This window comes from Stegostoma tigrinum, chromosome 21, assembly GCF_030684315.1.
Source record: "Stegostoma tigrinum isolate sSteTig4 chromosome 21, sSteTig4.hap1, whole genome shotgun sequence".
Lineage (NCBI taxonomy): Eukaryota > Metazoa > Chordata > Chondrichthyes > Orectolobiformes > Stegostomatidae > Stegostoma > Stegostoma tigrinum.
In genome coordinates, this window is record NC_081374.1 from 16,989,966 (window position 1) to 17,219,923 (window position 229,958).

The window sequence follows — 229,958 nt, forward strand, 5'->3', positions numbered from 1 at the left end:
ATTCTTCTATGCTAATCAGAATACCTTTAAGAGGGAAAATGTTCTAACTGACCCCCAATGAAACAAGAAGACAGCCCTTGCCAAGGAGAACGATCAGATCAAATTCATACATGTTGTTACTAGAAGGTACTTCTCCAAAGTTTCTTCTGTTGAATTGGTTTTCACCTAAACAGTAACTTGATTACAAATTTGAAATAAATATTTTCAGTACCAATGGACAGCCCATTAACTAATTCCTCAAAATTGGCACTTTCTGCTTGTAATATAAGGAAATCAGCAGAAACAGTCAACACATTAAAGTATCAATTATTCACAACCATGACAAGAATCATAAAAATGTTATCTTTGCTTTCTTAAAGTGCTCACATAAGGCAATGCCATTAAAAATGAATTCATTGTTGAAAGTTTTAACCTAAAATGTCCTTGTTTTAACAAATTGAACTCTCAATGTTTGCAACCTAATACCTTGAATTCTTGACTGTTTTGACCAATTTCTAGATTGATTCCTATGAAATAAGGATGGTTAATCTATATTACATTTTATGTAAAATTACACTCTCCTGTATGCAAAATAAAACTTAAATTTATTGAAAACTGTAGAAAATAACTTTTTTTATTATGTTTTTAGAAATAGTCATTGTGCTGGGGGACATCAGTATGTTTTAATGTTTTATCTTTTGTTTGAGATGTTCAGGTTTTTCAAACAATTACTGCTGTTTGTATTCGTTTCGATAAGTGCCATTTATTTACAGACTCTGTTCACACAATTACAGTTCTACAGCTTTGAAGTGTCTCCTAGATGTTCCCAACATGCTCTGTCTCAAGTGTTTTTATGTCATTACATTATGATATCTCAGAGACTAACTCATAATGATATCTCCACCTCCCCAAGTCTTTGTTCCCGTCATTTACAATTTTCCCCATCTCTTTTAAAAGCCTCAAAGGCGACGGTCCGTTTCTATCTCCTTCCCAAAATCCACAAACCTGCCTGCCCTGGTCGACCCATTGTCTCAGCCTGTTCCTGCCCCACCGAACTCATCTCCACCTATCTGGACTCCATTTTCTCCCCTTTGGACCAGGAACTCCCTACCTACGTCCGTGACACCACCCACGCCCTCCACCTCCTCCAGGACTTCCAATTCCCTAGCCCACAACACCTCATTTTCACCATGGACGTCCAGTCCCTATACACCTGTATTCCGCATGCAAATGGCCTCGAGGCCGTCCGCTTCTTCCTGTCCCACAGGCCCGACCAGTCCCCCTCCACCGACACCCTCATCCGCCTAGCCAAACTCGTCCTCACACTCAACAACTTCTCTTTTGATTCCTCCCACTTCCTACAGACAAAGCGGGTGGCCATGGGCACCCGCATGGGCCCCAGCTATGCCTGCCTCTTTGTAGGTGATGTGGAACAGTCCCTCTTCCGCACCTACACAGGCCCCAAACCCCACCTCTTCCTCCGTTACATTGATGACTGTATCGGCACCGCCTCTTGCTCCCCAGAGGAGCTCGAACAGTTCATCCACTTCACCAACACCTTCCACCCCAACCTTCAGTTCACCTGGGCCATCTCCAGCACATTCCTCACCTTCCTGGACCTCTCAGTCTCCATCTCAGGCAACCAGCTTGTAACTGATGTCCATTTCAAGCCCACCGACTCCCACAGTTACCTAGAATACACCTCCTCCCACCCACCCTCCTGCAAAAATTCCATCCCCAATTCCCAATTCCTCCACCTCTGCCGCATCTGCTCCCACAATGAGGCATTCCACTCCCGCACATCCCAGATGTCCAAGTTCTTCAAGGACCGCAACTTTCCACCCACAGTGGTCGAGAACGCCCTTGACCACGTCTCCCGCAACACATCCCTCACACCCCGCCCCCGCCACAACCGCCCAAAGAGGATCCCCCTCGTTCTCACACACCACCCCACCAACCTCCGGATACAACGCATCATCCTCCGACACTTCGGCCATCTACAATCTGACCCCACTAACCAAGACATTTTTCCATCCCCACCCTTGTCTGCTTTCCGGGGAGACCACACTCTCTGTGACTCCCTTGTTCGCTCCACACTGCCCTCCAACCCCACCACACCCGGCACCTTCCCCTGCAACCGCAGGAAATGCTACACTTGCCCCCACACCTCCTCCCTCACCCCCATCCCAGGCCCCAAGATGACTTTCCATATTAAGCAGAGGTTCACCTGCACATCTGCCAATGTGGTATACTGCATCAATTGTACCCGGTGTGGCTTCCTCTACAATGGGGAAACCAAGCGGAGGCTTGGGGACAGCTTTGCAGAACACCTCCGCTCGGTTCGCAACAAACAACTGCACCTCCCAGTCGCAAACCATTTCCACTCCCCCTCCCATTCTCTAGATGACATGTCCATCATGGGCCTCCTGCAGTGCCACAATGATGCCACCCGAAGCTTGCAGGAACAGCAACTCATATTCCGCTTGGGAACCCTGCAGCCCAATGGTATCAATGTGGACTTCACCAGCTTCAAAATCTCCCCTTCCCCCACCGCATCCCAAAACCAGCCCAGTTCGTCCCCTCCCCCCACTGCATCACACAACCAGCCCAGCTCTTCCCCTCCACCCACTGCATCCCAAAACCAGTCCAACCTGTCTCTGCCTCCCTAACCAGTTCTTCCTCTCACCCATCCCTTCCTCCCACCCCAAGCCGCACCCCCATCTACCTACTAACCTCATCCCACCTCCTTGACCTGTCCGTCTTCCCTGGACTGACCTATCCCCTCCCTACCTCCCCACCTATACTCTCCTCTCCACCTATCTTCTTTTCTCTCCATCTTCGGTCCGCCTCCCCCTCTCTCCCTATTTATTCCAGAACCCTCACCCCATCCCCCTCTCTGATGAAGGGTCTAGGCCCGAAACGTCAGCTTTTGTGCTCCTGAGATGCTGCTGGGCCTGTTGTGTTCATCCAGCCTCACATTTTATTATCTTGGATTCTCCAGCATCTGCAGTTCCCATTATGACATCAAGGATAAGCCTCTGTTGTGGTTTTCCTACTCTCTGATTGCACTGTCCGTAGCTGCATTTTTCTTTTCAAATGTAACAGAGTTTCCAGCAGCTGGTGGCCATAATGAGGAAGGGCAACTGGAGCAGTTGTGCTCGGATCTGGAGTAGCAGATACTGATGGTGGAGAAGGGTACATACAGGGCAGCTGGATCAGTTGACCTGAGAATTCCATTTCTGAAAAGAATCTGTGGAGAAACCAATGCCTTTGGGGAAAGAGGCCTGATGGGCAGTAGGGTCGTACAGATTTGGATTTCCTTCTAAATATAAATCATAAGCTTAATTCCTTTTAAATACCATATTTTCCTTGTTTAGCCTTAATTTTCTTCCATGTTTGTAATGACTTGATGCCAATGGAATAAAGAATCCCTGCTTCATGATCTTCCGGCTGTCAATACATTCAAATGACACATAACACTAATTGCTAAGCCTCTTGTGTTTCTTCTCATACTGTAATGATATTTCCATCAAATATGATCTCCGCTGTTGTTTTCTTAGCAACAGTTTCTTGTTCTTGGCCTCAGATTCCTAACTAACTGAAGAGTTGGTAATGCTTGCAATAGATGGCAGTGATTGAAATTCCTTGTCAAATTCTTAAATTGTTCATTTAGAATTTGTGGTCCATTGTAAGGTACAATCATCTTGCGAAATCGCACTTCCCAAATGTAAGACCTACATCCAGCAATGTTTTCAGAACGTCCCTGACTCTATCATTATGCTCCTCAAATGGAAAAGGTGCAGGCAGAAATTGAAAGAATGCACAGTAGGAGGTAATTCCATTGATCATAGTACCTGCTACATGACATTCAGGTCTGGTGACTCTGGAATCATGGAGCAGAATATCATCCACACTGCATATTATTCTGTCTTCCTCTTGAAGTATACTGGACATTGTTATTCCACGGGGTAATCTGTTAAAGTATTATGACCAAAAGGTATTATAAAAGTCGTTACCAATCTTGATTCTTGATACAAAGGTAATTGAATAAATCCATTGCTAACATAAAATAATTTTTAAAGCAATAGTAGAAGACAGTGTATTCCCAATTCAGATTTGTGAAGGTCAAGATAATTGGGCTGTGAGATTTGCAATTAGGGATAATAGTGATAAAACCTGATTTTTGATTTTTGTGTTGAGGATTGAGAATAGAAGGAATGATGCTATCCAGCAATGGAAACATACAAAATAGGAGTAGGTCATTAAGCCCTTTTGAGACTGCACTGCTATTCAGTGTGATCATGGCTGATCAACTCTGTACCTTGTTGTCACTTTTTCCCCATCCCTTTCAACCCCTTTTACACCAAGAGCTATATCTAATTCCTTGAAGACATTCAATGTTTTGACTTCAACCACTTTCTGTGGCAGAGAATTTCACACACTCACCACTCTCTCTGGGTCAAGAAATTTTTCCTCATCCCAGTCCTAATTAGCCTACCTTTTATTCCTGGAGCATAATCCTCAGTCTGAACTCCCCAGTTATTGGGAACTTCCTTCCTGTGTTTACCTTGTTTAGTCCAGTTGAAATTTATAGGCTTTTATGAGACACCCCTTCTAAGCTACAGTGAATATAGTCTTAATTGATCCAGCTTGTCTTCATACATCAGTCCTGGCATTTCAGGAAACTGTCTGGTAAACCCTTTTGTTGCAATCCTTTCATAGCCAAGACATCCTTCCTCAGGAAATGAAAGCAAAACTGCTTACAATGCTGAAGGTGTGGTCTCACGAAGACCTTCTACAATTGCAGCAAGAAGTCCCTGCTCTAGTACTCAAATTTCTTAATATGAAAGCCAACATACAATTTGCATTCCTCGCTTGCTGCACTTTCATGCTAAATTTTAATGACTGTTGTACATGTCTCATCGCACTTTCTGCTTTCCCAATCTATCACCATTCAGATAATGTGCCCTCCTGTGCTTGCTATCAAAGTGGGATAATCACATTAGACTTTATTATACTACAGTAATCTATGCTAGAACTTTAATACTGAATCTTTCATTCTTGCTTGGGTAAATCATAAAGCAAAAATCAACCTATTCTAATTGTCTTTAACGAAAAAACAAAAGATAAATCTTTCAAGTGCTTTTTCAAAGCTTTCTGAAACTTGTATTTCTACTCCATAGCTGGCTTGTGAAAGTTTACCATACTGTTCAATAAGACAATATGAAAAAAAGGTCTATATGTTATAGTAGTTTAAAGAGAAGAGATCAATGAGACAGGAGTAGTAATTCTGTGCATTTTTATCATGTTACAGGGCACATTTTTGTAAAAGTTGGTTCAGGGAGAAACTTAGAATGTCATGAGAGTAAAGCTATTTTTCTCCCCTTGATGTATACAGATTTAGCAACTGCTTATTCAAATGCATGTTTACGTATCCATTGAAAAAAACATGAAAATGCATGTATTTACTCCCAAAAAGAGTCAGCAATGTGCAATTCCTTTGATAGCACCTTTTATATTCATGGCTTCTACGATCTAGGAGGACAAGGACATCAGACGCATGCGCTCACCACAAAGTGCAGTTTCCCATCCAACCCGTAGACCATTCTGATTTGGAAGTATATTGTCACTAGGTCAACAACCTTGAAACTATTTCCTAAAAACTTTGTGATGCATCTGAACTCCAAGAACTACAGCAATTCAAGAAGACAGCTCACCACCACCACTTCTCTCAAAGGCAACCAGGTTGGGCAAGATATGCTGGCCTATACACATCCCATGAACAAATTCATGTTTTTAAAAAGGGTATAGTATAGCCTTGCAAACATCCGACAAATAAATAAAGATGATAATTTGGTTGTATTTTAGTTGAGATAAATGATGGTCAGGTAACCAGGAGTACTCTGTGTTCCTTTCCCAATACAGCAATGAGATCTGAAACAAGAACAGAAATTGCTGGGGAAACTCAACAGATCTGGAAGCATTTGCAGGAAGAAAGCAGAGTTAATGCTTCGGGTCCATTAACTCTTCATCAGAACAATTAACAGCTAGGAAAAAAATGGTATTTATGTTGAAGCTTAATTTTGGAGGGGAGGAGCAAAGAGACAGATAGATGGACAGATGGAGATGGAGTCCAGAGAAAAAGAAAGAGAGATATGAAATGAGATCAGGGGATGGCAGGCCAGGTTGGAAGAAAAGCTGAATAAATGATAATTAGGGGTGAGAATTGGAGAAAATGGGTGAGCTGTACTGAAAGCAACCCATATAATGTGATAATAAAATGTGAGGCTGGATGAAAACAGCAGGCCCTTTTGTGCTTTTGTGCTCCTGAGATGCTGCTGGGCCTGCTGTGTTCATCCAGCCTCACATTTTATTATCTTGGATTCTCCAGCATCTGCAGTTCCCATTAACACCCATATAATGTGATAATGGGCTTAGGAGTACATGAAAATGAGTGACTGTGCTAAAAAAAATCCATGTAATAATAAGACTAGGTATGGAGTAGGTTAAAACATGGAAGAATGGAATCAGTTATTGAACTTAGTGTTGAGTCCTAGATGTTGCAAGGTCCCCAAGCAGAAAATGAGATGCTTGGGAACGGTCACCCATTCCCATGTACTCCTAAGCTGATTATCACATTATATGGTTGCATTTAGTACAGCGCACCCATTTTTTTCCTACTCTTAACTCATACTTATTCAGCTTTTCTTCTATTCTACTATCTATAATCCCCTTGTTTACTTACCCCTTTCATATCTCTCTCTGGGTTCTATCTCCACCTATCCACACATCTCTCTCTCACCTCCCCACCATTAACATCACCAATATCAGCTTCAGCATAAATACAACTTTTTCTTGCTGCTAACAATTCTAATGAAGAGTCACCAGACTTGAAATGTTAACTATGTTTTCTTCTCACAGATCTACCAGACCTTCTCTAGCAACTTCTGTTTTTGTTTCATATTTTCAGCATCTGCAATCATTTTGTTTTATTTTAGAATACGAGATCTTTCACACTTATCCAAATAGATCTGACACTGCATTCAAAAAACACTGACTGGTAATAAGGGACTCCTTCAGTGTCTGGAACATCAACCTAAAATTATGCTGAAATCCTGCATTAGGGCTTCAACTCACAACCTTCTGGCTGTGGAAAAATCTTATGGTCAAAATGACACTGTTCAGGTCACGGTCAATTCATTGTAATGTTAGTATACCTTTGAAATTGTGCATTGAGACATTTCATTCTTCAATAGTGTAAACAAAATACATTTTAAAAATGAAATATAGAAACTAATTTATTCAGTAAGTTGAATGTGTTTAATGAGATGCATGACACAAGCACATAATTACAGAGTAAGATATTAAAATGGCACAAATCACACATTTATATGAATTACTCCATCCTTAATATTCGTACACTTAAAAGATAGCGCATCGTATTTTGGCATGGTGGTGAATGGCACTCTGAGGGATTAGAATTATATTTAATATTCTAGGCTCTGAAATTATCAGAAGTACAAGCTGAAATATGCCACTCTGTTCCTGTGTTTCCGAAATTCTTTGTCACTGGCAAGCTAAAAATAAAGCAAATTTTAAAATTGATTTAGTTTTGTTTCAACATGTATTGTTTTACCTCCTTTGAAAGTTCTGAATCATGCTGATATTTTCTATAGATATTAGACATATGCTGGTACCTTGCCATTCTTCTGCAAATTTAGACAGTAAGCATTATCAAGTTACCTGATCATGGCATATAATGGTTAAGCTCAATCCTCAACCTGCAACAACATGCAGTTTTTTAACAGGTAAGGCTGGACAGTGATCAGGAAAGGAAACCCCAGCTTCCCTTTTCTTGACCAGGCATGCTGAAACCCTTCTTGGCACTATTAAAGCAAAGATTAACCAATCTAACACAACATCAGTATAATCAAATTTGAGTTACTGGGTTTGCACGACCTCAGTTGTACTTTGGTAAGGCATCATTCATGAAATCAGAAAGACTTGCATGTTATCTTGACAGCCTCATGATTTAACTCGAGCCAAATATTACAGGTCAAATATGTGCTGGTTAAGAAACAACCACCCAATTATTCTGTTCCCATTTTCCAGCACTTATGCCTTGGCATCACATGTGCTCATCTAGGTACTTCTTAAATGTTATGACTGTTTTCCTTACATATCCTGTAATCCTCCTGCCCCTGATCATTGATTCATCCACAAGAGGGAAAAAAATCCTTCCAGTCTATCTATTTATGCCTCTCATAATTTTATACATCCATATATGCCAAGCATGCCAGAAACTTTTTCTCTCTCCACAGATGCTGCCAGACCGGTCAAGTTTCTCCAGCATTTTCTACATTTGTTTCAGATTGCCAACACAAGGATCTGAAGGTTAACTTTTTTCACACAGAATGTCATGCATGTATGGAATGAGCTGCCAGAGCAAATGGTGGATGCGGGTACAGTTACAACCTTTAAATGGCATCTGGTTGAAAATATGAATAGGAAGGGTTTAGAGTGAAATGAGGCCAAATGTTGGCAATGGGATTAGGTCAGATTGCGATGAGTTGGCACAGACAAATTGGACCAAAGGGTGTGTTTCCATGCTGTACGAACCTATGGCTATGATTCTGAGTGCAGAATTTTGCCTTAATTCATGTCTGTGCTTGACTAATTAGGCTCAAAGGACATTCTTAACACTTTGTTAACCATACCTCAATTCTCAAAGTTCGTTTTTGGGGAGCTGGAACCAAATTCCAGTCTGGAGCACCAAATTTCATTGGCCATGTTACATGTTGGTTCCTTTGTTCATTAGGCTGATATGTACCAGGACTAAAAAAAAATCACAAAATTCATTTGTTAGCACTGGATGTACAGATGAATCTAATATCAATTTAGAAACAAATGTAACTGTTTATTATTTGTGTCTAAAATATCTAAAATAGATTTAAAAGGAATTATTACATTCAGTGCATTGTGGTAAACCTGGATTAAAAAATGCAATTCATCCAAAAGAAGAGTAGTTTTTAAATTTGTTTAAAAATTCTAAATTAATTATCTCATTCAGTTTGTTTTTGTTCAGACTGTAGAGGCCTAAGTGGTTCCTATTATGTATTATCCATCCATGAGGTTTTATCTACAAGTCAATTAAGTACAATAATTTCCAGGAAATATTTAACAAAAGGTTTTGTGGATAAACACTTGCTAGACAGAGGAAATCAAAGGTCATTAGGACTAAATGGGAAAATGAAATTCAAAACACAAACATGAAAGACCCTTAGCACCTCCCAAACCCAAGGCCTCCTCCATTGAGGAGGACAAGGGCAGCAGATACATGGGGACACCAACGCTTTTAAGTTCTCATCCATGCCACTGACCATCCTGACTTGGAAATACATTGCCATTCCTTCACTCACACTGGGTCAAAATCCCAGAATTCCCTCCCTGTGATCTACTGGCAGCATACAGACTGCCACAGTTCAAAGAGGCAGTTCACTGCCACCTTCTCAAGGCTACTAGAGATGGGAAATAAATTCTGGCCACATAGCGATGCCCACATCCGAGGAAAAATAAAATCCCAGATCTGTCATGATCTTATTGAAGAGTGGAGCAGGCTTGACATACCCAGTGGTCTACCTCTATTTTCAATTTGTATTTTTATATGACCCAGATGAACTAATGTATGAAACTGATGCAGCGCAGATAGGCTAAAATAATCTCTCCAACGACAAGCTTTTTCAGGAAATGGAAGCCGTTATTAAAAGTAAATGTCTACAATCACTTTATGATACCATTGTGAAAATGGTATATAATGGACATGGATCTGATTCATTATTGTTGACTCCTAATTTCACAAAAGCCACAAAGAAAACAACTCTAGCTAAAAACTTCACACTTTCTGTAAATGAAGAGATCAGTTACAAATAGGAATAAATCTGTTCTTTAATAGCTTTACATACCCAGGAACCACCAATTTATTCAATGAACTCTGTCTTCTACTTGCAGTTGAAGAACCAAATGGAACACTGGATGGCTTGAAAGTCCGATCCCTTCCCAATCTTCTCTGATATACTGCAGGGCCAGGTGATACAGTCAGCTGTTTAGAGCAGGTTAAAATAAAATCATACAATTCACAAAACAGCAGCAGAGACAAATGAAAAGCAGACACAAAAGGACATAGCAGAAGACAAAGTGAGGATAATGGGAATGAGACAACTGCCAAAGGAGAAACCAAAAAAGTGATACATAGGAAATGGTAATCAAGGTAAGGTGATGGAGGGGCAACAACAAAAATAGAGGTAACGTGTTGTTTCCAAATTTTATGGACAAAGAGTTAAACATCAACAAGAATGCATCAGAAAGGATATTGGTCAGATGAATGCAATTAGTCATAGAGGCATTGAGATATACAGCACGGCCCTTTGATTCAACTCATCCACACCAACCAGATATCGTAAATTAATCTAGTCCCATTTGCCCAGACTTGGCCCATATCCCTCTAAATCCTTCCTATTCATACAACCCATCTTCATACCTTTTAAATATTGTAATTGTACCTGCCTCCACTTCATCTGGCAACTCATTCCATACATGCACCACCTTCTGTGTGGAAAAAGCTGCTTCTTAAATCCCTTTTAAATATTTTTCCTTTCACCTTAAACCATGTCCTCTAGTTTTGGAGTCACCCACACTGGGGAAAAGACCTCATCTATTTACCCTATCTGTGCCCCTCATGATTTTATAAACCCCTAAAAGGTCACCCCTCACGCTCCGACACTCCAGGGAAAATAGCCCCAGTCTATTTAGCCTCTCCGTATTGCTCAAACCCTCCAACTCTAGCAGCATGCTTGTAAATCTTTTCTTAACCCTTTCAAGTTTCACAACATCTTTCCCATAGCTAGGGTTTTCTCTAAAATTTAAACAAAATGTTGCTGTGAAGTGATCAAACATTTTAACTGATAGTTTAAAGTATGTATCAATGTAGATGTGGGAACAACAATTTATGGGGTCAATTCAGAGAGCCTGGGATAGAAATCATGCATCATGGGCCTTCTCTTGTTTCAAGGGACTTTGTTCACGTTCCTCCCACCTCCCAGCATCCTCTCTGATGAAGGGTCTAGGCCCAAAACGTCAGCTTTTATGCTCCTGAGATGCTGCTTGGCCTGCTGTGTTCATCCAGTTTCACACCTTATTACCCTTTAACCCTCAATAGCTTTTTATCAAACACCATTGCAATGCATTCTGAACCTATAGTACAGCATAGTGCAACTCAATCACGCCAGAGTATGTGCCAATACTTACTAAAATATATCTAATCAGTCATATCACTATCACACGGCCCAGCCCCATGTTTTCTTTCTCATGTTTTTCACCAACAACTAACCACTTAAGTTTTCAACTCTAATTTGAAACTGTATCCACCACTATATCATGGAAAGAGTTTGTTACAACTCCTAAGCAGGTTTTGGGTGAAAGTTTTTCTTTGTGTCACTTCTGGTTCTTTTGCCAGTTGACCTAAATTACATTAGATCTAAGTTACCTGATTGTCAATCTTTTAGTCAGTGGAAACAGTTGCTTATTTAGTCTATCTACACTCTTCATGATTTTATACATCTCTATAAAACCCCCTTAGCTTCTTGGCTCCAAGAAGAACAATCCCAGATTCTCAGTGAACCCTTTTTCCTGGAGCTATTCTGTTAAATCTCTTCTGAACCCTCTACAAAGCCTTTACATTTTTCTACTGCCCTGAATTGGAAACTATAAATCACAGTTATGTTGAGCTGTTTTGTATGGGTTCAGCTCTAATTCTTAGCCTTTGTACGCCATGCCTCTATTTAGAAAGCACTTTGAAAACTCAGGATTCAGTATGATACACTTTACAACTCTGGCTTAGTCAGATAACTGTGCACGACTTGGCCATTCACAGACTAGTTTTAGCAGCTGTGAGTGAGAAACAGCTTGTGTTTGGAGGAGCAGCTCATACCAATCTATCTCGGATGTGTGAGGACTGCCTTTCTCCGGTCATCACTTGCGAAAGGGGCAATGCTGTCTGAGCCCAGATTCCATTAAGGCAAGGGACTCAGTGATTGGTACAATCTCCACACCTTTTCCTGTCAGTCAGTTCAATTAAACAACTAGGCAGACATTACCTCCAGCAATGAAGTGGGCCAAGGGATATAAGAGAATCATGACATTGATGTTAGTGTACAATCTGCTGCTAAATGACCAGGATATGGATTTTGCAATTCAACTGCAGCAACATTCTAATCTCTGAAAGATCTGAGATTAGACAAATTAAATCAGTGGCTAAGCCACATTAAACACACATCCATTCACTTTCCAGCATCAGCTTTAACAGCAGAATGGGCTGGCACTATGACACTTGCATTCCTCCCCTATCCAGAAACAGCTTGGAAGAAGTTAAACTTGAGCAAAGGTACAACATAATTTGTACATTGGCTACTTTGAGCACTGCTCTGAAGTCTTTGCCTTCTATCCATTCTGAAGCAGACACTTTCAGTCATCTGGAGTGTCAGATTATAGACAGTGGTCATGGTGAACCACTTAAAACATGACAATCTTTTAAAACCATGCCCTTCTACCATAAGGGGGAACAGTTTCCAGTTTGCTTTAGTTGAATTTCAGGTTTGAATATTGTCACCCTCTTAGCCAGCCAGACTTCCACCCTTATAAAAGTTCACTATCAGATAGTTCAAATCCAACTATTGAAATGCACATATGTATTTTTAAAATTAATTCTTACTGCAAATTCATAGCCTACCTTCGGCAGAAATCGAACTGACGTTCTTGCTCCTAGTGCATAGCCCATTTTACTCTCTGGTTTCCTTTCTAAGTTATCAACAAAACTATTTGTCTGCAAAATAGAACATATATCAGAGACTAACTGAGATGAGTGGGATGGTGGCTTGGAGGTTATGTCATTGGAGTAAGACACCACCTGATAATCCCGACATGGTAATTCAAATTGAATAAATTGCTGGAATTTTACTGTAATTACTTAAATAAATCTGAAATCAGAAACGGGGGCAATAGTGACAATAAAATTAACAGATTCTTGGAAAATAACTCAATTGGTTCATTAATGTTCTTTAATGAAAGAAATCTTATTCAATTTTGCCTATTTGAGACTGGATTCACAATAATGTTTCAGTCAGTCCACTAATGAGGTGAAGATAAATGCAAGGATTATTTTTGTTTGATGGATCCAATGAAATCCTAACCATAAAATAATTATTCATTTATCTTTTTTTCTGGAAATGGTAAAGAGAAATATTCACAAAATATTTACAACATTTCTGCCCGTAGCAGCCAGATGAATCGATCCATGAGCGTTCAGTATTCCATTCAGTTATTTCCTCAAAATATTGTTTTGAAAAAATTTTGTCTTCATTCAAGTGCTTCGATATTTTACATATTGTATATCACATCTCATACATTCACTCTGCTTAAAAGTAGAGTTATGAACTTGAGGACCCCCCATCTCCTCCTCTCATAGCTTTTAGGTTAAGGATTTAATGAAATATGTCACATCATCTTTTATAATCTGCTTCTATCACTAACCCAGTTGCCTGCAGTATAAAATTCCATATATTCTGAATGAGTTATCTTGATCATCTGATAACATTAACTTTAATTCTGGCTAATAACATTCTAAGCATGGTCCTGGAAAGAAGGTGCTTAAACCTTCTGATTATCTTAACACCTAGAATGAGTGTGTGCATTTGCTGGGTATGGAAGTGTCTAAATCTTCAACTTGTGGAAACTTAATTTAGATTGTAATTTGTGATTTGCTTAAATAGAAATCAAACTGTTTACTTCTGTACTTAGAAGCTTGTCTGAGCAAGCTCATTTTCAAAGGCTGTATTAGGACAGCAGCCTAATTGAGAAGTAGCTGAAACTGGAACCTCATTTACTGTGCATGCTAGGCATGGCATTTGTGGAATACATACCTGTATAAGTATGCAACCCAATGAGTTAAATGTCTCAAGAAGTTCACTGGAGAAAGGAGAGAGGTGTTTGATTTTTGCCCAACAATGTAGCTGATTGGTGAATATTCTAGTCTTTAAAGAGAAACTAAAGTCTATAGTTTGTGCTCAGCTCTTCAGTCCATTTTTTAATAGCTTGGTAGGCATAAAATTGATTCTAGTGCTTGTTCAGGGAAAAAGCAAACTGACAATAATGTGCAAAAACCACAAATGGTAGTGATTCTAATTAATAACTATTTGATTACAATAGAGACAGTAAATTGGATGATGTGTTGTAGTTGTACCATGTAGGAGTTGTGGTAATCCACAGTGATCACATCTGTAGCACGTTACATCTGTAAGTTTGAGTAACTTTGCATCTGTGTTGAGTATTTGATTTTATGAGCTGTTCACATTGCAGTGCATCAGGGAGGGAAAAGATTACCTGGACAGTTTGCTCCCAAAGGCTCCAGAAGACTCTAAGCTATTTTGGATCGATAATGTGCAATGAGACAGGTTTAATGAATGACCTCAGAATAAAAGAATAAATGGAAGGTGTCACTGGCTTAATGGTATTATCACCATTGATCATGGGACCACGATAATGTTCTGGGGACCTAGGTTCAAATCCAGGCGTGATAGATGGTTAAGTGTGAATTCAATGAAAGACTAGAATTAAGAATCAAAGAATGATCATTGTCAATTGTCAGGGAGAAAACCCATCTGGTTCACTAATATATTCTTGGGAAGGAAATTGCTGTTCTCATCAAGTCTGGCCTACATGTAACTCCAGACCCACAGCAGTGTGGTTGACTTTTAACTGCCCTCTGGGCAATTAGGGAAGGGCAATAAATGTTGGTCTAACCAGCCACACCCACGTCCTATGAATGAAAAGAAGTCCTCTAAGGAAGAGTAGCATTAAATTTAAGAGCAAAAAGCTTGGGTTGGAAACAACTGTAAGTACACAGAAATGACAGCAGTGTTGGTTGGAGTGGACTGGGATAGGGTTTAGCAAAAAGAAAAATTTGTTGATGAACAACAGGAGATATCTTTTGAAAAAAGGTCATGACTCATACAAAGGTACATCTCAGGAAGAAGGATTCTGGGAAGGGAATAAACCAACCCTGTGTGGCCAGGGAAGTTAAGGATAGGATCAAAGTGAAAAAAAAATACAACAGGTTACAAAGATCATAGGGAAATTGAAGAATTAAGAGAAATAAAAACCAACAAAACAGGAGCATAAAGTTGAGGGAGAAAATAAACGGAGGTGAACTAGCAAATAACTCAAAAACAGATGTTAAAACGTCTTCAAATATATAAAAGGGAATCGAGATAACAGTGAACATTTGGCCCTTAGAGAACAAGGCTGGAGAAATAATGTGGAGATACAAAATAGCACAGGATTTGAACAGATTCTTTGTATCAGCCTTCATGACTAATAGCGTTTCAGACTTATTGAATAATGAAGAGGTGAGGGGATGGGGAGGAAATAAATGTAATAACTATCACTTATAGAAAAAGTACTAGGGAAGTAAATACAGCTAAAGGCTGGTAGATCCTCTGGACCTATTGGGTTGCATCCTAAGATATTAAAGGAAGTAGCTACAGAGAAAGTGGATGCACTGGTCATAATCATTCAAGAATCCCTGGATTCAGGAAAGTATCACTGGACTAAAAAACTATCAATATAATGACCTTATTCAAAAAAGGAGGGAGACGAGAAAAACAGCTTTTAACTCTGCTGTTGGGGGAAACTGTTAGTCTATTATAAAGTATGTAATGGCAGAGCATTTAGAAACTCATACTATAATCAAACAGAGTCAGCATGTTTTCATGACAAAATTTCTGTTCTTTAAGGAGGAAACAAGAAAGGTTGATAAAGGGGAGCTAGTAGATGTTGTATATTTAGATTTTCAAAAGGCATTTAATATGGTACCATACATCAGGCTACTTAAGAAAATAAGAGCACATAATATTGCGGGTTGCATAGACAGAGGATTGGCTAATTAATAGAACTTGGAGTTGGCATAAATGTAGCTTTTTCAGGATAGTGACCTGCAATGAATGCAGTGCCAGAGGGATCAGTGTGGGGCCACAATTATTTATAATCTATATCAATTACTTGTAATGGATGTGACTGTCCTGTCGCCAAGATTGTAGATGATACAAGAATAGGTGGGAAGGCAAGTAGTGATAATCATACTCTACAGAGGGAAATACAGATTAGATGAGTGGCAGAAATTTGACAGGTAGAATATAATCTATCACACTCCTACTCCTGCCTTGCAAAAGATGGACAGCCTTTGGGGAGTTAGGATGTGAGTTACTTGCTACAAGATTCCTAGCGTCTGATCTGTTACTACAGCCATAGTACATTTATGTCGAGTTTAATTATGTTTCTGGTCAATGATATCTACAGGATGTTGAAGTTATGCACTTTGACAGGAAGAAAAGAGGAGCAAATGTTATTTAATTGAGGAAAGAATGCTGAATGCTACAGCATGGAAGGGTTTGGGGGTTCTCATGCATAAATCCCTAAAAGCTATCCTCCACATTCAGTAGATAATAGGGAAGGCAAATCAAAGCTTTGTCTTTATTTCGTTGGGAATGGAATATAAAAAATTGCTAAAACTATAAAAGATACTGGTCAGACCACAGCTGAAACACTGTGGACAGTTCTGATCCCTCTATATAAGAGAAGATCTACCATTAGAACATAGAACATAGAACAGTACAGCACAGAACAGGCCCTTCAGCCCACAATGTTGTGCCGACCATTGATCCTCATGTATGCACCCTCAAATTTCTGTGACCAGATGCATGTCCAGCAGTCTCTTAAATGTCCCCAATGACCTTGCTTCCACAACTGCTGCTGGCAACACATTCCATGCTCTCACAACTCTCTGTATAAAGAACCCGCCTCTGACATCCCCTCTATACTTTCCTCCAACCAGCTTAAAACTATGACCCCTCGTGCTAGCCTTTTCTGCCCTGGGAAATAGTCTCTGGCTATCAACTCTATCTATGCCTCTCATTATCTTGAATATCTCAATTAGGCCCCCTCTCCTCCTCCTTTTCTCCAATGAAAAGAGTCCGAGCTCAGTCAACCGCTCTTCATAAGATAAGCCCTCCAGTCCAGGCAGCATCCTGGTAAACCTCCTCTGAACCCTCTCCAAAGCATCCATATCTTTCCAATAATAGGGCGACCAGAACTGGACACAGTATTCCAAGTGCAGTCTAACCAAAGTTTTATACAGCTGCAACAAGATCTCACGACTCTTAAACTCAATCCCCCTGTTAATGAAAGCCAAAACACCATATGCTTTCTTAACAACCCTGTCCACTTGGGTGGCCATTTTTAAGGGATCTATGTATCTGCACACCAAGATCCCTCTGTTCCTCCACACTGCCAAGAATCCTATCCTAAATCCTGTACTCAGCTTTCAAATTCAACCTTCCAAAATGCATCACCTCGCATTTATCCAGGTTGAACTCCATCCGCCACCTCTCAGCCCATCTCTGCATCCTGTCAATGTCCCGCTGTAGCCTACAACAGCCCTCTATACTGTCAACAACACCTCCAACCTTTGTGTCGTCTGCAAACTTGCTGACCCATCCTTCAAACCCCTCATCCAAGTTATTAATAAAAATTACAAACAGTAGAGGCCCAAGGACAGAGCTCTGTGGAACACCACTCACCACTGAGCATTGGATGGTGCTACAGAAAGAAGTCTACAACTTGTGGACAGGTCTTGCAGAATAATTATCAGGTGACTAGTTAGCCAATAATTTCCATGCTTCTCTTCGTAGACGAGACAATTTTCTGTTCTTTGACAGTAACCCTAGATTCACTAACTGGTTTTACACACCTTATGTTCATGTTAAAATGTTGGAGAAAGTTCAGAAAAGGCTTCTTAGGTTGGTCTCGGGTATGGAAGGGTAGGTTGAATAGATTGGGCCTGTACTCAACACAGTTTAGGACAGTAGGAGACATTATTGAAACTTACAAGATACTTAGAAATTTTGACAGAGTGGATGCAGAAAGATTGTTTCCTTTTTGGGCAGTTTAGGGTCAGTGAGCACAATCTCAAAATATTTTAAAACAGTTTAAACAGTTTGGTTCTCATCCTGTACCTACATTTACTCTCTTGTTATACGATGAATGGTGAAATTAAAATTAAAAATTCATCCATACAAGATAGGTGTCATAGCGGCCAGGTCCACAATTTGGTGTTCCTCTTATTGGGGGAAATTCATTTCCAAGTCTGTCTGGGGACCAGTAGAGTGGAAACATCTTACGATCAGGAACATTTGTTGGCAAATTGTTCTTTTTTGCTAGGAGAATTCAAGAGAAAACATCAACACAATTTACTACAGTGTAATAGTTCTGAAACAACTAATAATTACTTCAACAGTTACAGTTTTATATTAATGAAATGAAGGGTCTGAAAATATCTTGGGTAGTTGGTGGTGCTGGCTTGGACAGCATTTATTGCCCATTCTTAGTTGCTCCTGACGGTGAGCTGACTTCTTCACCTGCTGAGTCCATTGGATGTAGATATACCCACAATGCCATTAGGCAGGGAGTTCCAGGATTTTGACCCAGCAGACTCTGAAAGATCATATCCATTAATGATAATTATGTAGTCTGGTACCATATCACGCCTTTTGATCCATTTTACTTGGCTTACTAGAACATTTTAAATACAACTTAGCTAAAATTTTGAAAATAAGGATTTGTTCTGTTTTTTTAAGCAATTTAAGCAATATATTTCCAAGTGAAGACAGTGAGTGCCTTGGAGGGGAACTTGCAGGTGGGGTGGTCTTCCTATGTATCTGCTACTCTTGTTCTTCTAAATGGAAATGGTCACGGGTTTGAAAGGTGCTGTCTAAGGAGCCTTGTTGAATTTCTTGTAGATAGAAGCAGTAATGTATACTGAATGTCAGTGGTTGAGGGGCTGAGTGTCTGTAGATGTGGTGCCAATATAGTTGGCTGCTTTGACCTAGACGGTGTCAAGCTTCTTGAATGTTGTTGGAGCTGCACTCATCCAGGCAAGTGGGGAGTAATCTATCACACACCTGACTTCTGCCTTGCAAAAGATGGACAGCCTTTGGGGAGTTAGGATATGAGTTACTTGCTACAAGATTCCTAGCCTCTGTTCTGTTATTACAGCCACAGTACATTTAAGTCTAGTTCAATTATGTTTCTGGTCAATGATACCTATAGGATGTTGATACTGAGGGCTTCAGTACTGGTTATACGAATGAATGTCAAGGGGCAATCATTAGATTCTCCTGTTGGAGATGTTCATCATGTGCCACTGTGCAGTGCAAATATTACTGACTATGTGTGGCACCCCAAGTCTGGATCTTGTCGAGGTCTTGCTGCATTTGGGCCTGGACTGCTTCAGTATCTCAGAAGTTGCAAATGGTGCTGAACATTGTGCTGTCATCAACAACTGCCCGCACTTCTTCCCTTTTGAATCTTGATGGTCATTGATCAAACAGTTAAAGATGGTTAGACCTAGGACACTACCCTGAGAAACTCTTGCAGAGAGGTCTTAATGCTGAGATAACTGACCTCTAATTACCACAACCATTGTCCATTATGCCAAGTATGACTTCTGAAGAGTTTCCCCCAATTCCCAGTAAACCTAGTTTTAATTGAACTCCTTAACACCACACTCAGTTGAATGTGGCTTTGCCATCGAGTCTCATCTCATCTCACCTCTGGAATTCAACTGCTTTGCCATGTTTTACCAAGACTTTAATGAGGTTAGGAGCTGAGTGCCCTGGTGGAACCCAAATGAATGTCAGTGAGTAGGTTGAGCAAGTGCTGCTTTTTGTTTTTATTCACTTGTGGGCCATAGGCTTTGCTAGCTGTCCAACATTTATTGCGCAACACTAGCTGCCCTTGAACTAAGTGGTTTGCTCGGCTACTTCACACAGCAGTCAAGTACATTGCTGTGGGCCTGGAGTCACCACATAGGCCAGACCAGGTGAGGATAGCAGATTTCCTTCCCTGAAGGAAAATCATGATGTGGACATGCCAGTGTTGGACTGGGATGGACAACGTCAGAAATCATATGACATCAGGTGAAAGTCCAACGGTTTTATTTGAAAACTCAAGCTTTTGGAGTCTCAGTAACACCTGAAAAAGGATTAATGCTCCAAAAGTTTGAGTTTTCAAATAAACCTGTTGGACTATAACCTGGTGTCGTGTGAAGGAAATCGGCAATGGTTTCATGATCATCATTGGATTCTTAATTCCAGGTTTTTTTTAAAAATTGAATTCACATTCCACCATCTGCTGTGGCAGGATTCAAATTCAGATCCCCAGAACATTAGCTGATCTTCTGTACTAATAGTCTAACTATAATATCATCAGGCAAGCATCTCCACTTGATGGCACTGTTCATGAAACCTTCGATCACTTTACTGATAATAGCATACTGATGTGGCAGTAATTGGCTAGGTTGGATTTGTCCTGCTTTTTGTGTACAAGACATACCTGGGCAATTTTCCACATTGTTGGGTAGATGCCAGTGTTGTAACTGTACCGGAACAGCTCGGCTACAGAGAGCAGAAAATTCTGGAGCACATCTTCAGTACTTTGTGCTAGAATTTTGTCAGAACCCATAGCCTTTGCAGCAAATGTCTCCAACCACTTCTTGCTATTGCATGGAGTAAATCAAATTGGCTGAAGACTTGCATCTGTAATGCAGGGGACCACTGGCTGAAGATTGCTGCAAATGTTTCAGCCTTATTTTTTGCACTGATATGCTGAGCTTCCCCATCATCGAGGCTACAGATATTTGTGCAGCCTCCTCCTCCAGAGAGTTGTTTAATTGCCCAACACCATTCATGATTAGATGTGACAGGACTGTAGGGCTTACATCTGATTTGTTGACTACAGAATTCCCTAGCTCCATGCTGTTTGGCATGTATGTTGTCCTGTTTCGTAACTTCTCCAGGTTGATACCTCAATTTTAGAAATGAATGCTTAGAGTGAGGGAGATGGAATATGGTACAAGGTACATGATTTCCTGGATAACAAAGTGTGGGGCTGAATGAACACAGCAGGCCAAACAGCATCTTAGGAGCACAAGAGCTGACGTTTCGGGCCTAGACTGTTCATCTGATGTTTTAATCTGTGTTTTAATCCACCAGGGCCATTCAGCTGCTGACCTCATAAAAGCCTTGGTTCAAACATTGCAAAGCAGTTGAATTCCAGAGGTGAGGTGAGATGAGAGTAACTGCCCTTGATGGCAAAGCCACATTCGACTGAGTGTGGTGTTAAGGAGTTCAGTTAAAACTAGGTTTCCTGGCCTGGCCTGATGCCATGAGACCTCATTGTCCAGAGTCATATTGAGGCTTCCCTGGGCAACTCCTTTCGGTATACAATTGTGCCACCACCTCTGCTGGGTTTGTTCTGCTGGCGGGACAGGACATACCCAGGGATGGTGATGGTGGTATCTGTGACATTGCCTGTAAGGCACAATTATGTCAGACTACAGTAGCTCCCTTATGTTATTAAGACTTTGCAGGATTGACAAGAATGTCAGTCTCCAGAACCTTACCTGGGTCTCTGGATTACTAGTCCAGTGGTAATATCACTATTACCCTTGGACCCTCTTGCATCCTTATTCCCACCAACTATTGTGTCAGCTGCACACTTAGAAAAATTACAAATGGTTCTCACATCCGAATCATTGACAGTCTCTCATCGAGGGCCCAAGCTCTGTTACAAGCAGTTACCCACTTGTCACAGCCTGCCAATCTGAAGTGATTTATTTATTCCCACACTTTGGGCAAAATCTTACCAGGCTCTGAATAGCAAGGGTTGTGGTGAGAAGTCTGGGAGAGTCACATGAGAATTCCAGCAAGGTCTATCTCAACACTAGGAGAAACTAAATGCATTTTCCAAAAATTCTGGACATTGAAGTGAGATTCTTGTTAGGAAGCAACAGAGCCTTAATAATGGGGATTATTGCTCATTTCACCTCCATTAATATATAGCCTTCTATCTTACCACAAAACTGGTAAAAACTAGATTCCAAGAACTCCTAACATGAAAGTCCGAGTAGTTACCTAGAGACTACCCTTCACCACTCGCTATTCTAGATTAATATCTCTGGGGCAGGCTCTAGAGGAGTAGCTGCATATTCTCTACGTCCATGGGTGCTGGCATCCGACACATGTTAGCCTCTCTGTGCCATCCTGTCACTTACAGTACACCTTACACTTTGGAATACAGTGGCAACTATCATTTCAATGCTGCTGTACATGACATGCATGGACACCCAACTCACAGACTGGACCAGGTTGCATATCAGTTCTCACTTGCTTTGTGTCTAACTAGATGCTTGCAGTATCCGTACCTTACTTTGACTTTTTGTTGTTTTCCTCTTCTGCTAGAACATAAAGGCCTATAGTACTGCTGTTCAGTGCTGCCACAAAGGAGGGGAGGTGATGGTTTTGTGGTATTATCACTGAACTGTTAATCCAGAGACCCAGACAATGTTCTTGGGGACCTGGGTTCTAATCCTGCCATGGCATATGGTGGAATTTGAATTCAATGAATATCTGGAATTAAGAGTCTAATGTGAATGATGAATTCATTGCCAATTGTTGGGGGAAAACCCATCTGGTTCACTAACGTCCTTCAGGGTAGGGAAACTGACATCCTTACCTGGTCTGGCCTCCATGTGACAACTGGCAATGTGGTTGACTGTTAACTGCCCTCTAGGCAATTAGAGTTGGGTAATAAATGCTGCCTAGGTAGTGACACCTCATCAAATGAATGAATAAACATTAGGAAAAAAAGCCAGGCAACTTGTCACAGTTGTCAGCATCAAGGCCACGTTGCTGTCAAACATCATGCTCATTGATTTCACGCCTGCCCATGTGCCAGCTGCCTATGTATAAACATTTCTGTCCAGTCCAGTCCCCTCTGGAGTGTCCTGAGAGAGGAACTCCAGAGGGCATGTGCACAGTACCTCCTCCAGTTGGGTGTACTGGCACCACCCTGTCTCCTTCTGATGAAGGGGTAACTGCAATGAGGTCAGGTGATCCCCCATCCTCCTGTCACCTTATTATTTGTCCTGGGGAACCACTGGCTCAGGCAATGGAGTGTAGACCCTGTGACAACTGAATCTTGGCTCTCCATGGCAGCTGCCAACTGCCTATGGAGGCAACCAGACTGTCACATAGCTGAGACAACACAGTCCCCATGGTATCACTGTTATCTCGCTGCCATTGCCCCTTCCACAAACATGCCTGCTGGAACATTTGAATGAAGTCTTAGATGGCCAATACAATGGGATCACAGTCTCCTGTCTGGGGTTCAGCAGGTGCCTGGTCTCCAGCAGTCCTCCAAATGTTTTTTCCTTGACCAGCTGCATAGATATGGCAGTGAAGTGCTCACCAGCAGAAGCTCCCGCCTCTGATCTAGGAAAGATCATCATTATTTGAGCTCTCGGAGCTGCAGGAGGCAGCTTTGCCAGTGCTTCCTCTGAGGCTTCCATGCTCTCTTTCTCCACTGGTGGAGGGGGCATAGTTTACAGGGGAATCCTCTTGACAGCAGGCACTGTGGCTGCCATGATAGTACGTGCAGGAGACAAGAAACAATGCAGTAACCAAGGGGTGGATGTTGTGGCAATGTTAAATGTGCAGGGGAGGAAGTGGGAGAGTAGCCCAACAATGAACACAGCGCCTCACCCGGTCGCTGTGAGACAGTGGTTTCTGCATTGCCACAGGATGACTCCCAGGCTTCACTGGCCAACTCCAAGATCCTCTCCTCATCGGGGTAAAGGAGCTAAATGTCAGGTACTCCACCAGTATCATGGCCCTTTCAGATCTGTTATGGGCTATTCTATCCTGCAATGGGGCCAAGGGATGGATTTAGTGAAATGAAAGTGGCTGGCACAGCACTGAGTGCTGGTACGGACTGTTTGGAAAGGGGTATGGTACAGGCAAGGTGGCAAGTTGACCGGCATGAAGAAGATGTTGAGAGAGCATGCAAGATTGGTGGACTTGAGTCCCTGGGAGTCAGATTGCACTGATCAGGGTGGTGACCAGAACAAGTTGGCCTGGTATGGTGACTTTGTCTCCTCTGGTGAGGTGGCAGCTCTCCTTTGCATCATCCCATCTACTGGGGCTTTAAGGTCCCGATAGACAAAGTGACGTACCAATTTGCCCCTTTTTTTGCAACGTTGAGGAAAGAATGTGCAGAAACAGGTAAGACAGCTCCAGAGCGCCAGCACTTAACCAGGCATGCAACAGCATTTTAAATATGGCACTCATGATAGGAATGCCAGGCTGTCCTGGCAATGACCAGTACTTCCGGCTCTGGAGAATGGGGCTAGTATCAGATGAGATGGGCACCACAAAGGCAAGGTAGATAGTGAATGAGGCATGTTTGGGACAGTAGTGCAAGAAATCTTTAATGAAACTCCATGAAAACGACACAGCCAAAATGTCATAGAATCATTGAACCCGTTGGTGTGAATGTGGCCATTCAGCCCATCAAATCTGCCCCCAATCCTCCAAACAGCATCCCATCACCCCCATCCTGTCCTGGTAAACCCACTTTTACCATGGCTAATCCATCTAGCCTGCACATGCCTCAACATTATGGGCAATTTACTATGGAAAATCCATCTAACCTGCACATCTTTGGACTATGGGAGGAAACCAAGCATCTGGAGGAAGTCCCACACAAACATTGGGAGAATGTGCAAACTCCACACAGACAGTCACCCGTGGCTGGTATTGAACTTGGTCCCTGGTGCTGTGGGGCAGAAATGCTAACCACAGTGCCACCCCTTAAATCATAATATGATAATATTACAGTAAATACGGTAAGATCCAGCCCTTCATTTCAGTCTGTTAACCAATCCTTAATCTACATTCATATATTAACCCCAGTCATGCATGTTTACTGACCTTATTTAAGGGACTTCATCAAGAGCCTTGTGAAAAGCCAAATAGACTATATCCATTAATACTACCTTATTGATTCTGTTACTAATATTCCTGTGTTGACTCTGCCTAATCAAACTATAGTTTTTATTAATGCCCAGTAATCACATCCTTTACAATTGATTCTTGTATTTTCCCTGCTACTGACATCAGGCTAACAGATCTGTAATTCTCTTTCCTTCCTTTCTTAAACTGTGAGATTACATTTGTAACCTGTTGGTCAGTAAGCATCATTACATATTTAGTAGAATTTAAAAAGTTATCAATTTACCCACAATTTCTGTACCCATATCTTTCAAAACTCTAGGGTGATGATCAAATGCCAGGGATTTGTCAACTTTCAACCCAATACAATGTTTTATGGATGCAAATTTTTTTCAGATCTTCAGGCTCTTGGATCTCAATTATTTCAATGACTGCGTATACTTTTCTTCATGAATACAGACACAAAATACTTAGTTTCTCTGCCATTTCTCTATTTCCCCATATAAATTCTTTGGTTTCTGCCTGTTATGGTCCTACATTTATCATTGACAATCTTTCCCTTTTTTATATACTTAAAAAACTTTTACAGTTCAGTTTTATGTTTGACACTGGTTTACATTCATATTCTGTTCTCGCTTTATCAGTTTCTTAGTCCTACTTTTGAATTTTATAATCTTGCAAATCTCAGATTTGCAACATTTTTGGCAACTTTATAAACCTCCTCCTTTGACAGAGGAACAGGAATCTATGCAAGTAGTCAGAGGAATAGGATGCCAGGACAAGAACAAAAGGTAAAAACGGGAATAAGAAAAGTGATGGCAGAGAAACCAAAAGCCAGGGTCAAACAGTGCCACAGTTGAAAATAATGGCAAAAGGACAAGTAATGCAAAAACAGACAAGCTTTAAGGCTTTATGCCTTAATGCCTAGAGTACTCACATAAAAATGAATTGTGCAAGTAGATGAAAACAGATTTGAAGTAGTTGGAGTTACTGAACATGGCTGCACAGTGACCAGGAATGGGGAATGACTCCTCAGGACTATTCAGTACTTAGGGAGGATAGACAAAGAGGAAAATTCTAAAAGACTAGACAGGAAGGATATTCCCAATTATGGGGGAGTCCAGAACCAGGGGTTATAGTCTAAGGATATGGGGGCAAACTATTTTAGAGTTGTATGAAAAATTTCTTTATCCAGAGAGTGGTGAGCCTCTGGAATTTGCAAGCACAAAGCAGTCAAGGCCAAAGCATTATATGATTTCCAGAAGCAATTGCATATAACACTTGAAGCTAATGGGATCAAAGGATATGAGAGGATTATTGTGAACAGGTTATTGAATTGGATATCAGCAATGATCATAATGAATGTTAGAGCAGGCTTGAAGGGTTGAATGGCCTACTCATATTCCTAATTTCTACATATGTTTCTAATACTACCTTGAACTTCATTTATCCACGGGTCTCTCACTTTCTTGTTGGGTATTTTTTGTTTCAAAGGAGTTTTTTTTTAAAAAATAGGTGTCAATTATTAAATACTAGCAATTGCCTATCTATGTCCAACTCTTTTTAATGTATTTTTCCAACCATCATAGCCAATAACCAATCTACTTCTCCAAATTACCTTTGTTTAGATTTAAGAACCAAGTGTCAATTGAACCAAAGGTAATACAGTGTGGGGCTGGAGGAACACAGCAGGTCAGCCAGCATCAGAAGAAGGGTCCCAACCTGAAACATCAGCTTTCCTGCTCCTCTGATGCTGCCTGACCTGCTGTGTTCCCCCTGCTCCACAGTTATCTCTGAGTCCAGCGTCGGCAGTTTTTACGATCTCTAAGTCAATTGAACAAAATTCTTTTTTGTTTGTAAATGAGAATTTTCTCATTGCTCAGTATGTTGCTTCTGAAAGCCATCTCAAGGACATTCTAAGAACTCTTCCTCCACAGTATTAGTTTTTCAACCCTATATGTAGACTGAGTTCACCCACAACTATTGCATTTCCTTTCTATATGCTCTTCTAATTTCCTGATTTAACCCCTTCCACTACTCTTACTATTATTAATATTGCTATTACCACTACTGCTTCGCCTGTAAAGCACTACTACAAAAAATTGCTGCCCCTTGCTGTTTCTTAGCTCCAACCAACCAGATTCCACATCCTGTTCTGATCAAAGATTATCATTTCCTAATGTATTGACCCCTTCCCTTACTATTAGCACTACCCCTTCTCCTTTTTCCCTTTTTGCCTGTCCTCCCTAAACATCCTATGTCTTTTTAATATTTAGTTCCCACTCTTGGTCATCCTGTTGCCATGAATCTGTAATGGCAAATAAGTTTGCCCAAGATAATTCTAGTTGCCCCAAGAATTCACCCATACAATTCAAATCCTCCTTCCTGCACCATTTCTTCAGCTACATGTTAATTCACACACAATCTTCCTATTTATACACTCAATAGCACGTGGTACTGGGAGTAAAATTGAGATTACTGCAGTCAAGCTCTTACTTTTCAATTTCTTCCCTGTATCCTTAAATCCTTTGAAAATCTCAACCCTCTCTCTACTTGTGCTGCTAGTATCAATGTGGATCATGGCCTTTGACTGTTCACACATGTCCGAATGAATGTCCTGCAGTCATTCAGTGACATTGTTGACCCAGGCATTGGAAGGCAACATATAGTCCTGATGTCATACCTACAGGTACAGAAATGTCTGTCTGTTCTCTTTTTCTTGAATCACTCCCTACTATTGTCTTACCTCTCTCTTCCCCTGCTCCCCCTTACTTGTGCAGCTGGTGACGCTACTAAAATGGCTGTTTGTAAATACCTCCAAGTATCCTGCACTGTTGCCAGCATCCAGCAGCAAAGATACTGGATACAGAGTTGGGAGCTTCCTATACTTCCTGCTGGTTCTTTCTGAGATGCCTAAAAATCACCAACTCTTTCTCTGCTTGCATGCTCTGTGTTTAATGTGCTTTCCATATCGCTTGAAAGGTGTACTGTAGTGACTCTGACCTCTACAAACTCTGAGCTCAAAATTTTGTAGTTGATGACTCTGCAAATCTAGGCCACATGAAGCATCCGTGACACCACCTGGCTCAGAGTGGGCATTTCACTCAGCCAAGCTGTTCTGCCATGGCTTAAGCTACTTTCTGAGTATTTGGTTTGAAATTCATCTATAAACTGCAGAATCATAAGACTGAGCATAAGAAATCCTGCAGTAGGCTGCCTACACTCAAAATTAGAGGCACATTTCCACCTAAGTAATACCATGAATGATATATTGAGAAAATAAGCTGCAACAAATTCTAAAGTTGTTCTGCTTAATTGTAAAAGTCAATTGTTAGTCTTTTGTAATTTTTAGATAATAGAACAAACCTAATATTTGGGGCAATGATATTGATATGGAAAGGTTTTTGAATTAAAAAGAGATTACATTTTATTTGTCATGAGTTAGGAACCAACCATTGTGAGAATTTACATCTAAGAGTGCCACTGTAGTCAACTGCTGAGCAACTATGTATCAGTCAAATAAAAACTAATTGAACAACTGGAAGAAATACTCTCAAAGAAGCCCTACCATTCTTAGTTGCAAAGTGATTTCCTCAAATTGTATGGAACTAGAAAATGTGATGCTGTTTGAAAAGAAACTCATTCAATGGTAACTTTCAAAGTGGCACTGGAATTGTATTTGAAATTTAAGAAAAAAAAATACATACCAACTGAGAAAGAATTATACTGATCCAATAGCTCTACCAGAGAGACAGCATAGATTTGATGGGCCAAATAGCTGGTCAGAAGATTCTATCTTCAAAAACAAAAAAAGTCACCAGCTTGAAATGCAACACACCCAACATGGTAAGCTATTGTTTCCTTTCAATTCACCCTGGATTCTCTAAAAGCAGCAAACACCCATCAGAAAGGAAACTGGTTTTCCACTCTATTTCACGCTGGCAAATCCTTGCGGATTTAGACACTATTTAGCCCTTTAAACCGGCTCCCTATAGGCCAGATGAGGACACACTGCTGGTTCCATTCAATGTTTCATTTCAGTGTCCCCCTCCCTGTCTGCAGTTCCATGCCGCAGCTAACAAAAACACACTGAATAGATCCGAGTGGAAACATCTCACCTGTCCATTTCGGAGCCATGCCGAACACTGTTACATTCCGTTACCAACGGTTACCCAGTGTTTACCTGCAAACCACCAGCTGCACGCATGCGCTTGGGATTTACAGCGTCTCGAGTCCTGAGAGCAAGAATATACTTCCCACCCCCCGGAGCCCGATTTTATTTTCCCTTACCCCCCCCCCCCCACCCCGCATTAATCCCGTATAAAAAGGCTGACTGCCAAAAAACGTGGTGTGAATGGCAAAGAAGGGGACATTTCCAGTGCACTGTTCACTTTACAAAGTTACTCAGATCAGCGAATTGGTGATTATAGAATGATACAGCAAAGAAGGAGGCTATTCGATCCATTACACGCATGCCGGCTCTTTGAAAGAGCCGTGCAATTGATCTCACTCTCAGTGCAATGGGATTGAATAAATTCTGTATCCGGATGAAATTTTGGGTGAGACCACGACTAGCCACATTGGCACACCACGACCCAGCAAGTGAAAACAAGGCAGACAGCAGGAACAGCCATCTCCGTGTAAAGATTGAAGGGGTCCGTGGAACACATTTATGAATGGGAAACAAAAACAAAATTGCTGGAAAAGCTCAACAGGTCTGACAGCATCTGTGGAGAGAAATCAGAGAGAAATTAATGGATGGGGTATGGTATATGATGTTGTGACAGACTTCAGGTAGAATGGAGGCGTTATTATTGACAAATAGAATCTATGATATTAGAAATTAACGACAAAACTAGAAAGGATTTCTGTTTGTCATAAATATTGCAGATGTGTACAATATTGAATTTACAATGCTAAGAAAGCACCCCTGATTTGAATGAAATTAAGTCAAAAGAGATAGAACAGTAAGGGTAAATTCCACATTGAGTAAATTAATGCACCAGTGCAGACGTCAGAACCTCCATCACATTAGTAAAAACAAATTACATACATAAAGTCTGGCAGCATCTGCGGACAGAGAAACAGAATTAACGTTTCAAGTGCTTCATATTTACATTTTTATTCATGGCAAATCTAAGAAGAAAAGTATTCATTCTGCCAATAAACACGCCCCCTTACTAAACCAGTTCATCTAGCCTTATATTAACTTGCATTTTGCAGTCCAGTAATGTCATTATCTTCACTACCTGTTCTGGTAGATCATTCCAAATGTTTACCATTCATCACTGAAGAAGTTTATCTATTTGTCCCACCGCCTTAACTTCTTAGTTAATCATTTTCTGTTATAGGAGCTATGGAGACTACATGGTATCTTTAGTACCATAGTGTCATTGACTACAACAAGCACAAAGCTGCAGAGACACTGACAGTGAACTGAGTCCAAAAATGGAGAAAGTGCCTGGCTTAATTGGTAAGTAAGAAAATGATAAAAGATATGTAAAATCTTTCCATAATTATAAGCTAAATATAATGCAGTGTTATGGTATATTTGCTGTAAAGACATTTAATACGTAAGGGTTGAACTGTGGTTTACTTGCTAATACTGTGTGTTAAGTATTCTGCAACTGCTGTTTAAAGAGGTTCAATAACATTTTTAATAAACAAAACTGGTAGGCCTAAACCATGACACATGATGTATACATTATAATTTAAAATTCCAATTGCACTCGAAAATTGTTGGGCAAGGGCTGTTGTGGGATGTATACTACATATGCCTTTGAGTAGCCACATAGGTAGCATGTGCGATTCACACTTCTCATGATCAGCAGGCCTATCAGGAAGGCCAAATATTGGGCAATTATGACACCATATAATGGTATCCAGTGCCTGTTAGAGTCCAGGTGCATTCTGGCTACAGAAGAGAAGCAAGCTAAATCTGGAGAAATGATTGAAGGAGTTGTTCAGTGGATCCCAAGATTCTTAGATGCTTCACTTGTGACCATTGTGTAGTCTGCAATGGACAGGTGGGAAATCCTTTCTGCCCTGAGACGTCATCTTTATAGGCAGCCGGAAGAAATTGCTGTCAATGCAAAGGGAATTGAATTCAAAATATGGCTGCAATGCAATAAGAAATTCAATGATATAATGAGAGCAGTTAAAGCAAGCTAAGGAGACGCATAGGACAGAATCTTGCTTTTTTAAATATTTTCAAGCATCAGGTCAATTTGCAGATCTAAACCCTGCATAGTTGGAAGTGCACTAATAGTGGGGAACCCATATTGTTAGCACCACAAAGGACTCTCCTTCTCAACAACTCCTGAAACTTGAGGTCTGTTGACCCTCAGGTTAAACTATCACTACTCATCAGTCTCTAAGGAGAGAGCAGCCCCATAGTCTGGTAAGACTATGGTACCTTTAGTTTTACAGGAGATAGTCTTCCTAAAGGCAGCCAAATAAGGGGAAAATTCTGCATTTACTAGCCAATTAAGATCTGCAGACGGGTTCACAAAGTGGGAGCATAAGACATTGACACCCACTCCAATGGATGGTGGAATTCCCAAAATGAGATGAGAAGACTCGAGGCCAGACTGTGTAAATGACAGACAATTGACTGATTATACTCATCCAGCCCACACTTGAAAAAAAATCAAAACATCCAACTCAAGATTAGATGTGATTCCACAATTGGACAATACTTACTAAACAATCCTTATTGCATTATGAATTGCACCAACTGTTTAAGGTTATCCATCCCAATGTGGCTCCCTATGTTTAACAGAAGCTACTGATATTCATACACAGGTCCCTGTACTTTAGAAACAGAAAAAAAATGCGCATATATTGCACCATTCCAACCAAATAAAAGCTTGACAGAAAACCTTTCCCTGCAGGATTTTTCATAGCAATTCTTTGACCAACCAATATTGACTTTCCTGTTTCAAACTTAAACAAAACTTGAAGTTACCATCTTCCTAATGAATTCTCAATGATAATGTCTCAACCAATAAGATTCCACTGGCCAACTAATTAGCACCTTCTTCCAATGTAGTATGAATAGATGATCAATTTCAAATTTTGTATTACTGGTATTCTGTGCAATACCCACAAATGAAAAAAATTGGCAACATGTGTAATTTTATTACCAGTTCAGGATGTGACACTCTTTCTAGTTAAACAAATACTGCAACTAAACAACTTTTTTTAATAATTCGAAATGTATTCTACCCGAGAGAATAAATCACCATTTTAAACAAACTTGTTTTGCCATTTTTTCCAGTGGGATTCATGCTGTTGTCCCAACTAGAAGTGGGTAAGTCACAATATTAATGTCAGTTAATGTTTCAAAGAAAGAGGATGATGGATAACTTTCTTATTCTTCATTATTTTCTACTTTTAGGAATTTCCTACAAATTGATTTGTTATTTCACAAACTGGGCCCAGCACAGACCAGGAATAGGCAAGTTTATGCCAGAAAACATTCCTCCTTGCCTGTGCACCCATCTAATTTATGCATTTGCTGCCATTGATAGTCACCACAAGATTGTGCCTAAGGAAAAAAATGATGAAGCTCTTTATGCATCATTTAACAGTCTCAAAAAAAAGTAAGTAGTCATATATATCTCTCAGTAGTTCACCTGTGTGCTGAAAACATTTGCATGGTATAGTTGCTTATGTTATATACAACTGCTAAATCATAATTCACCATCTTGCTGCAAGGTTCTCCCCAAACCTTGTGATGATTCTGACCATGGCCATGTTCTTTGGTATAATGTAAACATGCTGCAGCCCTTTAGTATATTACCCAATTACTCAGTCTTCATGTCTGATTCCATGCAGTGGCTTGCTAATTGATTATTAACAGGGTCACTAATCTCAATAATAATCATGTTCCCACAGGAATTTCACATATATACATTTTCCAGTAAGAGTCATTAGGATTAGTTAGGGGATAGAACCTGGTCCAATTGTTTCCCCATTCCTATTGCAAGTAAGATAGTTCAGTTAAACCATTACAAATCCTGCTCCAGCTGAGATTGGGTAATGCAGCGTAGAACACCTCTTGCTGTGTTTGACTTCCATTGAATTCAGTCGAATATTTATTAAAGAAACCAGAACAGAAATGGCTAGCAAAACTCAGTAGGTCTGGCAATATCAGAACTGATGAAGAGTCGCTAGACTCAAAACGTTAACTCTGCTTTCTCCCTACTTGCTGCCAGACCTGCTGAGTTTCACAGCCATTTCTGTTTTTGTTTCAAATTGCCAGCATTTGCAATCATTTTATTTCTTAATGTATTCACTATTGGCCTTAAATATGATTTCTGTTGACGTCTCACAATATAATGGCAGAATGTCTAAATGCAGGCTACAAAGGTATATAATTGCTTGTTTCAAATAATGAAATGTAGCAGAGAAATATGGATAAACACCACTGGACTCTCCAACTCAATGTGATAAGGTTTAAGACTCATCAAATGCACAAGGGAAAGGGAAAGAAAATCCGTGCAAAAACTAAGACGCCTACATTGCAATTCAGCAGATCTCAGAATGATCAGGGGTGAGTTTCATGTGTTCTTGCCTGCATTTCATAAACTCAGCAGAAAAATTATTTTGGAGGGATGCCCTTCACACACACAGGGGCTCATTCAGTATTCAAAGTTTACAGATCATGGATAAAAGGAGATTTGATACTGGACTAGAAAAGGAGATATTAGGCCTTATAAGAGGGAGATTTTAGAGAGCACCTTAATGGAGAAGAGAGAGTTAGGTTAGGGAGGAAATTCTACAGTTACACTTTTGTTGCTGAATGTGTGTTCACGCATGATTAAAATCAGGAATGCTCAAGAGGTGAGAATTTAGGAAGTGCAGATATCTCCAGTGTTGGAGGAGATAATGAGGGGTGAGACAAGGCAGAGCTTTGAGAGCAAGGATGAGAATTTAAAAGTTTAGATGGTGTTTAGCAAGAGCCAAAGTGTGCCAGAGAGAAAAGAGGGTGATAAGTGATTGGGACTTCGTAAAAGCTAGGATAAGGGATCAGATTTGGATGATGTTAGGATTACAATGGGTGGAAAATGAGAAGTGTACCAGGAATGTAGTAGAATGGTCATATCCAGAGGATGCCAAGCATGGGTGAAGATTCAGGTACAGGCGAGCTGAGGCAGAGGTGAACTTAGGCGATGTTACAGAGTTAGAAATAGACCGCATCAGTGACAGTGGAAAGATTTAGTTAGATGCTCATCCTGCCATAAAAAGTACAAACAAGCTAGGTCAGGATCAGACAGAATAAGGAGAGTGATAACGTGGTGGGTTTGAGAACAGAAGGCAATGGCTTGGGCTTCCCACTATTTAGAAGGACATTTCTACTCATCCAGAACTGGATGAATGATAGCCGAGTAACAACTTTAAAACTTTGGAAGAATCGGATGTGGTGGTGATGAAGTTAAGCTGTATGTATGAGAGAGGTTTGTTTACTGAGGGAATACTAATGAAAGCACCTTGTAGGACAAGGTTAATGAATAGTGAAAGAGAAAAATTAGAAATATTGTTTTAAAGTTAGAAAACAAAAAAAATTAATCATTAAATCAAAAAATACCGGTAAAACTCAGTAATAATGGGAACTGCAGATGCTGGAGAATCCAAGATAACAAAGTGTGGAGCTGGATGAACACAGCAGGCCAAGCAGCATCTCAGGAGCACAAAAGCTGATGTTTCAGGCCTAGACCCTTCATCAGAGATTATCTCTCTGATGAAGGGTCTAGGCCTGAAACGTCAGCTTTTGTGCTCCTGAGATGCTGCTTGGCCTGCTGTGTTCATCCGGCTCCACACTTTGTTATCTTGGTAAAACTCAGTAGGTATTTTTGCAGAGAAAATCAGAGTTAACATTTTATTGGATTCTCTTTCCACAGATGCTGCCCCACCTGTTGAGTTTTTTCAGCATTTTCTGTTTTTATTTCAGATTTCCAGCATCCATGGCATTTTGATTTTGAACTGTTAACAATATATGCTAACAGGAGAGCCAGGCAGTGAAATTATGTCCTCAGCAGTTTAAGGAGGTGAAATAACTGCGCAGAGGCCAGTACCCCATCACCAAGTCACCCTTTATCCACATGTGCAGAGTACACTGGCTGTGGCCAGCCAACTCGGAACCAGTCGTTGAAGTGAGAAGATTCTGAATCCCCTGGTTATATATTTATTTTTCCCTTTATTTCTCCCTACGCTCAGCACCCAAGTTGTGTGTGTGTGTGCAGATGTGAGACAGTAAAAAACAATAGGTGTGTAAATAACTTTATCGATAGCACACTAACAGGAAAAAAATACCCATGTCAGTAAAGAACTGGCAGCAAATAGAGCCTCCTGGGGGCAATGCCTATGTGAATGGAAAGGTAAAGGTGAGAATAGGGATCAATTGAAAATCGAATTGGGGGGGGAAGTAAAGTACTCCACACCCGCAGTCCCCATCTCTCCCCAAAGGCATCGAGAGTGCCAGTGCACACCACGTGTTCCTTCTCCAGGGACACACGAGCGTGGATGTAGCTACAGAGGAGGGACAGGCAGTTGACCACAATGACCCCCTCCATTGCCCACTGCCTGGACCTATTAATGACCAGCTTGACCAGGCCCAGGAGCAGACCCACGAGAAGATCCTCTGACCTGCTTGCCCCCCCTGTGCACCAGGTGCCCATAGATCAGGTGCGTGGGGCTGAAGTATAGCCAAAAACTCAAGGATCACCGGACCCAAAATGTTAACTCTGTTTGCTCCTTCACAGATGCTGCCAGACCTGCTGAGCTTTTTCAGCAACTTTGTTCTTGTTCCAGTCAACAAGACCTACCTGAATCCATTCACTACGGGTGGATACAATAAAGGGAGCAGAAAATGAGTCTAAAGCATGAGGTGAGCATGGAGAGGGCATGAGAGGAGACAGGAGAGAAATTAGAAAAAGGTAGAAGCTCAAGGCTAGGGTGGGGGAAGGGAGCGGGATGTTGTTGGAACCATGGTCTCAACATTCATGTTGAAGTCCATGAGCTTCATGTAATTGTTGTCGCAGGTAAAGGGTAAAGAAGACAGGTGGAAGGGGTTAATGAAGATGCTTTGTAGTGGAGGTAAGAAGTCGAGGGCTATTGCTGGATTCTAGAATATTCCTGAAACAGTGAATAGTTTTAACAAATTAGACATTTAAAGATACTGATGCTTAACATCTGTTTTTACCTCCATTCAGTGTCGGAGCAATGTCAGAATGCCGCAGTAGCACATAATATTGTCTTTGTGCATTTGATCACATGAGAGCTAAAGCAGCCATGACAAATAAGCAATTTGTAAACAGTGTGTAAAACAAGATCTTGACCTTGTCAAAATAAATGATTGGAAGATTGTTGTTTAAACATTCATGAAGTACCAGGAACTAGCTGAAAGACTTAAGGATCTAAATGGAAGACAGCGAGTTGAAACATTGTGTGACTTTTTTGATGCCAGAGCAATAGGAACCTGACACAAGAGAAGTGGCTGCACGTTCATTTAGTTACACATTCTCAGAAAAAGGATCTTGAAGTGCAAAAGAATCACTTTCACCAATGCAAGTCTCAGAGAAGCCTGCGAGATTAAATTCCAAAGTTAGAGGAGAGCGTCATTTACATGTACACTTAGCACAAGAATTAATTTCCAAATTGGCACCTTGAGTTATACTGTACCAAATTTTTAATATAATTCTTAACATAACAGCTAAGACCTCATAACAGATGACTAATCTAATTTGAATAATCTGTTTTGCAGACAAGGGAGGGGAATAGAAGCTAATTTTGACTTTGGCCAGTAATGTAAAAGGAGTGATATCAATTCAGCTGATTGACTTTGTTGGATCTGGAAGTGGTTTAAAATATGCTGTTGAATCAACATTAAGATTTTAAACAAAGATCCAAAGTCAAAACTATCCCGGCTATACTCTTTGAATAAACTGAGATTAGGAACAGGAATAATTGGACAAGTATAATTCTGTAATTTTTATACAACATTTTGATTCTGTTATTATTTTTAGATAGCAAATTGGGAAGCAGAGATATAAAATTGGTTGTGGATAAGAGGTTCTCCCAAACTCTAGGTTACATCATTTCAATATGCAGTAAAGAATTACAGTGTTACCCTGGGAGGAAGCTGTACTCCAGCTCACGTAGTTCCATTCTAAATGTGAGCACAGAAATTTATATTATATTTGACAGGAAGATGTATGTGAAATACAATGACAGACTGAGCTATTGTAAACAAGAAGAACATTTAAGATTTTGATAAACATTTCCATAGTTGTCATAAGATTAAATACGTTCTAGTTTTTACCAGTACTACATAAGGCATAAGTAGGAACAGGAGTAGTCATTTCAGTCCTTCTAGCCTGCTCAACCATTCAATAGGCTCATGGTTGAATCAACATTCCTCAATCCATTTCCTTGCCTTTTCCCATAAACCTTGATTCCCCTACCAATCAAAAAAAATATACACCAGAACTCTGTCCCCACATTCTCTGTGGCAAGGAGTTCCAAAGACTCTCAATCCCCTTTATTTCAGTCCTAAATTGGCCCCTCTTTTTCTGAAACTATGCCCTCTGGTCCTGGTCTCTCCTATTAAGGGAAACATCCTTTCAGCATTTACCCTGTCAAGCCCTATAAGAATCCTATATATTTCAATTAGATCACCTCTCATTCTTCTAAACGCCACTGAGAGCAGTCCCAACCTGTTTAATCTTTACTCATAAGACAATCCCTCCACACCAGGGATCATTCTAATAAACATTATCTGAACTACCTCCAATAAAATTATATCTTTACCTAAATAAGGGAGCCTTATGTAGTGGAAGATCACTCTCTAAGTTCCCTTCCAAGCTGTACCCTCTCCTAATGTGGGACTGTTTCACTGTCTCTTTATTGTCATTAGGAGAAAAGTTCAAGGACTTAACAATATTGTACCTACATCACATGGACTAGTGATTCAAGAAGGCAACTCAACATCATTTTCTCAAAGGCGATTGGGGATGAATGATGAATGCTTGTCGAGCCAGAAATCCCCAGATCCTGTGAAAGACTAATCTGTTAAATAAATTATACGAGATCGATAATAAGGTGTACATTTTCAAGGTGACTATGCCCATTTTAGGCCTGATTCAGTGGTGACCATTAGAGCATGCAGGATTAGTTGGAGGACATCTAAACTTACACAGAGTGAGAAAGAAATAATATTAATGGTGACCCGTAGCATTCACCTATCCCAGGTGCTTGAGACATTCAGCAACATCAATCACAGAGTACAGGGGTTCTCTCAGACTAATTCTTACCTCAGTCATGACTTTTTCACCCTCCTATTGTAAAAGAACCAAAGAAGAATATTTTCTTTTTAAGCTCCCATTCTAATAGGAAGCTTGAACCTAGAGCCCATTGTTGGGTCTCTCTCTCCTTCCCACACACGCTTGTGAATCAATGGGGTGAATTTGTGTTTGCAGATATATTCTATTTTGTTCAAAAAGCACACAATTTATAGACGGTCTGTCAGTGTGGTGTTTTATAAATTCCTACTTTAGAAATAAAACCAGCCTGACTCCACAACAAAACACGAACAGATTCTAAACCTTCTTTATACGGATGAAACTGACTTCTCTCAGGACAGTGACTTGAAAGGGATTCAGAGATTTACATAAACATATGAATCAATTTAAACCTTCTAACTGATTAATGATTTAACAGCATCTAAGTTTTGTTTAGTACATCGGTGTTGTGACCCTTTGATCTTTGACTGTGTGTCTGGTACTACCGCTCTCACTAACGCCTGAAGGAGTAAGGCTCTGAAAGCTTGTGTTTTCAAATAAACCTGTTTTACTGTAACTTGGTGTCATGTGATTTCTGACCAGGTCTAGTTTCAGGCACCTGGAGTCAGAAATGTCTCAGCCTATTTGATGTATTGGCTTCTGGGGATTGGCTACATGTCTAATGAACCTCTTAAGCAGAAGTTGGCATCACCAACACAACCTGTTGACTTTTGCTATTGTAAGATGTGGGGAGGAGTTTGGGGTTTGACAAGACCAGTTTGAATTTTCCAGAACAGTGGAAAGCTAGACCAACATAATCTCTAGCATTGTCCATGGTATTTCATTGGATTCCCATCAGAGTTGGGTGGGATTTTAGCGGAACCTGTTGTGGAAAATCCTGATGTCTTTATTCAAATGAATGAATGCATAAGGCTGGTAGTGCATCCCAGTTAACATTTCAACGCATAAAATATTTCTTACGAGCTTCACCTAGAAAATAGATTTTCCCAAAAACTGAAAATAATAAACATATTAATGATCTGTTTATCAATAGTCCAAAGCGTTGAAAAATGCCTAGCGACAGTCATAGCAGGAAATATCACAGAAAGAAACCAACAGTGCCGGTACTTGGCTTTCATGTTTGTCTTCAGTGTACCAGAGTAGGGTAAATAAACTGCTACATGTGTAAGGTGCTCAACCTCAATAAATGCAGGAGGACAAAATGATTCAATTAACAAAATCACTGATGAAGCTCATGTCGATTTGAGTTTTGGCATCCAATGACACTCGCAAGATGTCAAAGTATCAATCTGTACCATCATCTTCAAATTTCTCTTAGATCGATCCAAAACAGCCTTGCCTCCACTTACTCCTTCAGTTCTGGCAGGCTTCACCTGCACAAATGATGGCAGAATCTTCAGCGTCCTCAATCTTACTCAATTAAACTCCTTCCCTAAAATAGTCCGCATCCCACATCCAAAACCCTCAATCTTTCAGAGCCCTATCAACACTTTGTTTTTAGACATTTTTACCAGTACTTCACTGATGCTTAGATTCCATTCCATTCTTCCTCAATGATACCGCTTGGAATATTTTAGTGCTCAAATAAAGTCATCATGCAATCCTAGTTGTTTTTATGTAATATTTTGGTGATGTTGATTTATTTTCAACTGTTGTGTATCATTCATCCACTTGAAATTGTCAAAAGCATGGCACATTTCTTTTTAAAAAGTACAAGAGGAGGAGAGTAAAAAATTAGATGGCACATCTAAAAATTTCCTGTTACACAAAGGTATTAAAGGGATATGGACAAAAGACAGGTGTATGGAGTTGGGCCATAGATCAATCATGATCTCACTGAATGGTGGAGCGGGCTCAAGGTACTCAAAGGCCTACTCCTGTTCCCATGTACCATAAATATGTTGCAGTAAATATAAAAGGTGTAATGACTGTTTGGTAGTTTGTGTAACAGTGAAATATGACGCACATAAATACTTCATCGTGAATGATTGATTCAGAGCGAGTATGCTTTCTGTTACAGAGTTAAGTAGGGTTGCAGAGTTAAGTAGGGAACTGAGAATATATTACCCACAAAGGGGAGGCTATATCCATAGAAAGTTCAGAAATGTCTCTCATTCACTGAGGCATGTGCTTCCAAGATTATGATATTCAGTGTAGGTTTGTCATTACAATGAGACATTGTTTTACTTTTTCTTTCAGGAATCCTACCTTGAAGACACTCTTGGCTGTTGGAGGATTTAATCCACAAAGGTAATGTCTATTACAGATATAAACAGGTAACGAACTGTATGTAAATATATACATTTTCCCCATGGAGTCAAGTAATGGTTATTTTGATATTCAGTCTTGAAGAGCAAATAACTCAAATTGTCGGTATGAGGAAGTCTAGTTCATTAAGAACTATTATAATTCCAAGCTTTGTAGCAGAGGTTGTGGAATTAGAGCTTCATATTTAGATTAAATACAAAATGCTATTCATCACATTGGTTGCTTTGTTATAAAGGAAAAATACCCTCAACAAAATCAGTCCTTATATAGATGCATTCTTATATTCAGTTATGTCAATGGCCCCTGTAGACAATCTGAATTCCTTACCCAGATGTAACAATTGTGCTCACTTGCACAATATTTGCACCACATTTTCATGCCTTCGCTTCATTCATTTCTGCAAACATAGACGGAGTAATGACTTGAGTTAAGCCTTATGAATCACTAAGCTGCTTTATTTCACACTCTCTTAACAAACAGAGCAAGAGTAATGAAGAGATTCTTATTTTGATCAATATTTGTCATTGTGCAATGGTGCAAAATAATAAATGTGCTGTGATCCACCACTTAATCAACTATTATTCCTCAATTTTAACTTTCACTTGGCCTCTCTTTCGCTGTGCCTTTACAGCATCTGGTATCAACAAGCTGACTACCTGTCTATGTAAAACAAAACTCTGTTTCATCTGTCAATACTCAAAGTCAAAAAGGATCAAGACCGTAAATCAACTTGTTTGAATCAAGGCAAAAATAATTGTTAGTATGTTAATGATTATTAGGGCATTAATTTAATCAATTCAAAAAACCTTGGGACTATCTTTGCTTTCAATCATCCATTAAAAGAGATTTCCTAAGTTATTTCCATGAAAAAAGTAGTAAAAATACAAGCCAAAATTGGACAATCCTCAAAAAAAATGTACTTAACTTGAAAGAACGTTGGAATCTGACAGCCAAATTTCTGGTTTAAAATTCAATCCTTTTGTTGTATTTAACCAACATTAATAGGAAGTGTTTAGATGAATATGGGCCAAATGCTGCCAAATGGGACTAGATTAATTTAAGATATCTGGTTGGCATGGACTGGTGGACCAAAGGGTCTTTTTCCATGCTGTACAGCAGTAGGTATCACACTTCAACAAAACCACCCTGTTCCCTGGACAGTATCTCTGTCTTAGTCTTGCTCTGTGCTCCAGTGAAGCTCATCGTAAGCTGGAAGGACAACACCTCATTTTCCACTTGGGGACCCTGCAGCCTTCTGGGTTCAATATAGAGTTCAATAACTTTAAGGCTTGAGCTCTAGCCCCCACCCCCAGGCCTTTTGATTACACAGTCTGCTATTACACACAACGCATTGTTAGCTACTAAAAGTCACCATTTACTATTCGCCCTGCTAACCTGATCATTATTCATTCCTTTGTCAGTCCGTACTGCTCTCCCTTTGGGCTTTATTCCCAATTCCCTTTGTTCACTCCTTATCCTTCCCCTCACCCTATCTTCTGCTTAAACATCAATGTTTTCCCAGCCATCGTTAGTTCTGAGGAAGGTCACCAGACCCAAGATATTAACTCGGATTTTCCTTCACGGATGCTGCTAGGCCTGCTGAGCTTTTCCAGCAGTTTCTGTTTTTGTTGTTTATGAATCCAAAAATGTTTCTAAGCAATAAGCATTTTCCTCCGAACAATCCTCTTTTCAATCCTGACTCACATTATTAACCACATTTGTAATTAAACAATGTTGGCAGAATATGAATGTTATTCTGTGATAGTGGTACAAACAAAGCAGAAGCAAGATCCTTGATCAAATCAGATGAAATTAAGTTCTAACCCTAAGTATATATAACTAGGATACATTACAGGCTGGAAATTGACAGTTTGGGTTTTACTGAATCACGAGCTAGTTAGTTTTTGGTTAACAAAACAGGGAGTAGACATTTCTATGTACCTTGGATATAAGCGCCAGCATTTTATCAGGTTTTCTGCCAAAGTTACAATTGCTAGGAGAATACCTAGCTCTTTAAATACAGGTAATATATGTAAAACTATAGAATTATTTAGTACCACAATTAGTAACCTCGTGACCTAAAGCATCCGTCACTCTTCAACCAGAATTAAACTGAGAGCTGTTTCATTGCAAAGTGTAGAATGATATGCAATGAGAGGCACCAGGCTGACTTTAGAGTTACCAACCAGTCAAGCTGTAATAGTAAATTTGCCAAAAGCAGCAGGCTACACGCAGAGCTAAGCTGTTCCCCAGTTTGTAGATTCTCCTAAGGCTGACCACATCCAAGTTAGCATATTCACAGACAGTCAAAAAATAAATGAGAAAAGACCCTATAAACCTCCACATCCTCAATCTGGTGGAGCCCAGCAATTGAGAAAAAGAAATGAGTCTGAAGTGCTTTGTGGTATTTTCAACTAGAAGTGTTCAGTGAATGTACTAATCTGCCTCAGCCTAAGGTCCCACACATGATGCATGTGAATGTCTGCCTGCGTCCTTGTGATTTTTAAAAAGTAGCTGAGTACTTTGGACATGGTAATAGCCATGAAATAGTTCTACAACTCAAATGAAGACCTGAACCGCAATCTGAGGATCCCTGCTGGCATCCACACAAAAAGTGAGAGGAGGTGTAGAAACATCCTGTCTATGAAAACAGGATAAATCATATCTGACCAATTTCTATCATTAGAGATATTTGCTCTCCAGTGGCTTGTTCAGTGATGCTTAGTTCAGGTTCAGCCAGAAATACACAGCCCTAGACCTAGTGACCACTTTGAAACAAGCATAGTTTTAAGAGCTAAACCTTAGATTAGAGGTCAGAATATCTACCTCTGACAAAGGCAACATTTGACTTAGAATGACACCAAAGAATTCTAACATAAGTGCACTAAAGAGGATCAGAAGGAAACATCTCAAACATTAAGAGTCCTATCTGCTGCAAGGCAAGGTAATGATGATTGACAGAGTCCTACCATTGCAACTGAAGAGCATTGCTATAGGAGATTCTCAGGGAAACTACATCTTCACCTGTTTAGTCAATACCTTTCCCTCTACCATCAGGTCAGCCAACTTTAATTCAAAGATAAGTTCAAGGTATTCAGCAGTACAACTTCCTAGAACAGCTCTTTCCTTTCTTATTGATGTTTACCACTAGGAATGTCAAAAGCAGCAATATCATCGGAACACCGTCATATCCAAGTGCCATGCCAACCTGACGGTAAACTTATCACCATTCATTTATTGTCACTGGATTAAGATCCTGGAATTTTAAGAGTATGAGGCACTTTAATTCAACAGCTACACTGAAATTCAAAAATAATTCAGATTTAACAAAATTCGGTGGCCCATTGGCATTGTTCACATTCTAAGAACAAATTATTTTAAATTATATAGATTTAAAACTCTGATGCTATCCTTTATGGAAATTTATCAACCACTAAACATTTCCGTATGCTCACATCGAATTTCCAGCACTGCAACAGGCCATTCAGCGTAACTGGTCAATGCCAGTGTTTGTCTACCAAATACTACTGCTCCTACTTTTTTGCATTATGTTGTTCTATTCCTTTCTCTATCATCTGCTTATCTAGCTTCCCTGTAAATACATAATCACGTCAGCTATTTCTTGTGGCAGGGAGATCCACAGTTTTACTCCCCTGTGGTTAAGAGTTATCTCATGCAATTCCCGTTTGTGATCATCTTACATTTAATGCCAAGTACTGCAATCCCGATCAGTTGTCTGTAAGTTTCTACAAATTTCTAGACCAACTTTCAAAATTACTAAAGATACAGCACTTCCACCTTACCCGTTTCAGAGTATGTATCTCCAAGAATATAGCTCATAGGAGAGGCAAGTGGAGTGCTATTTTGTTCTTGTAATTGGCAGGTGCAACAGTTTTACATTATTCAGAAAGTGGTCAACAGTCAATGTACTGCAGTAATTTTTCTAGATTTAGAGGGTGGAAATCCCCTTTCTCTCTTTTTCAGGCTTCAAATGGGTGCCAAACAATAAGCAAACACCCTAACAGGAAGCCATGAAGGCTAGTCTAAAATTGGGCCTTGGATCTCAACAAATTATTTGAGTGAGCTGCCAACATTTGGGAAAAGGCAGGAAAGTGGAGCTGAGGATTATCAGATCAACCATGATCTCATTGACAGATGGAGCAGACTCGATTGACTCCAGGTCGACTTCTACTCTTATGGTCTTATGAGCCTCTACATTTGATTTATGGATACTATAAGTGTAATTGGACAATTTTGGGTATGGCATAAATTAGCATCGGTTAATCCCACATCCATCTCAAACTGAGATTAGAATGAGGTAGAGCGTTTCAGTTAACTTCGTAAGAAACAATCATGTTCTGAGGAAGAGTCACTGGACCGAAAACATTAATGCTGATTTTTCTTCACTGATGCTGCCAGACCTACCAAGCTTTTCCAGCAACTTTTATTTTCATGCAATCATTTCGGATTCATTTTTCATTTATTCTTGTTAAAACAAAAGTAGTCAGACCTAAAAGAAAAATAATCTCACAGAAGCAGGTTCACTTAGGATACTGACATAATAGACAGAACTTCGCAACGTAAACCCTGAGTCCTATTTAGAAAAGGGAATGTGAGGATGACCCCACACACCACGCTAAGAAAGACAAAGCAACAGAGTTTAGTCAAAGATGGGAACGAAGTATGGGCTTTGGAGAGGAGATGGGATGATACCTGGGAATACAGGGAGTGATGGGATCGGGGTAACAGTCACCCTGTCATTTCTGGAACATGAGAAAAATTGATGTGTTTGTCTAAAACAAACCATTTCAGAATTTGGATAATCACAATGTAATTTCGTGACTTACAATGTATAAATATCTGATGACTCCTCATTGATTTAAAGACCTACCTCAGAATCTTTTCTGATGTGGACTCACCCAGCGTTGGCTCAAAAAATGGTTGTTGTACTGTGAGGTGCCTGAGATTGTGGTAGACTATTTTACAAAACAACGCTCACTTATATTTTGTTTAAAACTGCTTAACAGCTGTATATATTCTCTATCAAATAAAAACATTAAATGCCTCAAACTAGATGTTACCATGTGCAATATGAAATGGAATTTTGAAAGAGTTTCAATGTTTTACACACATGCAGTTTTGATTTAAGTTCATGTTGTTATGAATATTAACAAAACTGTTATTAATAAATGATAAAACAAATTGAAAGTATTTCATTCATTCTCTCCCTCCTTTCAGGTTCAGCACTACAGTTGCTTCTAAAAAAACCCGTGCAGCATTCATCTTCTCTGCTATCAAATTTGTTAGGAAGTATGATTTTGATGGTTTAGACTTAGTGTGGGACCACCCAGGGTCAAGGGGAAGCCCATTTGACAACAAGAAAAGATATACCATTTTGCTTAAGGTGAGTAGCAAAAATATTCATATTTTGCTTTTTATTTTCTCAAGATACAAAACTTTACAGAATTCCATAAGACCAGTGCTTGTCATCACCTTCCAAAACCAAGCTTCATTTAGAAGTCCAGTCAATCAATGCCAGCAGGGGTACCCACCACACAGAATATTACAGCACAACATCATTCCATACTCTTCAAGAATTGTAATATGCACAAATATATGTATATTTACATAACATGCATGTATTTAAGTAATATTGTTGCAAATTGGTCAGGAGTAGGAACCTTAGTTACATTTTCAGCTGTTTCCCATGAAGCCAGTTCTAGTACCAACATGGCTTCCCATGTTAAGATCAACTAACTAAACACTAGGTCACTAATCAAACTGAGTGTCTGCATTCAGAACAATGGGGAGACATGATGGTATGGTGCTTTTGTCACTGGACTGGTAATCCAGGGAGACAGAGTTATGTTCTGGGGATAGGTGTTAAATCCACCATGAAATTTGAATTCAGTTAATAAATGTTGATTAAATTTTGGCCTAATGGGAATCACGATACCATTGCCAAAAAGACTCTCTGTTTCACTAATATCCTTCAACAAAGAAAATTTACAAACACATTTGCTGTGCACTACATGTGGGTCCAAATCCACAGTGATGTGGTTGACTCTTAAGTGGCTGCTGCAATGATCTAGCGAGCCACTCAATCACACTTATCCTCGATAAAGTTTCATAAAAGGAATGAAACAAGACAATCACCTATCCAATGATGGACCATCAACCAAGACACCAGAAGTAACACAGGCACACAGTGCTGTCAACCCTGCAAAGTTCTCCTTGTAAACATCTCAAAGCTTGTGCCAAAATGGGGAGATCTGTCCCAGAGAATGGCCAAGTTACAGCCCGACAGTCATTCTCATGGAGTCATACCTCATGGACAGCTCCCCAGTCAGCACCATCACCATCTCTGGGTAGAACAGACCAAAACTGGTGATGTAACTATATACAGCCAGGAGGGAATTGCCCTGGTAGTGCTCAGCATTGTCTGTGGACTCCATGATGTCTCATGACATTAGATCAAATATAGGCAAGGAAACCTCCTGCTGATTACCAACTACTGCCACCAGGCAGAGGATGAATCAGAACACCCCATCACCTGGAGGATGCATTGAGTTTGGCAAAAACACATAATGCACACTGGGTGGGAAACTTCAGTGTTTATTACCTGCAGCTGCTTTGCAGTACCATTGCTGACTTACTGGCTGACTCGCAATAGACATGGCTGCCAGACTGGGCCTATGACATATGGAGAGGAACCAACAAAAGCGAAAAATATATTTGATCTCATCCTCTCCAGTCTACCTATACTTGATGCATACATCCATGACAGCATCAGTTTGAGTGACCATAGATGTGGAGATAATGTCCTGCCTTCATACTGAGGATACTGTCTGTCATTTTGTATGGTACTATTGCCACGTTAAGTGGGATAGATTTCAACTGACCTAAAACAAGGCAAAGTGGACCATCAGCAGTAGGAGAATTACATTCAGACGCAATTTTAATCTCACGACCTAGCATTTCCCCTACTCTATCATTACCACCACACCACGGGATCAACCTGGGTTCAATAAGGAGTGCATGAGGGCATGTCAGGAGCATCACTAGACAAGCCTGCGAGTCAGGTTCCAACCTGGTGAAGTTACCACACAGAACTACATCCATACCAAATGGTGTAAACAGCATATATTAGAATATAAACAAAGCAATCCCACAACCAAAAGATCCAATCTGAGCTATGCAGACCTGCACAATGGTGGTGGATAATTAAATAATTCACTGGAGGACTAGTAGAGAGAGCAGTAAGCAAAATATACAGTATGTTCAGCTTTACTAATAGAGGCATCAGGTACCTGAGCAAGGAGGTGATGTTGAACTTCTGTACGACACTAGTCGGACATCAAATGGAGTATTGTATATAATTCTGGGTGCCACATTATAAGAAGAATGTGAATGCATTGGAGAGAGTGCAGAAGTGGTTTACAAGAATACTTCCAGGAATGCAGAACTTCAGTTGAGAGAAAAGACTGAAAAACTTGAAACTGTTCTCTTTGGAGTGAAGAATGGTAAAAGGAGATCTGATAGAGGCTTTCAAAAATCAAGAGTAGGCTGGATAGAATGGATAAGGAGAAACTGTTCTTGCTCATAAAAGGAAGTAGAAAAAGGAAGCTTGGATTTGAAGTGATCTTCAAATGAAGCAAGGGTGAAGTGAGGAAAAGCTTTTCCAGTCAGTGAGTAGTTAGAGTATGGAATGCACAGCCTGGAACAGTGGTGTTGAGGAATTCAAGAGGACATTAGATGAATATTTGGATAAAAACAAAGTGCAAGGGTATGGGGGAAGAGCAGGAGATTGGGCACAAGGTAACAATGCTTGTTTATTGAGCATGTGCTAGCACAATGGACCAAATAATCTCCTTCTGCATTATAATGCTTTCGTGATTCTGTGGAGGATGAGGCTGTACAAATATCTCCGTTCTCAAAGATAGAGCCTTCCAGCACAGCAGTTAAAAGACATGGCTAAAACCGTGGCAACCATCCTCAGCCAGAAGTACCAAGTTGATGATTCATTTCAGCTTCTGCCTGCGGTGCCAGCTGTTAGTTGATTCAATTTACTGCATATGATATTAGGCAAGACTATAGGCCCTAACAATATCCTGACAATGGCATTAAAGACCTGTGCTCTGACCTGAGCCAAGCTGTTCCAATACAGTTACAAAACTGGTATCTACCTGGCAATGTAGAAAATTGCCCAGGTACGTCGTGTACACAAAAACATAACAAATCAGACTTGTCCAGTTACCAGCCCAGCAGTCTTTGCTCTGATCGTCAAAATGATGACAACATTGTTGTCAAACTGCACTTTATAAACAGTAACCTGCTCATTGAAGCCCAGTTTAGGTTGTGCCCAAGCCACTCAGCCGCTGACCCCTTTAATCCAAATATGGACAAAAGAACTGAACTCAAGGGAAAGTTAAGATGACTGCCCTGGATGTCAACCACATAACCACATAAAACCGCATAAGAATGTCAAGGACCCCGAAAAAAAACTGGAGTCAACAAGAATCGGGAGCAAATTTTCTGCTGGTTGAAGTCATACCTAGCACAAAGGAAGATACTTGCGGTTTTTGGACATCAGACATCTCTGCCCCAAGGCATCTGTGCAAGAGGTCCTTACAGTAGTGCCCTAGGCTCAAACATCTTTAGCTTTTTCATCAATGACTTTCTGTTCATTATTAGATCAGAAGTGCGCCATGTTCAGCACCATCCATGTCTCCCCACACACTTAAGCAGCCCATGTACAAATGCAGCAAGACTTAGACAATATTCAGGCTTGGGATGATAAGTGTCAAGTAACATTTGTGCCACGTAAGTGCCAGCAATGACTATATTCAACAAGAGCAAATTGGAGCTCACCTCTTGACATTCAGCGAACTTACCATGACTGAACACCGTACGTTCAACATCCTAGGGGTTCTCTTTGCCCAGAAGGTGAACTGGACTAACTGTATAAGTACAGTGGCTGCAAGAGCAGCTGAGAAGTTGGGAGCACTATGGTGAATAACTCAGGCCCTGAAGACTTAAAACCTGACACCGTTCAGGACAAACAGTCCACTTGACTGGCATCCCGTCCACCATCTTCAACATTCGCTGTCTCCACTACAGATGCATATTGGCAGCGGGGCTCTGGTTTCCTCTCAAAGTCCAAATATACACAGGCTATGTAGATTGGCCATGCTAAATTGCCTCAGTGTATAGGGATGTGCAGGCTAGATCGATTAGCCATAGGAAATGCAAGGTGGGTGTGGATGGGATGCTCTTTGGGGGATCAGTAGGGTCTCGATGGGTCAAATGGCCTCTATCTGCACTATAGTGATTCCATACTTGTGAGATTGTGTTACCATGCACAAGATGCATGAGAACAACTCGCAACCTCTAACAGCTAGTAGGACAATAGCAGCACCGCATAGGAAACATCGCCACCTGCAAGCTCCCCTCCAAGCTTCTCACCATCTTTCCTTTGAAGTACATTACCAGTCCCTTACTGTCAATGGGCCAAGATCCTGAAATATCCTGGAATGGAGCTTACCACCACCTTCTCAAGGGCGACAAGGAACCGGAAATAAATGATAACTAAACCAGTGACACTTACATCCTATTATTAGATCCCAAACATAGATCTATTGAATTCATTTTTATTCACAGGTGTTTTGAACTTTTTTCAAAGGGTTTCAAATCAACAGCATGTCATTCTGCATGGAGATGCTGTGAATATTATGCCACAGACTCTCACTGAAAACCTGTTTAGCGCAGAACCACAAATGTATTTTAATAGCAGCTATTTTAAAAATGCAGTCTTTCAAAGAGAGGCATCGTGTGGCATGTTATTGTAAAGTCTGGGTTGTACGATCTCAGCAAACAATTGGCAAGCTTTTAGTGCCACACACTATATAGGCATCTCATGTCACATTTAAAGGACACTTAATATAAATCATTCTTGGTGGTTTTAGTTCTAGAATGCATTACATGTGATTTATCCATCTATAGAGTGAATTACAATTATAGAAGGTTTAGCTACTGGTCCAAATTAGTTTAAATATCATCATAATTTGAAGCTGTTTGTGGAAGTGTTCAGGAACTATGTCACTCATCAAAGTTCCTTTGCACAGATTTTATTTATCAAATTTGCAAGTAACAGGTTCTCGTCAATTACCAAATCAGTCATGATTACAATCAGTTTTTGAATTACATAGAATCTCCCAATGTGGAGTTAGCATCCTACCTCACATCTCATGCAACATGTCAACTAAGTAGAACGTTGGAAATGTTCATATTCATATCTCTTCCGCTTGTGAGATCCGATCGGTTCGATGTCTCAATACCCTTCAATCCAGATAAACGTGAGGTGATACACTAGGACAGGACGAACAAAAAAAGGGAATACATGATAAATGGTAGGACCCTGGGAAGCACCATTAAGGTATCAGGACAGGTGGGTAAAGTGGTTAAGAAGTTATATGATATACTTGTCTTTATTACTTGAGGGACAGAGTTGAAGAGGAGAGAGATTATGCTGAAACCATATAAAATATTGATTTAGGTCACAGCTAGAGTATTGCGTGCAGTTCTGGAATCCACATTATAGGAGGAATGTGGTTGCACTGTTCAGGGTGCAGAGGAGACTTACCAGGACGTTGCCTGGACTAGAGAGTTTCATTATGAAACGAGAAATTGGATAGACTGGAGTTGTTTTTCTTGAAGTAGAACCAATTGAAATGTACAAAATTATGAGGGGCATAGATAGGGTAGACATGAAAAAACTTTTCCCTTTGATGGAGGGATCATTGACCAGGGTGCATCGATTTAAGTAAAGAGCAGAAGGTGAAGTGGAGATGTAAGGATACACTTTTTTTTACCTGACGGTAGTTGGAATTTGGAAATCACTGCCTGAGAGGGTAGTAGAGGCAGAAACCCTCATAACATTTAAGAAGTATTTAGATGTGCATCTGTTATGCCAAGATGTTAAAGGCTATGGGCTAAGTGCTGGAAAATGGGCCAAAGGGCCTTTTTCTTTCTGTAGATCTCTATGGCTGTATGACCCTGTGAGATCTTGACCCTATAAATTAGATATAAATATCATGGAACAAACATTGTAAACACACTTTCCACTTCATGTGTAACATTTTAACTCCCCTGGTGTATAACCACAACATCTGTTGCTCAGTGAAATCCCATATTCAAGAGCTCATCACCAGTTTGCTGATGAATTCTCCACATGTCTTCCTCTGGCCAACCAATTCCTTTGTGCAGCAGCTATGTGCTTGAGGGCTGTGGCTTTATGTCCCTTTCAAATCCTGGCCCCTGAGCACATAACACAATGCCTTAAATCAGATCATCGAACTGAGTTACAATCTCACCTTACACCTCAAACTGGTCACTGTTTCAAAACAAGGGGTCAGCCTTTAAAGACAGAGAGTCAGGAGTCTTTGAAACTCTGTCCCTCAAAAGGCAGTGGAAACAAAACCTTTGAATATTTTTAAAACAGATAGATTCTTGATAAACATGGGGGCGAAAGGTTATCCTGGTAGGCGAGAGTATGGAGTAACCAGATCAGCCATTAACTTACTGAATGGCAGAGCAGGCTCAAAGAACCAAGTGACCTACTTCTGCTCCTACTTTGTATGTTTATATACAGGACCACCTCTATGTGGCCATACCCTACTTTCAACAAACAGTGTTTCCAAATGCATGTCAGACATGGGCGTGATTTCTGTATCTCAGGCAGGCACGAAGACACCATTCACACCTATACCGAGTTGGGGGCTGGGAGGTGTATGTATGTGGGAGAGGGGGTGTTGTGGGGGTGCCAGGGTGTGGGGTTAAAGATAAAGAAAGGTCTACTATTACAGTCCAAACAAAATACACAGAAGTATCAAAGATGATGTAGTATAAGTGGGCCTTACATCATGTCAAGTGCACACAACATCAAAATTACTTTACAGCATTAAGAAATCACAGCACAAGGCAAAGGTACTGATCTCATAACAAACCCTCAGAGTAGGTTCATTAGACTAATACTGGGAATGGTCATGTCCTGTTTTGTGGAAAGTTTTGAGAGGCTGAGCTTTTGTAATTGGCATTTAGAAAGTAAGAGGCAACTGGTCTAAGCGTAGGAGATCCTAAAAGGGCCACACTTGGACGGATATGAAAAAGACATTTCCTCTTGTGGGGATCTCTAGAACCAGTGGACGCTGTTTAAAAATAATGGATTGCCATTTTAAAGAGAAATCTTTTTCTCAGACACCATAAATCTTTGAAACTCTGTCCCTTAAAAGGTGACAGAAGCAGAGCCTGTGAATATATTTATATTTATATTTATATTTATAACCCCACATAACTGTAAGTGACTCTGTTATAGCCTGTTTATATTGACAGTTATGCTACACTATTATTCCATGCCAATATTTGATCTTCCTTCCAGGAATTGAGACAAACCTTACAAAGCGAATCTAAACGCAGTAAAAAACCCAGACTATTACTAGCAGCTGCATTGCCTGCTAGTAAGGCTAAAATTGATGCTGGTTTTGAGGTGAAGAAAGTTGGTCAGTAAGTATTAATTATTTCAATACAGAAATTTCTGCTGCAATTTTTACAGTTGGATGCATTTGAAATTGTTGTTTGGCAACATACTCATGAAGTCCTAGTTTAGCCTCTGGATGGTTGAGATTAAATCTAGGTTGGGCAAAACTGTTATTTCATTGAGAAAAATTGGGAAAGAAACATTGTTAACAGTTTGGATATAACCAACTAGGTGGCATGGTGCCTCAGTGGTTAGCACTGCTGCTTCACAGTGTCAGGGCCCAGGTTCGATTCCAGCCTCAGGTGACTGTCTGTGTGAAGTTTGCACATTCTAATCGTGTCTGCTTGGTTTTCCTCTGAGCACTCCAATTTCCTTCCACAGTCCAAACATGTGCAGGTTAGGTGGGTTTGCCATACTAAATTGCCCAGGGATGTGCAGGCTAGGTGGATTAGCCGTGTTAAATGCAGGCTTACAGGAATAGAAAGCGGGGCTGTTTGGGATGTTCTTTTGGAGGGGTAGTTTAGCCTCAATGAGTGAAATGGCCTGCTTCCACAAAACATTAGGGATTCTATGATAACCAACGTTGAAGTAATGAAGAGAGGAACACATCAATCAAACAGTAAGTCAGAGATGACAAGCTAGAGTTTTATTAATGCATTAAAGATTTATAATCTTAAAGCACCTTAATGGACTTGAGGACTTGCCCACTGGCTTTTTAGCTAATTGTGACTTTTTGGGTTATGGTCATTACTGAACTGTAATACAATTACATGGTATATAGGGAAGATTCTGGAGAACATCTTGCTTATGTTCAGTAGAGAAATTGGAAACTTACTGTATTATGGTGGCTCTTTCTCATTAAGAATTTCTTGGGCCTATTTACATTCTGTTATCATGAGTGATACATATCCCTTCTACTAACTATTAATAGCATCTTCAAATAACTTTCATTGCTTTGGGGATCTTGACTATATTTTAAAAGAAAATGAACTCATGCTAGAATTGTAAGGGGAAATAATTGAGGATGTGTTGTAATCAGATTCAATACGTATAATCCAAAAATTTCCAATTTGTCATTGATTATTCATAATTCCTGCATTTATTGCATTTTCATTTCTCCAGGTATTTGGATTCAATCCATGTGATGACATATGATTTCCATGGTGCCTGGAATTCATTCATTGGACGTAACAGTCCCTTGTTTCATGCCATTCCAGAACAGCGTGAATCTACGTTTTTCAACATGGTATGTATATAAATCTTAAACTCACATTGTGCTTGTATCAAAAGTGGCAACAGACATATTAACTTAGAACTGCTGGAATGTTGGCTTCTTTAAAAGGTTTGGAAAAATGTTGCTTCTTGAACACTGACGAAAAAGTAAACAAATCAAAGAACCAGTGAATGATGAATTATGGTCAAAAATTAAATTTTGCTTATTAGATTATCCACTGGTTTGTCAGAATTGATTTATGATAGCGGACATCAAACCACAGAAATATACATTATAGCCTGGGCACACAATGTTGACCTGAGATGTATTGTTCCAAAGAAACATTTCTTGATACTTTGTAACTTCATTGTTGACCAATTAACGGAGTGACATACTGTTTACTTGGATACAGACAGGCCAAGAAATTTCTTTTGGCGCAATAGCAGATGAACTTGTGGACAAGCAATTGGTAATCTAAATTGCCTTGGGTTTGTGCAGATTGTAGAATTCCCTAGGGCCAGGATGTTGCTGGCTATACCCACATCTCCCTACAGACCCCTTTGAAATGGTGCAAACCTACCTATAGGTGTTGAACTAGCATGATATCATCAATAACACCTCATAAATTGTAGTTGCTTTTCAAATGTCAATCAAATATTTTCCTCATAGCTAGTGAAAGCTTAACAGGCTGGCAACAAGGGCTAGATCTTGAAAAACTTTGCTAATCACAATTCTTAGACATCATTCTATAAAGTTACAGGGCCATAAAGAAAGGGACAAGAAGGGACTAATTGCTCAGCTGTTTTGAAGAGCTAACACAGATACGACCAAATGATGCTGTGGCCTAATGGGTTCAAGTGCCTGCCTTGTAAACAGAAAATTCTGAGTTTGAATCTAAGAGGAACCTCATGCTCAAAATGGCTTTGAAATGACCTGATGTACACACTTCATAGGTGTTCTTGTGTTACAGGGGCGGGGTCCCTACCTCTGACCCTGAGGCCTGTGTTCAAGTCCCACCTGTAAAAGATGTATAATAACATCCATGAACAGGTTGATTAGAAAATTGAAAAAAAAAGCACAGGTATACACTTCCTTCCACGGTCAGACTGGAGTTGCATGCTGGCTCTTTGCAGAACTTCCACAGCTGACTTCATTGCCCAGAAAATGGAATTTTCCACTTTAGCCACATCTGGAACTCTCTGAGAAAGTTAGTGAAGTTGGAGAATTCAATAGATTCTGATTCACCCAAGGTTAAAAGTTACCCAGATGAAGTTAGGGAATTAAAAACCTACTGTAACTCCTGGGTTTCTATTAAATAGACCTACTGACTCACCACCTGAAAGTGTCCAGAACTACACCCCAGATCCTTAACACCAAGCCTCTTCCTGGAACTAGTACCTCACTGGTTCAATCAGACTCAGCTGAAACCAACACCCCACCCAACCTTCTGACTTGAACTTGATCAGAATCTGCTGGATTTAATGTCCCCAACCTGACACCCCAGACCCAGCACCTTTCCTGGCAGGACCTCACCCCCATCTCTGTCCCAATCCCAGTTCAAGACCACTTATCCACTACACCCAACGACACTCCCTGCTCAACCCAATGCCCTTGCCCCTCAACCTACCCTTAGCACTCCTACCTACTCTAAAGGTTTCCCCTCAAATGTTGAAACATGGGAGGAGAAAGGTGTGAGGTTCAGTTGATGGCTTTTGACATGCTCACTGTCGTTAATCTGTACGAAACTGGGAGTGAGCAAGCTGAGCTGCAGATTTCAATCTGGAACAGGATTTTCTTCATGGTCTTTGGGACCCTAACTTTGGGGTCAAATGAAAGTGAAGCCTGCGCTGTTTGGAAAACCGTCACCCAAGAGTGCTTTTCCACAGTTTAGCCAATTAGTGGATAGAGAATGGGCTCCATATGTATTTAGGGATAGCAGGCAAAAGGGCAGTTGAAACTGAAGAGCCAAGGACAGGACATCATCTAGTGCTGAAAAAAAAAGCTGAAGCGTGTGTTTGTTGAAAATCGAGAAAGAGAATACCTCAAGGTGGAGATGCTCTTTCTCTAAATGATTTTTAAATGAAAAAGTCCCCTCAGCAGCTGAAGGGTATCCATTTGACACAGTGATCTGCAACCACAGCCAGGTTTGGAGAGATCCCACCCCGATCTACTGCATGGAGGCCATCTCCAGGTAGCTGGCCAGTGACCCCTGGATACTGCTAAGTGCCTTTCAGCCTCTGAAAATACAGGGTCTTCAACTATCTTTATGACAAAACCTTACACCTACAAATGGACAACCTCCATCTACGATCTCATTTCCAGGAAAATGGCCAAGGAATGGAATGAAACCAGCAGACTGGCATGCCCAATAGTGGCACAAGATTCCCAGGCTGCCCATCTCCATTCTCAATCCTCCTGTAGGTCTGTGGTGTCACAATTCAGCCCAGTTTGGCATCCAGCACCAGGGTAGGCACTTGTTTGGATAGTCATAAGCATTGTTACCACAGGAAGAGGCAGCACATTTCACTTGGCACTGATCCATAGCTAATGCTTTGTGGAAGGCCATATTCTATTAAGATCCAGGGACTAGGACCTAGGCTGAAATCCACCATGGCAGATGGTGGAATTTGAATTCAATTAAAAACAATGAGGGATTAAGAGTCCAATGATGACCATGATTCTATTATCGATTGTCAGGAAAAATCCCTTCTAGTTCACCAATGTCCTTGAAGGAAAGAAACATCCATCCTTACCTGCTCTGGCTTCCATGTAGCTCCAAACACACAGCAATGTGGTTGACTCTTAACTGCCCTCTTGACAATTAGGGATGGGCAATAAATGATGGACAAGTCAGTGACGCCCTCATTCCATGATGAACAAAACAACACAGTTTAGTTAGTGTTATGCAAGGTGAATGTTGGTTTCTTCAGGGTTTTGTAGAAACGCAAGTGATTTGAAGGGGTGTCTTACTGTGGCATTCCTGCAGAGGTTAAACATCTTTCTGCACTGTATTCAGATCCCAGTATAAATGTTCATCACACTGTTTGTTCACCAACTCACTTTGACATCTAAAGTATAGATGTCACCAACTCACTGCATCAGCATTTCCACAGAAGTGCTGAAACAAACACCTTGAAGAGTGTATTAGAATTCTCATTGCTTCCTTCAGATCCATAATGTACAATTCCTGTTTGGCCACAATTCATCTTCCTCTCTATTTCTGCAGGATCTTGCAGAAATGGCTCATTCCTATCTTACAGCAGGCAAGCTGCCACTGGGAATTATGCTTTCTGCTGACATTTGCTAATGGTAGGTCACCCAAAAAAAGGGTCTGGTACTCCAACCACATTGCTGTGAGGCAATTGCTGTTGTCCCATAAGCTGCCCTCAATTACCCAGGAGGGGAAGAAATACAAAACCAAACATGGTAGTGGTTTAAAGTCAGCAGAAATGGATTCTATTGTAGCATTTTGCAATCTGTGGGTTTCGCAGACAATAACATGGAGGAAGCATCTTCATTATATTGATATTGAGAAAGAATTTTGATATTGGAGTCTTTTTAACAATTATAAATAGAAGGTGTGCACTGGATACTTCATTTATCCATTTAATATTAAATAAATGTCTCCATTAATTGATAATCCAAACTGATACCAGTGAAGCTGATATATTCAAGCATCTTATAATGTAATGGCATCACTATTTTCCCAAGACCTATGCTCAGTTTTGTAGATGGCATACAATCCCTTGTACAGGTGATCATTTGCACAGAACCAAACTACAATAAATTTCAGGAAAGCCCCAAATGCAATTTGTTCTTTCTTCTGATTGCTTCTGCTGTAGGAATTTGCTGCCAAATACTGGAGAGATAATGACTTGCCGGCTGAAAAAATTATCATTGGCTTCCCAACATATGGACGAACCTTCATGCTTAGGAGTCCCGGCAATAACAGTGGTGGTGCCCCAGCAGTTGGACCAGGCCCAGCTGGTTCCTACACAAGAGATCCTGGTTACTGGGCTTATTACGAGGTGATGAAACTTGAGTACATTTTTTCTTACACTTTATGGTTACTGAATCAACAGTCTGAAGAATGAGAATTCAAATCCCAGCATGATTTGAATTCACTTATAAAAGCCTAGGAATAAAACATTGTTTAAAATTGAAATCTAATTGCTTTCAGTCAGATTCTTTAAGGAATCAGACTTAGCATCCCAGCCTTCTTATATACCTCCAGCTCCACATCAATATAGTTTATTCTTAACTGCATTGTGAAGTGGTCCAGCAAATAACTCAGAGATAATGGGAACTGCAGATGCTGGAGAATTCCAAGATAATAAAATGTGAGGCTGGATGAACACAGCAGGCCCAGCAGCATCTCAGGAGCACAAAAGCTGACGTTTCGGGACTAGACCCTTCATCAGAGAGGGGGATGGGGAGAGGGAACTGGAATAAATAGGGAGAGAGGGGGAGGCGGACCGAAGATGGAGAGTAAAGAAGATAGGTGGAGAGAGTATAGGTGGGGAGGTAGGCAGGGGATAGGTCAGTCCAGGGAAGACGGACAGGTCAAGGAGGTGGGATGAGGTTAGTAGGTAGATGGGGGTGCAGCTTGGGGTGGGAGGAAGGGATGGGTGAGAGGAAGAACAGGTTAGGGAGGCAGAGACAGGTTGGACTGGTTTTGGGATGCAGTGGGTGGGGGGGAAGAGCTGGGCTGGTTGTGTGGTGCAGTGGGGGGAGGGGACGAACTGGGCTGGTTTAGGGATGCAGTAGGGGAAGGGGAGATTTTGAAACTGGTGAAGTCCACATTGATACCATATGGCTGCAGGGTTCCCAGGCGGAATATGAGTTGCTGTTCCTGCAACCTTCGGGTGGCATCATTGTGGCACTGCAGTAGGCCCATGACGGACATGTCATCTAGAGAATGGGAGGGGGAGTGGAAATGGTTTGCGACTGGGAAGTGCAGTTGTTTGTTGCGAACTGAGCGGAGGTGTTCTGCAAAGCGGTCTCCAAGCCTCCGCTTGGTTTCCCCAATGTAGAGGAAGCCACACCGGGTACAGTGGATGCAGTATACCACATTGGCAGATGTGCAGGTGAACCTCTGCTTAATGTGGAATGTCATCTTGGGGCCTGGGATAAGGGTGAGGGAGGAGGTGTGGGGGCAAGTGTAGCATTTCCTGCGGTTGCAGGGGAAGGTGCCGGGTGTGGTGGAGTTGGAGGGCAGTGTGGAGTGAACAAGGGAGTCACGGAGAGAGTGGTCTCTCCGGAAAGCAGACAGGGGTGGGGATGGAAAAATGTCTTGGGTGGTGGGGTCGGATTGTAAATGGCGGAAGTGTCGGAGGATGATGCGTTGTATCCGGAGGTTGGTAGGGTGGCGTGTGAGAACGAGGGGGATCCTCTTTGGGCGGTTGGGGGGGAGGGTGTGAGGGATGTGTTGCGGGAAATACGGGAGATGCGGTCAAGGGCGTTCTCGATCACTGTGGGGGGTAAGTTGCGGTCCTTGAAGAACTTGGACATCTGGGATGTGCGGGAGTGGAATGTCTTATCGTGGGAGCAGATGCGGCGGAGGCGGAGGAATTGGGAATAGGGGATGGAATTTTTGCAGGATGTTGGGTGGGAGGAGGTGTATTCTGCATCCACTGTACCCGGTGTGGCTTCCTCTACATTGGGGAAACCAAGCGGAGGCTTGGAGACCGCTTTGCAGAACACCTCCGCTCAGTTCGCAACAAACAACTGCATCTCCCAGTCGCAAACCATTTCCACTCCCCCTCCCATTCTCTTGATGACATGTCCGTCATGGGCCTCCTGCACTGCCACAATGATGCCACCCGAAGGTTGCAGGAACAGCAACTCATATTCCGCCTGGGAACCCTGCAGCCTAATGGTATCAATGTGGACTTCACCAGTTTCAAAATCTCCCCTTCCCCTACTGCATCCCTAAACCAGCCCAGTTCGTCCCGTCCCCTCCCCCCACTGCACCACACAACCAGCCCAGCTCTTCCCCCCCACCCACTGCATCCCAAAACCAGTCCAACCTGTCTCTGCCTCCCTAACCTGTTCTTCCTCTCACCCATCCCTTCCTCCCACCCCAAGCCGCACCCCCAGCTACCTACTAACCTCATCCCACCTCCTTGACCTGTCCGTCTTCCCTGGACTGACCTATCCCCTCCCTACCTCCCCACCTATACTCTCTCCACCTATCTTCTTTACTCTCCATCTTCGGTCCGCCTCCCCCTCTCTCCCTATTTATTCCAGTTCCCTCTCCCCATCCCCCTCTCTGATGAAGGGTCTAGTTCCGAAACGTCAGCTTTTGTGCTCCTGAGATGCTGCTTGGCCTGCTGTGTTCATCCAGTCTCACATTTTATTATCTCAGCAAATAACTTAGTTGTATTATTCAAGAAAGAGAGGTTAGAGCAGTAATGGCCAATACTATCCAGATCATTACATTCATTTTGAAACACCATCAAATGCACGAATATCTCCATGCTTCTCCTGATAAATGAATAACGCATTCCAGTAAAATCCCTTAATCCTTTAAAGTAATCTTTTCAAGACTGTTCCATCAGTCTACTCTCGATCATCAATAAAATGAAGGGAGGTGTCGTCAACAGTGCTATCAAGAAGCATTTGCTCAGCAATAATCTGCTCAGTGATGCCCAGTCTGAGTTCCACTAGGGCCACTCAACTCTTGACCTCATTACAGCCTTAGTTTAACATGGACAAATGAGCTGAATTCGGGAGGTGAGGGGAAAGTGACAGCCCTTGACATCAAGGCCTTGACCACAAAGTGGCACCAAGGAAACCTAGTGAAATTGGAATCAATTGGTGTTTGGGGCAAACTCTTTGCTGGTTAGAATCATACCTGGTATATGGGAAGATGAATGTGGTTGCTGGTCAGTAATCTCAACAGGGGTTCCTCAGGATAATGTTGTAGGCTTAATCATCTTCAGCTGCTTCATCAGTGCCCTTCCATCCTTCATAAGGTCAGTAGTGGGGATGTTTGTCAATGATTGCACAATGTTCAGTACCATTTACGACTCCTCAAATTCTGAAGCAGTATATTTTCAAATGCAGCAAGAAAGGACAATTTGGGCTGACAAATGGCAAAAAACATTCATGTCTCACACATACCATGCCATGACACTCCAATAAGAGATAATCTAACCACCGTCTCTTGACATTCAATGGTGTCATCACCACAGTCATTATCCTGGGGGTTAACATTAACCAGAAACTCAACTAGATTCACCCGATAAACAGAGTGGCTATAAGAGTAGGTCAGATGCTAGGAATACTGTGGCTTGTTAACTCACTTCCTGAGTCCCCAAAGCATGCCCGTCCACAAGCCACAAGTCAGAAGTGTGATGGACTACTTCCCACTTGTCTGATGACTGCAGCTCCAACAGTATTCAAGAAGCTTGACTCCATCCAGGACAAAGTGACCTGCGTGATTGGCACTGCATCCAAAAATATCCAACACTGATGGTTAATACATACATTGTTGCTACTATCTACAAGATGCATTGCAAAAATTCACCAAATATCCTTAGACAGCACCCTCCAAACCCACAACCACTTCCATCTAGGACAAAGACGGCAGGCGTGTGGGAACACCACCCCATGCAAATACCCCTCCAAGCCATTCACTATCCTAACTTGGAAATATAGCATTGTTCCTTCTTTATTGCCAGGGTTCAAAATCCTGGACCTTCCTTTCTACGGGCTCTGTGGGTCTACCTCCAACATAGAAGACAGTTCACTACCACCTTCTCAATGGCAACAGTTAACCAACCCTCAATCCATACTAGAATATTACTCCCAGTCTCTTGTGCTGTGCTTTATTCAACTTATCTTCTCAAATCTTATCAATAGCTTCCTGAAAATCCAAATACACCACTGGTTCTCCTTTATCCATACAAAAGTATAGATATCCTCAAAAAGGTTTATGAAAGGGAAATCACTTTGGAAAAACCTATGTTTTCTCTGCCCATTTTTACCATTGTTTTCTAATTATTCAGTTACCACATCATGCATCATATATCCTAATATTTTCCCTCAACTAAATTGGTCCATAGTTCACCAATCGCCTTCTCCAATCCCCACCCCCTTTCTCCTCACTTCTTGAGTGCACCTAAATGCAGGTACCATTTTATAATCTTCCACAAACTTTTGAGAATCTATTGAATTTTGAAAAATAATCACCAATGCATCCAATATCCCTATTGGCACCTCCTTCAACATTCTGGGATGCAGTTTGACTGGTCCAGGGAAATTTTCAACTTTTCAAGAACCACCTCTTTACTAATACTAATTTCCTTCAGTTCCTCAGTTTCACAAGTCCCTTGGTTTCCTATTATTTCTGGGAGATTTTGTTCATAAAGACAGACACAAAGTGATTGCTTCTCCAACATTTCCTGTTCTCCACTACAAATTCTTCCATTTTCCTCTAGAAAGAGCCTATATTTGTCCAGGCTAATCATTTTCTTTTAACATAATTATATAAACTTTTACAGTTCTTAATGTTCTTGCTGGACTGTATTCATATTGTGTTTTCCCTTTCTTTATTCATATTTTGGTTATCCTTTGATGGTTTCTAAACAGCTCCCAATCTTCAGGTTTTCCACTTTGTTTTTCTGGCAACTGTATAGGCCACTTCCATTGATTTAATACAAACTTTATGTTCTTTTGTTAGTCACCATTGATTCCATTTTCTATTGGATATGTCTGCCTTAGAGGAATGTATATCTGTTGTAGATCACATGATTGGTCTTTAAATACTACATATTGCCTGTCTACCATCAAAAATTTTAGTGTATTTTCCCAATCTACCATTCCCAACTAGCCCTTCATAGGTGTTTAAATTTTCCTTGCCTGAATTCAAGTTTCTAGTTTTAGAATTTAAAGCAAATGTAATTCAAATTTATTGCAAAATTCTATCATAGTATGGCCAATATTTCCAAAATGTGGTTTTACAGCATGATTATTAACCAAACTTTCTCATTGTATATTTATCCATGTCTCATACACTCCAGGACATCAAAGCACAACAGTAACGCCAATTAAGTTTAGCCAGTCCATATGTAAATTGAAGTAATCCATTTTTTCCTATATTAGTCACTTCATACGCACCTCATTTCCAGAATTTTACCATGCCCAACATTACCATTTATGCTTAATGGCTGATAAACAACTCTAATTAATTCTTACAACCCTGTGTCATTCCTCAGCTCCACTCAAATTGATTCTATGTCCTGATCTTTCAGTCTAAGATCCTCTCTCACTAATGGACTGATCTTGTCCTTTATTATGAGTGCTACCCCAACTTCTTTTCTCCTCTGCCTATTATTCCTCAGTCACGATCACGCCTAGATATTTAATTCCCAACCATGGTCATCCTGTACCCATATTTTTGTGATGACAATTACCATTTTCCCCAATTTGTGCCTTCAAATAACCAACCTTATTATGAATGCTGCATGCACAGAAATAAAGTGGACTTTAATTCTGTCATTTTTAAACTGTTTTGCATTTGGTACCTATTTGATACTTGTCCTTGATTAATCTACCTTCTATTTGGCTTACCACCTCTCTACTACTTGTGACTGGCTTTGCTTCCCTCCAATCTGAGCTCACCTCAATTTCCCATTCCCCACAGCAGTAGCAAATCTCCATGGGAGGATGATAGTCCCGGTCCCGCTAAAATACAACTCATCCATCTTGTATAAGTTATGTCCATCCCAGAACCAGGACTCAGAATTTTGATGTTGCCCATCCTAAACCAGTTCTCCTCCCCATGTATTCAATCACTCAAATCTACTATTCTGATGTTTGCTGCACATGTGACTTGAAGTAATCTAACATTACTGCCTTTGAAATCCTAAATTTTAATCTCCTGATCAGTGAGTGAGATTATCTCAGGGCAATCATGCACTTCCTGCCTTGGTACCTTTGACTGCCAAACAGTTTCCAGTTCATTCCTAAACTTGCAGGTGACTGCTTCCCTAAGCAAGCTAGCCACATAGATCTCTGGCTTGTGGATGCACAACGGTGACCCCAGCCATTGCTCTCAAGCTGAGAAAACTAGAGCTCAAGCTTGAGCAGCCAATGACACTTCCTGCAAGTAGTTCCACTCCCCCTCCCATTCTTTAGATGACATGTCCATCATGGGCCTCCTGCAGTGCTGCAATGATGTCACCCGAAAGTTGCAGGAACAGCAACTCATATTCCGCTTGGGAACCCTGCAACCCAATGGTATCAATGTGGACTTCACCAGCTTCAAAATCTCCCCTTCCCCCACCGCATCCCAAAGCCAGCCCAGTTCGTCCCCTCCCCCCACTGCACCACACAACCAGCCCAGCTCTTCCCCTCCCCCCACTGCATCCCAAAACCAGCCCAACCTGTCTCTGCCTCCCTAACCTGTTCTTCCTCTCACCCATCCCTTCCTCCCACCCCAAGCCGCACCTCCATCTCCTACCTACTAACCTCATCCCACCTCCTTGACCTGTCCATCTTCCCTGGACTGACCTATCCCCTCCCCACCTCCCCACCTATACTCTCCTCTCCACCTATCTTCTTTTCTCTCCATCTTCGGTCCACCTTCCCCTCTCTCCCTATTTATTCCAGAACCCTCACCCCATCCCCCTCTCTGATGAAGGGTCTAGGCCCGAAACGTCAGCTTTTGTGCTCCTGAGATGCTGCTTGGCCTGCTGTGTTCATCCAGCTTCACACTTTATTATCTTCCTGCAAGTATGTTTGTTTCAAACACATAGTGCACCCACTATGCTATAGACTATATTTTCCACTTGGTCAAGCTGTCCTGCCACATCTCAATTTTATAAACTATTTATTTTAAATAAAATAGTTCACCATTTATCTACAATTAGCTTTTTCCACTACACTTAAGTAGAAACCAAGTACTAAAGGGTGAAAACGTAGATTAAACAACGAGAAAAAGGACCACCCGCCCTCTGTAGGAAACTCCCCATTCACCAAACTCAATTCTGCTTACTGTGCTTGAAATCTGCACTCCATTTGAAACTCCACTGGGATCTATGCCTTTATATTGTTTGGAGCTAACCCTCAGCAGTCAGGTTACCCAATTAACAAATCAGCTGCTCTCCAGCAGAGCTTGTTTGTCCTTGTCTTAAACTAGGCGAATTTTATTTTATTTTCTTAACATAAAGTAAGTGGTTGGAAAGATTTTAGAAGTTCTTCTTAAAGGCTCAGAAATCTTCCCTACCACAGATATGAAGCTAACTGATCTATCAGCTTCCACTTTTTAAAAATGGATTCTGCATTAGCCAGTCCTGAATGCTTTGCACATTTGTATATGACAGAGGCCAGAATTAAAGAAGTCAATTAAAGCCCTGTTGCTTGCGGGTAATCTGACGGATGCATAACCAGCCTTTTATAGAAAAAGGCTGAGTTTTATTCCACCTAAATAAACAAATCTGTTCCACCCATTTCTGAATATTACCCAGATAGTGGAGTCAAATATTTATCAAAGGCTTCGGCAACTTTCTACACAATTTTTAAAAATATATTTTTGTATTTTTTATATCTCTTAATCATATAGCAATAACCAATTCTTCTCATCGACAGATCTGTGACTTTTTGAAAAATTCTGAAACGCGAATGTTTCAGGCCGAAGTTGTCTCATTGGCTTCGAAGGGAAAGGTGTGGCTTGGTTATGATGATATCAACAGCTTTCAGACCAAAGTATGGTTTGTCTATTCTGGGTTACTTGAATCTGTAAATTTGTATTCTGCTTGGGTCTAATGTTGGAAAATATTCAGCCATATCAGTGCAGAATGCAACACAAACCTACTTGTTAAAATAAGAGGGTCACTCAGCACATTGTCTTTCTGGTCCACGTAGGTATATACTAGAAAGACTAGGACTCAAGAAATTACAGAAACACAGGGCGACTACAAATAAATTCTTTTTACTTTGATCATCTAGAGAAACTCTACTATCCTCTATTTTGTCATCCAATTGCTCTTATAAATAATCCATTATTTTTCTGTTGCTGCTTGTTCACCGAATAAGTTTCTTCTGCCACAGATGTTACCACACTGCTATTTGGAAAGTTGGAAATTTTTGCTATCTCATTGACAGGAAGAGAAGAGAGCTCCTCCATCATTGGTTTGACTTTGTGGTTTGATAGAGTCACAAACATCATCTTCTGTTGATGAGGTAGTGATCTTTCTAAAGCTACCAACCTCACAAAGCTCAAAAAAGCTAAACCAATAGTAAGTACAGAATTCGGGAAGAGGGCCTGTGAGGTTCTTCAGCTGATTGACACAGGCAGTGAAGATGTTTTGGCAGGTTTAAAGGTGGACAAACCCCCAGGTCTGGATGAGTTCCATTGTAGGCTGCCGTGGGACACAAGCGAGGAAATTACAGGGGCCCTGACTCAAATTTTTAATTCCTCTCTGGCTACAGGGGAGGTGCCAGAGAACTGGAGAGCAGCTAATGTGAATTTTCAAGAAGCGCAGTCAGAGAAATTCAGAGATTTACAGACCAGTTAACCTCACATCAGTAGTAGGGGAAACTATTGGAAAAAATTCTGAAGGAGATGATTAACCTCCACTTGGAGAGGCCAGGTTTGTTCAGCAATAGTCAGCATGGTTTTGTCAGAAGGAGGTCATGCCAAGTAAATTTGATAGAATTTTTCAAGGAGCTGAGTATGTGTGTAGGTGAAGATAGTGCAGCTGATGTTGTTTATATGGATTTCAGCAAAGGCTTTGATAAAGTTCCATCTGGAAGACTGATAAAGAAGGTAAAAGCACATGGGATCCCCTTAATTGAAGGGTCACTAATGAGGAGACATAATTTTAAGGTACAGGGCAGGATGTTAGGGGGATTTGAGGAAAGGACTTGCCGCCCAGAGATGTTAGCAATCTGGAATGCAGTACCCAGGAGGGTAGCCGAGGCAGGAAACCTCACAACCTTTAAAAAGGCCTTGAATAAGCACTTGGACTATCATAACATTCAAGACTATGGGCTAAGTGCTGGAAAGTGGGACCAGTATAGGAGGGTTTAAAGTCATTTTACTGGTGTAGATTCAATAGTATGAAGGACCTTTTCAGTTCTGTAAGATTTTATGATTCTGTAGTTAGCAGCACAAGAAATGAAAATTACACGCATAAGTATATAAATTGAAAATGGTGAACGCATAACCGGCCAGAGAACAGAAGACTTATGCCCACACGTTACAATTCACTCTTGTGCGACGTTTCTGAAATGTCTGGAAGCATTTTGTTTTCTTTCATGGGCTATATGTGTCATTGGCTGGACCAGTATCTATTAACCATTCCTAATTGCCCCTGAGAAGGTGGATATGATGTGGTAGGCCACCGCTTCAAATTGCTGCAATCCATATGCTGTAGCAACAACCCCAGCGTTGTTAAGAAAATGGATCCAAAGTTTGGACTGGATTTCATTATTACTCTTGCTTGTCAGTGTGGCCCCTAATGGCCCCATGTATGATTTCATTTATCAATAGAGTTTGTGCCATTTACCAAAATCAAGGTGCAAATGGAAGTCCTACTCCAATGTATTTTTAAATTGTTAATAATTTCAACCTTGCCAATAACAATTCATAAATAAAGGTATTTCTATCTGAGATGTTGGTCCACAATAAGTTTATAAGGCTTTATAATCCTGTAAGCAGATATTAATAATTTAGATGAAACACTGGCATCTACCTGATAAGGTGAAAAATTGCTCAGTTATGTCCAGTATACTAAAAGCAGACAAATCCAACCCAGCCAATTAGTGCCCCATCAGTCTACTCTCAGTCATCAGGAAAGTGATGAAAAGTGTCATTGCCATGCTATCAAGCTGCACTTGACTAGCAAATGCATGCTGATGATGCTCAATTCACATTCTCCCAGGACCATTCAGCTTCTGACATCATTAGAGAGTCAGTTTAAACATGGACAGACTGAAAGAGTTCCTGCGCTCACTTAGATCACAAACACCAGAAGAAAGTGAAACATGGACTGAATTCCAGAAGTGAGGTGAAGTTCAAATTTCCACAGTAACTGTAATTTCAGAAAACAAAGCATGTTGCAGTTTCACTTACTGCTGTTATTTCTGTTCTAACCGATAAGCGAACATGGGATCCCTTTCATTTTGTTCCCTGCCAGGAGTTGCTTGCCTTTCTCAGAGTTTAGGAAAACACTGTCATTAACCAATCAGTAACTCAAGCCTTCATTTGGTTTATTCCCCTCCGCGTTTTTTTTTAATCAGATCTGAAAGTGGAAAATTATTCAGTGGGCATTCATACCTCCCCACAATTTTACAGAGTTTAAAAACAGCTGTAATATTTTGGTGGTTATATGTTAGTTGTGAGCTCTATCAACATCATCTGCAGCAATGTGTACAGATCCAGCATTGGATGGTTTAGTCAGCTCAGGACCCACAACTCAACAATGGAAGAAAGCCATTCTTATTATCAATGGGCTGGTCTGAGGTGAAGAAAAGGAGATATGTTTAAAAACGGAAACATGTCATTCATGTCCTGTGTTAGACAACTAGGTAGAGACAGCTCAAGAAATTTCACAGCAAATGGGATTTGTGCAAACGTAGAAGACTCACTTGCTTTCGCAAACGCTAGAAAAGGCTTACAAATATTTTGAGTACAAACAGTGTCTTTTTTTCAGATACCACAGAGACAGCTTGTATTCCAAAACTGCACAAAACCTCAAGCCCCACTGAGTCAAACCTGTGCCCTACATTGAGATGGTCTTTGGTGATTTATGTGAAGCCAAGGCCGAAAATTGAGCTAAAGTTGGGTTATCACAATGGGCGAGTGGGTGACCTTCACCTTTAATTTGCATGTATTGTCACATGCAGTAGTATAATGGCTAAATTACTGGAAGAATAATCCAGATCATTGGACTAATGATCCAAAAATGTAGGTTTAAATCTTATTATGACAAATTCAGCTGAAGTTCAAGAAATCAGTTTGGAATAAAAAAAAAACTTGCATCAGTAATAAGTGTAAGATTGTCATTAAAACTCAAAAGATTCATTAATATCCAACAGAAAACAACGCTGTCACCCCTATCCAGATAGACCTATTACACAACTCGAAGTCCATAGCAGTTTCATCAACTGTCTAGCACTGTGTGAAATGGTCTAGCAAGCCCCTCAATTTGTTCAGAACTTGACTCACTACCACCTGCACAGCCGCTGAAGGTAAGCATGCAGGTGCAACAGGCCGTAAAGAAGGTAAATGCTATGTTGGCCTTCATTGCAAGAGGTTTCGAGCACAGGAGCAGGGATGTGTTGTGGCAGTTGTACAGGGCCTTGGTGAGAGCACACCTAGAATATTTTGTGCAGTTTTGGTCTCCTTTTCTGAGGAAGGATGCTCTTGCTCTTGAGGGAATGCAGCAAAGGTTTACCAGGCTGATTCCAGGGATGGTGGAACTGGCTTATGAGGAGAGATTGACTACATTGGGGTTGTTTTTGTTGGCGTTCAGACGAATGAGGAGGGATCTCATAGAAACTTATGAAATTCTAACAGGGCTAGACAGGGTAGATGCAGGGAGAATGTTCCCAATGGTGGGTGTGTCCAGAACCAGGATTCTCAGTCTGATGATTATGGATAGACCATTTCAGACAGAGATGAAGAGATATTTCTTCACCCAAAGAGTGTTGAGCCCGTGGAATTCATAACCACAGGAAGCAGTTGATGCAAAAACATTGAATGTATTCAAGAGGCTCCAAGATATAGCACTTTGGGCAAATGGGATCAAAGGTTATCGGGAGAAAGCAGGATTAGGCTATTGAGTTGAATGATCAGCCATGATCGTGATGAATGGCGGAGCAGGCTCAAAGGGCTGAATGGCCTTTGCCTGCTCCTATCTTCTATGTTTCTCAAGGGCATTTGGGGATGGACAGTGACACCCATGTCCCTTAATGAATAATTTTTAAATATCAAAAACCAGTACAGACCAGGGCCATTCTGTCTCAGGATGAGCTGATTAAAAAGTAAAAAAAACTACATGCAGAAGATCATATAGAAGTTATGATTAAAAGAAATAATGACTTCTAAATTGTAAATTTGTCATTGTAGGTCCAATGGCTGAAAGATAACAAATTTGGAGGTGCATTTCTGTGGACGATAGATCTTGATGATTTGCATAATCATTGCAAACAGGGAATACTTCCACTAACAACCAGATTGAATAACCTTCTTGAAATAAATACAGGTAAAATTCTTACCATAATTGTAGATTACAGGGGAGTCAGTAGTATTGTCAATGGACTAGTGATCCAGAGACCTAGGCTAATGGTCTATGGACATGGGTTAAAATCCTACTCAAAGCAGATGATGAACTTTGAATTCAATGAATAAATCTGGAATTAGAAGACAGTCTAATTAAACCATTGGCATATCCTGTCCTTAGTGTAAAAGCCCAAATTGTTCACTAATGCCTGGTGGTGACATGAAAATCTGCTGTCCCTCCCCAGTGTGGCTTACATGTGATTTCAGTATGGTTGACTCCGAAATGCTCTCTGAAATAACCAAGCAAGCCACTCAATTGTATCTACCCACCACACAATCTGATAAAAGGAGTGAAACTGGAGAGACCACTTGGCAACGAGTATTATCAGCCCTGTAAAGTCCTCTTATAGGACTTACGCCAAGATTGGGAGCACTGTCTCAAAGACGAGGCAAGAAACAGCCTAACAGTTATTCCCACAGAACTGTACCTTACAGTCATTGTCCCAGAGGACCACCACAATCATTCCACCAATAGGACAGGCCACCAGAGATTGCAGCACAGTGGAATGCAGTGAGAAGGGAATTTCCCTGGGAGAGTCCTCAACTTTGGCTGTTGAACACCACATTGAGGGTGGCAAGGGCACAAAATATATTGTGGGTGGATAAGTCAACATTCTCAGCAGTACTACTACTAACTGTGCTGACTGAGTACAAAAGGCAGTGCTGCTAGTGTGGGCCTGTGGCAAGTAATGAGGAAAACAACAAGAGAAACGTAATTAACCTCAGCCTCACCAATCCACCTGTAGCAGACACACCTGGCTGTGACACAAACAGCACTCCTGCACAGAATGAAGTTCCATCTTCACTAAAGGTACTGACAATAACATTGTTTGGCACTATTGCCATTCTGAATGTCTTTTTTTTGTGCACATCCAAAACCTCGGGACTAGGGTTCTATGAGGTGCTGTGGGATATCAGGAGCAGCAGAGTTGTATTCAACTACACTGTAACTCAAGACCCAGCAAAACTCCTACTCTACTGTTAGCATCAAGCCAGAGGAATGATCCTAGTTTAATGAAATGAACAAAAGGGTATGCCAGGACCAGTGCCAATCATACCAACATATAAAGTGTCAACTTGGTGAAGCTACCATACAGAGCTGCTTGAGAGCCAAACAGTGTAAGCAGCATGCAGTAGACAGAACTTAGTGATCTCACAACCAATGGATCAGACCTAAGTGCTGCAGTCCTGCCCCAGCTTCTAATGAGTGAAGGAATAAAAGGATAGGCCAGATAAATCAATGGCTGAAGAGGTGGTGCAATGTACAGGGATCATTGAGATCTCTTCTGGAGAAGAGAAGACCTATTCAAAAGGGATGTGTTTCACCTGAACTGGAAAGGGACCAATATCCTGGCAAGGAGATTTTCCAGTTCTACTTCAGGAGTCTGTAAACTATTAGAGAGGGAGGGTCAGGGATCCCAAGTAGCAGTGAAAATAGACAGATGAGGATGATTTTGAATCAGAAAGAGCAAGTTAATTAGAAAAGGCAGACAAGAGCAAGTTAGAGAACAAGGTAACTGAACAATTTAACTGCATTTATTTCAATGCAAGGGATCTTATAAGTAAGGCTGATGAACGTAGGGCATGTTTGAGAATATGGGACATATGACAGACAATACAGAAACTTGGCTCAGGGAAGGACAGTACTGGTAGCTCACTGTTCCAGGTTTTAGATGCCATAGGAAGCATAGAAAGGGAGGCAAGAGTGGTGTTTTTGATTAAGGAATGCTTTACTATTCCTGGAGTCATCCAGTGAAAATATGAATTGAAATTAGAAATAAGAAAGGGAAGATCACCTTGATGGAATTGCACAATAGGGCCCCTATAGTTAGAGGGAAATTAAGGAGTAAAAATGTACAGAGACCTCAGAAATATGCAAGAACAATAGGGTTGTACGTGTAGAGGATTTTGATTTTGCAGACTTTGACTGGGACTGCCATTGTGTTAAAAGTTTGGAGGTGAAGAATTAGTTAAATGTATTCAAAAAATTTTCTTTATCAATACGTAAATGTTCCTACTAGAGAAGGAGCAAAACTTCACTTTCTGTTTGGAAATAAGGCAGGGCAAGTGACTGAAGTGTTGGTGGGGGACCACTTTGGAACTAGTGATAATAATTCTATGAGTTTTAAAATAGTTGCGGAAAAGGACAAGCCTTCCATAAAAGCAAAACTCCTTAGAGTAGGATCAATTTTAATGGTATAAGACAAAAACTCAAAAATTTGATTGAAGTAGACTGTTCACAGGTAGAAGGATGACTGACAAGTGGGAGGCTTTCAAAAATATGATGTCAAGAGTTCAGAGGTATTATGTTCCTGTTAGAGTGAAAGTAAGGCTGGTAACATTAGCGAACAATGGTTGAATAAAAATATTGAAGTTCTAGTCAAGTACAAAAAAGAATCACAAATGTAGTCAACTAGGATCAAATGAATCTCTTGAAGATATAAAGAGTACAGGGGTATTTTTAAGAGGGAAATCAAGAAGGTAAAGAGGGGATATGGGACAGCCTTGGCAGATAAGGTTAGGAATAACCCAAAGAGATTCTACAAGTATATTAAGAGCAAAAGAACAACTAGTGACAGAGTACAGCCTCTTTAAGGTCAACAAGGTCGTCTTTGTGTTGCACCTCAGGAGATGGGAGAGATATTAATAGAATATTTTGCATCAGTTTTTACTGTGGAGAAAGAAATGGAGGCTAGAGAACTAAAGAAAATAAATATTGATGCTTTAAAAACTGCTCACATTACGGAAAAGGAAGTGCTAGAGGTCTTAGAAAACATAAAGGTGGGTAAATCTCCAGGACCTGACCTGGAGCGGCACAGTGGCTCAGTGTGCACTGCAGCCTCACAGCGCCAGGGACCTGGGTTCGATTCCAGCCTCGGGCAACTGTCTGTCTGGAGTTTGCACAGTCTCCCCGTGTCTGTGTGGAGTTCCTCCAGGTGCTCCGGTTTCCTCCCACAGTCAAGAGATGTGCAGGCTAGGTGGATTGGCCATGCTAAATTGCCCAGAGTGTTCAGGGGTGTGTGGGTTATAGGGAGATGGGTCTGGGTGAGATGCTTCAAGGGGCGGTGTAGACTTGTTGGGCCGAAGGGCCTGTTTCCATACTGTAGAGAATGTAATCAAAAGTGTATCCCAGGACATTATGGGAAGTTAGAAAGGAAATTGCAGGTCCCCTAGAAGAAATATTTGTATTATACATAGCCATGGGTAAGATACTGAAAGGTAGCTAATGTTGTGCCTTTGAGAAAGGCTGAGAAGGACAAATAAGGAGACACCTGGAAATTATAAACCTGAGAGTCTGGCACTGATGGTGTGTAAGCTGTTGGAGGCAACTCTGAAAGATAGGATTATATGCAATTGTAGACACAAGGAACAATTACGGATAGTGAGCATGGTTTTGTGTGAGGAAGATTGTGTTTCACAAACTTGATTGAATTTTTTGAGGAAATAAATAAAAAGATAGATGAGGGTAGAATGGGAAATGTTGTTTACTTGGATTTCAGTAAAGCCTTTGGTAAGGTTCCTCCTGGTAGACTAATAAAGTTCAATCATATGGAATTCAGAGTGAGCTTGCCAGTTGGATACAAAATTGGTTGTACGGTGGGAGATAGAGGATGATGGAGGAGAGTTGTTTTTCTGTCTGGAGACAGGAACCTATATTGGGTCCACATTTGTTTGTCACTTATATAAATGATCTGGATGAGAATATAGGATGCACTGTTAGTAACTTTGTGGATGACGCCAAAATTGGTTGTATAGTGGACGGTGAAGAAGGTTATCTAAGATTACAAAAAGAACTTGATCAATTGGGTCAATGGAGTCAGTTTAATTTGGATAAATGTGAGGTACTTCATTTTGGTAAAACAATCAAAGGCAAGACGTATACAATTAATGGTAGGGCCATGGGTAGTGTTGTAGAACATAGAGACCTTGGGGTTCAGGTATACAATTCTTTTAAATTTGCATCACAGTTTGACAGAGTGGTTAAGACAGTGTCTAACACACTTGCCTTTATTGCTGAGACCTTGGAGCATAGAAGTCGGGACATCATGTTGAGATTGTACAGGACATGGTTGGAGGCCTGTTCTAGAGAACTGTGTGCTGTACTGGTCACCCTGCTATAGAAGGGATATTATTATATTGGAGAGGTTCCTAAAAGATTTAGCAGGACGTTGCCAGGAATTTGAGTTATAAAAGTTGGTTGGATAGGTTGAGATTTTTTTCACCAGAGCATAGGAGGTTGAGAGATGACTTTCTACAGATTTATAAAATGATGAGGGATATAGATGAGGTGAATAGCAATGGTCTTTTCCCTAAGGTGGGAAATTCATAACTAGGAGACATATTCTTAAGGTAAGAGGAGGTAGTTTTTATAAAGGACATGAGGGGTAACTTCTTTATACAGAGACTGGTTAGTGTGTGGAATGAACTGCCAGAAGTGGTGGATATGGTTACATTATAATGTTTAAAAGACATTTGCATAGGTAGGCGAATAAGGAAGGTTTGGTGGGATATGGGCCAAATGCAGGCGGGCAGGAATAGTTTATTTTGGGAGCATGGACTAGTTGGACCAAAGGGTCTGTTCTATGCTGTGTGACTCTATGACTACATTCAGCTGTAAATGATAGTGGACAAATAAATAACTCACTGAAAGGGGTGTCTACATAAATACCCCAATCCCGGTGATGGAATGGCCCAACACATCGGTGCAAAAGATAACACTGAAGTATTCGTAGCAATCTTCAGCCAGAAGTGCTAAGTGGATAATCCACCTTGGCCTCCTCCAGTGCTCCCTAACATCACAGGTGCCTGGCATCAGCTGATTGAAATCACACCGTATGATGTCAAAAAATGCTTTGGGCTTTGACATTATTCCAGCAAAGAAGTGAAGATTTGTGCCTCAGAGCTAGAACCTAAACTGTTCTAGTACAATTACAACACTGGCATCTAACTGATAATGTGGAAAACTGCACAGATACATTCTGTACATTAAAAGCAGAACAAATCCACCCTATCCAATTACTACCTCATTACTCTAGACTCAAACATTAGCGAAATATGCAATGTGTTGTCAACAGTGCTATCAAGCAGCACCTACTCAACAATAACCTGCTCACTGATGCCCAGTTTGGGTTCCACTAGGCATACTCAACTCCTGACCTCATTACTGCATTAGTCCAAACACAGATAAAAAAGCCGAACTCCATACGTGGCATTAAGGCAGCATTTGACTGAATGATCCATCAATGATCCGTTGCAAAACTAGAGCCCATGGAAATCAGGGGGACATGTTCTGCTGGTTGGAGCCATACTGAGCACAAAGGAAGATGTTGGAACCGTTGGCATCCCAGTTACAATACGTTACCGCAGGAGTTCTTCAGAACAGTGACCTAGTTTCAAGCAACTTCAATTGCTTCATCAGTGACCTTCCCTCCATCATAAGGTCAAAGGCAGTGTTTGCTGATAATTACACAATTCATGACTGCTCAAACACTGAAGCATCAATGTCTAAGTACATGAAAACCTGGACAACATTCAGCTTGTTCTCACCAGTGGTAACTAACATTTGTGCCAGGCAGTGATCATCTCTAACAAGAGAAAATCTAACCATCATCCTGTTGACATTCAAAGGCACTGCCATCACTGAATACTCCAGTATGGACATCCTAGGTGAACCATTGAGCAAAATGGGAACTGGACCAGCCATATAAACTCAAACGTCAGAGAGATTTCCTCCTCTATCTCATCTATAAATGTTTCTTCTAGCTCCCATTCTTGACAGTTTTGAAGCCTCTTCCTCGATCAGTCACATAATTAAGCTTAAATTTTCATAGCCTCAAGTGACCCCTTCAGAGTTCTAACTGAATACTTCTGGTCTGGAGCTTTTGACTAAAATCCTTACACTGAGGAAACTTATTTATTAGCAGTTCTGAACTAACATCTTTATTTGGGAGAAAGATAATGGGAACTGCAGATGCTGGAGAACCCAAGATAATGATGTGTGGAACTGGATGAACACAGCAGACCAAGCAGCATCTTAGGAACACAAAAGCTGACATTTCTGGCCTAGACTCTTCATCAGAAAGGGGGGATGGGGAGACGATTCTGAAATAAATAGGGAGAGAGGGGGAGGCGGACTCAAGATGGAGAGGAGAGTATGGGTGGGGAGGTAGGGAGGGGATTGGTCAGTCTGGGGAGGACGCACAGGTCAAGGGGGCAGGATGAGGTTGGTAGGTGGGAAATGGAGGTGCGGCTTGAGGAGGGAGGAGGGGATAGGTGAGAGGAAGAACAGGTTAGGGAGGCAGGTACGATCTGAGCTGGTTTTGGGATGCAGTGGGGGGAGGGGGGATTTTGAAGCTGGTAAAATCCACTTGGGAACCCTGCAGCCCAATGGTATCAAAGTGGAATATGAGTTGCTGTTCCTGCAACCTGCAGGTGGCATCATTATGGCACTGCAGGAGGCCCAGGATGGACATATCGTCCAAGGAATGGGAGGGGCAGTTGAAACGGTTCACGACTGAGAGGCATTGTTGTTTACTGCGAACCGAGCATAGGTGTTCTGCAAAGCGGTCCTCAAGCTTCCGCTTTATTTGGGAGAAACTGTTTTGTACATCTAACTTTCAACCTATAGATTTTCCCCTGAGAATATCTTGTTCCTTCTACGTTGAAATCAAGCTAATGTTCCTCAATGTTTACTCTGCCTACTCTAAAATTCTCCATGCAAACAAATTCACATTAACTTCCTCTTTCTCACTGGTTTAAAGAAAAAAAATGGCTCCAAAAATATGGACACATTAATCATTAAACCCTATAATATACACATGACCAAAACCATGTGCCACTAGTTCTAAAACCAAACTCAAAATTAAACGATAATTATATTGCATCACACTAGGAAAACAAATTTGCATTGATTTAAGAATATTTCACATTGGATTAAGAAATCCATTGGTCGTCTCTCCCTCTCACCAAGAGGCCTGTTTCTGACAAAGACGACCCTTTCTCCAGAGAGGACTACTTTGACTGGTCAAGTTGCCTTGCTTGGAGACCTCCATCAATAATGCCACCAGTTAATGGAGGCCCCAGCCAATATGAGGCAAATAACTTCCTTTTAATGGTCCTGTGCCACTGTTGGGTGAGATTAGATGTGGATCTGGACTAGTGGATTTAGGATTGAGCATAGGCCAATTTAAAAACCACACTTCTGAAGGTCTCCTCTGGATCCCAATGCTGGCAAAATGGGCTGTATTTTTTTTAAGTGAGGGCAGCTAGGAGCAAGATTGCCAACATTGCAGATTGTCCTGAGACCTCCAAGAGTTGATCTCTTGGATCCTCCTGTGTGCAATCATAGACTAATTTTATCTTTCAGCAAAGAAAAAGATCCTTTGGCCCATCGTGTCCACACCAGTAATCAAGCCACAGAGGGAACAAAAGATGAACTTTATCTTAACTTTGTCTCAATTATTTATACCGTTTCTATAATTAAAGTGGCATGATCATTTATACATATCTCATTGTATTTTCGTAAGTACAAGTGACAATAAATTGCTGTTCTATTCTATTCTATTCTAAAGTATTTATCTGTTCAAATCCCATTTTCTAGCACTTGGCCCATTATCTTGTGTGCTGTGGTGTTTGAAGTGCTCATCTAAATATTTCTTAAACATATAATTATAGAATTTTATGGTAGAGAGGGAGACCATTCGGCCCATTGTGTCAGTACTGGCTCCCAAAAGAGCTACTGATCTAGTCTCATTCTCTGTAGGCCTCTAAATTCATCACTTACAAATGTATATCCAGCTCTGTTTTGAAACCTTCTATGGAATCCACCTCCACCACTCTCCCAGGCAACACATTCCAAATCCTAAGGACTCTCTGAGTAAACACGTTTTCTCCTCATCTCATTCCTAGCTTTTTTGCTGACAATTTTGAAATTATGACACCCAGTTACTGACATCCAACTGTTGGAAACAGATAATCTTTTTTCATCTTGTCAAGGATGTGGCTCCATCTGGCAACTGATGCAGGCTGACTGAGACTTCAGGCCGAGGCTAGGCCTGGGTGCCTGCATCGGTGGATCTAAACACCTTTATGGAGATAAAACTTGGACCTTAAGATCGGGATGTTTTTCTCACCTTTGGGCTTTCCTTTATTTTTGCTGTGTTTTTTTTTGTAAATTTTTTAGCCAAGATAGTACCAGAGAATGGTGACTTTATGCACTTTTCACTGTACTCATGTATTCCTATAATTGAGTATGTGAGAATCAGATCTAATTCTAAAATTCTTAACCGTCCTTGCTCCAAGGAGAATAAGCCCAATTTCTCTAATCTTTCCTTGTATCTAAAATGCCTCATTCCTGGTATAATTCTAGTGAATCTTCTTTGCACTCCCCTCAGGGCTTTAGTATCCTTCCTTAAATTAGGTGCCCAGAACTGAATGCATTACTCCAAATGTGGTCTGACCAATGATTTGTAGAGGTGTGCCTTAATTTCCTTGCTTTTATACTCTATGCCTTTATTTATGAACCCAAGAATTCTACAAGCCCTCTAAATAGTTGTTACAACTTTCCTGGCCACCTTCAGAAAATTACACACTTGAACATCCCTGTATGGTCTCTCCATGTTGTTTTTTCCTGCCGAAAGGCATTATCTCACAATCCCCTGCATTGAAATTCATCTGCCAGGTGTCTGCCTACTTGGCCAATTTGTCAGTGTCCCTCTGAAGTCACTCAGCATCATCCTCACAATTCACTACTTGCGCTTGCTTGTATCCTCTGCAAATTTAGAGATTTTGCCCTCATTGCCCATTCCCAAATCATTCATGTAAATCAGAAAAAGTAAGGGTCCCAACAGTGACCCCTGGGAAATACAACTTTCAACTTGCCTCGAATTTGAGAAATACCTTCTGTTTCCCATCTTTCATCCAACTTCTAATCCAAGCTGCCAAGGACCCATCAATCCCAAACATTTCTACTTTGCTAACCAATCCATCTTTTTACCCACCAAAATGCGTTTCCACCTAGCATACTCCAATTTGACTTTAAACTTCTAAAATCTGCCCTTTTCTAATCTGTGATCTTAAGCATTGACTGATTTTTTATCATTTTCCAACTTAACATTGAACCTTTTTATATTATGCTCATTATTTCCCAAATGCAATCCCACATTCTCCACTTGACCTATGACCAGATCCAACAGAGCTCCCTCCCCGGTAGGATAATACCACTAGACGTCACCTCCTCTACTCTGCGATAACAAGGTGTGAAGCTGAATGAACACAGCAGGCGAAGCAGCATCAGAGGAGCAGGAAAGTTGATGTTTCGGGCCTAGACCCTTCTTCAAAAAATTGTCCGGATCTTTTCCTGAAGAAAGATCTAGGCCCGAAACATCAGCTTTCCAGCTCCTCTGATGCTGCTTGGCCTACTGTGTTCATCCAACTCTACACCTTGTTATCGCAGAGTGGAGGAGGTGACACCTAGTGGTATTATCGCCTGGACAGTTAATCCAGAGACCCAGATTACATGCGGACCTGGGTTCAAATCCCACCATGACAGATGTTGGAATTTGAATCCAATAAAAACTCTGGAATTAAGAATCTAATGATGACCATGAATCCATTGTTGACTGTTGGAAAAACCTATCTGGTTTACTGCTGCCCTTTAGGGAAAGAAACTGCCATCCCTACCTGAGATAACAACTTGTGGAGCTGGATGAACGCAGCAGGCCAAGCACCATCTTAGGAGCACAAAAAGCTGATGTTTCGGGCCATGACCCTACTCCTAAGATGCTGCTTGGCCTGCTGTGTTCATCCAGCTCCACGTGTTGTTATCTTGGATTCTCCAGCACCTGCAGTTCCCATTATCTCTGCCATCCTTACCTGGTCTGACCTACATATGACTCCAGATCCACAGCAATGTGGTTGACTCTGAACTGCATCTGGGCAATTAGGATGGGCAATAAATGTTGCCTAGCCATTTCACAGGAATGAATAAAGGAGGAAAAAAAGGTGGACCTTCATTATCAATACATTCCTCCTGTCGCAATTGCAGCACTGTCCAGTTAGCATATTTACATTTGAAATAGCAATGCTTGAGCAACACAGTTGAGGTAAATAGTTGAGCTTCCTCACTTCCAGCACTTCTAGATACATGTCATGAATAGTAAGGCTGGCTTGGGCAGGCAACTTTATTTTTTGGTTTCATCAGACTGCTGTTTTAAAACATGCATGCTCTTGATCATAATAATTCAACTTTTTCTGTTATCAGGGGTATCTCAGGCAGGTTTGTTATGATAAAAATAAATTATTTTACTTCTTGCACCATATTAATTGGCTGTTAATCTCACTGCAATTTGTGGGGTATTATTGTGTGCTAAATTTAAATAGGTTATCAAAATATGCTGGATTGTAATTTACTACAGTATTTCTTGTTGCATAAATATTACTGCAAATATATTTCAGATTTGGACATGATCTAATTTCAAGATGTTTGCCTAGCTTTCAGATAAAACTTCCAACTGATTATAAGTTCAATGGTTCTGTGAAACAGACAATGTAAACCATTGCAGCCATTGTTTTTTAACTTCTTTTTATTTTCTCCCTAAATATAGGATAGTGATTATAATGATAATCATTAACAGCTATCAGTAGAATTAGTAGGCTGCATTTCCTAAACCCTAAACTGGAGCCTCTTAAAGTTTTACTCAACCACTGGTAACAGTTGCAGGTTCTTGTAAAATTTTACAAAGCAGAATCCATGAAAGAAGTACATTCTGCAAATGTTCAAGAGCACAAGTGGAGAAATCAACTAATTAAGAGTTCACCAAATTATCTTTTCCCTTCTGTCTGATGCCAAGCTGCAGCGATCCATCTCACAGCCACAGAAGTATAATTCTTATTTAATTTATTTTATCTTTTCACTCTTTTTATTCTTAAACTATACAAAATGGCGTGGGGTGTGGTGACAATTGAAGCTTCTATCTTACTGTATTATTCGCTGCAAAAGGCAAGTGACAATACATCATTCAAATTCAAATTCCCTTGTTTTTAGTAAATCTGAATGTTATCATGTTTTTCTATTCCAGGCTGTGGAAAATCAAACACAGGCACCAGTCATAGAGTAGCTACGGATATTGACCAGGGATGGTGTGCCAACAAAGAAATTGGTATTTACCCTGACCCATCAGATGTAAACAAATTCTACCGTTGTGCTAAGATAGCTGTGCATGAACGCTGTGCTGAAAACCAGGTCTTTGATCAAGAATGCAAGTGTTGTACATGGCCTCGACTTCAGACATATGAAGACCCAACGTATTGTTTCAACAAGAATGATGGTTTCTACCCTGATGAAAACAATGCTTCAAAATTCTATATCTGTGCTGGGCACCAGGTCTTCTGGAGGGACTGTGCCAAAGGACTGGTGTTTCATAAAGGTTGTAAATGCTGCAACTAGCCCATAACCAATAGGCAAGGTTATAGATAATTTACAGAAGATGAAGGAGTCTTTAAAAATCTCTGTTAATCAATACCCAACCACATAACAAATTATTTTCAAATTTAATTTCTATTTCCACCTCTTGCCACCTTCCTCATTATTAGTACTTCAGCCAAATGAGAATCTAGTGCATAAAACATGTCAATTAGTTACAGCTACAGTATGAATCTCAATGTATTGCCTTCATTTTGTTTTTCCTAATATACCAGGGTATCAGATTGACCAGTCGTTAATTTCAATCTTGTTTTATTGTGTCCTAATTTAACTAAATATTTACCATCGAGCTCACAGGACTTTGGCTTCTATCACAGGCTCAATACTTTAGATTTTTTTTACAATTCAATCTCTGGCTGAGGAATTACGTAAATTTAAACTCAAATTTGACCTAGTGAATGTTGAATTTAAAATTCTTCACTGTAAGAAATAAAACCAAGACTTACTGCAAACTGTGGTGAGAATTTCTGTTCAGCAGCTTTTTAAAAAAAACATTAACTGGTGGATCATCTGTCACACTTTCAATGATAAACCCACTCCCACAGTTTCTGAAGAAGGGTCCAGATCGGAAATGTCAGCTTTCCTGCTCCTCTGATGCCATTTGGCCTGCTGTGTTCATCCAGCTCTACACCTTGTTATCTCACATTTGTCTCTTGTGTTATCTCCTTTTCTTCTCGTTCAGATTGTATTCTTTTTTCCTCTCAGTCTCCCTCTCTTTCCATTTCTGCTATTCTTTCCTGTCTTTTTCTCCTTCCCCTTGTATCATACCGAATTATGTACAATGCAGCAGGTTTCAATGATGGTTTGCAGAACATGTGCAATGGGACAAATACAGCCAAGGGTACAGGCCACAATTTTGAAATCATGAGTCTTTGGAGAGATCCAAACTGCGCTGACACTGATGAACGCTGAACAACAGTCAGGAAAGAAAAAGGTGGTGACTTGGGAGTGCTTGGGAGTGCTCATGATGGTGACTTGATCAATTAAAATAATTTCAGTTGTGGGTAAATTATTGGAGTCAATTTATGAAATTTTGCAGATTAAAAAGACAACTGGTTAAAGCTTTGAAACTATCAAGTAATTTGCAAGTATATCAAAGTAAAAGAAAGCAACAATTTTAAACAGTACAAGAACAGAGCACTGACTTATTTTGCAAGTGGACTATGATTGGTAGAGGCATTGCCAAAGAGAATGTGCCAGTTAGATGATGACTGACATCAGCTGCCAAGCTTCGAAAGAGGTGCAGTGTGACGACATGCCTTTTCTGTCTGCAAAAAAGAATGACCATATGTAAATGTGTGCAACTTCAGTACATTCAAGTCTGCCATACGCTGAACCCTACTGACAATCTTAAATTCATTGTCAGTTTAATTCTTGGCACAGTCAGGATTATCTAACAAATGTTGCCCATTTGCAGAATCACAATAAATCAATTTTATACTCTCAGACAGAATTTGGGAGATGGTATAAGCATTCCTTTAGAAAGTAAAGATTAATTAAGGTAAGTCAGCCTAGAATTGTTAAGGGGAATCATATCTGACTAATAGTTGAAATTTTTGTAAAGCAAGTAATCAGGTGTGAAGAAGACACTGCAGTGAATTCAGTTTACCTAAACTGAACAGAAAAGTAAAAGCCTTAGGGATAAGAGGGAAAGTGGCAAATTTGATCCATAATTAACTTAATTATATGAAGAAAGGGGTATTCATTGGTAGATACTGTGCAACTGAATAGCTGTAAACAGTGGCCTTGCTTAGCACTCAGCATTTAGTGGCTTGCTTTTTATAGTTTAGATAATAAATACATTGAAAATGTGGAGGATAGGACACAAAGGTTTTAAGGTGATACAAAACCAGGCTGTATGGTCGACAGTGAGGATGAAAGCACTGGACTACAAATTAAGTGGTCTGGTTGGTTGGGCAGAAAAGTGCAACATAGAATTAATCTGGAGAAAGCATTTTGAGAGTATGACAAGACAAGGGAATGCCCAATAAATTGGACATTCTAAGTAGTGTGCACGAACAGAGAGACCTCATGCCTGCATGAAGAGGTTGGATTGATAAGTTGATGAGAAACATTCCTGGTAGGGCATTCTAAAAGTTTGTTTGCAGTCCTCGGAGAGAAGATCTTGAGGTCAGGAGATCCAGAGCAGCAACGGCTACCGTGGAGTTTGGACTGATTTCTGTAAGTTGCAAGGCCCGTGTAATTATGGTGTTTTTGACTGTTGATGGCTGTGGCTTATTGCCTACCTCCTGAGGCTGTTGTGAAAACACTCCATGAAAAGTTGTGGTATTACACAGTACTTGTGTAAAAGCCTGTATTTTCACCAGGTCCTCTGACAGTCAACTCCAGTGACTCCACACATTTACCATCTTGCTCTGTCCTGTCTAAAAGTAAAATGTCATGGTCCACCACCCCAGGAAGTGAAGGATTGCAGCCCCCCCACCCCCCCACCAACCCAACAGAAATGAAGTCACATCTCTCCCTTCAACTTAACTCATTTGCACTCTACAGTCATCGTACTACCAAAATTTCACTCTGGTCAATACCAAACCTAAGGCATTAAAATGGGGCCATATCAAGAAACTGTTTGAGTGCATTCGTATATGACATGCTTCTCTTCATTAGTTGGTGCACAGACTATAAGCACAGAGGTTATGCTTGAACTATACCCAAAACTAAGCGGCAGAAGGATTCGAGGGGATGTGAGTTAAAACGTTTTTATTACACATGGGGTGGTGTGTGTCTGGAATTCACTGCCTGAGTTGCTGTTGGCGTCGGAGATCCTTAGCTCTTTCAAGAAAGTACCTTAGGTTCTATAAGCTGCAGGGCCATGGGCCATGCACAGGAAGATGGGATAGAAAGGGAATCTAGGAGTCTTTGGATCAGCAGCGATGAGATAGGGCAAATGACTGCCTTCTGTGCTATATCATGGTTCTATAGCTAGTTAGCAGCAACTTGGGCATTGTGAACAGTTCTGGCTGCCTGGTCACAATGCGAGTGATATATGTTTGTGCTGGAGATGCTGCAGGGGATATTTACAAAAATATTTTCAGGAATAGAGAACTTTAGCCTTGAGGAAATATTGGAAAGATGGATCAATTTCCTTGCCAAAGAGGAAGCAGGCTGGTGACTTAATTAAGGTGCATAAAATTATGAGAAGTCAAGATAGGGGGTTGTTAATTACAGGGAGTTGAAGAAACTTTATTTCACCAGATGTGGTAGAGAACTGGAACTAACTGCCTGATAAGGGAATAGAGGCAGAATCGCCCACTGTGCTTAAAACATGCATAGGAGTCTATTTGAAATGCTATGCACTGCAAGAATACAGAAGAAAGTGGGGTTAGGCTGGCACTGATATAATGGGCCAAATGGCCTTCTCTGTGTCATAAAGTGCCAACGATCTCTATGTTTGAATGCTTGGCAGAGAAGGGATCGGCAAGTCAAGAATACCATGGCATGTGGAGGACTGGAAAGGGTCAGGACAGTGCCCCACATGTGCAACTGCCAGGTGGGGGAAGGATCACTGACTTCAAGATTTGATAAGGCTCAATTTTAACTCTTGTGTTGGAACGCAGCGAAAAAAACAGGATACCCTTCTGACTGGCAACAGAGTGGCTTAGCTGATTTAATGTGCTTAACTGACACCCCACCTGGCCATTAAAATCTAAGTGAGAGCTGCAGTGGTTAAAATTATAGAAGCCCTACCATGTGAGAGGAGACCATTTGGCCCATTGTTTCCACATATGCACGCCCTCCCAAAGAACAGCGCACTCAGATCCACCCTCCTATCCCATTCCTGTAACCCTGCATTTCCCATGGCCATTCCACCTAGTCTGAACATCCCTGAACACTAAAGGCAATTTAGCCCATATCCTCGTATAATGGTTCAACTATGCTTGAAATAGCTTATCACTAACTTCTCAAGGGTAATTACAGACAACTATGTTTTTGTTTCCCTTTCATAGAGCCTGCTACAAGGTAGTTGCAGGACTGGAGTGGGGGGAGGGGGTGTGCTGAATCATACTAGATGACTAGCTCATTAAATATTCCGCCATGCCTGCAGCCATGATTGCTAGAGAATAATCTCAGGAGCTACAGGACAACTGGTGGGTCTTTTCACAATGATAACCTGGCAACTGTGGACTGTTAACTTTCGAAAGTCTTCAGAAGACACACTCTCATTTTTCTGGCCTCATACCTCTCCCGGTACCCAGAGCCTCAGGCATGCCGATTGATTGCCCAGCTCTGGAGAACTCTAACCCTAACCTGTCCTTCATAATTAGATGGTGCTCATGGAGACAGTTTCTTAATTGTCTGCCTCTTTCAGGATCACCCTAAGGGTTCTGTTACTGGCATTTCCAAGTAGCTGGCCCCCATCTTTATCCTGACACTAAGACTGGGAGGTAGGGACCAAAGGTCAACAAATTAAATGCAACAGATTAAGTAAAAGGAACATCCCAGAATTGATTCCAGTCTCTGCAACATCTGATACACTTGTCTAAGCTTCGTACATTAAATTTTGTTTATTTCAATTCCCCTTTTACATATTTCATAAGTCTGATTAGACATTGCCTTTATATGCTGAACCAGAAATGAGGGGCATTTTAGAATAAAACTGTCTCAACTGGCCCTTTAACAAGCTTAAGCAGGGTCCCCTATGACTTTCCATGGTAAGAACATAAGAAATAGGAGTGAGAGTAGGCCAGTTAGCCTGCTCAGCTGCTCTGCCACAAAACATGATCATGGGCTATAACTCCACTTTATCACCTGCTTCCCTGGATCCCTTATTTATCTGGGAGACAGCACATCTTAATATTAAGTGTATTCAATGATGAAGCACCCACAATGCTCTGGGGTAGAGAATTCCAAAGATTCACAACTCATTGAGAGAAGAGTTTTCTCCATATCTCAGTCCAAAAATGATCAACCCATTATCATGAGACTGTGTGTCCATGTTTGAGATTCTCCAGATAGTGGAATCAACTTTGTAGCATCTACCCTTTGCAGAATGTTATATTTTTTAGAGATCACTTCACATTCTAAACTCTGGAGAATATAGGCCCAGCTGGACAAGTGGTCAAGGTTCAAATAGTTTTAAAAGGATAAACCTTCCTTAAAGTTCTTAATTGGTGTAAGGCAAATATTAATGGTATGAGACAAGAACTTACAAAAGTCAATTGGAGTAGACTGTTTACAGTTAAAGGGTACAACTGACAAGTGGGAGGCTTTCAAAAGTGTGATAACAAGAGTTCAGAAGTATTATGTCCCTGTTAGAGTGATACATACAACTGGGATCAAATTAATCTCTTGAAAACTCCTTGAAATCTCTTTGTGGGTGGCATGGTGGCTCAGTGGTTAGCACTGCAGCCTCACAGCGCCAGGGACCCAGGTTCGATTCCAGCCTCAGGTAACTGTCTGTGTGGAGTTTGCACATTCTTCCCGTGTCTGTGTGGGTTTCCTCCGGGTGCTCCGGTTTCCTCCCACAGTCAAAAGATGTGCGGGTTAGGTAGATTGGCCATGCTAAATTGCCCATAGTGTTCATGGGCGTGTGGGTTATAGGGGGATGGGTCTGGGTGGGATGCTGCAACGGGCGGTGTGGACTTGTTGGGCCGAAGGGCCTGTTTCCACACTAGGGAATCTAAAACTATAAAGACTGTAGAGACTTTCTTGAAAGAGAAGTCAGGAAGGCAAAGAGGGGATATGCAATAGCCTTGGTGGATAAGGTTAATCCAAAGATATTCTACATGTACATTAAGAGCAAACAAGCAACTGGAGAGCAAGTACAGTCCACTAAAGGTCAACAACATTGTCTAAGTGTTGAACCGCAGGTGATGGGAAGGATCCTAAACGAATGCTTAGCATCAGTTTTTACTGCAGGAAAAGAAATGGAAGTTAGAGAGCTCGGGGAAATAAATATTGATGTATTGAAAACAGTTCACATTATAGAGGACAAAGTGCTAGATGTCTTAGAAAACATAAAGGTGGATAAATCTCCGGCACCTGATCAAGTGTATCCCAGAACATGTTTGGGGATATTCGGGAAGAAATTGTGAGGCCCATAGCAGAAAAATATCTACCATCTATAACCACTGGTGAGGTTTTGGAGATGTGCAAGTTGACTATGTAATAAAAATCAGGAAGGAGAAGCATGAGAAAAATAGACTGTGAGCTCAACATCGGTGGTGGTTATGTTGTTGGAGGTGATTCTGAAAGATAGGATTTACATGCATTTGGAGAGTCAATGGCTGATTAGAGATAGTCAGCGTGGCTTTGTGCAATGGCAATCACGTATCATCGACTTGATTGAGTTGTTTGAAGCAGTATGCAAAAAGATTGACGAGGGCAGAATGGTAGACATTGTGTACATGGACTTTAGTAAAACCTTTGACAATGATCCACATGGTACACTAAGTAGTAAAGTTAGATCACACGAGGTTCTGGAAGGCTTGCCAACTGGATACAAAATTGGTTTGATGGTAGGAGACAGCAGGTGGTGGACGAAGGTTGTTTTTCAGACCGGAGTCCTGTGACCAGCAGTGTTCCACAGGGATCAGTACAGGTATTTATATACATTTATATGAGCAAAATGGATGAGAATATGGGAGGCACAGTTAGGAAGTTAGTTCAAGACATCAAAATTGATGGCATTGTGGATAGTGAAGGTTGTCTAATATTATAAAGAGATCTTGATCAATTGGTTTAATGGGTTGAGAAATGGCAGATTAAGTTTAAACTGGATAAATGTGAGGTATTGCACTTTGGTAAAATAAACAAGTGTAGGACTTATACAATTAATGATTGAGACCCAGGTGGTGATGTAAAACAGAAAGACCTAAGGGTTCAGGTACATAATTCTTTGAAATTTGCATCACAGGGAGACAGGGTGTTTAAGAAGGCGTTGAGCACACTTGTCCTCATTGCTCAGACCTTTAAATAAAGAATTTGCAATGTCATATTGAGGTTGTACACAATGTTGGTGAGGTTTACTTGGAGTACTTTGTGCAGTTCTGGACTCCCTATTATAGGAAGGATATTATTAAATTGGATAGGATTCAGAAAAGATTAATCAGGATGTGGCGGGAATGGAGTTATAAAAATAATCTGGATAGGCTGAGACTTTTTCCACTGGTGTGTAGGAGGACTAGGAGTGACCTTATAGAAGTTTATAAATCATGAGGGGCACAGATAAGGTGACTAGAAAAGGTCTTTTCCCCAGGATGGGGGTGTTCAAAACTAGAGGGTATATTTTTAAGAAGAGAGGAGAAAGATTTTAGAAAGGACTTGAGGGGCAACTTTTTTTTATACAGCGAGTGGTTCATGTGTGGAACAAACTGACAGAAAAAGTGATGGATGTAAGTATAGTTACAGCATTTAAGAGAACTTTGGGTAAGTACATGAATAGGAAAGGTTTGAAGGAACTTGGTCCAAGCACAAGCAAGCAGGACTCGTTTAGTTTAGGAACATGATCAGCCTGGACTGGTGGACCAAAGGGTCTGTTTCCATGCTGCATGACTACAGGCAGGAAAAAGAGAAGGGAAGAATATTGGATGAGAAATGAATGGTGGAATTGGAACACATGAGAATTTGTTTCATCTAAACATAAGTGCCCATTGGATAAATTAAAGTACAATGAGTTTACATTCAGAAATGTGAGGGAGAGAATAATTGGTTACCCATTATCAAGGAGTAGTGTTTGAGAGCAAGAGTACAAAGAAAGCTCAAGGAGAAGAAAAGACTATTTAACTCAAATGAATTGATCTCTGTAGTATTCCAGTTAATACAAGTGGCACCCAACAGTACCAAGGTATTCCCCCAATATCATTAGCTTCACTAAACTATGTGGAAAATCATTCCAAATGTTTACACCACTCTCTATCATAGAAGTTTATCTATTTGTCCCATTACTGTAACTTTGTGGTTAATAATTATCTGTTGTAGGAACTGTGGAGGCAGTACATGGTACCTCCAGTACTTCAGTGTCATCAATTACAACAAGTATAAAGCTGGAGAGGCAGTGGCTCAGTCCAAAAATGCGGAGAATACTTGTTTTAATTGGTAAGTTTGATTTTAAAGAAAATAGCAAGAAAAATCAAAGCTCTATTTTCAATTTTTCAACAGTATATAAGATTAAATTATTGCTGCAATGTGTGTGAGAAACATTTTCTGTAAACAATGGGCAGAAAATACTAAAATGTTAACCTTTGGCTTACTTGCTACACTGTGCGCTAGATATACTTTACCTTATTGTGTAGAAAAAACTACTTGCAACAGCTTGTTTTTAAAGTAAAACTGTGAATCCTAAATGCTATGGAACATGAGAATTATGTCTCCATACAAGCTGCACCTTGATGTTTGATTGCCATTTTTCTGTGGAGCCAGATAAGCTGTGGTGGTAGTGAAAGCATATTAAAAAGCTACTTAAAAGGTATGGAAGTGTGCAGTGCAAATTTCATTTAATTTAAATTGATTCTCTGACTGATAGGGGCAACGTACAGGAACGTGAACTGAGGGGATACCTGAACTAACTCCCAAAGCCCTACTCAGTTCCTGTCTTGAGCTCCTGTGTTAGGATGAGCAGAGCAGAAATCCGGGAAACAAACAGGAGCAGTTGAACAGATGGCTTAGTGACTGACTAAATGGCACCAGTGCTGGCTGTCTTGGAATAGGCACCTAATGCAAGCTTCCTGTGGCTGGCATTTGTATACCATAGAGCAAGATTGAACAGGGAGTAAACAGCCTCCTCCTACTTGGAGAGGGATCACTACATTCTTTATCAAATACATTGCAATTAGTTGTATAGATATATTATAGTTCATTCATTGGTTTGTTTCTAGTCAATCCTATTATGACATGTTACAACTTTGAATTAACCTTTCATAATTGCAATGTTGATCTACCAGTGCCACTGGCAAGACTTTTATTTCTGGGGGACGAGGAATGTTTATATGTAGACTTGATAGATCAAGTAAAACTGTTTCTAAATCTGGTAGTGTAGTGGTCATGTTACTGAGCTAGATAACTTTACTAGTAGTCCATGGCATGTGTTCAATTGGTAGTTTATGAATTTAACTTCCTACAAATGATTGCTGAAGATTAATGTTGATATGAGTTTTTTTTAAGAGACTGTGAATTTATCGTATGATAAAAACCCAACTGGTTAATGAATATCCACAAGGACAGAAAACCTGTTATTCTAAGACTATCCTCTCACTATCCAGTATAGTCTCTTTTTGACTACATGCCTGCACAGTTAACCCTTAACTACCTTCCAAAGTGGCCTGGCAGCTCAGTCAGTCATTTCGAACCTTTCAGGATCACCAAGGCTGGGCAACAAGTGTTGGTTTTGCCAGCAAAACGCGTATCTCAAGAATGAACAAGGAGCTACATTTCAAATCTGAATCTTACAATAAAGCTCAAAACTAAACATTTAATTAATCTAAGATATCACTGCAGCAAATGCAGGAAACATTTTTTTCCATAAAAAACTTTGAAAGCAGAAGGACAAGTTCTACACCACTAATCCATCAATGATAGCACTGTTATTCACTGTAATGACAAGGTGCACACTCACAAGCACAGGTTCACATCCGTTGTAATACAGAAGTACACAGTTCTAGAAGAACTAGTATATGAGAATGCCCACTCTCAGAAATGTTCATTTGAAAGAAGGCATGGCCCAAGATAACAAAAAATATTTCATGGAGAGAGGGGTGTCATATATTCAAGGACCCTTGCCCTGTCTACACTATTCCATTGTGAATTAGAAAGTATTTCACCTCTTCGTTGATGGTTGAGCATTTTGAAATATGTGGCACTCGTGAAAAAAAATCCTAAATTCAGTGGGTTTTTTTAAAAACAAACTTCATACTTGTTTTCTTTTTCTCTAGTGGGACTCATCCTGTTGTCCCAGCTGCATGTTGGTAAGTCGCATTATTACTCCCAAATGGAAGTATTTCTACCCATCGCCTTTTAATTGTGGTCTATTTTCCCAAAGGTTCGATTTAAGTTTGAAATCCATGTAACAATGACTTTGAAGCAAAACCAGAACCAAACTTCATACTTACACTTTTTCTTTTCTGAAAAAGCTAATAAAGTTGAACAAGATCAGTAGTTTGATTATTTCACTTTCTGCTTTTAGGCATTACTTTCAAACTGGTTTGCTACTTTGCTAACTGGGCGCAGCACAGACCGGGAGTTGGCAAGTTTATACCAGAAAACATTCCTCCGTGCCTGTGCACCCATCTAATCTATGCATTTGCTACCATTGGTAGTAATCACAAGATTACTACAAAAGAACAGAATGATGAAGAACTTTACAAGTCATTCAACAACCTCAAAAAACAGTGAGTAGACATGTATTTCACAGCTTTTTTTTTGTCAGATTAAGATCTTCTCCATCTGGTTCCAGAAAGTCTGTTTTGCTTCCACCACACCCCATCTCAGCACCTTATGCCACCTAAAGGCATGATGTTGGCATAACCCAAAGGCCCCCATCATGCCAGCTCATTTGCCATTCCATTGTTCAGTTGTATCACTGTGAAACCTCAAACTATTCCTACCTGTAATGGCTACACCCATAAATTTTTCAACACAGTTATAAACAACACTTTCATTGCAAAGGATTTGAAAACAGGAGCAAGGATGTCTTCCTGGAGCTAGACATAGCGTTGGTCAGACCAAACTAGAGCATTATGTGCAATTCCGATCTCTTGACCTAAGAAAGCATATCCTGCCACATAGAGAGAGACTGCAGATTAACATCTGAGATGGTCAGATTGTCATGTGATGAAACATTGGGTCAACCAGGCCTCTATTCACAGGAGTTTAGAAAATGGAGAGGACATCTCATTGAAACATATAAAATTCTGACAGGGCTGAACAGACTGCATGTAGGAATGATGTCTCCCCTATGTGGGGGATACAGGGGAACGCCTTGAACAAGGGATATGGGGTCAGTCAGTTGAGGAGAATTTTATTCACTCATATGGTAATGTGCCTTTGGAATTGTCCAGTACATTAGGCTACAGAGTTAGTGAATGCATTTAAGAAAAAATATACAAATTTTTAGATACTAAAAATGTCAAAGTGTTTAGGGAAAAGCAGAAGTTAGACATTGAGATAGAGGATCAGCCGTGATCATATTCAACAGCACAATAATCTCAATGGGCAGAATGACCTACTGTTGCTCCTGTTTTCTGTGTTTCTCTGAAGGTATCAATCTTATCTCAGAGTCATAAACTACCAGATTCAATCCAACTCCAAGGCTTGGAGCATAAATATAATCAAAGCCGATAGTAACAGTATTTCTGAAGGAGTGCTGCTGCATTGTCAGAGGTGCTGATTTCAGTTGAGATGTTAAACTGAAGCTGTACCGTTGGATGTAAGAGATCAGGTCCTCCCCGGTGTTCTGGCCGACATTTGGCCCTCAATCAACATTTTAACCATTGATGCCATTGCTGTCTGTGGGAATTTTCTCTGCATGTTTTTTTCTACATTTCTACAGTGATGACAATTTAAATAGTAATTCATGGGTTATGGGCAGCTTAGAGATAATTAGTGGCAACAGAAAATTCAATATAAATACAATATTTTTAATCCATGCCAGAAGAGGAAGAAATCAATGAGATTGTTCAAATTGCCATCCCACCTAAGATCACGTAACAGATAACAAAACAGCAATTATCCTCTAGGAGTGCAGCTTTCCTCAAACAAATTAAACATTCTTCATTAAAACCCATCTTTTAGATTAATTTTTGTCAACATTCCTTCAAGTCATGGCTAAACATATGAGTGCAGACAATCCTTGCACAGCATTAAGTTCCTTCAATGCTGTTAGGAAGGAAAGACATGTATTTCTACAGAAAATTTCATGTCCACTCAATATCCCAAAGTGTTTTACAGCTTTGGAAGTGTAGTCACTTTTTAACAAAGCAAATGCAACAAAAGCTTTTGTGCTCCTGAGATGTTGCTTGGCCTGCTGTGTTCACCCAGCTTCACACTTTGTTATCTTAAGTCAAATTACGCACTGCATGTTTGACAAAAGAGTAAAGTTACCATAGTCCTACAAGGCCATAGGGCTGCTCTCTCTTTGGAAGGAGAGAGATAACCGATGGTGATTTAACCTGAGGATCACCATATCTCGGGGATGGGGAGAGGTTGAGTAGGAGCATTCTTCATGGTAACTTCAATTAGTGAAGGAATTAAACCTGTGTCTATGGTATTACACAGTATCACAGACCAGCTGCCCAGCTAACTGAGCTAAGCTCCACTGACAGTAAAGAAATAGATGACTAGATATGGTGCTTAATCAGGTGGTAATTCTCAGATCAGTGTGAGCCAAAGCTGGAGAACTTCCTGTCATGATGTAAAATCAAGAACTGCGGGTGCTGGAAATCTGAAACAAAAGCTGAAATTGCTGGTGTGTCTGTAGAGGGAGAAACAGGTGTCAATGTTCTGGATCCAGTGACTTTTCAACAGAACCCCTTGTTCTTTTTTGAGTCGTACGTGAGTTACTTTATGTCAACCATCAAAAGATGTTGGCAGATTCTGGGATCATAATCTCCAGAACCACATTTTAAATTTCCGTTTTTTAACTCAGACCCATGGTCATTGTTGCTGATCCCCACCTCACACTGATACAGCTCTCACCGTTGATGGTGGATCACAATATGGGCTCTTTCCACAGAATACATCATTCTGGCCTCGCTTCTGCTCCAACATCTCTAGGGCAGTCACTGGCCTCAGACTCAGTGAAGGAGAGCTTTCTGGGAGGGACCTCACTGCCTGTACTGGCATTGTGCTTTATCCTGTACCTCCATTTTCCCAGATCCATCGATATTATTCCTTTACAATTATTGATCACATTTCTTTTAAATAGCTTTGTAGATACCACCTTAATAATCATTTCTGGTGAGGCTTCGAATAGCCAATTAACTTTCTATTTATTTACCTTGGTTCTTCCAGCTTAAGTCTCAGTCTGAGTGGTGGCTCAGTAGTTCACGGTAACAGGGACCCAGGTTCAATTGCAGCCTTGGGATGACTGTCTGTGTGGAGTTTGCACATTCTCCCCAGTTCTGTATGGGCTTCCTCCTATGGTCCAAAGATGTGCAGGTTAGGTGGATTGGACATGTTAAATTGTCCATAGAGTCCAGGGATATGTGAGTAATGTGGATTATCCATGGAGAAATGCAGATTTACAAGGATGGTGGGTGGGTTTTGTGTGGACTTGTTCAGCCAAATGGCCTGTCTGAAAACTAACCTTCCAGCTCAGCGAGCAAACTCACATCCAGAACCTCAACCTGAGCTACAAATCTTCTCAAAACTCGCTGGCCTGTTTCCACTCTGCAGGAATTCTATGATTCTCTGTTTCATTATTTTTGTCCAGAATATTTGCTGGAATTTCACTCACTCATTTACTGGCTGTCCATCAGCTAATAGTAGTCCACTCACCATGCTATTTGTGCCACTCCCGGTCCTTGTGGAGGCTCTGGTTCCTCACAGCCTCTACCATCCCATTCCCTAGTTGGCTCAACTGCAGGTTTCATTTTCTTCCCGATTTTCCTCATTCCTGTCTCCGTTCCTTCCTTGATATCTAACCTAACCACCAACCTTCGGACCTTGCATGCTACTCTTCCCCAAACCTTACCCTCACCAGCTACCAAACCATGCTTTCAATATCATTTCACAGGCTATGGCCCACCACAACTCATTCCCCCACTCCAGGTTGTTCGTTGGAAACAGCAGGAGATTAAGCCAGACCATTTGAAACCTTAGTTTCATATTTGATCCCAAGCTGAACTTCCAACTTTATATTCCTGCCATCATTATGACATCCCAGTACTACCTCAATAACATCTCCAGGCCCCACTGCTGCCTCAGTAGATCTGGTGCTGAAATGTCCATCCATCCATGCCTTTCTACCTCCACATTTAACAATATCAGAGCACTCCTGGTTGGTCTTTACAAGAGCACACTACTCCTGTAAGCAGAAGGTCACCCAGGGCTGTTTTCACCTTGTCTTAATTTGCAGCCAAATCCTATTCCACAGTCATTTCTGTGCATTCTGACTGACAAAAGGTTCACAGGAAGCGATATCCTAATTTAAAAATTCTCATCACTCAAATTTCAAATCACTCTCGCCTCATTCTCTCCAATTTCTATAATCTCATGCTGCCTTAGGGCTTTTTATAATGCTCCAGTTTTGACCTCTTGTACATCCTTAATTTTAATTGATCTACCACTGGGATGCTCTCACTTTATTCCTTTAAAACCTACCTCTTTGAACAAATTTTTGGTCATCTGACCTAATATCTCCTTTTTATGGCTCAAATACTTTGCTTTGTTGTATTTCTATGAAGCATCTTGTGACTGTGAGGCACAAGACTCTTGAGCCATCCATCCATTCTCTGGAATTTCCTTTCTAAATTTATCTCACTTTCAAATTTTTCTCTCACCCTCTAGACCACCTGAAAACTTCTTTCTTTTATGCTTTTGATCATTTTTCACAATGCTCTGAGTGTTGCCCAATCTTTGTTTTTACTTCTGTGGAGTGCCTTTTAACATGCCACTTGACTAAAAGTACTAGATAATTAAATGTATATAGTATAATAGATATAGGGATAATCTTGTGTATTTTTGGCAAGTTATTTTTGCAAGTTACATGAAGTTCTTTGAAGAACTTAGCAGGTTTTCTCATTATATCTTACCAAACCTACCTGATTATCTAACTACCCCACCACTAGGGCACTGCTAACATCTCATTCCAGCCCCATCTGTGTACACACCATTCAGGAACAACATACTACTGCCAGAAAATGCCTGAATTAACTGGCATCCCCTGCACCTATGTCATCTCTAAAAGTCCACTATGTACACAGACAACCATGGTCAGTCTGGAGCTGCCCTGTGCACTTATTAATATTTGTCCAGGATATGGCAGACAGGGGGAGATCGTTGCCCTGTTTTGTAGGTAGGGACTTTGAGATCCTCCTGGATGAGGTGGTACAGAGGAGGGGCTTAATCTTCCTCAGGGTAGGTAGTGAAGATTACGACATTAAACCTTGCCAACCTAGTCTAAGGTTAGCTTTTGGGTTAGAGAAGCATCAGCTGCCTGGAGGAAAGCCCAGCACTATGGGAAGACGATCAATGTCCTTCTCCATTCCACCTTCATAAATTCCACTGTCTTCCCTCCATCCCTCACACTCATTCAATCTCTGCTGTATACACAAGTGATGGAAAGTTGATGCTCCACCACTCTCACTATTCTCCCACTCACCACCCCCTACACCAACCCCTGCATGCCCACTGCGCTCCCTACTCACTTGTTCAGCACACACCTCCCCAATATAAAAGTAACAGCTGTACCACTACCAACTTTCATCTCCCTTAATACCTACCTCTGTCTCATTCCAGGATGAAAACAGGCCCCAGTGGGACAGAAAGTGTCAAGATAGGTGGTGAGCTTCCTGACATTTATCTCTTCACCCCTTACATGAACAGCGTGCAGACTGTGACTGCGCCCAAGTGGCTAACGAACTGTATGCCCGAGCCAATGGGCCGGTATCAGAGATTCCCTTGACTTAACATGCCAGGACACTCTGACCAATGTCTATTCCCTTTGACTTGACTGCAGTCTGATGACAACCATGACAAACCTCCTGCCTTTGTCACTGCACTAAACAGCAAGGCAAGACAGAACTGACATGAGCTAAGTATCTCTAAAAGCATTGCAATAATGGTGATCAATGGAACTTGAGGTTTAGCATCGAAGTATAGAGGCAAATTTGTAAATGGATCACAGATGTTCCATAAGGGTTCTTTGGCATTTGACATGTGTCAGCTCTATGTCTATGAAAGTGAGGAGCGTGCCCCAAGGTGCTAGTGTCCTGTGTCCAACATGGAGGCCCTTCAGAACAAGCAGCAGGTACCCACTCCGACTTCCACCTTGAGATTTCTCAATGTTTAGCTTGTTTTGGCATATTTAGTAAAATAGAAAACTAAATATTATTGAGGTGATTGGGGTCATTAGTAAGGTATTTAACAAGCAATACTCCCCTTTTAATTGGCAACTTGCCACAGCCCAGCAAGAAAGTTATCAAAAGGACAAAAGATGGATTGAGATGTTTCTGACTGAAGATGAGACTAGTTGAAGGTCCTGCTTGATTCTGAATGAAATTGAATTGAATTAGCTTTTTTGTCACATATGCATGAGTGCACTAAAACATTTACAAGTTGCCACGTTATGGTGCCATCTTAGGTACTAAGGAACCTCAGTCCAGATTCTTCAAAGCCAATTCTTAGGAACAAAAATTAGAAAAAGTAAAGAAATAACAAGTCCAGCATTATAGATCATAGGAATAAATTAGAAAAATAAAGAAAAAAAAGCTCAGAATAATAGACTTTCCAACCCAGATTCTATTACAAATTTCACAATAGCCAATGTTACTCAAGCCTCAACAAGATTCCACCCATTATTGCAGCACAAATAGATCATTTCACACGACTGATCCATGTTGACATCACTGCTCCACATAAGTCTCTCTTGCCATCTAATACTCCCAGCTCTTCTCCTTCACAAACATATCAAGCTTCTCTTTGAAGTCATCAGTGCTATTTGTCTCAGCTACTCTTTATGGGAGCTCATTCCAGATTCTAATCATCCCCTGGATAAAGAAATTTCTTCTGAATTCTCCACCAAATTTATTGCTAATTATCCTAAATTTGGCCCTTGCATTATATTCCTTACACAAACAGAAACAGCTCATCATTATGAAAGGGTGCTATAGGATAACTAATTTGTAAGTTTTCTATTAGACCACCTCAGTCGTTTTCAAGAAAAGAGCCCAAGCTCTTCCTCAGAAATATATTCTGTGTGTTCTGGTCTCAGCTCTGTGTCCTTTTTTCAATAGTATATGTTTAAACATCTTTTGAAAAAGTAATGAGTGAAACTAAGGCTGTCTCACCAACCTTTCAAAATCATACAAGTGGCACACAGAGCAGGATCACAGCCTTGTCCAGTAAATCATTAAAAAAAAAGTTTAAACATTCATCAAGCACCAGGATCTTGCTGGATGATGCAATGGACTAAATGAGAGAGAATACATTGACATTACAAAGGAAAGAAACATTGTGTGATTTGTCAGATGCCAAAACAATAGGAATTTAACACAAAGTAGGGCTGTGTATTCACTTGGTCAATTATTCTGCAAAATAAAACCAAAAGCATCCATTGTCAGCAATTCAGTGCAGGACATAATATTAAAACTCATTCCTCTGGGACCATTTAAGTGATGCACTTTTGCACTGAAGATGATAAAGTGCCCATGCAAAATGTTCTGTATATTTTCTAATCTACCTGTTCAAAAATGCAGTTACACACCACTGGAGCAGGTGGAACTGAACCCGGGCCTCCTGGTTTAGAGGTGTGGTACTCCCACTGTGCCACAAGATTCTCAATGCTAGACCTATTTCATTATGTTTAGATGTTGCACTAAACAAAATTTTGGAAGAAAAATCTTCCAAAAATCTTGTTTTCGGACTGGAAGCCTGTAACCAGCAGCGTTCCACAGGGATTGATACCAGGTCTGCTTTTGTTTGTCATTTATATAAATGATTTGGATGAGAATATAGGGGCATGGTTAGTAAGTTTGTGCAAGATATCAAAATTGGTGATATAGTGAACAGTGAAAAATGTTGTCTCATCATGATCAATTAGGTCAGTCAGTTGAGGAGTGGCCGATGGAGTTCAATTTGGATAAATGTAACGTATTGCATTTTGATAAATCAAAAAAGTGCAGGATTTACACAATTAATGGTAGGGGCCTGGGTAGTGTTGTAGAACAGAGAGATCTAGCGGGTTCAAGTACATAATTCTTTGAAATTTGAGTCACATGTAGACAGGGTGGTTAAGAAGGCATTTACCATACTTGCCTTCTTGCTCAGACCTTGGAGTGTAGAAGTTGGGAAGTCACATTGAGGTTGTACAGGACATTGGTGAGGCTTCTGAGTACCACGAACAGTTCTGGTCATCCTGCTACGTGAAGGACATTATTAAATTGGAGGTGGTTCAGGAAACATTTACCAGGATATTGCCTGGAATGGTGAGTTTGCGTTACAAAGATAGGTTAGGATATTTTTCAGTGGCACGTAGGAGGTTGAGGAGTGACCTTGTTGAGGTTTATAAAATGAAAGATGAGGTGAATAGCAAAGGTCTTTTTCCGACAGTGGGACAACTTCTACTTTTTTTTTTAAACACAGAGTGGTTCATCTGTGGAATGAACTGCCAGAGGAAGTGATGGACGTAGGAACAGTTACAACACTTAAAAGACATTTGGTTAAGTGTGAGTGGGAAAGATTTGGAGGGATATGGGCCAAAGTTTGGGTACATGGTTGCATGGACTTGTTTTCTGATGGGTCTGTTTCCATGCTGTATATCCCTATGCCTTTTAATATGATGCAACTGGTGCATACAATTTCCAGAGGTCCTCTTGAAGTCTCATAGCACTTTTCAAAGAGCTACAAAATTGTGCTGTGTGCACTCACAGACATCTCTCAGCTAACAAAACAGATTCCCCAGTTATTAATCCTGGTGCAAATTGTGGCAATTTGTTCTGTATCAACTGGCTCCTATATTCCCTTTCATTACAACATTCACTGGAAAGTTCCTTAATAATATCTTGAGGTCATGCATGTTGTTATGCAAATGCAAATTTTTAAAATATATTAAATAAATAAAATCTAACTTTTCCAACTGGATTAGAAAAATATTCACCAACATTTGTAACCTCATGTCCATCTAGTCCTTTGACTCTTTCCTTCTATGCATTCCTCACTGATATTGCCTTAAATGTTTGTGACAGATCTTGACCATTCCTTATAAAACAGCGTGGAGCCGGAGGAACACAGCAGACCAGGAAGCATCAGAAGAGCCGGAAAGTTGACATTTGTCACTGTGGGCCTTACCAGTTTCAAAACCTCCCCATCCCCAGCCTCATTCCATGACGAACCTTCCCTCTCATCCACGCCTCCCTGACCTGACACAACCAGTCCATCTTCTCTCCCACCTACCCGCTCCTCCTACTTCTCTGACCAATCCCCACCACTGCCTTCTCGCACTCAGCTATCACCATTCCACCTGCCTTCCCCAGGCCCGCCCCTCCTCTCTCTATTTATTTCGGAGCTGCCTTCTCCCTCCCCCATTTCTGAAGAAGGGACCTTCACCAAAATGTCAACTTTCCTGCTCCTCTGATGCTGCCTGACCTGCCATGCTCCTTCAGCTCCACACTATTATCTCTGACTCCAGCATCAGCAGTTCTTACCATCTCTCTAGACGGTTCCTTCACTTGAACATCTAGCCTAGGCCTTTCAACCTATCCAAACATTCATACAAGATCAAATTTGATCATCTTTTAGCCCCCTGGACTAACTTTTTCACAAGCTCTAGGAATCTAATTTTCATCAATGTACTGTCTTACAATATTTTCTCTGTTTAGAAGCACAACATAAAATGAAAGCTTGTGTTTTGTTTTTTTTAAAAAAGCTTTGCTGACTTTTTCACTAAATGCTTTCATCTAGTGTCTAACATGTGGACATTGTGGTTCATAGTACATTTCATTTAGGGATACTAAAAGAAAAAAGTAGTTTTAAAACTCAAATTTAAATTAAATCCTAAAGGAATGAGACTCCGACATTGCAAAAATTAAATATTCAGAAGTTATTTTGTACCATCAACAGCCAAGATGAGGTGCCTGGGTGGGGGGTGAATATCGTGGTACCATTATTTAAGAAAGATGGTAAGGAAAAGCCAGGGAACCATAGGCCAACGAGCTTGACGTCATGGTGGGCAAGTTGTTGGAGGGGATTTTGAGGAACAAGATTTACAAGTATTTGGAAAGGCAAGGACTGGTTAGGAATGGTCCACATAGCTCTGTGCATGGGAAATTGTGTTTCACTAACTTGATTAAGTTCTTTGTAGAGGTATCAAAGATTGATGGAGGTTAATTTAAACGTAATCCAGAGGAACTAACCAATTGGAGACAAAATTGGCTTGAAGGTAGGAGGCAGAGGATGGTGGTAGAGGCTTGTGTTTTGGACTGGAGGCCTGTTATCAATGTGCAGCAAGGATCAGTGCTGGGTCCACTGCTTTTTGGCATTTATGTAAATGATTTGGATGTGAATATAGGAGATATGGTTGGTAAGTTTGCACCAAAATTGGACGTACAGTAGACAGCCAAGAAAGTTACCTCATAGTACAATTGGACCATGATCAGATGGGCCAATGGGTTGAGGATTGGCAGATGGAGTTTAACTTAGATACACATGATGTGTTCCATATTGGTGAGGCAAATCAGGGCAGAGCTTATATAATTAAAGGCAGGGGTCTGGGAAGCATTGTTGAACAAGAAAACCCAGGGATTCAGGTGCACCATTCCTTGACAGTGGAGTCACAGGTAGACAGTAGTTAAGGCAGCATTTGACACACTTGCCTTTATTTGTCAGTGCATTGAGTGTAAGAGTTCGAACATTATGCACAGGACATTGGTGAGGCCACTTTTGGAAGAACATTCAATTCTGGTCTCCCTGCTATAGGAACGATGTTGTTAGACTTGAAAGGTTCAGAAAAGATTTAAGAATTATACCTCGATAGCAGGGTTTGAGCCATAGAGAGAGGCTGGAGCTATTTTCCTTGGAGTATCAGAAGCTGAACGATGACCTTATAGAGGTTAATTGAATCATGAAGGGCATGTGGTCTTTACCTCAGGATGGTGCAGTCCAAAACTAGAGGGTATAGATTGAAGATGAGGGGAAAGATTTAAAAGGGAACGAAGAGGCAACTTTTTCATGCAGAGGGCAGGGTGCCTGTATGGAATGAACTGCCAGCAGGAAGTGGTGGAAGTGAGCACAATTACAACATTTAAAAGGCATTTAGATGAGTACTGGAATATTAAAAGGTTTAGAGGGAGAGGGGCACAGGGGATTAGATTCAATCAGGATATGTAGTCGACATGGACAAGTTGAACTGAAGGGCCAGCTTACAAGATGTCTCTATTTGACAGATCATACAGATATTCACTCAGACCTGCATACACTAACTTTAATTTTTTTCCATCGTATGCAATATTTTATGCGAAAGCAGTGCACCAACACAGCAAAATCCATTCCTTTCCCTATATTTTAATGCCAGGTTGGTTAACAACAAACCAAAATGTGTGCAGCTTGCAGAGAAACAGGATGACTCTAAACCTCTGGATCCCCATTTTCAATTGAGCACGTGCAAACTCTGGAAATTGCTGCACCAAATTTACTCTGTAATGACTGCATATTCCATCAGCCTACCCATTATATTGGGTCAGTTACCTGGGCAGCTGGGTTGTGATGCAGGTTAATGTCAACTGCATTCAATTCCTACACTGTCTGAGGTTACCACAAAAAGACTCTCCTTCTCTTCTGAATTTCTCCCTTTACCAAAGCCACGGTGACCCTCAAGTTAAATGTACCATAAATCATCTCTCTCTAATGAGAGAGCAGCTTTATTTGCTTACTTTCAATGTCTAATCCAGACCTAATAACTTACCAGGAAATGAGTCTCAGAATGATAACATCTCACTCACATAACAAAGATAATAGTTTTAATAAAACACTTAGGCACGGACAAAATCATAGAGTCGTGAGATCTTGTTGCAGCTCTTTAAAACTTTGGTTAGACCGCACTTGGAATACTGCGTCCAGTTCTGGTCGCCCTATTATAGGAAAGATGCGGATGCTTTGGAGAGGGTTCAGAGGATGTTTACCAGGATGCTGCCTGGACTGGAGGGCTTATCTTACGAAGAGAGGTTGACTGAGCTCGGACTTTTTTCATTGGACAAAAGGAGGAGGAGAGTGGACCTAATTGAGGTATACAAGATAATGAGAGGCATAGATAGAGTTGACAGCCAGAGACTATTTCCCAGGGCAGAAATGGCTAACACGAGGGGTCATAGTTTTAAGCTGGTTGGAGGGAAGTATATTGGGGATGTCAGAGGCGGGTTCTTTACACAGAGAGTTGAGAGCATGGAATGTGTTGCCAGCAGCAGTTGTGGAAGCAAGGTCATTGGGGTCATTTAAGAGACTGCTGGACATGCATCTGGTCACAGAAATTTGAGGGTGCATACATGAGGATCAATGGTCGGCACAACATCGTGGGCTGAAGGGCCTGTTCTGTGCTGTACTGTTCTATGTTCTATGTTCCCACCATGAGGTCGATATTCTACAGATACCAATTCCTTCTTTGCTCACTGACCTTCCATGATTATGAAGTTTTATTTAAATTATTTGTTAACGGAAAGACTTGAAAATGATCATGTATTCTTCCTAACAGGAGTCCACAATTGAAGACACTCCTGGGTATTGGAGGATGGAATTTTGGTACACAAAGGTAATAATTAGCACTGATGCCAGCAAGCATTCTCTTCTGACCGGCAGACCAATTAACCTTTTCAGTATGACTCGACCTTATGCAAGATCAGCTTGTGGTTTTTATTTCAGGCAAGACTGATTTGGTTACTCCTTTCACATGTGTTGGGAATCTAAAAATTGCAGATACCAGATACACGAGATAACAAGATGTGGAGCTGGATGAACAAGCAGGTCAAGCAGCATCCCAGGAACAGGAAAACTGACGTTTCAGGCCATCATTCTGATGAAGGGTCTGGGCCTGAAACGTCAACTTTCCTGGTCCTAAGATGCTGCTTGGCCTGCTTGTTCATCCAACTCCACACCTTGTTAGCTTGGATTCTCCAGCATCTGCAGTTCCTATTATCTCAGATATCAGATACCCATTTGAAGCGTCACATTCTAGAGGCTTTCTATGCAAATTAATATCGATGTAGAATTGTACGAGTAGTTAGAACTTAGTTCTTTCTATGTGCTCTACCAGTAAATGCGTACTAACTATATTAAAACACTAGTAAACTTACAACACATTTTTATTCAGAGTGGATTTCATACACTTGGAATTTAAAAAAACAACTCCAGGCAAATTTTAAAAAGGCACCCAAAGGTCACATATTCAAACAAAATTTTCATTTCAGAAAGTGATGATAAATTTAAGTTTTAATAATATTTTCAACCAGGTAAAAAACAAACTGCAAACTTTTTATTATCGCCCCCTATTTTTTTTTTCCAGATTCACCAGTATGGTTAGCACCAAGAAGAATCGTACAATATTCATAAACTCAGCAATTCAATTTCTTAAGAAACATAACTTTGACGGTTTGAATTTAGACTGGAAGTACCCAGCAGTAAGAGGAAGTCCAGCAGATGACAAAAAAAGGTACTCTATTTTGCTTATGGTGAGTAAAACAGCTTTGATTTTTTTTTGCCTTTATCTTCTTGAGCACTTACATTTCGTAGGAGTATTGTTGCAAGAGTGCACCCTTAAAACCTCTCCAGGCATCTATTTCTCATACAAAGACAATTTTCATCATTTCCTGGAATTTGAAATTTATTGGTAAAGCTAGTTGACTATTTGTTGCCTTTCCCCAAATCACCTTGGAGGAGGCAAAGTTGAACAGTCTCCTCCTCCTGCAGTCCATGCGCTGAGAGTGCTAATAGGGAGGGAGGTCCAGGATTTTTTTAATCCAGTGACAGTGAAAAAAAACACATTAAACATGCTTGGAAAATCAAAAGGCAGGGCTTGGAAATGAACTTTCAGGTGGTGGAGTTTCTCCAGCACTGCTGTACTTGTCCTTCTCAAAAGACACAGGTCACAGGAGGAGCTGGAAAAGGAGATTTTGCAGCAGTGTATCTTGAAATTGCCTGTGCTAGTGATAGACGGAGTGAATGCATGAGGTGGTGGGGCAGGTTTAATAGCAAACAAGCTGCTTTGCCCTAGTTGTTAAGTTTCTAGAGAGTGTGTTGGAGCTGCAGTCCTGACTTGAGCCTTGCAGATTGCCAGCAGGCTTTGGGGAAGTCAAGAAATGAGCCACTCGCTACGCAATTCCCAGGTTCCAGCCTGTCCTTAGAGCCACGATATTTCTCTGTTTAGTATCTGGGGGGTGGGGGCGTCGATGAAGCCATTTCAGACAGGAATCATTAACTTGGTTTCTCCCTCCACAGAGCTTTCTAGTTACACCAAGTTGATCGAACATTTTCTATTTTTAGGTAACAAAAAGTGTGGAGCTGGATGAACACAGTAGGCCAAGCAGCATCTTAGTTATCTTGGATTCTCCGGCATCTGCAGTTTCCATTATTTCTGGTCACAATTTTCGATTTTTAAATCTGCCACCTTTACCTGGCATGGCCTACGTGTGACTCCAGACCCCCAGCAACATGACTGACCACTGTTAAGTACTTTTTGAAATGTCCTAGTAAATCATTCAAATGAAGGTGGGCCACAAATACTCACACTGGTAAAGCAGGGGACCATACAGCATCTGTAGTTCCCATTATCTCTAACCATAAGCTAGTTACTGTAACATCTGTCACAGGGAAAATGCTAGAAGCTATTATTAAAGGCATTATAACAGGGCACAGATAAATTCAAGGGTGATCAGGTAGACCCAACATTTATCAAAAGGAAATCATGTTTAACTAAAAATTGGAGTTCTTTGAAGTTGTAACATGCTTTGGATAAAAGGGGAAAACAGTTGATTTCAAGTTTCACAGGCATTTGTGAAGGTGCCACGAGGGCCATCACAGAGATAAAAGCTTATGCTATAGGGAGTAACACGTTGGGGAAAAGAACAAACTGTAGTTGCTGGAAATCTGAAACAAAAGGGTGGCACAGTGTTTGCATTGCAGCCTCACAGAGCCAGCGGAACCAGGTTCGATTCCAGCCTTGGGCAACTGTCTGGGTGGACTTTGCACACTCTCCCTGTGTCTGCGTGGGTTTCCTCTCACGGTCCAAAGATATGCCAGCTAGGTAGATTGGCTATGCTAAATTGCCTGTCATGTTCAGGTCTGAAGGGCCTGTTTCCACACTGTAGGGATGCTATGAAAAACAGAAATAGCTGGGAAAAAAAAAAAATTCAGATCTGGCAGTATCTACAGAGAGAAAGCTGAGTTAGTGTTTCAGGTCTAGTGGCCCTTCTTCAGAACTGAAGAAGTGATACTTTTTTCAGGCTGGTAAGATATCGTGAATGATGAGTCACAGGGCTCAGGTGTGGCATCCTCAACCCTTTGCAATTTTTACAAATGTTTTGGATGAAGGGATCAAAGCATGGCAGCAACATTTGCTGATGACAAAGATAGGTAGGAAAGTAAGTTCCAAAGAGGATAGAAGGAGCCTATAAAAGGGGATATAAATAGTTTAAGTGAGTGAACAAATATCTGGTGAATGGAAAATAGTGTGGGAAAGCGTAAAACTGTCCATTTTGGCAGAAAGAATACAAAAGCATATTGTCTAACTGGTAAGAAGGTGCAGAGCTCTAAGATGCATGAAGATCTGGGTGCCCTAGAGACTGAATCACAAGAGGTTAATATGCAGGTAGAACAAGCAGACAGAAAAGCTTTTAGAATGGTATGGTTTATTGAGAAGGGAACTGAATGCAGCCGTGGGAGATTACATTTCATTTGTAGGCAAGATCACCTCTGGAGCACCGAGTACGGTCCTAGTCACTGTATTTACAGAAGGATGTTAATGAATTAGAAGTTTATAGAAGGTTTACTAAGCTCATAACTGGAATGAGTGGATTACCTTGTAAAGGAAACACTGGGCACGTCAGGTCTGCTGTCTCTGGAGTTCAAAGGAGATGGAGGTGACTTGACCAGGTGGACGTTGAAAGGATGTTTCCACTTGTGGGAGAATCCAGAATTAGGGTTCATAGTTTAAAACAAGAATGAGGAAATTTTTTTTTCTCCTGAGGATTGCATGTCTTTGAAATTCCCTTCCTCAAAAAGAGACAGTGGATGCAGAATCTTTATCTTCATCTATCAGAAAAGTATTTAGATTCTTTGAATACTAAGGGGATAAAAGATTAATCAGGAATATGCAGGAATATAGATTTGAGTCCAAACCACAGCGTATTGAATGGTGGAGCAGGTTCGAATTGCCTACTCTTGTTCCTTGGTCATATGTACATTTCCAATTTAAGAACCTAAACATCCAGCTGTCTAATAGCATCATAGATGACTCCTATTCTATAACTATTCCACTGAGCTTCCAAGGCAAGAATTTAACTCAGCGTCGGAAAGCTTATAAAATTGTTCCTCAAGTAGCAGTGTGTTATTTCTCATGCAGTGCTCACTACTGAAACCCATGGCACAGGCATTACACCTTGTGTCACACTGACAGTTGTTTTGAGACTGGTCAAAATTGATTGCAATAACGTTACTAACTTGCTGCATTGTTAAATGTCCACTTCACTAGAAAAACGGAATATATCAGCAGTAAAAATAGATTTGCTTCCAAACATATGTTTGACCACTTGCTTTGATGTTAGATATGCGACAGGAAGAAAAGATTTCCATTTGCTCTTGTTCAGAGCGATGTTTTTCAATCAGCCCTGCAATTACAATCGAAAAGGAAAAGATCCCAAAGTGTTGGTGCTGAAATGCACATACATCACATGCATACTTACATTCAGTGGTTAACAAAAAACAAATCTAGAAAAGCCCTTGCAATCATAAGCTCCTTTATGCCAATTCAGTCTGTAACCACTATAAAAAGAAACATGCTGTGCTTTATTCAAAATCCATATTTTATCCATTCCCACCCTGCTCCCCACCCCAGGAAATGAAAAAGGCTTTTCAGCGTGAAGCAAAAAGAACTAACAATGTCAAGCTACTCATTTCAGCAGCTGTAGCAGCCAAAAATAAAATTGATGCTGGCTTTGAGATTTCAAAAGTTGCTAAGTAAGTAAAAACATTCCTTTAATACCATTGTTCTTTCTTCTACAATTCTCATAATAGTTGCTGAATAGTAATGTTCTGATTGAAGCCAACGCGACAGGACAAATATAATTAGCCCTGGAATATTTTCCTTGAATCCAGATTAAACAAAGCTCTTCATTTACTTTTGGCAAAGGAAAGGTCCCAGAGCACTAGAGAATAGTCAATGTTTTTCTTTTGTTTAAGAAGGGCAACAGAGATAATCTGGAAAATTATAGGTTAGCAAGCCTTACGTCAGTACTGGGAAGATTACTGGAGAAGATTCTTTGAGAGAGGATTTACAGGATTTGGGAAAATATGGACTTATTGGCACTATAGACAGTGTTGCAAGAGGAGAGATATATCAAAAAGTTTCACTTAGTGACATAGGTCAGGCCACCACAAATGCAACAGGGTAGGTATTGAAAAGTATAACCAGATGGGGAGGTTTCAGTAATGGGCAAGTCAGGATTAGAATTTAATCTAGGATGTGCTGACATTCTAACTATTCTTGAAGTCACAAATAAGTACTTTTGCTTTTACAGAAATGTTGACTTTATCAATTTGGTTTCATATGGCTTCCATGGAGCTTGGGACAGGTTTACAGGACACAGTCCTTTATATCGTGGCACTGCTGATATGGGTGCTAACGCAAAGTCTAATGTGGTACGTATACAATCACCAAATATTCACCAATTATTTAGGGATGATTAGGCCATTCCACTCATTTGAAAGTGTTCAGAACAGCCTTACACACTGCTCCCACATTGCAGTAAGGAATGGGTTTTCTTAAATTTTTCAGCTCCACAGTACAATTTGGTTTGATTACACGCACTCTTGGTTTACTTAGTGTTCAAACAGTACTCTGGGTTAAACTTTCTCCTACCATTAACCAATTTGCTTCAGCTAAAACCCCTAATATTGAAGGTTAGACTTGTAGTTTTGTGCAACAACAACTTTGGCCTTTAATATCTTTCTCAATACTTCAGAATTAGAACTGTATGTAGAATTCAAGGTGTGATCTCTCCCGATTATCGTACACTTTGATTACCACTTAAATCAATTTCATGTCTACTTAATTCAACATTTTATTGGCTTGGATCAAAAAGCAAAAATAGTGTGGCTACTGGAAATCTGAAATAAAAACACAAAAAAACTTTTAAAAAATCAGCCAACATTGATGGAGAGTGAAGCCAACATTTCAGGTCAAGGATTATGCATCAAAATTTGGAAAAACCTAAAGTTTGTCTGGTGGTTTGTGGTTTCAGTCTAAACAGTAGATAATCATTCAGCTCCATTGCAGCATTTTGATGAAGTAAATATTGGTCTGGCCATACTTACACGGGTTATTTGGCAATTAGAAAAAACAACTTGCTTGTAAGAGGGATTATAAAGTTGCATTATGGGAGTTATCTGCATTGAACTCAAGTACACACAAAAACCTGACATTCCAACCTATAAATCAGCTCTTTATTTCTGCTGCAGATTTATGCTGCCAATTATTGGATTCGAAATGGTTTACCAGCAAAAAAAATGATAATTGGATTTCCAACTTTTGGGCGTACTTTCACACTCAAGACTTCCAATGGAAGTGTTGGTGCTGCAGCAACTGGTCCAGGACCCCCTGGCAGCTACACGAGAGAGGCTGGTTTCCTAGCTTATTATGAGGTGATGTATGTTTATTTCTAATCCATTAATCATTTGTGCAAATGTCCACATGATTTTTTGTAATAAATGCAAACAGGATACCTCCCAGTATTATTTTGCTCCCACCACATGACCAGGCTCTGCTGGAAGAAGACACCTGATGTGAACTTTCAGCTGCAATTAACCACTGCATCACAAATTGCTGAAAGTAAATGCTGGTGAGAGTGCAGAGACATGAACAAGTGTCTCTTTGGTGTGTGACAGGGCTATGCAGACTATTACCTTAGCAAATGAAATTCAAGGTTCGAGAAACAGTCAGTCACACAGTTCAGTGAATATAAATTAGATACAGAGAAAGATTAAAGAGGGAAAGAATGAATTGAGAGAAGGGGTAGAAGGGAAAATAAGTTCTAAATATCAAAGACTTTCTGCAGGACTTCGGTTCCAGTCTCAATTGTACCCTTTCCAAATGACAAGAGCACAAATCTTATAATTAATAGGGTCCTTATGTTATGAAATACCAACCCATATTTCCTGCGATGAGTTTAGTTAAGATTTACAGTACTGCAAGTTTTTTTTTTGAAAATCAGCGACGTTGAATGTGAGGTCTTGCAGAAAGACAGTGGTGAATTGATACAAAACATCCCGCAAATTTTGGAAAATTAGAATAGTCTCACTCCTCCTAAAATTGTTGTAATTAATCTGTTTAATAATGTTTCACAACAAAATTTGCTGTTGTTTTGCAATCAAATTCCATCCCATTATAATTACCGTTATAGCAATATTTTTGTTAAACATTCCACTATGTTCAAAAGGTCAGAATAAGCTTTTATATAGTATCCAGCATATTTTCAAAGGTGTGGCACAAATATCAACCAGATTTTAAAAATGCAATCATCCAGCTAATTTATACCTATCACGGCACAAAATAATTATATAAAGAGGGAAAGAGGAAAGTTCTGCTTCCTAAAAGTTTTTTGACCACTACAGACACCCAAGGTAAAAAAAAATTAGTTAATGCCTACTTAAAACAAATAAAAACAGTAACAAAATGCAATGGGAAGTGACAATGCAGAAGTCTCTCTCTGTAGCACGGAGGTGGCAGCCTACATGACATACAAGAAAGTGTGTTATCTAGAGATATAAGATTAGATTAGATTCCCTACAGTGTGGAAACAGGCCCTTCGGCCCAACAAGCCCAACCACCCGTTGCAGCATCCCACCCAGACCCATCCCCCTATAACCCACACACCCCTGAACACTACGGGCAATTTAGCATGGCCAATCCACCTAACCTGCACATCTTTTGACTGTGGGAGGAAACCACAGCACCCGGAGGAAACCCACGCAGACATGGGGAGAATATGCAAACTCCACACAGACAGTTACCCGAGGCTGGAATCAAACCTGGGTCCCTGGCGCTGTGAGGCTACAGGGCTAACCACTGAGCCACCGTGCCGATACTTATGGGTAGATAGACAAGAGGGGAAAAAAAGACTTTTTATTTTTACGGAAATTGTATTAATATCTGATCATTCTCATCGACAGGTTTGTGACTTTTTGAAAAATGCCACATCCAAACTGATTAAGGACCAGATGGTTTCATATGCGGTTAAGAAAAACATATGGCTTGGATATGATAATCTGGACAGCTTTCAGGCTAAAGTATGGCTTGTGTATTATCAACTATATTGTCCTAGCTACGATAAATTGAGGAAATATTCTGTGCTATTTGTACACTGATCTACACATTCAGGATATTCAAACTTCTTGGTGATATGGGTCAGACAAATAAACATGGAGTCTTAGATGCCAAACTTTACATGTCAAGTTGCTGACTAATCATTTATAATTATTGATGTATCCACTATTTAGGCAAAAACATTTCGTTTCAAACCAAAGATTGCAGGTGCCAAGTAGCCCACAAGCTGCAGTTTTAAAATAACTATTTGCATTCTTCTGAACCACGGGTCATTTCAAAGAATTTCACATCCACTAAAACAGAGATCATAACCAAAATTTAGGAATTAAGTAGATAGGTGGTTGAAGGAAATTAATGAGATACAACAGCGAGATTGCAATCTAAATTAGATAGTGCCCAACTGAAGAATAAAACATACACACAGAATGTTTAATTATATTTTACAAAGCCATGAAAATACAGCAACATCATTCTTTCCAAGGTTATTAATTATCTACAGAAAACACCTAAGTTATTCATGATGTTTGGAGAGGCTGAGCAAGGCGAGAGCGATAGAGTGGGCTCATTACACTTAATCTCTCACTATTATCCATATGTAGAAATTACATATGCTGAAACCTGGCTGGAATATTCATCATAATGATAATTGATATGTCCCAGATGCTTGAAACTTCAACATCATGGAACATCACCGTGATGGCTTCTAGTCAAGGGCTTGCATCCTAATTAAGGGTAATGCAAATTGGTTGCGTTGCCAGTTACCTGTATTGCCTCAACAAAAAACTAAGATTAAGTTTGTGAATACAGATGAATATACAATTCCTCTATAAACAGGAATTGAAACCACCTGTTTATTGCTATTTCATTATTATAGGCTCAGTGGCTGAAAAGGAATAAATATGGAGGTGCCTTTGTGTGGACAATAGATCTCGATGATTTCCATAATCACTGCCAACAGGGAGTACTTCCTCTAACAACCAAATTGAACAAATTACTGAAAATAAATCCAGGTGAAATATTTACCATTATCATTGATAAAGAATAGCATTTCACAAGTATAATGTTTTTGCTTACAGTCATTCTATTGATATTTCAAAATTCAATTCTATTTATTGCAAACTAAATTATTGATGACTGGAACTATGAAGACTCGGTTAACAAAATAACCACCTGTGCACGCTCTGGGCTACATTCAAGACGTCCACCGAGGAAAACCAACATTCAGCTCACGTAGAACATTTATTTTGCCGTATTTCTGTCCTTTTCTCCCCCCATTCCATACTTGAAAAAAAAACAAAATGAAGGGCAAATGCCTATCTCTAATCTGCAAGAAATTCCTCACTGTACTTAAAAACAGAACTGTAATAGTACTTATAGTTGTAAAAAATTTGGGCTGAATTTCAGAAATCCTAGCACAGCCTTTGTATTCAAGGAAGATTTCCGATTAGTTGTAAGTCAGTGAAGTATTGTAAAAGTAAAGCACTATGGGAACATTTGCTGCTAACATTTAAAGGAAAATGACACACTACTGGTCAGTTGAGGATTCACAACCATTAGTGTATTTTTTTAATGCACTGTAGTCACGATTGCATTTGTCATAGAAAAATAATTACTTAACAGAGTGAATCTCAGTAAATACAAATATTGCATTTCTCTTCCAGGCTGTAAAATAGCAAATTCACCTTTCATCAATGAAAGTATCAAGAATAAAAATAATGACAACACAGAAATACGCATTAATGCGCCATGGTGCTTCAATAAAACAACTGGCGTCTACGTTGACCCAAAAGATTCTACCAGATTCTACCGCTGTGATCAACTAACCACCCATGAGCGCTGTGCTGATGGATTGGTCTTTGATAAAAACTGCTTGTGCTGCAATTGGCCTGAAAATTCACCTTTCCACAAGGTGGTTACACCAAATAAGTAATGCACATCACCATCCCCCAAAGATATCATGTGCCACATCACCCCTTAATATAGCTAGCAATAGTAAGGTACCATAAGTCATGTGCCTCCCAGCTGAATCACATTATTTTGGTTGCAAGTTTGGTGCTAAATCCTAGTTCAGCATTTGTAATATTTGCTCTTATCACTAGACTTTTCTTGAACTATCTTGGTGTTGGATGCCTTAAAGTTTTTCTGGGAACTTCAATGGCTCTATTCCTTCTCCAGCAATTATAAATGGCATCTCTGATGACGACTTGTTCATTGGCAGGATGATGCATCAAGCAGATAGAACTGTTAGTTCCCTGGCATAGATTTGTCATTAGGTTTCTCCTCCTCCCAGCCTACTGCATGGCTATTCTAGTGTCAACCAACAACCAAGCAAATACTGCATTCCTGCATTTTCTCCCAACTTAGATTCCCAGAATCTCAACAGTGTGGAAATAGGCCCCAACAAGTCCACAGCGGCCCTCTGAAGTGCATCCCATCCAGACCCATTCCCCCTTCCCTTACCCTGTAACCCTGCATTTGCCATGGCTAAAGCATCTAATCTACAGATCACTGAACAATACAGGCAATTTAGCATGGCCAATCCACCTAACTTGCACGTCTTTAGACAGTGGGAGGGAACCGGAGCACCTGGAGGAAACCCACATAGACACTAGGAGAATGCACAAACCCCACAGACAGTCACCCACGGGGTGGAATCGAACCTGGGTCCCTGGTGCTATGAGGCAGCAGTGCTAACCACTGAGCCACAGCCTTCCAGAGAAATGGTCCCTAAGGGCTAGTGTTTTCTGATGCAAGCAAACACTGCAGCACATGCTCAAAAATCAGAATGTAAGTAAAATTCTAATATACAGATCTAAAAAAAAGTGTTCAATGTTGAACACTAACATTTTTTTCCAAATTCTACTTCTACCTCTTGATACTTTCAGTTTATTAGTCATTACAAGTAAAAATCAAGGGCATAAAAATGTATCCATTAGTTATAGCCATGGCACAAATCTTAAAACGTGATCTTTAAGTTGTTCTCCTCCCCAACTCCCTCCAAGAAGCTAGCATAATGTTGTCAATTATATTGACTTTGGCATTTGAATTCTCATTTCAGTAAGCAATTGCTAGGAGCTCTCTGAACTTTTCTTTTAGTTACAAGTCAAAACCTTTGGATCTGTCCAATGCTTACTTTTGGACAGCCTAAGGAATTAGCAGCATTCACTTTGGAGAAGGCCTATTCTCAATTGTTAAATCTTGATCATTATCAAAATCAAATAAAATCTCTCATAGCAAACTAGAGAATTTTTTTAGTATGCTTTTGAAAATGTATATGACCAAAGCCTCCATCGTTCTGCTAGTGTTAAGTTCTCAGGACAGTCTTAGCTTTTCAGTTTTTTCCTCTTGGTATTCCCTTCCCACCCTGCACACTTCCATAATTCTATGTACAGTTGGTAGATCCCATAATGGGAAAAACAGCACAATGTGGTGATTGCTTCCACTGGCTTGTGCATTGCAGTGTGCAGTGTTATATATCATGCATGACTTTTGATCTTAAAGCCATCCACAAGTTCTATGTGCATTATCAGGTAGTAAATGCTGCAGAATGAAATATGGTTAGGATCAAAAGCATCCACAAAACCTTGTTATCTCAGATTCTCCAGCATGTGCAGTTCCTATTATCTCTAACACTAGAGTTTTGTGTACACAAGATCATTAAGCAGTAGCCAGCCAGCATGTCCATTGACAACTAAATGGTGCAGAGGAATTCAACTGGGGGTTAAACAGCACTGGGTTGAAACTTTAAAACAAACACCATTTACTGTTTTGTTGGCAGCTGCCAAGATACAGTGTAATTACACTACAAATTGCAAGACATATCCTGATGCCCTTTGCTTTCAAATTCAGCAAGTTACACCAAAAAGCCTGAATACACAAATACATTAATAACAAGACAAAAGATACTAGCTGAATTCCATTGATTAGTGTGGACTTCAGGAGAATTACTACTGTCTTTTTGATTTTAAAGAATACAACAGATGAAGTGGAGTTAAACTTTGAACACAATAGGCAGCTTTAATAAATTAGTCAAGATGAGAATGCTTAAAAAACAGTTGGTGATGAATTTTATTAAGACCCTGGCCATGAATGTCATATGCTGATTGAAAACAAATTCCCTTGACAGCTGGTAAGGAGGCTGGTGTTGCTCCCTCTTCGTTGATAACCCATGTGGCAAGCTACTCCAAATCCTTCAACCATTTTCTGACTTAGTTTTAACGTTAGAATGGCAGCACCCTCTCCCCAGACCTCAAGTGTCAATTAAACTTCTGCTAAGGCAAAAATCTGCAGTTCATTTAGGTGATCTAAACAGGAAGGGTTAACATTTTACACAAGCAATAAAATGAATTATCAGCTCAATAATCTATACCCATTTAATAGTGACACCAAATGTATTGAAGCTAAAAACCCAGCAGCGTGATAGAAAACAAAAAAAGTTAAGGTATTTGGGTACACTGCTGTAACAAGAAAATTAGTGAATGGCTTGGAGTAGCTTGCAGCATGGTAACCAAGTAAGAGGGAGGAGCATTAGCCTCTGTCACAGCGGTCAAGGAAATTTGTTTTCAATCAGCATTTTATAATTTAATTAGCTAGGCCATGAATCAACCATTTCTTAAACATTCTCATCTTGACTGAATTATTACAACTGGCTATGGTGCTCAAAATTTAAATCAACTTCATCTGTTGTACTTTTTAAAAATCAAAAAGACAGTAGTAATTCTGCTGACGCCCAAGTTGATCAACGGATATTGCTATCAATTTTTGACTGTTACATTAATGCACCTGTACATTCAGCTTTTTTGGTTCAACTTACTGAACTTAACTAGGTTTGGTTAAACACCACCATGCAGGAGAAAGATGCTGCTGGAGGCAAAGGTAGGGAAAATTTAAGAACCAATTAAAAATGCAAGATATGGACAGGCACCTTCACAAATGATTGTTTGGCAAACACTCCTTTCGATTTGGACTATATGTCTCAAGTTCAATTGCATCATGATCAAATATTACAAATAGGGGTGAAAGTTAAATAAAGCTAAAAAACATTCCACTAACATGCAGCTAAAATAAAAATATTGAGATAGACAACTGGGGTCCTATTGTAAATTTAAAAACAATGATCTTCCAAAACTATACCAATTCAAATATTCATGTAAAAAACAATTCTTGGTCAGTCACTCTGAATTAATATGTAAGAAAGATGAATACTAGAGTAGCTAAGATCCAGACGCGTTTATTCACAAATTAGAAAACAAAATGCTTGAGCTTTAAATCATTGAAAATAGACCAGCATTCCTGCAAAAAAGCAATAATTCAACAACATTCTTCATATTGCTTTCTATTAGCTTTTGAGATGCTAATTAGGTTCTTATTAAAATTGACAAAAAAAACCAAATCATAAATTAATTCTACCATATATGAAGTACAGATCATGGCTGATGTATTAAAACCATATAGCACAATGTTTCTACAATTGATTAATGTTGCTTTCCACAGGCCTTTCCAATTGCATTGTACAATTTGAAATTTATTGGCAAACAAACAATCGGTTTAATTCCAAATATGCAAGGGTTGACTTGGAAGGGAACAAAACAATCAATTTCATTCAAGAAACACACCATGTACTTTACTGACTAACTCTTACTCCTGGCCAATTGCTACCACACTTGTGAACATCACACAGACAAATTATCTGGATTTATTACACTGTTCATAACATTCATAAGTGATGGCAGAGCATGGATGTTAGCCTGTGCTTTTGTCAGAACCAAAACAGAAACATGGTGAGAACAGCAATGAATTTAGCAAAAAGAGAGAGAAAGACTGAAGGATGGTATTAGAGTATAGGATGCATGTCAGAATGTTCATCTTAGCTAACGATAGCCTATCACCACTTCACTTTATACTTCTAGAGATGACTATCCACTACTGATCTTCAGAATTTGGTTCTGGTTTGAAGATTACTTTCACCCAAGAAATACAAATATCAGGTGGGCAAGGTATTCCTACACTGCCACAACTTCAAAGATACATACAATGAAAATCATAAGATTGAGTGGTTTCTAAAGCAAATTTTAAAAAATTTCCAACTAGGAAGGAAGTCAAATGCAAAGCAAGCAGTTTTACAAGCATTTATATGGGCAATGATAATGAGATGGGACATGTCATAACAAACCCACTGCAGTTTCACAGATCAGTATTAAGTCTGTGCTATCCAAAGCTTCAACAATACAAATCCCTGTAGCGTCTGCCCATTGTAACTACAAACATTTGTGGACATAAAACATTAACGTCATTAAAATCTGAGCACTTTTTAAAATAGCAAGTCAGATAAATATTTGCAACAAAATAAGATATACAAAACTATGAAAATAGTATGGCAGTGGGATTCATTTCAGTTATTTAACGAAAACCTATTGTAAACACTGAGCTGAGTAGCCAAGTTATTAGCTAAAACTTCAATTGTTTGACTATGTACAACTCCAATAGTCAAAATCAAACTCATTCACAGATTTTAGAATGCAGCTTGTTAAAGATTTTTTGAAATACAAAGTATAATCATTCATTTCTGGATCATGGGTGATTAACCATATTGATTAGAAAACAAATTTGAAAATATGTATATTCTGTCATATGGGGAACTCTCCAAAAGTAGCATCATAAGTCTAAGGCCTTTCAGAATCATAAGCAAGATGAAATTTAAAAAACAAAACAATTTATATAAACCAGAAAAAAATCAAGTGGAAACTTAAAATCTTAAGACATATGCCTTAATCAAGGATATAAAGTTTACATGGCCCTCAATGTGTGCATGCCCACTTGAATTTGAACTGTCAGTGATCTAGTTATGAACTGTGCAGTAATTTTAACAGCCACGATCTGAGAATATACAATGCTTCTTAAAAGAGCTAAAAAGGTAATAAGAATGGAATAACTCGCTGAATCCTTTAAGTCATGTGGACAGAAGACTATACAATTTGGAACATGTGCTGATAAGTAAATCAACAGCTTCTGACACCACAGCACTACAAAAAGTCCTAAGTCCAACTTTACATACTTTTCTCATGTAATACAGAAGGGAGTAGCACAAAACACTAAATGCAAAGAAAATATATTACATATACACGTTATAATGTTTTCCAATTCTAAAACCTAAATATAAATGAACAGAGAACTCAAAGCAAATAAATTAACAGCCTAGTCATAATCTTGGAAGAGGTTTTCACCATCTGAATTCAGTTAATACTCCAATAAACTAGCTATTTCTGAAATCAGATAACATTTCTGCTAAAAATACTTTAAAAAGTACATGTTGTAATGGTTTCAAACTATTTCCCAGATTACCATAGATAAATATGCAAGGTAGAATATTAGATGTAACAAATTATGCAGTAAATATATCTGGGTATACACCCAGTGTTAATTTAATTTACTTTTATAATCCATGCATTGTATTTAGTTTACACACTTGTTTTTTACGGCAGCGAGGAAAGAAGCAGAAGTGCAGCAAGTCAGGGCACAAGCATTAATTTTTAATTCTATAAAATTAACTTACTTGACAACTAATTAAGATTTTGATCTTCTAAATGTGAAAAACCCTCATTTATACATGTCGTGAGGCATAAAACTTTAAAACATTAAATTAACTTCTAAAGTCAACAGTAGATCTCACTTAATAAAATACTGGAAGGTTTCATCAGTGTCTCTTTAATATCTTTTACACACATAAAGTACATAGAGGTGTATAAATGAGAGTTCTTGGCAGGACAGTGTTCAAAAGACTTAACTTTCCTCATTCAGGAGGTTGATACTAAAACTGTTACGCAAGGGAAACTATTGAGGCCAATAAAGAAGTCAAATAATATGAAAGACATCTTGGAAAAAGCAGTACAATAGATGTCAACTTCTGTAAATTGACAACTGGGACTTTATTGAAGCACATTACCAGGGATCCTGCATTTAGTGGCATTTAAAAAATACACAACATTTGCATAACTTCAAGAATTTACTGCTTATATTTGAATTTGACAAGTCAGTCTTGGTGAGAAATGAAAGAGACACTGATTATTGGAGGAAGTTGAAGAATGTATAATTATACAAGAAGTCCTCAAAAGCTTGGAGCAATGCATCCAGGAGCATATTTTAAATGTTGTTCTGCAAATTAGTCAGTCATTCAGTCTCCAAAGCCACTATTTTCCCAATTTTAAACATATGATTGTTAACAATTCATTCTCCTCTAGTTTACCTCTCCTCATTTATCAAAATCTTGAAAAACAAATTCCAACACAGGAGGACCAGAAGCATCTGTGGGAAAGTTCTGATTGTAGCTCTAAATGTATCACATTCATAAAAATGTCACACTGCTTTTGCATGATGCTGTAAAATCAAAGTGTAGGTACTTGATAGAGAATCAGATGGTGGCAACAGCATCTCTAAATACTACGGTGCTGTTTGTTTGGCAAAACAGCATCTTGTATCACCAAAATTTTCTTCAAACAAAATCAGTCTATTCCAGAAGATCCTGAAGAGGAAAAAAAAATGGGTTTCAATGCAAAATATTGATTCTGGCAACTTGAATTTTACAAATCATTCCCATATACAACAGGGGAAAGGGCACATATGAACAATTGCAAATCACTCAATCTAGTTCACCTTAATTTCAGAAAGCAACGCCAAAATGCATTCTGATTTCTGGTGTATAAGACAGTACTCAAAAATTAAAATGTAAATAATATTTCATATGTATTCTACATAGCCTTACAGCAACAAATAAGCTCTACCTTTACTCATGAAGGAAAGGTCTGAAAAATGAAGTTATTTTATAATCAGATAGCAACCATATACAGATTGCATTCTCTACAGATGCACTAGCAATTTCACATTGAGATGTTGAACTCCAATAAAGTTCTCTAACACAAACAACAGTTTTACACAAGAACAAAGCTCACTTTATGTAAACATTTGTAAGTTTATTACCCCGTTCCTAACTTTGGACTTAACACAAAAAAAGAGGTTCATTTCTGGATTCTGCATTATAAATTTGATTTCTCAGAAGAAACCAAAAAGTTAGCTTGTGCACAGAATGCACCCTCGTGCAACTTTCACTTTTTTGTCTTTGTACAAAATTCTACCCAAATTTCATTTCAGGATGTTGTTCATTTGCTCAAAAAAAAGTTAAATAAATATCAAAAGAAAAATAGCTACAGAAAAAAGTTAATTAAAACCAGATGTGGGTAGAATATAACAGGTGAATCCACGTGAGGACAACATCTTTATATGCTGTCCTGTGCAAAAATGTCAGCTTTATTGTTACAACTGAAGTTAGGGTAGACCGTCAATCTCTAGTCCCACTACTACACTCGTCACAACAAATTTAAAGTGCATTACCCAGTTAACAATATGACCAATAATATATTGTATATACATCAAATATTCAAGGTAGCTATCTACTGGTGACCTAGCACATAGATGGGTATCACTGAACACAGGTAGTTTTCACTGTGATATCTACAGATGCAGTTCATTCAGGAACCAACAAAAACTCAGCCTTTTTAGTGGACCACCTGCATCAGTTCTTCAGGTCTCACAACAGACTCTCAAATGCTTTTCGCACAAAAGCAGAAGATGATCTAGATTGCTTCTTCACCTCAGGAGGCAGGATCCCAATTGAACTCCATGCAATACAAACACAAAACTCCTGACACCATAAATCTAGGCAAGCTATTTCCAGTCAACAAGTCCAAGCATCAGCTTAAAGCTACAGGATATCAACAAATGTCTTTCAAAAATAAAAGATCTTTTATTGACCTTGCTCTTTTTTGTATTTTTTTTTTTAAAAAAAGTGCCTTCTGATTGTTCAAATAAACTACAGTCCACAATGCTTCTAGTATGCTTCAAATAAAACCTCCTCATAATTCTCTACATACCTGAAGTATGTAATCAATTATGAAAATTAATAGTTATTGCATGTTTTACAGTGTATAGAACAAGTTGTTAGTTCTCACACTTGCAGATTTGACTCACTTCTTCAATTTAGTATCAAAATGCAGAAATATTTGTGAATCTATTTCTGCAAATTAAATCAAAAAGAAACAATTCATCTCTCTCGGTCTGGCACAGCAGTCTTGTCCCAGCAAAAGAGTCTTTAGTCTTCAGTTTGGTTTCCAGGTATTTCAGCCCAGCACAACGGTCTTTTTTGCAGTGGCTTCCAGCTCAGTATTCCAGCAGCCCAGCATGGTAGCCTCATCCTGGCTATGTCTTCAGGGCTTTTTAATCGCCCCTTTCCCATTAACTGAACTATGATGATCTTGGTTTTAAATTTTTAAACTTTTTTTAAAAACAAAATCTTTGATTAATATTGGTGCCATGATAGAGTAATTTAAACTTTTTAAATATATTTTTTCATGTAAAAGTACAAATAACAATACATTTCGATTCTATTCTCTGGGTTTCAGATAGCAAGTAACCAGACCATGGGATATAATTGTAACAAGCTCATTTGGGACTCTTCCTTTCCAAGCATGGTCAACAGAATTTATCACGGACAAACAAATGCACAAAACTGGTAAAACTATTCAAGGTTTTGCAGACATCAAGTGATTGTAGATATGGCTTTTCTTTCAAAATGGGTGCTAGAGATGTATTTCTGTGTAAAGGACTGGATTTTATAAAGTTCTTTTGATGGCCTCAGGATGCCGAAGAACACTTCGCAATGAATTGCTCTTAAAAGTACAGTCAGCCTTTTGCAAACAAACAGAAGACAACTTGATTACATTGCTGCCATTAAAAAGGCACAAACATTAATAGAGTGCCTGCTTTCCAAATAGTTCCTAAATATGGCTAAACAGCCGAAACAAACAGTTAGGTACAGCTCTAGCTCAACAGACACCTTACAAAGCCACAACAAAGTATCAGTATAGTTTAGTTGCTCAAATTGTTAAGGGCTTTACCTAGTCTTGACCTTTAACTCAAACAAAAGTGCTATCAAATTGAACCAAGTAAATGTAAAAGCAAATTATGAATTTTTGTATGGTATTTAGAAGGAAAAATGATACCACATATACCTCATCAGAGTCGTCATGGTATTCTGGCTTATTAGCAACTGCAGCAGTGTTCAGTTCATCTGCTGTAGTAGACTCTGCATGCCGTTGCAGGACTGAGTACCGGTGTACCAAGAATCTAAAGGATCGATTAAAAACAATTTGGAGATTACAGTTGACAAGTTAAATAGAAACTTAAGAAGGATTTGAAAGTTTCACATAAAAGTGCCCCAGCCTAAACAAATCATATTATGCTATTGAGAATAATGATAAAACAGTAAAAATGAAAAAATCTGAATTACGTATTTTAGTAAGACAAAACTGTGTGCAAAGCCTCCTGCTCATTTGTTCTTTCAATCTGCATTTTCAGATTTTATGTGCTTAGTTCAAAATACAGTAATTGCACTGAGATTTTTCAACAACAAAACTGAAGAATTAATCAAGCTAAGGCCAAGCAGAACCCATGTGTGTGGGCTTCTAACTCTCAACTACTGCAAGTTTAGTTTAATATTTAATAACTACCAAACTGAAACAGTGTTTAGAATGATGTGAACAATTTCAGTTCAGTTAATAAAAAGACAGCATTTATCTAATGACTTCCTAGTCAATTTAAACAATTCCCACGATCTCAGCCCTACGTAATCTCAAAGTGACTATACAGGTCAAACTGAATTGATTGGCACTTATATTTATTTTCCCCTCAGTCCTGAATTGTGACACCACCATTACTGTCATGCTGTAACACTTTGTTCTAATTGAACACATCAGCCACTTAAATGTGCCAGCATTTGTACTTTGAGAGACATGCAAATGAATAGCAGTTGTTGAATTTTAAGGGTCTTGTAAAGTTCCATGGCTAGATTATTTGGAATACCCTATTAGCACCGGAGGGCCATTAATAAAGTTTTGTATAAGTGCTCCCTTAAATGTTTGTATTACAAGAAATGCAAATGACACTAACTAAAACGGTCTCTTCCCTTCAATTCCTCTAGCAGGAGCAAGAGACAACAGGCTAGTCCCAAATCACTCAATTGTTCTAGGTAATTTGCACATCAGCTTCCTTGCAGACAGTTAGTATCAATCAAATAAAATCACACTGTAAATATCAAGTACAAAAACTCAAAACACCACTGAGCATTGGCTATTGGCAGTTATTGAGATATGTGCATCAAAAGAAATCACTTCATGGCTTGGGATAATTTACCCTAAATACACAGAAAGCAATTTTCTAACTTTGCAGGAAGTCATATGCAATACATTCTGAATATCTTGTGCATGTTCAGCTGGTGAAGCTTGTGTCAGTGGCATCAAGTGAGGATATTTTCCAATTCTTACTACTCACTACTGGTGCAAGTGGGACTTGAACCTGGTCCTCCTGGCTCAGGGGTAAGGACACTACTGCACAACAACAGCCATATAAAAAAGTGGGGAAACCGCACGTCAAAACTCAATTACATCTGTTGTCATATTGGGTCTTTTAATTAAAAATACCTTCTCTGCTGTGTAAAAATTGGCCATCAATTGGTCTAGAACCATCTGACCAAGGGTCACCAGGCTTGAAGTGTGAATAGCTTTCACTCCACAAACAAACACTGCCAGACCTTTTGAGTTTCTCCAGCAATTTCAGTTTGGTTTACTCTAAATATCTACATTCCTCAGGATTAAATCACTTACCTTCCACCACACACATATTTCTTGATGAAGATCACTCCAAGGATTAACAGCATAAGTAATAATACTATCACAGTGGCGATAATTGGCATAGAGCTGGTTCTGCGGGATTCAGACTGAAACAAACGAAGGATTTTAAATTTTGAATATTATTTGAACTTAAATTTTGGAGAAGTACAATAAATGACAAAGCAAGGACAGGTCAGATCTGTCTTAAAGATGGTCTTATTGAGATGAACAAATATTACCACAGAAAAATAACCATCTTATCATTGAAATTTGTCCTGAAATACTATGTTGTGCAAAGTGCAGTTACCATATTTGGATTTTGAACTACCTCATTCCATCAAATCTTCCTTTTAATAAACCCAATGCTCTGCCAGACAAATTCTGAGCTGTAATGGTGCACAGGTTGGCTGGCTTGGTTTCTCACTATTAGATTTTGCTTGACTATTTTAAGCTTTCCCATCTGTCCCTCTCATGGTCCTAAAGTATAGGATGTGACAGTCTTGGAAAGCAGCTATTGAAGGACATTAAATGATTACCTTACCAGCAATGTCTGTATCCCATTAACAAAACAAAACTGCAGTTTCCCAATTCGGGAAATTTCACATTGACAAGATCAGGCGTGTAGTTTTGCATACATTTTTGGTGATGCCTGAGTATTTATACAATATATTAATTGTTCTTATGCGTACTTTGACCAGGAATTCATGCTACCGTTCTTTCATAACTTAAAGGCTATTCAAAAACTTACCAATTCTTCAGGTGCCAGCAAGTTACTGACGCATTTCTTTCTCATGTCTTTCACCGAACGATTTAATTGCACCCCTCCATAACACTTATCTCCTGGAATTTTCCGGTATCTAAGAAATGACAAGTTGGATACATATCTGATAATATACCAATTGTTAAAAATTAAGAAATCTCATACTAAAAACAAAGCTACGGTTTTTAAACAGTACACACACGATGTGCAAAAAGATAATCTTCAATCTGGTCAAATAGAAGACAAAACAGCACTTTCTCCCATAAAACAGGAAGTAAACGCCATTTTGAAAACAAAAAGTTAATAATTAGGCATAAGTTTAGCTCCCAGTCAAGGGGGCCATGTCTAAGAGAAGAGGTTTCTAGTAATTTACAAGTTATATTATTCATAGTTGGATCTGGAAGCTCCCAAACATAATGGATGACCTTCCATGGGACAGGGAGAAATTATAAATGGTAAGAATTCTAAGTGACAGAAAGCAAAGAAAGTGTGACAAAGAACAAATGGAAAGGTCATGTAATCTCTCCAGTTTAGTATATAATTTCACTATGGTTCTTTTTCAACAAACCTTCACCTTCACTTGCCCAAAACCTAGTTTCCACCTTCCCAAGTGCTGATGAAAATAATAATTAACTTGAAATGTTAACTGTTTTTTACCCTCCACAGGTGTTGTCAGATGAGTTATTTCACATTTTATGTATTTATTTCTAACTTCCAACTTCTATGGTATTTTACATGTGGCGGAAATACAGGGTTTTGTTCAAATTTCTGGTTGAATAAGTACAACCACTACTGTGAAATGCTTCCAAAATTTTTATATTTGCTGTGTGAAAAGCCATATAAATTGCTCTCAATACCAACATTTCCAAATCAGAGATTAAAGTTATTGCTGCACAGTCAAAGATATGTTAAGAACCGAACCCTTTAGGCTGGCACCTTTTCATAGCTCCTGCTATAAAAGTGGTTGTATAAAAATTTGTACAGAGTTCTACAGCAAGTATTCAATTTGCTGCCAAGTATACTGATCATAACCAGAAAACTGAAATTTGTCTGCCACCTGGTGGATGGAATAAGTTAGTTCCAGCAATGAAAGCTGACAAGAATAATTCAGTGATAGTGGGAACTGCAGATGCTGGAGAATCCAAGACAATAAAATGTGAGGCTGGATGAACACAGCAGGCCCAGCAGCATCTCAGAAGCACAAAAGCTGATGTTTCGGGCCTAGACCCTTCAGAGAGGGGGATGGGGTGAGGGTTCTGGAATAAATAGGGAGAGGGGGGAGGCGGACCGAAGATGGAGAGAAAAGAACATAGGTGGAGAGGTAGGGAGGGGATAGGTCAGTGCAGGGAAGACAGACAGGTCAAGGAGGTGGGGTGTGGTTAGTTGGTAGGAAATGGAGGTGCGGCTTGGTGGGGGTGGGGGGGAGGAAGGGATGGGTGAGAGGAAGAACAGGTTAGGGAAACGGAGACAGGTTGGACTGGTTTTGGGATGCAGTGGGTGGAGGAGAACAGCTGGGCTGGTTGTGTGGTGCAGTGGGGGAAGGGGAGATTTTGAAGCTGGTGAAGTCCACATTGATACCATTGGGCTGCAGGGTTCCCAAGTGGAATATGAGTTGCTGTTCCTGCAACCTTCGGGTGGCATCATTGTGGCACTGCAGGAGTCCCATGATGGACATGTCATCTAAAGAATGGGAGGGGGAGTGGAAATGGTTTGCGACTGGGAGGTGCAGTTGTTTATTGTGAACCGAGCGGAGGTGTTCTGCAAAGCGGTCCCCAAGCCTCTGCTTGGTTTCCCCAGTGTAGAGGAAGCCACACTGGGTACAGTGGATGCAGTATACCACATTGGCAGATGTGCAGGTGAACCTCTGCTTAATATGGAAAGTCATCTTGGGGCCTGGGATAGGGGTGAGGGAGGTGGTGTGGGGGCAAGTGTAGCATTTCCTGCGGTTGCAGGGGAAGGTGCCGGGTGTGGTGGGGTTGGAGGGCAGTGTGGAGCGAACAAGGGAGTCACGGAGAGAGTGGTCTCCCCGGAAAGCAGACAAGGGTGGGGATGGAAAAATGTCGTGGGCGGTGGGTCGGATTGTAGATGGTGGAAGTGTCGGAGGATGATGCGTTGTATCCGGAGGTTGGTGGGCTGGTGTGTGTGAACGAGGGGGATCCTCTTTGGGCGGTTGTGGCGGGGGCGGGGTGTGAGGGATGTGTTGCGGGAAATGCGGGAGACACAGTCAAGGGCATTCTCGACCACTGTGGGGGGAAAGTTGCGGTCCTTGAAGAACCTGGACATCTGGGATGTGCGGGAGTGGAATGCCTCATCCTGGGAGTGGAGGCAGAGGAATTGGGTATAGGGGATGGAATTTTTGCAGGAGGGTGGGTGGGAGGAGGAGTATTCTAGGTAGCTGTGGGAGTCGGTGGGCTTGGAATGGACATCAGTTACAAGCTGGTTACCTGAGATGGAGACTGAGAGGTCCAGGAAGGTGAGGGATGTGCTGGAGATGGCCCAGGTGAACTGAAGGTTGGGGTGGAAGGTGTTGGTGAAGTGGCTGAACTGTTCGAGCTCCTCTGGGGAGCAAGAGGCGGCGCCGATACAGTCATCAATGTGCTGGAGGACGAGGTAGGGTTTGGGGCCTGTGTAGGTGCGGAAGAGGGACTGTTCCACATAAATTACAAAGAGGCAGGCATAGCTGGGGCCCATGCGGGTGCCCACGGCCACCCCCTTTGTCTGTAGGAAGTGGGAGGAATCGAAAGAGAAGTTGTTGAGGGGGAGGACGAGTTCAGCAAGGCAGATGAGGGTGTCGGTCGAACAGTTAATCCACTTCACCAACACCTTCCATCCCAACCTTCAGTTCACCTGGGCCATCTCCAGCACATCCCTCACCTTCCTGGACCTCTCAGTCTCCATCTCAGGTAACCAGGTTGTAACTGATGTCCATTTCAAGCCCACCGACTCCCACAGCTACCTAGAATACTCCTCCTCCCACCCACCCTCCTACAAAAATTCCATCCCCTATACCCAATTCCTCTGCCTCCACTCCCAGGATGAGGCATTCCACTCCCGCACATCCCAGATGTCCAAGTTCTTCAAGGGCCGCAACTTTCCCCCCACAGTGGTCGAGAATGCCCTTGACTGTGTCTCCCGCATTTCCCGCAACACATCCCTCACACCCCGCCCCCGCCACAACCCCCCAAAGAGGATCCCCCTCGTTCACACACACCAGCCCACCAACCTCCGGATACAACGCATCATCCTCCGACACTTCCACCATCTACAATCCGACCCACCGCCCACGACATTTTTCCATCCCCACCCTTGTCTGCTTTCCGGGGAGACCACTCTCTCCGTGACTCCCTTGTTCGCTCCACACTGCCCTCCAACCCCACCACACCCGGCACCTTCCCCTGCAACCGCAGGAAATGCTACACTTGCCCACAAACCACCTCCCTCACCCCTAGCCCAGGCCCCAAGATGACTTTCCATATTAAGCAGAGGTTCACCTGCACATCTGCCAGTGTGGTATACTGCATCCATTGTACCCAGTGTGGCTTCCTCTACAATGGGGAAACCAAGGGGAGGCTTGGGGACCGCTTTGCAGAACACCTCCGCTCGGTTCGCAATAAACAACAGCACCTCCCAGTCACAAAACATTTCCACTCCCCCTCCCATTCTTCAGATGACATGTCCATCATGGACCTCATGCAGTGCCACAATGATGCCACCCGAAGGTTGCAGGAACAGCAACTCCTCATATTCCGCTTGGGAACCCTGCAGTCCAATGGTATCAATGTGGACTTCACCACCAGCTTCAAAGTCTACCCTTCCCCCACCGCATCCCAAAACCAGCCCAGTTCGTCCCCTCCCCACACTGCACCACACAACCAGCCCAGCTGTTCCCCTCCCCCCACTGCATCCCAAAACCAGCCCAGCCTGTCTCTGCGTCCCTAACCTGTTCTTCCTCTCACCCATCCCTTCCTCCCACCCCAAGCCGCACCTCCATCTCCTACCTACTAACCTCATCCCACCTCCTTGACCTGTCCGTCTTCCCTGGACTGACCTATCCCCTCCCTACCTATACTCTCCTCTCCACCTATCTCCTTTTCTCTACATCTTCGGTCCGCCTCCCCCCTCTCCCTATTTATTCCAGAACCCTCACCCCATCCCCCTCTCTGATGAAGGGTCTAGGCCCGAAACATCAGCTTTTGTGCTCCTGAGATGCTGCTTGGCCTGCTGTGTTCATCCAGCCTCACATTTTATTGACAAGAATAATTCGCTTTCCCACTTCCTCCATTTATTGCAGATATTTCCAGTCAGGGGCACGGTCCAAAAATTTCAAGTGTATTCAACAAGAACAGTCAGTTTCTATAAACAGGTACACTACACCACATACAAAAACCACCACGGATGTCTGACGAAAGCCTTTAAAACTCAAACTTCAGCAACAATGCTACCAACTCAGAAAAAGATGATTGGAAAGAAACCTTGTTCAATACCATGTATGATTATATCCCTCAGAGATAATGGGAACTGCAGATGCTGGAGATTCCAAGATAATAAAACCAGTCCAACCTGTCTCTGCCTCCCTAACCGGTTCTTCCTCTCACCCATCCCTTCCTCCCACCCCAAGCCGCACCCCCAGCTACCTACTAACCTCATCCCACCTCCTTGACCTGTCCGTCTTCCCTGGACTGACCTATCCCCTCCCTACCTCCCCACCTATCTTCTTTACTCTCCATCTTCGGTCCGCCTCCCCCTCTCTCCCTATTTATTCCAGTCCCCCATCCCCCCCCCCCCCCCCCATCCCCCTCTCTGATTAAGGGTCTAGGCCCGAAACGTCAGCTTTTGTGCTACTGAGATGCTGCTTGGCCTGCTGTGTTCATCCAGCCTCACATTTTATTATATATGATTATATCCCTCATTATTTTCAAATCTAAATCCAACTGTAAAACGTTCATGATAAGCATCAGAGTGGAGATGACCGCAACTCTCATCAACCTCAACTTTCGTTTGTATTTACTCTTGATTTTGAATTCTTAAATGACACAGTCTAAACTGAGTTAGTTACCTCAAGTCCATAAGGCCATAAGACATAGGAGTGGAAGTGAGGCCATTCGGCCTATTGAGTCCACTCTACCATTTAATCATGGCTGATGGGCATTTCAACTCCACTTCCCTGCACTCTCCCCGTAGCCCTTGATTCCTTGTGAGATCACGAATTTATCAATCTCTGCCCTGAAGACATTTAATGTCCCGGCCTCCACTGCGCTCCATGGCAATGAATTCCACAGGCCCACCATTCTTTGGCTGAAGAAATATCTCCTCATTTCTGTTTTAAATTTACCCCCACTAATTCTAAGGCTGTGCCCACGAGTCCTAATCTCCCCGCCTCATGTAAACAACTTCCCAGCGTCCACCGTCTTACTAATAGTCTTACTAATAGTCTTACTAATAGTCTTACTAATAGTCTTACTAATAGTCTTACTAATAGTCTTACTAATAGTCTTACTAATAGTCTTACTAATAGTCTTACTAATAGTCTTACTAATAGTCTTACTAATAGTCTTACTAATAGTCTTACTAATAGTCTTACTAATAGTCTTACTAATAGTCTTACTAATAGTCTTACTAATAGTCTTACTAATAGTCTTACTAATAGTCTTACTAATAGTCTTACTAATAGTCTTACTAATAGTCTTACTAATAGTCTTACTAATAGTCTTACTAATAGTCTTCAAGTCAAAAATTCCCACAGTCTTAACTGAAACAATTCATTACCCATTTGTCTGCAAAATTTCTTTCTTTCCTTGTAAACAGAACTCCAGATCATGGCCTTGCAGATCAGCCTGTTCCACACATTCCGAGCTGTTTTCTTCTCGATAGTATCCAAAATCACTGGCAGGGAGAATATTTAAAGTCATTTTTAGAGTCATTCTCAGGCAATTTCATAAATTAAGACAGTTTTAAACAAAATAGTCTGGAAATCAGTTCTTCTTTATTAAAGAGCATGGAATCAACAGAATTAATAATGAAGCAATTTGGTCAGGGATGTTATTCTGATCACCTAAAAGCTTGCTCCAAGTAAACAATGAATCTTTCAATTAGGAACAACACATGCTTATAGCATCTATTCTTTGTGACTATCACATTAACTGAATTAAGTTGGATTTTGAAAACAATTACAAGTTAGGAATCAATGGGCAGAGGATCTATGAAAAGGTCATGACCAGGAAAAGCAAAAACAGATGCACTTGTCTTGTTCTATATTTTCTTAGCTTTACAAAGCCTACGTGTTTCAACATAAGTTAGCCAAACTAGATTACCAGGTTTTTGTAATGACTCATTGGACAAATAGAAAAGACATACCACAAATAATCATCCAGAGTGCACAGACAGACATTGGGCTGTTTATTCACAACATAGTCATGTCCATTTCGACAGACGGAAGATTTTCTTAAACGCCGGAACTTCTCCTTGTAGCCCAACATACAACCATCATTAGGATCATTAACATTACTTGAATGTGCAAGCCATTGGATATAATCATCATCAGAACCTGAGGAAATCAAAGAAATTTTTTTTTTTGAAAAATTAATCCTTTCCAAAAGAAAGTTCTGTTTGCTGCCCTTGATTACAAAGTGGAAGGTTGAGCAATTGTCCATAAGACATGAGTGGAAGTAAGGCCATTCGGCCCATCAAGTCCACTCTGCCATTTAAATCATGGCTGATGGGCATTTCAACACCACTTCCCTGCACTCTCCCCGTAGCCCTTGATTCCTTCTGAGATCAAGAATTTGTCGATCTCTGCCTTGAAGGCATCCAACGTCCCGGCCTCCACTGCACTCTGAGGCAATGAATTCCACAAGCCCACCACTCTCTGGCTAAAGAAACGTCGTCTCATTTCAGTTTTAAATTTACCCGCTCTAATTTTAAGGCTGTGCCCATGGGTCCTAGTCTCCCGACCTAATGGAAACAACTTCCCACTGTCCACCCCTTCTAAACCATACATTACCTTGTAATTTTCTATTAGATCTCCCCTCAACCTTCTAAACTCTAAAGGGTACAATCCCAGGATCCTTAGCTGCTCATAATACGTTAAACCGACCATTCCAGGGATCATCCGTGTGAATCTCCACTGGACACGCTCCAGGGCTAGTATGTCCTTCCTGAGGTGTGGGGACCAAAATTGGACACAGTATTCTAAATGGGGCCTAACTAGAGCCTTATAAAGCCTCAGAAGCACATCGCCGCTTTTATATTCCAACTCTCTTGAGATAAACGACAACATTACATTCGCTTTCTTAATTACGGACTCTACCTGCAAGTTAACCTTTAGAGAATCCTGGACCAACACTGCCAGATCCCTTTGCACTTCTGCTTTGCGAATTTTATCACCGTTTAGAAAATAGTCCATGCCTGTATTCTTTTTTCCAAAGTGCAAAACCTCACATTTACTCACATTGAATTTCATCAGCCATTTCCTGGGCCACTCTCCTTAACTGTCTAAATCTTTTTGCAGTTTCCCCACCTCTTCAGTACTACCTGCCTGTCCACCTATCTTCGTATCATCAGCAAACTTTACCAGAATGCCCCCAGTCCCTTCGTCCAGATCATTAATGTATAAGGTGAACAGCTGTGGCCCCAACACTGAACCCTGCGGGACACCACTCGTCACTGGTTGCTATTCTGAAAAAGAGCCTTTTATCCCAACTCTCTGCCTTGTCAGACAGCCAATCCTCAACCCAAGCCAGTAGCTCACCTCGAACACCATGGGCCCTCACATTGCTCAGCAGCCTCCCGTGAGGCACTGTATCAAAGGCCTTTTGGAAGTCTAGATAGATAACATCTACTGGGTTTCCCGGGTCTAACATACTTGTTACCTCTTCAAAGAATTCTAACGGGTTTGTCAGGCACGACTTCCCCTTACTAAAATCATGCTGACTTGTTTTAATCTACTCCTGCACTTGCAGGAATTTAGAAATCTCATCCTTGACAATGGATTCTAGAATTTCACCAACTACCGAGGTTAGGCTAATTGGCCTATAATTTTCCATCTTTTGCCTTGATCCCTTAAGCAAGGGAGTTACAACAGCAATTTTCCAATCATTCTGGGACTTTCCCTGACTCCAGTGACTTTTGAAAGATAGCGAGTTTTGAGAAGATTTGTAGCTCAGGTTGAGGAAACCTAACCAGATAAATAGAAAGCGGGACATAACACCAGCGCTTCACCAGAGGCTCACTGATGATGTTACCTAGAATGGTGACGAAACATCTGGGAACACACCTTCCAGCTCAGTGAACCAGCTTACATCTGGAACAAAATAAAGACCCACTCTTCTGTGGACCGAGAGGAGGAGAGTGCTGTGTTGGAGGTAAAAGGAAGACGTCGGGTTGGCTGTGCACCCTTGCAACCAGTGGATCTTAATGCTGGCTTCGGCCTAACGCTTGTTCAGGGGAGCAGCCAACCTGCAACGATGGCTGTGGCAAGTGCTCGTGCCCCAGGTCAGGGGGTCCAGAACACCACCCGTGTTTCCGTAAAGAAGGTGGATGAAGGTGCACCTGTGGACCGCATCTTCTTCGTGAAGAGGGTCCTGTTGGACTGTTGCGGGTTCGCTGTTGCGGACATTTACTGCCTGCAGGATTTCCCCAGAGGAGGTTTTTAACGATGTGACCTTCAGGAGTGCCAAGCTTTGAGCGCGCTTCCTGGAGGCTTTCAAGGAGAAAGGAGGTGAGGGCCCCCTCTCTGTATTGACCGCTGTCCCGCTGTTTGTGATGCCAGCGCAGAGGAGCCGTATGGTGACTGTACACATGTACAACCCGCATGTGCCAGCAGTTGATGTCCTGACCTTCCTTGGAAGGTACGTGAAGGTGGAAGGGGACCTAACTGACATCATGGATCCCTTTGGCATCTGGACCAGTAAGAGGCAGATCAAGGTGACGCTGAGGATGGGCGCGGACGGGAACACTGTACACCCACCGTCCAGCTTCGCGATCGGCGAAAGCAAGGGCTACCTGACCTATGCAGGGCAACCTAAAGTCTGGCCATGCCTGTGGTAGGTCAGGTCACGTGGCGGCCGACTGCAAAGCCACCATCTGCAGGGAGGAGGGACACCTTGCAAAGGATTGCCCACAAGAGAAAAGCTGCAACGTTTGTGGGGAAGCGGACCACCTCTATAGGGCATGCCCGCAGCGGGGGCCCACCTACGCCCAGGTCGCCGGCAGGGGCAATGCGGGGCCAGCCCCCCGGGAGGAGAGGAAGGCACCAGGGTCCAGCAAGGAACCCAATCATGTGCAGGAGGGCCAGGTCGTGCAGGAGGGCCCAGCCCCGCAGGATGGGCCCGAGGCCAGCAAAGCGCCCCTGCAGGCTCAGCTCACCCCCGACAACCCGGAGTCGATGGAGGCGGCGACAGGCGACCCAGGGGAGTGGATGACGGTCCGGAAAGCGAGGAGGAAGGTGCGTCGACGGGCCCAGGAACCGCAACCATCAGGCGGGAAGAGGCAGCTACAGGGGGGCTATAAGAGCTCCTCTGACGAGGGGGATTCGGAGAGGGCCCGCCCGAAGCAGAAGTTAAAGATCTCAAGGGAGAAGGAAAGCAGCACCACGCTTCCAGGTGACGGGAGGCGTCCTGAGGCTCCCTCCGACACCCAGTCAAGTGCCGCTGGGGCACTGGAGGGCCCCCCGGAACTTCCAGGCGGGAAGGAGGAAACAGCGCGTCCCCAGCCTGACCCTCCTGCCTCTGCATCCCCGACGGGGGGATGCCACCCAGAAGGCAGCACGGACGGTTTCCTGAGCCTGGAGAGCGTCCAGCAGTTAGCCCGGGCAATGGACATGAAGGGACAGATGGAGGGGCTGGACCTTGTACTTGGGGAGGGTACTGCGGTCACTGCCCACAATGGGGGTACAAGTTGCGAGCATTAATGTGCGCAGCGTCAAGTCAACCGCAAGATGTGTATCCACGTTGGCCTACCTGACCACCATCCAGGCGGGCCTCCTGTTTCTGCAGGAGTGCGGGATACCGCACCTCGGCAGGTACGGGAAATGGTCCGGCGCCTGGACCTGTGGGTCTTCGATCTGGTCGGGGGGTAACGACTGTCGCTCCTTCGCCCTGGCTATTCTGCTGCGGGGGCGCGACTTCACCCTCTCTCAAATTCAGGAGTGGGGGGGGGGGGGGGGGGGCGCCTCCTAGTGGCTGAAGTCACCTACAGGGGTGCTCCGAGGCTGATCAACGTTTACGCCCCAGCAGTACGGAATGAGCGGTTGGCCGTCCTGCAGTGGAGAGAGAGGCGGGGAAAGCTGTCGCGACTCCAGAAAAGGGTGCAGAACCTGCTCCTTCTGCAGTTGATTGGGGGGGGGGGGGGGGGGTGTCGATGTCACGGAGGACCTCCACGAGGTGAGGGGCCAGCAAGCCTCTTTGCTGCTGAGGCCTCCAGGATAATCTTCCGGTCCAGGGTCCGCTCCGTGGAGCAGGACGAGACGTGCTCGCGTTTCTTCTTTCAGAAGGTGCACAAAGAGAGCTCTGTGCTTAGCCAGCTGAAGGAGGACGACGGCTCGGTGACGTCGTCTCGGCCCGACATTTTGAGGATCAGCAGATCCTTCTATGCCGGACTGTACGACACGAAGCCCACGGACAGCACGGCCTCCGAGTCGTTCCTGTCGTCTATCACGGAGGTCTTAGACGACGGCACGAGGGAGTGGCTGGACCGGCCGATATCCCTGGACGAGCTGACCAGAGCCCTCAAGTCCTTGGAGAGGAATAGGACTCCCGGGAGCGACGGCTTACCGGTCGAGCTGTATTCCGCTCTGTGGGACCTGGTCGGCCAGGACCTGCTGGAAGTGTACGATAGTGCGCTTCAGGCAGGGGAAATGTGCAAGTCCATGAGGAAGGGCATCATCACGCTCATTTACAAGAGGAAGGGGGAGAGGGAAGAAATTAAGAATTGGCGCCCCATTTCACTATTGAACATGGACTACAAAATCCTGGCCAAGGTCATAGCCAACCGGGTCAGGTCTGTCCTGAAGTCAGTGATTCACCCTGACCAAACCTGTGCTGTGCCGGGCAGGAAGATCGCTGAGAGCCTCGCGCTCATCAGGGATACGATCGCCTATGTACAGGACAGGCGGGTGGACACCTGCCTCGTCAGCCTGGACTAGGAGAAGGCCTTCGACAGGGTCTCTCATGCTTACATGAAAGACGTCCTCTCCAAATTGGGGTTCGGGGAGGGCATCCGCAATTGGATCCGGCTGCTGTACGCCAACATAGTTAGCGCAGTCTCGATCAACAGGTGGGAATCGGACAGTTTTCCTGCCAGATTTGGAGTCAGGCAGGGCTGCCCGCTCTCTCCTGCCTTGTTCGTGTGCTGTGTGGAGCCCTTCGCCGCGTCCATCAGGAAGGACATGAGCCTGAAGGGTGTGACTATCCCAGGCAGCAGAGGCCTTCAGGTCAAGACCTCCTTGCACATGGACAATGTCGCCGTCTTCTGCACCGATCGTCGGTCGGTGAGTAGACTATTGGACATCTGCAGCCAGTTTGAACTGGCCTCGGGTGCCAAAGTCAATAGGGGTAAGAGCGAGGTCATGTTCTTCGGGAACTGGGACGACCGCTCCTTCATCCCCTTCACCGTCAGGACAGACTACCTGAAGGTGCTGGGTGTTTGGTTTGGTGGAGCTGGGGCATGCACTAAGACTTGGGAGGAGCGTATCACCAAATTGAAGCAGAAGCTGGGCAGGTGGACGCTCCGGTCCCTCTCCATCGCGGGTAAGAACCTGGTTGTCAGGTGCGAGGGGCTTTCAGTACTGTTGTATGTGGCACAGGCCTGGCCTATTCCCTGGACCTGCGCTCATGTGGTCACCCGGGCCATGTTCCACTTCATTTGGGGGGTCGAGGATGGACTGGGTCCGCAGGGACACCATGTACAAAGACCTGGAAAAATGGGGGAAGAGGGCGTACCGAACGCCACCCTCGCCCTGACGGCTACCTTTGTGTGCGGTTGCATCAAGCTGTGCGTAGATCCTCAGTACGCAAACACCAAGTGTCACTACTTACTGAGGTTCTACCTGTCCCCGGTGTTGCGAAGGATGAGCCTGGCCTCATTGCCGCGGAACGCTCCGAGTAATTGGACCGTTCCGTACCACCTGTCCTTTGTGGAGAAATTTTTGAAAGGAAACACCTTTGACCACAAGGCCGCCAGGCAGTGGTCAGCACGTAGTATCCTCAAGACCCTTCAGGAAAAGGAGAGGGTGGATCCCGTCGTGTGGTTCCCCACGCAGACTGCCAAAGTCGTTTGGCAGAACGCCTCATTGCCAGAACTTTCAAACAAGCACAAGGACATTGCTTGGCTGGCGGCGAGAGGGGCTCTGCCAGTGAGATCCTTTATGCATGTCCGGAATCTCTGCGCCACCGCACGCTGCCCTCGAGGTGGCTGCGGGGGGGGGTGAGAGACGAGTCTGTCGATCACCTCCTTGTGCAGTGTGCCTATGCGCAGGAGGTCTGGAGGGGGATGCAGTGGTATTTGTCGAGGTTCGTCCCGAGCAGCTCCGTGACGCGGGACTCCGTGCTCTACAGGCTGTTTCCCGGGACACACACAGAGACCAACATCAACTGCACCTGGAGGACCATCAATGCGGTGAAAGACGCTCTTTGGTCTGCCAGCTGAAAGAACTGACCCCGACCGAATGTTGCAGACTGGCGCACTCCAAGGTCCAGGACTACGTGCCGAGGGGCGCGCTAAAGCTTGGGGCAGCCGCCGCCAAGGCGCGGTGGGGAAAGACCACGGTATGAAACCCCTCATCCAGAATGGAAAAAAGGGCCCTATCTGGTACCTGGGCCCAGCTGGCGCCTTCCACAACTGGTCAGGGGGCCAACGGGGACTGTGCGGGGTGACAACTGCCAGGGTATTTACTTTGCTTTGTTTTCTTTTCTTCTTTGTTTGTTTTTTTTCCTTTAGTTGATGTACGTACCCCCTAGGTAACCCGGAGCGGCTTGCTTGACTGGGTAGGTGTATAAATATATGTTTTATTTTTTGTACATCTTATGAATAAAGTATATTTTTTCAAATAAAAAAAGGTGACGAAACATCTGAAAACTAACCTTCCAGCTCAGCGAGCAAACACACATCCAGAACTTTTGAAAGATCACGACCAAAGCCTCCGCTATTTCCTCAGCCACCTCCCTCAGAACTCTAGGATGTAGCCCATCGGGGCCAGGAGATTTATCAATTTTTTAGACCCTTTAGCTTTTCTAGCACTTGCTCTTTTGTAATGCCTATCGTACTCAACCCTGCCCCCTGGCTCTCCCTACTTGTTGGCATACTACTCATGTCTTCCACTGTGAAGACTGACGCAAAGTACTTAAGTTCTTCAGCTATTTCCTTATCTCCCATCAGTAGCCTTCCAGCATCAATTTGGAGCGGCCCAATATCTACTTTTGCCTCTCGTTTGTTTTTTATGTATTCAAAAAGCTTTTACTATCATTTCTAATATTACCAGCTAGCCTACCTTCATATTTAATCTTCTCCTTCCTTATTGCTCTCTTTGCTATCTTCTGTCTGTTTTTGTAGCCTTCCCAATCTTCTGATTTCCCAGTGCTCTTGGCCACTTTATAAGCTGTCTCCTTCTCTTTGATATATTTCCCGACTTCCTTTGTCAGCCATGGCTGGCTAATCCCACCCCGGATAATTTTTCTTTTCTTTGGGATGAACCTCTGTACTGTGTCAGTTCAAATCCCATTACAAAACTGAAGCACAGTCTACACTAGCACTTCAGTTAGCAATTGATGACTAGGCCAGTATTATATCAGGTACTGTTGAGATTAGAAGTTCTAAAGTGTACATAAAAATGGAGGGTCAGAAGGGGACATTAACTTGAGACAGTGACAGATTTACAGAGTGGGGAAAAAAAACAAAATCAAGAAAATTGTTTAAGCATGTGAACAGAGATAAACAGCCAGAGCATTAAGTGCAGAAGAGTGAGCTCATGCATGTACAAATGGTTAAAAAAAGTTACCTCTTTGGCACATGAAGTAAATGAGAGTTAGAGGATGTAGATAGTAAGAGGCTTAAGAAGCTACAGCTGCATTGATTAAAACAGGGTCCAAGAAATGGTGAATCTGAAGGGGGTCAAGGACATGGCATGCTGAGGAAGATGATGGTTAAAAAGGTGCAATAGAACTGACAGGAATATTGTAATATCAGCATACTAAGAGTGGAAGGACAGTTTGAATGCATTGACAAAAGGAAGTATGGCTGGGTAAAGGATTGGTTGCTGACATTCTTTTACTTCTACAGATTATATTTCAAGTTCCAGGTTTTATATTATAACATTTCCCTAACATCAAAATTGCAAGGCTCCCAAGAACAGTATTAACATGTATCAGTGGTTCAAGTAACTTTTCTCCAGTGAAATCCATTCACCACTACATCATTGTACCAAATACCATCAGAAATTTATTATAACCAAGCAACTCCAGCACTCTCCAAAGCAATATGTTGGCTGACATAGCTGCAATTTAATTTAAAATGTAAAGGATTTGAAAACCATGGCAGTAGTAAACAAGGCTGAAAGTAGGTTTGATATAAATTGACTTTGGTGAAAACAATAAAATTAGGTCAATTTTAAAAACTGTTTAACTTGTCTAAATCTACCGATTCGCAAACCAATTAAATCTGAACTCACAGTCCCTTGTGAGGAGTTCCTCAAAATCGATGGTTACAGATACCCAGTGTTGAGTAATTATGAGATCCACATAGCCCCAGATACTGACATTCATCGACTTGGCACCTGGCTCGGAGGCAAGGCCAGTAAATACAATGGGTTTGTCAATGAATTTATATGAATACCAGCACTGGCCTTCATCAATAGAGAACCTAGGAATTAAAATAAAGACATTTAATTTAAAAAATGAATTTAATCAAGTGCTTCCCCCTAGGTGAAGCTTGGAAAACTACCATTTTTCTGCTGCATGATTTTTTTTTAAATAAAACAAGTGTTCTCTTAACTAAACAAATCAAAAAACTAAATAATATCAATTTGATATCTTCAAAATTAGGAGAGGGGCTTTCATAAGTTAATTTTGATAAATGGTCCTCTATTGGAGCAGTTCAAAATACCAGTAAATTAAGAGAGTATCAAGAAAGCAAAGCAGGCAAACGTTTTCATTCAAGCATTTAAGTTGCAGAATAAATCCAGAAATGTTGAGGTAGCAGGTCGCTAGGGTTATTTGGTCATAAGTTTGCCTAATTGGTCTAAAAGAATCAAATTATATAAATGAATGAATTAAAAAAAAAGTGTTCAAGTTCATGCCACAACAAAACAAACTTATAGCAAGCAGATATAAAAAAGTATAATCATAAGTGTTTGCTACCCTGCAACAATACTCACTTTATTGTATTGACACTGTTGTACTCATTGTGTTCAACTGCAATTATCAAGCCCCCTGAATCCAGAATGGTATAGTGATGGGGTCCTTTTAAAGCTTTAAACCAGGAATATCCACCATCATCAGACACATACACATCAGGCATCATTACAGAAATCGCATCCCCAACACTGCCTAGAAATGAGAAAAAAACATGGCACTGAAGCAACAAAGGTTGAATCTAATTTTGAAACTGCTCAATTGCTGTTTCCCTAAAACAAAAGCTAAAACATTTGGCATAATTCAGGACTTGCAGTGTCACTTCGCAAGAACTAATTCTGAACAACAGTAAGTCTATAGGCAAGGTGAAAAAATGTACACAAAGTGTCAGATTGTACTGAGCATTTTTATTCTCAGTAGTCTTAATTATTTTTCAGCAATTAATGAAATAGCTAATAAATTCTCTCTATATACTGGCAGGCGTTCCTAAAATTCTAACAGCAATAATATTCAAGATAGAGTGTGAGCAATATTTTGAAAATCTATACCAAAAATTAGCTGAGCTTACTCTCTTCAGATGCTAAGAAAGCACATTTTACAGTCCCAACATCAACTGTCTTTTCTAAGAAAATTCTTTTAAAAAATTCCAATTAAACGTTATATCACTTTCTGCCACTCAAAACTGACTTACTCATTCTTGTCAGTTTAGCACAACTATTACGTTAGCTCACTGAAAAAAGGGTTAGCAGGACGCTATTCCTCCTGCAACATTTTTTAAAATCTTTTTCAATCTATCGACACCATTCACAATTTTTCTGTACAGCATCAGCCTTGTTGGAGCAAAGAGTAAACTATGAAACTCAGTCTAATTCAGCATGTTTATAAAAACACATTCCACAATAAAATTAAAACAAACAACTGTATATTAATTGCTCCTGTTGTTTTAGGAAAATTTCAAGCAGAAATTACTCAGGGCAGTGGCAGCACTTGATAGGGAAATATAAGCAGCTCATCTGCCCTTTGTCCAGGAAGCAATGAAGCTTATAAAATAACTAACAAAACAAAGTAAAATATCTTCATACCATGTGCTATGATTAGGCCAACTGCATTTGGTTCAGACAGCGGCAGCATTGGTACGTTCAGTTTCTGAGAGATGCTGTACGATGCGTGAATATGCAGGCTACACTGTGGAAATTCATAGACAAAATTAGAATGGCTCAACAATGAATCAGTTTGTCAGACTTAAGCTACTTATGTAAAAAAAATTAACATTTGGGGACAGCAAAACAGAATACAATCAGTTCAACAAAAATACTTTAGGATAACATTATTTAGCATTTTATTAAACAAACCCAAGACTGGAAAAATTGGAACATTCAACACAAAATATTCAAATTGCTTTGTATATAATGAATCTCATTACAAGTTAAAAAGTGAAAGCATCGCTACACGTGTAGACACACAGGACATTTAGACTGACACCTTGGAACCACTTCAGAGGCTCACTTCATACTGCCCACTACTTGCAGCTGGCAGTAACTCAACTATTGTTGCTACCTAAAAAGGAAATTACTATATTGTGAAAAAGACGAGTAAAATTGGGAAGTGTCCTTCAGTGAAACTTCAATAGTGTGTTAAGATATTGAAAATTAACAGAGGTAGAGATGTAAAGTTTAAAACAATTAGGAAAGAAATATTCAAGGTGTTCAAGATGACAAATACATCTATATACACAAGATGACGGCAGAGTAGGACACTTCAGTTAAGCTCTTCCGTTCTGTGTTTCGGTTTTTCCTGTCTTCTTGGTAACTTCAGACTCTCGACAGCAGGTGGTAGTCTTCTGGCCCAGAGTGGGCTTCTGTGGTGATTCCAGGGTGGTCTCTTGACCTCGATAGCCTACAAGTGAAGCCCAACAATCCGGTGTCAAGGTCCAACATGAGGACATTTGAAGGCTAGATGCTAGAGTGGTCTGCGTTGAAAGGACTGTTGTTCTGAACTTTTTCTCTCTCTACTTTCAAGTTCATTCCTATTATCTGAAATGCTAGACATTTTAATTTTTCTAACTTTTCCTTCCCGTAAGAGTTTGTACTGTAGAATTTGTACCTTGTACCCAAGATAGGGCAGCGTGGTGGCTCATTGATTATCGTTATTTTCTCACAGCACCAGGAACTTGGGTTCGAATACACCCTCAGGCAACAGTCTGTGCCGAATTTGCACATTCTCCAGCCGTCTCCGTGGGTTTCCTCGGGGTGTTCCTGTTCGTTCCCACAGTCCAAAGATGTGCAGGTTACGTGAGTTGGCTGTGGGGAATTGCCCAATGTGTCCAGAGATGAGCAGGCTAGATAGGTTATCCATGAGAAATGAATGGTTGCAGGGCAGGGAGATGGATCTAGGTGGGACGGTCCAAGGTGCGGTGTGGATTCAATGGGCTGAATAGCCTGCTTCCACACTGTAGGGATTCTATGATACTATAAAAGCGGCAACTTGTAAATTTTTCACCGTATGCATTTGAATACATGACAGTAAAACTAACTCAACATAAACGTCATATTCTTGTTCATCTATTACGCCGTTTCCCGAGGGTTAGTCAAGGGTTTTCTTTCAATGCTAAAATTTCAAAAATTATTTTAAAGCCATTTTAAAATTTGGCACTTTTTTCAAATTGGCAGCATCAATACCTTGATCTGTTTACATTACAGTAGACCCGAGAGGCATACTGTATTCATCCATTAGACTGTAAGATGTTGGAGCAGAAGTAGGCTGTTCAAACAGCATTTTCCTAAGCAGGTGCCCGCTTACCCGAGATTGTGACTTGTATCCCTAGACTCTCCACAAGAGGTAACAACTTTCCTCCATCTACCCTGTCAATTTCCATAAGAATCTTGACTGTTTCAATAAATTCACTTTTTATTCTTCTAAATTCCAATGAGTACAGGCCGAGCCTACTCAACCTCTCCTTATAAGACAATCCTTCTGTGCCCAGGAATAATCTCGTAACTTTTCTGGACTACCTCCAAAGCCATTACATCTTCCCTCAAATGAAGAGATATAAACAATTCAGTACTCCTGGTGTGGTCTAATTAATGCCTTATATAGTTTTAGCAATACTTCCATCATTCAATACTCACTTTGCTTTTAAATAAGGCCAACATAACTTCTGTCTTCCCTATTACCTGAACTTGGATGCTAGCTTTTTATGATTTATGCATAATTCCCAAATCCCACCATGTTGTAGCTTTCTGCAGTCTTTCTCCATTTAAATATTTAGCTCCTCTATTCTGACTGCTGAAGTCCCTGATCTCATTCCCCAGCCACTCACTATTAATAATTATAATGATCCTCATCTTGAGGAGAATGAACACCTACAGCCAAGGCACAACAGCAGAGGGCAGAAGTCCTACACACATTCAGTGTGTCTACATGTGTAGAAATAAACTGTTGAGCTTGTACCCTAGTTTATTTATTCTGTCAGAAATGTCACACATGCAAATGCAGGGATCAGAAAAGTAGTCACAAGCAGGTGCTGTTTCTACTTTCTCCTAGCAAGGTCCCAGTCATTGGTGACTTGCTAAGAAATTAGCACCCCTTTTAGCCTCTGTAATAAATTGCAATGGCTGTTTGAACTTGGAAATTTGTGAGTACAAGACAAAGAACTTCAACGACATGCCTCTCTTCTCAGCAATATCCAGAATGTTCAGTGTAACCAGAGCATAAAGTACTGGAATCCCAAAGGATTTGGGATTGGAACAGTCAGCAATATAAAAGACATTTAAGAAAAGGAAATGTTATGCAATTTAGCTAATATCACAAAAGTCAAGTTACACAGAAGTAATATTTTTGACTAAATTTACTACAATTAAATTGCAAAAATGTCTTAACTGTCATTAGAACATACAACTCCATGGGTCAGATTCTAACATTAAAATACATAGGGCTCAAAAGCTGCACCAAATTAGCACTGAAAATTTTTGGATAGTGAACAAGTACATTAAATCTTAAAAACAGATCTGATAAAAAGATAATAAAATGTGAGGCTGGATGAACACAGCAGGCCCAGCAGCATCTCAGGAGCACAAAAGCTGACGTTTCGGGCCTAGACCTTTCATCAGAGGTCCTGAGATGCTGCTTGGCCTGCTGTGTTCATCCAGCCTCACATTTTATTATCTTGGATTCTCCAGCATCTGCAGTTCCCATTATCTCTGATAAAAAGATATTTTTCTTGTCAAGTGAACCAGACCTTAAATCAAGCTTCCTCTAAACTACCATTTTCAAATTGATTCAAAAATGGCTTCAGGTGCACATAACACAAAAAATGCTGAACTACCTATTTCAGTACGAGTGCAATGTCCTTTTCATTAAGGTCAATGGAAATAATTGACCTGACCACTGCATTAAGGTCAGTCATTGTTCAAAGTTCAGTTGCTGTATCTGAATTGACATGTATCTCATCATTTAAAAAACAGATTGTTTTCTGTAGCAGTGGTAATATCATAAGCACTAGGACACAGATCAGCATTCAAGGCCCACCTGCCTTGGAGGTGTCATAAAATTACTAATCTGTCCATGCATGTTAATACCACAGTGGTATTAACTATCTTATCTGCAAAGAATATTCATTCAAATCTAGTCCGATCTTATGGTCAGATCCCAATAATTCTCAAAACTGTTGTACACAATGAAAACTTCAGCAGAACATTAAAATAGGAGGTAAACCAATACACATAAAATGCCATCTTCTACTCACCTCATCCTTATTTTTAGCAGTGGAATCACAATCACTATTCTCTGGTTTCCTTAAGGGCTTCCACTCTCCTCCTCTATCAAATGTAATAACAGACTGAACAGAACCATCTGAAAAGAATATTAAAGCATGCTATGAAATATAATCTGAATAGGGTAAGTTTTCCTGCGAATTTCAGAACTAAAATTAGGCTAGTGGTGAGTTCCAACAATAGCAATAAATTCCAAGCTGAATCATAACCTCTGACCAACAGCAATTCTCATTTGTAATAAAAGCTTAATGGTATTTTCTGACCAAACTCAAGGACAATTTCAAGTCACAATTTGATAAATCACAAAAGAAATTTTTTTTTTTTTTGGGGGGGGGGGAGAAGAGGCAGTGTAGCGAGAAAGTTACTTGTATTCCCATTAGGAAAGCATCCTTAAGAATCACTGGTTTCCAAATAATACATTTGCATATGCCCTCCAAGCATCCAAATTAAGCTGTCAATAATAACTTGTAAATTGAAGATTGGCCACTGAACCACCAGTAAACTATTTCATGCAAGTACCTGAACCTTTACCCCACTACCAAAAAAACAACTAAATCGGAAGCTACAATTAAATATCTTTTGCAGAAAATGGTATTTACTTAAAGAGCCTTTTGTTTCTTTGTCATCTGCACACACAAACTTCTTTGGCCATAACTTCATATTTGATTTTCAGATGCAATTTATTTTTTGCATAGTAATGTAACTTAAAAAATTCAATACTGAAATGCCATTTGATATTTTCCAATTCTGCAAGTTCTAAACATTAATTGAAATGAAACCAGATGAAGTTTTACGAAATTCAAACTTGTATACTTACCTTCAACAAGGACACTAGTAACATATACTCCACGCAACGAAGTGACATTTGTAAAATCTGTCTCGCCGCCGGTTGCTGTGTACAAATGTCTCGAGAGAGATTTGGAATACACTATTCCACGATCATCTGAAATGTAAATTGTTCCAAAGCCAGTATCTATTTGGGGGTTGGATAGGTCAGTGGGTGAAAAGGAGGAGAAAACAAATAATTTTGATTAAATAAGCCTGACTGGGCGATCTCTCAAAATTTGTAATTTAACGTAGTACAGCACAGTAGAGACCCTTAGGCCTACGATGTCGTGCCGATTATCCTACTAAGATTGATCTACCCTGCGCACCCTACATTTTACTTTCCATGTGCCTATCCAAGAGTCGCTTAGAAGTCCCTAAATTATCTGACTCTACTACCACTGCTGGCAGCGCATTCCACACTCCCACCACTCTCTGTGTGAAGAACCTACCTCTGACCTCACCCCTATACCTTCCTCCAATCACCTTAAAATTATGCCCCCTCATAACAATAATTTCCACCCTGGGAAAGTCTCTAGGTATCCACTCTATCTATGCCTTTCATCATTTTGTACACCTCTATCAGGTCACCTCTCATCCTTCTTTGCTCCAATGAAAACAGCCCGAGCTCCCTCAATCTTTCCTCATAAGACCTGCCCTCCAGTCCAGGCAGCATCCTGGCAAATCTCCTCTGCACCATCTCTAAAGCTTCCACATCCTTCCTACAATGAAGGAACTAGAACTAAACACAACATTCCAAGTGTGGTCTAGCCAGAGTTTTAGAGCTGCAGCATAACCTCTCAGCTCTTAAACACAATTCCCATGCCAATGAAAGCCAACAGACAGTACACCTCCTTTACAACCCTATTAACTTAGGTAGCAACTTTGAGGGATTTATGGGCATGAACCCCAAGATCCCGCAATTCCTCCGCACTGCCGAGAATCCTGCCATTAACCCTGTATTCTGGATTCAAATTCAACCTTCCAAAATGAATCACTTCACACTTTTCTGAGTTGAATTCCATCTGCTATTTCCTTGCCCAGCTCTGCATCCTGTCAATGTCCCGTTGCAACCTAGAACAGCCCTACACGCTGCCCACAACTCTACTAACCTAGATGCGTCATGGCAAACTTATTAACCCACGCTTCCACTTCATCATCCAAGTCATTTATAAAGATCACAAAGCACAGAGGTCCCAGAACAGATCCCTGTGGAACACCACCGGTCACCAAGCTCCAGGCTGAATACTTTTCATCTACTACCACCCTCTGTTCTATTGGACAGCCAGTTTTGTATCCAGACTGCCAATTTTCCTGAATCCCATGCCTCCTTCCTTTCTGAATAAGCCTACCGGGGGGAACTTTATCAAATGTCTTGCTAAAATCCATATACAGCACATTCACTGCTCTACCTTCGATGTGTTTTGTCACATCCTCAAAGAATTCAATAAGGCTTGTGAGGCATGACCTGCCCTCACAAAGCCACTCTGACTATTTCTAATCAACTGTGCTTTTCCAAATCAAATTTTCTCCAATAATTTGCCCACGACAAAAGAAACAGTGACAGGTCTATAATTTCCAGGATTATCCCTACTCCCCTTCTCGAACAAGGGATTGATATTTGCCACCCTCCAGGCTTCTGGCACTACTCCAGTGGACAGTGAGGATACAAAGACCATTGCCAAAGGGACAGCAATGTCTTCCCTTGCTTCCCATAGCAACCTTGGCTACAGCCCATCTGGCCCGGGGACTTGGCTATCCTCATGTTTTTCAAAACTTCGAGCACATCCTCCTTCCTAACATCAACCTGTTTGAGCATATCTGCCCGTTTCATGCTGTCCTCACAAACATCAAAGTCCCTCTCATTGATAAATACTGAAGCAAAGTATTCATTAAGGGCCTCCCCTACCTCCTTGGACTCCGTGCACAAGTTCTCTCCACCATCCTTGACTGACTCTACCTGCACTCTGGCCATCCTCTTGTTCCTCTTAAGTACAGAATGCCTTGAGTTTTCCTTGATCCTACCCGCCAAGGTTCTCTCATACCCCCTTCTAGCTCTCCTAAATCCATTTTTCAGTTCCTTCCTGGCTAACTTGTAGACCTCTACAGCTGTCCAATCCTTGCTTCCTCAACCTTAAGTCAGCTTCCTTCTTCTTCTTGACTGGGTGAAATCAAATTGTGAAATAGAATTAATTACCAATACTGCAGAAGCCCCAAAATCAAAATTGAACACACCCAATCCATAGCAATAAGAAAAGATAACAAAGTCTTAGCTGTATGGAGAGAGAAATTTCGTTTTATGAAATGTCCATCTATGATTCAGCGTAAAAAGTGGGGGGGGGGGGAGAAATCAAGCATGCCAAGCCTAAACCAGCAACCAACACGGAATGCCAGAAGTTCAATAGTATATCCATTCCCTGTTGCTATCCTTCACTTTGATCAACAGAGAACATATTTTTAAATTTTGCAATTTTTTTCTGATGTGGTCCTGTCGTGGATGTTTTACAGTTTTTTTCATTTTCATTCAAAGTTATTATAATAGGCATGAGCCTATTAATACCATAGACATAATAAAAGCAGTTTTGTTCAACCAACCAATTATGCATTCTAAGATGTCAATGAAGATTTAGCATTGATCTTCTACAAGAATATTGCAATGTCTGTTAATACAAGTTCCAATTACATGGTACTAACAATGCACAAGCGTCTCTCAAGGCACGTTACAAACAAACATACAGGCACTCAAGTAGAGAACCATTAGGAGATGATGACAGTTTTAAATTAGAGGAAGGTGGTGACTCAGATCAAACTTGCATGATGAATATACAGGACAATACAGAATGACATTTGGATGGAAGGTTACAGAAAAATTACATTACATTACATTACATTGTAGGGGAATTGGAAAACCGGGCACTGAAGTCAGGACATGTCAAAAATTAGAAGTTTCAACAATGGCAACGCAATTTCTCTTTCAGAAACAACAGCGTAGAGCTGGTGGAACACAGCTGAAGGAGCAGGAAAGTCGATGTTTCAGGTCAGGACCCTTCTTCAGAAAACGGGGAGGGGGAAGGCAGCTAGAATTTAAATAGAGAGAAGAGGAGTGGGGCTGGGCAAGGTAGGTGGGATTGTGATAGGTGAGTGCAGGTAGGGATTGGTGGGGCTGATGGGTGGGAGAGAAGTTAGACAAGTGGCCAGGCTGTGTCAGACCAAGGAGGTGGGGTTGAGACGGTGGATTGGACATGTGATCAGGTCAGGGTGGGGAGATTTTAAAACTGGTGAATTCTATGTTTAGGCCATCAGGTTGTAGGCTCCCGAGGTGGAGTATATGAGGTGTTGCTTCTCCAGTCTCTTCAGAAAACCAGGTTAGCACTGCTTGATTACCATATACTTATCCAAGATATTTTCTAACTTGTTGGAATGCAGTCCCACAGAGCGTAAACAGGATAGGGACTCAAAAGATCAGTCCAGAGTTACATGAGGCATGTTGATAGCCTGGTTCAGCCAGAAACATTGTCAGTAAATTGGGTGCAGAGGGGGAGGGCAATAACTTCAACCCTTCCCAATATTTAATTGGATTCACTCAAGAATAAGATTTTATACAAGCAATCTAATAAATGCAGCTCAAAACTGCCAGTACACAAGTGGAAATAAATCCATGTTGGTAGATAACGTCACCAAAAGACATCAGGCAAGTGAGGAAAACAAGACAGCCAAAACACATGACAGGCATCAGATTCTAAAACCTCATTGCAAATTTAATTATTTTACACCCCAAAAATTAGCTTCATGAATTTTTAAAAACTCCAATTTCAAATCCACATAAGTAAAATGTTCGTGATTCCAAATTTGAACCCACATTGTATTACACACAATAACAAGAGAAATAATGGAGACTAACAAATCCATGTTTAACACACAATCATAAATCTGAAAATGGGTTTAACACTATTGCTTCTGAAATGAACATCCAATTTTAAAACCTACCACCAGGGTCATCAACATGCATGAATACCATGTCATCATTTGCAGCCAGAATGGAGTAGAACTGTTCAGTACTGACATGAGGCAACTGTACCATATTCCAGGTGTCACCCATATCCAAGGAAACGTGGAGTGCCCTTAAACTGACCTATAAAACATTAATATAAATAAACAACCATTTTTCATCCCTAATAGAGAAAAATTCAAAGATAAGAATTTTTTGAATAATTAGACTAGATTAGATTTCCTGCAGTGTGGAAACAGGCCCTTCAGCCCAACAAGCCCACACCACCTCTTGAAGCATCCCACCAAGACCCATCCCCCTGTAACCCACACACCCCGAAACACTACAGGCAATTTAGCATGGACGATCCACCTAGCCTGCACATCTTTGGACTGTGGGAGGAAGCTGGAGCACCCGGAGGAAACCCACGCAGACTCGGGGAGAATGTCCAAACTCCACACAGACAGTTACCAGAGTCTGGAATTGAACCCGGGTCCCTGGCACTGAGACTGCAGTGCTAACTATATATCCTTCAGTTTGGGTGACCAAAAGATGTTTTTTGTTTCCTTTTTAAAAAAATTCAGTTGTGTATTCTTTCGTAATATACATGTTGTTTGACAATTGCAGAAGTTAGTAAGCAAAACAAACAAACACTCAGCTACATCTTCAGTTAGAGATCCAAATTTTGTATTTATTCCACATCAAGCTGAAGCTTAAGATGGAGGAAGGTATTTTTCTTCTTCGGAACTCCAGAAAACGTTTCATCCCAATGAATGATGTTATTTAGTATTCACCCCCAATGCCCATACATACTTTAAAACAAGGCCAATGCACTGGCACAAGCTGTTTACTGCCTAGAAAATACTTTGGAAATATAGTAAAGCACTAATGATTTACTAGTCAAAATGACACCAAGTAATTGAACACCTGGAAGAGAATTTTCTCAATTTGTAGCAGGAAGTCTGTTAGATTTGAATATTAAACTCTTAAGACCAAAATGCAACTTAAAATTAAATTTGACTGTATATGAATGCATACAATTGGAGTTAAATAAGTTGGTGTAGATATAAAGCCAACTACATTGGCAAATAAAAGTTTCAGAATCTTGAATACTAATTTGATTCAAAACAAAGAGTACAAGATATTCTTTCAAAGGAACACTTCTAGCACAAAGATGTATGCATTCCCAGCATTGCAACTTCTTGACTTTTAGAACACCTAATAGCCAAGTTATTTATAGTTTGAGGGCATGTATATCTTGCCTGACTAATAACAGGGGTTATTTAGTACAACATCAAAATACAATGATTGGCTGGAAATTTGAAGTAAAAACAAAAATATTGGAAATCATTAACTGTCCAGTAGCATCTGTGCAGAGAAAGAGAGAGTTGAGTTTTAAATCAAAAACTGTTAAAAGATCAACCCAAAACTTTAATCATGGATATCTCTCCACTTATGATAGATAAAGCAATCTGCCTCTTTTAAAGTTGATTATTTAGTATTCTAGCGCACGTTACAATACTATTCAACCAAATTGAGACGTAACTGCATACCCTAGAAATAACTGTAGGCTATAAAATCTGGGCAAGATTTTATTTGACCTTCTAAATATGTGTAAATTGAAATTTCAACAGTAGGGTTTCTTAAACCCAGCTGGCTTCTAACTATTGATTCTATGTACACGGACAGAAATTGTCACACAGATTAGAATATAATGGCAAATTTAATTACTCAATAAAATTCACAAGCTGTCTTAAGCACATACAGCACTTCAAATTCAATTAAGTTGAGAGCATTAACTAAAAAGTCAACTTAAAATGTTGTTAGTTGCTTTAACAGAGCTTTGAAATACTAGTGCACAAATAGTATGAAATATAATTTAAATTAATGGATTTTTTCTTAAAATGTTAACAGTTAAAACAGTTAGAATTTTATTCCTGTAAATAAAAGGGTTATATACAATAAATTGAAACAAATTGTTTGCATAACTCAGTAATGTTGTTCAGTATTTGGTTTTTTTCTACCAAATTAATTGCTGATATCATTTCAAATTCTGGAGTTTCCACATGGCTCAGTTTAATTTTCTGAGGTGCTAAGAGTGGAGATGGCCTTCAATATCTGCTCAATTACTGTCATGCAATTCACTCCTCTCTACATCTAACCTTCAGACAATGATTTTTTTGCATGGGGTAAACACTCAACAAGGAGCCTCTAGGCTACTCCACTATTTCAGATTACACATTTACAGACAAACTTTCTACTCCTAGCCAATTACCATATTCGTCCAACATGATGCAATCAGGTGATCTAGCAGAAATTGCCTCCATAGATACAAACTCAGATCCGAAGAAAAACTGCTTTCATGAGCAACATTTGGCATTAGTCAACACAATATAGCCCGTCAATTTCCTCTGATAAAATAGTAAACTTCAATTACGTAATCATATTTTTCATTGTTTGTGGCAAGAAACATTGGTAGGTTGATTAAATAACTGGACAGAAAAAGGACTACGATTAGGTGCTTTTTAATAGAAGTTCCTTCAAATGTCATTATCAAACTGCTTTCACACTTCCTTGCGGCAATGACTTGGGAACAAACTACTCTCTGGCACAGTGGTATCATAGCTTGGGGAGACTAGAATATGAAGTAGTGATCCAGCTGGGTCTACAAAAGCAAATATTCTCATGTACATATGCTTGTGAAGATATAAATTTTAATAATCTAATTGTGAAGCAATAGATCGTTCATGTGCAAAAGTTCTGAAAAATTGCTAAGTATCTATACTTTACCTTATCAGTCATAACAGAAGCAAAGAGGAAATGGCCTCCTAATCCAAATGAATATATTTTTGATCCAATAGTTTTAAACGTTCTTCCAAAATCGTCTGTCCTTTTAAGCTCCAAAAGGCCTCTTGCTGCTACAAAATAAATTGCATCTTCATCAGTTCCTACACCCGTTGGAAGCAGTGGCATTGAGCATGCCAAAAAAAAACTTTAAACCAAACCTCCCCAAGAATAAAAAAATGTTAATGCATTTGGCCCCAGCCTAACTGAATAAATACAAACTCCAATAGCTGTACTCATGTGCCAGTTAGAAGTCAAAATTTAAGATGTTTAGATTAAATTAGATTCCCTACAGTGTGGCTACTGAATGGCAAAGTACATGGGATTAAAAAGGATAGATTGCAAGAGTTAACAATTAGCAAAAGCTAAGCAATAAATAAAACAAATGAACACACTCACTCAGCAGTTACATGCTGAAAGAATATGCATACTTTTAGTGCTTTCTAGCGTTATTACTGGCATACCATTAGTATCTATGCAATGGAATCAAAATTCTTGCAGTTATGGGCTCAAGGGTTCTGGCAACAAGTCTCTATATTAAAAAAGACTACCTACTGCCTTCGTGAATGGCACTCACACAGATGTACTGAACCATTATCAGATGCAAAAAAAATTCAATATAGAAAGTACCAGTTTTCTTCACTATTATAGAAAGCTTTTTATTAAAGAAAAACAAGTGTAAACATCACTTGTTGAAAAGCCTGACTTTTGCATTACCAACTTTAGACATTAACTTAAAATTCCGTGTCTGCCAAACTGAAGTTAAATAAAATTAAATGAAATGAGGAACAAACATGAAACTTGGTGATGACGTCATGATAAGGAAAGGTCAAGATTTTAAAATGCTTCAGCATTTTGCTAAAAAGGAGTGTGCATGCATATGTGTGCGTGCTGTTGCAAAGTTGGGTAGAGTACTTGTAGATTGGAAGGCATAAAATTAGAATCTGGTGTGTGAAAAATGCTATGGGGAAAGCAGTGCGTGGTCCCTTTAAAAATGATGTGCTTTTTCAATGCTTAGAAATTCAAAAATGATGGTCTGTGAGTTTGCAGGTTCACAGAGTACCTGAATTGATTCATTCACATGAAAAGGCTGTACAGTTAGGAGGCAAAGCAGCACTTTTACCAAGACAACAAGTTTTTGAATTTGGCAAATTTAAACCAGACCTTTAGATACCAAATATCAATTAACTTTAAAATCTGATGGTTTTGGCAATATTGGACAAATCCTTATGAAATAAATTTATCTTTTATACTCTTGGTGACACAAGGGCATTTGAAAAGCAGGGACGGCCAACCACCATCTGCCAAGACAACAGCTATCAGCTCTAAAAAATAGAATCATTGACTCTTAGAATTCTCCAAGCCTTACAGCAAGCACCATCTAAATTAAAAGGTACCTACAGCACAACTAGTTCATGTTCCTGACATAAGAATTTGAGAGAGAGAAGGCATTCCTGACAGAAGATCAGCGCAGACACAGAATATTCCCGGAAGACGTAACCGGGCTGTAATTTTGAGAGAGTAAACTCCAATACTTTTTAAATTGTTTTATACAAGTGGGACTTATAGTTATTGGAACAGCATACCATTAGAATCTTGGTTTATTCAGGAACAGTTAGTAACTAAAAGAGACTTGTGGTTTGTTAATAGTTTAGTTAATTTGTTCACTGTGTGAGTGGGATAAATACATTGTTACTTGTTGATTAGAGTGAAAGGGGTTTATTTAATTTAACCACTCCTTTATAACAGATTGGGGTCTCTTAACAGACTATAGGGTGAGGCACACACCTGAGTGTTTTGGTTTTAGTTATCAGAGGGGTTGACCTCCATTTTATAACAGTGTGCATGCATGTGTTCAGGTCAACATATCGTAACAACAGTATTGGACTGAACTATCACAGTAACACTGGAAAAAGTGGTACCTTGTTTAAAAACAGTAAATCAGAAGTGATAATGTAGACTTATCGCTGAATTTGACATTTTCATAAAGTTGTGCTAAGTATCATCCAGTTGATTAGATGACATAAAAGTAGTGAACAACAACAACAGCAAGCTAAAGCAGAAATCAAAGTTCATTCAAAGCCTCTCTCAGGAGAAGTACAAAATTCCTGATTTAATTGATCAAACCAACATGGAAAACATGAGGCATTTGTGATGTTTATCAGTGTTCAAAGTGAATATTTGCTGGAGACTGCACAATTAGTCTGAAAGCACAGCTTCTTTCTATGGAAGAGTATAAAATCCCTTGCTTCCCAGCACAATTAGTTAGTTCAGGAAGGGGTTATTTGGATTTGGGGACAGAGCAGGCTGATCATCTGTTCGGGTCTAATCTTCAGGAAAGTGCAAGTAAACAGGTTCACTGGTTTTTTTTAAATTCATTCATGGGATTAGGGCATCGCCAGCTAAGCAGCATTTATTGTCCATTGTTCAGAGTCAACCACTTTGCTGTGGTTCACCTGTAGGCCAGACAAAGTAAGTTAGCAGTTTCCTTCCCGAAAAAGGGCATTAGTGAACCAGATGGGTTCAATCGACAATGGGTTCACGGTCAGGATTAGATTCTTAATTCCAGATATTCTTATTGAATTCAAAATTCCACCAGCTGCCATGGCGGGATTCGAACCCGGGTCCCCACACTTATTTGGGTCTCTGAATTAACTGTCCAGCAATAATACCACTAGGCCATCACCTCCACCATGGTTGAAGGGATTGTAGAAGTACAGTTATTGCAGTATTTTATGTAGTATACTTTGCTTTGATAAAGAACATTGGGTAAATTCCATTGTTAGAACTGCCTTGGGTTATTACATCATTGAATCATAACACTCAGTAAAAGTATGAATAAAAGCCGACAATTCTTATGAATACCTGTAGCATTTGATCTGTATACCTTTCATCCATACATTTTTCATAGATGTGCTAAATGACACATTAATAAAAATAAATCCATACAAATTTCTGGAGTTGCAAGAAAAGATAAGCAAAAACTACAAATTAAATTTAAGTGATAGCAAGAATCAAAGATAAGCCTTAAACAAAAACTTGTAATCAAATAATAATTGCATATACTTGTAAAGCACTGAAAAGACAAGATGTTCATTTTTTGTCCAATAATAAAGTACAGGCGCTGATATAACTTACTACAAGACCCATTGGGGTGGGTTGTGAAGAAAATTGTGTCATTTTGTCCCCTAAAATAAAATAAAGCAGAACAAAGACAAATTAAAACAGACAACAATGCTTGCAACATGATCATCATTTAAAATTGTTTTAGGGGGTGGGGGTAGAGTGAGAGGGTAGGAAGGTGAAACACTTTCAAAAACACAATATGCAATGTTAATGATTTAGTCATAGTCAAACATTACTAAAAACCTGCTCATGGACAATAGGTAACGCACTAATACACTTCAGCAGTGCAATGCATTTAACTTTTCAACTCAAAAGTTGAATATTTTTACGAAATGGTAGCACTGATTTTACATGTTTTTCCCATCAGTTGAGTGAATCTGCTAAAAATCAGAAGAAACACCGCTGGCATCTTTGGAACCAGTATTCGTCGTCAACTAATAGCACAAAAATTGTGTTTTTATCTACAAGACTGGTCAAAGAATCTTGGTCTTGTTAAACAGTAAGATAAGGTTAAGTAAAAGCCAAAAGAATTGCCAATGCTGTAAATCAGGAACAAGAACAAAATTTGACGGAAAAGCTCAGCAGGTCTGGCAGCACCTGCGAAGGGAAAACCAGTTAACGTTTCGGGTCCAGTGACCCTTCTGTATAACTGATAAGTTGAAGTTCAATTTTTAAGCAGTGTTGCAACTAACTGCAATTTATTTGAATTCTAAGAGTCATACGGAACTCAAAGCATTAACTCGGTTTCTCAAAGGGATCAAAGGGTCTGGAGCAAAAAAAAAAAACGTGAAATGAGTACTGACTGGATGGTCACGTATGATTATACTGAATGATGGGGTAAGCTCAAATGGCTGAATGGCCTACCCCCATGCCTATCTCCTATGCAATTCAATTGTCACACAGTGGTTTGTGCTGCTTCCAACTTATGTTTTCAGTGCAGTTGTGGAAAATGTAAGTAGTCACAATACAACATTGAATAAGTTGTATTTTGTAATAAAATAACTTGTGTTCATTCAAGAGAACTGTTTCATGAATCCTTTTATTCCATACCTAATATAGGGAAATCACACAATTGGTCATATCGTGAACAGGTTAAGAATCATGTATGCTGTGAGACTAGAGAAAGATCATGTGCTCCTCCCATTTCAAATCATAACACATGAACACAAGTTCTCTGCTTTGCTCCCTTGTCCTCCACTCTAACTTGGAAATAGCACATTTAAATCAAACGCTTTGTCCTCCCTAAACTACTACATCGCCCTCTCCACACCTTCAATACCTAACACTTTCAATCATTTTTAATACCATCACAAAGAACAATGATGACTAGTAAAGTGCTTTGGAACATCATATTAATGAATTATCACATACTTGAATAAAGCACTGCATTCAGTCACTTTAGTTACTATTAGTTAAGCTCTACTTACCACTTAACGAGACAGACAAAGTTGTGAATATTTTCCCATGTTTTGCCAAAATTGGAGGAAAACCACAAAACATTCTGAAATATTGCAAATAATGACGTGTCAGAAGAGAGAGAGAATAAAACCTTGAAATTGCAATGAGTAAACTAACAAAACCAAGCAACATACATCTTGACATACAGATTTTCCGCATTCAGACAAGTACCATTCGTGCACATTTTCTGTGCATATTTACCAATGACGACATCTGACTACTACTTAATGAATTATAAAGTTGCATGTCATCTAGTGACCATGCAACAGGTGCCATGTATAAAATGCAAATTTAAATTCATCTGCCCTTGTTCTCATTTAGCCAACATGTTTTGTCCAACCATTAGACAGTCTGCTTAATTCATTGCAGAATTTTTGAATTAAACAGATTCAGCTGTTTTGTGTTTTGAGCTTTGAGCTTCTTAATCCTATTCAATGCAAAAGTAGAAAGAAGAAGGGTCCAAGCACTGATCCCTATTACTCCTCACTACTTTTCCTCATAAGGATCCTTCCACCAATTTTTTTTCCCCCCCAAAACACAAGCTGCTTTGGTGCTTTAAGCTCACAAGTAGCTTCTTGTGAAAGTAGTCAGGTCCATTTCGAATTTTTTTTTAAAATGCAGCATGTTACAACATCATTCTCACAAAAAAAGTTGACGTTTCTTTTATAAAGTCACATTGTAATGGCTGCTCCTTGGTTACCAGATCATGACAGAAATCAAAAAACTTGGAAATTACTTATTTTGCCCAAGACTAATTAGCTCCCAAAAAAAGTTAGGTTAACCTGAGTACAAACTGTACTTTTCCAATATACCAAGGCTCTTCAGAGTTCATTCATTTCCTTATAATTGACCAATGACAAACAAACAAATGTATCAAAACTGATGGTTTGGTCACCTGTTTGTACACCTCTAAAAATTTGAAAGAATTCCTTCATGACATTAAAGTTCAACTTCTACTTAATGCCAAGTCAGTAGCAAATTTTTATATTCAAAGCAACGAAAACCACTAACTTTGGTCATGTCTACACTTCATATGCAGCACTTCTATAGTTGGAAGTAGGAAATTAAGACTCCATCCAAAAATGCAAGCTAGGCATCTCTAACTAAAGAAACATCTGAATACCCTATATTCTGCAAACAGTGTCAGCAAGTGGTATCGAGAAATATTAAGTAACAAATATGTAGAATCTAAAACATTTGAAGCATTTTTAAATAGGAACAGGGTTTTGTTTGAGAGTCAACTACTATTAGGCTTCTTGTCAACAGTGTAGAAACAAACTGTGATATTGTTGGCTTGTTCGCTGAGCAAGCAAGCAAGCCAGTTACTTTACAAACATCGTCACCATACCGGTTAACAGAGATAATGGGAGCTGCAGAATTCAAGATAATAAATTGTGAAGCTGGATGAACACAGCAGGCCAAGCAGCATCTCGGGAGCACAAAAGCTGACGTTTTGGGTCTGGACCCTTCAGAGAGGGGGATGGGGTGAGGGTTCTGGAATAAAAAGGGAGGGGGGGGGGGGGGGGGAGGCGGACCGAAGATGGAGAGAAAAGGAGATAGGTGGAGAGGAGAGTATAGGTGGGGAGGTAGGGAGGGGATAGGTCAGTCCAGGGAAGACAGACAGGGTCAAGGAGGTGGGATGAGGTTAGTAGGTAGGAAACGGAGGTGTGGCTCGGGTGGGAGGAAGGTATGGGTGAGAGGAAGAACAGGTTGGTGTTGTTCTGTTGCTAGTTTCCTAATATCCCAACAACTTCATCCACAGATGTCTACTAGATAGACAAAGTCAAGAGGACACCCCAATACGCTGGCCACGCTACCTGTATTAAGAATGTATCAGAACTGACAACAAGACTCCTGCGACCAAAATGAATCACGGTAGCACACAAACTCAGCCACACAATGAAAAACACTCAAGGGCCAAAGACCCCATGCCCTTTACAAAATACCTTGCAATGGCTGCAACAAATATTACATTGGCCAGACTGGCAGAAAACAAGCCATCAGGATACACGAACACCAGCTAGCAGCAAAATGACATGACAAACGTTCTCTCAACTCAGTGCACGCAGACAACGAAGGCCAACAAGATAACTGGGATAACATGACCATCTTAGCTCAAGCCAACCATAAAATTCACACTAGAATTCCTAGAGGCCTTTTTCAACCCATAATGCAACCAACGTCTGGAATTAGATCTCATGTACAAACTCATGAAGAGCAGAACTGTAAATGACACAATGCAACTTAACATACTGGATCATATAAATACCAAGCAGTGTAGAACAATAAATCGCTTCATCGGAGGCTGCACTGATGACGGTATTTAGTACGGTGACGAAATGTCTGCATGATAGCCAGCCAGCTCGGCGAGCAAGCCAACAACCTCATTCACAACGACCTTAAATCGTGATGCCATTTGTGCAGTTACTCATGTTCATACTTCTACACATATTTACACATCAAAAGACTTCTGGAAATAGTCAAAAGGATTACTTGCATTTTTGAAACAGATGTAACTGTTGCAGCTGCTTATTCCACAATAGAATACTATCGAAATTTTCAACTCATTTAAAACAAGTATTTTCCTTTACACCTCCTGAATGAACAAAATCAGTCAATAGATAAAATCATTCTCTTAGTTGTACTTACACGTATGCTTAATGCTAGCAGATGGTCAGAATTTTTGGAATGGTACAAGATCTGCATCACTGGATGAAAAGGAAGATTTACAATGTCAAAGTTCCGGCCAAAATCACTTGACCTGAAGATCCTTCCACCATTGCTTTGCCCAGATACACCAGCTGTAAGTATCACCTTAAAAAGAAATAAAAATTCTCATTTTGAAATATAAATTTATTGAACACATACACAATGCTATATTCACAATGGAGAACAAAATTCCGAAATGGCTCAATTGTGCACAGTATAGTTGTTTATGCTGAAGACCATAAGATATAGGAGCAAGTGTAGGCCATTCGGCTCATCAAGTCTGCTCCACCATTTGATCATGGCTATTATGTTTCCCAAGGAATTTCTGAAGGATGCAGGGTCACAAACTGCTTTCACATTAAAACAATTATTTTCTTTTTCTTTTCAAAAAAAACAGATTAAGTACTGTTTGTGAGCATGATATAATTTTTCTGTGGAACGATGCTGGCCAAATGAAGCAAGCGTTCTCTTTACGGTTTCATCCATGGTCAGTACAGCTTCTTCAGCTACTCAGGCCGCTGGCAAAGACAGAAAATTCAAGTCTGCCTTTAGCTCCAGCAACAGCATGCTGTGACACCATCGGCCCAGTGCACAGTTAAAACCTTATGTCATGCACACTGTCCATTTCATTCATTCATTCAGCCACTGACAGCCATCCGGTAAAGCAAGCAGGATATGTTTTCGAAGCTTATACTTAGTTTTGCACATCTCCTGTTTATATGATAAAAAGTTCAAAAACTGTGTGGTTACAGTTTCAGGTTATAACTTGCATGGCAATTCAGTACTCTTCCTCACATATTATGACCCTTCAGCTAACCTACCAAAAAAAATACTTCTGGCAGGTGCCATCCTCTAACAGTCACAAGCAAGTTCCATGCGAACTGAATTTCTATGACAAAAAAAATCCCAAAGCCAAAATGACAGACCAAATCATTGCAAAATTGCTATATTTGGAGTTAACCTTTGATGAACAAGGGTGTGTGTGTGGGGAGGAAAAAAAAAACAGAAAGACTCTTCTACACAAGGATAAGTATGAACAGATTGAGAGTGGGTTTTCAGAGAAATGAGGGTGCAAACTAATTCATACCATTTCACTTCACAGTTTGCTGCAGCTTACAAATTATTTAACATATGACTGCTACGGGAGAGAAATTATACAGGTCTTTCAGGAGAGCAGTCAAATATAGTTTGTCCTCGTTAGTGATCTTATGATTAGCATGTACCACATTCTCCAAGTTCATTTCTGCTCTCTCACTGTTTTAAAAAAAACTCCTTTATTCATTTATTAGGATATTGCTGGATCAAGGATCAAAGCAGGTTACCCATGACTGACTCCTGACCAATGCCCCTATCAAACACTTTTCTGAACCGTGTAGCTGGGAAACGTAAATGCAAGTAACATGAATATTCATCCTCAATAGGCTGCAGCAGTTCAAAACAAAAACAAATAACCATCACCTTCTCGTGAGGAATTAGGCAAAGATTGTAAATGTTAGCCTAGCCAAAGATGTCCACATCTTATGCAACAAGTGAAGTGCAAAGTCTAACATGATTCTGTTTTCAACTCTATCACTGCAGGGAATGGAGGTTCAATGTGCTACCAACAAAAGATAGAGGCTAACTCCCAGTACAAAATAAACTTGTAGTTGTGCATCTAAATCTCAACCAAGCAGATGCAAAACTAATCCAGTTTGAGAAACTTAAATAATAGGCTGTGCATGACAAAATATTACATTGGCAAGTTATAGCTTTTGACCTTCTAAATAAGATTAGCACACAACATTAAAGGATTACCTTTCCAGAATTCTCAGGGCCAATTGCAATTCCAAATTCAGTACGGATGAAAGTATTATTGATGAGCTTTGTTATATCAGAGAAGCTCTTTCCATAATTCTCACTGCAAGAAAGTTACCAATTAAAACAATGCAGCATGCTTACTTGTTCAGAAAGTTGCAAAATCTAAAACTGACAGACAGCAAAAATAAGAGATAACACGGTGTGAAGCTGGATGAACATAGCAGGCCAAGCAGCATCAGAGGAGCAAGAAAGCTTGACGTTTCGGGTCAGAACCCTTCTTCAGAAAAAGGGTCTGAAGAAGGGTCCTGACCCGAAACGTCAAAGCTTTCCTGCTCCCCTCATACTGCTTGGCCTACTGTGTTCATCCAGTTTCACACCGTGTTATCTCAGATTCTCCAGCATCTGCAGTTCCTACTATCTCTGTAACACAGAGGAAATAACCTTGATTATATTACCGAGATGCAAGAACAATTCTGTTTTATTCTAGATCAGATACTCAAGGTAAATTTGAATATTTACAAAGTAAATGCAACTGTTCACTGATAGCACAGAGCTGAGGAAGTATTGCCCGGGCCGGGGGGGGGGGGGGGGGGGGGGGGTGAAACGACACAAGTTATTTTGTGAAATTTTTTCATCCTGCATGCTGCAGAACATTCTCAGGAATAACACATTTTATAGAAAACAGTGCTGACTGGTTGGCAAGTGGACCGAATGGTACAGGCATTGCCATGGGAGAATGCGCCCGTTCGATTATGGCTGATTGGAATGAAATGTGACAGTTAACAAACTAAGCCAGGCAGGTTAACTCTATTTCATCAAGGTATGGTCCTGAACTACAGGATGGCTGTCATCAAGTGCAGGGTGTACATGTTCGTCCTGTCAGCAAAGAGCCCTGTCTATTAATATACGTAGCTTCCAGGTATGCACAAGTATAAGCAAGCCCAAATGGCTATCCTAAATTGGTTTACAACATAATTCTTCAGGCATTTGGGATTATTAAAGCTATGTTATCCAATTGCAGAATTGTATCTAATATTGAACAGTTTTGAATTTTGCAGGTATAGGCTTGTTGTGTCAATAACCTGCCTGTTTGATCTGTTTTTTTGATACAAACGCATCACCTCAGAACATGTAGACTACATACGTAGCATCATTCCAGCAGTGAAGGTTTGAGCAACAGGTGACACTAGCTATTTCACTGTGTTACTGTGCAGTAGCAACACAAGCCATATTCACCAGTAACTTGGGGGCAACACCTATGATAAGAGTTCTGTCATCACACAATAAGCAAAACAGTAGACGTATTTTAATGCCAACGAATCAGCACTCTCCTCTTGGACAGTATAGCTGCTATTACCCTTTACATTGACATTGCTTACTTATCGTCAGAAGAAAAACCTTTGACAAGTGGTGCATTTTTCAGCTCATTGTTTTAACTAGCTCCCGACATGGTTAGTTGCATGTTTTCTGAATCAGATTTAAAACCAGGTTTGTTTATCAAAAATAAAACTGATTTCTCAAAACAAAAATATATTCAATCAAGGTGCAAAACTGATTAACACACCATTTGTAATGTGAAAATATAAGTAATTATTTCTCTAAATAATCCAAAATACATACATAGGTAAAGGGAAAAGACATCTGATTTCTCTCTGCACAGAATTACTTTGGGGGGAAAAAGCAGTTTCGGGTAATAAATCTTAGCGCTTGAAGACAAAAAAGGTAAGGTTTGCAACGTTCAAATGCTGTCAGCCTGATATTCCTGAAGATAGGCATCATGAAACATGGGCAGTTGACTCTGGCAGAAACTGCTTGCTGAGGAAATAAAATGCTGAGAAGTCTTCTAGCTGCTCTTCAATAGGACAACTGGTAGTCACAACAAGATGTTTTTCAGAAGGTGGAGAACTGAGCCAGGAGTTCCTTCTTTTCAGCAAATTCAACTGTAAACCAAGACATGTGACCAAGAAATGTTTTGTTTAAGAAGTTACACTCATTGCTCTGACCTCTTAAGATATCCGTAAATCTTTCAAATTAAAACCCCACAAAAAAAAACATGAAAAATTTTATACAATTAGGAAGCAGAGATCACATCCAGAATGAGAAACAGCCCATGAGTATACAGTTCAGGAAACATGGAGGCAGAGTGGGAAAGTTGCTAGTAATCTTTCTTTTCTTTTCCATTTTAAGAAGTCTAAAGTTCAGTAGTCAAGAAAAAAGGCATTAGGAGATAGTGTAAAAATTCATTTCACAGGGGAATAGGTGCTTTTTGTTTGCTTCTTTTTTGGCTCAGAGTTTAAGATGGTTTAAAAAACAGGATAAACTGAAGCCCAGAATCAGGGGCCCGATACCTATGACCTCAGCATTTTGTAAGTGGCAGGTCATTGGTTGGTGATAGTCAAATAAGCTATGATAGCTTACTTTCAGATTGAAAATAAATAGGATAAATGTTTACATGCTATAAACTAAAAATATCAGAAGGAAAAACTTCTAAAAATCAAAATTAAAAAGGACTAAGTAAAACGGAGATGCAGGGCCAGGCAATGTGTTGTGGCTCCATGTTGTGGGAGCTAGCGTTAGTTGCTCGAGGACCTCTGCCTCAGTATTGATGAGCTAAAGTCTGAGCTCTGAACAGTGCAACATATTAGGCAGTGGAAGTGTCACCTGAAAACTGTGTTTCAGCTGACAGTCACACACCTTAGATTAACCACCTTGACCTCAGTGATCAGGGATACGAGGATGTTACTGCGAGCAAGGCAGGTAGAGAGCTCCAGGAGGTAGTGCCGACGAAGCCTCAGCCCTTGAGCTTCTCTAACAGGTTTGAGATTCTTACTCCCGGAGAGAAGGGGCTGGAGGGAGGGTGAACAAACTGACCACAGCACCACGGCATAGGGAGCCATTCAAAAGTACGGAGAAATAAAATGCTGCTGTAATTGGGGATAATATAGTCAGACAATATAGTCTATATTCTCTGTAGCCAGCACCAACAGTCAAAGGGCATGTCAGCTGTCTGGTTGAGGATCTCTCACCTGGGCTGCAGAGAAACTTGGGGTGGGAAGGGAAGATGCAGCTGATCCAGAAATGAGATTAAATTGATAGCAAGAAGTGGTGTAGAATCAGAAGGCATAGAATCCATGGGGAGACTCGAGGAGCCACAGAGGGAAAAACACCCTGATGGGATTTGCGCACAGTCCTCATAGCAGGATGTGGGAAAGAAATCAGGAGATAGAAAAGGTATGTAAAAAAGGCACTATTACCTTAATCATGGGAACATATCAGATGATAGCAGATCTCAAGAAAAAAAATGCAAGGAATGTCAAAGATTTCTTTTTGGAGTAGCTTGCAGTAGGATCCACAAGGAAATAGTCAATTCTGGATTTGGTGATGTGTAAATGAGGCAGACTTGATTAGGGAGCTCAAAGTGGAGGAATGCCTGGGGGCAGTGACCAGAGACTAGGACCCAAGTTGACAACAGAGTGAAAGGACAACCCTTTAGAACTGAGACGAGGGTGAAATACTTCAGTCAGAGGCCCGAAGTAATTGGAGGTTGTTGACTTGCTCACCGAGCTGGCTTGTTCTTGTTCAGATGTTTCGTCACCATGATAGGTGAGATCATCAGCGGAGTCTTGAATGAAGTGGTGTTATTCTACTCCACATGGAATTTACACTGTTTGGTCCATTATGGTGAGTAGTATCATTTCTGATTTTGATCTGTGCGGGTTTGTATATGGGGTCCAATTCTGTGTGTTTGTTGATTGCATTACAGGTGCAGAACCATGCCTCCAAGAATCCGCGTGCGTATCTAATATTTGGCTTGGGCTACTGTTGTTACCTTGTCCCAGTTAAACAGATGGCCTTCATTGTTGGGATAGACATATGTAAGGAGAGTTCATCTTGCACTTTTGCTGCTAGTTGACATTCATGTATTCTGATGGCTAGTTTCCTTCCTGTCTGTCCAATGTAACATTTGTGGCAGTCAGTGCATGGTATTTTGTAAACCACGTTGGCTCTGCATGTTGTGGGAATGGGGTCTTTAACCCTTGAGTGCTTGTCATAGGGTGGCTGTGGGCTTGTGGGCCAACATGATTCCTGCTGGTCCTAGGAGTCTTGTTGTCAGTTCCAATATGTTCCTGATGTATGGCAGTGTGGCCAGTGTATTAGAGCTTACTGTGTCCTCCTGTTGTTGCCTGTTTTGTAGACATCTGTGGATGAAGTTGTGGGGATATCAGTTTAGCGAAGATTTTATATAGGGGCTCTTCCACTTTCCCGCTTGGTTCCAGAGTGGTGCAGTGTGTCCTGGCTGTTTAAATAATGTCGTAATGCAGCTTTGTTTCTGGGTGTTGGAGTGGCTTTTCTGCCAGAAAAGCAACCTGCACTGATCAAATCCTCAACTTCCATAGCAACCCTACGACAAACACTCAAGGATTAAAAGACCCCATTCCCACAATATGCAGAACCAACATGGTTTACAAAATACAATGCAATCACTACCACAAACATTACATCAGACACTTCACTTTCAATAACAAAACCTACAGACAAACCAACGGTACACCCATGGGATCTCCGATATCAGGGTTCTTAGCAGAGGCAGTAACGCAGAGACTCAAACAAACAGCTCTGCCAATCATCCAACCCAAACTTTGGGTCCGCTATGTGGATGACATCTTTGTCATCACTAAACAAAACAAATTAGAGGAAACCTTCAAGATCATCAATAATACCCTTAACTGGCAGAACATTCACAAAAGGAGAAGGAAAACAATAACAAACTGCCATTCCTAGATGTCACAGTAGAGCGAATAGTCAATGGGGAACTTCAAACCAGCGTCTACAGGAAAACAACACATTCGAACCAAATACTGAACTACAGGAGCAACCATCCCAACACCCACAAACGAAGCTGCATTAGACATTATTCCAATGAGCCACCACACACTGCAGCACAGAGGAAAATCACCTATACACAGTGTATTCAAAAAGAATGGGTACCCTATGAACACAGTCCGCCGATTTCTCAGCAATAAACCCAAACAGACAAAAACAGGCTCAGAAACCATAACCACTCTCCCCTACATCAAAGACATTTCCGAAATGACTGCCAGACTACTCAGACCTCTCGGCATCAGGGTAGCCCACAAACCCACCAACACACTAAAACAGCAGCTAATGAACTTAAAAGACCCTATACAGACAACAAGCAAAAAGAACGTCATCTACAAAATACCCTGCAAGAACTGTGACAAGCACTACACTGGACAAACTGGCAGAAAGCTAGCCACCAGGATACATGAACATCAACTAGCCACAAAACGACATGACCAACTATCACTCGTATCCTTACATACAGATGAGGAAGGACACCACTTTGATTGGGACAACACATCCATCCTAGGAGAAGCTGAACAGAGACACGCATGAGAATTCCTAGAAGCATGGCATTCCAACCGGAACTCCATCAAACACACACATTGGCTCCAAATCAATCTACCATCCCCTGAGAAAAAGAACAGGAAATGACATCACCAACCCAAGGAAACCTAACCAGATAAATAGAAAGCGGGACATAACACCAGCTCTTCGTCAGAGGCTCACTGATGATGTTACCTAGTATGGTGACGAAACTTCTGAAAAACGAACCTTCCAGCTCAGCGAGCAAACTCACATCCAGAACCTCAACCCGAGCTACAAGTCTTCTCAAAACTTGCTGTTACATCAGACAGACAGGAAGGAAACTAGCCATGACAATATGAACATTAACTTGCAACAGAACAGCATGATGAACTCTCCTTAGAATCGGTACACTAAGACAATGAAGGCCAGTTTAACTGGGGCAAGGTAACAATAGTAACCCAAGCCAAAACATTAGACACACACAGAAATTCCTAGAAGCTTGGTTCTACACCCATAATGCAAATCAACAAACACGTAGAATTGGACCCCATTTACAAACCCGTACAAATCAAAACCAGAAATGACAGTGTCAATATAACAGACCAAACAGTGTAAATTCCAAGCAGAGTAGAATAACACTTCTTCAGGAGGCTCCACTGATGAGGTCACCTAGCATGATGACAAAACATCTGGACAAGAACAAGCCAGCAAGTAAACAACCTCACCCACAAACCTTTGCCAAAAACACTTTGGTAGTTAAATCTGTATTGCCACAGTTGGCTGTGGAGGCCAAGTAATGGAGTGTATTTAAGAAAAAAACAGATAGATTTCTGATTCGCAAGAGGATCGAGGGTGACGGGGAGAAGATAGAAGATAGAAGAAACATATCAGCCATGTTCAGATGGAAGAACAGACTCAACGGGCCAAATGGTCTAATTCTGCTCTTGTACTTATGGTCTTATGTTTAAAGTACTTATTGGGCAGATTAAATTACTGTGTCCTACAACAGCAGAAATTAATTTTGTAAAGTTTGCATTAGCAGTACAGCAGATTCCAATTAGTATTTCTTCATGGACTATTAAAACTGCTTAACTCCTAGCTGCAAGTAGATGAAGTAAAGATGGGGCCTACGAATAGTTAACCAGAATGTGCTACAAATTGGCTCTCAAGCATAAATAAAGGCTTAACAGGTAACGTAAATGTGGTAGTCTAACTAAAGCAAAACACAATTTGATCAAAACATAGTTGTATTATCCTTGTTTGTTTCAGTTATATATTTATCATTTCCTTTCTAAAAACTTTAAGATATTTCAAAAGCATAAACAGTTTATCTCATGGCACTGCAACAGTTGACAGAAGCTATTGTAGCATACAGAAATTAATCTAAAAATTCTTAGTGGAAACCTAGCTTCTGTTGCAAACAAAGGATTTATTATAATCTAAATAAAACTTTTGTTCAGCCATTATCAGCAATGGTTACCAACAGTTCAAAATAGCATACAGGAAGCACACAAAATATTTTCTGTAGATTCTACTACACGGCAGCTTGCAGTCAGAGATTGTTAAAATACTAACCTTAGAGTGGTTAAAGAATGAGGAATAACAGAACAATCACAGTTCCTTTACAGATAGCTCTAGCCGAATTAGAAATGATTAGATGCTTTTGACACTGTACAGCAGCTTCAATATAAATGCAAAAGAATGAAACTCTCATTGCTTTGGTTTCCCTTGAAGGGTCCCAAGTTTGCTCAACCCATGGCAGAAGATAGTTAGGTAACTGAGAAACCGAATCATCTTTTATAGTGATACTGTAATGGGTTAGACTACTTGATCCTCTATACCTGCTCACGTTCTTTTGCATGTGTATTATTTTATCAGATTCCATTCTAATAATAGTGGGCATGATATTCAGGAGAGCTTCTCCTCAACAGCTGAACTGATTTTATCACATTTACCTTCAACTTCTGGTCAGTGTAGTGGCAAAGATATTCAATAATCAAATTCTGAAGATTATCTGCAATTGAATGATGAGAATAATCCCTCCAAATATGCAAATTCAGCAATAAGTTTTGATCTCAAAGAATGAAAAGTTGTTGCACACCAATGTAATTAGTCTCCAGTGGAATATATTTTCTTCAGGTACAGCAAGCAGAGTTCGATGAAGTCTCCCTCGTGAGGGAAGTTACATTGATCACTGGTATTTGGTTGAGCTAGGCGAAGTTCAACATTCTGTAGAATTTTGACAGCAAAGCATGCATTTCTACTTAGATGTGAGAAATGTTGATCACTGATGATATGCCCCTATTTCACAGCATCAGTCTCTGTATTGTCAGAGTGTTCTCAGCAGTTCTTTGATCTTGAGCAATGAAATTCATGCAATTTTGTCTGAAGCTCAGGTTCATTCTGCTCAACCAAGGTTTTTCAGCCAAAAGCAAATTTAAAAATTAGTCAGGTGACTGATGACCTGCATGAATTGTATATCTGATTCAGATCAGTTCAGCTATTACCTGTTTGCTTCATACATGATGTTCTAAGCTTGTACTAGCCTCAGTCTCAAAATTTTCTTTTGAAAACAATTTTTGGACCCTCCCACTAAGAGTAGTAACTCAAGACAGGTGACCGATTTCAACCACTGTATCCTGGAAATACAATTTTGATTCATTCCCCTGAAGCTTTGGTGAGGATCAGCTTGGCATTCAGCAACTTTTCTCGCTGATTTGAGCTTTTACGGGTAAGCATAGGGCTCTTATGGCTCAAGTAGATTTTAATTATTTGTTGATATTGCACAAAAGCTGACCGGCTATGTGGGCCTTTTAATATTTAGAAGAAATGAGCTCAGTTTTCTGGCGCACACCCCCCCCCCATTTCTTCTCTTCAGATGGCTATGGATTTCATAAAACTGAATATTTTTAAAGCTAACACTGTCTAGGCAGACATTGGCACTGCTGCTACAATCTTATGAAAGACAATGAATCATGCTCACCACCTTGTAATGGATAAAGTCCTCACTGCTGTCACTAGCTTCAAGTGCTGCATATCATCCGAGATATCTTGGGTCAATATGCCATTTCTAATCCTGCGTACTGATATTTAGCCTAAGCTATCGATACCATGAGGGGAGAAAGTGCTTACCTCAACAGGAAAGTGCAAGTTTAAGCTTGATAAACAGCGAATAGGTTTATTTCAAATTACTTATAAGATAGTTACGCACATTTAAGATGCAGGACTGCCTTCCATAAGAGGAGATACAAGGCTCAACCTAACAATAAATACACATTAGTGTTAGCAGCATGTGGTTATAGTACTAAGAACAATCACTGAAGCACACTGGAGATGATTTATCAGCACTGCTTAGCAGCTCCTAGACACAGTCGTTTATACGGCGGTCACAGCTTACCTTGGGATGTCAGTTAATGGAGGTAAGAACTGTCGTATACAAACACATCTAAAATTCAAACAAGACCTACAAAAGGTTGTGTTATCTTTTAACAAAGATATTAATTTGAAAGGCAAGAGCCACATACTTTACCTTCTATATAAACGTGACTGTCCAAAGCTAACTCCCAATAACGGCAGCTGGAATGTTGTTAATGCCAAGAGTACCTGCACATGAAAACATAATTAAATTGATCTACTGTGTTGATGTTGCTTTACCCCAAATCCACAGTTCTATTCAACAGAATATTTGCACATTATTCACTAACAGTTCATTAAAACAGCATGCTATGCACTCACCAGATCAGTGATAATCTGCGACACTGTGCACACTTGCAAGTGGGAGTCAAAAAACTAAAGGCTGAACTAACAACAAATCAAGTAACCATCATTCACACCCATAATGGTTTGCCTGCAGAAAACCTCTCCACGTTTTGCATGTTGAAGCTATTTTGCAAGCTTAGAGTCACGAGACTGACTACGTTTCTGTCAGTCATGCATGCCAACCCACATATACCAACTTTGTTTTGTAAGTTGCCCAAATTCTACCAAAAATAAATCATACAATGAAGCACTTCCCTCAAAGATTCATGACCAAACAGTTTTGATTTGGAGAAACATAACCAAGTAATTGAACATCCTTTCATATACTGACTGTGATTGACCATAGTGGACATCGATGAACAGCAACTTTTTTTTTAAAAAGTTTGTTTTTCAGAAAAAAAAAGACTAACCTTTCAAAATAACTTCAGATTAGAACCGTCCAAGAATAAATGTTTGGTAATGAAAGGAACTCAGTGACTACAAAGTGGGAAACTGTTAGGACTATTTTACAGATCTGATGGTGGGATAATCACATGTCATACTTGAAGTGTCCAGATGACCAGAACAGCACATGATAGCAGCTTAAGTGTGACAATTGTTTTATTTTATTTTGGAAAAAAGGATGTAGAGAGGGGAAAATTGGGTTTTAAAATCATAATCTAAATGGACAACAGCAATCTCAGTGAAACTCAGCATTGAATACCGTACATCAGGCTATTTTCTAAATAGCAGCAAGGCAGCCACAGTGACTAATTTTTGAAGAGTTTGCTCCAAGTTGGAGGCAAATACAGCTTGGTGAATAGGATTACAGAACAACTTGGCTCACTCGATTCAGATTTTGGCTAAAGACATCACAAACTATTGTGCATGAATTTTGGCATGTGGGACACATAGGTTCCCAAGTATTTGAAGTGGTAACTTTGAAAGGACTTAAGGTTAAAAAGTGTTACATTATTTGACACAAGCTGTTTTTTTTGGAAATGTATCATTCTTAAATTGCATAATTTGGGTCCCCACAGGGTTCACAATAAGGACAATGAAATTTATAACTTCAAAATTTACTTTTGTAACTACACACATTTGTGTTGTATATTTAACCATTTTCACGAAAGTTTTACTTATAAAAGGTCACAAGCCTGGCCAAAAAAGCATAGGTTTGGATTCTAGACCAATATCATTGTTCACACGATTTAACTTCAGCTCAAAGAACAAAGAAAATTACAGCACAGGACTAGGCCCTTCAGCCCTCCAAGCCTGCGCCGATCAAGATCCTCTGTCTAACCTGTCATCTATTTCCTAACGATCTGTGTCCACTTGTTCCCTGCCCAAATATTTCTTAAAAGACGCTAACGTGTCTGTGTTTACCACTTCTGCTGGCAACGTGTTCCAGGCACCCACCACCCTCTGTGTAAAGAACTTGCCACGCATATCTCCCTTAAACTTTCCTGTTCTCACTTTGAGCTCATGACCCCTAGTAATGGAGTCCCCCATTCTGGAGGAAAAGCTTTTTGCTATTCACCCTGTCTATACCCCTCATGATTTTGTAGACCTCAATCAGGTCCCCCCTCAATCTCCATCTTTCTAATGAAAATAATCCTAATCTACTCAACCTCTCTTCATAGCTAGCACCCTCCATACCAGGCAATATCCTGGTGAACCTCCTCTGCACCCTCTCCAAAGAATCCACATCCTTTTGGTAATGTGGCAACCAGAACTGTACACAGTACTCCAAATGTGGCCGAACCAAAGACCTATACAACTGCAACATGACCTGCCAACTCTTGTACTCAATACCCCGAACAATGAAGGAAAGCATGCCATGCACCTTCTTGACCACCCTATTGACCTGCATCGTCACCTTCAGGGAACAATAGACCTGAACACCTAGATCTCTCTGTTCATCAATTTTCCCTAGGACTTTTCCATTTACTGTATAGTTCGCCCTTGAATTTAATCATCCAAAATGCATCACCTCGCATTTGCCCAGATTGAACTCCATCTGCCACTTATCTGCCCAACTCTCCAGCCTATCTATATTCTGCTGTAATCTCTGACAGTCCCCTTCACTATCTGCTACTCCAATCTTAGTGTCATCTGCAAGCTTGCTAATCAGACCACCTACACCTTCCTCCAAATCATTTACATATATCACAAATAACAGTGGTCCCAGCACAGATCCCTGTGGAAAACCACTGGTCACAGGTCTCCAATTTGAGAAACTCCCTTCTACTAGTACTCTGTCTCCTGTTGCCTAGCCAGTTTTTTATCCATCTAGCTAGCACACCCTGGACCCCACGCGACTTCACTTTCTCCATCAGCCTGCCACGGGGAACCTTATCAAACACCTTACTGAAATTGAATCGTGTGGTCGGAGTATACAGTTCTAGTTTTCAAGATGCGTCAGTACCATAATCATGACGTTTTGATTTAGAAGTTGTGAAAACATCTCTCAAATTTGAATGATTGGTTGTTTTGGAAAATCAGAAAAGCTGAAAGAACGATGACATTAGTACTTCCATTCTGCATTTGTAGCAGTTTCTAATGTGTCTGGAAGTAAAATTCAACATAATGCTTGGGGCTTGCAAACAGCAAATGCACAAATTAGGTTCAAAGACATTGGTCTCCTCCCAATCCTACGTACTGAGGAGTGCAAGCACATTCAGTCTGACATTCAGCACTTTCAATTCACTGCAGTTGCATAACTATAGAAAGCAGCTTCGTGAACTGTTGGTTTCTGAAAAGACATCCACCTAGTGATTGCAAACCTGATAACACCAAGTAACTCTGAAAAACACAAATCGGAGGTGGGGTGGGGTGGTGGGGAAGAGCCTTTTAAAAACCCTAATATTCACACGTGAATAGGAGGTCACCAAAGAGCAAATTAAGACCACCAAAAGAATTTCTTATAACATGAAGTTCAGGACTTCCTCATATGTTAGATGAATAAACTCTAACAATCACTTCCTGTTAAATCAAAAGTACACGTCAGGCACCCAAACTCAGATACCACTACTGTAGTCATACAGAAGAAGAGCATTTTAAGACAGTTCTGTCATTTACTGTGAAAGGTGTTCTTGTTCAAGTATTTTTTTTAAAAAAGTACGAATCTGCCCAAAAGTACAAGTGGTTAGCACAGTATAAGAAAAATGGGATTAAAAATAGATGTCAAATCCCCAAATGTTGACAAATACTACTTTAGTAAAAAACCAACACCAAGCACTTAATATATGGCATTGTAGACATGACAAATGAAGGAAAAATGAAGGGAAGATTTTCAAAAGCTAAACTGTTTTCCCCACAAGCTGACAATAGTCTTTGTGCATGGAATGAGGGAATCTATAACTGAATTTATAACAAGGTTTTTTCGGAAAACCTGCAATATGAACTACCTCATGCTCATGTCTAATGAATGCTAATAAGTTTAGAGATCAATACTCTTCGAGTAGGTTAGCATAAAAATCCAGAGCAAGCCGTGGTTGGTAATGCTGAGTTTGGAGGCCACAAGGGTCACTGAGTTCTTGATTATGTTTAGCCAAGACTACAACTTGGGCAAAAAAAAGCCCAACTCCAAAGAGAAATGATAGTCATTACCTTTGACATCAAGGCAATATTTGACAGTATGCTATCAAGCAACCTTATCAAAACTGGAGTCAACTGAAATCAGGCAGGGGGGGTGGTGGGGAGAGAACTCTCCACTGATTGGAGTCATGCCCATCACAAAGGAAGATGAGTGTGGCTGGTGAAAGCCATTCCAAGAGTTCCACCCAACCAGCTTCAGTTATTTCACGAAAAGAGCTTCCTTCATCATAATGTCAGAGTGGGGATATTAGCAGATGATTGTAAAATATTCGGCACCATTTGCCTGCTCAGATACTGAAACAGCCAGGATCCATTTACATCAAATCCTGATCAGGCCAAATCTGGATACTGTTAAGGGGGAAATGGCACTCCTGCCTCAGAAATGCCAATAACAATGTCAAACAAGAAAGTATCAAATCATCTCCCCTTGTCAATGAAATGCCATTTCCATTTTTGATTTAAATAGTGCAGCCATAAATCATGTGGCCATTGGGAGGTCCTGCATATCACTTCGCATGCTGATATATTGACTTCCACATACAGGAGTCAGCAGCACATTTGGGCCCTGGAAGTCCCTGCAGCAGAAAAATAATTAAACAAAAAAAAAAAGAGTTGTGGAAGGGTCATATGGAGGCTACACAGCCATTTGGATGTATGGAGTATGTAGGAAAAAAATAAAAATCTAGCAGATGAAGAATCTGCAAGATCTGAAATTGTTCACTTTTTCACAAGAATGGAAATGCAGAGTAATACATGAAACAACCGTAAAATTCCAACTTGCAGAGGGACCCAAGTATCCAGGGATGCGCAGGCTAGGTGGATTAGCCATGGGAAATGCAGGGCTATAGGGATAGGGTAGGAGGATGGAACATTCCAAGGGTCAGTGTAAATTCAATGGGCTGAATGGCCTGTTTCCATACCATGGGGATTCTAAGATTCTATGAAGTGTTCTAGCACACAACTCTAAGAAGTAACTATGCAAATATTGCAAGGAACTAGGGCAGCTATTAAAACGTTATCCTGACAGGAACTGAACAGAAGGGACGTTAAACTGAGGCCCTATTTGCTCTGTAATAAAATGTAAATAGGTCCTGCAGCTACAGCTTCCTACAGAAGAGCAAAGTGTCCCAAGGCCAATATTTATCCCTCAATCGTCACTAAAAAAAAAGAGAACCTGGTCACTATTCTACTGCTGTTCACGACAACATGCTCACTGCAAATTGTCCGGTTTGGTACATTACAATATTTCAAAAGTGCTTAATTGGTTTCGTTTTTAAAAGGCTTTGAAATGTCCCCAGGCTGCAAAAATATAGAAATGCAAGTCTTATTTCCTGGAAGGTCTCAGAGTTTGCTGAAACTGCTAAGTATCTGTAGTGCACAAGAACTGTTTAACAAATGTTCAGTTAAACAACTGTTTCGCTTCCTAGTTTCACTCTCTTCTGCATTAAACACAAAACCAATAAAGCTGCAATTGGTAGAAAATTCTCAACTTCATGTCAGTCCAAAAATATTTCCTTTTTGTCACTCATGAAAAATAGCGCAGCACTCACTTGGTACTAACAAATTGATGTAGCAACTTGTGTTTTTGTTGTGGGACTCAAGCCCAGAGACTTTCCTCCTAACACTGCATTTCTCTCCTCCTTAAGACACTTAAAACTTGAAAAAGCTTAGTGAAATCACCTGTGCCCTCGACAAAGCGGTAAAATATCCTGAGGTGCTCCAGTGTCTCTTTTGGTTTGGTGTTAGGTTTTGTTCGAAGATGTACCCATGAAATACCTTGGGATATTCTGATGCTATATAAACTTAAGTTGTAGTTTGTACAGGAGGCATTACTTCTGGGAAATCGATGCAAAGATGTGAACTGTTGCAGCTGCTTTACAGTCAGTCTTCTTTTATTGGAACAGTCCGTTAACAGGTGGCTTGGTCACATTACACGACTAATGAGCTGCTGTGTCTACAATAATTCTGCACAAACAATGCCACCAGACACAAAAAAACAGGGTCTCCGAGCACATCGTAAAGATCCCTACATTCCAGGAAGTGCAGGCACAGTACATCTCCAGCTCCCATTGCAAGATAGGAGGGTTTGAGCTATAGGGAGGGGCTGAATACGCTGGAGCTAGTTTCCCTGCAGCACTGAAGACCAAGGGGTGACCTTATAGAAGTTTATAAAATCGAGGGACATGGAGAGGATAAATATTCAAGGTCTTTTCCCTAGGGTAGGGGAATCCAAACAGAGGACATAGGTCCCTTTTAAAAACTCTCCCCTCTCACCTTAAACCTAAGGGGCAACTCTTGCACACCAAGGATGGTACATGTATAGAATAATCTGCCTCTGGGAATCGAAGGAGGCTGGTACAATTACAATATTTAAAATGGCATCTGGATGGATGTACGAATAGGAAGGGTTTGGAGGGATACACGACAAATGCTGGCAAATGGGACTAGATTAATTTAGGATATCTGGCTGGAATGGACAGGTTGGACCAAAGGGTCTGTTTCATGCTGTACATTTCTATGACCCTTAGGAAGCGTGTTATACAGGACATTAATGAGACCCACAACACAAATAATGTGTGGAGCTTTGGTTTCCTTATTGAGGTAAGGATGTAAATACATTGGAGGGGGTTTAGAGGAGGTTTAATAGACTGGAATGAATGGGTTATAAACGTTGGACAAGCTGGACTTGTTTTCAGTGTAATTTTGGAGTGAGCAGTGATGTGCCATACTACTACGAGCATTGACTTTCAGGTTTGGAGGCTGCAGCCATGCATGGACTTATAGGTCTGCACAGCAGTAAAGAACAATCATAGGTAACATTAAGGGGTGAGTCAACTGAAGTATCTAACATCCTAAAAGACCTTGACAAGGTGGACATGGAAATATTTGAGGGCAAGTCCAGAACTAGAGGACACTATTTAAAAATTAGAGGTCTCCCTTTTCAGAAGAAGTGATAAGAACATTTGAGGGTTGACTGATTTTGGGACTGCCTGCCTCAGAAGGCGGAGAAGATAAGATCATTAAATAGTTTTAGGGTTGACAATTCTGTTAGATGACAGAATCAAAGCTTATCTTAAAAAATGTGAATATGGAATTTAAAACAAGATCAACTATGATTTTATTCAATGTCAGAGCAAACCCAACAGCCTGATTTATATTTAATTCACATGCTTGTACAATACTTTGGGGTTATCAATCAGAAACTGAACTGGAGTAGCCATACAAGTATAGTCAATACAAAAACAAGTCAGAGGCTAGGAATTTGGTGAATAACTTACCTCCAGTCTCCAAAAACCCTGCCTTCATCTATGATGCACAAAAGTCAAGAAGAATGTGATGGAATACTCTCCACTTACCTAGATGTGCCCAGCTCTAACACTAGAGTTCAATACTATGCCAGAGAAAGCAGCCTAATTAACTAGAATTCCATTCACAACTTTCAACACACTGCTGCAACTACCTACAAGATGTACTTCAATACTCACCTAGGTTCCTTCAACAGCAACTTCCAAACCTTCAACCTCTACCACCAAAAGGACAAATTGTAAGGAATCACTACCACTAGCAAGTTCCCCTCCAAGCCACACACCACCCAGATTTGAAATTATATTGTCTCCTCTCCTCTGTCACAAGTCAACACCCTGGAACCCTTTCTCACAGCGCTATGGATACATGCCCAAAAACTGCAACGGCTCAAGACGGCAACTAACCACATCCTCAAGGGCAATTCAGGAAAGGCAATAAATGCTAATCTTGTCAGTGACACAGATCACATGGAGAAAGACAGCTAAGGCGCACAGATTTTACACTGCATATTTTGCCTCACCACTTCTTTCCACCTGAAAGTGTTCAAATAACTTGCTTTTTAAACAGACACAGTTTAAGAAATTCTACATGGAAAATGGCTCCATTGGCAAAGTTAGCTTAAAAATGCAATTAGATTCATACGAGACTTGTAAAATGGAGCAGAGATCCAAATTGTATTTAAAATGATCACATCAAGTACTAAACCAAGAAAGCCTTGTCTTTCTACTGAAAATATTTTTTAGGAAATCTGAACAGTCAGATTCCTGGTCTGTAATGCCCTATGTTCAAAAAGAAATGTAATTTATTAATTAGCATAAGTTCACATCATTGTATTTGAATAATTTGTTTTCTTTTACTGCTTCCCGTTCCAGAGGTTCTTACAAACAAACCAACTTTCAGTACCTCATTATTATGTAAGGGCTTTGACAATACATGTCTGCAGTCAATTTGTGGAAGCCGATCAAGCCTGATCCTGTCCTCAATTATATGTGCACAGACACAGGTACCAGCAAGAAAGCTGCACAAGAAAATCTGCAGGAAGAATTCTGACCATTTTTATCTGAGCTACGGAATGAGTTTAATCAAACAAATCATCAAGGAGTTCCATAGCCAGACAGTAGCAATTAAAAGAATCCAAAGATGTAACCTCTAATTATTGGGACAGCTTTTCTAGAAATGTCTGCACTGGTGATTATAGAACACAACTGCACTGGCACAATATTCTCTCAAGAGATAAAATTTGCATCGTTTAGAAAGGTAGTAATTTGAGTCCAGTTTATTATTATGGTAAGAAACTAGACTGCAGATTTCATGCAATTTTGAAGATCTAATCAAGATTGACTAATGATTATTCTTTAAAAATTGCAAGCTTTAAGCCAAAGATAAACAAATCTGGTTGAAATATACTATTTAAATATGGGAACGGAAAGACTTTAACACACCAGAAATTCTCCTGAATTTTGAAAGGCAGTGTTAACCTATTTATTGATGCAGTATATATTTTAAAAATCTTAAATTTTACACCAGATAGGTTTGGTGTAAGCCTATTTGCACACTGCAGGATCAGTTTAACATTCAAACATTCATATTTTTCAATATAATTGGCTCAGCAATTATTCCCTTTATTGAAGAATTAAAGCAATATTAAACTTTGCTCATGAAGAAATTACACAATTAAGAACTAAATCATCATTGCAGTTGAATTGATTAAAGAAAAAAGTTCACATAATACTTACACCAGTTCCATCTCCAACCCATGCTAACGTGACAGATCCACTCAAATCCAGAAACTCATACTGGAAGGAAGAAATCAGAAATCATATTTAAGCACTTATTATAAAGGACATACTCAGTTACAGAGCAGACGACACTTAAGTGTAATTATTATAGTCCCCCAGTAGCTTCAGTCAAGTAATAATTGTTTCTAAAAATAAAAGATTTTTCTCTTGCAATTAGTGTATTGATTAGTTAATTTATACAACTTTAAAAATGAATGGGTCATTGATGTGAAATAATGTCATAATTCCAATGTCATCTCCGTTATAACTGAACAGTACCTCACAGCATGACGACTATTTCACTAACAAATACAATACATTGAATCATAGGTTATGAACCAAAATTTGCTACAGCTTATCAGCGTAGCCGGTTCCCATTTTATGACTCTGGTAATGGAGCAGGACTAAAGAAGTGTTCAGTCTACCATGAAGTCAGGTAATCGTCTAGAAAAATTTGACCAATCCACAAATTTAGTTATCGCGTAAAAAGTAAAAAAGACATTAACAAAAGAATTTTGCAATAATGTGTGTGCCTTAAACTACAGTTGGAACTCTTGACTGACCACCAATTAAGTCCAATCCATTGGGTATGGGAGCAACAGGGTTAGGGGTGTAAATTTTTGCTTTTCCCTTGCAGCCTTTCTACTATAAAGTTTGCCTAAGCTGTACAGTATAAAATCAAGATTTGCCAATGGTGGCAAAGGTGAAAGCAAAATGATCCAGTTGACTATGATAAGACAGCCCCTAACCAAGGAATCATCAGCTCTGCATTCATTACTTGTTAGTGCTTGACAGTCAAACTGACATTAGAGTGTGGGAGATCAAAATAGCAAAGTCATTCTCCCAGAGACACAGGGCATTAAATCAACATGATCAAGATCAGAATGCAGCTTCTGATCATTTTATTCCACCTATGTGATTTTCATGCTTAGTCCACTTAATTGAAAAGTGACAATTCATACAGGAGTTCCAAGGATTCCAAAACAGGTTTGTCCAAAAAGTATCATTTAAACTTTTTTTTGAAAAAAATCTTGTGCATTATTCCATAATGAATGAGATTTAGTGGAACACTGCAAGATAAGGGCAAAGGAAACAACTCCTTCCCAGAGCTGCAACAGCTTAGTCTTGTCCTCAGCTTTTCTTCCAGATTCAATGGATCATACATTAATTTTCACAACCTTCAGCCTGATGGCATGAAAAACATCTCCACCTCCTTTCCTCAACATTCTGAGAGGATAATCACTCTTCATCCCTCCTGAATCACCTTATCTCCTCCCAATGCAAACACAGGAGATGAAAATGATAACTTTTTTCTCTCCATCTGTAGCCTCCAATCTAAGGACTCAGATTTTGTGGGAGTAATGACAACAAAAGAGTTGTGTTCTCAGTGATAATGGGAACTGCAGATGCTGGAGAATCCAAGATAACAAAGTGTGGAGCTTGATGAACACAGCAGGCCAAGCAGAATCTTAGGAGCACAAAAGCTGACATTTCAGGCCATGACCCTGCTCCTAAGATGCTGCTTGGCCTGCTGTGTGCATCCAGCTCCACACTTTTATCTTGTGTTCTCAGTCATTACTTTTCTGGAAAGGGACAGAAATTTCTGTGTTTCCCACAAGTGCAGTTAAACATGGAAATTGAAGGTGGTGCATGGAGGCTGCAAATGCAGACCGGGCAACCACGTGGAAGAATATTTTTGTTCTGTCTGCAAAAGTGACCCTGAACTTTCAATTGCTGGCCATTTCAACACATCACTATGTTTACAGGCCAACATCTCTGTCTCAAACTGTAATTCAATATATTAAAAATAAAATATACTGAAAACAACAAAAGTTGTCATTTGTTCAATCAAGATTGTGGCCAATAGAAAAGGGAATACAAACAGAAAACACTGGTGATAATTGGCACACTTAACAACACCTTTAGAGAAAGAAGTTGAAGGGTTGACACAAGGTTATGGGGCTGAAATATTACCTCGGTTTTTCTCCCCATAGATGTTGCCAGGTCTGCTGAGTATTTTCAGCATTAAAAAAATCAGCGTCTGTTCTTTTTGCTTGTTGAAAAATAGAACATGCATTTGATGAAATAAAAAGGCACTTTATAACTCACAGAAAGTTCATTACAGTTGAAACACTGAAGAAATATAGAAGTTTATAAAGAAAGTGTATTAGCAGATTGGAAGAGTTTTTTTTTATTTTTCACAGCAAGTAGGAATCTGTTACCAGGCCAGCAATTTATGGCCTTGGAGAAGGTGGTAGTGAGACACTTTATTGAACTGCTGCATGCGTTGGGGTCCAAGTATACCCAGGATGCTGTTAAAAAGGGAATACAAGGATCTCACTTGAATTGTTAGGTGTCTAATTCAAAAGAATGTGGGAGAACATTCAAGAAACTCATACCCTAAACTGAAATGAACTATGTTCATTGTACTTTTAATACCTTTCACAACGGATTAAGTTATTGCAATTATTAGCATTATGTTTCTTGATTCTTGCACAAAATTATTGTTCAAAAACATAAACAAAATAATCAACCTTGCAGTCTGATTCTTTCCAAAAGTACTTAGGTTTTCAGATTTCAAAGAAAAACAATTGCTGGTTTCTATCAGAATAAAACACTTCTAGTGGTCTAACTAAAGCTATATGGAATTCCAGCATAACCTTTGCCTCTCCTGTATTCCAATTAAAACAAGGCTACACTTGCATTCATGAAGCTACTATTACTAACCCTTGAGATTAAAGTGGCATGCCTTTAGGTACACTTTACAATTTCTTTGGAGGGTCCTCAATGTAACTCTTAATTCTATTATGTGAAGGGGAAAATTGACGGAAATGTGGACAACGTTCATGGCAGTGAGACAATTCAGATGTTCCTGAGCATTAGCTTGATGGGCCAAATGGCCTCTTTTCATGCTGAGAGATTCAATAACATTTCACCACTTCAGTACAGTGCTTAACTAGTGACAAATTCCAAAGACAAACAGCCTAATGAAATAATCAGATTTGTTCACAAAGTCTTGCCTGAATATTTGTATGCACAGGAGTCAAAATATTCCTCAGGATAGATATTTTCTACATCAACCTGTTCAATGATTTCTTCCACACCTCAAACAGATGGAACTTGAACCTGGGTCTCCTGGCTCAAAATGTTTTATATACACATACCTGCTTCAATTTTTGTCATTAAAAACAAACAGGTGGTAATCAACTGTCAAAGAAGTGAGCTCATTCTGTTTAACAGGCAAATTCAGAGCAGGTATGTTGAATAATTAACTAAAAACAAAGCCAAGAAAAAAATAGATTCAATATGGTAGAAACATGTAATAAAACATTTTCTGTGCTCTCCACAGATGTTCGATGTCCTACATTCTCAGCATTTGTTTTCAAATCTGAATTTACCAGGACTACGGTACATTGTACAAGCCATTACAACTGGGAAAACAAAGTTATGACCTGGTACTAAGGTCAAGAACAATCACCTACGACGACATCAGGAATTCTCACTTAGCAGCGGTCATGGTCTCTTCATGGAATTCTTTACACCTCAATACATACCTGAATGACACTGCAATAAGTCAATAATAAACAAATACTGGCACCATTGAATAATAGCCTGGTACATGAAGACAAGACATTAAATGTATCTATAAAATTTTGCTGCTGAAAAGTACATTCAACAAACAAATGAAATAATAGGGCAAAGTTAAATTGCTTAACTAAAATACTACCCACTAATTTATTCACGATGTTTACAAGTATCAGTTTAGTTCATTTGATTCCACTCCGTACACCTCAGTCAGAATTTCCACAAATTTAGCACAAATTAGCTGGCACTTGCACGTAGTTTTACAGAATGCTTTTTACATGAGATACCAAGTTAACTATCTATTCCGGCAGTTCAGAAAGTCACATCACTGTTTGAAGAGAAGAAAACAGTCTTCCAAGTGTCCTAATCAACAATCTTCCTCCAGCCAATATGGAGAAAAAAAATGTGTCTATTTAGTCAGTTACTCACTCTGTTTAGTGATCTTACTTCAAAAAAAAAATCAAAATCCCATTGCTTAATTGCTAATTTGGGAATACTTACAGGCATGAGAAAGTAATACAAAATTGTAAATTTAGCTTTTGTGCTCCTGAGATGCTGCTTGGCCTGCTGTGTTCATCCAGCCTCACATTTTATTATCTTGTAAATTTATTCTTCACTTCTGAAGCAACTTCATTTATAGGCTACATTCAATAGCTTTCTGTATAGTATCCTCCAGTGTTGATACAAACTAATGAATAACCTTCAAGGACAAACAGCTTTTCTACAATTCAAATCCAATAGTGCAAAGTTTAGAAACCCAAAGGGCATTTGATCACCAAGCTCACCACACAACAAAAACGGCAGCATTGGATAATTCAATCCCTCAAGATTTTTACTGAAGGCAATGCCTCTAATTTAGTCTAAACCGTTTGGGAAGAAGTTCAGGAGTTTGTGATCAGCTTCATGCGATGGTAAAGTTATTAATTTAAAATATTTTGGATTCCAACAGTGATTGTGAAAAAAAGGTAGCAAAACCAAGCCATTAAGTCTAAACACTAAGAAACATCAAACAAGTGAAACAAGATGTCCCATAAGCCAGCTAGAGCCAGGTGACAACTTTTTGGAGTAGTATATACAGAAAGATGCTACTGCTTCAATACAGCAGTAAACACTCTATTTGCATTCACGTATCAGATCAGAGATACATCAAGACACACATTTGTTGTCCTGTTTAAAGTGAACCATGCTAAGAGCTTTGTGACAGAAATTTTTAAATCGTACAGTTTCGTCAAACCCAGCAAACGTTACTCTGTTGAAATGTTGAAAACCATGTTATTTCTGCTGGTACTGATTCATAAACTATTGACCTACATCACCTATTTCAAGCTATATTATTGTAATTAATACTACCAAAATGACTGTAGAAGCAATTCTGCAAGCAATCCTCAAAAGTTCTAAGACGCCCAACATGTCAAATACACTCAACCGATGCCTCTTTTCATTCACATGGCGATCAAAGTTCAGATACATTTTGTTTTATTCATGCATGGGACATGGGTGTTGCTGGCTGGCTAGCATGTATTGCGTGCCCATAGCTGCCCTTGAACTAAGTAGTTTGCCAAGCCATATCAGAGGCTAGTTGAGAGTCAACCATATTGTTGTGGGTCTGGAGTCACATGTAGGCCAGACCAGGTAAAGATAGCAGATTTTCTTTCCTGAAGGACATTAATGAGCCAGATAGGTTTTTATGACAATTGGAAATGGTTTCATAGTCATCAGTAGATTCTCAATTCCAAATTTTTTCTTATTCAAACTTCAACATCTGCCATCGGGAGATGTGAATTCAGGTCTCCAGGACATTAGCTGAACATTAAATACAATCACAATAAAAATGTGGACTAAAACCTTAAATTTTGATCCATTTCCCTTGCAGAGTGAAAATCACAAACAGTGGCTCAGAGGTTGGTACTGCTGCCTCACAACTCCAGGGATCCAGCTTCAATTCTAGCATAGGAAGAAAAGCATCTTCACCTGTTTTATCAACAGTCTTCTCTCCATTGTAAGGTTAGAGGTGGAGATAGTTGTGGAGGATTTAAGGATTGCAGTATTCAAGAAGGCAATTCATCATCATTACATTTTGCAAAGCAACTACGAATGGGCAATAAATTCTGGCACAGTTAGCAACATCCACATTCCATGAACAAGTATTAAAATGACTGCACAGTTGTCAGCCCATTCATGACTCGTTGAATACTGAAGCACTCCATGTCCAAATGCAGCAAGATCTAGATAACATTCAGACTGTTCTGATAACTAGCAACTAATATTTGCAATACCCAAGTAGCAACAATGAATATCTCTAATGAGTGGATGCAAACATTGCCTTTGACAAGCAATGGCATTATTTTCACTGAATTACTGACGATCAACCTCCAAGTGGTTACCACTAACCAAATACGGAACTAGACTAGTCAAACGAATACTGTGGCTGTAAAAGCAGATCAGAGACTAGAAATTCTGCACTAACTCACTTTCGGACTCCTCAAAAGTCTGACCAGCATTTATAAAGGCAAATCAGGAGCGTGATGGATGACTAAATACAAACCTGAAAGAATTACCGATGCTGTAAATCAGAAACAGAAGTTGCTGAAAAAGCTCAGCAGGTCTGGCAGCAGCTGTGAAGAGAAATCAGAGTTAACATTTTGGGTCCAGTGCGGAAGGGTCATCGTACCCAAAATGTTAACACTGATTTCTCTTCACAGATGCTGCCAGACCTGCCGAGCTTTTTCAGCAACTTCCGTTTTTGCGCATAATGGAATGCCCTCCGCTTGCCTAGATGGGTGCAGATACACAACAGTTGCTGGCCTAGCAAGTAACACTCAGGTCCCGTGAATTAATTAAACTGGAGTAACACGATGGCTCAGCGGTTAGCACTGTTGCCTCACAGCACCAGCAACCTGGGTTTTAGTCCAACCTCGGTGACTGCGTGGAGTCTGTACATTCTCCCGCTGCCTGGGTGGGTTTCCTCCCACTGTCCAAAGATGTGCAGGTTAGGCGAATTGGCTATGCTAAATTGTCTGCAGTGTCCAGGAATTGCAAAGTAGGTGGATTAATCATGGGAAAATATGATTTGACAAAATACTTCAATAGAATTTGTTCAGAGATGGAGCTAAACTGTATTAAATTATGTCACAAGCATTAATAAATCTTCTGCCAATTTATGATTTTATATTTCCTATACTTTAAAAAGGGAAATTAAAGGAATAGCCAAGCCACTTATTTAAACAAAGCAAAGCTGTTCTCAAAATTTAAAGCTGGTTCTGACTAAGTGTTTGATATCATGGCTTTGAAACTATTCCAGTTTCCACCTCCTACTTTCTTTGATTACTGTATGCCATCAGTGCCAACATCAAGGCACCAGCATCAACTAGAAGTAGATTAACAACTGGGTACAGACAGCACTTCAAGAGATGTATTAATATAAATTTCTTAAAATTAGAACAAAAATAATTACTACTTCTAAACACAAAGCTAAAAAGTAAATAAATGTGTCACCCACAGAAGCGATAAGCTAAAAACATTAAAATAGCAAGAAAAATTGCTCAGGTGAAAAGTGATGCAAAGGATTTCACGCAAGAAGCAAAGATAGTTCAAGAAGGCGAGTGTGTGAGTTCAGCTACACAAATTAGATAAACAGCAATTAGATTATAGACAGTGCAACACAGAATCAGACAGTACAGAAGAGGCCCTTCAGCCTGTCAAGAATGCACCAAAAAAAACCTCTAAATCTGTACTCAGATATAACAAAGTGTGGAGTTGGAGGACCACAGCAGGCCAGACTGCAGAGGAGCAGGACAGTTATGTTTCAGGTCGGTATCCTTCTTCAGAAATCTTCTTGAGGAAGAGTTCCAACCCAAAACATCGACTTTCCTGCTCCTCTGACGCTGTCTGGCCTGCTGTGTTCCTCCATCTCCACACTGGGTTTCTCTGACTCCAGCATCGGCAGTTCTCACTACCTCTAAAACTGTACTCATCCCACTTTCTAGCACTTTACTACTCGAGATGAGATTCCCAACTAGAAACGGGACATGAAATGCTATACTCCCACTTACCACAAATTTACAACTGTTTCACGAATGCAACAAAAATGCAGCATAACTCAGGAAGGGAAGTTATCATGCACATACAATAAGAACACAGTTGCAGTAGTTTCACTACATTTTCACTTTTCTTTAAAATGTTATCAACATTGATTAAAAGTTTGTGATTTTTTTTCAAACGATTATATGCAAAAAAGTGACTTTTCATATTTGCTTCATGTAGTTAACTAATTCTGAAAATTTGAGAGAGTTTGGATTCACAATCTAAATTTATCAACACACTCCTGAAGCCTCACTGTCACTTAAATTTCTGCTCTCATAAGTGCGGTTTTATTTTCAGCACCATAAACCCAATCATGAGAGTGTGGATGTTTAATTGTTATCATTTTATGAGAAAACTCCAATAAACATCTCTCCCGAACTTGACGCAACCAAATTGGACGGCAGGTTCCCAATAAACGATGGTTTGAGAAAATCCAAAACGCCTAAATCGGTAAACAGGCTCGATGTGAAAGCTCGGGGGAATACCAATTAAAATCTTGATCTGCCGTTTGAAAATTACATTCATTAGGGGTGATTTTTAAGGCTTGCTTTGGGCAAAGACGGCAGTGAACATGTTTACTAATTCTGATGCACTGAGCGCTATTTTTAAAGTTACACAGACGCTTCACGTTTCTTCCCTTCCTACAAGCAGCACCGCGCCTGTTCCCACATTCCAAGGAAGGCAACACGCCACTACCTCTTCCAAGGCAGTGAGGGATGGACAGTAAATGCTGGCTCACATACAACGACTGAATAAAAAAACACTTTTGGGGGTTTGGGGAAGAGGTGGAAAACAAGCGTTGGGCATATTCGTGAAAATTGTTAAAAAGACAAACTCTAACACAACCTTGTCAGGTAAGAGAAAGAAAGGGGATACTCTGATGAGCACATTCAACGGATTGAAATACATGGATTATGTCAGGTTTTTTTTGTTTTATTAGGAGGGCCACACGGAGGAAGGGTCACAGGACCCGAAGCGTTAATTCTGTTTTCTCCCTCCACGGATGCTGATAGACCTGCTGAGTTTCTCCAGCATTTTTGGGTTTTTTTTTTAAACACGCTGCGACTCACCTTGTGGGTGTGGGCTGTTAAATTCCTCTGGAATCCTTGCCACTCTTGGCAGTTGGTGGTGGTGGTGGAGATATTCCTCTTGTGCAGCCTCTGGCCGCTGCTACCGAGGAGCTGCTTCCCGAGCTCCACCGCCTCCGAGAGCCTGCCCTGGAAATCAAACACGGACAGGGACAGGAGCAACAGCAACAGCCCCGCCACTGCCCTCATGGTTTAACCTCTTTCGCTTCTTCTACGCCGGTCAACCTTCGGATTTAAGGCTACTATAGATGAACATACGTACGTGCAAAATATCAAAACGACATTACAAAACACCACAACAGTCCAACCCCCGCAGGTTTAAAGCACCAACAACAAACTGGCACCCGCCCCACCGGACGTCCCGCCCCTGGCAACGCCTCCCTCCAACCAGCATCGTGCCCCACCTCCACGCTGTCTATTGGCCTCCCGCCCTGTCAATCAGCACCTTAGGCCGGGAGAAGCCTGGTCCTTAAAAGCTCCCTACAGGTGCTCGGGTTGATGTTTGCTCCTTCCACACAGAAGCCTGGATGCACTGTCACAGATTCAATATTTACCTTTCACCCTCCGTCAAATGTGCTCGTTCCTTCGGAGATAGTAGGAACTGCAGATCCTGGAGAATCTGAGATAACCAGGTGTAGAGCTGGCTGAACACAGCAGTATCATAGGAGCAGGAAGGCTGACGTTTCGGGCCTAGACACTTCGTCAGATTTGGGGGGGAAGGGGGCTCTGAAATAAATAGAGAGGGGGAGGCGGAGAGAAGATGGGTGGAGAGGAGACAGACAGGTCAAAGAGGCAGGGTTGCAGCCAATAAAGGTGAGTGTAGGTGGGGAGTTAGGGAGGGGATGGGTCAGTCCAGGAAGGACAGACAGGTCAAGGTGGGGGGTGGGATGAGGCTGGTAGGTAGGAGATAGGGGTGGGGCTTGAGGTGGGAGGAGGGGATGGGTGAGAGGAAAAACTGGTTAGGGAGGCAGGGTTTGGGATGTGGTAGGATGAGGGTAGATTTTGAAGCTTGTGAAATCCACATTGATACCATTGGGCTGCAGGGTTCCCAAGTGGAATATGAGTTGTTGTCCCTGCAACCTTTGGATGGCAGCATTGTGGCACTGCAGGAGGCCCAGGATGGACATGTTGTCTGAGGAATGGGAGGGTGAGTTGAAATGGTTTGCAACTGGGAGGTGCAGTTGTTTACTGTGAACTGAATGTAGGTGTTCTGCAAAGCAGCCCCCAAGCCTCTGCTTGGTTTCCCCAATGTAGAGGAGGTCACAATGGGAACAGTGGATACAGTATACCACATTATAAGATGTGCAGCAGAACATCTGCTTGATGTGGAAAGTCTTCTTGGGACCTGGGATGGGGATGAGGGGGAAGGCATAGGGGCAAGTGTAGCACTTCCTGCAATTGCAGGGAAAAGTGGCAGGGCTGGAGGGGAGTGTGGAGCAGACAAGGGAGTCCTGGAGAGAGTGGTCCCTCCGGAAAGCAGATAAGGGCGGGGAGGGAAAAATGTCTTTGGAAGTGGGGTTGGATTGCAGATGGCGGAAGTGTCACAGGATGAAATATTGGATCCAGATATTGGTGGGGTGGTATGTGAGGATGAGGGAATTCTGTTTTCATTGTTATTGCAGGGAGAGGGTGTGAGGGATGAGTTGCAAGAAATGCGGGAAACACAGTCGAGGGTGTTCTCAACCACTGAAGGGGGAAATTGCGGTACTTGAAAAATGAGGACACCTGAGAAGTTCTGGAGTGGAAAGCCTCATTGTATGAGCAGATGCTGCAGACGTGAAGGAATTGGGAATAGGGGATGGCATTTTTGCAGGAAGGTGGTTGGGAGGAGGTGTATTCTAGGTAACTGTGGGAGTTGGTGGGTTTGAAATGGATATTTCAAAGTAGGAATTTATAAAATACAACAGTGACTATCTATAAATTGTGTGCTTTTTCAACAAAATAGAATGTATCTGCAATTACAAATCTGCAAATGCAAGAGTGTGTGTGTGTGTGTATGTATATACATGCACATGCTTGAGAGAGAGAGAGTGTGTATGTGTATGCGTATGCGTGGTTTGTGTGAGTATGTGTGCCTGAGTGCCTTTGTGTGAGAGACTGTGTGCGCATATGTGTATGGGATTGTGTGGTAGGTTCACCTGTAGTGCAGCATGAACCTAAGATCCCAGATGTTGCAATGTCATGGGTACTGAACTTGGCTATCAGCCTCTGCTCGGTCACTCTGCGTTGTCGTGTGTCCCGAAGTCTGCCTTGGAGTACATTTACCCAAAGATCCAAGGCAGAATGTCCTCTACTGCTGAAGGGAACATCCCGGCATGGTGATTGTTGTGTAATGTCCATTCATCTGTTGTCATAGTGTCTGCATGATTTCACCAACATAATATGCATCAGGGCATCCTTGTTTGCTGCATATGATATAGACGATGTTGGCTAAGTCACATGAGTGTCTGCCATGTACATGGTGGGTGGTGTTCTCACGTGTGATTGTAGCATCCATGTTGATGATCTGACATGTCTTGCAGAGGTTGCCATGACAGGGTTGCATATGTTGTAGTGGATGTTGTCCTGAAGCCTGGGTAGTTTGCTATGATTAAGGTTTGGCAGTTGTTTGAAGTTAAGAACTGTAGGTGTAGGGAAGATCTTGGTGTGGTGCTCATTGTCATCGATAATGTGTTGAAGGCTGCAAAGAACATGGCATAGTTTCTCCATTCCCAAGGTGTACTGGATGACAAATGGCACCCTATTGATTGTATTCCATGTCTGTCTTTTTGAGAAGGTCATTACAGTTTTTTTACTGTGGCATGTCGGAACTAACGATCGATGAGTTGAGCATCATATCCCATTCTTAGGGGAGCGTCCTTCAGTCATTCAGCACCTTCAGGTATCTGTTGCATTCCTCCTCATTTGGAAAGATCCTGTGTATGTGTAGCACTAGTCCATAGGGGATGGCTTTTTTAATATGTTTAGGGTGGAAGCTAGAAAAATGCAGCATCGTGAGGTTATCCTTGGGCTTGTGGTAGATTGAGGTACTGAGGTGTCCATCCTTGATGGAGATGCATGTGCCCAAGAATGATACTGATTCTAAAGAGTAGTCCACGGTAAGTCTGATAGTGGGATTAAACTTGTTGATATCACAATGTAGCTGTTTCAGTGATTCCACAGCATGAGTCCAATGGAAGAAAGTGTCATCAATCTATCTCATGTATAGTGTTGGTTGGAGGTCCTGTGAAGCAAAGAAGTCTTGTTCAAACTTGTGCATGCAACTGTTGGCATATTGGGGGCAAATCTGATTCCCATGGCTGTTTCATGTGTCCAGATCAAGAACTTATTGTTGAAAGTGAAGACGGTGTGGTGAGGATAAGGTGGATGAGTTGTGGAATGGCATCTGGAAATTGGCAGTTGTTGGTGTTGAGTATTGAGGCTGTTGCAGTGACAGTGTAGTCATGGGGGATGTAGGTATAGATTGCCAAAACGTCCATTGTGATGAGGAATGTTCCTCGTTCAATTGGTCCGTGGGTGCTGAGTTTCTGTAAGAAATCTGTAGTGTTGTGACAGAAGCTGGGGGTTCCCTGTACAATGGGTTTCAAGATGCTCTCAACATAGCCAGAGAAGTTCTCTCACAGGGTCCCATTGCCTGATACAATGGTACATCCACCTGTGTTAGCTTTGTGTATCTTCAGAAGGCAGTAGAAGTCTTCTATGCGAGAAGTACATGGGATGAGAGTGCATAGGATACTCTGAAGGAAGAGATCAAAAGTCCTGATCAATCTGTTGAGTTCACGAGTGCGTTCTTAGGTCGGATCGGCAGATTGTCATCTACAGTATTTCTGGTTGTTCAGTTGTCTGTACACTTCCTTATAGTAATCTGTTCTATTCTATATGATGATAGCTCCTCCATTGTCTGTCTGTTGGTTTGATGATAATGTTGCGATAGGTCTTGAGAGCATGGATGGCATTGTGTTGTGCTTGGATGATGTTTTGCACTACCTTATGAGTGGTGCTGATGAGTCTGGCATTCATGCATTCCCTGGCAGCTTGAACATTACATGTCAAGCCCAGGGCAATGGCTCTCCGGAGCAGCCGAATTCAACTCCACTTCTGGCCACACCCTCCACGGATTTCTCCATTGACTGTTCTGATTCATTTGTTGTCTCATTGGTCTCGCTGCTGACATCTTGAAAGAATTCCTAGAGTCTCAGTCATCTGAAAAATTCCTCGGTGTCTGCAGGTATACCAGTGGGTTCCATTTTGGTGGTGGTGCAGAAATTGACCCCTCAGCTGAGAAATTCAATTTCGTCTGGTTGAAGGGTGTGGTGGGGTAAGTTGATGATGAATTTCCCCATGGTGGTACCGTGGCTTGGTTACTGCTGGTAGTAATGCCAAGTTTCCCCAGTTTCTTGTTTTGTTTCTACTCTTTAGAATTAGTCTCGTTCTTGGACATATGCATCTCCATCAAGGACGGACATCTAAACACCTCACTCTACCACAAGCCAATGGGTAACCTCATGATGCTGCACATCTCTAGTTTCCACCCTAAATATATTTTAAAAAAGCCAGCCCCTACACTCAAGCCCGATGCATACACAGGATCTGTTCAGGTGAGGAGGAACGTGACAGACACCTGAAGATGCTGAAAGACGCCCTCATAAGAACAGGATATGATGCTCAACTTATCAGTCACCAGTTCCAACATGCCACAGCAAAAAACCGTAATGACCTCTTCAGAAGACGAACACAGGATACAACCGATGGGGTACCATTCATCATCAGTGCATCCCAGGAGTGGAGAAACTACACCAGGTTCTTCACACCCTTCAACACATTATTGAAGATGATGAGCACCTTGCCAAGATTTGCCTTATGCCTCCACTTCTCACCTTCAAACAACTGCCAAACATTAAATATACTGTTGTTCGCAGAAAACTACCCAGCCTTCAGCACAACATAGAAAAGTACAGCACAGTACAGGCCCTTCAGCCCACGATGTTGTGCCGTGGAATAATCCTTATCCAAAAATAACCTAGCCTACATTCCCCTCCATTCACTGCTGTCCATGTGCATGACCAGCAGTCGCTTAAATGTCACTAATGACTCCACTTCCACGACTACCACTGGCAAACTATTCCATGCGCTCACAACTCTCTGGGTGAAGAACTTCCCTCTGACGTCTCCTCTATACCTTCCTCCTAACACCTTAAAACTATGACCCCTCGTGGCAGTCAATCCTGCCCTGGGGAAAAGTCTCTGGCTATCAACTCTATCCATGCCTCTCATTACCTTGGACACCTCGATCAGGTAACCTCTCTTCCTCCTTCTCTCCAGAGAGAAAAGTCTGAGCTCAGTCAACCTCTCCTCGTAAGACAAGCCCTCCAGTCCAGGCAGCATCCTGGTAAACCTCCTTTGCACCCTCTCCAAAGCCTCCACATCTCTCCTATAAAAGGGCGACCAGAATTGGACACAATATTCCAAGTGTGGTCTCACCAGGGTTTTGTAGAGCTGCAGCATAACCTCGCAGCTCTTAAACTTGATCCCCCTGTTAATGAAAGCCAAAACACCATATGCTTTCTTAACAACCTTATCCACCTGGGTGGCAAATTTGAGGGAGCTATGCACTTGAACACCAAGATCCCGCTGTTCCTCCACACTGCCGAGAATCCTGCCTTGAATCCTATATTCAGCATTTAAGTTCAACCTTCCAAAATGCATCACTTTGCATTTACCCAGGTTGAACTCCATCTGCCATTTCTCAGCCCAGCTCTGCACTCTGTCAATGTCTCACTGAAGCCTGCAATAGCCCTTGATACTATCAACGGCACCTCCATCCTTTGCGTCATCAGCAACCATACTAACCCACCCCTCAAACTCCTCGTCCAAGTCATTTATAAAAACTACAAAGAGCAGAGGCCCAAGAACAGAGCCCTGTGGGACACCACTCAGCACTGACCTCCAGGCAGAATACTTACCATCTACAACCACTCTCTGCCTCCTGTCAGCCAACCAATTGTGAATCCAGACAGCCAAATCACCCTGTATCCCATACCTCCTGACTTTATGAATGAGCCTGCCGTGGGGAACCTTATCAAATGCCTCACTGAAGTCCATGTACACCACATCCTCGTCAACCTGTTTCGTGACTTCCTCAAAGAACTCAAGATTTGTAAGGCATGACCTGCCCCTCGCAAAGCCATGCCGACTCCCTTTAATCACGCTACGCTTTTCCAAATAGTCATAAATCCTATCCCTCAGAATTCTTTCCAAAACCTTACTCACCACAGACATAAGACTGACTGGTCTGTAATTTCCAGGGATTTCCCTATTCCCTTTCTTGAAAAGAGGAACAACATTTGCCTCCCTCCAATCTTCCAGTACGACTCCCGTGGAGAGTGAGGAAGCAAAGACCTTCGACAGTGGCTTAGCAAGCTCCTTTCTCGCTTCCTGGAGCAACCTCGGATAAATCTGGTCTGGCCCCGGGGACTTATCAATCTTAATGGATGCCAACACCACATCCTGCCATGGCAACCTCTGTAAGACATGCCATATCTTTGATACGGGCACTACCATCACACATGGGAACACCAAACCACCACATGCATGGCAGATATTCAAGCCAATGTTGTTTATATCACATGCTGCAACAAGGATGCCCACATTTGTGGTATATTGTTAAATCATGCAGATGGTATGACAGCGAATGACTGGACACAATCGGCAGACAGGGATGTTCCCTCCCGGGGGGAGCTCTTCACTGGTCAAGGACATTCGGCCTTGGATCTTTGGGTAAACGTCCTCCTGAGCAGACTTCGGGATTCCCAACTTCACAGAATCGCTGAGCAGAGGCTAATAGCCAAGTTCAGTACCCATGAGGACGGCCTCATCCGGGATCTTGGGTTCATGTTGTAATACAGCTGACCCCACCACACTATACACTCTCACACATACACTTACACATGTGTATACATACACACATGCAGTCTCTCACACAAATATCCTCTCACACCCACACAGGCCCTCTCTCATACACACTCTCTCCCTCACAAGCACACATGTGCGCACATATAAATCAATGGGGTGAACTTGCATTTGCAGATTAGTAATTGCAGATACATTCTATTTTGTTCAAACAACACACAATTTGTATACAATGTGGCATTTTATAAATCCCTACTTTGGAAATAAAACCAGTCTGACTCCAAGTTAATACACAGGCAGATTCTGAACAAGGCCTCACACCTAAAATGCATTGTCCTAGCTGAGATGTCATCTCTAGAATACTGACAAAATCTTTAATTTGAAAGAAATTCTGGGATTTGCATATTAATCCTATTAATTGATTAAAGATTTAACAGCCACCTTAGGTTTGTTCAATATATTTGCATCAGTTCTATCACCCTTTGATCTTTTGCCTTTAAATTCTGTGTCTGATGCCACCTCTCTCACTGACACCTGAAGAAGGAGCAAGACTCCAAAAGCTTGTGTCTTCAAATAAACATAGTGTCATGTGATTTTGACCTCATATAACGTATGAATAGCACTGCTATCCATTCAATGGCAGCCTTCCACTTTGTAAGACAGTGGCTTACATTGTGGTGGTTAACACCTAAACACTATTGGTGTAGGTCAGGAGACAAAATCTAACATGGCACTCCATGCTGCATTTGCTGCAGTGGAAGACCGTGAACTGAGAAAGTGCAAGATACTTTAGCATTGAGAGATAACAAGGTGTAGAGCTGGATGAACACAGCAGGCCAAGCAGCATCAGAGGAGCAAGAAAGCTGATGTTTCGGGTCTGGACCCTTCTTCAGAAAAAGTCATGAGTATCAGTTTTCTTTGGGCTCTCTTAGTCAGTTGAGCTTTTTGTTTATGAATGCCTCCAATCACCCTTTAAACAGTTTGCCCTCCAAAGGTTACAGTCATTAAGAATGCCAGTCAGTTATCCTTGTACTTATCAACTATTTTCATATCTCACTTGCAAGTGGCTATGTAGCTAGGGTACAGTTACACAGAACGTCTTGACCCAGTACCAGTGAGCTGCAAACAATGTTTCCCAGTATACGGTGGTGATCTGTCTGATGAACATAGTTGACCTAGCAGCGGTACCATTGGCTTACTGAGGTTATGATATCACAAGTGCAGCAACAGTGTCTATCAATCTTCAGCACTGATGGAGAGTCAAACAGACTTGAAGCAACAGCTTGCTCTCTCTCCATGGGTGCTGCCTGATCTGCTGTGATTTCCAGCATCTGTTATCAGTATAGATTCTAGCATCTGCAGTAATTTGCTCCTCTATTAAGCTTTGTTTTGTTTACTACTTATGAATGTAATACATGACATCTGAAACCCAATTAGGGCACACAGTTAACACATTGAATATAATAAAGTGTGAAGCTGGATGAACACAGCAGGCCAAGCAGCATCTCAGGAGCACAAAAGCTGACGTTTTGGGCCTAGACCCTTCATCAGAGAGGGGGATGGGGTGAGGGTTCCGGAATAAATAGGGAGAGAGGGGGAGGCGGACCGAAGATGGAGAAAAGAAGATAGGTGGAGAGGAGAGTATTGGTGGGGAGGTAGGGAGGGGATAGGTCAGTCCAGGGAAGACGGACAGGTCAAGGAGGTGGGATGAGGTTAGTAGGTAGGGAATGGAGGTGCGGCTTGAGTTGGGAGGAAGGGATGGGTGAGAGGAAGAACCCTCACCCCATCCCCCTCTCTGATGAAGGGTCTAGGCCCAAAACGTCAGCTCTTGTGCTCCTGAGATGCTGCTTGGCCTGCTGTGTTCATCCAGCTTCACACTTTATTATATTCAATGTGTTAACTGTGTGCCCTAATTGGGTTAAGGGACGCAGAGACAGGCTGGGCTGGTTTTGGGATGCAGTGGGGGAGCGGGATGAGCTGGGCTGGTTGTGTGATGCCGTGGGGGGAGGGGACGAACTCGGCTGGTTTTGGGATGCAGTGGGGGAAGGGGAGATTTTGAAGCTGGTGAAGTCCACATTGATACCATTGGGCTGCAGGGTTCACAAGCGGAATATGAGTTGCTGTTCCTGCAACCTTCGGGTGGCATCATTGTGGCACTGCAGGTGGCCCATGATGGACATGTCATCTAAAGAATGGGAGGGGGAGTTGAAATGGTTCGCGACTGGGAGGTGCAGTTGTTTATTGCGAACCGAGCAGAGGTTTTCTGCAAAGCGGTCCCCAAGCCTCCGCTTGGTTTCCCCAATGTAGAGGAATCCACACTGGGTACAATGGATACAGTATACCACATTGGCAGGTGTGCAGGTGAACCTCTGCTTAATATGGAAAGTCATCTTGGGGCCTGGGATGGGGGTGAGGGTGGAGGTGAGCGGACAAGTGTAGCACTTCCTGCGGTTGCAGGGGAAGGTGCCGGGTGTGGTGGGGTTGGAGGGCAGTGTGGAGCGAACAAGGGAGTCACGGAGAGAGTGGTCTCTCCGGAAAGCAGACAAGGGTGGGGATGGAAAAATGTCTTGGGTGGTGGGGTCTGATTGTAGATGGTGGAAGTGTTGGAGGATGATGCGTTGTATCCGGAGGTTGGTGGGGTGGTGTGTGAGAACGAGGGGGATCCCCTTTGGGCGGTTGTGGTGGGGGCGGGGTGTGAGGGATGTGTTGCGGAAAATGCGGGAGACGCGGTCAAGGGCGTTCTCGACCACTGTGGGGGGAAAGTTGCGGTCCTTGAAGAACTTGGACATCTGAGATGTGCGGGAGTGGAATGCCTCATCTTGGGAGCAGATGCGGCGGAGGCGGAGGAATTGGGAATAGGGGATGGAATTTTTTCAGGAGGGTGGGTGGGAGAAGGTGTATCCTAGGTAGCTGCGGGAGTCGGTGGGCTTGAAATGGACATTAGTTACAATGGACATCTCAGACAACCAGCTTGTAACTGATGTCCATTTCAAGCCCACTGACTCCCACAGCTACCTAGAATACACCTGCTCCCACCCACCCTCCTGAAAAAATTCCATCCCCATTCCCAATTTCTCCGCCTCTGCCGCATCTGCTCCCAGGATGAGGCATTCCACTCCCGCACATCCCAGATGTCCAAGTTCTTCAAGGGCCGTAACTTTTCCCCCCACAGTGGTCAAGAACGTCCTTGACCATGTCTCCCGCATTTCCCGTAACACATCCTTCATACCCCACAACCGCCCAAAGAGGATCTCCCTCGTCTCACACACCACCCCACCAACCTCCGGATACAACGCATCATCCTCCGACACTTCCACCATCTACAATCAGACCCCACCACCCAAGACATTTTTCCATCCCCACCCTTGTCTGCTTTCCGGAGAGACCACTCTCTCCGTGACTCCCTTGTTCGCTCCACACTGCCCTCCAACCCCACCACACCCGGCACCTTCCCCTGCAACCGCAGGAAGTGCTACACTTGTCCGCTCACCTCCACCCTCACCCCCATCCCAGGCCCCAAGATGACTTTCCATATTAAGCAGAGGTTCACCTGCACACCTGCCAATGTGGTATACTGTATCCATTGTACCCAGTGTGGCTTCCTCTACACTGGGGAAACCAAGCGGAGGCTTGGGGACCGCTTTGCAGAACACCTCCGCTCGGTTCGCAATAAACAACTGCACCTCCCAGTCGCGAACCATTTCAACTCCCCCTCCCATTCTTTAGATGACATGTCCATCATGGGCCTCCTGCAGTGCCACAATGATGCCACCCGAAGGTTGCAGGAACAGCAACTCATATTCCACTTGGGAACCCTGCAGCCCAATGGTATCAATGTGGACTTCACCAGCTTCAAAATCTCCCCTTCCCCCACTGCATCCCAAAACCAGCCGAGTTCGTCCCCTTCTCCCACGGCATCACACAACCAGCCCAGCTCATCCTGTCCCCCCCACTGCATCCCAAAACCAGCCCAGCCTGTCTCTGCCTCCCTAACCTGTTCTTCCTCTCACCCATCCCTTCCTCCCACCTCAAGCCGCACCTCCATTTCCTACCTACTAACCTGAATCCCACTTCCTTGACCTGTCCGTCTTCCCTGGACTGACCTATCCCCTCCCTACCTCCCCACCAATACTCTCCTCTCCACCTATCTTCTTTTCTCTCCATCTTCGGTCCGCCTCCCCCTCTCTCCCTATTTATTCCGGAACCCTCACCCCATCCTCCTCTCTGATAAAGGGTAAGGCCCGAAACGTCAGCTTTTGTGCTCCTGAGATGCTGCTTGGCCTGCTGTGTTCATCCAGCCTCACACTTTATTATCTTGGATTCTCCAGCATCTGCAGCTCCCATTGTCTCTAATACATTGAATAACGTGGTTCTAAGATGTAGTGACAAATAAAAAGGTTAACAGCAAAGTAACAGTCATACAGTGAATGGTTTTAAGTGTGAAGTTTGGCTCCTTTTCAAATTCACAGCCTGATTGATACAACACCATTGCAAATAGTTATGCAAAGCAAGTTATCAGTTTGCTAAAGAAATGGATACAAGCTGAGGCAATGGAAAGATTGTTGCACCACTTCACATGTATCGGATAACTGCATATTTGAGATGTAAATTACCCAATTTGACACAGTTAAATGAAGGAACAGAAACTATATTCTATATAGTGTACGTTCCAGATAAAATGTTGAGCCTTCCTTAGGGAAAAAAATCCCTTTTGAAGTCACCAATCTCCTGCAATAAAATTGAATGTTGTATGTAAATAAAATCTGGTCCTTTCTTTACAGCAGTGATAATGCAATTATAGAACATAGAACAATACAGCGCAGAACAGGCCCTTCGGCCCTCGATGTTGCGCCAACCTGTGAACTAATCTAAGCCCCTCCCCCTACACTATCCCATCATTATCTATATGCTTATCCAAGGACTGTTTAAATGCCCCTAATGTGGCTGAGTTAACTATATTGGCAGGCAGGGCATTCCACACCCTTACCATTCTCTGAGTAAATAACCTGCCTCTGACGTCTGTCTTAAATCTATCACCCCTCATATGAACAGCTTTGTGGAACTGATATGCTCAAGAGTAGTCTCGTTGTGTTATTGTCATCAGATTTGTTTTCCAGATACCCACAGATGCATCTGCAGATATGAGTTCGTATCCCACCATGGCAAATAGTTGAATTTGAATTCAATTAATAAATCCAGAATGTTAAAAAAATGCTGGTCTCATTGTTGCTTGTTATAAAAACCAATCTGGTTCATTAATATTCTTTAGGGAAGGAAATCTGACATCAATCTGATCTGCATCTGACTACGGACCCACAGTAATGTGGTTGACCCTTAACTGCCTTCTAAAATGTCTGAGCTACCTACTCATTTCAAGACCAATAAAGGATGGGTAACAAGTTCTCGACCCTGCTATAAATACAAAGATACCTTGTAGGAATAAAGAAAAAATAACTTGTTTCTGTGCACCAGCTTAACAGTATGTATCAATAGATTGTTAAGTTTAACTTGTTTCAAATGGTGTTGAATTGCATGAACAGACAAAGGTTGCATATATCACTACTTTTTTTCTGATGAAGGGTCTAAGCCCGAAACGTCAGCTTTTGTGTTCCTAAGATGCTGCTTGGACTGCTGTGTTCATCCAGCTCTTCACTTTGTTATCTTGGATTCTCCAGCATCTGCAGTTCCCATTATCTCTCATATATCACTACATATTCAAGTTCTTGCCTGATAGCTATTTTGAGGTATGGACCCATACTTTTGGGAGCTTGAAGAACGAATGGTTAACATTGGAACAGTGAGGTGGGTTCAGAGATGCTTCACTGTGATCAAGACATTAAGTGACTGGACAAGTATATAGCAAATGAAGTATAATGTGGATAAATGTGAAGTTATCCAATTTGGTAGTAAAAACTGGAAGTTAGATTATCTGAAAGGCAATCGATTGGGAAAAGAGTAGGTGCAAAGAGACCTGGATGTTCTCGTACACCAGTCACTGAACACAATCATGCAGTTGTAGCAGACAGTTGACCGTCATAGCAAGAGGATTGGCGTAGAGAAATCTTGCTGTATCAGTTAGGGCTCTATTCACTGAAGTTTAGAGGAACGGTAGTGGATGTTCTGATAGAAACCTATAAAATTCTAACAGAACTGGATGGAGTAAACACAGGGTGGATATTCTTAATGACCAAGAAGTCCAAACCAGGAATTACAGTACGAGGATATGGGGTTAGCTATTCAGAACTAAGACGAGAGTGGTCAGCCTGTGTAATTATCTGCCACAAAAAGCAGTTGAGGCCAAAGCATTGAATGTTTTCCAGAAGCAGTTAGAAACAGTTCTTAGATTTAAAGGGATCAAAGGACGTGCAGACAAAATGGGCAGAGGATGCTAAGTTGGGTGATCAGCTATGATAATATTGAATGGCATAGCAGGCTGAAAGGACCAAATGTTTAACTCCTGCTCCTATTTTCTTTATTTCTATTAAGTGCTGGGATTCAACTGGAATTAGGTTGTTTACATCTTTTTGAGAAGGTAACCAAACAGGTAGATGAGAGTAAACCGGTTGATCTTGTGTATATGGATTTCAGCAAGGCGTTCGATAAGGTTCCCCACAATAGGCTATTGTACAAAATGCGGAGGAATGGAATTGTGGGAGATATAGCAGTTTGGATCGGAAATTGGCTTGCTGAAAGAAGACCGAGGGTGGTGGTTGATGGGAAATGTTCATCCTGGAGACCAGTTACTAGTGGTGTACTGCAAGGGTCGGTGTTGGGTCCACTGCTGTTTGTCATTTTTATAAATGACCTGGATGAGGGCATAGAAGGATGGGTTAGTAAATTTGCAGACGACACTAAGGTCGGTGGGGTTGTGGATAGTGACGAAGGATGCTGTAGGTTGCAGAGAGACATAGATAAGCTGCAGAGCTGGGCTGAGAGGTGGCAAATGGAGTTTAATGCAGACAAGTGTGAGGTGATGCACTTTGGTAGGAGTAACTGGAAGGCAAAGTACAGCTCTAATGGTAAGATTCTTAGCAGTGTAGATGAGCAGAGAGATCTCGGTGTCCATGTACACAGATCCTTGAAAGTTGCCACCCAGGTTGACAGGGCTGTTAAGAAGGCATACAGTTTTTTAGATTTTATTAATGGAGGGATCGAGTTCCGGAACCAAGAGGTTATGCTGCAGCTGTACAAAACTCTGGTACGGCCGCACTTGGAGTATTGTGTACAGTTCTGGTCACCGCATTATAAGAAGGATGTGGAAGCTTTGGAAAGGGTGCAGAGGAGATTTACGAGGACGTTGCCTGGTATGGAGAGAAGGTCTTACGAGGAAAGGCTGAGGGACTTGAGGCTGTTTTCATTAGAGAGAAGGTTGAGAGGTGACTTAATTGAAACATATAAAATAATCAGAGGGTTAGATAGAGTGGATAGGGAGAGCCTTTTTCCTAGGATGGTGACGGCAAGCACGAGGGGGCACAGCTTTAAATCGAGGGGTGAAAGATATAGGACAGATGTCAGAGGTAGTTTCTTTACTCAGAGAGTAGTAAGGGAATGGAACGCTTTGCCTGCAACGGTAGTAGATTCGCCACCTTTGGGTACATTTAAGTCATCATTGGACAAGCATATGGACTTACATGGAATAGTGTAGGTTAGATGGGCTTGAAATCGGTATGACAGGTTGGCACAACATCGAGGGCCGAAGGGCCTGTACTGTGCTGTAATGTTCTATGTTCTAATATGTTTTTTGACAGAAAAGTTAGCCTGAAAATATGGGTGAAGTAATTGAAACTGTAACTGAAGTAAGAGGAGTAGTTGATTGAGGAAAGGAGATATCAGAAGGTCAGAATTCTGAGACGCACGAAATCAGGAATATGTGATGAAGTCAAAAGTAGTTCATTAGGCACAAAATCATTTTACGTGAGAGATGACACAAGAAGAAAGCCTTTAAATATAAAACAGTAACACGAATAAAGAGTAGGAAATCAGAAATTGTTTGGACTGGAAATTTTAACAAAAGACAGTGAAGAAATTAGTGATCAGCTAAGAAAAAATAAATACTTTACGCATTATTAAGAAAACATTGGAACGGAAACCACCAGTTAAATTTGATGATATTATAGTGGGTCAAGAAGCAGACAAAGAAGAGCATGCACATAATGTGATAGGGCACAGGTTTAAAGTTAGAAAACTGATGGAATCCATCTGTGGTGGTCAGAAAATATGGAGTGCAAGTCATCAAACTGCAAAGCAAAGAAGGTGCACTGGACTTTTTTAAGCAAACAATAAAAAGAGCAAACTGTTATACAAAGCTGTGAATAAATGCTCAATCATGAATTAAAACCTGTGATAATTTTGAAACAATAGCAGTGTGACATTAAAGTTTTTAGACCAGCATGTTAGCATTAAGTATTTCATAGATTTACCTGTGCTCTGAGACATTTCAGAATGAATAATTGAATAAAAAGGAGCAGGAATAAGCCATTAAATCTTTTGCCCACTCTGCCAATCAATGTTATCATGGCTAGTCTACCTCACAACCATTATCCTGCACTGTCTCCATATCCTGAGATGGTTTTAATATGTAGAAATCTATCAATCTCAGTCTTGAACGTACTCAGTTACTGAACTGGACTAGCAGTTTGGGCCAGAAATGTCCAAATGTTCACCACTCTCTGGTTGAAGGAATTTCTCCTTATTCCAGTCCCACATAGCTTTACCCTTACTCTGAAACTGTGTCCCCGACTCTACACTTTCCAGCAAAGGGAAGCATACTTCCTGCATCTAACTTGTTGATTACCGTAGAATGAGAAGCTTAGCCTTTCATGACCTTATCAAGTATACCTTGATAAGAAGAGACGGAACAATATTTTAAAAACAGTCAGTTGGTGTACTACAAAAGCCAATAGAAATTTTCAAGTAAGAACTATATTTCAAGTGGTAAGCATTTAATGGCTGCTGGAAACTGCATACAAAATCCCTTACAGCAGAGCTAGAGGTCACATGATTCCAGCAAGCCACTGAGTACATTATGTATATTGACATTTCGTCAAACGTTTTACTTTACCTGTGCTCTGAGACATTTCAGAATGAATAATTGAATAAAAAGGAACAGGAATAAGCCATTAAATCTTTTGTCCACTCTGCCAATCAATGTGATCATGACTACTTTTCATAAAAGAAATCATGTGATATTATTTGGAGCATCACAGTGGTAAGCACTGCCGCCTCACAGCCAGGGACCTGGGTTCAATTCCAGTCCAACCACGTGTGTGAAGTTTGCACATTCTCCCCGTGTCTGCATGAGTTTCCACTGGGTGTTCTGGTTTCGTCCCACAGTCCAAAGACGCGCTGGCTAGGTGGATTGGCCATGCTAAATTGCCCATATGGTCCAGGGATATGCAGGTTACATGAATTAACCATGGGAAATATAGGGTTACAGGGATAGGGTAGGGGAGTGAATCTGGGTGGGGGATACTCTTCATACAGTGAGTGTTGTTAGGCCAAATGGCCTGTTTCCACCCTGGATGGATTCTACAATATCCATCTGTAAATTACCTAAGTTACCCAATATTCAGAACAACAAAGAAAATTATCATGTATTAATAGAACTGTCTTAACCACTAGTCAGTTCTATTTTGTCAGTCTTTGCACATGCAATGTGTATACAGTCTTTAAATTGTACAGATCTCCTAATGGGATACATGTGCAATATTATTGATTGTACATCTGGCATCTACTTATTCCTGGGGAGATGTTTCGTCTCCAAGGAGTGCCATTTCCATGGAAAGTGCTTTTGCTGTGGTATCTGTCATTGCTGATCCATTTCCATTGCTGGACTGATGGTTATTCTATACTTGATGCAGGTGGTGAGATCATATCTTCCTGATTAGTTGCCTGTAGTGACAGCATTCTTTCTCTTATTGTTAAACCTAGATGTTTGGGGTTGTGACAATATCTGATATTTCACATTAACTGCATACAATAGAGGTGGCAAACGCACAGCACTGATCCAAAATTACCATGTGGGTGACTTTGATTAAGAGTGTTGAATGTTTGCATTCTGGTCGACTTTCCAGTGATCAGCTCTAGCAATAACTTGGTTGTTTTATCAAAATGAAGGTTAGCGTTCTGTCAATCTGTTGATTTTGTCATTCAAATCTGTCACTGCCTCCAGCTTCTGTAGTTCTTTCACTATTGGAAGAGTAATTTGGGTGTGTTGTGACTTTACTTTTTGGAATGAATAAGCTTCCAAATGTTTGCTAGGTGTTCTTCTGCACTAAAGGATTGCCTTATTCATGTCTGTGCTGGATTTGCTCATTTCTTTCTTGTGCCACTGGTGATTTTCACTGCAGCCTTAACCTTTCCTTTTGACGGAGGATTGTGTGGAGATGATGTACAGTGTTGAATTTCCTAATCCTTCAGGAAGCATGCAAATTCTTACTCATGAATTGAGGGTCATTGTCAATCATCAGAATGTTTGGATTCCATAATGACCAAAGTGTGCATACAAGTGTTCTAATAATCTCAGTGTAGTGTTACACTACGGCTGGTCTAACTCCCAGTCGTCAGAATTGTTGTCAGTGGTAACAAGATAATCAATTTCTGGGAGAATGAAGTGGACCAATCCTAGTCTGATTCTGTTGGAAGCTGCTTCTTGGTTTTTTTCTCCAATGCCACTGCACATTCTTAGCAGTTACCTAGCACAGAGGTTCACACTCTGATGGCAAATTACGCAGGAGCTTTGCTAAATAATTCACAAATCCAATAAATTGTTGCACTGCTTTTGTATGTGTTGGTTGCTACGTCTCTGCTACTGCTCTCTCCTTAAGATCTGAGTGAAGCACTTTTGCTGTCATTATATTGGTCTATGTACAGGCCTTCAGGCAGCTTCATTTGTGCTTTTTTACTTGTTAAACTTCAGGTTAGTCTGGTGAGCTGTCTCTAGCAGTGGCATTATATTCTGATTGTGGTCTTCAATGGCTTCTTCCACTGTGTCTCCACTTCCATAGACAAGCAGATCATTCACAATAGTTGCAACCTTCTATATCTGCCAAACAGCGTGCGAAATGTGGTTAGAAAATTGTTGCTTTCATCAAGCTTCACTTGCCAGTAACCATTCCTTGCCATGATAACAAAGTGTGGAGCTGGATGAACACAGCAGGCCAAGCAGCATCTCAGGAGCACAAAAGCTGACGTTTCCGGCCCAGATCCTTCATCCAGGATGAAGGGTCTGGGCCTGAAACGTCAGCTTTTGTGCTCCTGAGATGCTGCTTGGCCTGCTGTGTTCATCCAGCTTCACACTTTGTTATCTTGGATTCTCCAGCATCTGCAGTTCCCATTATCACCATTCCTTGCCATGGCAAGTTGTGCCAAAATTTTGTTAATAGTTAGAATGGGATTGGATAGATCTCTTCATAGCTTTATTTAGATCCTTTGGATCAATGCATAATAAGTTTTTTTTTCACTTCTACCATGCCGCTAATCCAGTCTGTAAGACTTGTCAGTTCCTGGATTACCCCCTTCTTTTCTAGATCCTCTAACTTGTCTTTCAGACTGGACACACAGGTCTGCAAATATTGCACAAAGTCTATCTGACGCATCAAACTTACTTGAGGCACACCTTTTATAGTAATCATTTTAACAATTGCAAACTGCTTAGCACCTTTAGACCTGACAATGCCGACTTGTTATATATATTGTTATACTATACTGATCGATCGGAATCATCAGCTGTTCACTCTCCAGCAGCCATCTTTATAGAAAATGAGTTTCTCCAGCACTTTAGCCATCTTTATGTATATATATATATGTGTTTTGCCTCCTTCTGGCAATGCATGGTGTACAATGTGATTCAGCTTCTGTATGTACAGCACTTCTTTGTCCATACTGGACATGTTTTCCTTGCTTTTAAGTCAAGTCTTCCATAATGGTTTCATCCTGCCCTCTGGCCTTAATCTTTCTTCTAGCATTTCTGCGATTTTAAAAAAATTACTTTTTCTAATCAACCTGTTTAGTGGTGATGTTATTACACACCTCTGGAGCACATGGGACTTGAATCCAGGTCTCCCACCCGAGGGGTAGGGACATTACCACTGCTCCACTAAAAATATGGGATGCTTCACAAATTTGCATATCATCCATTTTAGTATATATGCTGCCAAAGGAAATATCTATTCTCTCTTTTAAGTACGTTTCTTTGGATTGTCGCTTAGCATAATGCCTCATCTGTTCTCTCAATAATATGCTCTAACTAAAGATTACCACCTCAGAAAGTCTCCATATTTTGCAAGATTTTTTGAGAGTAACTTTCTTTGTTTTCAGCAGATGTGCACTCACAGCAGGATCGCTCATGTCAAGGACTTTCTTAACTGATAAGATCAGCAATTTCATAGTTTTGCCATTAAGCATGGAAAAAATTTTAATGCTGTCTCATATCTCCCTTCATTTCCACAGCTGTAGTAAGTGGAAAATGCATAGTTATTTTGACTTACCCAGTAATTCAAAGTTGCAGACTTCTAATTTAATTTATTTCTTCCATGTTATGTATTTCGGTAGATGGTTCTCTTACAGCCCTGAAAGTCTATACATTTTAAGCGATGTGTGTTTGATAGTTGCATAGATACTTAGAATAGAGGTAAAAGTCAGATGACTACAACAAATCTGCCAAAACACTTGAGTACAATTGCATTTCTCTAAACAGATCTAGTCACTCTTCTCTCAAATTCAATTTGGAGTAAATGCAATTTCAGTGCTGGTGGAAAATAGTTTCGCTTTTCATCAAAACAGATCTTCATAAATTAGAGTTAACATTTCAAGTCCAGTGACCCTTCCTCATTATCTGAAGCATATATGTAAATACAGGTCCTGACTTCAGTAGTATTCACTGCTGTTAGGACTCAAGTGTCTGAGCACAAAAATTAAGGCTGGCATGCCTGTGCAATACTGAATAAGTGATGCACTGGCAATGATGCAGTCTTTCAGATGAGATGTTAAAACAATATTTCATTGTCTGTTTGGAGATATGTAAAATATCCTACTGCACTGTTTCGAAGAAGAGCAGGGAAGCTATCCACTGCGATTTGTCCAAAAGACATCATTCTATCAACAACACAAAAACAAATCGCATTGTAGAATTTTGCTGTCAGATGATTGGTTGTTGTGACAATAGCAGCAACACTTTGTAAAATGGTTTTAAGAGTTCAGGGGTTGTAAAGAAACATTTCATTTAAAAAAAGCCCCTTTCTTCCTTATTCCTTTCTCACCACCATAAACAATGTTTTGCTTTATGATCCCTTGGAGTTTGAACACTCATTTATATTCCACCACTTTGCAGCAGTTTATATATAACAAGAAGAGTCACTGAACTCAAAACATTAATTCTGTTTTCTCTTCACACAAGCTGTCAGCCCTCTGAGTTTCTCCAGCAATTTCTGTTTTTGTTTGTCTCCGATCTCCAGAATACACAGTTCTTTGTTTTGTTTTAATATGCACTAAACCTGTCATATGAGTACACTGTTAAGTGTCTGTTGCATTTGGAAATTCTGCTACAGTCAGCATCCATAAATCCAACAATGTCTAAATAGCAATGTCTAAATTGTGCATATGATTCTGTTCATTCAGAGGGTCAGTTATTAACAAATAAGATGATTGCAAGTGATCACCATGTGATGGCAGATAACAAAGTGTGGAGCTGGATGAACACAGCAGGCCAAGCATGATTCTGCTTGCCAATGTCATTGACATAGATGTCCCTCAATAAAAGTATAATGTCTACTCAGGATCGAGGGTTTCTTTAAGGCATCTTCATGTGACTGCACAGGCTGATTCTTGACCTGCAAATTTTTTGGGCATAAGAGGCAGGGTTTTTTTATGAGATGGCAACAGCCAAAGTACAAGATTTACTTTTTTTTATTCTCTATTGTTGCTGTATCTCATCATTTAGGCATTTGGACTCAAAACTGTTGAAGTTTGATGGATAAATTGTCATCATTTTGAACAATTGGTACAAGGTCCTCTCAGTCATTAATGTCAATGCTACCATGTTTCAGTAGGAGAAAAAAAGTGTCTTTGAGGTGTTTTCTTTGCCCTTCCCTGGAACACAGGCCACTTGAGAGTTGAGAAAACTGGACCTGTCAAGGGAGACACCATTCAAGCATGCATCCATTGTGGTTGATATTGCAGGAAGTTTTATTGAAATCTGATAGAGATGGTTCAAGAAGGATGTTACTGTTTGTTTGATGGCTGTGTTTATTATGAATGCCACTAGCAAGTGGGGAACAGTAAGCATGCGTGTGTAAGAACATGGAGTGACATCTTGGTTTTATCATCTGTGCACGTAGCTATTTTATCTGCCAGACTGACATTTGGAGGAAGACGTGGATCATACCTTGTCCAAAATTAAGGGGGGAGCAGCAGGTTGAAGCTTATTCTGAAGGTACGAATCAGTTTCAGTCCGTTAAGGATTAAATCTTCTCTCATGCCCTTTTTGGGTGAAATGCAGACAATGCCAATGAAAACTGTGGGACAATGGCAGATAACATAAAACATTTGGAGGGAGAAGTGTGGTGATTACAATGGGTAAGTTGTAAAATTTTGTACAAATAGAGGTTGCTGTAGCCCAGCAAAGATAGTTTTACACTTCACAAAGATAAGACTGGTTCTTCCTACGTAAGCATGGAATGAATGATCGTTTGACCTGATTTCCTGAGTTCTCTTAAAATTTTGTCAGGTTATCTGGTATAAGCAATGGTGCATGTACAGCCACTGACTCAGCCCCAGCCAGCAGGCATGGTCTCCTAGTTCTGCGAAGTACCATTCCCCTTCACGAGTTGGAACAACCAGAGAGGGCCACGTAGTGAGGTAGCAGCATTTTTGATGTTATGACTGATCACTCTTTTCAATGTCATTGAATCCAGAGAATTTAATAGAGATACTGCTTGTGTAATTTCTCCAGTGCTTTGTGTTGCTAACACAGAGTATAGTTTATAGGAGTGTGGTGTGTCAAATGCTCCAAATTCTAGGATGTTTGTTGACATTTGGAAGACCTTGTTGCCAAATACTTACTGCTGCTTTCGGATCAATGTCAATGGTGGCTTTTTGAGAGGGCTGGTTGCCAATGGACAGGAAGCACTTAACATATAAGAGAGTCTGCCTTTCATGAAAGGCATCCACTTTAGGTCTTATACTCAAGGCAATTGCGATCATATCAGCATTTGAGGACTGTGAATACATTTCTTACACATCTCATATCTGAAGAACATCCCACAGGCAAGTGTGACTAGTTTATTTTAAGAAACCTGGTCAGCAAGGATGAGTTGGGCCAAAGAGTTTGTTTCCATGCCGTATGATTCTATGACTCAAACCTGCAGAGTCTTGATGTGAGCAAAAGTCTATTAGCTCTGAAGGCATCAGTTGGAAATAATTGGAGCCACAAGTTTTGTTGTTTTTCTTCCATTTGATTGCTTGCTGCAGTAATCTCCCATTGATGCTGCTCCACACCATTACTGTAGTCTACCACATGATTTTGGGAGATAACCTGGGGAAAGTATGCTGCCACAGTGAATTCCTTATTGAGGTGTTGTTTGAAATTTACTTTTCAGACTTGAAGGATGGCATTGTCATTCTTAAGAAATGAAGCTCAATCCTATGAGTGAAGGTGTTTTTGTTCATTTGACTTCCATCTATAAAAGGCCTTAGTGGCTTCATGAAAGTTCTGTATGTCATGGTGATCTGTTGGATTTCTCAGGTTTTCTCCTTCCACTGCCTATTTCATTTTGTAGATTTTTTCTTTGGGCATTAACCTTGCGCATTTGAAATACTGCATTCTTGACTTGTGACACATTTCTACAATGACTTGGAGGTATCCTATGAGTAAATTGGTTATTACTCTGGAAGGAACCCAATCACACATTGAATAATCCTTCTCATTTTGCGTTTGGTGTTAAATTTTTTGTCAAGTGTTTATCACAAAAAGAAATTGGATTTAAATAGAAATAGGCGTGTCTGTGTGCCCCATTTGAAGGCTGTCTGTAAGGAAATTATATATACTGTAAAAGATCAATTACTTTTAAATGGTTATTTGATTCTGTCACAGCATAAAGCAGTGCAAAGTGAATTAGGATTTGTGTCGCGTTGATGTACTCACAACGGGGGCAATGGCATCCAAGTTATATGGTGTAATTTAGGTAGTATCTCTAACTTATTTTATATTTTATTAAAATGATAAATATTCATCGAGTTAATCAAAGTATATTTAAAATATTTCTTGTTTTTTGCTTCCAGGTAAAGGGGCTAGAAGTGCTGTTAGTGTCCTATCAGTATGGAATGTAATGCATTGTTCAGAAGCATGCAGTGAACATGGAATAGATGTTCATGTAGACCATGACATATTTTATATTTCATTACATTTCTCATTATTTATAAGTGCACTACTCTAAGAACCTTCAATAATATCAAACCTACATCTCGTTCCGCAACATCTCTAATATTAAACCCACTTTTCACTTAAAATTACTTTCCCACTTTTTACAATTTTTGCAAAACCATTATGATGCAGTACACTAAATTTACATCATAATATTAAAACATTGTATTTATAAAGCACTTTTTCTGACTACTGAACATCTCAAAACAACTGTACAGAAAATGAAGTACATTTGAAGTATTGTAGTTTGCTGTTTTAGGAAATGCTATCTCTCTGATACTGATGTATAAATATTAACTGACATATTAGGAATAATTTGTCTTCTTTCTGCAAAACAGTGGCATGGGATCCTTTAACGCTACCAGAAAACCCAGACAGCATCACTGTTTAACATCTCATTTGCAAGACAGAGTGTCAAAAAATACAACATCCTTTCAGCCTTGATTTTGTGTTCAAGTCCTGGAGTGGGGCTTGAACCAACAACTGCGTCACTCAGAACAAGGATGTAACTGACTGAACCGTAAGACATTTGTTTGAGGAAAATGGATTCCTGTAAGTGAATTAAAGGTAGTATTTAAATTGTGAGTATTCAATATTGCTGTCAAGTTTCTGAATAAAGTTCAAGGATAAGTTTCATCTAAGAACCAAAATCGGCTTACAGCCCTAAATTTATTCTGACTCCTCTCTTGGCTGCCTCTATATGCTTTCATCTTTGATGTACAGTAAAGAAAGTTCTTTAGAGGGATTAAATCAATCTGCAACTGATAAGAAGGAGGATTAGTATATAACCTTTTAAATAAGGAAAATCTATGTAAGTCCTACACAAATAATAGAAATTGTAAAATGAGAAGGAACACCTCAGAATACTTTGCAAGATGTACCTTTGACTAACAGAATCCCTAAAGTGCAGAAACTGGTGATTCAACACATTAAGTCTGCACAGACATTCTGTAGTGTATCAGACCAGACCCACCCTGTCCCCATAACCCTGCATTTAGCAGGGCCAATCCACCTAACCTGCATATTTGTGGTCTGTTGGACAAAACTATAGCACCTGGTGGAAACTTATGCAGACAAGGGGAGAATGCGTAAACTCTATGCAGACAGTTATTCTAGGCTGGAATCAAACCCAGGTCCCTCGTGCTGTGAGGCACAGTACTAATCACTGTGCCTCCATGCCACCCATTTAGATTATGAAAAATCTGCAATATGCAAATTAATCATTAATATGAACATGTCGGGGAGGCAATAGCCTATTGGTATTATCGCTGAACTGTTAATCCAGAGACCCAGATAACATTCTAGGGAGAGATAATGGGAACTGCAGATGCTGGAGAATCCAAGACAACAAAATGTGAGGCTGGATGAACACAGCAGGCCAAGCAGCATCTGAGGAGCACAAAAGCTGACGTTTCGGGCCTAGACCCTTCATCAGAGAGGGGGATGGGGAGAGGGTTCTGGAATAAATAGGGAGAGAGGGGGAGGCGGGCCGAAGATGGAGAGAAAAGAAGATAGGTGGAGAGGAGAGTATAGGTGGGGAGGTAGGGAGGGGATAGGTCAGTCCAGGGAAGACGGACAGGTCAAGGAGGTGGGATGAGGTTAGTAGGTAGATGGGGGTGCGGCTTGGGGTGGGAGGAAGGGATGGGTGAGAGGAAGAGCCGGTTAGGGAGGCAGAGACAGGTTGGACTGGTTTTGGGATGCAGTGGGTGGGGGGGGGGGGGGTGGGAAGAGCTGGGCTGGTTGTGTGGTGCAGTGGGGGGAGGGGATGAACTGGGCTGGTTTAGGGATGCAGTTGGGGAAGGGGAGATTTTGAAACTGGTGAAGTCCACATTGATACCATTAGACTGCAGGGTTCCCAGGCGGAATATGAGTTGCTGTTCCTGCAACCTTCGGGTGGCATCATTGTGGCACTGCAGGAGGCCCATGATGGACATGTCATCTAAAGAATGGGAGGGGGAGTGGAAATGGTTTGCGACTGGAAGGTGCAGTAGTTTGTTGCGAACTGAGCGGAGGTGTTCTGCAAAGCGGTCCCCAAGCCTCCGCTTGGTTTCCCCAATGTAGAGGAAGCCACACCGGCTACAGTGGACGCAGCATACCACATTGGCAGATGTGCAGGTGAACCTCTGCTTAATGTGGAATGTCATCTTGGGACCTGGGATAGGGGTGAGGGGGGAGGTGTGGGGGTAAGTGTAGCATTTCGTGCGGTTGCAGGGGAAGGTGCCGGGTGTGGTGGGGTTGGAGGGCAGTGTGTACCGAACAAGGGAGTCACGGAGAGAGTGGTCTCTCCGGAAAGCAGACAGGGGTGGGGATGGAAAAATGTCTTGGGTGGTGGGGTCGGATTGTAGATGGTGGAAGTGTCGGAGGATGATGCGTTGTATCCGGAGGTTGGTGGGGTGGTGTGTGAGAACGAGGGGGATCCAAACCCCACCTCTTCCTCCGGTACATTGATTACTGTATCGGCGCCGCCTCTTGCTCCCCAGAGGAGCTCGAACAGTTCATCCACTTCACCAACACCTTCCACCCCAACCTTCAGTTCACCTGGGCCATCTCCAGCACATCCCTCACCTTCCTGGACCTCTCAGTCTCCATCTCAGGCAACCAGCTTGTAACTGATGTCCATTTCAAGCCCACCGACTCCCACAGCTACCTAGAATATACCTCCTTCCACCCACCCTCCTGCAAAAATTCCATCCCCTATTCCCAATTCCTCCGCCTCCGCCGCATCTGCTCCCACGACAAGACATTCCACTCCCGCACATCCCAGATGTCCAAGTTCTTCAAGGACCGCAACTTTCCCTCCACAGTGATCGAGAACGTCCTCGACCGCATCTCCCGTATTTCCTGCAACTCGTCTCTCACACCCCGCCCCTGCCACAACCGCCCAAAGAGGATCCCCCTCGTTCTCACACGCCACCCCACCAACCTCCGGATACAACGCATCATCCTCCGACACTTCCACCATCTACAATCCGACCCCACCACCCAAGACATTTTTCCATCCCCACCCCTGTCTGCTTTCCGGAGAGACCACTCTTTCCGTGACTCCCTTGTTCGCTCCACACTGCCCTCCAACCCCACCACACCCGGCACCTTCCCCTGCAACCGCAGGAAATGCTACACTTGCCCCCACACCTCCCCCCTCACCCCTATCCCAGGCCCCAAGATGACAGTCCACATTAAGCAGAGGTTCACCTGCACATCTGCCAATGTGGTATACTGCATCCACTGTAGTCGGTGTGGCTTCCTCTACATTGGGGAAACCAAGCGGAGGCTTGGAGACCGCTTTGCAGAACACCTCCGCTCAGTTCGCAACAAACTACTGCATCTTCCAGTCGCAAACCATTTCCACTCCCCCTCCCATTCTTTAGATGACATGTCCATCATGGGCCTCCTGCAGTGCCACAAAGATGCCATCCGAAGGTTGCAGGAACAGCAACTCATATTGCGCCTGGGAACCCTGCAGCCATATGGTATCAATGTGGACTTCACCAGTTTCAAAATCTCCCCTTCCCCAACTGCATCCCTAAACCAGCCCAGTTCGTCCCCTCCCCCCACTGCACCACACAACCAGCCCAGCTCCTCCACTCCACCCACTGCATCCCAAAACCAGTCCAACCTGTCTCCGCCTCCCTAACCTGTTCTTCCTCTCACCCATCCCTTCCTCCCACCCCAAGCCTCCCTAACCGGTTCTTCCTCTCACCCATACCTTCCTCCCACCCCAAGCCGCACCCCCATCTACCTACTAACCTCATCCCACCTCCTTGACCTGTCCGTCTTCCCTGGACTGACCTATCCCCTCCCTACCTCCCCACCTATACTCTCTCCACCTATCTTCTTTTCTCTCCGTCTTCGGTCCGCCTCCCCCTCTCTCCCTATTTATTCCAGAACCCTCAACCCATCCCCCTCTCTGATGAAGGGTCTAGGCCCGAAACGTCAGCTTTTGTGCTCCTGAGATGCTGCTTGGCCTGCTGTGTTCATCCAGCCTCACATTTTGTTCTCTAACATTCTAGGGACCCGGGTTCAAATCCCGCAAAGGCAGATGGTGGAATTTGAATTCAATAAATATCGGGAATTAAGAATCTAATGATGACTGTGAATCCATTGTCAATTGTCAGGAAAAATCCATCTGGTTCACTAATGACCTTTAGGGAAGGAAACTGCCATCCTTACCCAGTCTGCCTGCCACATGACTCCAGACCCACAGTAATGTGGTTGACTCTTAACTGCCCTCTAGGCAATTAGTGATGGGCAATAAATGCTACCTAATAATCTAGCAATAATACCACTAGGCCATCGCCTCCCTTAACTAAGTGTACAGTTCACCTGGGAAGGCTTGGTCTAGAGTGAAACATGGTAAGGAGCTCCATAACTCAGCCAGGCCCATCAGTAATATTGGTTAACATTTTGTGAGAGAGATTATGGAGGTAATCAACATATTCCGTCTGAAAATAGTGGAATGGCTGTTGTGTTAGAACTATCAGGCCCTGAGACTACAACAAGTCAGCCACGAAGTTGGCTTGCAGATGCAGCAGGTAGGCAAATGGAATATTGTTCTTTACCGCTTAGAGGGGTTTCCTCTGGATGCTCTGGTTTCCTCCCACAGTCCAGGGATTTGCAGGCTGGGTGGATTGGCCGTGCTGGATTGCCCATAGTGCTCAGGGGTTTGAGGGCCATGGGGGATAGGTCTGGGTGGGATGCTTCAAGGGGTGGTGTGGACTTGTTGGGCCGAGGGGCCTGTTGCCACACCGTAGGGAATCTAATCTAATCTGTGACGCCCTCATCCTGTGATTGAATAAAGCAAAAAAAAACAGCTTCAATGTTCTGAACTGGTAATTCACAATCCACACACACACACACACACACACAGGGTATAGATGATGAGTGCAATCAATGGTGTTGCTGTCACTTTAATTATGAACGTAAATGTTGAGGGATAATTGGCCTGCTTACAAAAAGATGAGTTGTTGGAAAATCTCAGCAGGTCTTGCAAATCTGTGGAGAGAAATCAGAATTAATATTTCTGGTCCCTTCTTCAGAACTGATGGTAACTAGTAAAACGATCCTTTTTGTTCAGGAGATGGGGTGGACAGAGGGGCAAGTTACACGACAGGTGGAGATGGAGCCCAATGTTACTGACGGCACTAATAGTTCCCATTAACATTCCCCCAGTCTGAGCTTTAACCAGTCCTTTGACAACACAGTGTGGAGCTGGAGATCAGGCAGTATCAGAGGAGCAGGAAAGCTGATGTTTTGGGTCTGGACCCTTCTTCAGAAATGGGAAGCGGGAAGGGAGCTGGGAAATAAATAGAGGGAGGAAGGGTGGGGCTAGGGAAGGAAGGTGGGTTGGTGATAGGTGGACACAGGTAGGGAGTGTTTGGGATTGGTCAGTGGGATGGGTGGGGCAGATGGGTGAGGAAGGAGATGAACAGGTTGTGGCAGGTCAAAGAGGCAGGAATGAGAGGGAGGTTTGCATGTGGGATGAGGCCAGGGGTTGGGAGATTTTAAAACTGGTGAATTCTACGTTAAGGCCATTGGGCTGTAGGCCCCTGTGGCAGAATATGAGGTATTGATCTTTCAGTTTGCATGTGGCATCATTGTGGCACTAGAAGAGGCCTAGGATGGACATGTCATCAAGGGAGTTAAAATGGTTGGTGACCAAAAGGTGTTGTCAATTATCGCTTACAGAGTGCAGGTGCTTCATGAATCAATCCTGGTGTTGAACTGAACATCAAACACTCTTCTGCTGCCTCCACCTCCATGCCTGCTTATTTGATCAGGAATCTAACCCACCCTCTGTAGACCCCTTCTCCCACCTTCATCAAACGTCATCCTCCTGGACACCACCCCACGGCCTCCTACCCTCCCTCTTTATTACCAGCCACCGTCGTGACATAGATTGCCTTAATTTCTCTACCCCTTTTACTCACTCCAACCTCTCCCCGATGGAACGCACAGCCCTCCATTCCAACCCTCACCTCAGCATCAAACCCATGGATAAGGCGGGGGTGTAGTATTGGTATGGTGCACTGACCTCTACATCACAGAGTCCTCTGACGCCTCCTCCTACCGCTCCCTCAATTATGACCCTACCCCGACCACTAAATCATTGTCTCTCAGGCCATCCATAACCTCATCACCTTAGGTGACCTCTCACCCACAGCCTCAATGCCGACATCTATTTCAAACCCACTGACTCCCATAGTTACCTGGACTACACCTCATCTCACCTGAAAGAATGTGATCCCTTACTCCCAATTCCTCTGCCTCCACCACACCTGCTCCCAAGATGGAGCATTCCATTCCCAGACATCCCAGATGTCCTCCTATTGCAAGGATCACAACTTCCCCCCTCCAGTGATCAAAAATGCCCTCAGCTGCATCTCTTACATTTCCTGCACTTCTTACCTCATAACCCCTCTGCCCAACAAAAATAAAGACATAATCCCCCTTGTCCTCACATCACCCCACAAACCTCCACATCCAGTGTATCATTCTCTGCCACTTCCACCACCTGCAATCCGACCCTACAACAAGAGATCTTTCCCTCCACACCACTATCTGCCTTACGTAGGGACCGCTCGCTCCGTGACGGCCTAGTCTGCTCCAATCTCCCCACTTACACCACTTCACCTGGCACCTTTCTCTGCAACCGCAGGAAGTGCTACACCTGTCCCCAGTTCTCCCCCCCCTCACTTCCATCCAATACCCAAAGCAAACTTTTCACATCTGACAGGGGATCACCTGTACATCTTCCAACCTGGTTTAGTGTATCCGTTGCTCCCAATGTAGCCTCCTCCACACCAGTGAGACCAAGTGTGGGCTCAGGTACCATTTCACGAAGCATTCTTATTGTGATAATCATCACCTTCTGGTTGCCAACCATTTTAACTCCCCCTTCCACTCCCTTGATGACACATCCATCCTGGGCCTCTTCCAGTGCCACATTGATGCCACATGCAAACTGGAGGAGCAACACCTCATATTCCGCCTTAGAAACCTACAGCCCAATCACCTTAACATAAAATTCACCAGTTTTAAAATCTCCCCACCTGCTGCCTTATCCCATGTCCAAACCTCCCTCTTATCCCCACCTCCTTGACTGACTTGTTCATTTTCTTCCCCGCCTATCCCCCATCTATCAATCCCCAATACTCCCACCTGCATCCACATATCATAACCCCACTTACCTTTCCCCAGCCCCACTCATCCTCCCTTTTGCCTCCTTGACCTGACACAACCTGTCTATCTTCTCTCCCACCTATCAACCCCACCCATCCCATTGACCAATCCCCACTACTACTTACCTGCATCTACCTATCACCATTCCTCTACCTTCCCCCAGCCTCACCCCTCCTCCCACTATTTATTTCCCAGCTCCCTTCCCCCTCCGTGTGTGTGAAGAAGGGTCCTGATCTGAAACAGGAACTGTCCTGTTCCTCTGATGCTGCCTGGCCTGCTGTTTTCCTCCCGCTCCAGTGTTGTCTCTGACTCCAGTATCTCCAGCTATCTCCGAGTGATTTTTAATCAATCCTTTGTCTGTCCTAATGTTTTGCTCTATGTTGATCGACTCCTTTTATCCTCTCCTGACCTGGTGATTTTACTGCTGTTCCACGCTCTACTAAATTCCTCAATTAAAATTCACTCAGCTGCTGTCTCAATCAGGTGCAGACTCCCTCACACATACCATTTCCCTTTATTGATCACACTGTTTAAAATCCTTTTCTTCTACAGATCTTGGTCCAAGTATTTATATTAACAAGATGGTTTAGAAAATTAAATCAAATTGGTCAAATTCTCAGATGAAACTGAGCTATGGGAAGAAAACAGAAGCTAAAAAATATATTTATATTATGTCCATCACTTCCTAAAGACATTTTAAAGTGCTTTAAAGCCATTAAAATTATGCAGAGATCTAGTTATTGTTTTTTTTAAATAGGCAATCATGTTAAATTTATCCACAGCACGATGTCACAAAAAGAAAGGTAAGTACTTTTTCCTCATGATATGCACCGAGGACAAATGTTGGCCAAGATACTTGGAGAATTCTATGCTTTTCAAATTATGCGTTAGGATTTTTTTACACCAACCTGGGCAAGCAGGGGTGCCTTGGTTTAACATCCTAAGCTGAGTACATTGTATTTTATTGTAGCTTTTAGAGTGGAACTTCAACTTACAACCCTGTGATTCAGAGGTGAATATGCTACCATCCAGATAAAGTTGATAGTTATATTGTGCAACCTGATAAAGTAACACAGACAAGTTCAAAACAGCACATAATGGAACGACAAAATAGCTAATCATTAAAGTGAAAATAGAACTAGATGATAGTAGATTTGGAACTGATCATACTATATTCCATAGAGCAACAATAAATAAAAGGAACAAAGTTAAGGAATTCATTATTGCCAAAAAAGTATTGTTCAAATTATGCTCATAGGAAGTGTGTGCACACACAAATTTTAAATCTCCATACAAAATGCTAATGAGAAATTTAAGTGACCGTGTGAATCTCTTCTTTTTGGATGATTACTTTTCCTTTACTAAAGCAATCATTGCCATCAATTCATTTTCTGACATTGCCAAATCTCATACATTAAAATTGCACACTCCAAATAGTATGTTTTACACATGTAACTGCAGGTACTGTTAGAATACTGTATTTACTGAAAATTATGTTTAATTATGACCCCTCCTATCAGTTTTCCTCAGCAGTCTACTCCCAGCTTAGAAGTAAATGAGACACACTAAACATAACTTTTAAGCACAGGATTACAGTTGGCTCCATTTAAGTGCCTACTTTAAATAAGTGAATACAAAATGAATATATTCTCCGTGCAATGCAGCCCTGTCATGGATGAGATAGAATTTTCCTCAGTTTAACACTAGAAAAACAGAAGTGGTTTTATTTGCTGCTTGCATGTTAAATCTTCATCCCATCAGTGGAAGGTCATTCAGGATACGGTTGATGGTACACAAGCCCAGAGTACTAGATAAACTTCACATAACATTTTTCTTACCACCAGTACCCCAACCTCACCCACACTACTGATGAAATGCATTTTTATGTTGATTAACTTTAAGATCTAACTACTACAACAGTTAATTTATTGACAGAGTCCAATACCAATTATAAGGAGTACATAAAAAGAACATCTGACTAGGTGCCTCTGCCAAGTCCCACCCTTCCACTAGCTCAATACGTCACTTCCTTTAAAGCTCATCCTTTCCCTAGATCTGAACTTACATTGTTCTGTAGTTCCTCTGATTTCTCCTTATGCCCTCTCCAGGCTCATTTTGTCCATGTGATCCACATGCTGCACCATCAGCCCCAGCTGACCACCAAACCTTGTGTCTTGATCCCCATCTTATCAATATTTAATGGTTCTCTCAAGGAGTTGTTCTTTATTCCTTTACATCTCTCATTATTCACCCTTGCCTCAAAAAAATAACTTTTCATCTGTCCATCCTTGCAAACTTAATGTCCCATCCCCAGGAAGACAGAACATGTTGTCACCTCCCAAATCTGTACTTAACCTTCACAGAAGTCCATGTTTCCAGCCTTTCAAGCAGATTTCTACCCTTGCCGAACGCTGAAGCACCTCTTAATTACAAGTGATGCTATATGACAAGGGTAAACTATCCTTTCTTATCCTTCTAGACCTATCTGCAGCTTTGGACACAATTGACCAGACCATTCTCCTCCAGTGCATCTCCACCAAGTTGAATGGGATTATATATTTTTAATCTAAACCTAGCTGGACTATTACTTACAATAATTCATTTTCCCATTCTCCTGGTGCATCTCAAGTATCTATCCTTGTCCCCTCCTAGTTGCCCTCAGTAAAATCAGCTGAAAACAGTGTCAGCTTTCACATGCAAGCTCCATCTCATCCACTAACTCACAGGTCCTTTTGTTGTTGCTAAATTATCAGACTGCTTATCTGATATCCAGCACTGGATGTAGGATGAACAAGTATTTCCTCTAATTAATTATTCATAAAATTGTTGCCATTCCTTTCACTTCCTGCTCCAAAAAAACTTTCTTCCCTAGCTACTCACTCCATCATTCTGGCAATGATCTGAAAACTAAACCAGATTGTGAATGATCTTAGTGATAAATTTGACACTGAAACAAGCATCTGTGTATCCCTACTGTCACCAATACCCCCATTCACCTTTGACACTCACCCTATGTCAGCTCTGATCTCTACCACTGCTGTTGAAATCCTTATTCCTGCCATGGTTACCTCTAGGTTTGATGTTCCAGCACACGCCAGCCATGCCTTCCACAAGCTACAATCCATAAACCTGAAGTCATCCAAAGTTCTGTCACCCGCAGTCCTTATCAGCACCAAGCCAGCTGTTTGCTGATCTGTACTGACACCCGGTTGAGGAACACTTCAATCTGTCTTATTTATTATTCAAATTTACTTGAATTTTTTTCTTAAAACCAATCCTTTTGACCACCCGCCCTATTGACTATCTGCTCTACTGTCACCTTTTCTAGTTAAGAACATAATTTTGCATTAAAAACAATCCAGTGAAGCACACTGGCACATTTTGTTCCATTAAAAAGGTTGATGTTCAACTCTTCTTTTTGCAACATATCAATTATCCAAAACTCTTGCCTCCCACGCCAATGTGCCTGGACTTTCTTTTTGAAAGGAATGCCTTTAAATCACCCTATGTCAGCTGACAGTCAGGAACACTCTCCTTCAACAACACCTGCCAACAGTGTATTATTGACTATTCTTTGTCAACCCTGCAAAGCTCTCCATTGTAGTCCTCCATACTAAGATCTAGGGGCTGGTGCCAAAGTTGGGACAGCTGTCTCACAAATTACCTAAGCAACTGCCTGACAGTCATACTCAAAATCACACAAGATCCTGACAACACTATCACCATCCCTGGATACGTCCTGCACCAACAGTAGGACAGACCCAGCAGTGGTGGCAGAGAGGTGTACAATCTGGAGGGTGTTGGCCTGGGAACTTTCAACATTAACTGCAGACTCCATCAGGCCAAACTTGGGCAAGGTATTCTGCTGATCACACATGTTGCCTCACCACCTCTGCTCCTTTTGGCTGATGCATCAGTCAACTTAACTGATTGGGTCTTAGAGTACATAGTTACTAGGAGTGGGGGAAAAAATGCTTGATCTTACTCTCACTAAGATGCATCTGTCCATGACAGCATTGCTAAAAGTGACCACCACACAGTCCTGCTTTCATACTGAGAATACCCCACATTGTGTTAGGTGGTACTATTACCATGTTAAACAGGATAGACTTCATAATATCTAGCACCTCAATACTTAGCATCCATGTGGCAGTGTGGAACACCAGAACGAAACTCCAATACAATCTCAACCTTATGACCCATTATATGTACCAATTAATCCAGAGGATTAACCTTGGTTCAAGTGTAGAATGCAGGATATTCCAGAAGCAGTGTCAGACACGATGAAAAATACGGTATCAACCGGGTGAACTACCTTCACAGAACTCTGTTCTTTGCACAAAAAAAAGGTAGTCAGGTTGGATTTGTGCAATAAAGTGGTGGAATGAGTAATCAGCAGTGCTATTAAGCAGTACTTGCCTAGCAACAGTCTGCTCACTGAGGTTCAGTTTGCGTGCCAGGGCCAGTCAGCTCCCAATCTTATTACAGCCTTGGTTCAAATATGGACAAAACAGCTGATTCCAAAGTGACAACTTGCCACATTTTACCAAGTGTGGTAACAATGAGACTCAGCAAAATTTGAGCCAATAGGAAGCTGAGGGAAAATTATGGTTTGAGTTATACTTGGTGCAAAGGAAGGTTTTTTTTGATTGTTGGGAGGTCAATCATCTCAGCTCCAAGACATCTCTGCAGATGTTCCTCAGGGTCTTGTCTTATGCCCAACTATCTTCAGCTGCTCCATCAATGACCCTCCATCAGAAGCGGGGATATTGCAGATGATAGTGCTGAACAGTGCACAATTTGTGATTCCGCAGATACCGAAACAGTCCATTCCAAATGGAGCAAGGGGCTGACCAATGCCAAGTAATATTCACACAACTAAAGTGCCAGACAATAACTGTATAGAAAAGATAATCTAACCATTGCCCTTGACATTCAATAGTATTACCATCTCTGAATCCCTCACTATCCACCTCCTGTGGGTTATCATTGACCAGAAATTGAATTGAACTAACCATATAAATATTGTGGCTATGAGTACAGGTCAGAGACCAGAAATCTTGCAGCAAGTTAACCCAACTTCTGATTCCAGAAAGTCCTTCCACCATCTACAAGGCACAAGTCAGGAGAGTGATGGAATGCTCCTCACTTGACTGGATGAGTACAACTCCAATAACAGTTAAGGAGCTTGATGCCATCCAGGACAAAGCAGCATGCTTGACTGCGACTGCAATTCACATTGACTCCATCCATATCCTCAGTAGCAACTGTGTACCATCTGCAAGATGCAGTGCAGAAATTCATTAAGGCTCCTTAGACAGCACCTTCTAAAAACTTACCTAGAAGGGCATGGGCATAGATACTTGGAAAGACCTTCACGTACAGCATATCACCTCCCCACACCCGCATATCACTTACCATTTTGACTTAAAAATAAATCACTATTCCTTCAACGGGTCAAAATCTTTGTATTCCCTCCCTAAACGAGTTGTGGGTCTTCCTACACTAAACAGACCACAATGGTTCAAAAAAAAAGGCAACTGAGCACATTTACAGGGGCAAATAGGGTTGGATAATAAATGCCAGTCCAGTGACTCTCACATCCTATGAACGAATTAAAGACGTCAGCTCTTCAAATTTTTCACCTAGCACTGATTGTTGTCTATTCATTTTCACCTCAAGTATTTTGAGATGCTTGACATATAATTTCTATAATGTAAAAGTGCTAAGTTTGTTTACTGTATAAGTTGGAATTCACCACTTGTACCAGGAGTAAAAGTAAATCAGCCTGATTTCATTGTAATGTATTCAATTACAAATTTACAAAACTTCCCTTAGTTTAATAAAATGCTCAAAGGCCTCAAATGTTTGAAAATGTGGTCATTTATTCAAATAATTCTTTTGTTATTTCATGTTTATTCCCAACAGTGAGATTACATTGAAACCTAGGGAAAATTCAATTAAGCCTGAATGCAATAATGAACAATTTAGACAGACCAGGAAAAGAATGCTCCATTATAGAAAGAAATTCACATGCCAAATTGCATTAGATGTGAGCTACCTCTCTATAATAATCAGATAATGAATATATTATTTCATGCCACACGCAGCTAAATTTAGTTGTGCCAAAACTGAACAACACATTCTAACAAGAATTGTAAAAGAGGCCATTGTCACGTTTCTGGATTCCACCCCCCCCCCCCCCCCTACACAAAGAAATTATTTGTGAATAGAGTTGTTTAAATGTTTTGAAATAGTAGTTTTCAGGTTTTTTAAAAAAAAAACAGCAAAATGTCAAACAGCTGCAGTGTCTAGGGAAGGGTGGAGTCAAAATATTAACTAGGCCTTCTTACACTGAAGAGTGTTTTACTGGGGAATTCAACATTTAAGTCCTCTCAAATACCAGAAAAAATATTTTTTTGGCGACAATTCTATGTAGCATAAGCAAAAGGGGGTCAGATGAAAATATAATTGCAAGAGGAAGTTTAGTTCAGAGGCTTGCAGGAAAATTTCTGTTGGGAGAAAATGTCACAAACCCTTTTTTACCACCTGTACAGGCAAGGAGAGTAAAGAGACAACCATAAATTCAACTACATCTAATTGCCACTTTGTAAGTTTATATTCACTTTAAAATAAAGCAGTTTCAAGACTACCAAAGTCACAACACTCTAAAGCATTTCAATCTGCCTACTGGAAGATTAAAAAAAGTTTAACTAGGGCTCTTGCAAAAGCCCACAGTCTAGTCCTTCCAGGAGCATAACACACCAGTGCAGATTTACTGAAACTATCCAAAAAGACAGTTTTGCCAAAACAAAAAAAAAGGCACAGCTTAAAAACAGCACTTTACATTACTAGATTGCTGTGTAAGGCACAGCACCTTGCATGATTGTAATGGAGGCATGTTCCTGAAATGAAAAGCTCAAAGTATGCTCTAGATGGAAATTATCAGCAGAGACAATTAAACCAGATCTGATATTCTGGTTTCAAGTCTCCTTCAATCAGCTGGCAGTGCTAAATAGTATTCTTAAGTCACACTTGAAGCAAAATATTTTTTCCCAGTGATGCCTCTAGCAACAACTGTTCAAATTTATTACTGTAAAATATAGAGTTTGCTGACTGTCTAGATGAAATTGGAGCTGCCAACTTGTTAAAACACTATTGGTTATAATAGATAAAGAAACCAACTAACTTAAAATTGAGCAGCTTACCAGGCTAAACATTCATCGCCTATTCTGTCTCAAACTGACTGACCTCCATCCTGGTGCATCCTTGATGATCAACTGGTACAGATGCTATTCACCCTACAAATAATCAATCATTCAGTTGCAATTAAAATAGGCACATTAGAATGTTGGTCCTAAAAAAGATTGCGATTTTAAAAATTTATATTGTCAGAAGTTTGTTTAGCCACTGAACTCTTTCCTGTTTATAATAAATTGTGAAGGCTCAAAGTGAAACACAGGCTAAAGTGAATGGTGTACTATGTGTTTTTGCTTTTGTTTCAACCTTATGGATACATGAGAACTCCTACATAAAAGTGAAAAGGCTTGAACAAATCTTCTGTAAGAAATATTTATTTAGCCTAATTTGTTTCATAACAATAGGTTTTCAATGCACTATATACAGTGATCTTTTCATACCCTTGAGATAAAAGACTGATGTAATCTGTAAAACAAACAAAAACATTAATATTGCTGTCCGACAAAGTGAGTTTTATTCCATGAGCTAAATCTACAACACAGCAGATAACTGATTATGCTCCAATTCACTCAAGGAAGCAGTGGTTCTGCCAATATTCAGGTTTGCAGTTTCTTTATTTCTTCTTCCAGCTCTTCCTTTGTATACATATGAAATACTTTTGAAGGTTCCATTGTCGCAAGCTGGAGAAGAATTAGCAGTTATTACACACTAGCAAACTATAGTGATTGCAACTACACAAGTACTAAAACTGAACTAAGGTTACCAATGATAATGGGAACTGCAGATGCTGGAGAATCCAAGAAAACGAAGTGTGGAACTGGATGAACACACCAGGCTAAGCAGCATCTCAGGAGCACAAAAGCTGACGTTTCGGGCCTAGACCCTTCATCAGAGAGGGGGATGGGGAGAGGGAACTGGAATAAATAGGGAGGGGGGGGGGGGGGGGGGGGGAGGCAGACCAAAGATGGAGAGAAAAGAAGATAGGTGGAGAGGAGAGTATAGGTGAGGAGATAGGGAGGGGATAGGTCAGTCCAGGGAAGACGGACAGGTCAAGGAGGTGGGATGAGGTTAGTAGGTAGGAGATGGGAGGTGCAGCTTGGAGGTGGGAGGAAGAGATGGGTGAGAGGAAGAACAGAGGAGGGAAGCAGAGACAGGCTGGGCTGGTTTTGGGATGCAGTTTTCCTTTTGCATGCCCAGATGCAATATCTGGCCCTTTGAGAAAATATTTGTTGCTGCAGTTTTCTTCAGTGTTTCATCTCCTAGTGGCTCTCACATCTAATGAGTTATTGGCTCTTGGACACTGGCAACTCGCCCAAACAGACCTACTTCACACCTTAAACTTGCAATGTGCAAACAAACTAAAGTCGTTGGCATGTGAGAAAGCATCATTATAGGTATGAAAGTCTCACAACAGCACCAATCAAATAAAAAATCCTTAGAAGTGGCCAGGGTTGGTATAACACACTGTTACCTGTTGAAAAATGCAGAACCCTGGACTAACTTTCGGGGGGAGGAGTTTCAATGCCACAATGGCCATTGTCATAAAAACCAATCCGGGTCACCACTGGCCTTTAAGGAATTGCTTTTGGAAAATTAATGGTAGATGATAAATACTGACATAGTCAAAGATGCACATGTCCTGTGAAAAAATTAAAAACAAAAACAGGAGCTGAGGACTGGGTTATCTCTCTTCTACTTCCTAGTCCAGTGAAATAATGCAAGTTAAAGCCAATGTTGCCATAAATGATAATAAGGTTTAGAACTGGATATACACAGCAGGCCAAGCAGCAGAGGAGCAGGAGAGCTGACATTTCGGGTCTGGGCCCTTCTTCAGAAAATGAGAAGGGTCCAGACCCGAAATGCCAGCCTTCCTGCTCCTCTGATGCTGCTTGGCCTGCTGTGTTCATCCAGCTCTACACCTTGTTATCTCAGATTCTCCAGCATCTGCAGTTCCCGCTGTCTCTATTGCGATAAGTGAGACTTGTATAGTAACAGTGGCACCCAAGTATGAAATCCTAGATTTTATTTTTCAATATATACCAGTTGGAAGAGAGTGCCAGAAACTCAGATGGAGACAATTCGCTGTAATGACAACAGTAATAAACAATTAGTACTATATTAGGGGATTTCAACATCTCCAACATTAATTTGCATGATCATAGTGTAAAGGGTTGAGAGTTTGGACTTCTTGAATGGATTCAGGAGAGCTTTTTTATGTCAATACGTAGGAGATCCAATAAGGGACAGCACACTGCTGGATCTAGTTTTCATGAACAAAACCAGATAAGTATTTGAGGTGGCACTGGGGAATAATTTAGAGATAGTGATTACAACACATTATGATTTAAGTTTGGAAGACATCTTATTGCTTTGCCATACCAAAGAGGCAGCTTTGGTGGGCTTAAAAGTGGACAAATCCTCGGGTCTGGATGAGTTACTCCCCCCCAAGGCCACTGTGGGAGAGGAGGGTGGAAAATACAGGGGCTCTGACCCAGATTTTCAACTCCTCCCTTAGCCACAACAAGGTGCCAGAGTAATGGAGAACAGCTAATGTGGTTCCACATTTCTAAAAAGATAGGCCTAAAATGACAGAATTACAACCAGTGAGTCTCACGCCAGAGATAGGCAAACTACTGGAGAAAATTCTGAAGGAAAGAATTAATCTCTACTTGGGACAGGCAAGGTTTGGTCAGGGATGGTCAACATGGCTTTATCAGTGGGAGGTTCATGTCTAATTTAATTACATTTTGAGGTGGCAATCAGATGTGTGGAGTAGAGCAGTGGAGTTTGTGTTATGTAGATCCCAGCAAAGCCTTTGACGAGATTGCTCATGGAGACTGATAGGTAATAAAAAGACATGGAATCCAGGGTGACTTGGCAAGGTAGATCCAAAACTGGTTCAGTGGTAGAAGGCTGTTTGTATTGTTGGAGGCAGGTCCACAGGGATCTGTTCTGGATTCCTCATTATTTGCGATGCATTGAAATGACATCATTGAAAACTGTGGGAGGGCTCCCATGCAAATTTGTGGATGACACAAAGATAGGCTGGGTGATTCTCAGGTGAAGAAGGTGGTCTCTAACAAGGAGCATAATTTTAAGGCGCAGGGCAGGTAGTTTAGAG

The 229,958-nt window shown here is 41.1% G+C and overlaps 4 protein-coding genes across 8 annotated transcripts; 2 read left to right on the plus strand and 2 right to left on the minus strand.

Moving 5' to 3' along the window:
- Positions 1-7,303: 7,303 nt before the first annotated feature.
- On the minus strand, positions 7,304-29,134 carry LOC125462940 (protein pitchfork-like). 2 transcript variants are annotated; one of them, XM_048553458.1, is made up of 6 exons: positions 29,054-29,134; positions 18,163-18,302; positions 12,764-12,856; positions 9,942-10,078; positions 8,697-8,814; positions 7,304-7,556 (listed from the first exon to the last, which is right to left on the minus strand). In XM_048553458.1, the coding sequence occupies exons 1-6, from the start codon at positions 29,070-29,072 to the stop codon at positions 7,491-7,493; spliced, it is 573 nt and encodes a 190-aa protein (XP_048409415.1). In that variant the 5' UTR covers positions 29,073-29,134; the 3' UTR covers positions 7,304-7,490. The 2 variants fall into 2 exon arrangements, with proteins under 2 accessions (XP_048409415.1, XP_048409416.1); XM_048553459.1 differs by lacking the exon at positions 12,764-12,856.
- Positions 29,135-29,595: 461 nt separating this feature from the next.
- Positions 29,596-82,465, plus strand: LOC125462938 (acidic mammalian chitinase-like). 3 transcript variants are annotated; one of them, XM_048553455.2, is made up of 12 exons: positions 29,596-29,698; positions 30,287-30,408; positions 32,215-32,247; positions 32,335-32,539; positions 40,439-40,489; positions 45,746-45,911; positions 52,944-53,068; positions 54,165-54,288; positions 58,098-58,283; positions 65,851-65,967; positions 70,337-70,472; positions 81,628-82,465. In XM_048553455.2, the coding sequence occupies exons 2-12, from the start codon at positions 30,384-30,386 to the stop codon at positions 81,993-81,995; spliced, it is 1,536 nt and encodes a 511-aa protein (XP_048409412.1). In that variant the 5' UTR covers positions 29,596-29,698; positions 30,287-30,383; the 3' UTR covers positions 81,996-82,465. The 3 variants fall into 3 exon arrangements, with proteins under 3 accessions (XP_048409412.1, XP_048409414.1, XP_048409413.1); XM_048553457.2 differs by lacking the exon at positions 70,337-70,472 and having other exon boundaries at positions 81,628-81,790; XM_048553456.1 differs by lacking the exon at positions 29,596-29,698 and having other exon boundaries at positions 30,341-30,408; positions 32,215-32,243.
- A 7,535-nt stretch (positions 82,466-90,000) lies between these two features.
- On the plus strand, positions 90,001-115,453 carry LOC125462628 (acidic mammalian chitinase-like). Of its 2 annotated transcripts, XM_048552846.2 has the most exons (11): positions 90,001-90,086; positions 91,919-91,951; positions 92,170-92,374; positions 104,386-104,442; positions 105,193-105,358; positions 108,739-108,860; positions 109,421-109,541; positions 110,361-110,543; positions 112,071-112,187; positions 113,099-113,234; positions 113,886-115,453. In XM_048552846.2, the coding sequence occupies exons 1-11, from the start codon at positions 90,062-90,064 to the stop codon at positions 114,152-114,154; spliced, it is 1,434 nt and encodes a 477-aa protein (XP_048408803.1). In that variant the 5' UTR covers positions 90,001-90,061; the 3' UTR covers positions 114,155-115,453. The 2 variants fall into 2 exon arrangements, with proteins under 2 accessions (XP_048408803.1, XP_059509352.1); XM_059653369.1 differs by lacking the exon at positions 91,919-91,951 and having other exon boundaries at positions 90,022-90,086.
- A 1,985-nt stretch (positions 115,454-117,438) lies between these two features.
- Positions 117,439-189,485, minus strand: LOC125462848 (sortilin-like). Its single transcript, XM_048553280.2, has 20 exons — positions 189,112-189,485; positions 180,332-180,391; positions 171,481-171,554; positions 162,558-162,660; positions 160,704-160,868; positions 158,024-158,097; positions 156,609-156,658; positions 153,417-153,544; positions 150,626-150,770; positions 146,631-146,786; positions 145,786-145,892; positions 142,124-142,226; positions 141,065-141,236; positions 140,360-140,550; positions 132,055-132,244; positions 131,467-131,583; positions 125,689-125,797; positions 124,935-125,047; positions 123,285-123,399; positions 117,439-120,742 (listed from the first exon to the last, which is right to left on the minus strand). The coding sequence occupies exons 1-20, from the start codon at positions 189,316-189,318 to the stop codon at positions 120,728-120,730; spliced, it is 2,394 nt and encodes a 797-aa protein (XP_048409237.1). The 5' UTR covers positions 189,319-189,485; the 3' UTR covers positions 117,439-120,727.
- Positions 189,486-229,958: the final 40,473 nt, after the last annotated feature.

Excerpts from the sequence above, each read along its gene's own strand:
- LOC125462940 (XM_048553458.1), bottom strand. Across the intron at positions 12,857-18,162 it reads GCCGCTATGACACCTATCTT|ACAAATAGTTTTGTTGATAA; the intron begins GTATGGATGAAT and ends TCTATTTTGCAG. Across the intron at positions 7,557-8,696 it reads AACGAACTTTGAGAATTGAG|CTTGCCAGTGACAAAGAATT; the intron begins GTATGGTTAACA and ends CTTTATTTTTAG.
- LOC125462938 (XM_048553455.2), top strand. The coding sequence starts at position 30,384 with ATGGAGAAAGTGCCTGGCTTAATTG. Across the intron at positions 30,409-32,214 it reads GAAAGTGCCTGGCTTAATTG|TGGGATTCATGCTGTTGTCC; the intron begins GTAAGTAAGAAA and ends CATTTTTTCCAG. Across the intron at positions 53,069-54,164 it reads GAGGTGAAGAAAGTTGGTCA|GTATTTGGATTCAATCCATG; the intron begins GTAAGTATTAAT and ends TCATTTCTCCAG.
- LOC125462628 (XM_048552846.2), top strand. The coding sequence starts at position 90,062 with ATGCGGAGAATACTTGTTTTAATTG. Across the intron at positions 108,861-109,420 it reads GAGATTTCAAAAGTTGCTAA|AAATGTTGACTTTATCAATT; the intron begins GTAAGTAAAAAC and ends TTGCTTTTACAG. Across the intron at positions 113,235-113,885 it reads ATTACTGAAAATAAATCCAG|GCTGTAAAATAGCAAATTCA; the intron begins GTGAAATATTTA and ends TTTCTCTTCCAG.
- LOC125462848 (XM_048553280.2), bottom strand. The coding sequence starts at position 189,318 with ATGAGGGCAGTGGCGGGGCTGTTGCTGTTGCTCCTGTCCCTGTCCGTG. Across the intron at positions 153,545-156,608 it reads CCACCCCAATGGGTCTTGTA|CAGCAAGAGGCCTTTTGGAG; the intron begins GTAAGTTATATC and ends TTTATTTTGTAG. Across the intron at positions 140,551-141,064 it reads AACAGTGTCAATACAATAAA|GTTCTCTATTGATGAAGGCC; the intron begins GTGAGTATTGTT and ends TTTAATTCCTAG.